This window comes from Carcharhinus amblyrhynchos, chromosome 8, assembly GCF_965287045.1.
Source record: "Carcharhinus amblyrhynchos chromosome 8, sCarAmb.v2.hapA, whole genome shotgun sequence".
NCBI classification, from domain to species: Eukaryota; Metazoa; Chordata; class Chondrichthyes; order Carcharhiniformes; family Carcharhinidae; genus Carcharhinus; species Carcharhinus amblyrhynchos.
In genome coordinates this window covers 72,738,342-73,026,699 of record NC_137331.1, presented here as the reverse complement: position 1 = coordinate 73,026,699, position 288,358 = coordinate 72,738,342, and the positions used below count along the sequence as shown (strand labels likewise).

General features: G+C 41.6%; 2 protein-coding genes and 1 long non-coding RNA gene across 6 annotated transcripts in view; 1 reads left to right on the top strand and 2 right to left on the bottom strand.

Annotated features, from left to right (window-relative positions):
• The window catches only part of ccdc178 (coiled-coil domain containing 178), a 298,679-nt gene extending 230,585 nt beyond the window's left edge, over positions 1-68,094 (bottom strand). For 3 of the 4 annotated variants that reach the window (XM_080194266.1, XM_080194267.1, XM_080194269.1), the window contains exons 1-9: positions 67,975-68,094; positions 66,134-66,211; positions 50,890-51,029; positions 49,381-49,448; positions 46,450-46,547; positions 42,237-42,440; positions 38,617-38,837; positions 13,665-13,807; positions 7,813-7,966 (exon numbers count right to left, since the gene is read on the bottom strand). In XM_080194266.1, the coding sequence (XP_080050392.1) occupies positions 7,813-7,966; positions 13,665-13,807; positions 38,617-38,837; positions 42,237-42,440; positions 46,450-46,547; positions 49,381-49,448; positions 50,890-51,029; positions 66,134-66,191 (1,086 nt within the window). In that variant the 5' untranslated portion in view covers positions 66,192-66,211; positions 67,975-68,094. Of the gene's footprint in view, positions 1-7,812; positions 7,967-13,664; positions 13,808-38,616; positions 38,838-42,236; positions 42,441-46,449; positions 46,548-49,380; positions 49,449-50,889; positions 51,030-66,133; positions 66,212-67,974 lie in introns of those variants that run through there. The other variant, XM_080194268.1, reaches the window with a different exon arrangement.
• A 36,478-nt stretch (positions 68,095-104,572) lies between these two features.
• LOC145347040 (putative Polycomb group protein ASXL3) lies at positions 104,573-286,254 on the top strand. The gene is made up of 11 exons (XM_080194944.1): positions 104,573-104,646; positions 131,021-131,129; positions 132,828-132,939; positions 145,274-145,401; positions 185,077-185,194; positions 207,957-208,085; positions 242,144-242,307; positions 257,083-257,179; positions 271,789-271,894; positions 272,461-273,559; positions 282,553-286,254. The coding sequence occupies exons 1-11, from the start codon at positions 104,591-104,593 to the stop codon at positions 286,252-286,254; spliced, it is 5,820 nt and encodes a 1,939-aa protein (XP_080051070.1). The 5' UTR covers positions 104,573-104,590.
• LOC145347041 (uncharacterized) lies at positions 138,291-219,644 on the bottom strand. The gene is made up of 4 exons (XR_013887757.1): positions 219,553-219,644; positions 146,775-146,870; positions 141,534-141,655; positions 138,291-138,854 (listed from the first exon to the last, which is right to left on the bottom strand). It is a non-coding gene; the product is annotated as an uncharacterized LOC145347041 (long non-coding RNA).
• Positions 286,255-288,358: the final 2,104 nt, after the last annotated feature.

Below are 288,358 nucleotides of genomic sequence, written 5' to 3'. Positions count from 1 at the left end.
TCTGCTTCTATCTCCTGATTAGTCATTGCATTCCAAATTAAAATAAATTGCTGCACATATTTTTATTTCCTCGTATTTGCGTAACTTTTTCAGTCCTGCCCAACACGACGAGTCATCATGGACAGGTGGAAAATTTGTTGGAATGTAAATTCATTGACCCCAGACAGGAATTTCTAGTCTTGGGACAGGTGAGGCCTGAAAATCCTTCCTCGTTGTCTCTGGTTCTTTTGCTCATTATCTTCAGAATACAGGATCATAATAATAGAAATGGGCCATTTAGCCTCTCAGGCTGTTCCATGATTCAATGGGATCATAGCTGATCTGTGATCTAACTCCATTTAGGTGCCCCATACCCATCAATACTTCAGGTTAACAAAAATCTATCAATCTCAGGTGTAAAACATTTGATCTAGCATGAATTGTTATTTGTGCAAGAAAATTCCAAAATGTTACCATCCTTTTATAAGTACGAATAACACTTCTAAAAGATCTGGCTCTATATTTTAAATTTGCTCTGTAATCAAGAATCTCCAAATAGTCATACCTGTTCCCTTAATATCTTGAACAACATTGATCAAATTAACCTTTAAACTTCTAAATTCTGGGGCATGCAACCCAAATTTGTGTAATTATCCCTCAAGAATCCAGGTATCATTTTGGTAAATCAACACTGCAGTTCCTCCAATTCCAATATATCTTTCCTAAGGCTTGACACCTAGAATTGCTCATGGCACACTATGCATAACTCAGCCAGGGCTTTGTATGGCTGAAATATAACTTCTACAACTAGTATTCTAGTTCTCTGCTTATAAAGATCTGCATTCCATTTGCCCATCTGATTAATTTTTGTACTTGCTCATGACATTTTAATGATCCGTGTAGCCTCTTTCAGCCACCATGCTATTCAGCTTGCCAGCATTTTGAAAGCGCCCTGTTCTCTCCTTTCATTAGGTCCAAAGTGGATGACCTCACATTTGCTTATAACAAAATCCATTTGCCACAGTTTTGCCCTGTTACTTCATCAATCAATACCTCTTTGTAATTTTATGCTTCTATCAACACTGTTAACAATTCTGCCAACTTTATATTTGCAGAATTCCATTCCATCATCTAGGTCAGTGGTGAGCGACCTGTGGTCAGGGGGCTCCATGTCGCCCATCAGAGTTCTGAGTATGGCCCACAAGACATTTTGTTGACCATTGCAGGATTGCAACATTCTGCTGGTTTCTATCTGCATAGCTTTTATCCTACCAGTATTACAGAAGTGATACATACGTAAAGCGAGGGCACATGATTTGAGGTGTGTGCTGATTGCGCATAACACTTAGTATATGAGTCTTGCACTTTCTTTATATCTAATCTACCGTAAACATTTCTTCTGTTTAAGCTTTAAGGTATTGACGGATAAAGATAAATGTCGCCCTCAAGTTAAGGTACCAAATTGGGGGAAGGCTATTTACAACAATATGAGGCAGGAACTGAAGAATATGGATCGGGAGCAGATGTTTGAGGGCAACTCAACATCTGGCATGTGGGAGGCTTTCAACTGTAAGTTGATAGGGATTCAGGACCAGCACATTCCTGTAAGGATGAAGGACAATAAGGCAAGTTTTGGGAACCTTGGAAACGAGAGATATTGTGAGCCTAGTCAAAGAGAAAAAGGAAGCATTTGTCAAAACGAGGAGGCTCGGAACACACGAAGCAAGTGTGGAATACAAGGAAAATAGAAAGAAAGCAAAAAGAGGTCATGAAAAAGCATTGGTCAGCAGGATTTAAGGAAAATCCCAAGGCTTTTTATACATACATAAAAAGCAAGACGGTAGCCAGGGAGAGGGTTGGCCCACTCCAGGACAAGGAGGCAATCTATGCGTGGAACCAGAGGAAATGGACGAGGTACTAAATGTGTCAGTATTCACCAAAGAGAAGGACTTGGTGGATGATGAGTCTGGGAAAGGATGCGTGGATAGTTTGAGTCATGTTGAGAACAAAAAGGAGGAGATATTGGAGTTCTTGAGAAACATTAAGGTAGACAAGTCCCCAGGGCCTCATGGGATATATCCCAGAACATTGAGAGAGGCAAGGGAGGAAATTACTGGGGCTTTGACAGAAATCTTTATATCTTCACTGGCTACAGGGGAGGTCACAGTAAAAAGTCTGACAACACCAGATTTTAGTCCAACCGATTTATTTGATAGTAAACGCACAAGCTTTCGGGTTAGTCCCTTCGTCAGGTGAATGGAGAGTTCTGGCCTCAGACAGAGCATATAAAGCACAGACAGTTTACAGATTACTGATTAGAATGCGAATCTTTACACCTAGCCTGCTGTTCAAGTCTTGAAGTGGCCGACAATGTGAGTGGAAGGAGCACTGATCACAGGTTAAAGAGACGTGTATTGTCTCCAGACAGTACAGTGAGTGAGGTTTTGCAAACTCAGGCAAGTGTTGGGGGTTACAGATAGTGCGACATGAACCCAAGATCCTTGTTGAGACCGTCCTCATGTGTGTGGAACTTGACTATCAGTCTCTGCTCAGCGACTCTGCGCTGTCATGTGTCGTGAAGGCCACCTTGGAGAATGCTTACCCGAAGGTCAGAGCCTGAATGCCCGTGACCACTGAAGTGTTCGCCAACAGGAAGGGAACAGTCTCGCCTGGTGATTGTCGAGCGATGTTCATTCATCCGTTGTCGTAGCGTCTGCATGGTCTCCCCAATGTACCACGCTTCGGGCCAGTCTTCAGGAGAACAGTGACCACAACACCACACAACCTTGCACAGCAACCTCTGCAAGACATGCCAGATCATCGACACGGATACCATCATCACACGTGAGAATACCATCCACCAGGTACACGGTAAATACTCTTGCAACTCGGCCAACATTGTCTACCTGATACGTTGCAAGAAAGGATGTCCCGAAGCATGGTACATTGGGGAGACCATGCAGACGCTACGACAACGGATGAATGAACATCGCTCGACAATCACCAGGCAAGACTGTTCCCTTCCTGTTGGCGAACACTTCAGTGGTCACGGGCATTCAGCCTCTGACCTTCGGGTAAGCATTTTCCAAGGTGGCCTTCACGACACACGACAGCGCAGAGTCACTGAGCAGAGACTGATAGCCAAGTTCCACACACATGAGGACGGTCTCAACAAGGATCTTGGGTTCATGTCGCACTATCTGTAACCCCCGTGACTTGCCTGGGTTTGCAAAACCTCACTTACTGTACTGTCTGGAGACAATACACATCTCTTTAACCTGTGATCAGTGCTCCTTCCACTCACATTGTCGGCCACTTCAAGACTTGAACAGCAGGTTAGGTGTAAAGATTCGCATTCTAATCAGTAATCTGTAAACTGTCTGTGCTTTATATGCTCTGTCTGAGGCCAGAACTCTCCATTCACCTGACGAAGTGACTAACCCGAAAGCTTGTGCGTTTACTATCAAATAAATCGGTTGGACTAAAACCTGGTGTTGTCAGACTTTTTACTGTGTTTACCCCAGTCCAACGCCGGCACATCCACATCATGACTACTATCGACACCGCAAACTGCCGGATCCAAGTAGAGAGGATCTCCAAGAAGATTGCGCATATCAACACAGACATCAAGCTTTTACAGAGATGCAAGAAAGCAGACAAGATACCAAAAGGACTACAGATCACGAACCCACTCAGGTCAACCTATAACACAGACTACGCTGAGAGACTTTGCCGTCGCACCTCTCTCACACTCCTCAACCACGTCATACACCAGCTTTACAGCAAACGCCACACCCTGGAAACTAAAATGGAATACATATTCTCAACTTGCGCTCAGGATGCAGACCAACTGCGAAACTCTGCCAAGCAGATGAGACAAAGAAACTACACCACCTACATGCACACCAAGAACAGGAAACTTGAGAAACTCGGCATCACCGCCAGCAACAACCAAGCCTCCCCCGGCACCACAGTAGAAAACAGCACTACCGCAGGGAGGTCTACTGTCAACTTGTCGGACTACACACTTCAACCAGATGAAATCGAAGTTCTCAGCCGAGGGCTCAATTTCTGCCCCACCACCAAAATGGACCCCATCAGTCTCGCAGCGGACACAGAGGAATTCATCAGGCGAATGAGGCTGCGGGAGGTCTTCCACAAACCCCAAGAAGCCAGCAGCGAACACAATGAGACAGCCGATGAACCAGAACAGCCGCCAGAGAGATCTGCAGTGCAACAACCTAAGAGGAAGGAATCCAATTGGACTCCTCCGGAAGGCCGCTGCCCTCGACTGGACTTGTATGCCCAAACCATCAGGAGGTGCGTTAACACCAGATTCATCAGCCGCACTCACAAGACAGCCCCGAACATCACCCGAGCACAACGCAACACCATCCACGCTCTCAAGACCAACCGCAACATTGTCATCAAACCAGCAAAGGAGGGGCCATCGTCATACTGAACAGAACAGATTACTGAAAAGTGTACTGACAACTAAACAATGAGGAACACCACAGACAGTTACCCACAGATCCAACCAAAGAACACACTCGTCAACTCAACAATCTGATCAAGACCTTTGATCCGGACCTTCAGAGCACCCTCTGTGCTCTCATTCCACGTACTCCCCGCATTGGAGATCTCTGCTGCCTCCCAAAGATACACAAGGCAAACACACCTGGCCGTCCCATCGTATCGGGCAATGGGACTCTGTGTGAGAACCTCTCTGGCTACGTCGAGGGCATCCTGAAACCCATTGTACAAAGAACCCCCAGCTTTTGTCGCGACACTACGGACTTCCTACAGAAACTCAGCACACATGGAGCAGTTGAACCAGGGACACTCCTCGTCACAATGGATGTCTCGGCGCTCTACACCAACATCCCCCACAATGATGGCATTGCTGCGACTGCCTCAGTACTCAATGCTGACAATTGCCAGTTTCCAGATGCAATTTTACAACTCATCCGCTTTATCCTGGACCACAATGTCTTCACCTTCAACAACCAGTTTTTCATCCAGACACACGGAACAGCCATGGGGACCAAATTTGCACCTCAATATGCCAACATCTTCATGCACAGGTTCGAACAAGACTTCTTCACTGCACAGAATCTTCAACCGATGCTGTACACTAGATACATCGATGACATTTTCTTCCTTTGGCCTCATGGTGAACAATCACTGAAACAACTATATGATGATATCAACAAATTCCACCCCACCATCAGACTCACCATGGACTATTCCCCAGAATCAGCTGCATTCTTGGGCACATGCATCTCCATCAAGGACGGTCACCTCAGCACCTCACTGTACCGCAAGCCCACAGACAATCTCACAATGCTCCACTTCTCCAGCTTCCACCCTAAACGTGTTAAAGAAGCCATCCCCTATGGACAAGCCCTCCGTATACACAGGATTTGCTCAGATGAGGAGGATCGTGACAGACACCTCCAGACGCTGAAAGATGCCCTCTTAAGAACAGGATATGGCGCTCGACCCATAATTCGACAGTTCCGATGTGCCACAGCGAAAAACCGCACCGATCTCCTCAGAAGACAAACACGGGACACAGTGGACAGAGTACCCTTCGTCGTCCAGTACTTCCCTGGAGCGGAGAAGCTACAACATCTTCTCCGGAGTCTTCAACATATCATTGATGAAGACGAACATCTCGCCAGGGCCATCCCCACACCCCCACTTCTTGCCTTCAGACAACCACACAACCTCAAACAGACCATTGTTTGCAGCAAACTACCCAGTCTTCAGGAGAACAGTGACCACAACACCACACAACCTTGCCACAGCAACCTCTGCAAGACATGCCGGATCATCGACACGGATACCATCATCACACGTGAGAATACCATCCACCAGGTACACGGTAAATACTCTTGCAACTCGGCCAACATTGTCTACCTGATATGTTGCAAGAAAGGATGTCCCGAAGCATGGTACATTGGGGAGACCATGCAGACGCTACGACAACGGATGAATGAACATCGCTCGACAATCACCAGGCAAGACTGTTCCCTTCCTGTTGGCGAACACTTCAGTGGTCACGGGCATTCAGCCTCTGACCTTTGGGTAAGCATTCTCCAAGGTGGCCTTCACGACACACGACAGTGCAGAGTCGCTGAGCAGACGTGAAGGCTTTGGAAAGGGTGCAGAAAAGATTTACCAGAATGTTGCCTGGTATGGAGGGCATTAGCTATGAAGAGAGGTTGGAGAAACTTGGTTTGTTTTCACTGGAGTGAAGGAGGTTGAGGGGAGACCTGGTAGAAGTCTACAAGATTATGAGAGGCATGGACAGAGTGGAGGCACCATGGCTAGCCCAGCTGCTCGGGGGAGGTGGGGTGGGGGTGGGTGCGTACAAAGCGTAGCAAAGCAATAGTGGTAGGCGATTCAATAGTCAGGGGCACAGATAGGCACTTCTGTGGCTGTGAAAGGGGCTTCAGGATGGTAGTTTGCCTCCCTAGTGCCATGGCCCTGGTTCTCCGAGCGGATACAAAGCATCCTAAAATGCAAGGAAAATCAAACAGATGTCGTCTTCCACATTGGTACAAATGACTTGGGTGGAAAGAGTAGAGAGGTCCTCAATGGTAATTTAGGGAATTAGATAGAGGATTCAAAAGCAGCACCTCTACAGTAGTAATCTCAGGATTACTCCCCATGCCACATGCTAGTGAGGCTAGGTACAGGGACACAGTGTAGCTGAACACATGGCTAATGAACTGATGTCGGAGGGGGAGTTTCAGATTTGTGGACTCTTGAGATATCTTCCAAGGAAAAGGGCCCTGTGCAAGAGGATGGGTTACACCTGAACTGGAGGGGCATTGGGAGATTTGCTAATATGGTTCAGGTGGGTTTAAACTAATGTGGCAGGAGGGTGGGAATCAGAAGAGTAGGTCAGCAAGTGTAGAGACTGGGGATGAGCATGGGATCAAGCACAGGCTACCTAAGAGGAAGAGCAGGCTAGGGAAGGTCAAACTCAGTGGGCGTGGAGATCTGGAGTGCATGTGCTTCAGTGCAAGGAGTATAACAGGTAAGAGAGATGAACTTAGAGCCTTGATTCATGCGTGGAATTTGGATACAATTGTGGTACTGGAGACTTGATTAAAAGAGGGACAGGACTAGCAGTTAAGTATTCGAGAATATAAATGTTTTAGGCGAGACAGAGGGGAAGGTAAAAAAGATGGAAGTGTTGCAATACTGGTTAGGGAATATATTGCAGCTGTACAGAAGGAGGGCACCTTGGAACAATCATGTAATCTGACACTGTGGGTAGAGCTCAGAAACAGGAAGGGGACAGTCACTGTGACTGTATTACAGGCCTCCCAACAGCCAACGGAAAGTTGAAGAATGGATATGTAAGCAGATTCTGAACAGATGGAGAAATAATAGAGTTGTTATAGTGAGGACTTTAATTTTCCTCATATCGACTGGAAATCCTTTTAGACTAGGGGTCCGGATAGTGAGAAATCAAACCTGGGTCCCTGGTGCTGTGAGGCAGCAGTGCTAACCACTATGCCACTGTTGATCTAATATCCAAAATTTTGCATTCTTGTTGAATCTTCTGCTGCACGTCTGATGAAATACTAAATTTGAGCAGGAGCAGCTCCAAGGGAATTTCCAGCAAATTTTTCACTCAAGGTGCTTCAGCAGGCGTTTTGCATTGCAAAGTCCAGTGGCTTTGGAGTTGACCTATTAGATCTGATTTTATGAAATGATGTTCCAGACATAGTTGTACAGTTGCTGGGATGTGTATCAATGCTATCCTATGCATTGGAAGCACACATTCAGAAAGTCAGAGCAGGTAAAAAAACTTACATTGTCTTTCCTGATATTTTTCTGTTCTGTCAAATCAACACTGTCATTAATAAGTTGATCGTGTAGTCTTTCTGCTTTTGCAAGTCGATCCTGAAGTTCCTTTTCCTGAGTAACATAAGCATCAAAGAGGTCCTGGACATTGATCATATCTTTGCTGTCAAACAGAAAGATTGTGTTAAAAAAGCAGTTTTGAAGTTTGTATAAATCTTTTTATCTCTTTCTTCAGAAGAGTTTTGACCATAAAAGATACATAAGATTCAGTGCAACAACTAAGATATAAATAACCTAGCAAAATAAACAATTAATTGCTCAAATACAGATTAGTTTAATAGCAAACAGTACTCCTCAATGAAGTAACCAAGGCTATGCAAAAAAAGTATATAACTAGTTATGTATCATTATACATTGACTTTAACAATATTCTTAAATATGTTAACCCTTGAATATCATTTTTAATATAGACTGCTCTGATTGGCCCTTCTTCATTTAACCAATAGTTAGATTAGCCATTGCAAGTCTCACACCCATATCTCATGAAAAACATATTAAGCAGAATGTATTGGGGCAGAAGGTGACACAGTGCACTGCTGCGTCACAGGATCAAGGACCTGGGTTCAATTCTGACCTCGGGACTGTGCGGAGTCTATATATTCTCCTTAGGATGGTGTGGGTTTCCTCCAGGTGCTCCAGTTTCCCCCCACAATCCAAAGACGTGCAGGTTAGGTTGAATTGCCCCTTAATGTCAGGGGGATTTGCAGAGCAAATGCCTGGGTGGGATTGCTGTCGGTGTATGCTCATGGGATTCTATGTTTCTAAGTGAACAATTCTTTATTTGTTTGATACACAAAAGGTCATATTAAACCATCAGTTCATCAGTTAATGCTATAACAACAACTGTCCCTACTTATGTGGTCTCTTCTGTCCCAAATTAAAGCTGATGAGTTGTGGGATGGGTTGAAATTACCGAACTCATTTTCAATTAATTACACTCAGCCCTTGGAATTAGATACAAATTAAATACTAACAGTAGAATACCATAATCTTAGTAATGTATCCATAATAATTCTCCCTGTGTGAAGAATAAAAAGCGTTATTACAAGTGTTAACTGTGTTATAAAGGAATTCCCATAAATTCAAAAATTAGTGTAGCATTCTAAGAAAATATAATGTTCCAGCTGAAACGCAAAATATTATCACAATCCTAAAAATCATTTTGAAATTGATTTTTGTCACAATAGCTGTTGTGATACAATAATAGTTAATTACAATCACTCGTTCATGAGTTACAATGAAATTTTAATGGGAGAACATAAGAACATAAGAAATAGGAGCAGGAGTAGGCCATCTAGCCCTTCGAGCCTGCCCCGCCATTCAATAAGATCATGGCTCATCTGTCGTGGCTCAGTTCCACTTTCCCGCCCTCTCCCCATAACCCTTAATCCCTTCTCTTATCAAAAACCCATCAACCCGCTTCTTAAAAATATTTAGCGAGGCAGCCTCCACCACTTCAACGGGCAGAGAATTCCAGAGATTCACCACCCTTTGAGTGAAGAAGTTCCTCCTCAACTCCGTTCTAAACCGCCTCCCCTTTATCTTGAGGCTGTGCCCCCTAGTCCTACTGTCTTTTTTGAGCGGGAAGAGTCTCTCCACCTCTATCCTATCCATCCCATTCATCATCTTATACGTCTCAATGAGATCTCCCCTCATTCTTCTAAACTCTAACGAGTACAAGCCTAGTTTATTCAGCCTCTCCTCATAGCTCAATCCCCTCAACTCCGGTATCAGCCTAGTAAACCTCCTCTGCACTCCCTCCAGGGCCAAAATATCCTTGCGCAGGTGCGGCGCCCAAAACTGCACACAATACTCCAGCTGCGGCCTCACCAATGCCCTATACAGCTGCAGCAAGACCTCCCTACTTTTATATTCAATCCCCCTCGCTATGAAGGCCAGCATCCCATTCGCCTTCCTGACCACCTGCTGCACCTGCAAGCTGGGTTTTTGCGACTCATGCACAAGGACCCCGAGGTCCCTCTGCACCGTCGCCTGCTGCAGTTTTTCGCCACGTAAGTAAGGCTTATATTATTTTCATTTACAGAATGTGGGCATCGCTGGCTGGGCCATCATTTTTTAAAGTTAAAATAAAGTTTATTTCTCACAAGTAAGGCTTACATTAACACTGTAATGAAGCTACTGTGAAATCCCCCTGGTCGCCACACTCCGGTGCCTGTTCAGGTCAATGCCAACATGTCTTTTAGAATGTGGGAGGAAACCAGAGCGCCTGGAGGAAACCCACACAAACACAGGGAGAACATGTAAACTCTACAGACAGTGACCCAAACTGGGAATCAAACCCAGGTCCCTGGTGCTGTGAAGCAGCAGTGCTAACCACCGTGCCGCTCCATTATTTACTGCATATCCCTAACTGCACCCCCCCCACCCCTTTTGAGGGAATATGAGAGTCAACCACATTGCTGTGGATCTGTAGTCACAAGTAGGCCAAACCAAGTAACAATGGCAGATTTCCTTCCCAATAGTACATTAATCAGTGAACCAGATCTGCTTTTAGAACAATCAACAATGGTTTCATGGTCATCCTTACTTTTATAATTCCAGATTACTTTTTTAAAATTCAAATTTCACTATCTGCCACATTGGATCTGAACCCAGGTCCCCACATCCGGATTAATAGCCCAGTGACAACATCGCTACATCACCACCTACCCCAAATTTACTCCCAAATTATTCATGAACAGAAATTTAGAACTATAGAATCCCTACAGTGCAGAAGGAGGCCATTTAGCCCATTAAAGCTGCACCAAGTCTCTAAATATGCACCTTTTCCAGGGCCTCCTCTTTGCCCTATTCCTGTGACTCAGCAAATCCACCTGATCCTCTTCCCAGGTTGTCTGATTTTTGGTACTGCTTTAAAGTATGCTGGCTGGTTCCTGTCAAAAGTCTGCATGTGGCACGTCCGACCTGGCCATCTCCATTGTGGAGACAGGTATATCTTAGTCCTCTGCAATGTTCATTGGGTAATGCCAGCTTTTCCAAAAGTTGTGGTTCATAGCCCCTCAAAGAAGCAGTGAACCCCAAATGGCCTCCTTCTGCACTGTAGGGATTCTATAGTTCTAAATTTCTGTTCATGAATAATTTGGGAGTAAATTTGAGGGTGGTGGTGATGTAGCGATGTTGTCACTGGGCTATTAATCCGGATGTGGGGACCTGGGTTCAGATCCAATGTGGCAGGTAGTGAAATTTGAATTTTAAAAAAGTGATCTGGAATTATAAAAGTAAGGATGACCATGAAACCATTGTTGATTGTTCTAAAAGCAGATCTGGTTCACTGATTAATGTACTATTGGGAAGGAAATCTGCCATTGTTACTTGGTTTGGCCTACTTGTGACTACAGGTCGACAGCAATGTGGTTGACTCTCTTATGCCCTCAAAAGTGGGGTTAGTTAGGGATATGCAATAAATAATGGGGCGGCACAGTGGTTAACACTGCTGCTCCACAGCTCCAGGGACCTAGGTTTGATTCCCAGTTTGGGTCACTGCCTGTGTGGAGTTTACATGTTCTCCCTGTGTTTGTGTGGGTTTTCTCCAGGTGCTCTGGTTTCCTCCCACATTCTGAAAGACGTGTTGGCATTGACCTGAACAGGCACCAGAGTGTGGCGACTAGGGGAATTTCAAAGTAACTTCATTACAGTGTTAATGTAAGCCCTACTTGTGAGAAATAAACTTTATTTTAACTTTAAAAAATGATGGCCCAGCCAGCGATGCCCACATCCTGTAAATGAAAAAAAAATGCCTCCCATTAAAATTTTTTTGTAACTCATGAACGAGTGATAGTAATTAACTATTATTGTATCACGACAGCTATTGTGACAAAAATCAATTTCAAAATGATTTTTAGGATTGTGATAAAAACAAGTGATAGGAATTAACTATTATTGTAATGGTGTGTTGGATGAGGGCTAGAGGGCTTAATGTTTGAGAAAACAATGGTTACAAAGTCCAAGAGAACTGAGAGAGACCCTTTAACCAACCTGCTTTGCAGTCATCCTCCCCTAGCCACATCCTATTTCCATCAGGGTGTGTGACCCCATACCCACCTCCTCCCTGACCCCAGATCAAAGATCCCACCATTCAGGATACTTCTTCCTGAGGCATGTGATTTGATTTGATTTAATTTGATCTGATTTATTATTGTCACATGTATTAGTATACTGTTTCTTGCACGCTATACAGACAAAGCATACCAAAAATAGGTAAGAAAAGCAGAGAGTGCAGAATGTAGTGTTACAGCATAGCTAGGGTGTGGTGAAAGATCAACTTAATATGAGGTAGTCCATTCAAAAGTCTGATGGTAGGAGGGAGGAAGCTGTTCTTGAGCCGGTTGGAATGTGATCTCAGACTTTTGTATCTTCTTCCCGATGGAAGAAGGTGGAAAAAGGTTCACTAGGCTGATACCGCAGATGATGGGGTTGGACTATGAAGAGAGACTGAATAGACTAGGTCTGTACTCGTTGGAGTTTAGAAGGATGAGGGGGGATCTTATAGAGACGTACAAGATAATGAAGGGGATGGATAGGGTAGAAGTAGAGAGATTCTTCTCGCTTAGAAAGGATAGCAGGACTAGAGGGCACAGCCTCAAGATAAGGGGGGGGTTGCTGTTTAGATCAGAGTTGAGGAGGAACTTCTTCACTCAAAGGGTGGTGAACCTCTGGAATTCTCTGCCCGTTGAAGTGGTGGAGGCTACCTCGCTAAATATATTTAAGTCACGGGTAGATAGGTTTTTGACAGACAGGGGAATTAAGGGTTATGTGGAGAAAGCGGGAAAGTGGAACTGATCCACTTCAGATCAGCCATGATCTTATTGAATGACGGGGCAGGCTCAAAGGGCTAGATGGCCTACTCCTGCTCCTATTTCTTATGTTCTTACATTAAGAATGTCCCGGGTGCATGAAGTCCTTGATTTTGCTGGCTGTTTTTCCGAGGCAGCAGGAAGCGTAGGCAGAGTCAATGGATAGAAGACTGGTTTGAGTGATGGACTATGCTTGGTTCACGACCCTTTGTAGCATCTTGCGTCTTGGACAGAGCAGAAGCCATACCAAGCTGTGGTAAAACCAGGAAGAATGTTTTCTATGGTGCATCTGTAAAAGTAGGTCAGAGTCATAGTGGAGATGCCAAATTTCCTTTGCCTCCTGAGGAAGTAGAGGCATTGGTGGGCTTTCTTAACTATAGCGTCAATGTGGAGGGACCAGGACAGGTTGTTGGTGACCTGGATGCCAAGAAAGAGCCAGTAAATTTTCCAATTCCCACTACTCGATTTAGGAACTAAACTCCAGACCAAAGTACACTTCAGAACCTCCAAAAAATTCCATGAACCACCAAAAATCACTGATTCTTCATACCTGTGCAATCAGCAACTAATCTGAAAGTATGTAATGATCCTGTAAAATAGTGCTTTTGGGGAAACAGTGCAGAGGGACATCCTTTCTGCTGCTGAGTACATATTAAGCTATGTGAGGGTAAGGGAAAGAATTGGCTAGTAATTAAAAATGGCAGCGCCAGAATTAAATCAGCACCATTATTTTCCTTCTTTGCATACAAGTCTTTCTTTTCCAGCAAATACTCCCCAAATAGGCATGCCAGCACTCTGCACATGCTAATTATGTACTAATTTAGTAAGGCAATTGTTAACTGAAGGATAAAGAGTTTTCTTTTTTTAAAAAAGTGGATTCCTTAGAACTTAAAACAAAAATTCTACTTTTTGAGAACTGAATAAAAAGTGAACATCAAGGTAAATATTATTATGCTGTTTAGTTAAAGATCATCAAAATATTCTCACTGGAGGTCCGATGTTTTTCCTCTTAATGTGGTAAGTTCCTCATGCATCTCTTTTTGTTGCAACTCTGCTTCAGCACGTTTATCTGCAAGTTCCTGCATTATTTTTTTCAGCTCCGAATCAGCCTTTTTAAAGATTTCAGTCACCTAAAAATCAGAGAAAAATAGTTTCTGTACAATAAAATTTACATTATCTACAACAAAATAAACTTCTTACATTTTGCAGAAAGTCAAATAACAAAACATTGATTCCTTTGGGGATCTAAATAAGTGCGGCTCCAACAACACTCAAGAAGTTCAGAACCAGTTAGGACAAAGCAATCTGATTGATTGGCACCCCATGTAGCACCAGTGTCATCAGTGGGCATCATCTATAAGATGCACTGCAGTAACTCACTGACCATCCTGGATAGTAGCTTCCAAGCCTATGACCTCTATCACCTATAAGGACAAAGGCAGCAGAGCACATGGGGACATAAACAGTTGCTGGTTCCCCACCACTCACTTCTTCACACACTCTTGTCATTCTCTCACACATTCTCTCTCTTTCGTACAGTTGCTCATTCCCTCATTCACACTTAGTGAAAAAGCTCAAACTTCTCAAGTTTAGTAAGTATTAAGTCTGCCTCCTTGTCCTTTTTAATATCCTGGTGAACCAACATGCCTCTTTTTTATTACTTTGATATTATTTCTATTTGAGATGTTCACCCCCTCCCTTCTCTCTCACTCTCTTACTCACTCAAACACTCCCACTTTCTTCTGCTTTCATTGGCTCATTTCCTTGCAGCCCATTCTCCTACTAGACAAGCTAACTGCTCACATCAGGGCCTGTGGCTTCTTTTTTCTGTCTGTCGAAAGATCCACGTTATTTTCTGCTTTGGTGGGTAGCAGTGACTCGGAGCTGAGGGCCTAACATTCCCAACTCTCCCAAAATGACCCAGAGTTTCTGCAATCAGGAGGCTCCTTCCCATGCTTTCTGTCCAAAAGCCCAGAGGATTAACAATTTTTGCTCAATTACATCAACAGCTCTACCCACTATCCAATGACAACACCTGATTGTTGCCACAAAAGAGTTGTAGAGTGCAGTCAGAAGAGCTGGCGAACCAGGAATTGGACGCAAAGCTTGGGAGAAGGTTATGCACCTTTCAAGTGGGCACAGCCCCCGATTAGGACATCATGCCCTGGAGCTCTGTCAGAGAGCATTGGCCAGGTTTCAGAATTGTATGTGGAGATGGCTGCCTGCTACCTGTGCAGCACTGCCAGTGCAGTGAAAGCTGCGATTTAAGTCCAGTGTCACAAACCCCTGAGGAGGCAGGCAGATCTCATTTTAGTGTTTCATCCAAAAAATACCATTTCATTACTCAATAATGCAGTGGAATGTTAGACGCGATTTTTGTGCTCAAGTCCTGGAGTGATACGCAAACCCACAACCATTGGACTCAGAAGGAGGATTATGGCTAACTGAGCCATGGATGATGCTCCTTTATACCAAAGTGTCTGCCCTCGGGCTATTGAAAGAGTCAATAGTAGTCCTTTCTCAGGATGAGAAAATTCAGAGCTGGAAGGGCTAATGCGTCGAGCAGGAGAAAACTCATGATTTAAACTGAGTAATTAGGGTAGTCTGTAAATAGTTGATTTTATACAATAAACAGTTATTGTGCAAACATTTCCATGTCACTGCAACCATTCCTCAGTCAATCACAATCAACATACAATATAGTTGCAGCAGTTTGCAAGTCAGACTTGAAAAAAAGGCATCAAAAGGCAGTTGAAAATCTCCAAAATAGTTCCAATGAAGGCATGAGGCCTGAGAAGCAGAGAAAACTCGACTGGTCAGCTTACTTAGGGCTATAACATAGCACATGATGGTCCTTGAAAAGTTCCAATCCAGCAGCAGAGTTAAAGATCAGAATTTTACTGGCTCGCAGAATGGCATTCAGGCAGGATTTTACGAGCCTCAGGTAGGTGAGATGTGAAGATATCTGCAAGGTGGTAAAATTCCAGCAATGGAATTTAGACACTTAGTCAAGGAAAGATGAACAAACCTTGAAAAAGTTCAAAAATGTCAAATTAATAGTGCAGTAAACATGAGGCACTCGGCAAATTTCAGTTTTAGCGATTCTGACTTTTGATATTCCCCACTGCCCAGGTCTGCATGGCAGAAATTTAAAATGAAAAAAACTGCCTGCAGACATCTTTACATCTGCTTTGACCACAGGCAAGGTTCCAGAGGACTGGAAAATAGTCAATGTTGTTCCTTGTTTAAGAAAGGAGGCAGGGATAACCCAGAAAATTATAGGCCCGTGAACCTTACATAAGTGGTGGGAAAGCTTTCGGAGAAGACACTGAGGAACAGGATATATGCACACTTGGAAGAAAATGGACTGGTTAGTGACAGGTAGCATGGTTTTATATGGGGAAGGTCATGACTCACCAACTTGATTGAGATTTTTGAAGCGGTGACAAAAATAATTGATGAGTGAAAGGCAGTGGATGTACTATATGGACTTTAGTAAGACATTTGACAAGGACCCACATGGTAGACTAGTACAAAAATTAAAATCACAATTCGGGTTGGGCTGGCTAGATGGATACAGAACTGACTTGATTATAGAAGTCATGATGTGGGTATGCCGGCGTTGGACTGGCGTAAATACAGTAAAAAGTCTGACTAAAACCTGGTGTTGTCAGACTTTTTACTTTGATTATAGAAGACAGAGAGTAGCAGTGAAAGGGTGTTGAGGAGGAACTTCTTCACTCAAAGGGTGGTGAATCTCTGGAATTCTCTGCCCGTTGAAGTGGTGGAGGCTGCGTCGCTAAATATTTTTAAGACGCGGGTTGATGGGTTTTTGATGAGAGAGGGGATTAAGGGTTATGGGGAGAGGGCGGGAATGTGGAACTGAGCCACGACAGATCAGCCATGATCTTATTGAATGGCGGGGCAGGCTCGAAGGGCTAGTTGGCCTACTCCTGCTCCTATTTCTTATGTTCTTATGTTCTTATGTGTTTTTCAGAATGGTGATCTGTAGCTAGTGGTGTTGTGCAGGGATCAGTGCTGGGACCTCTGTCGTTTGTAGTATATATAAATTATGTGGAGGGAAATGTGAGTGGCCTGATTAGTAAGCGTGCAGACATCCCAAAGATTTGTGGAGTCGCTGATAGTGATAGGGATTGTCAGAGGATACAACAGGATATAGCCGGATTGGAGACTTGGCCACAGAAATGGCAGATGGAGTTTAAGCCAGACAAGTGCAAGGTGATTCATTTTGAGGATCAAATTTAGGTGTGAAATATACTGTAAATGGCAGAACCCTTAGGAACATTAACTATCTAATGACATCAGCTGATTGTTGCCACAGATGGATCCGGGTGTGCAGGTCCACACTTCCCTAAATATAGCAATAAAATTGGCTAAGGTGATTAAGAAAGCATATGGCATGCTTGACTTCATCAGTTGGGGTATTGAGTACAAGAGTTGGGAAATCATGTTGCTGCTACATATATGTGTATATATTGGTTTGGTGGCATTTGGAGTATTGCATGCCGTTCTGGTCACCATACTACCACTCCAACTCAATTTTCAAGTTTGCTGATGATACCACCATTGTGGGTCGGATCTCAAACAATGACGAAACAGAGTACAGGAATGAGATAGAGAATCTGGTGAACTGGTGCGATGACAATAATCTGTTCCTCAATGTCAAACAAAATGAAGGCATTGTCATCAACTTCAAGAAACATAGTGGAGAACATGAACCTGTCTACATCAAGTACATGAAGTAGAAATGGTCAAAAGCTTCAAGTTTTTAGGTGTCGAGATTACCAACAGTCTGTCCTGATCCTCCTATGCACGCACTATAATTAAGAAAGCTCACTGACATCTCTATTTTTTCAGAAGACTAAGGAAATTTGGCATGTCAGCTACGACTCTCACTAACTTTTACAGATGCACCAGAGAAAGCATTCTTTCTGGTTGTATCACAGCTTGGTATGGCTCCTGCTCTGCCCAAGACCGCAAGAAACTACAAAAGGTCGTGAATGTAGCCCAATCCATCACACAAATCAGCATCCCATCCATTCTTTCTGTCTATACTTCCCACTGCTTTGGCAAAGCAGCAAGCATAGTTAAGGACCCCACATACCCTGGACATACTTTCTTCTGTTGGTAAAAAGATACAAAAGTCTAAGGTCATGTACTAACTGACTCAAGAACAGCTTCTTCCCCGCTGCCATTAGACATTTGAATGGACCTATCTCACACTAAGTTGATCTTTCTCTACACCCTAGCTATGACTGTAACACTACATTCTGCATTTTCTTGTTTCCTTCTCTCTGAATGGTATGCTTTGTCTGTATAGCACGCAAGAAACAATACTTTTCACTGTATACTGATACACGTGACAATAATAAATCAAATCAAAGGCGGCCATGGAAGATTTAGAGAGAGTGCAAAGAAGGTTCACCAGGATGCTGCCTGGTCTTGAGGGTCTTTGCCAAGAAGAGGGGTTGAATAAAGTAGGATTGCTTTCACTGGAAAGATGGCAGCTGAGGAGAAACCTGATAGAGGTTTACAAAATAACGAGTAGCATAAACAGGGTGGATAGTAAGAGACTGTTTCCAAGGGTGGAAGTGTCAATTACAAGAGGGCACAGATTTAAAGTGAGAGGGGGATGTACAGGGGAAATTTTTGTCACAGAGAGTTGTCAGTGCCCGGAATGCACTACCAGAGGACGTGGTGCAAGCAGGCACATTAGCAACATTTAATAGGCATCTGGATGAGTACATGAATAGGAGGGAATAGGAGGATATGGGCCAAGTAAGAGTAGAAGGTTTTTTTCAGTTTAGTCAGGGCATCATGATCGGCACAGGCTTGGAGGGCCAAAGCGCCTGTTCCTGTGCTGTACTTTTCTTTGTTCTTTATACAATTCCCCAATGGGAAGACAGCAATGAATGGCGCTTAATGGTAACTTCCAGCGATTAGTTTCAAAATTCTGCTAAGTTTAGGAACAATTACCAAAAAGACTCAGTCACTGCAACAAGTATCAGGGAAACGCTGATTTGCACAGGTAAACTTAATAATGCAATGATGTTTTATAAAATTAAGGCAAATCCCCCCAAGAGCTCAAAATGGCTCTCAATACTGAATTCATTTTGCCAGATTGATTTGGGCATATAGAAGGGCCAAATCAAATCCAGAATTATGCACTACAGAGATTCTTAAGATTCAGAATAGCATCTGGATTGAAAAATACGTCAGAAGCTGAACAAGTCAACCGATTATTGTACTCCATTGGAGAAATAGCAAAACAAGGCATAATGGAACATCAGGCAAATTTGAAGAAGTCATTAAAGCCTTTGATAAATATTTTAATTTACAGAGTAATAAGATATTGGAAAGAACCGTGTTTAACAAAAGGGACCAGAACCTTGGTGAACCAGTCGCTTTCTTTATCAATTACCCATATTGACTTGCCGAAGGCTGTAAGTATGGAGACCTTAAAACTGAACTGATATGAGAATGCATCATAGTCGGGGTTACTGAAAGACGACCTATCTGACAAACTACAATCCAAAGAAAGTTTAACTTTGGGGAAGACTATACAGCTAGTCAGACAATCAGAGGTCTGTCAACAAAATGGAGCCAAATCAAGAGGGGAAGACAAACCATGGTTCAGAAAACCTATAATGACAGTACAACTTATTAAACATAAGAATGTCAAAGACACCAGGAAAAAGACCCTGTATAGAACAAGAGCTCAAGATACCATTAAACTATGCCAGCGCTGTTGTGCCAAAAAAATCCCACGGGTATGAACACAGCCCTACAAGCTAGACAAAAAACTTGCATTGCAAAAGTTTTGGACACTTTGGAAAGATGTGCAGAACTAAAACCTCTAGGCACATAGAGATCATGAGAGAGTGTTTGCACACAAGGCCTCTTACAGTAGCACTAAGGTCAGTGTCTTCCAATGTAGTCATTGTCTAGTTTGGTACTGACTCTAGTTCTGGATAAAATTGAGGCATCTCAACAAAAGGAGGAACAACAATGTTTCATAGATGCAATGAAATTTCCATGATATATATTCTGGATGCAGACATTTGTCAATGCGCACACCGCTAGTTTAAATTGGATATAGGAGCAAGTGTAACAATAGTCTTAGCTGACAAAAAAAAACCATGGCTAACAAAACAATAGCTAAGAATAGCTAAATTCTGGTTGTATGATCCAAAGGGATCAAACTACAAATCAGAAGCATGTTGCAGTAACACCCCCAGACAAAAACAGGTATTTAAAAGATTATTCGCAATCCTCTGCCTCCTCTGAGACAAAATGCCTGTGTCATTCCCAACCTCACCAAGGAGTGAAGGACATCAATGGACAGACAGTTATTAATTAAGCAAATCAGAGCCCCTCAAACCATCCACATGCACTGATGGTTTGGATTGGGACATCATTGCTGATTTTATAACACTCTTCGTAGAGGCCAACAATCCAGCCCTTTTCCAAGAAAGTGGAAAGGAGAACAAAAGATAAACTTGCTCCTACTTTGCAAAAAACATCAACAAATTGTGCCAATGTTTATTTGAATGCAACTCTGATCCTTCATCACTCTGAGTCTGTTGAGCAAGTGGAAGGTGAAACTCAAGCATTCGGATACACTGGCGTAATACTACATTCATCAAACAGTGGAGAGCCCCTTCTAAGTGCACCCACTCCTAACCCTCCACCAAAAGTAGTAGTCCAGAATGCAAGCAATCAAACAAGTCCAGAACTAGACCCAGAACCAAACAAGGCAACGTCCACCACTTCCACTTTAGACGACAATGGCTTCACTGCTACGCCATGATTACTGGAGTTTGTGGAAAAGCAAGATGTTAATCAACTGTGGTCCTCACACCCTCTGTCCGCTTGACGTAACTGCTTCCAGAAACAGCAGTTCAGGATAACCCATGAACAAGAGACTCCAATGAGTTTTCATTCCTGAACAAAAGGAAAGTGGACAAAACAGTCAAAAGGAACCAGGATGAGCCCAGCAAACAAAGATAGGGAACATATCAAATGCAAGGAGAGGAATAAAGCCACAAGCATCGATCATGACAGGAAAACATTGGAAAAAGAGAGGTATAATGGCAAGAAGAGGAAGCAGAAGATCAAGATTAGATAAAACTGACAATAACATCATGTACTGCAATGCTAACTGAAGTCCAACCAAGTCAAAGCAAAGAAATCCATAGGGAGACTATTGAACTTCTAAGTCTGACAAAAATATTATCATGGGGAGTTGTGACACCTCCAATTCAATTAAACCTATGAAGTTAGAGACTCGAGAGATAAGAGATAGTATGTAAATATAATACAAAATACAAAATACATTTTGTCAAGGACTTACAGAAAGATGTAACTCTGGGACAATGAATACTATTTTATGTCATTTAAAATACTCAGTAGACAATTAAAAAATTATTTGGCTTATCTCACATTAAAATCAATGCTGATAAGAAGGACTTCAGGGAAACTTGGTGTGATTCTGCTACAGATCAAAAGTGATGAAAGCAAATGCAAACATCAATAGTGTCTGCTGCTTTCTGTCCAAGGTCCATGAACTGAGTGAGTGAGTACACAAAATAATACATTTTACAAAATATTTTAGAAAAGTGTATTTTCATAACTATCTGATGTTGATCTATAATACACAAATTTTAATAATTATACATAGAATAATGCTGCCATTATTAATAGGCAATGCTGCCTTCTTGTTGGTTTGTTTTTGTTGGTGTCTGGAGTCACATTAATTTTCAATTGTTAGAATGAAGTGTCATCAGAAAACAATTTGGAAAATGCCGGTGTATCAGCTATACAGCAATTAATAAGAGAGCAAAAAGATATATTTGAGGAGGAGGTTACAAAGATAGGGAGAAAAGAAGTCCTGCAAAGATTCGAAAATAAGGATGAGAATGGTAGAATCAAAGCATTGTTTAACTGCATGGGAACCAACATAGGTGGACGAACATATGGGATGGGTAAATGGGAATGTCACTAGTGTTGATGTTTGGTTGGAAGCTCACAATAGGGTCAAATATAATGAAAAGGCTGCAAAAAGTTTCACTTCAGACAGTTAACAGGAAAAGGGATGGAAATAGTAGCTAGGGAATGGAGTGTGGGGCGGTAATCAAACAAAATAGTTTTGGTCTTTCTAATGTTGAATTGGAGAAATTTTCTGCTCATCTACTGCAGGTATCAGAAAAGTAGTCTGACGATTTAGCTACAGTGAAGCATTCAAGAGGGGTGCAGGGACGGTAAAGCACGTTATAATCAACATACGTGTGAAAACTAATACTGCGTTTTCAGACAATGTCACCAAGGAGCAGCAAGAAGATGAGAAATAGGATAAGGTCAGGAATAGATCCTTGTGAGGCATGAGAAGCAGGAGCAGGAAAATGATGTTCTGGCCACAATTAAATGGATAAGAATGGAAGGCGATTTGTACAACTCTCTAAGCTTGGTAACAGTCAAAAGGATAATGGTGTGGTCAACCTTGCCAAAGGCTGCAAACAAATTGAGAAGGTTGAGGAGGTATTCTTTATCTCATTCACAACCACAAAGGATTTTGTGGCTTAAAATCAGTACTGTGACATCACTTGTGCTCCAGGACTTGCCAAACAGTTCCAGTATAACCACAATGCTGGCATCTATCTGGTAAAGAGAAAAGATGCCCAGGATGTAACCTGACCATACCTGCCCTATCATTCTGCTCTTAGTTATATAGGGTCTGAATACATATAAATTAGGGCACAAAAAAACCTGATAGTAGACAAGAAATGGAAATACACATAAGATAATAAGGAGCCCAGAATTAAAGTTAGAAGTTACACTGTGTGATAACAGGAACATATGCAGGCTTGTGTCAACATGAAACATCAGCAAATTGTTGTCCAAGCTCAGAGACAGATGCAGTGAGCAATGTGCAGAAGCTACATGAGGGTAAGTGAGGAGATTCAGTGATGGAGAAGCTAGGCACCAAATTAAGAAGCAGAACATCAAAAGTAATAATTTCTGGATTATTACCTGAGCCATGCGCAAATTAGATAAGGACAAATAAGACTGGAGAAGTGAATATGGGACATAAAAGCTAGTATTGGAGAAATGGGTTCTGGTTCATGGGGCACTGGTATCAGTACTCTGGAAAATGGGATCAATACTGTTGGGACAGTCTAAACCAAACTGGGGCTGATATTCCAGTGAGTCACATAACTAGAGAAGCAGGGAGAGTTTTGAACAGAATAGTGGGGGCAAGGGATTAAACTTAGAAAGATGCAGTATGCTAAAGAGTAGAGACAAGACAAGAGAGGAAAGTACAAAATTAAGAAATGATAAATAGACTGTGGGAGAAAGGGACAGAGAGTATAAATTTAAGAGGAAATCAGCAGCTAAGGCAAGGTGCAATAAAAATAATAAAAGGACAAAACTAAACGCTCTGTATCTAAATGCATGTAGTATTCAAAACAAAACAGATGAACTGAGAATGGAAATAGAAATTAAGTGCAGTCTGATAGCCTTACAGAGACATGACTACAGGATGACAGATTGGGACTTGAACATTGAAGACTATGGGCCCGATTTTACTAAAAATTTGCACCTGTAAATTCAGGCATCGGGCCTTTAACGCGATCTGCACCTGAATCCGAGCAGATCGCGGCTTTACCAACACCCAATTTGGGCACAGATCCGGTCCGTGCCCGTAATGAGTGGCCCAACGATTTCGACTTAATGAACCGTGCCCCCAACTCTACCGCCAAATCCCACTTTACCGTCTTCTGGTCAGTTCCGGATCCACGCTGTAAGCAACCTGCAAAATAAAAATCTGAAGCCGATTCCTACTCCAATGGGATGAAGGAGTACAATATCAAGCAGTGTACAGGAGCAGAAGGACCTTGGGGTCCGGGTGCATAGGACTCTTAAATCGGCTTCGCAGGTGGAGGATGTGGTCAAGAAGGCATATGGTGCGCTAGCCTTCATTAATCAAGGGATTGAGTTTAGGAGTTGGGAGATAATGCTGCAATTTTGTGAGACCCCACATGGAGTACCTTGCGCAGTTCTGGTCGCCTCGCTACAACAAGGATGTGGAAGCTATTGAAAGGGTACAGAGAAGATTTACAAGGATGTTGCCTGGATTGGGAGGCATGCCTTATGAGGACAGGTTGAGGGAGCTAGGTCTTTTCTCCCTGGAGAGACGAAGGTTGAGAGGCGACCTGGTAGAGGTTTATAAGATGTCGTACCAGCAGGCAAGGCTTTCCAAGTCAAGATGGTGAGTGAATTGAAGCAGAACCTCTAGGTGTTGGTGTTCCCAGATATCTGCTGCTCTTGTCCTTCTAGATGATAATGGTCATGGGTTTGGAAGGTGCTGTCTAAGGAATCTTGATGAGCTCCTGTAGTGCAGCTTGTAGATGGTGGAGGGATTTAATGTTTGTGGAAGGGGTAGCAATCTAGCGAGCTGCTTTGTCCTGGATGGTGTTGAGCTTCTCCAATGCTGTTGGAGCTGCACTCATTCAGGCAACTGGAGATTAACCCATTACAGTCCTGACTTGTCAATAGTGAACAAGCTTTGGGGAGGGTCAGGAGACGAGTTACCCTCTAGTCTTTGACCTGCTCTGGTAGCCATAGTATTTATATGGTTGGTCCAGATGAGTTTCTAGTCAATGGTAACCAGCAGGATTTTGATAGTGAAGGATTCAGAAATGGTAATGCCATTGAATGTCAAAGCATAACGAATAGATCGTCTTGTTTAAGATGGTAATTACCTGGAATGACAGCCCAAGCCTGGATATTGTCCAGGTCTTGTTGCAATTGAACAAGGACTGATTCAGTATCCAAGGAGTCACGAACGTTACTGAACATTATGCATTCACCAGCAAACATCCCATCTTCTGACTTTATGATGGAAGAAAGGTAATTGATGAAGCGGCTGAAGTTAGTTAACCATTTTCCTTTGTTAACCATGAATAATGAGTCCTCCCCATATAATGTTTCTTCCTTGTAAAACTGTTCCTGGGCCTGGCCAGACTCACTATGTACAGGTCCAGGCAGCAAGCAACTGAGGGGGTCATCCAATCATCTGCCCCTCAACCGTGGCTACCTTCATGGCCGGTTGTCCCTGGAGAGGAAGCGTGCTGAGTCCACGGGCAACATCGAGGCCTTGCATGTTTGTTGGGCCCCACAAGGGCTGGGCTATATTACTGACCTTCTTAATCACATTTTGATTTAATATTTCAAGTTTCCTTTACACATTGAGTTTTTATTTCCTTCAGGCAGTTCCTCTCTCTCCCCTTCCCCAACAATTTTAAGGGGCTTTCCCTTTTACTTTATCCCTCAGTTCATTTAATTTAGTTTATTTGGTTTGCTACAAAGATGCCTTATTGTGTTTCTTTGTAGTAGGAATATACTTATTGTTAGCATTCTGAAATATCCTTCATACATCTGCCACTGCTTATCTACTGATCCATCCTCTAGCCTAGTATCCAAATTCTCTCCAAATGGTTCAGCTTTTCTGGCAATATAGTTCCCTTATTTAAGTTTAAAATATTTGATTTAGATCCACTCTTTTGGCTTTCAAATTGGATGTAAATATTGTGGTCACTGCTATCCAGGGGTGCCTTTACACTGAGGTAATTTATTCATCCTGTCACATTACACAATATTAAGTTTGACATAATCTGCTCTCTGATTGGTTTCAGAGTATGCTGTTCTAAGAAATGGCCTCAAAAGTATTCTATGGACTCTTCATCCAGGCTAATATTGCCAATCTGATTTTTCCAGTTTATAAGTAGATTAAAATCACCCATGATTATTGCTGTTACAAGCAATTATCACATGTACCCAATATTTCTTCTTGTATACTTTCTCCTCCAGATGTGATCTACAAAGGTCCATCAAAGATGCCAAAAGATAATACCGGACCAAGTTAGAGTCCCAGGCTAGCCACATGGCTATGGAAAGATCTGCAAGACATAACAGGCTACAAGATAAAGAGATGTAAAATCACCAGCATCAGTGTGCTTCTCCATGATGAGCACAACATATTCTATGCCCGCTTTGAGCAAGAGGTCAGTGAAAGTGCACCCTCCATCCCGGAAACCTTGGACAAATCTGTATCTAAGGTCACCATTGCCGATGTTAGAGCAACACTCTCAAAAGTCAACCCACGAAAAGCAACTGGCCCAGATCGGGTACCAGAACGAGCACTGAGATCCTGAATGGACCATCCAGCGGGAATATTCACAGATATCTTCAACCTCTCTTTAAACCAATCTGAGGTCCCTATCTGCTTCAAGAAGGCAATCTTGATGACTATCATCCAGTGGCTCTGACATCCATCTTCATGAAGTGCTTTGAAAAGTAAGTCATGGCACGAATCAATTCTGGCCTCCCAGACTGCCTGGATCCATTACAGATCACCTATTGCCACAACGGGTCCACAGCAGGCACCATATCCCTGGCCCTACATTCAACCTTGGAACACCTAGATAACAAAGACACCTATGTCAGACTTCTATTTATTGACAACAGCTCAGTGCTCAACATCATTATTCCTACAAAATTCATCTCTAAATACCTGGCCTGGGGCTTGGCTCCTCCCTCTGCGACTGGATTCTAGACTTTCTAACCCACAGACCTCAATCAGTAAGGATAGGCAATAACGCCTCCTCCACAATCATCCTCAACACCAGTGCCCCACAACACCGTGTCCTCAGCCCTTTACTATACTTCTTATACACCTATGACTGTGTGACCAAATTCCCCTCCAATTTGATTTTTAGTTTGCTGATGACAGCACCGTAGTGGGTCGGATCTCAAACACTGATGAGATACAATACAAGAAAGAGATAGAGAATCTGGTGAACTGGTGCGATAATAATAATCTCTCTCTCTATGTCAACAAAATGAAGGAGATAGTCATCAACTTCTGGAAGCATAGTGGAGGACAGGCCCCTGTCTACATCAATGGGAACGAAGTGGAAATGATCAACAGCTTCAAATTTCTGGTCCCTCCATGTCGATGCTATAGTTAAGAAAGCCCTCCAACATCTCTACTTTCACAGGAGGCTAAGAAAATTTGGCAATGCCGCTACGACTCTCACCAACTTTTACAGATGCACCATGGAAAGCACTTTTCTGGTTGTATCACAGCTTGGTATGGCTCCTGCTCTGACCAAGACCACAAAAAACTACAAAGGATTGTGAATGCAGCCTAGTCCATCACTCAAACCAGTCTTCATTCATTGAGAGTGTCTACACTTCCCACTGCCTTGGAAAAGCAGCCAGCATAATCAAGGACCCCATAACTCCAGACATATCCTCTTCCACCTTCTTCCATTGGGAAAAAGATGCATAAGTCTGAGAGCACATTGCAACCGAATCAAGAACAGCTTCTTCCCGGCTGCCATTAGACTTTTGAATAGGCCTACCTCATATTAAGTTGATCTTTCTCTATACCCTAGCTATGACTGTAACACTACATTCTGCACTCTCTCCTTTCCTTCTCTTTGTAAAGTATGCTTTGTCTGTACAGCATACAAGAAACAATGCTTTTCATTGTATACTAATACATGTGACAATAATAAATCAAATCAAAAATCCTACATTATGATTACTGTTAAGGAGCCTGTAGACTACTCCCACTTGTGACTTTTTTTCCCTATTATTCCTCGTCTCCACCCAAACCAATTTTACATGCTAATATTCAGAACCAAGGTCATCTCGAACTACTATACCAATGCCATCCTCTGGTACTAGCGACCCCTTACTTGGGCCAAGGAGTCTATGACTGCAGCCCTCCATAGTGCAGGCAGACCAGCTCCATGCAAGCTGGAGGTTTTCCCTTGTGGAGTGGTCTGCCTCAACGCTGGAAATGGCTTGGGAAAATTGTCAGGGGTTGTGTCTTTAATTATTCAGATTGATTGCTCAAATTGTTCACTGGACAGCTGCAGTTGATCCTGCCGTTGGGAAATTTCTGACCCTGTTCCCCACTATCTACCTTCCCGCTCTACCTTCCAACCAGTTACCCATACATTGGTAAAATTCCACCTATGATCCTGAGGGCCAAGAAATCAAAGCCACTGACTTTTCCATGCTGTCTATCATCTATTTAGACTATTAGAAATGTCGACAAGTTTGTTCTGGATTAAAATATGTCCCAACATTGACATCAGACAGACTAGCTTGTCACATTTATTCTGCTGCCCTTTTTAAACAGGGGTGTGATGTCAGCAATCCTTCAATGCTCTGGAATTACTCAGAAGCTTCTAGCTGGAGTTTCCTCAGTTTCCAGCTTTATTTCCTCCAGTGACCGATGACATACAATCTGGACTGGGTGTTGTTTCTAATTTGGGGACTACTTTCTTTTAAGTAACTCCTCTTTTCCTATTTTTAACCCAATAAATACCATTGCTGCCTCCTCCATTATTGCAACATTGGCAGCATCCACTTCACTTGTAAAGACAGATGCAAAGTACTCTTTTAGTACCTCGACCATGCACTCTGTCTCCATAAAAAGTGTCCTTTCTTGTCCCCTCCTCTGACTACCTTTCTATGATTTGTATGTTTAGAAAGGCCATTTGGATTCCCTTTCCTGTTGGCCATTAATCTATTATCATAGTCTCTCTACCTGCCCCACACATTCCCTTTTTAAGATCTCTTGTGTACTTCCGATATTCAGCTTAGTTCTCAACTGTATTGTGAGCTTCATATTTTTCGTAAGCCTCCTTTTCCCATCACATTGTAAATTTTATTTTCTCTTCCAGAGGGGTCTTACTTTGGATGGTCTTCCTTTCCCTCCTTGTGGGAACGTATTTTTCTGTATCTAAAGCATCTCTTCTTTGAAGGCCTCAAATTATTCAATCACTGTTGGTCTACCAATTTTTCCTCTCAATTTTCCTGGGTCAGATCTGTTTTCAACTTATTGAAATTGCCCCTCCACCGCCCCATCCCGAAAATTTTCATATTTGATTTTCCTTATTCCTTGTCCATAACTATTCTAAATCCGATGATATTGTGATCACTGTTTTCTAAATGCACTCCAACTGAAACTCTGCTTACCCCAGAATTAGATTCAGCACTGCTTGCTTCCTTGTCAAACCCGAAACATAAAGAAAGTTCATGCAGGGACTGGATGATATGTTTTGAATGATATTGTTAAAAGGCAGAGTGTAGTTGAGAAATAGAAGAGAATCAAGGAAAGATCCTTGGAAAATTCTAAAGGTAATGTAATGGAAGCAGGAAAAAAAATTAGTGTAGGTGATTCTCTGGTTGCACGTGGATGGAGTGCGATGGAGCTAGTGTCTCACTGCTCGACAATTCAGAACAGAAGTTGGGGAAGCTGGTATGGTCAACCATGTCAAAAAGACTGCAAACAGGTCAAGAAGGACATAAGGGGATAGTTTGCCATGGTCACAGTTACATGGAATGCCATGTGTGACTTTGAAGGCAATTTTAGTACTGTAATAGGGACAGGAACTCAATTGGTTGGATTCAAATTCAGAACTCTGGGAAAGATCAGGACTAATTGACCACTCTCGTGAGGACTGTTGCTGAAATTTCCTCCGAGTAAAAGTCAGTCTGATGGTCTCTTCTGTATACCTCTGTCTATGAAGCAGCTAGGGAGTCTTCACCATCAAATCTAGGTCTTTTTTCTATGAAAAATGTTTGGCAGTGCAACTATAGATGGCACATGAGCGTAGAGCAGTTACTCCTGACTGGTTTAGGCAGGAAAACATCTGTTAAGATGTCATCTTGTGGATGTATGTCACTCATTGTAGCACTTCTATGCCGTTGTTTGAATCACTCAGTGGGACCAGTCTTCATGACAGCGGTTTGGCAGATAGACTTTGTCACCGACAATCCATCCCTTGACAAGGATTTCAATCCCTGAAAGCATCAGGAAAGGCTTAGCTTCAAGGGTTGGCTATCTCTTGACATCTATCAACGTGCTACACTCCAGGCAACACCACCCATCACAGTCTCTGTCAATACCTTCCCTTGCCTCTGTCTTGTTTCACAGCAAGAAGTCTCACAACACCAGGTAAAAGTCCAACCAGTTTATTTGGTAGCAAACCCACAAGCTTTCGGGGTTTGCCCCTTCGTGAGGTGACTGGAAAGTTTTGGTCTCAAACAGAGCATATAACAGCACACACAGTTTACAGAATACTGATTAGAATGCAAGTCTTTACAACTAACCTGCTATTTAAGTCTTAAAGATGCACACAATGTGAGTGGAGATAGCATTAGGCATGGGTTAAAGAGATGTATCCTCCAGCTTCCACCCTAAACACATTAAAGAAGCTATCCCCTACGGACAAGCTCTCCGTATACATAGGATCTGCTCAGATGAGGAGGATCGTGACAGACACCTCCAGACACTGAAAGATGCCTTCATAAGAAAAGGATATGGCACTCGACTCATCGATCGACAGTTCCGACGCACCACAGCGAAAAACCACACCGACCTCCTCAGAAGACAAACATGGGACACGGTGGACAGAGTACCCTATATCATCCAGTACTTCCCCAGAGTGGAGGAGCTACAACATCTTCTCCGGAGTCTTCAACATATCATTGATGAAGACGAACATCTCACCAGGGCCATCCCCACACCCTCACTTCTTGTCTTCAAACAACCGCACAACCTCAAACAGACCATTGTTCACAGCAAACTACCTAGCCTTCAGGAGAACAGTGACCACAACACCACACAACACCACACTGCACAGCAACCTCTGTAAGGCAAGCTTGATCTTTGACATGGATGACATCATCTCATGTGAGACCACCACCCACCAGGTACATAGCACATACTCTTGCAACTCGGCCAACATTATCTACCTAATATGCTGCAGGGAAGGATGTCCCGAAGCATGGTACATTGGGGAGACCATGCAGACGCTATGACAATGGATGAATGAACATCGCTCATGTTCCCTCCCTGTTGGCGAACACTTCAGCGGTCACGGGCATTTGGCCTCTGATCTTCGGGTAAGCATTCTCCAAGGTGGCCTTCACGACACACGACAGCGCAGATTCGCTGAGCAGAGACTGACAGCCAAGTTCTGCACACATGAGGACGGCCTCAGTCGGGATCTTGGGTTCATGCCGCACTGACTTGCCTGGGTTTGCAAAACCTCACTTACTGTACTGTCTGGAGACAATACACATCTCTTTAACCTATACCTAATGCTCTTTGCACTCACATTGTCTGCATCTTTAAGACTTAAATAGCAGGTTAGCTGTAAAGACTCGCATTCTAATCAGTATTCTGTATACTGTGTGTGCTGTTACATGCTCTGTTTGAGACCAGAACTCGCCACTCACCTGACAAAGGGGCAAACCCCAAAAGCTTGTAGGTTTACGATCAAATAAACTGATTGGACTTTAACCTGGTGTTGTGAGACTTCTTACTGTGTTTACCCCAGTCCAACGCCAGCATCTCCACATCTGTCTTGTTTCACCAGTACTACCTTCCTCCCCAATTCCCCCCAGAGCTAACCCCCAAACACGTTTGTGTCCTTTAAAACCCCCTTCCCTTGCCTGCCCGCTGATCTTGCCTGATCAACCTTGGTATGGAGTTAAAGCAGTCACGAAAGTAGCAGTCATGAGTGAAGTGCAGTTCACCAGGTGCACATATTATTTCTGGTCGTGATTTACGATGGTCTAATTAGCTGCCAGCATAGTAATTTCTTTTGGAGTAGGGATGTGATTCCAGCAAGCTTGGCTTTTAATCAACATTCAGGAGATGCAAAGGCATACAAATATGATTCGTAACTTGGTGGGGCAGAAATCCCAAACCACCACAAAACCCAGGAGTAGATAATTGGAAACGATTTTCTCACCAGTTAAAAACTGACTTTTGGCCACACTCTGAATTTTCCTGCAGCTGCCAAGATCAGAAAATCCTGCCTGTGAACTCTGTCATAACTCCACATGACTTAGTGCTTTCAGCATTTTCTGTTATTTCACATTTATAGTATTTTGCTCTTGTGCAGAATCATTGTTATTTAAGGAAGAACTAAAAAATACAAAAAAGCCTATTTCAAGAGATTGATTGTAATGCCACTTTTACTCTTGTAGTAGCACTGTTAATCTGACTTCTTATATCAATTGCAAGCTGATTTAACATGGAGAATTTCTGAGGACTTGCATCCACACAGAGGTGAAAGAGTAGAATAGATTCCAAAGGGTATGGCAGGTCACTAAAAAGGGGGCATTGTTTTACTTCTAAAAGATAATACAATTTGCAACAGGGTTGGGGAATACCAGTCAGAAAAACCATTATTTTGTAAATTGAGTTTGTGTCTTTATATGCCCTTTTGTGAACAGAACTCCCACTTACCTGATGAAGGAGCAGCACTCCGAAAGCTAGTCACTTTTGCTACCAAATAAACCTGTTGGACTTTAACCTGGCGTTGTGAGATTTCTTACTGTGTTTACCACAGTCCAGTGCTGGCATCTCCACATCTTTAACATCACTGACAGTGTGCTGGAAATGCGTCCTCTGCAGTTGTGGCATAACCAAACTCAGTAAAGACATAAACAGAGTGGCTCAATTAAATAGCACTCCTCCCTTTAAGTCATAGATTCAAATTCCATTCCAGCTCTTAAGAGCATATTCAAAATATTGAGGAAATTATGTATTGTTAGCAGGCATATCCTTCAGACAATAACAGATTGAGGTCTCCTTTGTATAATTTATTTGTAATTGCACGTGCAGTGCATGCCAGCATCAGTATGTGCAGGAGCTCGAAAGCCAAACCAGTAACCTTCATAGGAATCACCGGAAGTTATCACTTACCTTATTGTGGATCTGGGACTCTCTGCTGGCTACACTAATGCCCCTTCACCCAGCTTGGGTCACTGTCTGGGGCAGGACATGCAGACTCCACACAGACAATGACCCAAGCTGGGAACTGAATCCAGGTCACGGCGCTGTGAGGCGGCAGTGCTAATCACTGTGTCACTATGCTGCCATGGATTATTGTTTGGTGAGGGAATCAAAGGCTATCGGGGGCAGACGGGAATGTGGAATTCAAAACACAACAACTCATCCATAACCTTATTGAATGGTGGAGCAGGCTCAAGGGGCTGAATGGCCTCCCTTTGTGTGAGTTTCTTCCGAGTGCCTCCCACAGTCCAAAAGACATGCTGGTTAGGTGCACTGGCCATGCTAAATTCTCCCTCCGTGTACCTGAACAGCGCTGGAGTGTGACGACGAGGGGATTTTCACAGTAACTTCATCACACTGTTAATGTAAGCTATTGTGACGCTAATAAAAATAAACTTTAAATAAACCACCTTGAGGCAGAAAATTCTAAATTCACACAGCCCAGAGAGAAATAAGTTTCCTCATCTCTATTACATAAGGGAGACTCATAATTTTAAAAGTGTCCCTAGCCCTGGACTCTCTCACAAGAGGAAACGTCCTTTCCACATTCACCTTGTCAATACTGCTCTGGGTTTTCTATACTTCAATCAAGTCACCTCTGACTCTTCTAAACTCCAGTGGAAACAAGCCCAGTTTGCCCAATCTTTCTTCATAAGAAAACCCACTCAGATATCAATTTAGTGAATGTCCTCTGAACTGCTTCCAATACACTTACATTCTTCCTTAAATAAGGAGACCAAAACTGCACACAGTATTCATGATGTCCTTTCCCCCATGCCCTGCATTAAAGAAGCATATCATCCTTACTTTTATGTTTGATTCCTCTCCTAATAAAGGACAGTATACATTAGCCTTCTTGATATTGGTTGTTGTACTTGCATACTAATCTTTTATTACTCATGCACTAGAACACCTAGATCCCTCTGCACCACGGAATTCTTCAGCTATTCTCTGTTTAAGTTAGATTCTGCCTTTTTGTTATTCCTGCCCAAGTGAACAACTTTACATCTTTATATCTATGTGCAACCTCCTTACATCTTCTTAACAACATTTTCCAACCTACTGTTGTGCCACCTGCAAGTTTTATTTCCTTCATCTAAAGGCAGGATTTCCCAGCTTCAATTCTAGCCTTGGGTAACTGCCTTGTGGAGTTTGCACACTCTCCTTGAATCGGTGTGGATTTCCTCCAGGTGCTCCAGTTTCCTTCCACAGTCCAAAGATGTGCAGGTTAGATGGATTGGTCATGGTAAATTGCCCCTTAGTGTCCCAAGATGTGTAGGTTTGATAGACTGGCCATGGCAAATATGTGAGGTTACAGGTGTAGGGTGGGGACTGTGCCTGGATGCAGACTTGATGACCTGAATGGCCTCTACTGCACTACAGAGATTCTATGAAAAAGCGAGGATTCAGAGGAACTGAGCAGGTCCATTACTATTGCACTGTTTTGTGGGTTCACAGCTGTATTCGGAAACAAAAACTGAAATGCTACATGATAGGAAAAGTCACAAGTTGATAGAGTATTTTTGCTTTGGAACCGGCTAAATAACTGGCAGATTTAATTCTGTAAGAAATATTAAGCATTAAGTGAATAGCTTGCGAGTTATGCTTTTATTTTAAAGTAAGGTTTATTACTCCTGGTGTTATGTATTAGTAGAAGTTATCTGCATTAGTAATATGTATTAATAGTTGTAAGGTTTATTCGCAGTAGCAAGGTTAAGTAATAAATAGAGAACTGCCGGGCTGCTCTGATCTCTAGAATGCACACCCTGAGCTATGTAGAAACTCCAAGATGTTTTCCAGGTCATGGATAATGCAGGAACTGCCATCAGTCGCAGCACCTTGAGTTCTGGGGTTTGGAACTTGAGCAGCAGTTGATATCACTGTAGTACATCTGAGAGGCTGAGAGCTTTTAGAGATGTGGTCACCCTTCAGCTTAAAATGATGCAAGGAAAGAAGGAATGGGGGTAAACATCAGACAGTCAAAAAGGGTCAGACAGGTCGTGTATCCCACTCTCCAACAAATATTGTTCTGAATACTGATGAGAGTGATGGTTCATCTAAGGCATATACCCAGAACCAGGTCCAAGTTACCACAGGTTGCTCAGCTATACAGAGGGGTATAAAAAAGGTTGGAAGAGCAATAGTGATGGGGGATTTGATAGCTAAAGTAGTAATTTCCAGGTTATTCTTGACAGCACACACAGGTGAGTTTTGAAATAGGAGGACAAATAGTTGAATACACAGCTGGAAAGATGGCACAGGAGGGAGGGCTTAAGATTCTTGGGACCTTAGAATAAGAAGGACTAAATTAATAAGCTGGATCAGAGTAAGGGTGAAAGTAACAAAATCTAAATCAGGGTTACTGTGCTTTTAAGTGAATATGCGGAGCATATTAAGTAAGATTGGGGAGTTACAGGTGCAGATTGCCATATGAAAATACAATGCTGTGGCCATAATAGAACATAGAACATAGAACATAGAACATTACAGCGCGGAACAGGCCCTTCGGCCCACAATGTTGCGCCGACCAGTCTTATTTTTAAAAAAAACATTGACCCACTAATCCAAACCAATCCCTTTTCGTCCATAAACCTATCCACCAATCTCTTAAACGCCCCCAAACTAGGCGCATTTACAACTGCAGCAGGCAGGGCATTCCAGTCCCTCACCACCCTCTGGGTAAAGAACCTGCCCCTGACATCCGTCCTATAACTACCCCCCCTTAATTTAAAGCCATGCCCCCTCGTGCTAGCTTTCTCCATCCGAGGAAACAGGCTATCACCATCCACCCTATCTAAACCTCTAATCATCTTATATGTTTCTATAAGATCCCCTCTTAGCCGCCTTCTTTCCAGTGAAAACAACCCCAAATCCCTCAGTCTCTCCTCATAGGACCTCCCCTGCATACCAGGCAACATCCTGGTAAACCTCCTCTGCACCCTCTCCAAAGCCTCCACATCCTTCCTGTAATGTGGGGACCAGAACTGCACACAGTACTCCAAGTGCGGCCGCACCAGAGTTGTGTACAGTTGCAACATGACGCTGCGACTCCTAAATTCAATCCCCCTACCAATAAACGCCAAGACACCGTACGCCTTCTTAACAACCTTATCTACTTGATTCCCAATAATAGAGACCTGGTTCAAAGGGCAAGACTTGTTCTTAAGTATTTCTGGATATAAGGTGTTCAGCAAAAATAAAAACGGTAAACTCTTCCAAGAGAGAAAAATAGATCAAACAAATCCAGGGTCCCCTGCATGACAAAACAGTAGAAATTAAGATAAAAGAAGGCAAAGTGTTCTTAAATTTCAGGTAGAAAATAAAATTGTGAACCAGGCTAAATATCAAAGATTCAGAAGGGAAGTGGAAACAAACAAATAAAAGACACAAATATGAAAACAGACTTGCAGCTAATATGATAGGGCATCCCAAGTCTAAATAGCAGAAGGAGGTGTAGGGCTCTCTAGGGACCAAAAAAGAATTTATGCTGGTGGCAGAGACATTAGTTGAAGTATTAAATGTATATTTTGCATCTGTCTTTACCAAGGAAGAAGAAAGAAGATGGTACTCAGGCCATGGTGAAAGAGGAGGTAATATGGACAATAGAAGGATTTAAAATTGATAAAGGTGGCTTTGCATAGGCTATCTTTGATTAGGCACCAGCTCTGTATGAGATGCACAGAATCACAGAAATGTCACAGCATAGGAAGTGGACATTTCACCTATCGTGTCTGTACCGACTTTCCAAACAAGCATCATGATTTAGTGCCATTCCCCTGCCTTTTCTCTGTACATTCTATTCAAATAATCATCAAATGCCCTTCTGAATGCCTTGATTGAACTGTCTCCATCACACTTCCAGAGAACGCATTTCAGACTTGAACCACTCAATGCATCACATTTTCTTCTTTTGCAAATCACTTTAAACCTGTGTTCTGCTCCTTTTACAAGTGGGAACAGTTTCTCCATATTTACTCTGTCCACACCCCTCATGACTTTGAACACTTATATCAAATCTCTTCTTAGCTTTCTTTTCTCCAAGGAGAACAGTCCCAACTTCTCCAATCAATCCTTATAAGTGAAATTTCTCAACCACTGACCCATTCTTGTAAAGCTCTTCTGCACTCCATCCAATGCATCCTTCTTACTTTCTGGTGCCCAGAAATGACACAAATAATCCAGCTGGGGTTCAGCATAATCTCCTTGCTCTTGTACCCTATGCATCTATTAATAAATTCAGGATACTATGTGCTTTATTAACTGCTCTCCCCACCTGTTCAGTCACCTTCAATGATTTATGCACATACACACCCAGGTTAAGAATTTTCCCCATCTTTTCTACTGTCTCTCAATATTCTGCCTACCAAAATGCATCATCTCAAACTACTCTGCATTGAATTTCACCATTGAACTTTCTGAAGAGGTGTCAAAGAGGGTTAATGAGAGTAATGTTGTTGATGTGGTGTATGTGAACTTCCAAAAGCATTTAATACGGTGCCACATAGCAGGCTTGAGGTAAAGGAAATAGACGGTAAACGTTAAAGGATGCTTTCCAGCTTGAGCAAGATTTTTAGGAGTTTCCCAAAAGTCACTGATGAGGCTCTGCTTTTCTTGATAATTACGAACCACCTAGATCTTGGTGTACAATGCACAATTAAAACTTGCAGATGATATATGAGGCATAATTTCAGAACTTGTAGGTGATACAAAAAACTTGAAGTTGCTGAACTTCAAAAGGACAAAGGCAAGTTGGTGGAATAGGCGGAAGGTGGAAGATTAAGTTCAATATGGAGAAATGTGAAGTGATTAGTTTGTTAGGAAGAACAATATAAAATAAAGGGTACAACTTTAAAGGGGGTGCAAAGGGACATATGTGTATATGTGCACAATTCATCACAAATCATTGAGGTTGGCAGAACAGATTGAGAGAGTGGTAAATAAAACATTTATTTTTGGCTTTACTATTAGGGGCATAGATAAAAGAGCAAGAAGGTTATGTTGAACTTACATGAGATGTCAGTTCAGCGTCACGTTCAGTATCAGTTGGAGTATTCTGTCCAGTTCTGGGTGCCACACTTTAGGAAAGATTTGAAGGCTTTAGAGAGAGAGTGCAGAAAAAGATTCACGTGAATAGTTGCAAGGATGAGGAACTTCAGTTATGAAAAAAGACCAGAGAAGCTAGAACTGTTTCCTTTGAAGAGAAGACTGAGAAGAAATTTGGTAGAGGTATTCAAAATCATGTGAGGTCTGGACAGCCTAGGCAGACAGAAACTATTCCCATCAGTGGGAGGAGGATCAAGAACAAAAGGATACAAATTTAAAGTAATTGACAAAAGAAACAGGTTATTAAGATCATAGAGTGTGTTGGAGGGAGGTTCAATTGAAGTATTCAAAACGGAATTGGATTGTTATCTGAAACACGTGCAGGGTTACGGGAAAAAGTAGAGAGATTGGCACTATATCAATAGCTCATTTGCAGGGCTGCTGACACAATGGGCTGAATGCCTCCTTCTGTGCTGCAGAGTTTTCTGATTCTGCGGTGATGAGGATTGATGACCAGAAGACTTGGGGTGGTAAGCAACAAGAGGGAGGGAGCTGCGAGTCAATGTGTAGGACAGCCAGGAGGGAAGTGGCAAACAGGGGAAGGTCAGGGAAGGAGGCAGCAAGCAGGAGATACAAGGAGTAGAGAGTGGGAGAAATGTTGAAAGAGTTTAGTAAGAGTAAGTTATTCAGAGTTAAGAGGGCTTTTTTGACCAGGTTGGATCAAGGCAGCAAATAAGTTATTCACGTAAATGTTACAGGTCAGGTCATCATCCATTCTTCTTACAGGGATGTGATGATAAACAGAAAATGGTGGAAAATCTCAGCAGGTCTGACAACATCTGTGGAGAGAGACTTATTGTTTCAGATTCCAGCATCCAGAGTAATTTGCTTTTATATTAAACAGGAGATTGTTGTTTTGCATCCAATGGATTGAACAGTATTAGACTCATTTCATTACATCCAAGATAGTTTTCTGATAAATACCTTTTCTTGATGTAGTACGATATCACTAATTATGGTCCGTTCCAAACTCAACTTTTCATCCAGTTGACCTTCAAGTTTTTCCATTAAGTTTATTTCTTCCCATAGTTTCCGGTTCAATTCTTTTGCATCAGCAACTTGATTTTGTAGATTCTTTAAGTGTTGTGCTTTGACTTCAATATGCCATTGCAATTCATATATATCCTGGGAGCATACCTCGTACTCTGCATAAGGAAAGGATATACAATTTCAATTTTTTAAAAAAAACAGAAAATGTTAATAAAATGTATTCATTTCTGAAATTAGGACATTCATGTGTAATCTTTATTCATAACCAACATATTCAGATGGAATAGCCCATTCTATTGCAGTGACAAGGATAAATCAGAACACGTTCAAGTGAAGAAAGGTAAATGGAGGACTTGTAACAGTCAAAGATTAAATTCACTTAACTACTTTCCACAAAAAGCTACCAGTGCTACCAGAAGTTCAAATTGCTCTTGGATAACGCCCTGCAATCAGAACCATATGAAAGTGTGCAGTTTTGGTCACCGCATTTGCATAAGGGCCTTGGAGGGAGTACAGAGAAGGTTTACTCGGCTGATACCGGAGATGAGGGGGTTAGCTGATGAAGAGGGATTGAATAGACAGGGTCTGTACTCGTTAGAGTTTAGAAGGCTGAAGGGGGATCTTATAGAGACATATAAGATAATGAAGGGGCTAGATAGGGTAGAGGTAAAGAGATTCTTCCCGCTTAGAAAGGATAGCAGAATTAGAGGGCACAGCCTCAAAATAAGCTGGGGGGGGGGGAGCAGAGTAGATCACAGTTGAGGAGGAACTTCTTCACTCAAAGAGTGATGAGTCTCTGGAATTCTCTGCCCATTGAAGTGGTGGAGGCTACCCCGCTAAATATATTTAAGTCACGGGTAGATAGGTTTCTGATGGACAAGGGAGTTAAGGGTTATGGGGAGAAAGCGGGAAAGTGGAACTGATCCACTTCAGATCAGCCATGATCTTGTTGAATGGCGGGGCAGGCTCGAAGGGCTAGATGGCCTACTCCTGCTCCTATTTCTTATGTTCTTAAGTGTGATTTAAATCACAAACCTCAAACGGTTCTGACAGCCTTATCAGGAACATTACCGAGGAAAGTTTGGTAACTTCAGCACCACCTCTCCCTCTGAATCTCCACAGGACTCCTCTTACACTTGTGACTCCCCGAATCCTCAAACTCCCATCCCTCAACACTGACCGTTACTCCACAGACCACCCAGACCCCATTCCCAAATGACCATCTAACCCCCACCCCTGAATGACCACACTATAGAAAGCATTCTTTCTGGTTGTATCACAGCTTGGTATAACTCCCAAGACTGCAAAAAAACTACAAAAGATCATGCATGTAGTCCGATTCATCACACAAACAAGCCTCCCATCCATTGACTCTCTCTACACTTCTCGCTGCCTCAAAAAACCAGCCAGCATAATTAAGGACCCCACAAATCCCATTCGTTCTCTCTTCCACCTTCTTCCTTCAGAAAAAAGATACAAAAGTCTGAGGTCACTATCAGCCGACTCAACAGCTTCTTCCCTGTTACCATCAGATATTTGAGTGAACCTACTTCGCATTAAGTTGATCTTCCTCTTCACCCTAGCTATGTAACACTACATTCTTCACTCTCTCGTTTCCTTTTCTATGAGTGGTATGCTTTGCATAGCACGCAAGAAACAATATTCTGGCCAGAACTCTCCATTCACCTGAAGAAGAGGGAATCCCCTTGAAAGCTAGTGAGTTTACTATCAAATAAATCGGTTGGACTAAAACCTGGTGTTGTCAGACTTTTCACTGAGAGGCAACAGCAAGAGTATAGTTGGAAAAGTTGCAGAGGTAGAAGGACGAATGCAGTCTTCTAGAGAAAGGGCAGCAGGTTTATGCTCCATGGGCCCACTACCACTTCCCCCCCCTCCCCCCAGGAAGGGCCTGCTGGAAGACATTCACAAACAGCCATGACTGCAGCAGAATGAACTTGCATGGCAGTAAATTGACCTTGTATGCAAGACGTTTGAGGTTCGCGACAAAACTCTCAGGTCTAATCAAAGCTGCTTGTACTACAATGAAAGCTGAGCCATTTCATGGTTAGATCCATAAGTATGCTGATGGAGTTTGCCAGCATTAACATGTATAAGTTCTGTGCAAAACCTTGTTCCAAGGTGGTACCAGATTCCTCTATGCTTGATAGTACTGCAACCTTTCTGGTAGGTTTTAAGATTTATTTTTATTGTTCTTACCCATCTATTGAATGCTGACTCAATGAAGTGCTGATCAGAGTCCCCTGCAGCAAAACTCACATGATCCTGCCTTTTAGCCAACTGGGTACCTGTACTCTGCGCCTCTGCCCTGGCTGTAGGTCAGTCATGCCCTACATATCAGCATATAGATCCCACTTTTACATTATCGTCTAAATTATGTGCAATGTCCGTATCTGACCTAATGGCTGCAAATATGATTGGCACAAACTGCTGACTAACAAAATTTCTTTCATTGGCCCCAGCTCAGTTTATATTGTTAATGGTTCCCTCTCCTTGGGTAATCACCCTTTCCCTTAACCAATCAGGTTTTGTGAATCTCCTCCAGTCTGAGAATTGATCCCTGCCCTTCAATTCTGGTACTGTGAAACCTCTACTGATGGCAAAACCTTCATTTGCTCGTCAAATTTCTTCTTCTTTCAAAAACTTATTTAAAGCTTATCACTTGAACAAAGCTTTTGTTCATTTTATCAAATAACCCATCCTTGATCCCTTTTCCTTGCAAGCTCCCACCCATCTTCAGGTCCCTTTTTGAAGTCATTGAATGTGTTGTCATTCCATAAATCAAAACCAAACTTTCCCAGAACTTCCTGTTTGAACCCCCCCGAATTAGGGCCACTGCCCCTTCTCATTCTTTTCAACTTTTGACATAGTTCACTACGGCATCCTCCTCCAATGACTCTTCTCTGTTGTCCAGTTTTAGGCAGGGAATCACGTGCAATGGTTTTTCTTTAAGCTCCTGCACCATTATCTGTAGAGCTGCCCAAGAATCTCCCATTTCTCACTGATATGCTATATCTGGGTGGCATCATCCAAAATCAGAATGCAAGTTTCATCTGCTGACAATAACTAGCTTCCCATTCCCCAAAGTCTTGGTTAATATTCATCGATCAATCAAAAGTAAGTTAGCTAGCCATTGTTGCTGTCTGCAAATTAGCTGTCCTGTGTGCATTCACACCAACTGTGAGTACAGTTCATTAGTTGCAAAGTACTTTGGGATGTCCTGAGGACAGGAAAAGTTCTACAGATGTACAAGTTACTTTCCTTTACTTGTATAGGACATCCTGATAACGAGATGGGATTCTGGATAAATGCAAATTTTCTACTTAAATGGATGCAATTCCTTCAACTTATACTTTGAAGCCTAATTTATTTTAAATCAAATATTGACAACTAATTTATAATAACCATATATTGAAATGTTTTCAGCTTCCAAGCAAATTTAGTGATTTTTAATTCGATAAACAAGTACATTGAAAAGAGCTGGGATTTTTTTCTACAAGAAAACAAAAATATTATTAATCTAATTATTCTAATACCTTTTTGTACAGCTTCAGGAAGTGCCTGCAGCCACCAGAGTGACAGTTGATCAATTTTGTTTCCAAGTGTGGCCACACGCTCTATTTCTGCTTTTAAAGACTCATTTGTGTTTTGGCATTCAGCTTTTAGTTGTTCCGTCAAGCTGATGATCTCTGAGAGGACCTGCCTTGCCTCTTCTTGCAAAATTGTTGTTTGTCCATGTTCTACACAAGAAGCAGACAGTAGTAATTGCAAAGGCAATCAGTTTTGCCATGGTCAATGACCAAAGTGACAAAATAGAATAAAGACTTTAAGCACACAAACATACTTCAACTGAAATTGGGCTTTGCAATTTAGATTTCCGTCCTGCAAATACTAACCACTACATTTCATAGTCTCCACAACTCAAAGTAAGGTGACAAAATAACTTGAATAGTTGCCCATTCTGCAGCGTTCTTGTCTCGGGTGTCAGTTTGGTAACACTGATTCATATTCCAACTTGACATCACTTCTAATCATGAAAATTGTGTCCTGGATGCCAGTCAAGGTTTTGATATTAGCAAAACTTTAAGCGGAATTTGTAAGTGATCCAGTAAGCAGGTCTTTCCAACAGTTCACTATATATTGGTTATATTTACAGTGTGGAAATTTCCTCACTTCCCAGTTCAAGTCTTGCTCACATTGTGCTCCAACATCACTAATTTAGCCTGGCTCCTCAACTCGCTGACTTTTAAGTTCTTCAGCACATTTTCAAATCCCTCAATTGCCTTAACCAATCAGGTTTTGTGAATCTCCTCCAGTCTGAGAATCCATCCCTGTCCTTCAATTCCAATACTGTGAAACCTCTATTGATGGCAAAACCTTAATTTTCTCATTAAAATTCTTCTCCTTTTAAAAAATGATTTAAAGCTTATCACTTGAACTAAGCTTTTGATCATCTCCCCTAACTCTTCAACCAATCCACTCTTTTTATTTATTTTCTTTTCTATACAATTCCAAGAAAGTACATCAGAAATGCAATATCAAGGTATATTGTTGTTAATCTTGTTGATTGAGCAAAGATGTTTCCTACATTACAACAGGGACTACACTATGAAAATGCTTCATAGCTATAAAATGGTTTGAGGTGGTTGCGTAAAGCATTATATAAATGAAGTTTTCTGTTACTAGTGAGCAGTTATAGGAATGGATGATATTCTTAGGCTCAAATGACTTGCTTTCTTGTATCTACCCAAACTGATTCTATGGTCAGCAACGCACGCGCACGCACACGTTTTGCAGTGGCAGGATCTTCTGATGTCAACAGAGTTTCCCATTGTTTGCACCCTCTACTGCCAGGGAACCCACAGTGGGCATGCATTGTTGGTGGGACAGTATGATCTCACCGGCAGGAACAACTGGAAAATTCCACCCTATATTTTAATCAATCAGACCAACATCATTTTGCACCATTGTATTGCTCTCATCATCCAATAAATGAGCCACCCAATTCCTTTCCCTTTCCTCCTCTCCTTCTAAAATGTCAAGTATCCTTGAATATTCAGGTCCCAACCTTGGTCACCTTGCAGCCACATCACTGTAATGATTATCATACCAAACTGATTTATTTCTATTTCTGCAATCAATTTATCCATCTTGCTGCACGCAGATAAGGGCAGCAGTTTCCAACTGCGCTCACCCCAAGGCTAAAAATTTTTGCCGAGGTCAACGAACCTTTGCATGGTCCACCCCCACTTGCTACAATTCCCATGATGAGCAGGAAGGGGAAATTCCACCCCAAGTCTCTAATTCTGTCTTTTCATTTTTTTTTTGACAGAACACACTTACGTTTGTAGATTCTGTCCCTTCCTGTCAAGCTTTGGTTATCATAACCTGCATCATGATCCTGCAATATTACTTTGTTCTTTCTATTTAACTTTCCAAATCTCCCCTCATGTGAACCCAACCCCCATTATTTGGTTCAATGCCCAATGTACAGCCTTTGTTATACAATTTGCTGGTACTCCAGACTCAGGGCAATTCAACTGAAAGCCAACCCAACAGTATAGCTCCTTCTGTCCCAGTACTCACACCAATGCCCCATTAATTGAAAACTATTTTTTCCACACTGATCTTTAAGTCACATAATCAACTCACTAATCTTATTTATCCTTGCCAATTCATTCATGGCTCAAGTAAAAATCCAGAGATAATTATCTTTATGATTCTGCCTTTTAATTTTATCCCTAACTGCTCGTACTCCTTTAGCAGAACCTCTTTCTAATCCTATCTAGGTCACTGGTACTCATGACAACTGGATCCTTCCTCTCCCATCCAAGTCCCTCTCCAGCCCTAGTGAGATGACCTTAACCCTGAATGCTTGTTCAGCTGTGTGCCTTTCATAATATAACCAGGCAGGCAACACATGACTTGCTCTCGGTTGAGCGCTCTAACTAACCTGTTTCCTACTACAATTGCATTCCTTTTAACTAAACTCCCCTGCCCCTGAATGGCCTCCTGCATCATAGTGTCATGAGTTTGTTCATCATTCTGGCAGTTTCTGCTCTCATCCACACAAGATGCAAATCTTATGGACACCTGCAAGAGCTGAGGTTCCCCCTGTGCTACCTTCTGGATCCACATAACTAACTCACTCACAGTCACAGCCCCCTGTCCATGACCATGGGCCAAATTCAATCTCCCTGGCTTACAATGCGTGACCGTCTCCTGGAATACAATGTCCACCGAATTTTCCTCTTGCCTCCCTCCTCAGTACCTGTTTTGTTTACCAAATTAGTTTTAGAAATATCCCTCAGCAATTATCTGTAGTTATATCAAGCGATTTAACTAATTAAGCCATAATTTAATACAATACTTACGTCTAACTCCCCAGCACTAGTTTAAACTACTACTCTGATTTAGAGAGAGGAAAAAAAATTAAACTCACCAACCATTTAGCTACCTAATCACCTTATTAATATTTACAGGCTTCAGCTTTTGCATCCTTCTGTTGGTCTCCAGCTCCTTCGCTCAGAGCACAAAGGAAATATCCCTTGAAGATCTTGAGCGGATAAGGCCATTCTCCCCCCTTCCTCCTTCTGTGAACAGTTTATCCTCTTTTGTACTGCCTCTCTTCAATCATCCTCTCATGCTGCACAGCAAAGATTACAATTACTACAGGACCCTAGACTGAGAATAACTAGCCTGACTGAAGCAGCATGGTGGCACAGTGGTTAGCACTGCTGCCTTTCAGCACCAGGGACCCAGATTCAATCCTGGTGTTACGTGGAGTTTGCAATTTCACCCCATGTCTGCGTGGGTTTCTTCCGATGTGGATATGCCGGCGTTGGACTGGGATAAACACCTGATGAAGAGCTTAACCTCAAAAGCTTGTGAGTTTGCTGTCAAATAAATCGGTTGGACTTAAACCTGGTGTTGTCAGACTTTTTACTGGGTTTCTTCACACAGTCCAAAGTCCAGTGCAGGTTAGGTTGGCCAAGCTAAATTATCCTTTGGGCAGGTTGTGGGGACTGGCTGGGTATGTGGGGTTGCAGGGACAGGGGAGTGGTAGGATGTTCTGTTCAGTGCAGACTTGATGGGCCGAATGGCCTCCTTCTACAATCTTGGGATTATATTCTATAAGACTAGATCCTTCATGTCAGAACCAAGGCCTTTATCGTGTGCAGTGCCATTCTCTGTCAACTTCATCAACTTTACAAAGCAGCAGAAAACTCAGCATAATTCTACAAACTCCAGATAGAGCCTGTAGAAATCAATCAGCAACTAACTTGAAAGTTGTTGATGATTTATTCAAATAGTATTGGCAAAGGGTCCTTATTTTTGCTGAATGCTTGTTCAGCTGTACGCATGTCATAGGTAGCATTAGTTGGAGTGCTAGGGTCAAAATGGTTGCATTGGTATCAAATTAGCATTATACCCGATTATTATTACAGACTTCATATTCTTGTTAAAGCCAACACTAAAATGGCGTCTGTCACAGGTGGAGTTGCATTGTCTGCATGCAGCATGGATATCACTTTGATGTCAAACAGCACCTACAGTGCCAAAACAAATGTTGTAGCCCCTAATTTTACTGAGTATCCAATATTATCTCCTAATGTTTCTCACCATTAATATAATTGTTGCTCAAAAGATATATGGTTACATCTAATGTATAAAATACCTCATTATGTTTTACTTTTGAATTTAATAAGTATTTCATGCATATTGTTTAACTTTTTATATTAGTCATACCTGTTCCCACAAATCCGGCACCTTCAACACAAAGCCTAGGGGAAGATGAGCTGCTGGAAGGTGTTTGATTCAGTTTATTTTTAGCTGGCATTATATATCTACAGAAGATAGAATTGAAGCAAAATTTGTGTTACAAACAATGTAGCCCAATGCTTAATAATATTATCATAACCAAACATGAACTGTAATTTTATATAACTTTGTAAAATGTGAGCTTCAAAAAGGGAAATAATTTACACTTTGGACAATGTTTGTCAGATAATTATATTAGTTTGTTAACAATTATATTTTTATATTTTCAAGCTTTTTGATTATTTGTTATATGTACTTTTGCATAAAACCGTAACTGAAATGAAGAATCTCTGCAAATATATATTTTTTTCTCCAGTCCATTCGTGCATGGTTCCACAGCACTTGTATACCAGCATGTTACCAAGTGGCTATTCATGTTTGAGAATAGTTAAAAAGCAAACACACCTATAAACACAAAGAAATCTATGATCACCTGTCATTCACACAAACACATTAAAGGCTCACGGCTAGCCATCAGGAGAGGAACTGGATGGTTTTACCCTCAGCTTAGGGGAACAGAAATCAATTCTATTCTGACTGCCAATGCTGTGCTCTGTAAATTCAGCACAGGCCAGGAATCGAAAATCAATTTCTATACGGTAATCAGCCTTGCGCTTTTTCCCTACATAACTCCCTCCCACTGACATTTCCTGGCCCACTATTCAAGCAGTGCAGCAGGTTGGGAAAATCATACCCATGGGCTCGATTCTCCCATCGCGAGCGCTAACTTTTTTTGGCGCATCAAGTTGGGAAATGCGTGTGTTGGGCCATTTTGTGGGATTCACACATGCATTCCCGTCGCATGCGCATCTCCCACCGCCAGAGAGCAAGCACAGTCGAGACCATGCTAGAAACATGCAGGAAGACTACACAAGTCATTTTATCTATTTTTAACGTAATTTATATGTGATTATCGGGCCTGGATCTGAATTCTCCAGGCTCAATAGCATTTCCCAACTGCCAGAAGTACTTAATTCCGGTGGAGTTTAGAGTAGCTGCCCACTGCCGCCCACTTTCAGGGAACTAGTGAGAGATGCTGCTGGAGTGAGGGGGTTGGAGGGGGGCAACTGGAACCCCCCCAGGGGTCAGTGGCAGGGGGATTGGTGCCCCCTGCGCATGGGCACCTTAGCAGTGCCCAAGGACCAAAGTGCCCAGGTCCAGGGAGCACCTTGGCATTGCCCACCAGGCATCAGACAGTGCTAAAGGACAGGGTCTATTGTGGGTGGGGCTTAGAGATGATTGGTGGAGATGGGGGTCCCACTGCCAGTCTGCATGGGGATTGATCAGGGTTGGAGGGAGGCCAGCCAAGAGGGTGGGCTGGTGCGTAGGTGTTGCCCCCCATGGGGAGGGGGGCCTTTCTCCCATGTGGGGGGGGTCTGCATCCTGTGGGAGGGACCGTCATTGCTGGGGAGAGGTGCTGAAGAGTGGGGTGCTCTAGGATGGGATGGGGGGTTGGGGGTGACCAGGGAACGCTAGTGGAGACATGATCAGGCCATGGAGGGCTGTCAAGAGAGGCAGCACTGCGGGGTCCTGGGCTGGTCAGCGAACAGGAGTCTGACAGTGTTGGTCCACTTTGCATGCACAGAGGTCTGGAACTGTCAGACTCTGGAGTGAATAGGCCGTGCCCCTGAGCTTTTAATGATATTTATGATTGTGACCTCTGCAGTGCACATAGTGTGGGAGATTCGGGTCTGAACTCCGACTTAAAAAACAATTGTGAATTACTGTATTTTTCTTGACAATTCAGCACTTTGAATTTCTTTGGGAGAATCACACCCCCCTCCATGTCTTTAACACCTGATTTGAATGTGAAACTGAATGCAAGTGTATTTTAAGGGATTCCAATTTCTCACCTACCTACTGTCCCTTGGTAATATCATCCAAAAACATAACATCACTTTCTACATGTACATTGAGGACATCCAGTTTTGTTTAACCATCACCTCCCTCCATATCTCTACTGTCTCAAAATTGGTACACGGCTTGTCCAACAAGCAGAAATTCTGTCCACCCAAAAATTGGGAAGATAGAAGCTATTGTCTTTGGTCCCCATTACAAACTCCGTTCCTTGGTCACCAACTCCATCCAGCTCCTTGGCATCAGGCTGAGGCTGAACGTTACTTTGGTATCACAATTGTTCCTGAATTGAGTTTTTAAACTCATATTCATGTCATACCATCACTAAAATTTCCAACTCTGTAGCATCATGTAACTCCACACAGCCTGAGCCCACCAACTGCTGAAACCCCCATGCTTTTGTTATCTCTAGACTGGAACAGCCCAGTGCACTCCTGGACAGCTTCTCAACTTCTACCCTCCATAAAACAGATGTCATCCAAAACTCTGCTGCCTTTGTCAGCCAAGTCCCATTCATTCATCAACCCCTGTGCTCGTTGACCTACTATTGGGTCCTGGTGCAGCAACAACATGAATTTTCTGCCTTTTTTCCCTATCTCTGTAACAATCCGACTCCAAGACACTTTTACATCCACAATTCTAGCCACTTGAGCAGCCCTGATTTTAACTGTTCCACCATTGGCAATTGTGCCTTCAGGTGTCAGGATCCCAAGTTCTCGAACTGACTTCCTAATAATTCTCTACTTTTTTATCTCTCATCATTTAAGGCATTGCTTAAAACCTAACTCCTGGAACAAACTTTTGAGAATCTATCTGAATAGCTACTTATGTGGCTTGTATATTTAGAGTATTAGAAGTGTATATGAATGCAAGAGTAATGGGAAGTTTTATGGTTGAGAAACTTCTGCTTGCGATTGGAGAAAAATATTTCTTCATGAGGTATTTCAAGGAATGCACCTTACATCTAAAACTGTAAAATTTTCACTTGTCTAACATTCTCACCTCTCCAAATTTCCATTCCTATTTTCTGAATATTGATTTTCAGTTTCCGACTCTTCAACCTCTGTAAACTATCAGAAAATGTTTAATCAAAATCATGCTTCAGACAAAAACAGTCAATACTGAGACCAAAGATGTGCAGGCTTAGGCATTGGTCGTGGTAAATGCTGGAGATTATGGTGATAGGGAGAGGATAGGCCTGGGTAAGATGCTCTTTTGGAAAGTTTGTGAAGACTCGACGAGCTGAATGGCCTTCTTTCAGAGAATAGTTGTGGCTTTTCAAACAATTGGCTATTACCATAGCCAAGCCAATTAGAAATTCTAATCTTCAGCTGACTGTAGTCTGACTAGTTTTGCAGAAATTCTGAGTTTCTATTAGATCTGACTGATTATAGTAGGGGATATCCACAATAACTTAATTGCAGTGTTAATGTAAGCCCACTAGTGACACTAATTTTAAAAAAAACTGCCACAAACTTAAGAAAAGTCCCAAATTTAGTTTCCAGCTTCTGTTAAACTAAGAGATCTTATCTGAAATGTTTTTAAGAGAAATTGCTGGAATAAATTTCTCCTGGTTGCCCCAGTTAGGACACTGAAATTGGTTCTACACTGCAATCTTTGAGATAAAGGTTATGCCATCAAGAACCAAAATGACTTTTCACAATAAGTGCATAGAGATACAGGTTGTAATCCAATTGAAATATGGTTTCACCAAAATATTATAGCCACAATTTTTTTAGTGCCCAACGTTTTTTTGGGCAAGCACAGTTAAATGAAATTACGGCACTCTGCAACACAGAAGCCGTCAAGTGATTCATGCCAGTGCGGGCAGGGCTAGGCGTAATTCCACTTGAGAGACTGACATTAGACTGCTGTAGTGGGCTCTGTGCATGTGCCGATTTCCCCGTATACTGTAAGATCAGTTGATATACCGGCCCCAGCCTCCAATTGCTGGCTCCCACAAGCCCCCATCCTCCCATTCAAAACATCCCCCCTTTCTCACCTTCTCTGCCCCTTTGACAGTGTCCATTGCCTGGTGGGCACTGCCAATGTGGTAGTCTGGCACTGCCATGGTGCTAAGCTTGCAGTGCCAAGCTGGCACAGCCCCCCAACCTCCCAAAACGCCCCAATTGCCTCTGGTCCCCACTAACGAAGGCATCATGCCTAGTCCCTGCTGCTGAGGACCATACGTGATCCCTGCTGGTGTGGACCTTCACTGGCAGTGCTGGAAACATTGGTGCATCCATACAATGCCGTCCTGGGCTCGGTAAATTGATTTAGATGAGGCAATGAATATTGTAATCAGTCTCGCGCCATTCCCTGGCATGAGGCTGAATATGTCAGACAAAAATGGCCTGGGATGATTGCAACCAGCCCAAAGCTGGTCGCAATTCCCATTTTTGGTCTCCCTCTGAATTTCCCACCATGCTGCGCTGCTTGAGCAGCGTGGCAGGGCAAAAAGGGTGGGAAAATTGCACCCTACATGTTTGTCTTCGTTTCTCCAAATCATACCTGTCTGAACCATAATTCAGTTTTTGCTTCCAGTTCACGGACATGACGAATCACTTTGCAGACATACGGTAATGCAATCTTCATCCAATCACTTTTCTGGCATGCAGAGGAACCAACAGGGCATAAAGCTTTCTTCTTCCCTTGATGGGTAGAAAAACAAAATAAATGAACAATGAAATCTAACCTATGCTATCCCCCAAAATAATTTTGTGCTAGGAGAGTCTGCACTTTGACCCAGAGTTTCACATGGACCTGGAGACTCCACAGTGCATCCAAGTGGATCTGGAGCCCTCCTCCATTTCAGACAGATGCTATTTTTGCTGGTTAGGGAACAGGGGCTGGATGTGACTCACACATAAGGGAAACCTGAATTCAACTGGGGCGTTTGAAGTGACTTTATTTTCACTGGAGCAAGGATCTTAGCCCACAGCGTGAGTTACAATATTTTAAAGATGTAAAGATGTAAAGTCTTTATAAGACCCTTGTCAGACCCCACTTGGAGTACTGTACGCAGTTCTGGTCGCCTCACTACAGGAAGGATGTGGAAGCTATTGAGAGGGTGCAGGGGAGATCCAGGATGTTGCCTGGATTGGGAGGCATGCCTTATGAAGATAGGTTGAGGGAGCTAGGTCTCTTCTCCCTGGAGAGACGAAGGTTGAGAGGCAACCTGATAGAGGTTTATAAAATGTTGAGAGGAATAGATAGGGTGGATTCTCAGAGGCTATTTTCCAGGGCTGAAATGGTCGCTACGAGAGGACACAGGTTTAAGGTGCTGGGAAGCAAGTACGGAGGAGATGTTAGGGGAAAGTTCTTCATTCAGAGGGTGGTGAGTGAGTGTAATCAGCTGCCGTCAGTGGTGGTAGAGGCGAACTCGCTGGGGTCTTTTAAAAGACTTCTGGATGAGTATATGGGATCTAATGGCATTGGGAGTTGCAGATAGTTCTATAGCTTGGTAGGTATAGATGTGATCGGCGCAACTTGTGGGCCGAAGGGCCTGTTTGTGCTGTAGTGTTCTATGTTCTATAAGGAGTGTGATTTTCCCAAAAAAAAACTAAGTGCCTAACAGGTGGTTATCCCCGCCTGTTTTTTGGGTGAGCTCAGTTGTATGGACTTCCGACATTCTGTGCATCACAGAGGCCACCAGGGGAATTTCGCTGGTAGGAGGCCACAGAGCCTAATCCCACCAACAGGCCAGCATCAGCATGATGAGGGAGCCAGTGTGCCTATGGCGATCCCCAATATACCGGACGATATGTTGACAAGCCCCTCTTTCCCTCTCCCCGATTGCCGTCTTCCTGATTACCATCCCCACCCACCCCACCAAAGGTTGGCCTTGTGATGGCCAAACCCCACCTTTGATCCCCAGCCCCACCACCAGCTCCCACTCCGTCATGCAGAGCTCTCTCCTTCATTCCCTCCCTTTTCTCCCCCCAACCCTGGTATGGCTCTGTCCCATCTGGCCCTGCCCCCTTGGCACTGCCCTGTGCACACTGGGAACTGCCAGGGTACTAGGCTGGCACTGCCCAAGGTGCTCTTTCTCCCACCCCGACCACCAGGGGGCCTCAATGGCCTCTGGTCCCACCAGTGAGGTCATCACGTCTGGTCCTTGTTGCTGGGAACCATACATGATCCCCGCTGGTGTAGGTCCCTGTTAGCACAGTCAGAAACTAGTGAGCCGGAATAACGTTCCAGGCTCACTAAATAGATGGACATGCTAATTTCTATATTGTAATTAGCCTCATGCTATTCTCTGGCATAAGGCCAATTACGCCAAAAAAAAAGGACCAGGAAGATCATGACCGGCCAGAGGCCGATCGTGAATCCCGGTTTTGGCCTTCTGCTGACTTTCCCGGCCTGCTACACTGCTCGAACAGCCTAACAGGGTGGGAAAAAGATCCGTGGAACTGTTAAGCTGGCAAGTTAGTTGAATAACAGCTTCAGATTGTGAACTTAATACCTCGATCTTGACCCCGTTTTTGTTTTCTTTTTGGTTTCCTTGGTTTGCTCCAATGCAAAAACCCCCTTCTCCATAGGGTCCTTTGTTTTTCAGTTTTGATCCCACTGAACGCAGTTCTCCTATTAATATATTCTGCTATCTGACCTTTATGCCATTATTAGCATTTCTTTAGTCCTTAATGCCCCCATTAATACATCCTTTGTCTTATGTCCTTAACATTTATCATCACACTGTTTCCTGTCACTCATCCAATTTCTTATCCAAGTGCCTACTTTCCCTTTTATTCCTTGAGGTATAATTGTGTGGCATTGTATCAAGTACCTTTTGAAAACCAAATATACACCTCATTAACTGCATTGCCCTTATCAACCTTCGCTGTTTGCTCCTCAAAAACCGCCAACACGTCTCTCGTTTCCACCAGATGCCCAAACATCCTAGACCACTGCTATACAAATATCAAACATGCCTACTGTGCCTACTGCTCTATCACCAACACCACCGCCCGCCCCCCCTCCCCACACCCGTCCCACACACACTTTGGCAAATCAGATCACAAGGCTGTGCTCCTGTTCCCGGCTTACAAGCAAAAACTGAAGCAGGAGAATCCATCAAAGAAAGTTGTGCAGTGTTGGTCTGACGAATTGGATGATTTCCTACAGGATTGGTTAGAGTCAGTGGACTGGTCAGTATTTAAAAATTCTGTGACTAGCCTGAACGAGCATGCCACTACAATAACTGACTTCATTAGTAAGTGTTTAAAAGACTGGGTGCCAAAGAACCAAGTCCGCCGTTTCCCAACCAGAAACCATGGATGGATGAACAGGGACATCCACTGCTTGCTGAAGTCCAGGTCTAAGGCATTCAAGTCAGGCAACCCTGACCTACGCAAGAAAGCCAGATACAATCTAAGAAGATCCATCAAAAATGCCAAAAGACAATACTGGACCAAGCTAGAGTCCCAGGCCAGCCACACGAACTCTGCTGACTTTGGCAAGACCTGCAAGACACAACAGGCTACAAGATGAGGCATGTAAAATCACTGGCTCCAATGCACCCCCTGCCCTGATGAGCTCAATGTATCCTACGCCCGTTTTGAGCATAAGGTCAGTGAGACCATACACTCCAAGCTGGAAGCCTTGAATTAACCTGTATCTGGGGTCAGCATTGCAAATGTCAGAACAGCTTTTTTGAAGGTCAACCCACAGAAAGTGACTGGCCTTAATGGGGTACCAGGGCAAGCACTCAGATCCTGCATGGGTCAGTTAGGTGGGTATTTGCAGACATCTTCAACTTCTTTTTATAGCAATCTGCAGTCCCCATCTGCTTCAAGAAGACGGCCATCATCCCAGTACCAAAGAAAAGCCAAGCAGCGTGCCTTAATAACTACTGTCCGGTGGATCAGACATCCATCATCACGAAGTGCTTCAAAAAGCTAATCACGGCTTGAATCAACTGCAGCCTCCCGGACTGCCTGGATCCACTACAGTTTGCCAACTGCCACAACAGTCCACAGCAGATGCCATCTCCCTGGCCCGGCACTCAAACCTGGAACGCCTAGATAACAAAGACACCTATGTCAGACTCCTATTTATTGGCTACAGTTCAGCCTTCAACACTATTATTCCTACGAAACTCATCTCCAACCTCCATGACCTGGGCCTCGGCTCCTCTCTCTGCAAATGGATCCGGAACTTCCTAACCCACAATCAGTAAAGACTGGCAATAAAGACTGTGTTCTCAGCCCCCTACTATACTCCTTATACACCTCTGACTGTGTGGCCAAATTCCCCTCCAACTTGATTTTCAAATTTGCAGACAACACCACCATAATGGGTCAGATCTCAAACAATGAAGAGTACAGGAATGAGATAGAGAATCTGATGAACTGATGTGATGACAATAATCTTCCCCTCAATGTCAACAAAACAAAGGAGATTGTCATCGACTTCAGGAAGTGTAAAGGAGAACATGCCCCTGTCTACACCAATGGGGATGAACTAGAAATTGTCAAAAGCTTCAAGTTTTTAGGTATCCAGATCACCAACAACCTGTCCTGGTCCCCCAATGCCAACACGATAGTTAAGAAAGCCCACCAATGCCTCTACTTTCTCAGAAGACCAAGGAAATTTGGCATGTCAGCTATGACTCTCACTAACTTTTACAGATACACCATCACAAGCATTCTTTCTGGTTCTTTCACAGCTTGGTATAGCTCCTGCTCCGCCCAAGACTGCAAAAACTACAACAAGTTGTGAATGTAGCACAATCAATTACGCAAATAAACTTCCCATCCATTGACTCTGTCTACACTTCCCGCTGCCTCAGCAAAGCAGTCAGCATAAGTAAGCACCCCATGCACCCTGAATATTCTCTCTTCCACCTTCTTCCACTGGGAAAAAGACACAAAAGTCTGAGGTTACAGACCAACTGACTCAAGAATAGCTTCTTCCCTGCTGTCATCAGACTTTTGAATGCACCTACTTTGCATTAAGTTGATGTTTCTCTACATCCTAGCTATGGCTGTAACACTACATTCTGCATTCTCTTGTTTCCTTCTCTATGAATGGTATGCCTTGTCTGTATAGCATTCAAGGAACAATACTTTTCACTGTATACTAATACAGATGACAATAAAAATCAAATCATATCAAATTCCTCAGTATTCTTGGATGCATCTCATCTGCTTTTATTGCCTTGTCAATATTAAGTGAAGATAGCCTTTCTAGAACCTCCTCCTTTCAATTCCTTGAGTGTACTAGTTACCTCCTCTCTCACCTCACCTGGGTAGCATCCTCTTCCTTTGTGAAGACAGGTGCAAGTATTTGTTTAATATTTTCACTACTTCTCCTGCTTCCACATGCAAGTCTCATTTTTATCCCCAATCAGCCCTACTCTTTCATTATTTAAACTTGTAGAAGACCTTGAGATTTTCTTTTATGTTAGTTACTAACATCATTTCGTGATCACTCCTTGTTTTTCTGATTATTTTTGACCATATATCCTCCTTCAGCATCTGTCCACTGTCATCCAGCTGAGTAGAACTGCAGTTATCTGGTACCTTTCTAATCTATCTATTGGAACCAGACTTCTCTTCTGCTTCCTGCAGTACTACTTCTGCTATGTCCCATGGGTCTATCCCTTCCTCCTTCTCATCCAAAATGCTGCCCCTTGTCAACATTATCTGAAAACAGTGTTAGTTTTTACATGTATGTTGTCAATATCCAGTTCTACTGTACCACCACCTCTTTTAACAATTCCACTGATGGTACATTGGCAGACTGTTTATTCAACATCCGGATGAGTGGAAATTTGCTCCAATTTGATTTTAAAAAAGACCAAAACCATTGACTTTGGTCCTCACTGCAGCCTCTGGTCCTACGATTGTATTGTGCCTTTAAGAAATGTATTTTTAATTATGATCTCTGCAGTTATCAGCAGACACTGGGCTGTCTGCCTAGATCTGCTTTATAAGAACATAAGAACATAAGAAATAGGAGCAGGAGTAGGCCAACTAGCCCTTCGAGCCTGCCCCGCCATTCAATAAGATCATGGCTCATCTGTCGTGGCTCAGTTCCACATTCCCGCCCTCTCCCCATAACCCTTAATCCCCTCGCTTATCAAAAACCCATCAACCCGCGTCTTAAGAATATTTAGCGAGGTAGCCTCCACCACTTCAACGGGCAGAGAATTCCAGAGATTCACCACCCTTTGAGTGAAGAAGTTCCTCCTCAACTCTGTTCTAAACCGCCCCCCCTTTATCTTGAGGCTGTGCCCCCTAGTCCTAATATCCTTTCTGAGCGGGAAGAGTCTCTCCACCTCTATCCTATCCATCCCATTCATCATCTTATACGTCTCAATGAGATCTCCCCTCATTCTTCTAAACTCTAACGAGTACAAGCCTAATTTATTCAGCCTCTCCTCATAGCTCAACCCCCTCAACTCCGGCATCAGCCTAGTAAACCTCCTCTGCACTCCCTCCAAGGCCAAAATATCCTTGCATAAGTACGGCGCCCAAAACTGCACACAGTACTCCAGCTGCGGCCTTACCAATGCCCTATACAGCCGCAGCAAGACCTCCCTACTTTTATATTCAATCCCCCTCACGATGAAGGCCAGCATCCCATTCGCCTTCCTGACCACCTGCTGCACCTGCAAGCTGGGTTTTTGCGACTCATGCACAAGGACCCCGAGGTCCCTCTGCACCGTCGCCTGCTGCAGTTTTTCTCCACGTAAGTAATAATCCTTCCTACCATTATTCCTACCAAAGTGGACCACCTCGCACTTGCCAACATTAAATTCCATTTGCCATTTCCTGGCCCATTCGCCCAGCCTATCTAGATCCTTCTGTAGACTCTCACCACCCTCCGCACAATTTGCCTTTCCACCAATTTTGCTGATAAATGGTTCAAATGGGATTTTGTTTATTTTTTAATCTGGGCCCAATGCACTCTTCTAGAAGTTAATGATCTTTTGATTGATATTCAGGTCAGGTGGGACTTTCTTTAAAGTTTACTTTCAGTTTTTGGTTCAGTTTCAGAGGCTGTATTGGCTTTCAAGCTTCAAGCAGGTTTTGTCTTTCTCTCACTCTCCCTGTTGCTTTGAGAAACTGTTGGACTCCAGAATGAAAAGCAGTATTTCTGTGCTTCTTTCCCTGGTATTGGGGATTCTGCTGATTGCTTTTTCGTTAGAAAGTGTTTGGACATCAGACCGAAAAGCAGTGTGTTTTGGGAAGCTGTTCTGAATTCAAGCTTGTGTGTGTGTGTGTGTGTGTGAAGAAAGCTGTAGAATCAGCAAAACATGAGCATAAGAGCCTTCTGTGCTAATCCCAAAAAGGGTGTTGGTTTCTAGGATTTGTTTGGTTGGAACAATGTGCTTAGTTGTTAAAGTTTATACAATATCTTGACTATTTTTCCCGGTTTGTAATTGGTAAAAGCTGTTGCTAATTTTCTTTGTGTTAACTGTATTCTTAATTAAACTTTATTGGATAAAAGCTTCCAAGCGGGTAATTTTAATCATACCTGAAGTGAAACATTTCATGTTAACTCTAGCCAAATTCAAATTGCAAAACTTATGATCCAGACGGACTTCATAAAATACTTTTGAGCTGCTGATCTGGATTATAACAGTTCCTTAACTATTGACTCCTTTCCTCTCCTTTGAAACTGTTTAGGCTAAACAGTGGATGATGCCGGCATTGGACTGGGATGAGCACAGTAAGAAGTCTCACGACACCAGATTAAAGTCCAACAGGTTTATTTGGCAGCACAAACTTTCGGAGTCTCAGGCTCCTTCTTCAGATGAGTGAGGAGTTGTGTTCACAAACAGGGCATATACAAACACAATTTACAAGCTAATGGTAGGAATGCAAGTCTTTACAGGTAAACAAGTCTTAAAAGGTTCAGACAATGTGAGTGGAGAGAGAGCCAAACACAGATTAATGAGGTATGTATTGTCTCCAGCCAGGACAATTAGTGAGATTTTGCAATCTGTCCTGGCTGGAGACAATACACACCTCTTTAACCTGTGCTTGGCCCTCTCTCCACTCACATTCTCTGTACCTTTAAGACATGATTACCTGTAAAGGCTCGCATTCCTACCATTACCTTGTAAATTGAGTTTATGCCTTTATATGCCCTGTTTGTGAACACAACTCCTCACTCACCTGAAGAAGGAGCCTGAGACTCCAAAAGCTTGTGCTGCCAAATAAACTTGTTGGTCTTTAACCTGGTGTTGTGAGACTTCTTACCAGGCTAAACCAGACATAGAGTTCCAGGAAAAATGGGAACAGATCTGGGAAGTAACAACACAATTCAGGTCTTTGCAGAAGAAAGGGAATTTGGAGATGGACTGAAGTCTGTCAGGACAATGGGGACATGGTTTTTTTTGAGGACAGTGGTAATGATGTCAAATTTAAAGGAAGGACAACAACTGAACATAGAGAACGATTTACAATGTTGACCAACATGGGTATCAGAGGAATTTGGATGATTAGCAGTTTACTGGGATTAAGATCAAGGGTATACAAGGTGGTTCTCATGTAGAAATTGAGCTCAAAAGAGTATGAGAGAAACTAGAGAAAGATGAGGGGGAGCATTTAAAGAGCTTTTGGCTACGTGAACCAATGAAAAAGAGGGGGCTCATACAGGTAGCTGATTCAATTATCTCACAAGAAAGACTATGAACACTGTGATGTTATTGTACCTTTAAGGAAGTTTTTTTTAAAAAAAATCATGATCTCTGGAGCTCTCACAACTTCAGTATTTCTCATTGCTGCCGAGCTGTCTACAGGGATCATTTTATTGTTCCTTAAATGGCTTAGATGGGGGCCTCAGGTACTTTCTGGGATTAGTTTTATGACCCTGCTTTGTTAGGAGGAAAACTTGTTTGCAGGTCAGATGACAGGAGATCTTTCATTTTCAGTTCTGAGGTGTAGGTTAGTTTTAGACAGAACAGCAAGCTGAAAGTAAGTGTTTCTCTCTTCCTGTTTTGTTTGGAAATTCTGCTAGTTATCTGAAAGCAAGGTCTTGCCTTTCTGAAGGGGAGAATTTGCTATTGCTGGTTTGCCTAGAGATTCCCTAGTGTTCTGGGAAGCTGTTCTGACTTGAAACTATTCTGAATCTGAGTCTGAGTCTATCAAGAGAATTGCAGAATTCATCCAAATTCCTGTATCATGTCAGCATTAGTCTTTGCTGTGCCAAACCTGTTTAAAGGATTGGTTATAGGGTTGGTTTTGATTGAAACATAGAGTCATAGAGGTTTATAGCATGGAAACAGGCCCTTCAGCCCAACTTGTCCATGCCACCCTTTTTTTTTAAACCCCTAAGCTAATCCCAATTGCCCGCATTTGACCCATATCCCTCTATACTCATCTTATCCATGTAACTATCTACATGCTTTTTAAAAGACAACATTGTACCCATCTATACTACTACCTCTGGTAGCTTGTTCCAGACACTCACCACCCTCTATGTGAAAAAATTACCCCTCTGGACATTATGTATCTCTCCCCTCTCACCTTATACTCATGCCCCCTAGTTTTAGACTCCCCTTTTGGGAAAATATATTGACTAGCTGATCTGTGCCCCTCATTATTTTATAGACCTCTTTAAGAGCACCCCTCAGCCTCCTACACTCCAGAGAAAAAGGTCCCAATCTATCCAGTCTCTTCTTATAACTCAATCCAACAAGTCCCGGTAGCATCCTAGTAAATCTTTTCGGTACTCTTTCTAGTTTAATAATATCCTTTCTATAATAGGGTGATCAGAACTGCACACAGTATCCCAAGTGTGGCCTTACCAATGTCTTGTACAACTTCAATAAGACTTCCCAATTCCTGTATTCAATGTTCTGACCAATGAACCAACCATGCTGAATGCCTTCTTCACCACTCTGTCCACCTGTGACTCCACTTTCAAGGAGCTATAAACATGTACCCCTAGATCTCTTGGTTCTGTAACTCTCCCCAACGCCCTACTATTTATTAATTGAGTAAGTCCTGCCCTGGTTCAATCTACCAAAACGTATCACCTCACATTTGTCTAAATTAAACTCCATCTGCCATTCATCAGCCCACTGGCCCAACTGATCAAGATCCCGTTGCAATTGGAAATAACTTTCTTCACTGGCCACAATGTCACCAATCTTGGTGTCATTTGCAAACTTACTAACCATGCCTCCTATATTCTCATCCAAATCATTAATATAAATGACAAATAACAGTGGACCCAGCACTGATCCCTGAGGCAATGTAGTTGATGTGACCACATGTCACAGGCCTCTAGTTTGAAAAACAACTCATTACAGCCACTCGCTGGCTTCTGTTAAGAAGCCAATTTTGTATCCATTTAGATACCTCACCTTGAATCCCGTGAGATTTATATTATGCAACAACCTACCATGCGGTACCTTGTTAAAGGCTTTGCTAAAGTTCATGTAGACAACATCAACTACATTGCCCTCACCTACCTTCTTGGTTACTTCTTCAGAAAACTCAATCAAATTTGTGAGACATGATTCTCCACCGAAAGTCATGCTGACTGTCCCTAATCAGTCCTTGCATCTCTAAATGCCTGTAGAACCTGTCTCTCAAAATACATTCCAACAACTTACCTACCACAGATGTGAGGCTCACTGGCCTGTAGTTCCCAGGCTTTTCCCTGCAGTTTAAACGAAGACACAATATTTGCCACTCTCCAATCTTCAGGCAGCTCACCTGTGACAATCGATGATTCAAATATCTCAGCTAGGGGACCCACAATTTCCTCCTTAACCTCCCACAATGTCCTGGGATACACTTAATCAGGTCCCGGGGATTTATCTATCTTGATGCGCTTTAAGACTTCCAGCATCTCCTTCTCTGTAATATGTACACTCCTCAAGACATCACTATCTATTTCCCCAAGTTCCCTAACATCCATGCTTTTCTCAATAGTAAATACTGATGAGAAATATTCATTTAGGATCTCATCCATCTCCTGTGGATCTGCACATAGATGACCTTGTTGATCCTTAAGAGACCCTACTCTCTCCCTTGTTACTCTTCTGTCCTTTATGTATTTGTAGAAGCTCATTGAATTCTTCTTTGCCTTTTCTGCCAAAACAATCTTGTGTCCCCTTTGCCCTCCTGGTTTCTCTCTTAACTCTAGTCCTACACCCTCTATACTCTTCAACGGATTCACTTGATCCCAGCTACCTATGCATGCCATGTGTCTTTTTCTTCTTCTCGACCAGGGTCTCAATATCCTCATCCAGGGCCTCATCCAGGATTCCCTACTTCTGCCAGCCTTGCCCTTCACTCTAAGAAGAATGTGTTTACCCTGAACCCTGGTTAACACACTTTTGAAAGCCTGTCACTTACCAGACGTCCCTTTGTCTTCCTATAGACTCCCCCAATTAACTTTTGAAAGTCCCTACCTGATACCATCAAAATTGGCCTTGCCCCAATTTACAATTTTAACTTTTGGGCCAGACTTATTATTCTTCATAGCTTTCTTAAAATTAATAGAATTATGGTCACTGATCCCAAAGTGATCCCCCACCAACACTTCTGTCACATGCCCTTTCTTACTTCCTAAGGGAAGGTCAAGTTTTGTCCCCTCTCCAGTTGGGCCATCTACATACTGAATGAGAAATTCCTCCTGAATACACTCAACAAATTGCTCTCCATCCAACCGTCTAATAATATGGCTGTCCCGGTCAATATTGGGAAAGTTAAAATCTCCAACTATTACCACCCTTTTTTTGGTGCTTTCTGTAATCTCTTACATACTTGCTTTCCAATTTCATCTTAGATATATATTTATTGAGGCTTATACATTATTGTGGCTGTTTTGGTTTTGTTTGTAATTGATAAAAGTTCTTGCTAATTTTCTTACTATACATGTAACTATATTCTTAATTAAACTTTGTTTGGTAAAAGCTCTCGAGTGGTCATTTGAATCATACCTGAAGTGAAACATATCATGCTCATCCTAGTAAAATTCAAGGTGCACAACTAATGATTCAGGCAGGCCCCATTAAAGTTTCTGACTTGAACCATAATGATGCTTTGCATTTATTGTTGGAGGTGAGAATTGCAGGAACAGGGGTTTAAGATAGTTTGCAGTGGGGAGTAGAAGCCAGAGGTTACCTTGCATTCCAGGAATATGTAATTATGATTTTACTTTTCTTAAAGACAACTGTTTTCAAAGGTACATTTATTTCTTTTTTCAATCCTTGAAATTGAGTTATAAAGCCTTTAGGACATATGCAAAGACAACCTGACATCTTTCTGCATTTATTCAAAGCTTGTCAGACTTGCATCTCTAGAGCTGGCTACAAAGTCACTAAAATTCATAGGCATCTCCAGGGGATAGCTACAAAGAGTCACTAAAATTCAAAGGCATCTCCTGGGATAGCCTTTGGATCTTTGAAAAGGTTTTTAAAAAACCTTTGGCTTCTAAGTGGACAGGAAACAAGATAGAACATCAAAGGAGTTCAATAAAATTAATTTCCTTGCGTATTTAAAATAATGACTTACTGAAAATTAACATGGCAACTATCTTTGTTTTTTTTAAACTGTCTAAAAGAGGCTGTAAGAAGCCATTTTGAAGGCAGTATGTGGAGAATCCACAAATCCTCAAGAGTCAATTCCAGCCCATCGCTAAACTAATCTAAGTATGTGAAAGCTGTTTCCCTCTGATACAGGAGTCACAGAGTATAGACTCTGGAATAGTTAATGAAGATTCGAAGGTAGCAAATGCAACCCCATCATTTAAAAGGGAGGGAGAGAAAATGAAGAATTGCAACCTATTTGCTTTTCTTTGGTGTAAGGAAAATGATAAAATCTATTATAAAGGATGTGATAAATGTGATTATAATGACCTGATTGGGCACAGTCAACATGGATTCATGTCTGACAAACCTGTTGGAGTTTTCTAAGGCTGTCACTAACAGAATTGCTAAAGGAAAGTTGGTGGATGTAATATACTTGGATCATCAGAAGGCTTTTGATAAAATTCCACCAAAGGAGGTTGATTAGCAAAATTAAAACGTGGGTTTGGAGATAATATGCAAAGAGAAAACAGTCTTCCCTGCTGCTGTCAGACTTTTGAATGGACCTACCTTGCATTTAGTTGATCTTTCTCTACACCCTAGCTATGACAGTAACACTACATTCTGCACTCTCTTGTTCTGTTCTCTATGAATGATATGCTTTGTATAGCGCGCAAGAAACAATACTTTTCACAGTACAATGCATCTAACAATAATAAATCAAATCAAATGGATCATTCTCACTGGCAGGCTTTGATTAATGGGGTACCACAGGGATCAGTACATAGATCCTGGTTGTTCACAATATATATCAGTGATTTGGACGTGGGGTCAAATGTAATATTTCCACATTCACAGATGACACAAGCTAGGTGGGAATGTGTGTTGCAAGGAGGATGCAAACAGCTTCAAGAGGATTTGGCAAGACTTAGAGAATGGGCAAGAACATGATAGACGGAATACAATGTGGGAAAATGTGAGGTTATCAACTTTGGTAGGAGGAACAGATGTACAGAGTATTTCTTAAATGGTGAGAGATTAAAATGTGTAGATGAACAAAGGGACCGGAGTGTTTTTGTCAATAAGTCACTGAAACCTAACATGTAGGTGCAATTCAGAAGGTTAATGGTATGTTAGCCTTTATCACAAGAAGATATAAGTATAGGAGTAGCAAAATCTTGCTTCAATTGTATCCAACTTTGGTTAGGCCTCATCTGGAGTACTGTGTGCAGTTTTTGGGTCCCTTACCTTAGGAAGGATATTATTGCCATCGAGGGAGTGCAACAAAGGTTCAGCAAACTCATTTCTGGGATGTTGGGGCTGTTTATGAAGAGAAGTTGGGCAACCAGATCTGTATGCTAGAGTTTTGAAGCATGAGGTGATTTCATTGAAATCTACAAAATACTTAAAGGACTAGACAGGGTAGGTGAAGATAAATTGTTTCCCCTTGTTGGGGAGTCTAGACAGCAAGAAGTCTCACAACATCGGATTAAAGTGCAACAGGTAGCAAAAGCCACTAGCTTTTGGAGTGCTTGCTGCCCTTTTGTCAGGTGAGTGGGAGTGCTATTCACAAACAGGGCATATAAAGACACAAACTCAATTTACAAAATAATGATTGGAATACAAGTCTTAACAGGTAATCAAGTCTTAAAGGTACAAACAATGTGAGTGGAGAGAGCGTTAAGCACAGGTTAAAAAGATGTGTACTGTCTCCAGACAGGTCAGTTACTGAGGTTTTGCAAGTCCAGGTAAGTTGTGGGGGTTACAGATTGTGTAACATGAACCCAAGATGCCGGGTGAGGCCATCCTCATGTGCGCAGAACCTGGCTATCAGATTCTGCTCAGCAACTCTGCTCTGTCATGTGTCATGAAGGTAGCCTTGGAGAACACTTTCATAATGAACAATCACTGAAACAACTATATGGCAACTATTAAAATCAGTCTCCAAGTATTTTTTCTCCTTTATTTGCATTTTAATCCTTGTATCGACATTTTAGTTAACTTTATCACTTTTCTTAAATAATTTTCAGTAATTTTGTAATAAACTATTCTTTATCTTGTTTAAGGTTAAAACTTGACAGTTGGGTTATATTTAAATTGAATCACTTGCAAATTAAAAGGGGGCTACATATAAAGAGACAAACGTTCTCAACTCACAGACCACTTTGAGGAAACACCTTTTACTTGGTCATGGCAGCAAGGGTGAGAGAGAGAGTAATGGGTTGATTGGTCACTAGGACATCAAAGGTGGAGACAAGGATGAGTTGAGTAAATCAACAGAAGTATGCAGAAATGTTGTTAAGAAAGCTATATTTTTTATATTGCTTTCTTCACAGGCTCAATCTTAACCTGTGTTTCTCTTGTATTTGAAATTTGCTGTCCCTTTATTTTTAGCCAATTAACACAAAATGAAATGTGACTGTTACATGGAAGAAACTGCAAGCAGGCAAACTTTTTAATATAAATGTGTTCCTTTTTCAACTCTATATACAGATATAAGAAATAATTATGATGACATAGAAACAGTCCTAACAATTTCCCCTTCTCTGGCAGGTGTCTGGTGCTGAACCATTCACAACCTTGGTGTTATTATTGAGGTCAAAAATTAGCTTTCTCATATCTGCTTTGTCACCAAAGTCTGTTTTCACTTCCATTATACTGCTCAACTCCACACCCTATCCCAGCACACCTGTCACTGAAATCCTCATCCAGGCCTTTGCCACCTCTTGTCTCATCTATTTCAATACCCTCCTGGACAATTTCCATTGTTTCCTTGATAAATGTCAACACACCCAAAACTCCGCCGCTTCGATCTCACACTAAATTTGTTCACCTCTAGTGGATGTATTTCCAATTTGACAATTTCTATAAAAATTTTCATCCTTGGTTTCAGATTCCTCCACAGCCTCTCTGTAGTCCCGGTCAACTGTACAACTCCTTGAGATCACTGTTGATCAAATTCTGACCTCTTGAGTGAACCTCATTTTAATCGCTCTATTGTGGGCAGCCATTCCTTCAGCTACCAAAGCCCTAAGATCAGGAACTCCTCTTTAGGCTTCTTTGCCTTTCCACCTCTCTCTCTTCATTTAATAAGCTCCTTCAAACCTAACCCTTTGACCAAACTTTTGGCCATTTGTCCTAATGGATCAGTGTCAAATTTAAGTGGATAATTGCCATGTGAAGAGGCATAGGATGCTTTACTCCTTTAAAGGCAGGATACAGATGCAAGTTATTATTGATAATAAGGTAACCTACCTTGCAGGTGAGCAGAAATTCCATTATTATGCTGACTTAATAGTTGCACCTTGGCCATTATGCTTCTGGTTGTGGTTCCTATATAAAAATACAATAATGTTTCCTTTTAAAAAATCACTTGAAGAACATGCGTCTGGGACTGGTAGATACATTTTGGGGGTGGAAGGTAGGGGCTGGGGAGGGGCGGGGGGGGGGAAGAGATAGTAAATATTCCACGGAGTGATAGATGGGTTGGATGGAGTCTGATAAATGGCTGGGGAGGGTGGTAGATGGGTCAGTGGCAGGGGCTGGTTGTGGTGTTCACTTCAGTTACACTAGCTCATCAGTGAGTTAGACTAGGTATTAACCAACATAATGTGCATGATTTTCCTGGCACACTGTGCTGCTCAAATAGAAATACACAATTGTAAATTGAATACAATATTCAAAACCTAATTTGAATCTCATTAGTGAGCATGGGACGGTATCATCCAGGCTCATTGATGTTTCCGAGCCCCCGAGGGGAGGTTCCCACCAGCATGAATTGAAGCTAGTCCCCAGCAATGGGGACTAGGCATGATGGCCTCGCTGGTTAGGGCAGGGGCCATTAAGGCCCCCCTGGGAGATCAGGGATAGGGAGTGCCCTGGGACAGGAAGTACCCATTGGGCAGTGCCAAGGGGATGGGGCCTGCAAGACAGGGCCTTCTAGGGAGCTGCTGCAGTCTGGGGCAGGCCAATCAGTAGAGATGGGGGGGACCACTGTGCACTGTGATCGGTGACACAGGAAGTAGGGAGGGTGCAGTCTGGGCTGACCATGGCAGGGAGGGGGGTGGTGATGTGGCGATTCGAGGGGAGAGGGGGCAGTGATCAGGTGGGGAAGCCAACGGGAGGTCAGCAATGTGGGGCCAGTGCATAGTGGTGGCCTCTCAGTCGGAATTAGACCTCAGCCCCCAACTGCTGGTGTAAATCCCCCAGCAGACTCTGAAGCACAAGAGTGCCGTAAATTCAACTAACTAAGTTCACTCAAAAAACAGACAGCAAAATCTCCCGTTTTCCCACCCATTGGGCACTCTTTTTGGAGGAAGGATCAGTTGCATGAAGATCAGTTGTTTAAATTTCACAGGCAATTACAGCACACTGCTAGGGCTTTTGCAGTTCCTGACATGCTTGAGTCCAGTTTCTGTCATCCTGGACACCAGTGGATTCAGGTCTATATGTTTACCTCTCTCCCTAAACAAAACAACAATTTCATCATGAAAACATTATGGCAGGAACATGTTTTCCCTCCAAATATTTATCCAATTCTCCTTGAATGATACCACTGAATCTACATCCAACACCTTTTTCAAACAATACACCCCAAATCACAACAGCTTGCTGTCTTTAAAAAAAGTTTCTTCATGCTGCCTCTGGTTCGTTTGTCAATTACCTTAAATCAATGCCCTTTGGTAATTGACACTCTCCAATAAGAAATTCTGAAGAAACTTATTTACACAAAGAGTGCTAAGAGCATGGGGGAATAATACCCCAGCTAGAAGTAGTTGAGGGATAGCTGCACTCCTGGGAAAGTGTTGAAATAGAGGGAGTGTTGATGGGGTTAGGTGAAGCCGGCTGGGAGGGAGGCTCAGAAACACCAGCATGGACCCAAAGATGTGTCCCTGGGCCGTGCACTCGAGGTGCCGATCACTGTACTGCCAAAGGCACAAATCCCGAAAAACTGTCCACCCTGGAGAAGACCATTATTAATTCAAGCGATGGTAAAGGGAAAAGTATGGGAAATAAATCAATTAATTAAAGAATTAACTCAAATGATGAATTATTGTTATAACTAAGCTGATTGTTGCTATGCTACCGATACTCACAGCACCCATCCCTGGCCCTATCTGTCAGCGGTCAAACGGCGCTGTCACTCCGGCTGCTGAAACCTTCCAATGTTTTGGGTTGGGAGCGGACACTTGCCTGGGTAACCAGGCAGCGACGGTTACCCGGGCGACGGCGGTCACCAGGACAACAGCGGTAACCAGGGCAGCGCCGGTAACCAGGCGACGGCGGTCACCAGGCAACGTCCGTCACGCCAGGCAGCGGCCATGAGTAGGCTTCAGGGTGCCCGCCTCCCAGTCGACTGGGCGATCTTCCCCAGCCGAGCGAGCGCCAGCAAATGGCACCAGAGGGATTCTGCGGACATGGACCCCGCGTCCTCTTGTCTTCAACTCCTCCCAGTGATAATAAAAACAAACAGCGACTCATCGGAGGAGAGAAAGACTCGCGAGAGGCGATGCGAGTGGGGGAGAGGTGGCGGCGTGCGTGACCTTTGAGTGGGCCGGCGCCGGGCAGGCTGGGTATTGTATTGTTTGGGGAGGGGGGAAGCTGTCAGCTGGAGGGTGCAGGCTGCAGGAGGGAGGGGGGGGGGGGGAGTCTGTGTACTACTGTATCTGCTAGTGGGATTGTTGTCTTCCAGTGTGTAGTCCTTTACTGTTTGAGTTCCCCCCCACCACCACCGCCCATACCCCCCCCCCCTTTCTAAAAATAAACAATTATATGTTCTGAGTGAAAAAGGAAAAAAAAGAATGAAAGACAAAAGGAAAAAGAAGGACCGCACTTGGGCTGAGGCGGCCCGTTTGGTATGCCTTTTTTTTCTTCTTTTTGTTTTTTTAAATCAAATCCAGGTCAGGTCAGAGCCAAGCGGATGCAGCAACTGCTGTTGTCTGCCTTAGGGCTTTGTTTACTGAGGGGTGCATCTATACAAAATTGGGCTCTTGTTTTGTAAAGTTTTTTTGGGGGGTCATTTTGCAAAGGATCTGATGGGAATAATTTTAAGACAAACTAATCTCAGTGGTGTGTTAGTAGGTTCCAGTTATAGATGTCTTTTATAAAAGAATGTAAACAATAAATTGTTGGTAATCTCAAAACCTCGTCTACAGTGTGTACACTTGATTACAATTTTAGTTTATTGAACTGTATGATTAAATAGCAAAACATCAATTTTAAGTCGTAAGAACAGCTCTTTTTTGCACAATATTTGCTTTACCAATACTACAGTTGTTTCTGGGAGGAAATATCCTGCTAGCGCATTGCCACTGAAAAACTTCTCATGTCACTTAACGCTGCCTTGCTACCATGTTTACATCACACTAACATAGAACACAGCAGTTGCAATAAAGTTTTAAACCCAAACATTCAAGGATAGGAACAAATATAAAGTATCTTGAGCATTATTTAAAAATTTCTCTAATTTGATACAGCCATAAATTAAATGTAATTTGGGTTTGGTACAATTCTTGGTAGCTACAGCCTTCCTACACAAAAGAGGATCGTGATGTGGCATTAAATGGCAATTTTACTTAAACATAACTCGAATGGAAAAAAATAAAATTGCAGAAACCCAGAGGTTAGGAGGGAAGCATACTGTTGAATTGAGTAGAGGGAGCTTGTACCTCCATATCTTTTTTTACATCTGACCTGATGGCACCAGGTACCCTAAATTAAACAATTGTCTATTAACCAGCCCCATCACCATTTGCCTTTATAAACACAAAAATTAACAGACAAAAAATAATTGTCTTAAATTTTAGCTGTATATAAATTCCCCTTCAATTATTGTTGTATATAGATATTGGATTGTAAAATTGCATGTAAGATTTGTGAAGGAAACTCAAGAAAAAGTAACATTGGATTTCATATTCTGCAGGACTGATTTTTTTAAGCTTTGCACTTTAAATATATATCACATTTCATTTTAAGATTAAAATTTGAAAATAAAAAATGACATTTACAAAGCAATGGTGAAGTTTGGAATGGTTTCAGACTTATTTAGAATGATGTGGACTCTTATCTTTCATTTAAATTGTATTGCTCAGATCATGTTGTATAAAGCTCCGAGAACTGATCCAGATGAAATGGAAAGAGATTAAGTTGAAATACAGTATTAGAGGAGTTGCCAGATTGGAAGCTGAAGCTTGCTTGGTATGAGTTTACTTGATATTCTTCAATTGAGATTTAAAGAATGCCATGAAGTTGACGAAGAAATATTGAGACAGGGAGGAGAGAATGTGAGGCCATAGTGAGTGATAGATGAGCAAGCACGATAGTTATACTGATGACAAAGGGAGAGTCTTCTCAGGAAAAGGACAATGGAGGAAAGAGGTCAAGGTTTTTACTCTTTATATTTTAAATTCAATGGCTTTAACGTTATTAGGGTGTGGTTTTTTTTAATTTTAGATGTGAAATGGCTGCAGCGTTAAATGACTTCTCTGTGCATTCTTGAATCTCTCCACCCCCATATGCGAATATATTACAGTCGGGAAACAATTGTGGGCCTGATTTGGACTTGATCGAACACAAGTGTTCCAAAGATGTATGCACAAAAAAAAGCATCTTTTCTTAGATCCACTTTTAAGGTTCCAATACAGTTTTGGTGTGCAGATGACTTCATAAATTGCTTGAGCGGCACTGTGATCTTTATAAACTGTTACAGCCTCAGAGGCTGGGAAAATTTATTTGTGGTGTTTAGAAATTGGCATGTGGACTATCTGAGTATATTGTTCATTGTCTACATTGTTGTAGGTGATGGTAGCCATTATTGAAATTAAAAATACAGTATATTAAGTCTGACTTTTATCCCTCTATTTAAACACTTCCTGATTACAGTTATTTCTTTTAGATTTTGTAAAGTATGTAGATGAAGTTTGTAAGTTACTAAATCAGCAAGGAAGCTCACTAATTGCCATTTTCTACTCTGACTACTTTGATACCATACCTGCTTCAGAGTGGTGCTAGTTAATGCTAGTGAGTTAAAATACCAGGTTAGCAGTGCTGTGATGCAGAAAAGTAGAATTTGAGGCTTTGCCATTTAATCAGAGATGTAAAACTCTGCTTGAAGTCCGAGTGATGTTTATGAAGCTAATGAAGAGTCAATTCCTTGTTAGCTTATTATTAAAAACAAATAGATTGCCATTATGAGAGGCATGGACAGAGCGGATAGTCAGAAGCTTTTTCCCAGGGTGAAAGAGGGGACACAGGTACTAGGGGGCACAGGTTTAAGGTGTGAGGGGCAAAGTTTAAAGGAGATGTACAAGGCAGATTTTTTACACAGAGGGTGGTGGGTGCCTGGAACACGTTGCCGGGGGAGATAGTGGAAGCAGATATGATAGTGACTTTTAAGGGGCATCTTGACAAAAAAAATGAATAGGATGGGAATGGAGGGATATGATCTCCGGAAGGGTAAGGGGTTTTAGTTAAGTTGGGTAGCATAGTCGGTGCAGGCTTGGAGGGCCAAAGGGCCTGTTCACGTGCTGTAATTTTCTTTGTTCTTTGTTCTAATGTTTTTAATTTTTGAATATAAAGCTATTAGCAGGTCAGAAGACGTAGAAATTTATTGCCACATTCAATAAACTCCAAACCAAATTGCTACCACACAGGTAGCATTTTAGTTGACATGATCTAAGACTGCGTGCACTCTTCTCTTTTTGGATACAGTTCTTTTGCCAAAATTCAGATAAAGAAGGTATACATTGACAGAACTGGATGTACACCATTGTATTGTTGGAGTTTAACCAGCAAAACATGCTTAACCATCAGCATACAGCACTCTAAATGACCATTTGTAAAAACTATTTAGTTTCATTAATACAAATTTGAAATTCCCAGCCCAGGTTCAAAATGTGAAGGGACATTGCTTTAATTCAAGACTGTACATTTGTGTATGGACCATGATTTTCAGCAACTTTATCAGCTGCTTACTCTGTTGGTCACTTGTCTTGAAACCATGAAGGCAACACACTATTTAGACTCCTGCTACAGCTATATGTCTGTCCTACAATTACAGATTTCCCCACTTCTAATATGCACTTCTTCCAATATGAAGAGCGAAGCCAACTGGTCCTTGAATTTCACATTCTCGGTGATGCAAATGATACAACAAAACATTTGTATGATGCCGTTAATATAATATGGCCACTCAAAGTGCTGCATATGATCATTATAAAACTGAGTATGACACTAAGTCACGTAAGAAGATATTATGTCAGATAACCAAGAGCTTGGGCAAAGAGGTTTTTTGAAGTGTCTTAACGGAGACAAAGAAGACCAAGGTGTAGGGAGAGTATTCCAGAGCTTAGGGTATAGGCAACTGAAGACTTGGAGAAGCAATTAAAATTGAGGTTGCAGTGTGGAGCAACTAAACTTGGGGTACACAAGAGGCCTGAATCAGAACTAGATACCTCATAAAGTTGTGGGCTTGGAGGAGGTTACAGAGATAGGAGAGGACCAGGCCGTGGAAAGTATTTAAAGAACAGGATGAGAATTTTTAAATTGACGTTGTTGCACTGGATACCATTGTCGGTCAACAAAACAAGATTGAATGGCATTTGGTGCGAATTAGGACATGAATAGTAGAGTTTGGTAACAAGTGCATTCGATTAGTCAAACTTGGAAGTAACAAAGACATAGACGGGGGTTTCAATAGCAGAAGAGCTGAGGCAGGGGCAGAGTTTGGTGATGTTACAGAGGTGAAAATAGACAGTCTTGGTGATATTGCGATTGAAAGCTCACTTCAGGAATAAATGTCACACCAAGATTGTGAACAGTTTAGTTCAGCCCTTAGGCACTTCCCAGAGAGAGGAATGGAATCAGTGATGAGGGAGGATCCGTGAGCAATGACTTCAGTCTTCCCAGTACTTGATTGGAGGAGATTTCTGCCCATTCAGTACTGGATGTGGAATAAACCGTCTGACAATTTAGAGATAGTGGAAGGCTCAAAGAGGTGATGGTGAGGTAGAGCTGGTTATCATCAATGTATGTTTAAGTTTATTTATGCATCATAGGTCGGCTTACATTAACACTGCAATAATGTTACTGTGAAAATCCTCTAGTCGCCACACTGTGGCACCTGTTCGAGTACACTGAGGGAGAGTTTAACATGGCCAGTGCAACTAACCAGCACATCTTTTGGACTGTGGGAAGAAACTGAAACACCTGGAGCAAACCAACGCAGACACTGGGAGAACATGCAGACACTGCACAGACAGTAACTGAATCAAACCCAAGTCCCTGTTGCTGTGAGGTAGCAGTGTTAACCACTATGCCACCGTGCCATCCTACGTGTGGAAACAGACATGTTTGGCTGATGTTGCGAAGGGCAGCGTGCAGATGTGAAATAGCAGGAGATCAAGGACAGTTCTTTAGCAGGTTACTAGAGGTAACTGGGAATGGGAAGAAACGCCTTTGATTTTGATTCTCGAGCCACTGTAAGGAAGATAGGAATGGAAGTAGGTGAATGTGTGTTCGCAAAGGCCGCAGGCAAGTCAAGGAGCGGAAGTTACCTTTTGGCACAGTCATATGGAATGTCATTTGTGACTTTGATAAGAACTGTTTCAGTATTATGCCGGGGCAGAAACCTGATTGGTCGTATTCAAGCACAGAGTTCCAGGAAAATATGGGCACCAGTTTGGGAGGTGACAACGCATGCAAGGACATGTTGAAGGATAGGATGTGAATGGGTCATGTTTCCTTATCCATTGTTTGTTAACAGATGGTTAAAGAAACTGAAACCCCTCTCCAAGCTGTTCCCCAGTTCCAACCAGTGCTCACAGTTAAAACAAAATAAAAGGCAGCAATGAAAATGATGGAATCCATTGTAATTCTGAATCTCTTTCACTAAATGATTTCTAAATTTCCCCAGCGGTAATTTCTATTTTTATAGGTTTCAATTCGGTGACATTTTGTTTCTTTCTGCCCACCTTATCTACATTAAAATCTTTTACAACATTACCTCCCAAAAGGAAATGTGTCTTTGACAGTTTACATCACTGAGTTGTATTTTCTCTCGTACAGATGATCACCTTTATTACTGCACATAGGAAGTTAATATCATGTATCTGGACGTTCGGTTGGATCAATTTCTACCCTGTGTCTTTGACTAATGCCATGGGAAATCTGCTAGAATACACATTATATTTATTTGATACTGTATTCTAACTAATTTTATAAGGAAGTCAAATAGTTGACTTGAATTTCATGTTCTAAAACTGAGCATTACTTACTTGTGTTTTATATCCCCTTCCTTATTGTTTGCAGAAGTTCGCTGGCCTCTCTCTTTTTCAGAGATTCTGGGTCAGATGACCACTTTATCAGTTCTAGGTCAAATGTATTGATTGATAAAGAACTGCTTCCCATGCCAGGTCACTCCACTCACACACCCAAAACAATAACCAGGGCTATGTAGTTACTTAAATAATTGTTCATTTCAGAAAACTGCACATCATATCCAAACAAATTACACAACATATTAATTTTGGTTTGCTTTTTAACCCCTGATCTAAGATGGCAAAATCAATGTCACTAACATTAAGCTAAAACTTAAGCTTAAAACATTAAGTAAAATACTGCAGATGCTAGGAATTGTAAAGAAAAACACAATGGACAAAATCTTACCAAAATATGGCAGTGTGTTTTTTCTGGCGAGAAAACCATTGTGTTTCTCCCCAAAGAAGTTGGTTTTCTCTCCAGATTCTACCACACTGTGCCAAAACATAAATAAAGGGAATGTGATTCATGCTGTCATAGGGATTCACACCAGCAAAACCTGGCTGCTCAGAGATAAGGGCACTCCAGTCAGAACTCCAATAAACCTCTCCCCACACAACTACTGTGGCCTCAGGGGCTCCCCCGTCCCCCCATCTCGCAAGCATTCATTCCAAAACAGCTCCCTCAATCATCGTCCCTTCTTTCTTCCCCCTGCCCCCCACACACATACACACACACACGCACACACACACAGTTAAAGCCATCAACCTCACAATGCTAACTTGTGCCAAGAGCTGTGCCGAAGGGACAATATCAGGCCTTTGCCTGCTCATGTCCCTTGCTCCTGGAGGTCATACTTCTCTTTGGGCTCCCTGGTGAGACCCCCAAGACAGCTTCACATCTGTGTGTACCTGTTAATGGTGTCAATATATGGCGGGGGTCAAGATGTGACAGGAAAGTGGCAGGTTAATAATATTGAAATCCGTGCTAATGCATGCAAAGCAGGATCATGTGCCTCACTGATAAGGAGAGGGGAAGATCCAAAATTGTGTTCTCGCCACCGAGAACTGCAAATTCTGGCTCTTGAGCCCCCGCTGGCAACCTCACAGATGGCGAATGTGGGTTCAAGATTTCGCACGATGTGCTGGAAAAGCTCAACAGCCCAGGCAGCACTTGTAGAGAAAGAAAAACAGAGTTAATACTTCAGTATTAAGGAAGTGGTGTCCTGCTGAAGGTGCTATCTTTTGGCTGAGACATTAAAAATGTGTCTATTCGACTGCATGTAAAAGATTCTCTGGCACTATTCAAAGGACAGGAGAGTTATCCTCATTGTCCTGGCCAATAGTTAACCCTCAATCAACATCACAAAAAAGCAGATTGTCATTTGGGTGGAGGTGAGTGTGAGTCTGCCATACACCTGCTCTGTATTCTTCCTTGCTGTCATCACCACACACCAACACATACATGCACCCACACATTCCACCCACTGGAGGTGGGCGGAGGTAATGTTTTCACTTCAGTTAATCTGCAAGCTACATACCTCAAGATTTCAGCAAAACTTGGTATTCAGAGTACAACCCAAGGAAGAAATTTTGCGTGACGATCTAGATCCAGATCCTGCAATTTCATAAAGGATCTGTTAACACTGGGCAATAGGGAGCATTGACTTTGTTATGATGATGTTGGTTGTTTTATTTAGAACACGTATGACCTGCTGACCGGATGTGGCCTCAAAGCACTTCTATGTGGCCCCCCCGAGGCAGTTTCAAAATTCCTGTTGGGAATCCAGTTGGGTCTCCCAGTTGGGTTTGAAACCAAGATTCTCCTCCAGAGGTAATTTCTCCTCAGTGTTTGCTGCTGAAAAGCTGACTAGTGAGTGTATCAGCAGCAAATAAGGAGCAAAACATTGGTGGTGTAGTCAACAGTGTGCTAAATGCTGTTGTGAGAGACAAGTAAAGGTATGTCGGGGCTGGAGTCCAGGACCCCAAACTGGCAAGGCTGGAACTTGGGATGACAAATTGTGGCAGGGCTGGAGCCGTGGGAGCCAAACTGGCAGGGTTGGAACCCAGAAACCCAAACTGCGGAAAGGCTGGACCACAGGAGGGCCAACTAAGTTTAAACTTATCTATTAGTGTCACAAGTAGGCTTACATTAACACTGCAATGAAGTTGCTGTGAAATCTCCTAGTCGCCACACTTGGGTGCTTGTTTGGACACACTGAGGGAGAATTTAGCATGACTGGTGTACCTATCCGGCATTGCTTCTGGATTGTGGAAGGAAGCTGGAGCACATAGAGACAAGGAGAATGTGCAGACTCCACCCAGACAGTGACCCAAACCAGGAATGGAACCCGGGTCTCTGGTGCTTTCTATAATGTTTGAAATGATACTTGAAACTTGTACATCCGATGTGCTACGTGTAATTTTACAAGATGTAAATTTTTAACTGTGCCACCGTGCTGCAGTTGGGCTGGAGCCCAGGGAGCCAAACTATGGCGGGGCTGGAGCCCAGGGTTGGGGGAGAGCTGGGGGAAAGCAATCTGTGATGGTGATAGAGCCTGGGGTTCAAGCACAGCAGGACCAGGGCGGGCAAGGTCTTGGTGGGCCAGGAAGGGCAAAGTCTAATCCAGCTAAAAGAAGTTTAAATGTTGTCATTTTGGTAGGATTGAGGAGGAGATGGTGACTGAGTGTGTGTGTGTGTGTGTGTGTGTGACAGCGTATTTGTGTGTAAGAGTGAGTGACTTGCATATGTGTGTGCACGTGGGAGTGATGTGGGGAAGTCTGTTGCTCGATAGGTGTGTGTGTGGGAGTGAGTGAGTCACTGAGATTGATGACTGTGAGGGTTTGTGCATGGGTGTGAATAATTGAGTGGTGGGGTGAGTGAGTGGAGATGAGTGTGAGTCTGACTTATGCCTAGTCTGTATTCTCCCTTGCCCTCACCACCACACACCAACACATACATGCACCTACACAATCCCAGTCACATATACTGACATTCCAACACTCTAGTTGTTTTTATTGCTTTCTCTTTTTTAATTCATTGCTATGTTCATTGCTAAAATATTGCTTTACACTTGATCAGCAATTTTTTTTTCCTTAACACTTCAATCTTTTTCAAAACTATGTTTATTGTTGTGCCAAACCAGGGGTGCAATTCTCCCAAAAATGTTCTAAGTACTGGATTCAGGAAAAATGGTGTAATTCACAATTGTTTCTTAAGTGGGAGTTCAGGCTCGAATCTCCCCACTCTGTGCAATGCAGAGGTCACAATCATGAATATCATTAGAAGATCGGGGAGTGGGGCCTATTCACACTGGAGCCTGACAGTTCCGGAACTCTGCACATGCGGAACTCTGACCCGATCTGTCAGCCTCCTGTTTGCTAGCCAACTCGATTGCTGGCCAGTGTGGGACTCCCGCAGTGCTGCCCCCTCCGCCCCATCCCCATAGCCCAACCATGGCCTCCATGACCATTCCTGAGCCAGCACCGCGCCCCCCCCCTCCCCCACTCCCCCCCCTCCCCCGCAGCCTACCCCAATCATTGTCCTCCCTGCAGCCTCAAATGATTCCAGTGCAGAGTGGTAGCGGGGCCCCACTCCTTGGTACTGCCTCTAAGCCCAACCCCTTTGGCACTGCCCAATGCCTGGTGGGCAATGCCAAGGTGCCCCCTGGGCATGGGCACTCTGCCCTTTGGATAGTGCTAGGGATTACAAGCTGGCACTGCCAGGATGCCCATGTCTGGGGGCAACAACTCCTGCTGCCTGACCCCCCCAGGGGCCCCAAATGCCCCCCTTCACTCCAGCGGGATCTCCTGCTGGTTATCCGAAAGTGGGGAGCTACTCTAAACCCCGCCGGAAGGAAATTGCACTTCTGGGGTGGAAGATGCTATTGGGCCTGGAGAATTCAGTCCCAGACCCAATAATCATATTTAAAATAGATTCAAATAAGATCAGAATCATGTACCTGTGTTCCCTCTGGTTTTCAGCGTCGTCCCAACCGCGCCAGATATCCATCACTGGGAGATGCACGTGCATTGGGAACGTATGCACAAATCCCATGAATGGGCACACATGCGAATCTCCTGGCCTGACCTGCCAAAAAAATTAGCAGATTGGCAAGGGAGAACCTATCTCCCCACCTCCTCTCCCCTGCCCCCAACATATTTCTGAAGTTTGCTCATCGGCCACTTCTGTGAGAAAAATATGCAGCCCCTACCTGAGTGAAAATGTCTGGAATTTTAGCGTCCCACCCACCACAGGAATTGGAGCAGGCAAGGGACGGAGCATGGACAGATTCATTGACGTTGGGTGGGATTTTGCAGTTTCGAGACAAGCAAGGCCGTAAAACCCCATCCAAGATTGGATAAGCCTAATTTGGATGTTGTTGACTGTTTTAGAATATTCTGGATGTCTCCACTGCTGTGGTGAAATTTGTAACCAGATTTTTCAGAACAGGTTGTTGGAAGTGGATTGGCCTGAGGCTTCCTCAGTGAGATCAAAGCTCCTAAGAAAAGGTATTTATTTTTTCAGTGTTGCAATTAGAGCATCAACTAGGCAGGGGAAAGACTCAGGAAAGAGCTGTGTAACTGTAATAATGTTGAGTTAACACAGCATAGCAGAGGTATGTGTTCTACTGAGTGGCCTCTTCTCTTGTTATTACTGTTTTATTGTTTGTTGCTGTTTGTACACAAATTGGCTGCCACATTTCCAACATTACAGCACTTCAAAAGTACATAATTGGCTGTAAAGTGCTTTGGAATGTATATTATTTATGAAAACACTATATAAACACAAATCTTTATTTTCTCTCTCCAAAGACACTACCATACCTGCTGGGTACTTAGAGTATGTTCTGTTTTGATTTGATGTTAAACTAAATAATAGTTTAAGATGTCTGACTTTCATCACACACTTGTTTATTGTGACATTCTAAGTTCTGAACTACAAATTTGAAATCTGCGGAAGGGATAAAAGTTGCAACATAATTTGAACACAATTCCTCTGCATAAAATTCCTTAGGGAAAGTATATTTGGCCTAACTCTCTCTCATCAGATATGAATATTAACAAATATTCCATTGTTAATGGTGTCACACTTTCAGCTATAAATGAGTAAAATCAAAAGTCGAAACTACATGCTGAAAATCTGAAATGCAAAGCAGATCAGGCAGCATATGTAAAGGTTAGAAGAATGTAAAGTTAAAAGACAGGATTTATGACATTACAGTTGTACACCCCCTTTATTAGAACTGAAGGGTACACACTCAACATAATGACCTATCTTTTTTTACAAATGTTTAATGATTTGTTTTATATTTTCTTTTTTGTTACAAACATTTAATTCATTGACTTGGTAGTTTTAACTCTTCTATTTTAGGGCAACAGAATGGAAAAGATGGAATCAAAGTCAGCAGCTTTAAATTTGTGGAAAGAATATATCCACTTAGTGACAAATCCTGCTATAAATATTCCATTTGCTTCTGCACTAGTACAGCCCAGAAGAATAGATCTAATGATGATGGGCTAGTCTGTGTCCAAACCCAAGCTCTACAAAGAAATGTGGCTAGAACGTCACTTCCATGTAAGTTCTTTGGTAACAGATGTGAAGAGCCACTGCAGAAATACAAGAGCTGTTACAAATGTCATAGTCATAGAAGTTTACAGCACAAAAACAGGCCCTTTGGCTCAACTTGTCCACGACACCCTTATTTTCTTAAAATCCCTAAGCTAATCCCAATTGCCCACGTGGCCCATATCCCTCTATACCCATCATACGCATGTAACTATCTAAATGCTTTTTAAAAAATAAAATTGTACTTGCCTCTACTATTATCTCTGGCAGCTTGTTCCAGGCACTCACTACCCTCAGTGTGGAAAAATTGCACCTCTGGACACTTTTGTATCTCTCCCCTCTCACCTTAAACCTGTGCCATCTAGTTTTGGACTCCTCCACCTTTGGGAAAAGATATTGACTATCTACCTTGGCTATGCCCATCATTATTTTATAGACTTCGAGAAGGTCACCCCTCAGCCTCCTATGCTCCAGAGAAAAAAGTCCCAGTCTATTCAACCTCTCCTTATAACTCAATCCATGAAGTCCCAGTAACATCCCAGTATATCTTTTCTGCACTCTTTCTAGTTTAATAATATCCTTTCTATAATAGAGTGACCAGAATTGCACACAGTATTCCAAGTGTGGTCTTACCAATGTCTTATGCAACTTCAACAAGACGTCCCAACTCCTGTATTCAGTGTTCTGACCGATGAAACCAAGCATGCCGAATGCTTTCATCACTCTGTCCACCTGTAACTCCACTTTCAGGGAGCTATGAACATGTACCCTTAGATCTCTTTGTTCTGAAACTCTCCCCAGTTGCCTACCATTAACTGAGTAAGTCCTGCCCTAGTTCAATCTACCAAAATTTATTACCTTGCATTTGTCTAAATTAAACTCCATCTGCCATTTGTCAGCCCACTGGCCCAGTTGATCAAGATCCAGCTATAATTGGAGATAACCTTCCTCACTGTCCACCATGCCACCAATCTTAGTGGCAACTGCAAACTTACTAACCATGCCCCCTATATTCTCGTCCAAATCATTAATGTAAATGACAAATAACAGTGGGCCCAGCACTGATCCCTGAGGCACACTGCTGGTCACAGGCCTCCAGTTTGAAAAACAACTCTCTACAATCACCCCCTGGCTTGTCAAAAACAGTAAGAAGTCTCACAACACCAGGTTAAAGTCCAAAAAGTTTATTTGGTAGTAAACACCACTAGCTTTCGGAACGCTGTTCCTTTGTCAGGTGAGTGGAAAGTTCTGATCCCAAACTCTCCACTCACCTGACAAAGGAACAGCATTCCAAAAGCTAGTGGTGTTTACTACCAAATAAACCTGTTAGACTTTAACCAGGTGTTGTGAGACTTCTTACTGTGTTTACCCCAGTCCAATGCCGGCATCTCCACATTCTGTCAAAAAGCCAATTTTGTATCCATTTAGATACCTCACCTGGATCCTGTGAGATCTAATTTTATGCAACAAAGTTTATGTCCCACAACTTTTTTTCAGTTAATTGTTGTATAATTTTGTAGATATTTATCCTGCCTGTTCAATTCACATAAAATGTTATTCCTTGGGACATCCTTGTGCATCAGGTTTAGTCTCACTGGCTCACAGTTGCTGCACTCGATTTTCCCAAATCTTTTGGTGTTCTCAACTACCATCAGGGACAAGTTCTATGATTTATCTCCTTTTATTCCACATTTCCTGCATCTATAGTATTTTGCTTCAATATCTGTTGTTTATCTACTTTGAAAAGGTTGATACCATTTTACATCCAATCCTTTTGTCACTGATCCTTTTATGTTAGTTCAACTTGACATTAAATTGATAACCAGAACATTTATAAAATGGCTTATGTGTGAAATAGACATATAGCACTGCCCTGGTTGTGTTAGTGGACAAAGCTGAAGCATTGCAAAGAACTTTCCTGCATTTAACCCATTAAGAAATTGCATAATTTCAAAAACAGCAACATAATAGTCATTTAATTTCTTTGTCAGAAATAATATTCCTTTATCTAACCCATTAATACTGAGGACCCATTAAAAATCCCTGGAGGACGCTATTCTTCACGCCTCCTAAATCAGAGTACAATAACTTTATCAATACCCTCTGTCCCATATCTGTGAACTAATTGCTGACCTTCTGTAACAAGATTACCTCCAATTGTTTGTGCACTGATTTTTGTGAATAATACCATGTGTGGAATATTATCATGTGCCTTCTAAAAGTCGTCTGGAATGCTAATCCATCCATCATGTTAGTAACCTTATGAAAAATTCAGCTAGATTTTCAGATAATATACCTATCACAAATCCACGTTTCTCTGTTAACTGATTTTTGTCCAAGGGTCTCACACCTTGTGGTGACACATTCTAACACGTCTATTGTTGGTGTTAAACTGACAAGGTTGAAAATTACCCAATTTATCTCCCCCATTTTAAACACTGGGGTGACTGACGTTGGAATTTTCCAATCCAGTGGCATAATCCCTAAGTCATAGAATCCCTACAGTATAGAAGGAGACCATTTGGCTCATCAAATGTAGAGATCTTAGGAAAATTACGACTGTTGTATCTGTAATCCGTGGTGTTGTTCACAATTAATCTGTGACTTGGAGTATGGTATCTAATGTTCATTGTTTGCCCTTTATTTTATTACAATACATTTATTAAAGCAATAAAAAAAGACTGAATCAAGTTAAAGTGGTAGATATTTTAGCATTTTTTGGAAAAAAACAGTCACGTAGATATATTTGTTACACTTTTTTTTCTTTCTGAAACATCGTATTCTCAATTATTAACGTGATTAACCTCCCACACAAGTTAGCGACAAGTTAATACACCTGGAATTCTACTACTAGTTTCCAATAATGAGCATTTTGAACAGATGGACATTCATCATGATCCCGGGCCTGGTTGACTGACTTTAGCTTCAATGTCCAAGTTCAGCATCTAAATGCCATGTAATCATCCCCATCTGTCTCTGCTGCAAATATTAGTGTCCCCCCCCACCAACCAAAAATACAAAATAAAATCCAAACAACAGCTATTATTTGGGAATTTTTATTTAAGAGCTTAAGTTTCATAAAGTGATGGGTTTTGTTTTGTTACTCACGCCTCTGATTTTTGTAAATACTTTGCATGGCTTTCATGTGACACTGCTTGAAACAGTATACTTTGGATATTGTATTTCCGTGGGAGGAGATTGAAAACACAACTTCAAGATACAGCCTTTTTATACATAAAATTTGGCCACAGCATCTGAAAATCCCAACACTCAAGGCTGTAATGAAATCTCCAGCTCACACCCAGTGCCCGAGAAAGAATACTGTGTGAGTGTATCAGACTTGCATTAAACAACCAACATGATGGGTGATTTTAATGACCACCCGCACCGCCCAAGAGTGTTAATTTGTTGTGTGCTTTATGTCATAAATGAAAGCATTCCAAAGAATGTTTTTAATTGGATCATTTTGCAATCATCATTGGTTCCAGGTTGCTGATCTGGAAAAAGAAAGAGCAATTGTTTGGCTAGTTGTTCTGCGCTTCTGGAAGCTTTTTTTAATCTGCCCAGCCAATGCACTTGGTTATTGTAGGAGCATAGGATATCTATTCATTTATCAAATGCTTTGATTTAGTGAATAGAAGATATGTGTTAATCAGTATGGTTAATTTAGCATAGTAGCTATCTGGACCAACCTTAGGCCGGAAACTTCCAACCTCATCCGCGGCTGGGATTCTCCGGTGCCACTGAAATGAATGGAGTTTTGGCTGAATGCCAAATTCTCCATTTTCACTGACAGCAGTGGCAAGGCAAATGAGATTGGAGACTTCTGCCCTTATTGTTTGGATGTACAGATTTATAATATCTTTGAGGTACAATGCTGTGATTGCATACTAAAAACAAAAGTTGCAGTTAAAGAAATAAATCAAAGGAACAGCTAGTTTGTGAGACAAAATTTGAACATCTGTTGGGTGGATAGTATTTTCTTAAACTTTTGAAGGTAGTTAACAATCCTGATTTACTTATTAACAAAAGTGTGATACATGACTGTGTTGAAGCTAGCACCTGTCAATTGTCCAATGAACAATTGGCAATCTTCCTAGAGGAAGGTAATTGGTAAGTCTTTGGGGTTAAGGTGATTCCAAGAAAAAAAGACTTGATGTATGAAGATTCAAACATACTCCACTCACCACTGATGTGGAGATGCTGGCATCTAGCATTTAGTCTAAACTAAAGTCCAACAGACTCATCTGATAAAGGAGCAGTGCTCCAAAAGCATGCAATTCCAAATAAACCTCTTGGACTTTAACCTGGTGTTGTGAGACTTCTTACTCTACTCACCACTGGCAAGTTTGATAGATTTAATATCCAAGCCGGACATATCTACAATGTTCCAAAGCATTGCTAATAATTAATCTGCCATCCAGCCTGTCTCAGCAGCAAGAGTCTGGAGTGATAGGCCTATTACTCAGAACTGAAGATTTTCCTAATTGTTTCCAGATAATCCTTATCTCATTGAGACGTATAAGATGATGAATGGGACGGATAGGATAGAGGTGGAGAGACTCTTCCCACTCAAAAAAGACAGTAGGACTAGGGGGCACAGCCTCAAGATAAAAGGGGGGCGGTTTAGAACGGAGTTGAGGAGGAACTTCTTCACTCAAAGGGTGGTGAATCTCTGGAATTCTCTGCCTGTTGAAGTGGTGGAGGCTGCCTTGCTAAATATTTTTAAGACACGGGTTGATGGGTTTTTGATAAGAGAGGGGATTAAGGGTTATGGGGAGAGGGCGGGAAAGTGGAACTGAGCAGCGACAGATCAGCCATGATCTTATTGAATGGCGGGGCAGGCTCGAAGGGCTGGATGGCCTACTCCTGCTCCTATTTCTTATGTTCTTATGTTCTTATGTTTCTAATTGGAAAGAAACAATGAGAGTCTTAGAGCATTCTGTTCTGGTAAATTGTTCAGTGTTGTTTGGGTAAACACTTGGAATCCCTAAAACTTGCTTGATCTTTATTTGCTTCCAAGTTCTCTGGAGCAAAGTGAAGAATTCTGGCTATCTAAAACTATTTACAAGGGGAGAATTACATTCCATCATGGACAAAGAGAAACTCTATGGGTGAATTTTTCTGTTCTGCCCGGCATGGACATCGTAGCAGGTGAGGGGCGGACCATGGAAAGATTCATTGACCTCAGGCGGGATTTTACAGTTTTAGGGCCAGCCCGGCTGGAAAATCGCACCTAAATGTGTATATTCTGAGTGGCATGATTTAAGATGACTTAAGTAGTAAAGATTATGGATATGAGTTTTGATGCATGATGGGCAACCAGTTGCCGAAAAAGATAACATCTTTTCAAAGAGGAACAAGTGAATTACAAGTATATGAGTGGTAAAACAAATTGTAGTCTGAGAATCATTCAATTTGAACTTTGTACTTCAGGCAGATGACCTGATCTTTTCATACAATTTTGCATATGATAGTCATCTTATAAATAAAAGATCAAAAAAAGTTATAGGTGCAAATTAAAAGCAACCAGTTAATATCATCTTGGGTATTCTGAGTTGATTGGAAAAATTGGTCGTCTAAGGATACTCTAGCTGGAAGCAAATCTTATTGCAAAAATCTACTGCTAGCTATAAAAGGCAGTATACAGCAGCCAAGGTAAATTACTAGAAAATCCACTTTCCCAGTAAATTTTCAGGTCACTTAAGTTGCTGATTTAAAAAAATATTGGTTTAAAATTAAATGATTGAATTCTGATGGCAATATTTGACAAACAGGCACAAAAACAGAATCATCTGCAGGTGGTGGACAGAAACCTTAATGGAAATGATAATTCAGAAGTAATTGTTAGCCCAGAATTTCCTCTGAACAGCTTTTGCACCAGTGTCATATCAATGAAAGTGCAGCAGAAATCCCAAAAGATGAAGTTATGGTGGCAGAACAGTAGTGGTTACAATAACATTTTTTCCCCATTATCTGAGTACAATGAACGTATTTTGTGTGACTGTTGGTAATATATGCTGTTTACAAAACCTTTACAGAAGTTTCAGCCACTGTTGCTGGGAAGGGCTATTATATGAGTCAGTTATTCTGAGGGATAAACATAGCTCATGGAATGCTGACCACATAGCATCCAAGCCCTTTTTTAAAATTTGTTTTTCGGATGTGAGTGTTGCTGGTAAGGCCCATCCCTGATTGCTCTTGAACTGAGTGGCTTGCTAGACAATTTAAAGTTTATTTATTAATCACAAGTCGGCTTATGTTATCACAGCAATGAACTTACTAAGAAATTCCCCTAGTCGCCACATTCTGGCACCAGTTCAGGTCAATGCACCTAACCAGCACATCTTTCAGACTGTGGGAGGAAACCGGTGCATCCAGAGAAAATCTGCACAGATATGGGGAGAACATGCAAACTCCACACAGATAGTGATCCAAACCAGGAACTGAACCCAGGTCCCTAATGTTGTGAGGCAGCAGTACTAACCACTGTGCCTCCATGTCACCTTAGTGTCATAAGTAGGCTTACAATAACATTGCGATGAAGCTGCAGTGAAAATCTCCTAGTAGCCACTCTCTGGTGCCTGTTCGTGTACACTGAGAGAGAATTTAGCATAGCCAGTGCACCTAACCAACACATCTTTCAGATTGTGGGAAGAAACCGGAGCACCCAGAGGAAACCCACACAGACACAGGGAGAATTGTCAGATTCCGCACAGGCAGTGTCCTAAGCCAAGGATCAAATCTGGGTCCCTACCGCTGTGGGGCAGAAGTGCTTGCCACTGTGTCGTGTTAAGAGTGAACCATGTTGTTATGTGTCCAGTGTGACATGCAGGCCAGACTGGGTAAGGGAGGCAGATTTCTGGCCCTGAAGGACATTAGTGAAGCAGATGAGTTTTTAATGACAATCCAGGAGTTTCATGGTTACTCATGACACTAGTATTTAATCTTGATGTATTAATTAATTTAATTTTACTTACCCCAGCTGCTATGATGGCATATGAACTCCTGTTTCTGATGCGTTAATCCAGACTCTTGTTATTAGTCCAGTAAAACTCCCATGTTCCCCTTACAATATTGTTTAAGCGATCATAAAACAGTAAAGGGAAGATAGTAATCAGTACGTAGAATTTAATAATTTCAGATAGATTTTTACACATTTAGCAACAACTTGCAATTTTATTGTGCACTTAACATAGTAAAGTATTACAAGGCAAGTCACAGAAATGTTACCAAACATATTTTGACAATGAACCACATACGGGATAGGTGACCAAATTTTGGCCAATAGGTAGATATCAAGAAGTGTCTTAAAGGAGAAGAGAAAGCTAGAGAGACATTTGGGGAGAGAATTCAAGAGTTTAGGGCCTGGGCTGCTGAAGGAATGGTGGAGCGATTAAGATTGGAGGCGCACAAGCAGCCAGAATTGGAGGACAAGAAAGTTCTCAGAGGTAGACATAGAAAAAGTTGCAGAGCTAGGAAGGGCACGGAGGGATTTGAAAATGAGGATGAGAACTTTAAAATTAATATGCTGCTGGACCAGAAGTTTATTGAGCATAAGTGTGGTGTATAAATAGGAATGTGCAAGTTAGGATACAGGCAGCAGAGATTTAGGTGGGCTCAAGTTAATAGAGGATGCATTGGAACAACAGAGAAAAACTACCAGAGGGGTCTCAAGGTATTGGTCATCAGTAATAAACACAATGTTTGGTTCACATGCTATGACGGTTATCAATTTATGAATAAAATTAATATGTTTCAAGGACACCAGAATTTATTTATGTCAATATCAAAACCAATTCAGGCTCGGGTTTCAGAACCAGAAGAGAATTTATGTTGTTATATTAACATCTTATGGAAGTATTCTGTATACTTTAAATTTCTCATGTTTAACCTAGCTAACATTTCATGAGAAAATATACAAAAAAATGTCATTTAAACCTGATGCAGAATGTAATGGATGTCCATCAGGAAGGAGAATATTCTATTAAATAACCCGTATGATAAAACTACTGTTAGAACTAGTGTCGTTCACTTTCTTGACCAATCCAGTATTCCAGTTTGATGCTGCATTCTACAAGTATTCTAATATTTGATATAAAGCAGAATATGGTAGGTGCTGTAAATCATAAATGAAATGGAAACTGCTGGAAATATTCAGCTGGTACCGCAGCATTTATTAAGAGGGAAATAGAGTTATTGAGCTGGATTTTCGCAGAGTCATGGTGACACTAGTAGACTTTAGAAAATGGCAGAGAAGAACCAGGTCCAGAATCCCACCCCCATTTCAAACAGAACTCATTTTCACCCCTAAGGCTTGACTCATATATGGGAAATTCTCTCTCCCTCACTCTCTCTCTCTCTCACTCTCTCTTTATCTTTCTCACGCTCTTTCTCTATCTCTTTCTCTCTCTCTCTCTCTCTCTGTGCAAGGAGAAATAGCTCTCTCTGTCTCTCCAGAGGTGCTCTGGAGGCTCAAGGGCTGGCAGCCCAAGGATAAGTGTGTTGCTTACTGATTTTTGAAGAGGAATTTAAGTCCATAAGAGGAATTCTGCTTGAATTGAAACTAATATGTTAGCAAATAAGAATTGTATCTCATCATGTTTAAGTATTTCAATTGGTAAAAGTTAAGTTAATTAATTCATTATAGTTGAACTGTATTGTTAAATAAAGTTTGTTTTGACAAAAGCTTCCTAGTGTGTTAATAGAATCACCCTATCTTCATACTAATGCCAAAATAGAAAAACTTGTTGAGATCTAGTTGGGCTTCTTAACATTCTTTGGGGTTTCTGATCTGTACCTTTAAAAGGGGCCATTGAGTGGGGACATGAGTTAGTATGATGAGCATGAGGGGACCAAAGAGTGTAGGTGGGAGTCATGAGGTAGCATGGATGGGGAATGGGTGGGAGGGTATGGAGTGTAAGGGGTAAGGTTTAGAAGAGCTAATATTTAGCAAACAACTTGGATAAAATCCCACAGAACTGGGGTGGGCTTTCAACCAGCCCTTTTGGCACTTGGCAGCCCCTACAGCTGCCTCTAATCTGCATTTACATAAGAACATAAGAAATAGGAGCAGGAGTAGGCCATCTAGCCCTTCGAGCCTGCCCCGCCATTCAATAAGATCATGGCTGATCTGTTGTGGCTCAGTTCCACTTTCCCGCCCTCTCCCCATAACCCTTAATCCCCTCTCTTATCAAGAACCCATCAACCCGCTTCTTAAAAATATTTAGCGAGGCAGCCTCCACCACTTCAACGGGCAGAGAATTCCAGAGATTCACCACCCTTTGAGTGAAGAAGTTCCTCCTCAACTCCGTTCTAAACCGCCTCCCCTTTATCTTGAGGCTGTGCCCCCTAGTCCTACTGTCTTTTTTGAGCAGGAAGAGTCTCTCCACCTCTATCCTATCCATCCCATTCATCATCTTATACGTCTCAATGAGATCTCCCCTCATTCTTCTAAACTCTAACGAGTACAAGCCTAGTTTATTCAGCCTCTCCTCATAGCTCAATCCCCTCAACTCCGGTATCAGCCTAGTAAACCTCCTCTGCACTCCCTCCAGGGCCAAAATATCCTTGCGCAGGTGCGGCGCCCAAAACTGCACACAGTACTCCAGCTGCGGCCTCACCAATGCCCTATACAGCTGCAGCAAGACCTCCCTACTTTTATATTCAATCCCCCTCGCTATGAAGGCCAGCATCCCATTCGCCTTCCTGACCACCTGCTGCACCTGCAAGCTGGGTTTTTGCGACTCATGCACAAGGACCCCGAGGTCCCTCTGCACCGTCGCCTGCTGCAGTTTTTCGCCACGTAAGTAATAGTCCTTCCTACCATTCTTCCTACCAAAGTGGACCACCTCACACTTGCCAACATTAAATTCCATTTGCCATTTCCTGGCCCATTCGCCCAGCCTATCTAGAGGTGGTGAGCCCAACTCTACTCACACCCATCACAATAACCATGCCATCCAAGGCACTTTTTTCTGAGGTAGATTCGCTGAGCCAAGGAATTTCCCAAGTCAAGCTATCTGCTGAAGGAGCAAAAATCTTAACCAAAATTTCAGGACGATGATCCTTCCATCAGAAGATTTCATCGACCTGAAACATTAACCGTTTTCTTTCTGCACAGATGCTGCCAGACCTGCTGAGTTTTTACTACTCCAGCAACTGAATTTCAAAAGCACTTTTTATAGTTGTGAAACCCTGAGATTGTTAAAGATATTTAAAATTCATTTACAGATGTGGGCTTCTCTGGCTCGACCAGCATTCAATGCCCATCCAGAAATGCCCTTGAGAAGATGGTGATGAGTTATTTTCTTGAACTGCTGCAGTCCATGTGGTGTAGGTACAACTAAAGTGCTATTAGGAAGGGAGTTCCAGGAACTTGACCCAGCAACAGTGATTTCCAAATCAGGATGGTGAGTGGTTGGCGGAAAACCTCCTGGTGGTAGCCTTCCCATGTGTCTGCTACCCTTGTAATAGATAATAACGGTTGTGGGTTGGAAAGCGTTGTCTAAGGAATCTCGGTGAGCTCCTGCAGTGCATCTTGTAGGTGGTACACACTACTGCTCCTGCTTGTCAATGGTGGAGGTTGTAAATATTTGTGGAAGAAGTGCCAATCACGTGGGCTGCTTTGTCCAGGATGGTGTTAAGTTTCTTGAGTGTTGTTGAAGCTATATTCATCCAGGCAAGTGAAGTTTATTCCGTCACACTCCTGACTTATGCCTTATAGATGGTGGACAGGCTTTGGGGAGTCAGAAGATCAGCTATTGCCGGGTTCCTAGCCTCTGACTTGCTCTTATAGACATGGTATTTATATGGCTAGCCCAGTTCAGTTTCTGATCAGTGCTAACCCCTGGGATTCAGCAATGATAATGCTACTGAACGTCAAGGGACGATGACTAGATTGTCTCTTGTTGGAGACGATTGTTGACTGGCACTTGTGTGCTTGAATATTACTTGCCATTTGTCAGTCCAAGACGCAAAGTATGACAAATCACATTTCTTTATTTTTATATTAGATCGACAACATGTGGTGCAATGGTTAGCGTTGCTGCCTCACAGTGCCAGTGAGATTGGATGACTGTGTGGAGTTAGCACATTCTCCCTGTAATGTGTGGGTTTCCTCCCAGTGCTTCAGTTTCCTCCTACAGTCCAAAGATGTGCAGATTAAGTGGATTAGCCATGCTAAGTTGTCTCTTAGTGCCCCAACTTGTGTAGGTTATGGGGGATTAGCTGGATAAATGCGTGGGGGTTACGCTCTTTCGGAGAGTCAATGCAGACCCAATGGGCTCCTTCTCCACTGTACCAATTCTATAAGTCTATGTTATTGAGCATATTCATGATTGAGAACAGTACATTTATGGACAGAAAATGAATCAAAAAATAAGGTGAGAAAAAGATAGAAGATCAGCTATGATCTTAATGATGGCATACGCTCAAGGGACTGTGCAACTCACTTTGACTCCTATTTCTTATTGTCTGAATGAAAAGATTATTTAATACCGTATGAAACATGATGCTCAAAATGCACACTATCCGAGGTTCTGTCAGAATAGCAGTTCTTGTCATTTATGTAAATTAAGAACTCAGTTTCAGTTGTCATTGTGCCAGTCTTAGAAGATACTAGAAATTATAACATGTTTTCTGGTGACTTTCTATATATCCATATCATCTTATCATGCATGTTGCTGGTGTAAATTGTCACTGGACATAGCAGTTTGCATTGCAAAATAACTCTGCCCATCAGTCAGATTATTAAACTCATAAGAAAAAGGAGCAGCATTTGGCCATTCGATCTCTCAATCCTGCTCTGCTATTCAATAAGATGATGACTGATCTCGCTATGGATTCAGCTCCACTTTCCTGATTTCCCTCCTCATAATCCCTGATTCTTTATTGATCAAAAAATCTGTCAACCTTGAATATATTCAGTGACCCAGTTGCCACTGTTTCCTGAAGAAGAGTTCCAAAGACAATTGTCGTTATTCCGCAGTGCTTGATATGAATGCAAATTTTCCCTGAACAAAAGCAGATTTAAATGCTTAACAGTTCATTGGGTATGATTTTGGCCCTAGTGGTGCTTCTGTTTATTATTATTTATTCAAAATGTAGAACTATATTTTCAAATATTGTCAGAAATTTCTAGTTGGTTTTGTTGGAAGTATCAGTCAGATTTCACCTATAGGGTTGGCATAAACAGCAAGCTGATTGATTGGCAATTCAAATATGGATATAAAGGCCCAGATATTTGCACCCAGGTGAGGTGAGCAGACACAGGAGAATTCTTGACTCTCTGAACCTGACTTTTAAAAATGGCCACACAGTACAGATTTTTGATCCGGGAAGGGAGATGGACTAGATTGGAAGTGGCGTGCCGCATCCGGAATGAGTGCAGATACTATCAATTGCGGAGGCAAACTGGTGGAAGGCATGTCTTTGGGCTCCAGCACTGTTGAATAAATTTTACAAAAGGATAAAATGGAAAACAGCCCTTCATCCCTTACCCTCCAACACATGCAATGCCCATCTTATGCCAACCCATGCCCCTCTACTCAACCCTATGGGCCCTCATATCGTCAATACCAACCCTTGCCCCTCTACCCACATTCGATGGACCCTGTGTTCCTGTGCGCCGCACCCATCATACCTTACCTTTATCCCCTCCATACCAATTCGTCTAGTATCCTTTGACAGTTCATTGACAATTTTGACAATTTCTTAACAGATTTGACAGTTCCTTGATAGTGGACTGTTGCCTTGCAATTGACAACAGAACAGTCCTTAGACAGGTGGACAATTTTTTGCCAATTCTTTGAGAGCTTGATGGTTCCAAGGAGATTGTGCATATAAAGTGCATAATCATATTAACTTTTAATAATCTCTTAATAATCTATATTATTCAGAAGGATGCCCTTGCAATTTAAATGTATCCACTTATTTCAGACCTTCTCTTACCTGCTCGAATCTACATGCTCCTGGTCTACCAAAATCCCACTTTAGTGAAGGCAGCTGGTAACCAACTGCCTCTGCAAATCACACATGCACAAACCCCTGTCCCGCCCTGTGAAGCTGGGAAATGGCAGGTAAAATTGTTGGTCATTTCCCGGATTCCATAAAGGAGAACCTTTCTGTCATAATGAAAATCTAGGCCAAGGTCATTTTATGCTGCTGATGCACACTTCAAAAAAGTTCATATTTGCACAGATTAGAAAAATACGTAAGCATTGGAAACTTAAGAAAACATGCATCTTTTCAATAGTTCTAGTGAGTCACTTAAAAAAAATACTGCAACTACATTGGCCCAGATTTTGGAGTCAGGGGCAAATGACTGACACTAATCTTTCATTACAGTTACACTTTCTCTCTGACTTTCTACGATTCTTTCCTCTAGAACTTTCTGTGATCAAGAATTCATTTTGGTGAGCAAAATGGCATTTTGGCTCTATTGGAGATTTAGGAGCATTGTGCATAGACTCAGCAACAGTATGTCTCCTTAACCAATCAGATTAAAAAATCATTAGTGATATGCAGGGCTGAATTGCAACTCACAAAAAACATGTGAGCTGCTAAACGCCCATCCCTCTTCAGATAACTGTGCTGGAATGGAGATGGGTCAACATGTCTGCTCACAGCAGGTAGATTTGTCACCTAAATATTATAATGAGGCCACCCTGTGCTATCACTTAAATGGACATTCACTTTTTAGTTCATTGGCTGAATTTCCCATAGCTCAGGAAATCTGATGATTAAAATGAGGCGCATTGGACTAACTCCATGAGTTAAGTGTCTGCAGCATGGCTTGTTGGTCAGGAGGAACAAAAGTGTTTCTTCCATACCCAAACAGTTACCATCTCCGTTCAAGAATTTGTTGGTTTCTCCCAACGCAACCGTCCTCCTGTTGCTGGATTTTCCACCTGATAGACTGTAACCTGTCAATCAAGCTGGTTGTGGGTGGAACAGACAGAGAAAAATAAATTTCAAGTTTCCCAACCTAAAACAAGATAGAATATCTAAACCAGAAAGTGCAAGTTAAAATAGTTCATTTTCTGTCAAATCGTGTACAGAAAGCAAAATAAAGAGAGGATAAGTTAGGATTAAGTGAAACGAAGAGTTAAAAGCAATGGAAGGAAAACACTTGTTAAAAAAATCAACAATTAAAATCTGAAGGAAAAATTATATACTGGCAAAAGTTAATTTTCAGTGTTTGTGTTGTTGTTTGACAATGACTGAGACTCACCAAGCTTTTAAAATGTTCCTACAATGAAATGGACAAGCCCTAACTTTTTCTGTCATGTTCAGTTGTTATCTACAATAAAAGTATTTGAATCCTTCCAATCAGATTTATATCGCTGTCACAGTACAGAAAAAGCTCTATCAAAATCACAAATGATATCCAGTGTGACAGTGACAAAGGCAAACTTTCTTTCCTTGTCTTTGTCATCCTGTTTGCAGCTTTTGACACAGTTGATTATACCATATCATCCAATGCTTCTGCTTTGTCTTCAGCCAAACTTTTGTCTATTAATTTACAGGATGTGGGCATTATAGCTGATTAAAAAAAATCTTCAACTTACATTGATATCGAGTTGTAGAAGCTGAAACCAGGAAAGATGGTCAAAAGCTTGATCAAAGAGGTTAGGTTTATAGGAGCTTCTTTAAAAAAAGATAGAGAGGCAAAGTGGTTTGGAGAAAGAATTTCAGAGCTTCGGGGCCAGACAGCTGAAGGCCAAGGGATAGCATGTAGAAGAGAAGCAGAAGGGAGCCAAGAATAGATCCTTGGGGAACTCCAGAGCTAATAAAGGGAGAGTGAGATTAAGTAGTTGAAAGTTATTGTCTAGCTATAATTAGAAAAAGAGGGATGGAATCAAGTTTGGGTGTTTCCATAAACCTGGATAACAAAGGAGAGGCATTGTAGCAAGATGGTATGGTTAACTGTATTGAAAGCTACAAACAGGTCAAAAGAGATGAGAAGGGATAGCTTGTCACAGTCACAAAGGATGTCATGTTTAAGTTTATTTATCAGTGTCATAAGCAGGCTTACGTTAACACTGCAATTAAGTTACTATGAAAATCCCCTAGTCACCGACACCTTTCGGGTGCACTGAGGGCGAATTTAGCATAGCCATGCACCTAACCAGCATGTCTATGAGGCAGCAGTGCCAACTATAGTGGACTTTAACGAGTGCAATTTCAATATTGTGGCCAGGTAGGAGCCTGGCTATAAGGACTCAAGCATGCAATTTTGAGAAAGAGGGGCATGGATTTGGCAAATAACAGCAAGTTCAAGGATTTGAGAGAATAGGAAGGTTGGAAATAGGAGAGTAGGTGCAGATGCAGAGATCAAGAGAGGGAGGGATGATGCCAGCAGACTTGAAGAAAGGGGATCAGTAGCTGAGACAAGCGAATGGTTAACAATATCAATTAACATGGGAGTTAGTAAGAGATGCTGAATGAACTGCAGTTTGGTTGGAATGGGGTAGCAGTACTTCTTCACAAGATAAGGTAAGATAGAGCATGGGAGGAGGTGGAATGGAATATAGAAAAATACATGCGAACAGGATAGTGGACAAATAATTTTGGAAAGTTTTAGGGAAGAAAGGGGAACAACAGAGGTGGCGACACAGATGGTCATTTTCTTTGTGACAATATAGTCCAGATGGTCCTTATACTTATTGTTGGAGTTGAAGATGGAGGAGGCAGGGGAGGATAGTTCATAGTACAAAGATGACGTTAGAATGGACAAAGACCAGAGCCACTCTTTGCATCCATAGCTGATGACCCAGTTAGAAGCACCTCCACCATGGCAAAATACATATTCAGTAAGAGCCATGCCATCATACATTTTGGGGGCAATTTTGAGCCTGCGTTCTCCGTCTGTGAGAAAGATCTGGTGAAACTTAGAAATCACAAATCTTGCCGGCGAGATCGTGACTTCCAATTTTCGTCACGTCTCGGCGGTGATGTAATCATGAGCATGAACCTGATTTTAATAATCTTAAAATGAAAGACCATCCCATCATATATTGACCCCTCACTGTATTTTCAAGCCTTCCTGACATGACATCACTTCGGTGAGGTTTACAACAGGTTCACACAGACCTGGCATGGGGATCCCTGGTGGGGGGGTGGAGGTAATGACCAAGCAGTGCCCTGGCACTTCCCCAGCACAGGTTGGCACTTCCAGGTTGGCACCTTGCTAATCTGACAGTCCAACCTGTGCCAGGAAATAGTGCCATGGACAGACCCAACTGGGAGCCTCATGGGTCGGGGGGTCTCATTTATTTGTGGTGGTGGGGGAAATGACCGTTGGAACAGTGGGGAAGGCAGCGATGGCTGTTTGAGGGGAAGGGTCAGAGGGGGTGCCAGCATTTACTGTTCGGGGTGGGGCTTGGGGGAGAGATGCCAGCTCTGACTGGGGGGAGGGAAGAAATACAAACTTTGATCACAAGGAAGGGGGAACCACTGAAACCTATTTGGTGGGATGGAAGGAGGGGTTTGTTTTGCTTTGAGAGGGCCCTCACCTCTTCAGTAGTGCAGCTGGATTTCCTGGAATGTTTCTGTCCCTCCCCTGAACGTGCCCTACCAGCTGAAGGATCTGGAGGGAAAATCGACCTGTTCCTCTAGAGAGAAACACATTCGTTTTTAGTCAGACCCTAACACTTTGCCATTTTTTCATAAGTTTCTTCTCTTTAAGTCCACAAGATACAGGAGCAGAAATAGGTCACTCAGCCCATTGAGTCTGCTCTGCCACTCAGTCATGATATTTTTCTCATCCCCATTCTTTAACTTTAAACCTATTCTTTTGCATTTCTGTCAAGTGTCTTAATCTGTTTTGCTATGTTAAATAGATAATTTAACAGAATGGTGAAGGAAAGAGGGATTAATTTTTATAAGAAACTCACACTAGTTTCTGGTACAGGAAAGAGCTGTATGTTGGATGGGCATCACCTGAACTGAGATGGGACCCAGGTCTTATTAGAAAAGGTAAGGGAGGTAACACAGACTTTAAATTAGTAAGGGTGGGAAAAGGGAGCTGGAGGGAATTATGCATTGAGAGGAACCATGAAGCATAAACATTATTGAGAAATGGCTACAAACAAATCAGGATTGAGAATTAAACATTGCAGGGTCTAATACATTTAGAAAAGGAAAACAGGGAGGTACTTATTTGGCATGACGAATGTCAATTTGAAAAAAAGGGATGCAGCTATCAGCAAGACAAAAATAGAGTGTTAATAGAGAAAGATAAAAGATAATGAAGGATCCATAACAGTAATCGGTGAAGTCTACATAGCAACTAACACTGGAGGGGAGGTGAAGGAAGAAACATGCCGACAAATTAGGGAATTAAGTGCAAAAGCTTTGAATAATAATCAAGAAGGATGTCAACTACCTTGATATTAATTGGACAAAAGATGGAATAAAGGGGATAGGATGGATATAAACACAGGGAAGGTTAGGAAAGAGGCGTACATTAGTTATATCGACAGCAGAGGAGGACTTGATAATAGAGAATACAAAAAGATTAGGAGAGAAATCAAAACACAATTCAGCAGGTAAAGAGGAACCATGAAATTAAATTGTTAAGGAACACAAACAAAATGGTAAAATATTTTACAGGCACATCAATTAAAGAATGGGATAGACAGGATAAATGTTATTAATTATTGACTATTATTTTTGGCTATCCCTCGCTAGCAAGGATGAATGTCTTCCATGAGTCAAAGGAAGATGGGCGATGAGGCCAATGCAAGATCTGCAGAGGTTATGGCACCAAGGGCCATTTATTGTCATGTGTGATGTCTGCTTGTGAATTATTAGTTTGGGTCATGGTATGTTCTTTTCATTGCATTTGCTTCTCCTCTTTAGCTTGCCATCATTGGACTTCATAATGCTGGGATCCTTCCATAGTTCAAGGTGTTAGTCTCGCAGCAGTTAGTGAAATTATTATATTTCTTCATGTTGATTTTCAACAAATGACTCATCATGAATCCTTATCAATGGGCCCAGAATATGTGCATTTGGAGTTTGCTGTTGAAGAACTTCTGAATGCTTAGTATAATTCCCATCTCTTTTACCTCAGTAAATGCTTCAGTAATTCTCTACCACAGATTACGATAGAGATGGCAGAAGCATTAAATAATTATTTTGCTTTGCCAATACAAGTAAGATAGAATGGGTACACATGAACTTCTTTGACATTTATTTAACAGTGCATAAGCTCAACAAGCTTCAATGATCTCATCTGCTGTCTTCATCCATTCAATTAGCTCCGTCTTTTAATATTTTTGATACATTTTCAAATTAGAGTTTTCTCAAAAATAAAATATCCGTGCCAGTTTTGACCACTACTCCTGACAAGAGTTTTATTGTTGCAATAGCTGATCAGCCTATTTTTCTGTTATATTGTTGTTTTATTTATTAATTTTCAAGCCAAACACTTTTATTACTTTTCTCTCCCTTTCCTATCAGTTAGATTCAAGGAGCATGCATGGCCAAGAGGCAAATGGAAGATAAACTAAATTCCCATGTCTTTTAACAAGATTGAGTGAAATCTTACCAAAAAATGGTAGTATGTTGGTTCCAGTGTGAAAAACAGTGTTTTCTGCTTTTGGCACCAGCGTGTTTTCGGGCCAAATCTTATGCCTCATTAGCAATAATTTTTATTCCCAAAATTTTTACTCTGTGCCACTCCAGTGGTATGTTCCCTCTGATTCACCTGCCTTGCAATGACATAAATGGCTCCCCGGCACTTATTGCACGATTGTGGGAGATGGCAGGTAAGAAGGCTTCATCGTGCTTTTCAGAGGGGGTCCTCACAAGAATGTGGATAGAGTGCAGCAGAGGCAGGACACACACTGCCCCCTGCGCCAGGAGATGGCCCTCCAGCAGGGTCACCACACCTGTCTAGGATACAGAGGCAGCCTTAGCCAATGCAAGTGCACTCCAGAGGAGGATGGGGCAGCAGTATCTGAAAAATCTTTTTCACTCATCCAGGGTAAGTGAACCATCTTGGTTTCCCACTGGATCCCCTCAAATATCCCTTGCACCTCCAACTCATTCTCTCACTCAGCCACCTTGGCCATTGCCAATACCAAGTTTTCCCCCCTCCCTCCCACAATCACCCAGTTCCCCAGTAGCTGCTATACTTGTCACACTGCAGCTCTGACCAAAGCCCCACGCTTGCCACACCTCAAAATGATCTTAAATGTCAATACTGCCACCTACACTCTTCCCTTCTGTGTGATTTGATTATAGGACAGAGGGGAAGAATGTAGGTGGGAGTGTTGACATTTAAGATCATGTTGCGGTGTGGCAAGCGTGGGGCTTGGGTCAGAGCTGGAGTCATGCCCAAGCTGAGAACCTTCACATGTTTTGAGGAGTGTGCCCTTGACCTGACTGGGAGGAGGAACAGCATACCTATGCTGCTGGTGAAATGGGGACAGCAGAGAAACCACTGAGTTAACCCAGCACCTCATCTCAGTGGAGTATGAGAATGGCAATGCTATGTTCCTCCAGTCCTCTTGTTAGCCCCACTATGGCAGGACACTTCTTCAGCTGCAAAATGGACAGGTATCCAGGAAAGGGTCACAGGAAGCACTCCCTGCGTACCAGCTTTCACAACCCCTTTAGAGCAAGAGGCATCCCGATATGAAGGGAAGATAGGCCTGTGAGTGATCACTCCCAAGTGACCACTCTTCCCAATATAGCAATTCTGGGGGCCCCATCCCCAGCCTGAGGTTGAACTTATCTGTGACCCCCGAGTATTCTCCAGTGTGCCTTAGTAGTGCACATCATGGAGGGTGCTGGTTGCCTGAGCATTCGTCTCCAAAACGTCCCTTATTCACACTTGTATAGGCCTGTTCGAAATGGCATTTCCATGACATCACGCTGGTGTCTGTTGAATATCCGGTGAGGGGGCAAGTCTTGGAAAAAGTGCTTGCTAATGACAAGCTAATGTATTGAAATAAGCTCCCCATATCCCTTACTTCACGCCGCTCCACCAGTGAGGGGCTAGAAAGATCGGAACTTGGAAACTCGCTGACGTGAATCACGCTCTCTGGATTTTGAACATGTGCTGCCATTCCCACAGATAGAGAATGCAGTCTCTTGGCCAGCTTAAAGTGATTCACACTCCCCTCTCTGAGTGTGCCCCTGGCCTCTTGATGCTGGCATGGCTTGGATTAGCATTTGATTATTCAGGAGTTGTATCACTTTTTAAATGGGATTATTCTGCTACATCAGCCATATGCAATGAAGCATGAAGGCTCCTTGCTGGTGTACAAATTGTATTCTTGAATGAGTTTGCTTAAGTCTAGTTGCACCTGTAGCAGTAAGAATTCTATCTGTGACTGGCAAAATTGCTTTTGTTTATGCAAGAAAATGTAAATAGCCAATGTATACTGAAACACATGACCACGTATTTCATTAACGGCTGGAATACTTAAACTTCGAGCAACAGAAGCATTACAGTATTCAAATACAATATTTTATATTTTAACATAGCTTTTTATAATCCCTCAGTGCTCAAACTACTGATTTTTCCTTTCTGATTTTAAATCTTTTCTATCTAAATTTCCAACATGCTGACTAGTTGGCAGTGCTGCCATAGGCACATTAAAATCAATGGGGAATGATAATACCTGCTGCTCTTATTTACCCCAGAGGTGGTGCTATGATTTTTTAACCTGTGAGAAGAAACTGAGAGGGAAGGCATAATACCTTGAAAATTCCTGAATATGGTGGGGAGCACTAGTGAAATTTTTCAACAGACACAGTTTGGTCTCCTTCTTGGCCACTTTTTAAACTTGAGTTCATTCTGGAATGGGAGACTTCCTCCTCTAGCCTGAGGTTCTAGTCATCCTATAATTAATCCATGATTAGGGTATGAAGCAGATGCATCTAAATTACATCTATGGTGGTTGTGGACCCAACATTGGTTTATCAGCACAATCAATCACCAGGAAGCTGGCAAGCAACATGAATTCATTTTTATAAACTCTGAAACATCCTGAAAGAATGGCACAATGCCATCCAGATATTCTCACAGGGAAGATATCTGGGGCTATTGCAGAGGACAAACAGAACAAAATTTCACAAAAGCGCCAAAAATAACAGTGAAGAATTTTAAAATTATACCAGGGTAAAAGAATTCTTCTGAGCAAGTTAGGAGGTTCAAAGCTGATGGGGATGATAAAATAGCAGAAGAATTTAATAAATAATTCACATTGGTCTTCACTAAGGAAAAATATAATCAAAATGGAGGTGAAACTTGATATTCACAAATTCCTGAAATTGAGAGTGACACAGGTGATATTATGTTGGCTAAAAGGAAAATTTGAGATAAGTTAACTTAAAGTAAGACAAAGCAGTTGTGTCCACCAGTATACATCAAAAGAAAGGAGGATGGAAATTGCAGGGCCCCAGAAATTCTACTTCAGGGTGTGTGTGTGAATATTGATCAAAATATTGAACAGTGATTAATGCAGTGTCCAATGTTAAAACAGTGCTAATTTGGACAATTATAGACATTTATAATGGGGAAAAGTTTGGTGTGATAAAATTACTTTGTTTTCAAAATAGACAAAATAGATTTCAAATGAAAGATTTTACTTGACCAACCTATTTAATTCTTTGAGGAGATAAGTGACACTGTAGATGGGGGATTCAGCAGTTGCAAATGAAATTGGCCTGCTTTAACCAGGAAACACATGGGTGAATATTACAAAAGGTTACAGCAGATAGAAGTAAAGGATAGAAAAGTAGATTAAAATCAGAGGAGAGAAAACAGCGAACGAATTAAAGACAGTTTTTCGGAATGGATTGAAGTGAATGGAAGTGTTACTTTGCTGTAACAAGTCACTTGATGACTGTTAAAAGGGGAGGCGATGGCCTAGTGGGATTATCGCTAGACTATTAATCCAGAAACTCGGCTCATGTTCTAGGGACCCGGATTTGAATCTCACCATGGCAGATGGTGGTATTTGATTTCAATAAAAAAAATCTGGAATTAAGAATTTACAGATGATCATGAAACCATTGTCGATTGTTGGAAAAACCATCTGGTTCACTAAAGTCCTTTCTGCCATTCTTACCGGGTGTGGGCTACATATGACTCCAGAGCCACAGCAGTGTGGTTAACTTTCAACTGCCCTCCAAGGACAACTAGGGGTGGGCAATAAATGCTGGTCAGTCAACAACACCCATGTCCCACAAATGAATATATAAAAAAGAAGCTATGTCATGTGGCTTTATAAGAGGACCAGAGTAAAGAAATTCTGATATAGCTCTTTATTCTTTCACAAACTGTTTTTCTTAAATTAGCTTACACTTTGCAGCAATGAAAGATAAAGTTGCAATCCATCTGGTGTAAGCACATCAGCAGTGCTGTTAGGGCGGAAGTTCCAGGATATAACCCAGTGACATTGAAGAAACAGGGATATAGTTGCAAGTCACAATGATGTGTAACTTGGAGGAGAAGTTGCAGATGGTGGTACATATACATGCATATCCAGCCCATGTCCTAGGTGGTAGAAGTCATGGGTTTAGAAGCTGCTGTGACAGATGCCTTGGTGAATTGCTCAAACGTCTATTGTAAATGATGTACACAAATGTCCATTGCTAATGGAGGGAGTGAATGTTCATGTTATTGGATGGGATGTCAATCAAGTGGGCTGCTTTGTCCTGAATAGTATTGAACTTCTTGAGTGTTGTTGGAACTACACTCATCCAGGCAAGTGGAGAGCATTCTATCATATCCTGATTTTGCCTTGTAGATTGTGAAAAGACTTTGGGGAGTCAGGAGGTAAGTTGCTCTCCAGACAGTTTCCAACTTCTGACCTGGTCTTGTGGCCACAATATATATATTATGTATGTACATGTAAAACATTCGTTTGGTTTGTCCAGTTAAGCTTCTGGTCAATAGTAGCCCCTAGATGTTGATACTGGGAGATTTGGTGATGGTAATGCCATTGAATGTCAAGGGGAAATGGTTAGATTCTCTCTCCTTGGAGGCCAAGCCTGATTGTTGTCCAGATCTTGTTGCATTTGTTTTGAAGGAATTGTGAATGGTACTCTGCACTGTGAAATCATCAGCAAGAATCCCACTTTTGACCTTCTGATGGAGGGAAAACGAAGCAGCTGAAGATGTTTGGGCCTCGGACGTTACCCTGAGGAACTCCTGCAGCAGTGCCATGGGACTGAGACGATTGGCCTCCAGCAACCACAATCATCATCTTTTAAGCTATATGTGATTCCAACCAGTCAAGGGTTTTCTCATGATTGATTCAGTTTGCTAGGGTTCCTTGTTGCAACACTCTGTCAAATTATCACTTAATGTCAAGGACAGACACTCTCACGTCACCACTTGAGTTCAGCTCTTTTGTCCATGTTTGGACCAAGGCTGCAAAGAGGTCAGGAGTTGAATAACCCTGAAGGTACCCAAACAGTGGGCAGAACCTGACTAAAAAATGGCAGTGTCAGGACATGAGTAAAAACCAGTGTGTTTCTCTCCAGAGAAACCGGTTTTCTCTCCAGATCTTATGGCACAAAAGAAAACAGGGGGGATAAGTTGAGGGGCCGGACCAAAACATATCAGTAAAGCAGGCTGCACTGAGATTGGGGCGCCATTTTTAAATCAGAGGAAAAAATAACCCCCTCCCCAAACCAGCATGAAAATCTCAGAGGTTCCCCCTCCTTGTGATCAAAGCCAGTTTCTCTCTCTTTCCCCCCTCCCATCATCCTGCAATCAAAGCTAGCATCTTTGATTCCCCCCCATCCCCAAAAGTCAATATCAGCATTGGACCCCACGCCAACTGGTCAATATCAGCATTAGATTTGGCATTCGTTCTGCTTTCTCATTGAGCCAAATGGCCTATTTCTGCACTGTAGGATTCTACAATTCTATGATTCTATCAATAGGGCATAACTGGGCTTTTTCACCATATTGTCTGGTAGATGCCAGAGTTCAGTCTGCACCCAAATGGCTTGGCTAGGGGTGCAACTAGTTCTGGAGCACCACTCCTCAGTTTTACAGTTGATGTCATCAGGACTCGTTGCCTTTGATGTACAAATGCTTTCATCTGTTTCTTTATATTGTGTGGAATGGTTTGAATTGGCTAAGAATTAGCATCTGTGATGGTGGGGAATCCAGGAAATGGTTGTAAATATGTGAAGGAGAGGACAGCAAAATGCAGTTTGCCTACTTTTTGATCATAATAGTTTGAAGTGCTACAATGTTCTTGCATTGGGAACTCTGACATTTCTCATGCAATGAGACAGGCGTTATATTGACTGAGAATTGCAAGGTAATATAGTATTTCAATATACTATACAGGACATCAAATTTACCCTATCTTCACAAGCTAGTACCTTATTTGGGATACAACTGTTTATGATAGAATGTGGGTGTTGCTGGCTAGAGCAGTATTTATTGCCTGTCCCTCGAGAAGGGGGTGATGAGCTGCCTTCTTGAACCTCTGCAGTCCATGTGGTGTAAGTACACTCACAGTGCTATTAGGAAAGGGGTTCCAGGATCTTGACCCGGAAGCAGTGAAGGGATGACAATATATTTCCAAGTCAGGGTGGAGACTGACTTGGAGGAGAACTTCCAGGTGGTGATGTTCCCATGTGCCTGCTGTCCTTAACCTTCTAAATGTTGGAGGTTATGGGTTTGGAAAGTGCTGTCTAAGGAGCCTTGGTGAATTCCTGTTCTCAATAGGATGTTCCTTTCCTGTCTGTTTTAAAATAAATTAATATTCCTTCACAGTTGTGAGAATTGAGTGTTTTTTCATCAATGTATATTTACGTAATTTGATTTGCTTTCCTTGCTCTCATATTGTGTGTGTGCCTATTCATTTCTTCCAGGTCTTGGAAAAACATCCTAATACACCAATGACACCAAAGCAGATATTACAAGTCATTCAAAAAGAAGGTTTGAAAGAAATGAGGTCAGTAGACCGCCATTTGTGACACTTGTTAACTTATGAACATGGATTTTTTTGCTCAAGTTTATTGCAACTTTGTAGGGATTTCCAGTCCAGATTTCTAAATCGCTTTTCCTGTGAATCTGCTTTTGTATATTAGTTCACACTGCAAATTCAGAACAATTTCTTGAGTTCCTGAATGCCATACATATATTAACACCTTCCTTCTGCAGATAATTTCAGTTTTGTATTTGTTCCACCAGATTATAATCAGCGATCATAGATCTGTTAGAACATTTTTTGCAAAGGTGGTTACATTGTCTTTTAGAAACAAAGTTAATCAAAAATTGCAAAGTGAAAAGACCGACCTATACCTTCAGTCAGACATCCTATCAATCATCCACTTATGTACAATAAATATATGTTTTGTCATTGAAACAGAAAAAACTAGAAAAAACTCAGCAAGTCTGGTAACATCTATGGAGAAAGAAATAGAACTAATGGACTGGGTTTACACCTTAGAGGCAGTTAGCTTCAGTTGGGAAATTTGAAAGGCATGATTTTCATTTCAGGTTGGAGGCGGGAGGGAAGCATTGGGATGGGTGCATACTGGGGTCTGGCCTGTTGTGCCCAGATGTGGATCAGAGACAACCGTAGAGGCCGTTGAGTGCTGGTTAAAAGGCTTACCTCAGTTCTCTGGATCTTTGTTCCAGTTGTTTTGTGAAATATTAGGCCTTATAGCCCTCATGTCTGACACCCCATCATATCTTTACTCACTCCCAGTGCCCCATTCACGCCAACCCTAATGGATCCTCATACCCTCCATCCCAAACCTTGTTTCCCCATCCACTGCTGATGCTCATACCTATCATGCCAACCCATTCCCCCATCTAGCCCTGATGGCCTTTCATATCTTTCATGTCAACTCATTGTTCTTCCATGCCCATTTACATAGTATACACTCTGTACGGAACCAATAAAAGCTATAGTAACACTGTCACATGTAAAACAACTTTAAGAACAGCCTTTCATAAATTTCTGTTTTTATAAATGCTGCTACTACAACACTATAAATATGTCAATCAGCCATTCCTTTAAAGAATCAATAGCAGAAACTATAAGTTCTTGACAACTCTTATATAAATAAAAACTGAGCCATTGACAAAATAAATCCAAGAACACAAAAATTTTAGCTGTCTATCAGCAATGTTTTCCCTTTCTTACACCTGTTCAAACAAATTAATGGAAGTCTAGGCTCCCAGCCAAGCATAGATAATGAGGATTGGATGTTATTGAGATTTGGAACAGGATATATTAGAGGAACAGTCCCTCTGGAATGGTGAAAGGGGAAAGGATAAGTAGATAGGGCTTTAAACTAAATAGTTGGGGGGGGGGGGGGCGGCGGGGGGAGAGGGTTCAGTTGTATGGAGAATTAGAAAATCAAAGTGAAAAGAAAGGATAGAAGGGCAGGTTAATGATAAGGATTTTCAACTAGTTAAAGGAGCCAAGGACTCAGGAGAGGACACGCAGATGGGCAAAGGGGATAAGGTTGCATTGTTAGTAAGGAATGAAGTTAAATCGATAGCAAGAAGTGATATAGGATCAGAAAGCATAGAATCTCTGTGGGTAGAGTTGAGGAATCACAGAGGTACAAAGACCCTGTTGAAAGCCCCCTAACAGTAATCAGGATGTGGGGCAGAAAATGAATCAGGAGATAGAAAAGGCATATAAAAAAGGCAATATTACAATAATTGTGGTGGACTTCAATATGCACGTGGACTGGGAAAAACAGGTAGGTAGTGGGTCCCAAGAAAAGGAATTTGTGGAATGTTTAAGAGATGGTTTTTTTGGAGCAGCTTGTGACAGAGCCTACTGGGGAACAGGCAATTCTGGATTTGGTGATGTGTAATGAGGCTTGACTAAGGAACTTAAGGTGAAGGAACCCTTAGGAAGCAATGACCGCAATATGATAGAATTTACTCTGCAGTTTGAGAGGGAGAAGCTGAAATCAGATGTAACAGTATTATAATTAAATAAAGGTAACTATAAAGACATGAGGGAGGAGCTGGTCAGAGGTGATTGGAAAGGGAGCCGAGCAGAAAAGACAACGGAACAGCAATGGCAAGCGTTTTTGGGAGTTATTTGGGAGGCACAACAGAAATTCATCCCAAGGAGGAGGAAACATGTTAAGGGGAGGACAAAGCATACATGGCTGATGAGGGAAGTCAAAGATAGCACAAAAGCAAAAGAAAAAGCACACAAAGTGGTGAGGATTAATGGGAAGCCAGAGGATTGGGAAGCCTTTACAAGCTGGCAGAGGACAAGCAATAAGAGGGGAGAAGATGAAATATGAGTGTAAGCTAACTAGAAATATAAAAGAAAATGGGAAGAGTATTTTTCAATATATAAGTGGTAAGAGAGAGGCAAAAATAGACAATTGGACCACTGGAAAATGAGGCTGAAGAAGTAATAATAGGAAACAAAAAAATGGCAGAAAAACTGAATAGTTTTCATGGTGGACAACACCAGTGAGATTCCAGAGCTCCAGGAGAATCAGGGTGAGTGTAGTAGCCATCGCTAAGGGGAAGGTTCTGGGAAAACGGAAAGGTCTGAAGGTGGAGAAGTCACTTAGACCGGATGGAATATACCCAGGGTTCTAAAAGAGATAGCTGAGGAAATTGTGGAGGCATTGGTAGTGATCTTTCAACAATCACTGGAGGCAGGGAGGGTCCCAGAGGAGTGAAAAGTAGCTATTGTGATATTGTTGTTTAAGAAGGGAGGGAGGCAACAGACAGGAAATTATAGGCCGGTTAGCCTGACTTCAATCATTGGCAAGATTTTAGAGTCCACTATTAAAGGTAAGATTGCTCAATACTTGGAAGTGTATGATAAAATAGGACTGAGTCAACATGGCTTCATCAAGAGAAGGTCATGTTTGACAAACCTGTTAGAGATTTTGAGGCGGTAACAAGAAAGTTAGATAAAGGAAAACCAGTGGACGTGATTTATTTAGATTTCCAAAAGGCCTTTAACAAGGTGCTGCATAAGACCCTGTTAAATAAGAGCCCATGGTGTTAAGGGTAAGATCCTGGCATGGATAGAGGATTGGCTGACTGGCAGAAGGCAGAGAGTTGGGATAAAGGGGTCTTTTTCAGGATGGCACCAGTGACTATTAGTGTGCTTCAGCCATTGATGCGATTTGGAAGAAGGAACTGAAGGCCCTATAGTTAAGTTTGCAGATGATAAAGATATATAGAGGGATAGGTATTGAAGAAGTAGGGACGCTGCAGAAGGAGTTGGACAGGTAAGGAGAGTGAGCAAAGAAGTGGCAGATGGAAGATGATGTGGAAAGTGTGAGATTATGCACTTGGGAAGGAGAAATGGTGAAATGCTTAGGAAATCAGAAACACAAGGGGCTTGGGAATCCTTGTTCAAGTTTCTTTTAAGGTTATCATGCAGGTTCAGTCAGCAATTAGGAAGGCAAATGCAGTGTTAGCGTTCATGTTGAGAGGGCTAGAATACAAGAGCAGGAATGTACTTCTGCGGTTGTAGAAGGCCCTGGTCAGATCCCATTTGGAGTATTGTGACCAGTTTTGGGCCCCTTATCTGAGGAAGGATTTACTGGCCTTGGAAAGGGTCCAGAGAAGGTTCACAAGAATGATTCCTGAAATGAAGAGCCTGTCATATGAGGAAAGATTGAGGATTCTGGGTGTGTACTCATTGGAGATTAGAAGGATGAAGGTGGATCTTATTGAAACTTATAGGATAATGTGAGGCCTGGATAGAGTGGACATGGAGGGGATGCTCCCACTAGTAGGAAAAACTAGAACAACAGGGCACAACCTCAGGCTGAAGGGGTGATCCTTTAAAACAGAGATGAGGAAGAATTTCTTCAGCCAGATGGTGATGAATTTGTGGAGCTCTTTGCCACAGAAGGCTGTGGAGGCCAGGTCTTTGAGTGTCTTTCAGACAGGTGGATAGGTTCTTGATTGATAAGGGGATCAGGGGTTATGGGGAAAAGTCAGGAGAATGGGGATGAGAAAAATATCCTATATAATTGAATGGCAGAACAGACTCGATGCGCTGAGTGACCTAATTCTGCTTCTGTGTCTTATGGTCTTAAGTAGTTGGTGGTGGCTACACTCTGGATGTAACAGAAATAAAGATGCATGATCTGTTTAATGTGGAAAATGTCGGATTAGAAGGGGAGGACAAGGTGATACTTGATTCTGGAAGATGGGAATCATATGAGTTCAAATGTAACCAAGGCCCAGTGAACCATGTTAGTGGAGAATAATAGTTTAATATGTTTTCCTATGCTTAGACATTAACATATTAATGTACTATCCTATCAGTTTGATGTAAAGTTTTAATCTGTTTTAACAGTAAACCATAGTAAACTATCCTCCAGCGAGTTGCTTAATTATCCACCATCATTCACAATTGAACGTGGCAGAACTGTAGACCTCAGATCTGATCTGTCGGTTGTGGGATCACTCTGTCGTGTGCTGCTTCCTTTGATTGACATACAAGTAGTCCTGTGTTGTCGTATCTATGTTTTGGTTGCGTATTCACTTTGTTTTTTACATCATTAAAGATGTTTAGCATTAATGCAATTATATCTGTTTTTTTTTGTATGCATAGTCCGATATTACTATTTTCTTTTTCTTTCTACTTTAAAACATGGATTTTGTTCAACATCTGGTGACATATTTTAGAAGGTAAGCTTTATTGATATAGTTTGTTTGCCTGAAATCTAATGTAATTTGTTGTAATTGAACTGTTATGATTCATTTTCATTTTATTGAAAGAAAGATTTTTATTCATAATCTCCCCCATCCTTTTTTATATTACATGACTAAGCTGGGCCACTAGCATGCATGATGTTTCTTTCAGTGTTGTTCTTGTGTTAGCTTGTAAAGAAGTACGTAAAAATGACATCCCACAAGATAGTGCCCATTTCCCACTTCTCTGAATGAGATCATTGTTACTTGAGAGACAGTGCTCGACAGACTAGAGGGACTGATGGTGGACAAGTCCCCAGGACCGGATGGAACACATCCAAGGGTTCTGAAGGAAATGACGGAGGTGATAGTGGATGCCTTGGTGGTTATTTTCCAAACCTCGCTGGATTCCTTCTTAACAACCTTTTGTGCGGCACCTTATCAAACGCCTTCTGAAAATTGAGAAACACCACATCCACCGGTCCCCCTCTATCTACCACACTAGACACATCCTCATAGAATTCCAATAAATTCGTCAGACACAACTTCCCCTTAACAAAACCGTGCTGCGTCTGCTCTATCAAACAATTCTTCTCAAGATGCCTCGCTATTTTCTCCTTGATTACGGATTCAAGCATTTTTCCTACAACAGACGTTAAACTAACCGGCCTATAAGAAGATTGGAAGATTGGAAAACAGCTAATGTTACGCCGCTGTTTAAAAACGGTAGCAGGCAAAAGGCAGGGAATTATAGGCCGGTTTGTTTAACGTCTGGCGTAGGAAAAATGCTTGAATCCGTAATCAAGGAGAAAATAGCGAGACATCTTGAGAAGAATTGTTTGATAGAGCAGACGCAGCACGGTTTCGTTAAGGGGAAGTCGTGTCTGACAAATTTATTGGAATTCTATGAGGATGTGTCTAGTGCGGTAGATAGAGGGGAACCGGTGGATGTGGTGTTTCTTAATTTTCAGAAGGCGTTTGATAAGGTGCCGCACAAAAGGTTGTTACAGAAGGTTAGGGGGCATGGAGTTGGGGGTAAGGTGTTAGCGTGGATAGGGGATTGGCCCTCAAATAGGAGGCAGAGAGTGGGTGTCAATGGGTGCTATTCGGATTGGCGGTTGGTGACTAGTGGAGTGCCCCAGGGATCGGTGCTGGGGCCTCAGCTATTTACCGTTTATATAGATGATCTGGAGGAGGGAACCGAGTGTAAGGTGTCGAAATTTGCTGATGGCACAAAGATAAGTGGAACGGCAAATTGTGCAGAGGGTGTAGAAAGTCTGCAGAGGGATCTAGTTAGGCTGAGCGAGTGGGCGAGGACCTGGCAGATGGAATACAATGTTGGCAAGTGTGAGGTTATCCACTTTGGTAGGAATAATAGTAGGAAGGACTAGTACTTACAGGGCGAAAAGCTGCAGCATGCTACGGTGCAGAGGGACCTGGGGGTCCTTGTGCATGAGTCGCAAAAACCCAGCCTACAGGTGCAGCAGGTGGTCAGGAAGGCAAATGGAATGCTGGCCTTCATAGCGAGGGGGATTGAATATAAAAGCAGGGAGGTCTTGCTGCAGCTGTATAGGGCACTGGTGAGGCCGCAGCTGGAGTACTGTGTGCAGTTTTGGGCGCCGCACTTGCACAAGGATATTTTGGCCTTGGAGGGAGTGCAGAGGAGGTTCACTAGGCTGATACCGGAGTTGAGGGGGTTGAGCTATGAGGAGAGGCTGAATAGACTGGGCTTGTACTCGTTAGAGTTTAGAAGGATGAGGGGAGATCTCATTGAGACGTATAAGATGATGAAAGAGATAGATAGGGTAGAGGTGGAGAGGTTCTTCCTGCTCAGAAAGGACAGCAGGACTAGAGGGCACAGCCTCAAGATAAAGGGGGGGGCGGTTTAGAACGGAGTTGAGGAGGATCTTCGCTCAAAGGGTGGTGAATCTCTGGAATTCTCTGCCTGTTGAAGTGGTTGAGGCTACCTCGCTAAATATGTTTAAGACGCGGATAGATAGGTTTTTGGTAGGCAAAACGATTAAGGGTAATGGGGAGAAAGTGGGAAAGTGGAACTGAGCCACCTCAGATCAGCCATGATCTTGTTGAATGGCAGGGCAGGCTCGAAGGGCTAGATGGCCTACTCCTGCTCCTATTTCTTATGTTCTTATGTTCTCTACCAGATTTTTCCTCCTCCCACCTCAAAAGCCTGACTAAGATTGGTAACTAATTGAGTAGAGAGGCACAGTGGTTAGCACTGCTGCCTCACAACGTCAGGGACCTGGGTTCAATTCCTGTTTTGAGTCACTGTCTGTGCAGAGTTTGCACATTCTCCCCGTGTCTGTGTGGGTTTCCTCCGGGTACTCTGGTTTCCTCCCACAGTCTAAAAGACATGCTGGTTAGGTGCATTGACCCAAACAGGTGCCGGAGTGAGGCGACTAGGGGAATTTCACAGTAACTTCATTGCAATGTTAATGTAAGCCTTACTTGTGACTAACAAATAAACTTCAACAGGGACTTGTCATCATACAGTGCCAGTCTGTGACATAATTCTAGTCTTTCAATGTCTGGTACTATCTTGTTGGCGTTAGTTGCGATCATCTTGGTAAATAATTCTGCCTCAATAGTAAGGGATCTGTTTTTAAAATTAAATATTCACGGAAATTATCTGCAGTTAACTGCAATCTAAATTTTCTTCTAACTCAACTCAGTACCTTTATTTTGAAATTCTTGCACCAAACATTTCTTACCAATTGCCCCTTTCCCTTAAGAAAATGGTGATGAGCTGTTTTCTTGACAACTGAATGGTTTGATCGGCCATTTCAGAGGGGAGTTAAGAATCCTCTATACTGTTGTGGGTTGGAGTCACATATAGGCCTGAGTAAGGGCAGCAGTTTTCCTCCCCTGATGGACATTAGTGAACCAGATAGGTTTTTAGAATAATCCAGTAATTTCATGGACACACTTATTGATATTTGTTTTTAATTCCAATTTTATTAATCTAACTGAATTCAAATTCCCAATAGATGGTGTGGTAGGAATTGAACTCATGTCTTTGACTTATTAGTTGAGGCATGTACATTATTAGATTACCAATCGTGTAACCTGGCCATTATGATACTATAGCTGAATATCTGGTCTGATTTTCACAAATGTGATAAATGTCTTTCTGATATAATACAAGCAGAACTATGGCTTTATAAGACAAAAGTTGTAACTATACATTATAGAGTTATGCTTTTTTTTCCTTTAACTGCATTTTAATTGCACTGATAACTCCCAAGATAGCTAATTTTAAAAATAGGTCCCTTACTATTGAGAAAGAAAGGTATACTTTCTAATCATTTCTCAGGTTTACAAAAGTTAGCAAAAACAATAATTGCCAGTTGCACATCCACCAACACACCCGCCAACATTTGTGAATTTTAAAATCAAATATCTGAATTATAGTGAGAGTTTTAAGAATACGTAACTGTAAAAATTTCATTCATCTTTGGTTCAGAGTTCAATTTTCATGATCTGCTTCATTGCCAACTTTAGTTACTCTTTATTGACCTAATGCCATAATCATGAAAGTTCAGAAGCTCCTGTATTTTTCTAATCATAACTGAGTCTCTTATCCCTGGTATCATTCTGGAAAATTTATTTTGTACCACAACCTTTACATCCTTTCTAAAGTAGAGCAGTCAAACTATTCCAAATTTGGGCTCACTCTTGATTCATACAGAGTTAGAGTAGCCTCTTTGTGCTTTTTATTTTGTGTCCCATTTATAAAACCAAGGGTCCCATGTATTTTCTTTAAAAAACAGCTTATTAATGTACTTCACCTTGAAAGATTCCTGTATCTGAACTCCTAAGCCTCTCAATTCCTATCTTTCTAAAGCAACCAGTAAATTATGCAAGGTCAATCCTGAGGTGGTTATGAATGGGATGATCGGTGGATGCCTGCCTTTTGGGTAGGATGAGGTCCCTCCCCCCACTTTTCAGTCAAACACACTCTGTATTACACAGATTGAGATTCATTCAGGTAAGTACACCCAAAAAATAGGCAAGAATTTCTCCCGTTTTCCTGCCCATTGGGCACTTAGTTTTGTTTCAGAGAATCCTGGACATGGTTTGCCGGGACTACAAAGAACAAAGAACAACCCAGCACAGGAAACAGGCCCTTCGGCCCAACGAGCCCATGCCACCGCATCTTCCTACACCTACCCTGCCCTGTATGTATGTGAGTGGAACCCCTAATGTAGCCAGATTCAGGGGAGAATAGTGTCAATTTGGTACACCAATCAGCCTAAGAGCACATCTTTGGGGTGTGGGAGGAAACCGGAGCGCCTGGAGGAAACCCACGCAACCACAGGGAGAATGCGCAAGCTCCCACAGACACAGGCCCAAATCCATGTATCTGCACAGCTAGCAGTGCTAGTCACTGAGCTGTTGCGGCGCCCGTCTACCGGTCCAGGATCAAGCACACACACCGACACGAAGTACTAGGCCACTCCCGGAACCTCCATGAGCAGCCCACGCACGACCCATGTGCATGCCCCTCGTTTGACAACAAGGTGGACCGACACCTGTGGAATAAAAAGACAAAACGTTAACATGTAATACTACATTTCCGGTGTCGTCTCGAGGCTCTGTCCCTATTTAATACCCTCTACTATAACCCTCCATCCTTGTTTCGCTCATGTGTCTATCTAAGTAAACCTTAAACAAGTCCAACATGTCTGCCTCCACCACCCTACTCGGGAGCGCATTCCATACCCGCACGATCCTCTGCGTGAAAAACCTTCCTCTCATATCCAAATTATACTTCTCCCCCCTCACCCTTAGATGGTGACCTCTCGTAATTGTCCCCAATCTAGGGAAAAGCCTACCACTGTTGACTCTATCTATTCCCTTCAGTATTTTATATACCTCTATCGTATCCCCCCTTAATCTCCGTCTTTCTAAGGAGAAGAGCCCCAGTTTCTCCAACCTTTCCTCGTAACTCAGTCCTTCCATGCCAGGTAACATCCTGGTAAACCTCCTCTGCACCCTCTCCAGGGTCTCCGCGTCCTTCCGGTAGTAAGGTGACCAGAACTGGACGCAGTACTCCAAATGCAGTCTAACCAACGTTCTGTACAACTGAAGCATTAGACGGCAGCTCTTATACTCTATACCCCTTCCTATAAAGGCTAGCATTCCATAAGCTTTCTTTACAACCTTCTCTACTTGTGTCGACACCTTCAGAGACTTGTGCACCTGCACTCCCAGGTCCCTCTGTATCTCTATACTCTTAATCGGTCTACCTTTTATCACGTAACTCCTCTCTGCATTATTTCTTCCAAAATGCATCACCTCACATTTGTCAGGATTAAATTCCATCTGCCATCTATCTGCCCAATATACCAACCTATCTATATCCTGCTGTGTCACCTGACAGTCCTCCTCGGTATCTGCCAATCCTGCCATCTTGGTGTCATCCGCAAACTTGCTGATCACACCATGTACGCCCTCTTCCAAGTTGTTTATATATACTACAAAGAGGAGAGGTCCCAGTACTGAGCCCTGCGGCACACCACTGGTGACTGGCCTCCAGCCAGAAAAGGTCCCCTCAACAACTACTCTCTGCCTCCTATTGCCCAGCCAGTTTTCGATCCACCTAGCTACCTGTCCTTGTATCCCATGTGCCTTAAGCAGCCTACCATGAGGGACTTTGTCAAATGCCTTACTGAAATCCATATAGATGACATCAACGGCTTGCCCATCATCAACCGTTTTTGTCACCTCCTCGAAGAATTCCACCAGATTCGTAAGGCAAGACCTCCCCTGAACAAAGCCATGTTGCGTATCCCTAATCAGATTGCAACGCTCCAAATGCTCATACATCCTACCCCTAAGAATTTTTTCCAATAATTTTCCTACCACCGATGTCAAACTCACTGGTCTATAATTACCAGGGTTATCCCTACTACCCTTGTTGTTAGTTTGTAGATTCAAGCTAACTGCAACTGACTTATTAAAAGAGCTGATGCCTCTACAGAGTACAAAATGAAAGTAAACAGGAGCCTATGACATATCCCAATGACATCACCATGAAATCTTGTGACTGGCTCTTAAAGCAATCATACAACCACTTAAATACATAACATCCCTCCACCCTTTTACTTCTGTGAATTTGGCAACAAATTACTACAATGTTACACATTGGATCAATAACACTCTCGACACAGTACTATGCATCATTAATCATTATACATAGTCAATAAGAAAGTTGATCAGGAGGAAGTTGATTCTTCTTTAGCTGTTTACATCTTTCTGGAATTTAGCTGCCCTTGACACTGGAAGTATGATTTGAACCTTCAGTAGATATTTCTTCTCTTGGAACTAATTCTGCATTACTTGTATGTGTTATAGTATCATAGACACAATCATCAAACAACACAGATTCAACTGAGAACATATGACCAGGAGTAGGCCATTTAGCCCATTGAGCCTCTTCTGCCATTTAAGAGGTCATGGCTATTCTGTGACCTAACTCCATATACCTGCCTTTGTCCCATATCCCTGAATACCTTTGATGAACAAAAATGTGTTTATCCCAGATTTAAAGATAGCGACTGATCTCGCATCAACTGCCATTTGTGAAAGAGAGTTCCAAACCTCTACCACCCTCTGTGTGTAGAAGTTTTTCCCAACATCTCTCCAGAACAGTCTGGCCCTAATTTTTAAACTATGCCCTTGATTCTAGAATCTCCAACTAATGGAAATAGTTTATCTTTATTTACCCTGTCTTTTCCTGTTACTACCTTAAAGACTTCAATCAGGTCATCCCTTAACCTTCTAAATTCTCGGGAAAATAGGCCTAATTTGTGTAATCTCTCTTCATAATTAAGCCTCTAAAGTCCAGGTATCATTCTTGTAAACTCACACTGCACACCCTCCAAGGCCAATATATCCCTCCTAAGGTGTAATGCCCAGATCTGCTCACAGTACTCCAAGTGGGATCGAATCTGGGATTTGTACAGCTGCGCCATAAGTTCTGTGTCCTTCTACTCCAGTCCTCTGTATAAAAGCAAGCATTCCATTAGCCGCCTTGATTGTTTTCTGTACCTGTTCGTGGAATTTTAAATATCTAGGCACCTGAACGCCCCAAGTCTGTTTGGACTTCTACTGCATTTAACTTCATACCATCTAGAAAGTAACCTGTCCTATCTCTTTTCGCTCCAAAATGAATACCCTCACATTTGCTTAAATCCATATCCATCTGTCACAGTTTTGCCCTTTCACCTAGTCTATCTATTCTACTATCTCTTTGTAATTGTACGCTATTATTTACACTGTCTTCAATGCCACCTAACTTTGTGTCATCTGCAAATTTATTTATATGACTTTCTATGCCACTATCTAAGTCATTAATGAATAATGTGAACAACTGAGGCCCTAACACAGATCCTTGTGTCACATCTAGTCATATCCTACCAATTTCACCTATCCATTATCCCTACCTTCTGTCACCTGCCACTCAACCAATTTCCCAGCCATGTTAGTAAATTGCGTTCAATTCCATGGACTTCTACCTTAGTTAACAGTCTTTTATGTGGGACTTAATTAAATGCCTTCTGGAAGTCCATATAAACAACATCCATTAACATTCCCTTGTCCACCAACTTAGTCACCTTTTCAAAATATTCCGTGAGGTTGTCAGGTATGTCTTACCTGTCATAAATTCATGCTGGCTCTTGCTGACTAACTGAAAATTTTCAAGGTGTTCCGTTTATCCTTAATTATAGACTCCAATGATTTCTCCACCACAGATGTCAGGCTAACTGTAGTTCCCTGGGTATCCTCTTTCACCCTTGTTATAAAGCAGAGTGACATGAGTAATTTTCCAAACTGAGGAGATGACACCTAAATCTAGGGGACTCAGAAAGATTATAGTTAGGACATATGCAATGTGCTCCCCTCCTACCTTTAGCACACTCGGATGAAAACTGTTACATCTCAGAGATTTGTCACTCTGTAATTCCATTAATTTCCTCATCAATATTTTATTTACTTGAATTGTATTTAATCCCTGTCACTGATCCACTATTAATTTCCTTGGGACTTCCAGCAAAGTATCCCCTTTCCTGCTGTAAATATTGAGGTAAAGTAATTATTTGAAATATGCGCCATTTCCCCATAGTCATTAACAAAATCCCTAATTTCAGTCTGTAGTGGGCCAGCATTGCTCCCGACCACCCTCTTTCCCCTTGTGTAATTATAACATTGTAAAACAAAGTCTTCCTTAGTAGTCCTCACAACACTAGGGATTAATGAAGTGGGTACTTCTAGAGATGATTCTGAAAAATAATTTTGAAATGACAACATTTGGTTTAAACCATGTAAGAAATTGAACTTGTTTTTAGCTAAAACTGTGACTGGTATCCATTTCTCACTCATGGCATAATTATGCACTAGCACTCAACTTCCTTGTTGAAATGAGTGTTGTTTTGCCCTCACTTCCCGTCTAGCAACTTGAGACTGTCTTTGACATTCTACTATCACTGAAATTTCTTGAGATAATAAATCACATGTAGTCCTCAACTTTGTCTTTAATGGTGGTAATGCAGTTGAACTTAGAGTAGTTGCATGAATAATGTTTCTACGAGATGTCAAAAGGCTGTTCACATGATATGATTTCGGGCCTTGCTCTTTTGAAGCTTTTAAAAAATGTTTGATTAAATTTATTACTGATACATGTATTAGTGTGCAACGAAAAGTATTGTTTTTTGTGTGCTGTATAGACAAAGCATACCATTCATAGAGAAGGAAAGGAGAGGGTAAAGAATGTAGTGTTAGTCATTTCTAGGGTGCAGAGAAAGACCATCTTGATATGAAATAAGTCTGTTCAAAAGTTTGATGGCAGCAGGGAAGAAATTGTTCTTGAGTCGATTGGTATGTGACCTCAGACTTTTGTACCTTTCTCCTGACAAAAGGAGGTGGGAAAGAGTATGGCTGGGGTGCTTACGGTCCTTGATTATGCTGGCTGTTTTTCTGAAGCAATGGGAAGTGTAGACAGAGTCAATGGATGGGGGGCTGGTTTGCGTGATGGACTGGCCTTCGTTCACAACCCTTTGTAGTTTCTTGCAGTCTCGGACAGAGCAGGAGCCATACCAAGCTATGGTCTAACTAGAAAGAATGCTTTCTATGGTGCATCTGTAAAGGTTGGTGAGAATCATAGCAGACAGGCTGTATTTTCTTTGCCTCTTGAGAAAGTAGAGGCATTCATGGGCTTTCTTAACTATAGCTTTGGTATGGGGGGACCAGGACAGGTTGTTGGTGATCTGGACACCTTGAAACTTGAAGCTCTCAACTATTTTCACTTCCGCCCCATTGATGTAGACAGGGGCATGTCCTCCACTACACTTCCTGAAGTCGATGACTATCGCCTTCATTTTACTGACCTTGAGACAGAGATTATTGTCTTTGCACCAAATCACTAGATTCTCTATCTCTTTCCTGTACTCCACACAGCCATAGCTGTTAAAGGGTATAGTAAGGGGCTGAGGACACAGCCTTGGGGCACCAGTGTTGAGGATAATTGTGGAAGAGATGTTGTTGCCTATGCTACTGATTGCGGTCTGTAGGTGAAGAAGTCTAGGATCCAGTCACGAAGGGAGGAGCTGAGTCCTGGGTCATGGAGTTTGGAGATGAGTTTTGTTGGAATAATGGTATTGAAGGCTGAACTGTAGACAATAAATAGGAGTCTGACATAGGTGTCTTTATTATCCAGGTGTTCCAGGGTTGAGTGTAGGGTCAGGGAGATGGGGTTTGTTTTGAATGAGTTGCAAGTAATAGGCAAACTGTATTGGATCCAGGCAATCTGGGAGGCCAGAATTGATCTGTGCCATAGCTAACCTTTCAAAGCACTTCATAATGATGGATGTTAGAGGGACCAGTTGATAGTCTTTAAGGTATGCTGCCTTATTTTGCTTTGGTACAAGGATAATGGTTGTCTTCTTGAAGCAGGTAGGGACCTCAGATCAGTGTAAGGAGAGGTTAAAGATGTCTGCGAATACATCCACCAGCTGGTCTGCGCAAGATTTGAATGCATGTCCTGGTACCCCATCCGGACTAGTCACTTTCTGTGGGTTGACTTTCAAGAAGACTGATCTGATGTCTGCAATGATGACCTCAGATATCAGTTTGGGCAAGGCTTCCGAAATAGAAGGTGTGGTCTCGTTGACCTCTTGTTCAAAACTGGCATAGAATGCGTTGAGCTCATGGGGAGGGGGTACATTGATTTGATTTATTATTGTCACATGTACTAGTATACAGTGAAAAGTATTTTTTTCTTGTGCTCTTGGTGCTGGCGATTCTACATGCATTCATCTTGTAGCCTCTTGCATCTTGAGGACCTTGCCATAATCGGTGGAAGTCCATGTGACTAGTCTGGGATGCTAGCTTGGTCTTGTACTGCCTCTTGGTATTTTTGATGGTTCTCCGTAGATCGTATCTGGAATTCATGTATAGGTTAATGTTGCCTGACTTGAATGCCTCAGACCTGGACTTCGGCAAGCTGTGGATATTTGTGTTCATCCATGATTTCTGGTTGGGAATGACATGGATTAGCTTCTTTGGCTCACTATATTCTACAGAAAGAAGTCTCACAACACCAGCTTCAAGTCCAACAGATTTATTTGTAGCAAACGCCACAAGGAAAGGAACAGGACTTCTTCCTGTTTTTACCCCTGTCCAATGCCGGCATCTCCACATCATCACAATATTCTACACAGTCTTCTATGTTTCAAGGATTATGTGAATCTTTCACCTAATCTATTAGTTCCTGAATGACAAGGTGTGGATTTTATATGCTGAATGTCATTTACTTTGAGATAATCCTCAAACTCTTATGAAGTAAACAACAAACCATTGTCACTAACAATCTGCCCCGGCTTACCAAATTTTGTTTTTCAGTGATTTGTTCAGTTGTCATAGATCTCATGATAACAACTTCTGGCCACTTTCAGTGTTCATCAGTAATGATTAACAACATGTAACCCTCAAAAAGACCAGCAAAATGGCATTTTAGGCCATTTCCAAGGGTTCAAAGAAGACAACAGTGGTTTATTTCTTATTCGTGAACAGGATTGACGCTGTTTCACTTTTTCTTCAATCTGAGCATCCAGACCCAGCCACCAAAAATAACTACATGCTCATTCCTTCATCCAAGCTATACCAGGATGTCCTTCATAATAATTTACTAATTCTAGAAATAACCTCAATCACATCACATTCATCGTTGTGGTGCTTGTAAAATAGGTCCATCTTTTTAGGTGCTTTATGTCGATCTTTACTATCAATAACATGACCCAAATGCTGAATTGAAGTCTGGAAAAAGTCACACTTTTTTTTCTGGATATCCAGACCATGTGCTTGAAGGCATTCCCATGTTGCTTCTAAATTATTTAAGTTCTCCTGTTCACTGGACAATGTAGTTAGAATATCATTCAGGTAACATTGTACACCAGGGAAACCACTTAAAGTCTGAACCATCGATCTTTGGAATATGGCTGATGCAGATGTTATTTCAAAAGGCAATCTTATATAACAAAAAATACTTTTGTGAGTAGCAATGGTAAGCAATGATTTTGATTCAGCAGCTATATTCATCTGTAAATATGCTTGTGAAAGATCAATCTTGCTGAATCTCTGCCCACTTGATAACCCAGCAAATAAACATTAAAGAAAGTGAATACTGATCAGCAGATATCACTGGATTTATGGTGGTTTTGAAATTACCACAAATACCAACTGTATCATCTAGTTTCACAACAGGCACGATGGGGGTGCCCAGTGACTAATTGTAACTGGCTCTACCACACCAGTCAAATTAATTCTTCGTTCACCTTGGGATGAATTGCATATGATACTGCCCTTGCTTTGGAACTTTTTGGTTGACTGTTACTTTTTATCTTGAGTTTCACTTAAACTTCCTTCATTGAGCCAAATGTCTCTTTGTATACATTCTCATGTTTATCCAAGGGTTCCAATGTTGAGCTTGTCCATGATGTTGTCATGGAAAAAGGAGATTACATTGAGCAACTTTGATGGGCAGCTAATCTTCTCCAGCAGGTTAAACAGACTGCCTCACATAGTCGAATGCCTTTTGTGAAACTGAAGAATGCAATGTATGGTGGCCTGCTTTGTGCACAGCATTTGTCTTGCAGCTGTAAGACTGAAAAGATCATGTTGATCATACATCTTCTAGTTCTGGGATAGATACGTTTAGCCAAGATTTTCAGTTTGACAAGGGGAACATGGGAGAGTACCTTTCCCTTAACGCTCAGCAGGAAGAAGCTTTGATAACTGTTGCAATCAAGTTGGTCACTGTTGTTCTTGTACATGGTCACAATCCAGCATCACATAATCCTGGGGCACAGTCCCCTCGCTCCAGCAGAGACAGAGAGGTTCATGCAGATGCTGTAAGAGTGCCAACTTCATGTGCTTGATAATTTCAGACAGAATAGCAGCAGCATCTGGAGCAATGCCCATGGCAAGTGAGCAAGTAACATTGCCAAGCTCCTCCACAAAAGGTTAATATCCAACTCTGCCATGTTAGGCAGACTTTCTGTTTTGTGCTTCCTTTGTTTTCCAGAGAGTTCAACTCAAAATAGAGTTCCACCCATCTCTCCAACTGTTTATTGCAGTCAGTTATGATCACCCTGCCTCTATTTTCAGTGGAGCCATTTTCTTTGCTGATGGACTGTTGCCTTTTTGGTCCCTTCATACACTATATTGAAGGACATCCAGATATCCTGGCAAAGTTGTAACCAGTAGTCACTGATGTTAGAACTGCAACCCAAAGCAGTCTTCTACAGAGATCTGAAAAAGAGTTATACAGAAATGTTAACATCTCTCTTCAGATGCTGCCAGATCTGTTGAATCTTACCAGCATTTTCTGTTTTTATTTCATATTTCCAGTATCCGCGATATTTTCCTTTTATTCTCTAGCAGTTGGTTGGACTTTGTTTTGAGGAGCTCTTCATGTATTCAGAGTCTTCTCACTCAGAACTCTTTTGCAATTAATGAGAGCGGACTATTTGGCATCAATCCTGCATTCCATCACAGTGATGCTTGCCTCAAACCAGTCAGCATTTTTCAGCTCTTGCTTCTAATAAGATGAGAGCGTAGTTTTGTAGATTGTGTCTGGAAGTATGTTTCATTTCACCTCTGCACTCTGTGTGGAATGCTGGAGAGTGCCTGTTTAGTTTACCCAAGGAGCTGTTTATTTTTAGCTGGTAAACAGTATGGCTGATGTTGATACTTTCTGTTTTGAAAAAGAACATTTCAAGGGTTGCATCCTAGTCTGGGAGCACACCAGGGAGTGATCTGTTTCACAGTCAGCACTGTGGTATCTGTATGTATTGAGAGTATTCACAGAGTCACCTCTGGTGATATCAGATTTATCTCATGGCAGGAGCAAAGCTCAAGCAATCTCTCTCCATTCACATTTATTTATCCAAGGCCATAATGCCTGAGGCAGACGGGCCATGTCTTATGATCTGTGCCCATTCTTGCATTATAATCCCCCAGTAGGTAAAAGATACTCTGACTTAGGGAATCTATTGGTAACAACGTCAAGCTCCTCAAAGAACTAATCTGTTGCCTCTGTATTGGAGCACGGCACTGGTAACCTGGCTCTGTTTGCGTTGAGAGGCAGATAAATAGAATATGTTCTAAAGCATTTTGTGGGTGGGTCCTATCATTGACAGCAGCAAGATCTTTTTACTTGCTCACACATTTCCACTGAATTATTCCCCTGCCAGATGAATGTGAAATGTTTTTCTTTCAATAATTCACTCTCTTGCAAGTTACATCAGGCTATCAAATTCCAAGTCAATCACTACTGCCGTGCATACGTTACTGACAAGCAGCAAGTTTCTGTCAGTCCTATGTGCATGGTCCTGATATTCCAGCTTACCAATTAAAGAGTTGGCATCTTCTTTCTTTTTGTCTATTACATTTGTTTGCCTGGTGCAATTCATTCTGTTCATTTGTTGAATAGAGACTCTAAGCTCCAAGCACCCATTAAAGTAGATAGAGTATGATGGATTAGCACCTTGCTAGTTGAAAGGTGCTTTACTTCAGGTGTCGGTAACTGACAAGTGCGACACAATCACCCCTCTCTGTGCTGGAGACAGCCTGTAACATCTGTGTCAATTGAATTCACTCCTAAATGCTCTCTCCAGTGTTGTATTTACATTCCACAGTGAGGCTAAGGCATCCTCTCCAGTGCACAAAACTGGGCAAAATTTATGGGGACTGTGGGCTGCCTAAATATCTGGGCTGCCTCTCGATCTTGAGTCCAAAGGAACACAAAGCACTACGCTCAGCACTGGCTTGGTTACAGGAGTTGTTGGAAAGATGAGAGGCAGGATTTTACTGCCTTACTTGTCCCCGAAACTGTAAAATCTTACCCAAGGTCAATGGACCTTTTTACGGTCCCTGCTCACTCGCTTGCTCCAATTCCTATAACAGGCTGGGTGGTAAAATCCTGGCCAACCTGTTCAGACATTCAGTCTGTCTCTAAGCTCCAGTCCAGGTTTTTTGTTAGGGTTTAGTCTCTTAATTTTTCACACATCCATTATATCCACAAGGAGTGGAGTTATTCACCAATAATCAAATGATTGTTTCATGAACACATCCATATGCTGGTGGGCCTGCATATTTTTTGTCTGGGGACCACACATCCTCTGAGTTTCTCTGAAACTTCAGCCTTGGTCCAAAAAGGACCCAGTTTCCATCTATCACCACGAGGAGGTACAGCTGAGGACTTGCCAATGGAGAGGCTATGTACTGATGGGGAGAGACTTAACACCTTTGTCTCTTTTCTGAATTCCTGCTAGCTCGTGGTAAAAACTGAAAATGAGAAAAAAAGTGGAAAATATTCCAACTCTAACCTAATTATAAGTGTGAGGGAAGTTTTTTTTTTATATATTTTTACTTTTCTGCTGGTAATTGATTCAGGGATGGCAGTTCAGGCTGTAAGCTGCATCTCCTGTGGGATGTATGTAGTGAGGGACTCCCACAGTGTTTCAGGTGATTTTACTTGTGGGAAGTGTGTTAGATTGCAGTTTCTGGAGGAGCGTGTAAAGGAGCTGGAAGGGGAATTAGAGGAGCTCCGTATAATTCGGGAAGTGGAGCAGGACATAGAAAGGAGTTATAAGGAGATAGTCACTCCTAGGAATAAGTCTTGGGTCACTGCCAGGAAGAGGGGCAAAAAGCAGTTGGGGGGACAATCCCCTGGGGCTGTTCCCCTCCAAAATAGGTTCTCGGTCCTGGAGGCTACAGTTGAGGAGAAATCAACTGGGGATAGCCAAAGGGAGCAGGTCTCTGGGGGTGAGCCTATTGGCAAGCCTCAGGTGGTTAGGGGTAAGAGATTGGGCCTCGTGATTGGGGACTCCACAGTTATGGGGACGGATAGGAGAGTTGGAGGTAAGGGTAGGGACTCTGGGCTGGTGTGTTGCCTACCAGGGGCTGGGGTCCAGGATGTATCGGACAGAGTATTCAGGACTCTTAGGGGAGAGGGAGATCAACCCCAAGTTATAGTTCATGTGGGGACACATGACATAGGGAGATTAAGGGAAGGGGATATTAAGCAAAGATTTATGGAGTTGGGGTGGAAACTCAAGGCGAAGTCAGAAAGAGTAGTTATATCTGGACTCTTGCCTGTGCCACGGGATAGATTAGAGAGGAATAGGGAGAGGGAAAGTTTGAACTCGTGGCTGAGGGGATGGTGCAGGAGGGAGGGGTTCAGGTACTTGAGCAATTGGGGCTCATTCTGGGGAAGGTGGGACCTCTATAAGAGGGATGGTCTACACCTGAACCAGAGGGGAATCAATATCCTGGGGGGTAAATTTGCAAAAGCGATGCAGGAAGGTTTAAACTGATTCGGAGGGGGGGAGGGATAGTGAGGAAAGGGGGTGAAAGTGAGGGGGGCATAGTTGGGGAATGCAAGGCACGGCATAGTGGGGGTGGGGCGGAGCAGGGTTTGAAATGCGTGTACTTTAATGCGAGGAGTATTCGCAATAAAGTGGATGAACTTGCAGCGTGGATCAGTACCTGGGACTTTGATGTTGTGGCCATTTCTGAGACATGGATAGAGCAGGGTCAGGAATGGATGTTGCAGGTTCCGGGGTACAAATGCTTTAGTCGGAGTAGAGAAGAAGGTAGAAGGGGGGGTGGGGTAGCATTGCTAGTCAAGGACTGTATCACAGTGTCGGAGAGAAAGTTTGATGAGGACTTGTCAGTTGAGGTAGTATGGGCGGAGATTAGAAATAGGAGAGGAGAGGTCACCCTGTTGGGAGTCTTTTATAGACCTCCTAAAAGTTCTAGAGAGGTTGAGGAAAGGATTGCGGAGACAATCCTGGTTAGGAGTGAAAGTAATAGGGTAATTGTTATGGGGGACTTTAACTTTACGAATATTGATTGGAGTTGCTATAGTTCTAGCTCGCTAGAGGGGTCAGTGTTTGTACAAAGCGTGCAGGAAGGTTTTTTGTCTCAGTATGTAGACAGGCCAACTAGAGGTGAGGCTATATTGGATTTGGTGCTGGGAAATGAGCCAGACCAGGTGCTAGACTTGGAAGTTGGTGTGCATTTTGGTGATAGTGACCACAATTCGGTTACGTTCACCTTAGTGATGGGAAGAGATAGGCATGAACCTCGGGTCAGCAATTTTAGCTGGGGTAAGGGCGATTATGAGGCTATCAGGAGTGAATTAGGAAGCATGGATTGGATTAGGGGATTACAGGGACTGGGAACGTCCGAAATGTGGAGTTTTTTCAAGGAGCAGCTACTGCGAGTCCTTGATAGGTATGTCCCTGTCAGGCATGGTGGATTTGGTAGATCTAGGGAACCGTGGTGCACTAAAAGAGTTGAGTCGATGGTTAAAAAGAAAAAGGAGGCTTATGTTAGGATGAGATTGGAGGGCTCAGATAGTGCACTAGAAAGCTTTAGATTGGCTAGGAGGGAGTTGAAGAGTGAGTTGAGAAGGGCTAAAAGAGGACATGAGAAGACTTTGGCTGATAGGATTAAGGAGAATCCTAAGGCGTTCTATAGGTATGTCAAGAACAGAAGGTTGGTCAGGGCAAGATTAGGGCCAGTTACAGACAGCAGGGGGAAGTTGTGTGTGGAACCGGAGGAGATTGGAGAAGTATTGAACCAATATTTCTCTTCGGTGTTCACGCAGGGGGACATGAATATAGCTGAGGAGGACATTGGGTTGCAGGGGTGTAAAATAGACAGTATTACGGTTGATAAAGAGGATGTGCTGGAAATTCTTGAGGGGCTGAAAATAGATAAGTCCCCTGGTCCGGATGGGATCTACCCTAGGATTCTCTGGGAGGCTAGAGAGGTGATTGCAGAGCCTCTGGCTCAGATCTTCAGGTCGTCATTGGTCTCTGGTGTAGTCCCGGAGGATTGGAGGATAGCGAATGTTGTCCCATTGTTTAAGAAGGGGAACAGAGACTTTGCCGGGAATTATAGACCGGTGAGTCTTACTTCTGTTGTGGGCAAGGTTTTAGAAAAAATTATTAGGGATAGGATTTATAGTTATTTGGAGTGTAATGAATTGATTAGAAATAGTCAACATGGTTTTGTAGCGGGTAGGTCGTGCCTTACTAACCTTATTGAGTTTTTTGAGAAGGTGACCAAAGAGGTGGATGGGGGTAAGGCAGTTGACGTGGTATACATGGATTTTAGTAAGGCGTTCGATTAGGTTCACCATGGTAGGCTTCTGCAGAAAATGCAGATGTATGGGATTGTGGGTAATCTAGGAAGTTGGATCAGGAATTGGCTATCAGATAGGAGACAGAGGGTGGTGGTGGATGGTAAATATTCATCATGGAGTACAGTTACGAGTGGTGTGCCTCAGGGATCTGTTTTGGGGCCACTGTTGTTTGTAATTTTTATTAATGATCTGGATGAGGGTATAGTTGGGTGGATTAGTAAATTTGCTGATGACACCAAAATTGGAGGTGTGGTAGATTGTGAGGAAGGGTGTCATAGTCTGCAGGGAGACTTAGATAGGTTGCAGAGCTGGGCCGAGAGGTGGCGGATGGAATTTAATGCGGAGAAGTGTGAGGTAATTCACTTTGGTAGGAGCAACAGATGTGTCGAGTATAGGGCTAACGGGAGGACTTTGAATAGTGTGGATGAACAGAGGGATCTAGGTGTGTGTGTACATAGATCCCTGAAAGTTGGGAATCAAGTAGATAAGGTTGTTAAGAAGGCGTACGGTGTCTTGGCGTTTATTGGTAGGGGGATTGAATTTAGGAGTCGCAGTGTAATGTTGCAACTGTACACTACTCTAGTGCGGCCGCACTTGGAGTACTGTGTGCAGTTCTGGTCCCCGCATTACAAGAAGGATGTGGAGGCGTTGGAGAGGGTGCAGAGGAGGTTTACTAGGATGGTGCCTGGTATGGTGGGGAGGTCCTATGAGGAGAGACTGAGGGATTTAGGGTTGTTTTCGTTGGAAAGAAGGCGGCTAAGAGGGGATCTTATTGAAACATATAAGATGATTAGAGGTTTAGATAGGGTGGATAGTGATAGCCTTTTTCCTCGGATGGAGAAAGCTAGCACGAGGGGGCATGGCTTTAAATTAAGGGGGGGTAGCTACAGGACGGATGTCAGGGGTAGGTTCTTTACCCAGCGGGTGGTGAAGGATTGGAATGCCCTGCCTGCTGCAGTTGTAAATGCGTCTAGTTTGGGGGCGTTTAAGAGATCTCTGGATAGGTTTATGGACGAAAAGGGATTGGTATAGGCTAGTGGGTCATTGTTTTTGTAACTGGTCGGCGCAACATCGTGGGCCGAAGGGCCTGTTCTGCGCTGTAATGTTCTATGTTCTATGTTCTATGTTCTAACTCTCTTCAACAACAAACTAGATGCATCACGTCAATCTGTTGGACACATGGTGCTGAGGGAGAGGCCAAAATGAGAAGCATATATCTACCAAATTCCTAGTCCTGTTATCAACAGTTACACTTACCAAATTTGTTAAATTCTCTTTCTTCCCATGATCTCCACATTTTTGTTTTTGAATTTGTATCCAATAATTATTAATACTTAAAACTTGATGTTAGATTAATTCACTTTGAACAGTATGTAATGGAACCTATGAGGAAGCAAGCTATCTTAGATCTAGCCATGTGTAATAAGACAGGAACAATCAATGATCTCATGGTTAGGGATCCTCTCGGCAGGAGCGATCACAGTATGGTTGAAATTAAAATACAGATGGAGGGTGAGAAGGTAAAATATATTACCAGTGTCTTGTGCTTAAACAAAGGAGACTACAATGGGATGAGGGATGAGTTGGTTAAGGTAGGCTGGGAGCAAAGATTTTTATGACCGAAACCTTTAAGACCTATAAACAATCATTATCACTAAAGAGATGGAATTGGGGAACCTAATGGGGCTAAAGGTAAACAAGTCTCCTGGCCCTGATGGAGGGGGAAATAATGGATATACTCACTGGACTCTGGGGCGATTCCAGCAGATTGAAAACCAGCAAATGTGATGCTACTGTTTAAAAAAGGAGATAGATGAAAGGCAGGTAACTATAGGCTGGTTAGCTTAACTTCTGTAGTGGGGAAAATGCTTGAATCTATCATCAAGAAAGAAATAGCAAGTCATCTGGATATAACTTGTCCCATAGGGCAGACGGAGCATGGGTTAATGGAAGGCAGGTCATGTTTAGCTAATTTACTGGAATTCTTTGAGGACATTATGAACATGGTGGACAATAGGAAACTGGTAGATGTAGCATATCTGGATTCTGGGAAGGCATTTGACAAGGTGCCGTGCAAAAGGCTGCTGCATAAGAGAAAGGTGCATGGCATTATGGGTGAAGTATTAACATGGATAGAGGATTGATTAACTAGCAGAAAACAAAGAGTAGGGGTAAATGGGTGTTCTTCTGGTTGGTGATCAATGATTAGTGGTGTGCCTCAGGAATCAGTGCTGGAACCGCAATTGTTTACAATTTACACAGATGATTTGGTGTTGAGGATCAAGTGTAGTTTGTCAAAGTTCGCAGATGATACTACGCTGAGTGGTAGAACAAAGTATTCAGAGGACACAAAGTCCACAGAGGTATAAAGATAGTTTAAGTGAGTGGGCATGGGTCTGGCAGATAGAGTACAATGTTCGTAAATGTGACGTCATCCATTTTGGTTGGAATAACAGCAAAATGGACTACTATTTAAATGGTAAAAAATTGCAGCATGCTGCTGTGCAGAGGGACCTGGGTGCCCTTGTGCATGAATCACAAAAAGTTGGTTTGCAGGTGCAGCAGGTAATTAAGAAGACAGGGGTGGAATTTTGTCCTTCATTGCTAGAGGGATGGAGTTTAAAAACAGGAAGGTTATATTGCAGCTGTATGAGGTGCTGGAGAGGCTAAACTTAGAGTACTATTACTGTTTTGGTTTCCTTACTTGAGAAAGGATACACTGGCACTGGAGGGGTTCAGTGGAGATTCACTAAGTGATTCCAGAGTTGAGAGGGTTGGCTTATGAAGAGAAACTGAGTAGACTGGGGCTATATTCATTGGAATTTAGGAGAATGAGGGGGGAATCATATAGAAACATATAAAATTATGAAGGGAATAGATAAGGTAGAAGCAGAGAAGTTGTTTCCACTGGCAGGTGAAACTAGAACTGGGGGCATAGCTTCAAAATAAGGGGAAGCAGATTTAGGTCTGAGTTAAGGAGAAACTTCTTCACACAAACGGTTATAGATCTGTGGAATTCCCTGCCCATAAAGCAGTTGAGGCTACCTCATTCAATGTTTTTAAGGCAAAGATAGATAAGTTTTTGTTCAGTAAAGGAATTAAGGGTTATGGTGAGCAGATGGGTAAGTGGAGCTGAGTCCATGATTTTATTGAATGGCGGAGCAGGCTCGAGGGCTAAATGGCCTGCTGCAGCTCCTAGTTCTAATGTTCTTATTTGGCGTAACCCAGGAGAATAGCAAAAGGTCACATTTTCTCTACTTCAGCTTTTTTTCCTGAGTTTAACAAAACTATATTTTCCCATAATTTTCAATTCCTAGTTAAACTGAAACAATAATGTGTGGGAACTTTGTGATTTTGTAATTTAAATAGCAGCTGTGCATTGAATGAAATATGCTGTACTCATATCAAAGTGGAATGAATGCAAAACCAAAAAGTTTACGCGTTATGTAAATGAGTTCTGTAGGCAGCATCAGACTGTGCTACTTCTAAGAGGAAAAGAGAAAGCGAAGAATGTGTGTTTGCAGTGTCTCCCAACCCCCCACTTCCAGGTCATTCTAATGCATTTTCCTTTATTTCATTGAATACGATACTCTTGAACTTTCCCCTTCTTTGATCATTCTGGCATTTTTGAACACAAGGGTCGTTTCTTGGATTTCTGCTGAATTTGTTAACTTGTAAATTTTGATTTGTCTTCAGTCTTCAATGACTGAATGTATTTTAGATTGACAACTTGGATTGTGATTTTATTTGGATTTTATTTTCCTTTGGTGACTGATGGCTGATTTTACAAATGGTCAAGATTAAAATTTGCTCTTCAAGTCTGCTATTGTCATGTTAATGCTGGTCAAGGTTGGAGGCATTTGCACAAAGTCCAAGTGGAAAGTGAATATTGTGTGAGAAGCACTCCCACATTTATTTATGCATCTGTCTCTCAAATCAGTGGAACCTCTCCTCTGGCTTGCCTTAATGCCATGCTACATACCAATGCTCGTGTGGAAGATGGAGTTTTCTGTCGAATTCCAGGAAAGATGGGTCTTTATGCTCTTAAAGTAAGTGCAACACTTGTTACATTTCTAACGTTTTACTATACTAGGAATTCAGCTTGTATGTTTCCCTATAAAAAAAGGTAAAAACAAGATTTAAACATGTTTCATTGTGGAGGAAAAAAACATATTGATTTTCATTTTGATACCAGTAAGGAGAATAAGTAAGCTCTATAACATCACATGGTGATGGAGACTCTATTCCTTCCAATCTGAAGTAATTTTTAAAGCCATATGTATCCATCATGTTATCCATTTGTCTTCAATATCAACTATAAAACCTGATTGCTAAATGTTTTTGGTTGACGATTAATTAGTCTTATATTTTTTCATTATATTTGAAGATACAACATTATGATTTTTTTCAGCCTTATATATTCAATCTTGAGGTCAGGCCTGATTGAGGATGTTCTCACTATAACGAGCAATTGTATATCAGTTAATCAATCACACTGGTTTGACAGCAGAAATAGCGAACTTTCAAGCCCAGTCAGTCATTTTTAAAAGAAAGACTTAGACTTACTTAATGTATATCACTTCTGTCAGACACAAAGCAAAATGCTTTAAATACTGTATGTTTCCTTGAAGTGCAGTGACTTATTATAAAGGCAAACACAATCGCCATATTCTGCACGACATTGAGAGTAATGAGCAGTTAATCTGTTCCTAGTGATTGGCCAGTGCATCAGGAGCAGTCTCTGCTCTTTTAGATATATAATGTTCAGTTGAACGGACAGAGTTCAGGATTGCAACTGAAGTACAGTGAGTAGGATTTTCCAGCCACGCGTGCCCCAAGACCGGAAATTCCTGCCAGAGGTCAATGGACCTTAAACTGGTCTGCCGAATTTCTGGCGGCGGTCTCTAATATTGCAGCACTTGGGGGCAACAACTTGTGCAGCCTTTTTAACATAGCAAATGTCCCAAGGCATGCCACTTAGAAAAGAAGTACTAAACCAGAGTGTCAACATAATTTATATGTTCAGGTCCTAGCTTGCGGCTTGAACCGTATTGATTCAGGGGCAAGAGTGCTACCAATTGAAGCAAACCGGAATTGTATTGCAATTGGCTAGAAATGCAAGATAAAGGCTTAAACAATAAATAAGCCAAATACTGATTCCCCTGTGTGTCTGAAACAGAGAATGTTGGCCAAAATAGCAGCAATCTCTCTGTGCCCATTTAAATTCCCCAGTTATTATGATGCAGGCCATAATTATTACTCTAAAAAATAATATAGATGCTAAAGATCTTTCACAGTTGGAAATGAATTTTTGGATTTAAATTATTTATTGTCAAACTTTTATCTAAAACATAGAATGGATTGTTTTATATATATAAACATTTAAACTGTTCATGTTCAGGAAATATGCAGCCTCATTAATATTGAGAGCTTTATATTTCACCTCTGCTATCTTGTTATTGATGTCACTGGCTGGAATTAAAGTTAAAAGTTATAGTTGTGAGCTGATACTAGTAAACTTGTAGGATCACAGTTCAGTGTATTCATCAATGTACAAGGGATATATATCAAAAATAACCCACATGTTTTGTATGCAGAGCAAGCCTCAACAAGATGTACATCAAGGTTTAAGGCTGACAAGCTGCCTAACGTTCAAATGGAACATGAATGTTGCACTATTTTACATTAAAAATGTTTTTGTAGAAAAGATATGTAACCACTAACTTAACTGCTTTTGTTATCCACAGAAAGATGAATTGGTAATGTCGGCAGAGGGGGTCATTGATTTGGAGGGCGAATCAGATTTAGACAGTTGTGAAATGGCTGAGACAAACAACAGTAATGGAGAGGAAAATGGAGGTATGTGGAGTTTTCGGGAATTTTCAATATGATGCTGTGGTAGTTTGTAAATTGAGAAGGTAGGCATTTGACATTTGTTAGGTTCAGTTTCGAAACAATGAATAACTCACAGTAGCTTTATGTAGTGTCTGCACCATGCTGTTAAATAGTCTTGTGGACTGCACCTAGCAACATGCTCTGTGAATGAACAGTAAATGTGTTTTGTGCCATTTAGTAGGTTTGCCATTGCAGGCAGAACTCTGTTCCATGGATTTCAGAATTATAAAGTGAATGTTTTGTTTGGATTGTTCCTTTACTAATCTGAATTTTGCAGTATGGTTTTTACATAATTTATATAATAGTGCCATTTTATAATGTTTTCACGTTTGCAGTGGGTGTGGGGAGTTTTATTATAATAGTCTGAAGCTATTTTTCAATGTTTGGCTGCGTTTACAGAACTAATAAAGAAAGCTCTGGGGTTTATTGATTGATTGATTGAACTATAAGAGCTGTGATAGTTTTTCTTTCAATAACAACTTTCATTTACAGTATACAGCAATTTTAATCTTAAAAAATATCCCAAGGCACTTCACAAATGGATGTAAAGAAAACAGATGCCAGATTGAAGAGACGGATGAGGAGGAGTGATTGAAAGCTTGGTCAAAGAGAAGGATATTAAAAGTGGAACACAAGAACGTAGGACTTCGGAACAGGAAAAGGCTATTCAGTCTTTTGAACCCACTCTACCATTCAATAGGATTATGGCTGATTTGGTAGTGGTCTCAACTACACTTTCCTGTCTGCAATCCATAACCCTTGACTCCGCTGTCTGTCACACAAGATCCGTCTAACTCTGCCTTGACCTCCACATACAAATGACTCTCTGAGAAAAAAATCCTCATCTCTGTCTTGAAATGGAGATCTTTTGTCCTTAAACTGTGTCCCCTAGTTCTAGACACCCCACAAATGGGGGTCTATTACATTCCTTCAGGATTGTATATGTTTCAATAAAATCTCCTCTCATTCTTCTAAACTCCAATAGGTATAGGTCCAACATGTTCAACATTTTCTTTAAGAAAGACATTCATCCCAGGAATGGATCAAATTAACCTTCTTTGAACTGCTTCTAATGCAATCCTATCTTTTTACTGGGTTTCCTCTGGGTGGTCCGGTTTCCTCCCACAGTCCAAAGATGTGTGGGTTAGGTGGATTGGTTATGATATTTTGCCTCTTAATATCAGGGGCACTAGCCAGGGTGGATGCATGGGAATGGGGCCTGTATGGTATTGTGTCAGTGCAGACTCAATGGGCCAAATGGCCTCCTTCTGCACTGTCAGGTTCTATGTTTCTATGACTCTAATAAGGAGACCAAAACTCTACACAATATTTTGGATGTGGTCTCACCAAGGGTCCGTTCAGATGCACTAAAACATTTCTACTCTTATATTCCATTCCCCTTGCAATAAAAAGCAACATTCCATTTGCCGTCCAAATTTGTACCTACATTGTGATTCATGGACAAGAAACCCAGATCCCTCCATGCCACCAAATCATAGAATCCTTACAATGCAGAAGGAGGCATTTGGCCCACTGAGCCTGCACCGGCAACAATCCTACCCAGGCCCTATCCCTATAATCTCACGTATTTACCCTGTTAATCCCCTGAAACTAAGGGGCAATTTAACATGGTCAATCAACCTAACCTGTGCATCTTTAGTCTGTGGAAGGAAACCAGAGCACCCAGAGGAAAACTTACGCAGACATGAGGAGAATGTGTAAACTCCACACAGATAGTCACCCAAGGCCAGAATTGAACCCGTGTCTCTGGCACTGTGAGGCAGCAATGCTTGCTACCATGCCACCAAGTTTTGCAATCTCTCTTTAAAAATTCTTCCTGCTGAGGTATTGAAAAGTAGTATACTGTGGAGACTGTATGTAATGCATACTCCCAGTATGCTATGTGGAGATTGAGGTGGACAAGCAAAGTATCAAAAAATAAAAATCCAACTTCAATCCACCATCAGGCTGCCACTTCTGATTTAATGGAGGTAAGTCAGACAAACAACCAATCTAACCTTAGGTGGTGGGTGAGTCAGTAACATATTTTAAAGAAGATGCAGTTTTTCATTTTAACCAAAGCTTTATTTTTAACTTCTGCAATCCAGCTTTCCCAGGAATTGAGAAACCTGGCAGATAAAGGAAGCAAAAACGGCAATATCCATGAGGGAAATGCTTCCTCTGTCAGCCCAGCAAACTTACCTTTTAAAAACCCTGCAATGTTTAATTCCCAGACCCTCCCATCTCCCCAGGCCTGCTTTCACCCTCATCTCCTGACCCCAACTGATGATGGATGGCTTGTCCTCAGCCCCCACAATGCCCAATTGGCCAATCCCAATTGGTCTCCGCCTTAATGTCAGACAAACTTGCCATCCACTTGGGTGTTCTTGAGTCTTACAAAGAACTGACAACCTGTCATTCTTTCGAAATAATTGAGAACCAGCCCTGGCTTTAAATTCAGCAGAACCTGTGGGAAACCCTTACTTCCAGTTTCCCATCTACAAATCCTCCCCTTATCTCTTCCTATCTCTATGTCATTATCAGCTTCTGTTTGCTTTTACTAAGAGAAAGCATCAGGGATGATCATGCTCTTACTCAGCTCAGGAAACTGCTGATCCAGTAGTCTCAACCTCATTCCATATAAAAGATTTGTTAATCAGGAGTAAACTAAGTATTAGTTTAATAATAGCCTAGTAAACAATATCCAACATGGGTTCATAAATAGAAGATCATGCTTTGTAAAACTTTTCAGCTTCTTTGAGGAAATAACGTCTAGGGTGGCACATTGGTTAGCACTGCTGCCTCAGAGCACCAGGGGCCCAGATTCAATGCCGGTCTCGGGTGACTGTGTGGAGTTTGCATGTTCTGCCTTTGTCTGCATGGGTTTACTCCGGGTACTCCAGTTTCCTCCCACAATCCAAAGGTATGCAGATTAGGTTGATTGACCATGCTAAACAGCCTCTTAGTGTCAGGTGGACTAGCAAGGTAAATACGAGTGGTTACGAGGATAGGGCGTGGGTGGGATTGTGGTTGGTGCAGACTCGATGGGCCAAATGGTCTCGCTCTGTACTATAGGGATTTTATGGTCTCATGTAGATGCTGGGAAGCTTTATGACATAATGTAAAAGTTTTTTGATAAAATCCATTCTGAAAATCTATGTTTACCTGAGCAGAGCTTGAATAATTCTACACCCTTCAATAGATAATTTCCACTGTTTGTTCCTGTCTAAATCCCTACATCATGAAAGTGTAGTAGTTAGACTCGATGCTGTGGGGAATTAGACTGAACATTGAAAATGGACAAGGAAGTGAGAAAAGGGTGGATAACATTAAATGTTAGAGGAGTTCTGTCACTATGGTAAAATATTGGCTGCAATCTTCTCTGCTTAGTCCACGTCAAAATGGTGGGATCGTTTTCGGGTTGGGAACCTGATTAACAGGTTTGCGTGCCTTGTGCCTGCTCTTTCCCACAGTAATGCAATGTTCATCCCGCTTCCAGGTTCCCCACTCAATTAAGGAGTGTGGCTGGGCTTTCCTGCCTAACCTCACAATGAAGAATTTCTATTTTAAGGGACCCTGGCAAGATTCACAAAGGCAGCAATGCGAGAAAAGGTATCCACTGTGAGGGAGGAAATAATTGCAGCAGGAATGGGATATGTGAAAAGACTGCTCCCCTATCCCTCCCGGTTCACAGACTAGTCCCGGGAAGTGAAGACTGATACACTAAGAGAACATGGTGTGCAGTTCTCTTTCCTAAGGACAGCAGAAGGAGATCAGCCAGCCTCACCAAGCAAGCAGGGCTTCAATTTGCTGAGGGTGTCAGTAGCTGGTGTGGGGCCAAGACCTGGATCCAGGGCCAAAAAGGTTTAATGTTCTCATGATGTCCAGCGAGGTACACCTCTCAGCGGGCAGCCATCACTCCCTCACTTCCCCAACATTCTCCTGCACAGCACTCTGACTGCCACACCTTGCTCTCACACACATTCCATTCACTCCAGATGCCTCCTCAAATCTCCATCTCAGCAGACAACACTCACACTCACTATCAACCTTGTACCATCTCGTTCCCATCCCTCACAGTCATCCTCCTCGAATGCTCACATTCATCGACTAGTTAACTCTTCACACTTTTTGCCTTTTCTCAGTGCAGACAAAGAGATGCCATAACTCCAGGGAGAAACAAAACTTGGGGTGGATCTGCAGTCATAGCCACCCTGATCTCAGTGGAGGAGAAAACTCTGGAGATTGACAGCATGGCAGCAGCAAAGGCCATTACTGACGGAGAGATGGGATTTCCCAATGATCTAGTGACAGCATTAGATATCAAACTGCTACTTGGCAGTTAACTATCCCTCAGCTTGAATCAATGTCACAAATACATTAAATATCATGAATACCTGCACTGTACCAACTTGGAATCCTATTTCATTTCCATTCATGTCAATCATCTCCCACAGGAGCATTGACAATGTTTTCAGAGGAGATGAGAAGAAGCCCCAGGATTCCTCAGAGGAGAATCAGCGGTCTCAGATTGCACCATCATGCCACTGCTGTGCAATCTCCATTAGCACAGATACCCACACCTCAGTTGGGTTCAGCTTCGTGGATAGATGGGGTGGTTCATGGGGACATGCACATCATTTGTGAGCAAGATCAGGTCATGGAGACAAGAGTGGAGAGTCTCCATTGGAGCATGCAAACCAGTTCAAACTCTGCTAGCTGGGTGCAGATTTTGGGGTGGGGTATCATTCACTAAACAGGAAATATGTGTGCATCTGTCAGAATCTCCAGAGGCAGTGAACTCTCTTACATGGAGAAAAGAGGAATCCATTAGTACCATGATGTCTCAGGCATTTGTGCTGATGATCAACTCCATTGAAAGATTAGACAACCTCAGGAAGACTTGGGTGTGACAGACCACCGAGCAATGCTGGCCCACACCAATAGCCTGCACACTCTGACTTGTCAGTGTGCACAACATCAATTAAAGCTGAAAGCTACCCTTACATGCAGTCAAGCCCGCTCCCACTCATGGTTAGAGATATGAAGATAATGTGCGAAGGTAAATTTGAGGTAGAAAATTAGACATGATTTTATTGAATGGTGGAGCGTGTTCAAAGGGCCAAAAGGTCTACACCTATGTCTTGTATTCTTAATGTTTTGTCTGTCTTTGTGCGCTTGGTAATTAAGTACAAAGTAGCATTGGAAGGAGATTGTCTTTATGCTCTTTCAGATTGAGATCCATTCTTGGGTAAGTCAAAAAAGACAGAGGAGATATTTATATTATATAATTTATTTAAGACAGTCTTTAAAGAAGTGCTGACACTGCTGGAGTCATAATTCCTCTGCAATGGTTGTACAATGTTTAAAAATCTTTATATCTGTTGCTTTAATTATAGATAGTTCATTCAGTATAGACATTGGTAAAGGTTTCATGAAGCAGATATTTTGAATGATTCTGTCAACGTTGCTAACTGTACTGCAGCACATTATGATATTGCTATGCTAACTGAATAATTCAAAAAAGTTCATGCTGTTTTCAGAATCTTTTTATTCTGTGATGTATCACCCCTTTATATCTCTAAATGTCTAAATTATTCAAAAAATGTATCCTGTATTTTTTTCTTTGGGTAGATTTCTAATCTGCTCTGACTAGCCCTTTCACAGTTACTTAATATTAATCACTGACTGCATAATCACTACTACTCATTAGCCTCACCAGATATATCCTGACTCTAAAGCAGACTCTAAAGGGGATTTCCCCTTCCCTCTCCTTCCATTTTTGGCAGGCAGGATGGCAGCGGGGACAGAAAATCGAAGGAGAGTCCCATAACGGTTTCCACGTTGGTTGGATTTCCCTGCACGATTGTCCATGCCCCCTGCAAATGAAATAATGATGTTCCAATGAGAACATTATGATACATTATGATACATTAACATATACTTAGCAGGCTTCTCTGATGCATCATCCCCTCAAATAGAGATTCTCTCCTCCCACCTCTGCATCATGTTGGTAGGCTTTACAACAGATTTTGTAACACGGGAACCTGGCGAACAGCCCCTGTTGGAGCCATGCTGTTAAACACAGCCCCCAAGGTGGAGATGGTCCTACTTGGGATAGTTCCAGGTGGCAGTACTAAATGCCTGTCCTGGATATGCATCCACTGAACAGGTCCATGGAGAGGGGGTGGGGGGGTGGGTGATGCTCCCTGTTTCCATGGTGGAGGGATTTCTTTTGTGTGCATGCGATGTGGGAGGCCCAGCGTGTCCATCAGGGGCGATGGCAATTCCCTGGGGAAAAGGCTTCAAGTGTCCCTGGGAGGAATTTCCAAGGAGGGTTTCCTGTGTCCTTGGAGTCTGTGGGATTTGGGTGGGGCAGGTGTTGATGGGCAGTGGCATGTGCATAGTGGGTTGTCTGTAGTAGAACCTCTTACTTCTATTATGCTTAGATCAGTGCACCCTTTAAAAAGGTGCCCCAATCCCCTGAAGGCTGACATTGCTGGCAGAGCAGATTCACTTTTGACCAAGTGTCAAAAAGTGTGTTGGACAAAGCTGGCAGTGGAGTCAGCAGGCTGCACACTGCTTTCCCCACCTGAAACAGAAAATTCTGCCCAGAAAGTATTGATGGAAGTTTCCATACTTTTGTCAGTTAGCGAGCATCATCAAGATTTACCTGCTTGGAGTAAACGTTCCATTAGATATTGTGCTTAAGCTGCCAAAATGGCTGTATTGCAGACTAATATTTGTTGCCAAACACTGTTTACTTTGTTTGCTATGCTGTGATATGTATCTTAGTGGTGGTGCACTGCGTGTATGGGATGCAAAAAGATAAAGCTCAATCATTAGTTTTGTTCAACTTTACTGGATAACCATATCCCAGGCAGTTTAATGTGTTCTTCCAAGTGGAAATTGGCAATGGTGAGCTTGCACCAAGTAATGTCTTAGAAAAGTCATCCAAGATGTACCTTTGGTTTATAATCTGAGTACACATTTATGTGCATGGTTGCTATCTTAGAAGTTCAGTCAGCAATAAGATAGCAATTTTATTCTTCGTAAAGCATTAAAATTATTTCATTCCAAGAGAGATTTTCTACCCCACAAAATGACAGAGATATTTATGTGCTGTTGCATGTAGCAATTTTTTCATTGATTTGAATAACTTTGACGCAAGTTATTAAATGAGCACCGACTGTAACTTTTGTAAAGCCATTGGGGGGGAGGTGATTCTCCCAAAAACATTTTAAGTGTCGCATTTGCGTAAAAACTGGAATCATGTTGTTTCATTGGGAGTTTCAAAATGAATCTCCCACACTCTGTGCACTGCAGAGTGCACTAGAGTGAATCATGTTGAAAATCAGTGGATGGGGCCGGCAGCATAGTGCTGAGTGGGTCACTGCACATGCACTGATCTGTCAATGTTGAGATTGGTGCATGCACAGTGTCCTGCACTGCCAACCTCCCGATCGCTGGCCAGCCCTGTGACCCCCACATCGCTGGCCGTGCGACCATCCCCCTCCCCACCCCCAACCCCTGATTGCTGGCTTCTCAAACATGCCCACGGCCTCAGCAGGCTGACCCCCCCCCCACCCTTCCCCACCCCAATGGCTAGCCCTGTTCACTGGCCTCGCTCCCTTTGTCATTCAGCCCAAATGCAGAGTGGCAGCGGGACTGCCCACATCCACAGCCCCACTCCCTGGTGGACAGGGGATCCAGTCTGGCACTCCCAAGGGGGCACCCTGAAGCATCACCCACCTCCCAACATGCACAGCAGCACACTTCCAAGTGCAAAGAAGCCACTAAAAAGTCATGGCTGCCAAAAGCAGGAGATATTCAGCACCCTAATTTACAAATATTTTCCTCGAGAACATGCTGGGTACAGTAGAGGCTCACTGCCCACAGTCTGGGTGAAGCCTGAAACTAAACTCACCAGTTCAGCATGGGAGGCAGTGGCAGCAGTGGTCAATGTCAATGTCCAGCAGAAGAGAACAGCCATTCAATGTCATAAGAGGATAAATGATCTCCGTTCTTTTAGACTTGGTCAGTTTTCTTGCAGATGAGTTGAATATTGTCAGTTGAAGCCCGTATGGTTCACTTGACTCCTCGATGCCACAGAGCTCTGAGTGCCATGTGAATACAGTTGATGGCACCCAGCACCTGTAGAAAACCAGAAATCTCTCCAAATCCCATTGCTCACTGCCTGACTTGCCTCATCCTACTCAAAAAGGACAAGGTTATGTGCCCTCACAAAGATTCCATCCATGGCCTCTTAAATGCAGTTATTGGCGGAGGATTCCAAAGCCCCAGAGAGTTCCGTCATGGAACCCTAGAATGAGCCACTGGCATATAAATTGAACATCACAGTCACTTATAACAACACTAACAATGAATGCCCTCCAAGTCCATGTGGCACCAAATCCTGTAGCAGATGGTAAATGTGATCAATCAGTTCCCTGGACATGTGCAACCTTTGGCAATACTGGTTCTCAGATATCCACTGGTTCTCAGATATCTACAGGTGTGTCAAATGCCACCTATAGACCGTAGATCTAGTGATGTACCTGCAAGCAACAGCTATTTGGACTTCATCCTCTGCATGTAGATCAGGCCCAGCCACACCTTCCTCTTGGCAGTTTTGCCTTTGTTGAACAAAGCATCACATTGACATCCTCTTCTTTCCTCCCTGCGAGCAAGAAAAATTGCCATATCAAAGGGAAAGACTTGATGGTTATTATTTGTCTGTTACGGTCTTTGTCCAGTCATTGTTTGCAGCTACCTCTCAAAGCCTCATGTCCTGGCCACAGCATCGAAGCCCAGTCTTTAGTTTGCATGTTGGTTGGGCAGGATCCTACACCACCCTGCCCTATACCACATGACCAATTGGCAACATTTTTGGCCACTCTACTGTATCCTAAGCGCTCATCTTGGGCACAGGCATTTTCTTAACCTTTAGTCCAAACTCTTGTGCTCAGCTTGGCCCTTTGAGATCACTTGTGAATAAGTGCTCCAGCACAGTACAAAGGATTATTCGGGCAATTTTTCATGGCCAGTTTTCAAAGTAAAGATAGTTGTTTGCGAGTTGGGAAGTGGTACACCATGAAAGGCATTGAATTTGGACACCCATGTGCCAAGGACTAAATGTAGAGCAGCAATCATTGGGACTCTTTGGCAAAATGCTGCGAGTGGGCACAATTGCAAGACCAGTTTGATTTCAAGCAAGTCAATTGAGCTCAAGCTGAAAGATTTCAACTTCAATTCATTGACATATTTTTATATTGGCCTTGCCTTTGTCTGCATCTTGCCTCCATACACTCCTCTCCTCTCATGATTGTGAGAAACCTTCAGTCTGTGCTCTACCATACTGAAGCTCAATCTTCCCTTCAAAGAACCCTATGACCCTGCACCTGAACATAAGAACATAAGAAATAGGAGCAGGAGTAGGCAGCCATGAATACGCTGAAGGCAGCCATGAATACGCTGCTAGTCAAACTCCTCTGTGATCATCCTGCCCCCTCTCAACCTCACACCCCCAGTCACCCTCCATCCCCCACCCACTCACACGCTGAACATGAAGGACCTTTGCAAGCACTGTGCCAGTTTTGAGTGCCCAAACCTCCAAGCTCCCATTGGAGTTCTGCTGTCAATGTGCATGCCTTTTGAAGCTAGTCATACATTGCATTGATGTGGAGCTGCTGACGTTGGACTGGGGTGGGCACAGTAAGTAGTCTCACAACATCAGGTTAAAGTCCATCAGGGTTTATTTGGTAGCATGAACTTTCAGAGTGCTGCTCCTTCATCAGATGAGTGGAGAGTTGGGTTCACAAACAGGGCATATATAGACACAGACTCAATTACAAGATAATGGTTGGAATGCAAGTCTTAACAGGTAATCAAGTCTTGGCAAATGCAGACAATGTGAATGGAGAGAGGGTTAAGCACAGGATAAAGAGGTGTGAATTGTCTCAAGTCAGGACAGTTGGTAAGATTTTGCAAACCCAGGCAAGTCATGGGCATTAAAGATAGTGTGACATGATCCCAAGATCCTGGTTAAGGTTGTCCTCAAGTGTGCAGAACTTGACTATCAGTCTCTGCTCAGCAATTCTCCATTGTCATGTGTCTTGAAGGCTGCCTTGGAGAATGATTACCCGAAGATTGTAGGCTGAATGCCCTTAACTGGTCAAGTGTTCCCCGACAGGAAGGCCCAGTTCCTGTCACACGTGAGGATGGCCTCAACCAGGATCTTGGGTTCATGTTACACTATCTGAAACCCCCACAACTTGTCTGGGCTTGCAAAATCTTAATAACTGTTCTGGCTGGAGACAATTCACATCTCTTTATCCTGTTTTTAACCCTTTCTCCACTCGCATTGGCTGCACCTGTAAGACTTGATTAGCTGTTAAGTCTCGTGTTCCAATCATTATCTTGTAATGAGTTTGTGTCTATATATGCCCTATTTGTGAAGCTAACCCTCCACTCACCTGATGGAAGATCAACACTCCAAAAGCTCGTACTACTAGATAAACCTATTGGACTTTAACCTGGTGTTGTGAGACTTCTTTCTTTACATTGCATTGTTCTGACATCACACCACTGTGGATGTTTTATTTGATGCAGGGGTATAATTCTAGCATATGGGCCTATGGGCCTGATAATGATATGTTAATCTGTTATAATGAAGTTCCTGACATTGGACGGCAGGAGAACCAGCCTGCCACTGATGGGGGGAGGAGACGATCGTATCCTGTACTTGTGTTGTTGGGAAACATACCTAACACCTACTTATGATATTTTCCACTTGCTCTGCTGAACCCACTCAACTCAAATGGGAGTATAAAATCCTGGCCATAACACCTGTACTAAAGCTCAGTTCTGATTTAACACTAAAGGATGCTAATCGTGAATTTGATCTGAAGATGCTGGCATGGGACTGGGTGGGCACAGTAAGAAGTCTCACAGGAGCAGTGCTCCAAAAACTTGTGATTCCAAATAAACCTGTTGGACTTCAACCTGGTGTTACGAGATTTCTTATTGAATCATGACTTTCATTAACTAGGATAACCACATTGCACTCCCATGAGTAAAAGACAGACTGGATGTATTCAAGCAGCAAATTCCTGGAGAGATGAGCACAGAGCTGCAGAAAATGGCAAACTCTGGAACTTTAAAACTGAGAAAAAGGTTGGCGATGATAATGGTGAGACAGGACTGATTCATTGATGGTCATAGAGGAGTTGATGATCTCATTACTGAAGTGAGTGGGGTGGTACCTGATTAACATTGTCAGCTAACATGGGGACTATGCAGTAGCATGTGTCATCAAGAAGTGAATCAGCAGGAAATTTGATAGGCAGGAGGTGGGTCACATGCAAGAGGTGAAAATATTGCTACTGCTCCATGCTTGGGAGGCTGGATATGGGGTAGACTCTGGGGAAAAAGGATGAGACTAAAGGTTATATATTCTTCCATGGGATGTTGGCATCACTGGCAAGGCCAGCATTTGTTGCCAATCCCTAATTGCCTTTGCATTCAGTGGCTTTCTGGGCCATTCGGAAGGTAATTAACTACATTGCTGTGGATCTGATGTCACATGTGGGCTAGATCAGCTAAGGACAGAGGATATCGTTTTCGAAGTTCTTTATGATACCCAGTAGGTTTTTATAACAATCAGTGATAGTTCACAGTCACAATTGCTGAGATTATCTTCTACTTCCTGATTTTTCCTTTGTGCTAATTGAATTTAAATACCATAAGCTGCAATGGAGGGAACTAAAACCAGTCCCAAATGAGCCTGAGTCTCCAGATTACTAATCCAGTAGCATTACCACTTTCCCACTATTTCTTCTATATAGGAACAGTGGAGATAACCATAAGGATAATCTCAAGCTTCAAAGCAAAAAGTGATGGCGTATGTCCACCCTTGTGAAAATAGAGCTAATTTCAATTCTCTCTTTATAAAAGAAAGCCATTGTCCTTGGAATATTCAAGCAACCTATGTAGGCTTTTAAAGTCTTCCTCTAATAGAATGCCCAAAATAGTGCATTTTGGTTCAGTTGTAACCTAAATTAGGTATTCCACATATTTTAAATTACAGCCATTCCGTAATCCATGCCTCCAGAAACATGGCCTTATGTGCGTGCACAGACCTTATTAATAACCTTTATGTCTGAACATCTTATAATTGTTCACGCCTGTGTTGTAAATATATGTTTTTTATTTAAAAAGATAGAATGAGTTCCTTAATACAATGAGGAAGACCCATAGTGTAGTCAGTGATCTTACAATTTCTAATTTCCATTTCCAGTTTGTCCAGATGCAAAACCTGTGCCTGATGAGAGTTCTTCTCCAACTAGTACCAGTTCTTCAACCACAGTTTCACAAAACAAAGTGTTGTCTTCTACTCAACAACATACCAAAAAAGCACTAAAACAGGTAAAGTTAATGTAACGTCTCTCTTCATTCCTTGTATACTGTTGTAGGCATTTTCTTTTACTTAGTTTAATTACTTCTCATTTTTGGCCATGTAAAACCTTTTTAGACTCTGGACTGTTTGGGATGATGTTCCTCCTCTGAGACCAAAGTTGATTTCTCCTTTGTGTTTTATGTTCTTCCAGCATTTCAGCAAACTTCAAATTTTTTGTTTTAGATCTACTGTTTATGATTTTCCCCTTCCAAAATATATGATCCCAAATATCATTAAAGCACCAAATAAAAATGTGAGAAATTATGTTGAATAGTTCTGATTAAATAATTTGTTGTAATTCAGACTTTACCAATTAAATTTAATCTTTGGAAAGATATACCTAACCATAGATTGATTCAAAATTTCTCAGTAACACTACAGGAAAAAAAATAATTAATTTTCAAGTTTCATCACTTTAGTATTTCGGCAATATTGTTCAATCTTTGAAGCGTTCCCAATGATACTGTATGAGTTGTGGAGCCAAATGATCTAAACTATCTACATAAGATTGTAATAATAGTAATTTTTATAGTACCCCATCAAGTTAAAGCAGGAATTATTTTTGAAGCACAGCAACTGTTAAGTTGGCAAAAGTTATAACATAGAATCTCTATGGTGCAGGAGGAGGCCATTCAGCCCATTGAATCCACACCAACAACAATCCTACCTAGGCCTTATCCCCATGTTTATCCCACTAATCCCTCTAACCTATGCACCCCAGAGCACTAAGGGGTAATTTAGTATGGCCAATGCACCTAACCCCCTGTGGGAGGAAACTGGAGCACCCGGAGGAAACCTATGCAGACTCCACACAGACAGTAAGTCAAGCCAAGAAGCAAAACCAGGTCCCTGGAGCTGTGAGGCAGCAGTGCTAACCATTGTGCCACCATGTTGCACTGACAATGTTCCACTAGTCAACATTGCAAAGAATATATATTAATCAACTTTTTGATATTAATACTTGGTAGGGGCAATCTGAGAATGCTCTGCTCTCCCACAAGTACTGCCATGGGATCTTTAAAATCATCCCTCAAAATGAAATCTTGGCTTATGCCACAAGAGTGGACATACTCCATCACTTTTAGTTTTGAATCTTGAGATTATCCTTATGGTAATCTCTATTGTTCCTATATAGGAGAAATCTTTTCTGGAAATCTATTCTGAAATGCAGTACTACCTGAACTGGATGGGATTTTATGGCCCCACTCGAGCGAGACCAGAAAATCCTGCCTGAGGACAATGGACATTTCCATTGTCTGTCCCTCGCCTGCTCTGATTCTGTGGCAGGCAGAACGGTAGAATTCCACATATATGAGTCTCAGAGTAGATATTGAATTCAAACCTTCAGTATGCAGCTGTAGATCTGTGACCACAGGAGATGTGCCCTCTATTAATAAAAACAGGAAATGCTGGATAAGCTCAGCAGGTCTGGCAACATCTGTGAAGAAAGAAACAAAGTTAATGTTGCAATTTTATAGCGCTGATAAGATGTAGAAATGTGTTGATATATATATGGGGAGGGATTGCAGCAGAATAGAAAGTCAGTGATAGGTTGGAGTTAAGGAGAGATTGACAAAGATGTCATGGACATGAGACAAAGAGGTTGTTAATGATATAATTAAGGGCTGAGGAGTGGCTTCTTACCCACAGAGAACCCTGAAAGGAAGCCAATAGAAAGCTACCTGAGGAGGTGGGACATCTGGATGCCTGGCCAGATGCCTAACACCCCTCTTGCACATCCAGTCTGTATATAAACCAAGGGCAGAGTAATGGCACGCAGGTCAAGTGAATATCCAGCAACTGCTGAATGGTTGGCCTAACCTGGCTTTCCTATTTATTTTAATCTTCCACAGGATGTGGGCATTGCTGGCTGGACCAGCATTTGCTGCTCATCCTTACTTACCCTTGAGAAGGTGCTGGTGAGCAGCCATTTTGAACCGCTGAAGACTATGTTGTGTAGGTACACCCACAGTGCTGTTAGGAAGAGAGTTCCTCCAGTGACCATGAATGAATAGCAATACAATTCCAAATCAGATTGGTGAGTGGCTTGGAGGGGAACTTTCAGGTGATGATCCAGGAATTCTGTGTTACAGAGGAATGCTGACTCAGGAGACCCTGGGGATAAAGCTGGGATTCTGTGTTAGAGAGGAGAGAGGAAATCATGCTGAATGAATCTATTGGAATTCTTTGAGGATTAACTAGTAAAGTTGACCAAGGACACCAGTGGCCGTGGTCTGTTTAGACTTTCAGAAGGCTTTCAACAGGGTCTCACATAGCACAGTACTATGTAAAGTTAAAGCACATGGAATTGCAGGTAATTTCTTGAGATGGATAGAAAACTAGTTAGTAGACAGGAAGCAGAAAGTTTAAAGTTTTTTAGAGTGGAATTTTACTACCTCATTGCACTCATTTTTGTGGTGAGAGAATGATGTAAAATTGGGCATGATGCGATTAGTGGGAATGGCACCATTTACGCGCCCATTTCCATTTTACCGAGGGGAAAAAAAATCGACACAATTGTGACCCCACCCAAAACAAACAAAATGTTCATTTGCATTATTTTGCATTCATCACAATGTAATTAGTGAGTTTCATTCCCAATCATCCCAGCTCATGTGCCTTAACCTCCTCATTTACTGCAGCCAGATCGGTCAGGAAAACAGCTCATGCATAACAGTTGCATTCAGACGCTTGAGCACTGAGGGTGAGTGAGGAGGTAAGTCACTGCTTTCAAACTGCTCCTTGCTGCTCAGAGGTGGTTGTTTCATGGCAGTCATGTTGCATTTCAGGGGTGGGGGGGATGCTGTTGCTGCTCGTGGGGTCCAACCACAGACTCTCAGCACGCTCCCAGGTCTGAGTGCTGACCTCTGGTCTTAGCCCTCACTCTGGCTCCTAGTGTAGGTGGCAGCAACACTGTTGCAGGTGATGGATGGACTGGAAGCTCCCTGATGTGGTGGTGCTGCAGTCTCAGGACTTATCGAGCAGCAGTGGGGACTGCGATGCCAGATGGCCTAGGTGCATCGGGGTCCCTTCTTACAACACAGGAATCAAGATTAAGTGCAAGGGAGGGAGAGGAATCTGGGCGATATGCAGCTTGAGATTTCTCCAACAAGCACAGGATTCGCAGGTGCTCACTTCTATGCTCCAGCCCAACCACGCTGTCGCTGATGGTCTGCATCCCCTCCTCTCCCACAAGCTCCAGTGCCCACTCCTCAAAGGGAATGAGGACCAGGACCTAAGGCACACCACCCCCTGACTTCACCCTCTCCGTGCAATTAGGGGTTTTCTTCTCCTATGGGGACAGAACGATGTGGAGATGCTGATGTTGGACTGTGGTAAGCATAGTAAGAAGTCTCTCAATGCCAAGTTAAAGTCAAACAGGTTTATTTGGTAGCATAAGCAACAAGCTTTCAGAGCATTGCCCCTTCATCAGGTGAGTGGGAGTTCTGTTACAAACAGGGCATATATAGATACAAACTCAATTTACAAGATAATGGTCGGAATGTGAGTCTTTACAGCTAATCAAGTCTTAAAGGTGCAGACAATGTGAGTGGAGAGAGGGTTAAAGCACAAGTTAATGAGATGTGTATTGTCTCCAGCCAGGGCAGTTAGTGAGATTTTGCAAGCCCAGGCAAGTCATGGAGGTTACAGATAGTGTGACATGAACCCAAGATCCCTTTTGAGGCCATCCTCATGTGTGCAGAATTTGGCTATCAATTGACTATCAATAGTCAAGTACTGCTCACATGAGGACGGCCTCAATCGGGATTTTGGGTTCATGTCAACTATCTGTAACCCCCCACAACTTGCCTGGGCTTGCAAAATCTCACTAATTTTCCTGGTTGGAGACAATACACACCTCTTTAACCTGTGCTTAACGTTCTCCCATTCACATTGTCCATATCTTTAAGATTTAATTAGCTGTAAAGACTCACATTCCAACCATTATCCTGTAAACTGAGTTTGTATCTGTCTCTGCCCTGTTTGTAACAGAACTCCCACTCACCTGATGAAGGGGCAATGCTCTAAAAACTTGTGGCTTGTGCTACCAAATAAACTTGTTGGATTTTAACCTGGTATTGTGAGACTTCTTACAGGACAGAAGGAGCCATGTAAAATCAGATGACACGAGTCCTGCAGGGTTTCAGGGGATGGCCCTCGGAGGGCAAGTGTTGTGACATTCCTGGATGGGAGAAGGGAGGTGCTTTGAGGCCAGGGGCTGGAAGCATGCAGGGTGCTGAGGGTGAGGGGATCTGGAGTCATTTAGGGGGAAAGTGCAAGATGAGGTAAAACCCTCACCCTTGCTGCCAGGATGCTGTTACCATTGCTAAATTCGCTATCCCTTACTGACACAATCTGCTTGATTTTACCCAAGAGGCTATATTGCTGTGCAAACATTTCTACTCCTTCCTTAACAAGTGGTTTACTACAAAATACCGTTCTGCCATTGCATACTCTCTGTCTCAGTGGGATGGCAACTTCCTGAAAGCCTTGCTGTAGGAACATCCCCCTTTCTGTCTGTGTCAGATTGTATTCAACTCCAGGTTTTCTTGGTCTCCTGATGCTGTCAGTGAAGAAGGGCAGCTCCTGGAGTAGAATCTGAACTTGGGAGTCATACTTTGACTGAGCCATGTGCCACCTGAGTCTGAGATTTTGTGCTCCAGTTATTTCACTTAGAAATAGTTTTTCAAATGCGTTTCCCAAGTTGACGTCTTCAGTTCGTAGATTCCACATTTTTTAGGGACTCTCAACCTATTCCTCTGGTATCATTCTTGATATAGATAGTCGGTTTTAAACCTAATATATTTAATAATTTAAAATTACTTAATTATTTCAAAAATTACTTAATTATTTCAATTAACCTGCTCTGTTGCCCTTTATGCCTGTACTCCCACCTTCTGATGTAGCAAAATTACTGTTTCACAATGTATTTTGCTCTGTTCCTACATCTCTCACTAGAGTACTCACACTCTCATGTTTTGTTTATTCATTCATGGGACATGGGCACTGCTGGCTGGCCGGCATTTATTGCCCATCCCTAGTTGCCCTTGGAAAGGTGCTGGTGAGCTGCCTTCTTGAACTTTTGCAGTCCATGTGCTGTGGGTTGACTTACAATACCAATAGGGAGGGAATTCCAGGATTTTGACCAAGCAACTGTGAAGGAAGAGCGATATATTTCCAGGTCAGGATGGTGAGTGGCTTGGAGGGGAACATGCATGTGTTGGTGTTCCCATGTATCTACTGCCCTTGTCCTTCTAGATGGAAGCGGTCATGGGTTTGGAAGGTGCTGCCTAAGAATCTTTGGTGAATTGCTGCAGTGCATCTTTTAGATAGTACTCACTGCTGCTTCTGAGCGTCAGTGGTGGAGGGATTAGATGTTCGTAGATTTGGTGCCAATCAAGCAGGCTGCTTTGTCCTGGATGGTATCAAGCTGCTTGAGTGTTGTTGAAGCTGCACCAATCCAGGCAATTGGGAAGTATTCCATCACACTCCTGACTTGTGCCTTACAGATGATGGATAGGGTTTGGGGAGTCAAGAGGTGAGTTATTCACCATATTATTCCTAGCATCTGACCTGCTCTTGTAGCCATTGTGATTATGTGGTGAATCCAGTTGAATTTCTGGTCAATGGTAACCCCAAGGATGTTGACAGTGGGGTATTCAGTGATGGTCACACCATTAAGTGTCAAGGTGTGGTGGTTAGACTGTCTCTTATTGGTGATGGTCATTGCCTGGCATTTGTGTGGCGTGAATGTTACTTGCATGCTTTACTGTGACATCCTTGATTCAGCTGTAGGACTCACTTCTGAGTCAGGAGAACAATGGTTTCAAGTCCCACTCCAGAACACAAGTGCTGCTGACATTTCAGTGCAGTAGTTAATGCTGCACTGCCTTTTCAAACCTGATTTCTTGGATTTATCTCAAATATACTGTGCCACCATTCAAAGAAGAGATCTCCTTTTATCCTCATCCATATTTGTCCCAAAATCACTAAAAATACAAGTTACTTCTTATTTATCTCATTGCTATTCATGAGATCTTGCATTAATCCATCCTTTCTCTTTACAGAGGCTGAAAGATGATTATGTATTGATAGCATTTTTATTCCTAGGAATGCGTATCTTTTGAAATATATTTTCTTTCTAATCCATTTCACTTTTTTTTTCTATTATAATCCTCACTCATTTTGGGTAGGGTACATTTCTAAGCAAATATAATATTGTTGTTGAATCTGTTTCCTTCTGATGGATAACATGTATCATATCCAATAGTTCTCCAGCAATTGACTCTAGATTTTATGGACAAAACACTATACTGTACCATCAATTTTTGACATTTCTTTCAGAAACCTGCTATCAATCAAGTTAACAACAAGCAGGTTAAATAAGAAGGCCAAATTTTCAATGTACATTGTACAGCTTATTATTGTTTGATAGATCGATACCATTTACTTGTGTATTTTATCAGAAAGATAAAATCAGTAATTTACAGGGCGCATATCTGCCCAAGTTTATGCTATTTATTATTTCTTCTTGTAAAGGAAAAAGCAAATAAAAACTAAATTAGGGTTTTTGAAAAAAAATAATATTTTGTCCAAGTTTAGTTATTACTTAAAAGAACAATTCCTACTAATTTAGTTTAATATCTCAGTAAATTAATTGTCTCTCTGAGTGAACTTTGAAAAATCAAAGTTAACGTGGGGAAAATAGAACACAATATTTCTTTGCAGTTTCTTTTGAACTTTTTGACCAGGTCATTTGATTTTAGTGATATTGACTGAGGGAAAGTATGGTCAGAACACCGAGATAACGCTCCTCTTTTTTTGAAATAGTGCCATGGGATCTTTTGTACCTACCTGAGAGGGTAAATAGAGCCTCAGTTTAAAATTGCACACAAAATGCAGCATCTCTGAGAAGTAAGCATTCACTCATTGCTGCCCCAGAATGTCAAGCTCGTCCTCTTATTTAATGAGTTCACTTAAACCCACAGCCTTTAGATTCAAAGTATCACCAACTGAGTCATGTGTCATTTCTGGAAATTACAGTAGAATAAGCTGGTGGTAATCTATTAAACCTTAGCTATATGTTTAAAGAATACCTTGGCCTATTCTACCAAAAGGTTTCATCAAAAATCCCAGTTTGCTTTTTTTTCTGTAAATTCATAGAACTGATCTGCACAATTGCAGCACTTGCTGTTTTTATACCTAGACAATTGTTTATACAAATTCTGTACAGAACAACTTACTACAGATCTGTTATTTTGTTTAGGCTTTTGGTTCCTGCCAAACTACTTCATGTTGGTTTTCCTAACTGAAATAGATACAACATGTATGTCATAAACCCCATCAGATGTTCACTGATGACTGCACAGTGTAAAGTTGCATTCATAACTCCTCAGATAATGGACCAACCCATGCCAATATGCAGACTAGGTCCTAGTCACAATTCAGGCATGTAAATGGCAAGCAACCTTCATGGCAAACAAGTGCCAGGCAATGACAAACAGTGACAAAATCCTACAACTGAATTCAGTTCAGGAGCTACACCTAGGATATATTGACCTTGGGAAGTGGAACTCTTGAATCCTGTCCCCCAAAATACTGATGACACTAGGGTCAATGGACAGTTTAAAAGCTGAGATTGATGGTGAACAGTACTAAGGGGAATAGAATCAAAATGGGTATATTGAGTTAAGATACAGATCAGATATGATCTTTATGAATAGTTGGACAGGCTTCAGGGCTTGAAAAGGGAGACAGTGGCATAGCATTAATGTCACTGGTAGCCCAGTGATCTTGGCTTATATTCTGGTGGCATGGGTTCAAATCCCACCTTGCCAGCTGGTGGAATTTGAGTTCAATAAAACCTGCATTTGAATGCTAGTCTCAGTAATAGCTGAACTGCTATTGAAGAGTTATAAATAGCTATGAATCTGTCATTGATTGTATGGAAAAATCAATCTGGTTTACCATTGTCCTTGAGGGATAAAAATCTGTCATTCTTACCCGTTCTGGCCTACACGTGTCTCTAGAAGTATTGTCATAAGATTGGCTCTTAGCTGCCTTCTGGATTGGCCCCAGCAAGCCACTCATTTCAAGGGCAATTGTGGGTGGGCAATAATTACTGACCTTGCCAATGATGCCCACATCCCAAGAAAGAATAAATAATAAATATGCCCATTCTTTTGGAATTAGCCTCCAAATTTATCATCTATAATTTGCTCCTTTGTTAAAGATTTTTGATGAAAATCTATGTTTTATGTGTTAGTTTCTCGTTCATTTCCCATTTTTATAAGTTCATAAGATATAGGAGCAGAACTAGGCCACTCGGCCCATCAAAACTGCTCCACCATTCAATCATGGTTGATATGCCCCTCATCTCCATTTTCCTGCCTTCTCCCCATAACCCTTCAACCCTCTACCAATTAAAAATCTTTCTATCACCTTCTTAAATTTACTCACTGTCCCAGCATCCATCGCACTTTGGGGAAGCGGATTCCACAGATTCACAACCCTTCAGGAGAAGTAGTTTCTTCTCAACTCTGTTTTAAATTTGCTACCCTTTATCCTAAAACTATGACCTCTCATCCTCGAATGGGATCTGCCCCACCTCTACTCTATTGATACCTTTCATGATCTTGCATATTTCAATGTGATCTCCCCTCATTCTTCTAAATTCCACTGAGTATGGGCCTAAATTATTCAATCTCTCTTCATGCGACAAACCCTTCATCTTTGGAATCAATCCAGTGAACATCCTGTGAACTGCCTCCAATGTGACTAGTGATCCTTGTTTCCAACTTAATCAAAGATTGAGCTTCCACAGCTTTCTAAGGTAGTAACTTGCAAATATTCACCATCCTCTGAGTGAAAAAATATTCCTCATTTCAGTCCCAATGGCTAGCCCATAATTCTGACACTGTGTCCCCTGGTTCTTGAACGCATTCTCCTCCTCCCCGCACCAAACCCCCGCCCCGCACCCCACCCCCCCGTCCTAATATTGAAAGCATCCTTCATGCATTTATCCTGTTAAGCTCTGTAAGAATTTTGTATATTCCGATGAAGTTATCTTTCATTCTTCTGAACTCTAGAGAACATAGATGCAGTTTCCTCGTAAGACAATACTGCCATCCCAGGAATCAGTCCAGTGAACCTTTGTTGCAAGTACATCCTTTCATAGAGTCCAAAACTGTACACAATAGTCCAAGTGCAGTTTCACTAAGGCTCAATACAATTGCAGTGAGACATCTTTAGCCCTATACTCAAACCCCCTTGTGATGCAGACCAACATATCATTTGCTTTCTTAATTGCTTGCTTGCTGGATTGATAGATTTTTGGACTCTGAGGGATATGGGGTTTGGATGGGAAAATGAGGTTGAGGTACAGGATTAGTCATGAGTTTATTGAATAGCTCAAAGGGCTGCATGAATTACTACTGCTCCTATATGTTCTTATAATGTTTTATTACCAGTTTAATTTCTGTTTATTTCATTTCACTTTATCTGTTTTATCCTTTTCTTGTCTATTTCTGCTTATTTCTGTCATTTATCTTTGTTTCCTCTTCTTATTCCCAAACTCTGTTTTGTTTTCTAGTGTTGTAAGTTATTTTATTAAAATGTTTTTCTCTTTTATATCAAGTTTCAGTTCTGTGGATATATATTGGAGTACAGGGTTAACACTCTCGGGAAGCTATCTGAACGGATTCTAATGGAGTGCTTATTGACTAGAGGGCAAAAGAATAAAGGAAAATGACAGTAAAAAACTGATAACACATCACAGCAGGGAGTTACCTCCACAGCAACAGAACGATGTTTAGTGAGTAATTAGGATCCAGAATGTTATATGCAAACAACAATATTTGTACTGGATTGTATAATTGCATTCACAATAGTTCTGCAGAACTAGACAACAGGGTAAAACAAATCGAGAAGGAGATGAGTTCCATGGTAAATTTGTGCTTCAATATATACTATGACTTGGTAATTACGTTGCTTTCTCATGCTCCTGCCATGTCCCTTACTCATACTTTCATATGAAGGCAGGATGTGGTTTCTGTTGTTTGATGTCTTGTTTTTATCTGCTGGGGTATTCCTACATGCGTATGTAGGTAGTAATTCAGTTTACTGTTTTCACTTTTGTACATTCCTAAAAATTAATTCTGAAATGATATTGCCATCCTGCCCTTAATTACATATGGTATTTTAACCTCCCTTGAGTTATCTAGTTCTTTGTAGTTTAATTTTCTATCTTGTTGGTGTCAACATCTTTCTGTGTTGCCATAGTGATAGTGATGTAGATGTGTGCTTTGTGGTTCATTTCTGTTCGGCTTCATTGTAGCTTTTATAATTTTCCTGTCAATTCTACCCACCAGTTGCGGGTGAGGAGATCCTACATTGAAGAGAAATCTCTATGCACACATTTCATTCTTTTCCAGCTTTGTCCACAGCATAGAGAGAGTTTCCTAACATGCCCTCTGTCTCAGGCCTCATACTGATCTGTTTTTGTTCTCCTGCTGGCACAAGTGGAACCTCCTACAGATGACCTCTTACTAAAACAACCTTGCTAACTGGAGAACAATAAGAAAAAAGAGGAATGATACTGATTCCTGACGCTAACAACAAACAGAGGCACTCTGCTGAGAGGCAACGTGAAAAGGAAAGCAGCAGAAGAGGCAGAAAAACCGAAAAATGCTACTAATGCTTTCACATTATGATATTAAAGTTATTATGAAACATCCTAAAAAGGCATTGAACAAAATATGGCTTTGTGATCCACAAAACCTGTGCCTTTTATGAGCTATATGATTTACTCAATTATGAATGACACCCATTTATTTAATATCCTGAAAAATAGTTATGCAAGGTTTCTTTACATTCTCAAAGATAAATCAAGCAAAACTTTAGAACATAAATCTAACACCCTGAATTGCATCTTTGACATTTGTACTATTGTCTCAAAGGGAGAAACAACAAATATTATACTCTGACAAAAAGCAAATTATTGCAGATGCTGGAATCTAAACTAAAAGCAGAAAATTCTGGAAAATCTCAGCAGGTCTGACAGTACCTTTGATGAGAGAACAGAGTTACTGCCTTGAGTCTGGACGATCCTTCATCAGAGCTCTATTCTGCTGTCATATTATACTGATGTCCCTTGCTGCCATCTTGCTGTTTCTTCCTTATTTTGTATCATATGACACTTCCTATGACAAGACTAAAAGTTGCTATCCCCAGGGCTCTGGCTTAGCTGTTCATTCTGTAGCCAACCATGAGGAAGGGCACATAAGTGGTCGAAGATGATTGGACTGACTCCTTTCATTATTTCTTTATGGATAAACCTGGCTTTCACTTGACAGTTTCTGCAACAGTACAACTGAGGTTAACGCAATGTGAGGACATTATGGGAGCAGAGCTGTGTCTCCCTATTGGTGCAATATGTTAAGTTTTCAATAAATGCACGCTGTTTTTATCTCAATGTATTTTAATGCTTTATATCAATCTTCTAACAGTATAAATTTGTCAGTTTATAAGGTTAAACTCAGAAGGACATAGTTCCAGAACAGTTGTGACACTGGGAAACTCATCTCCATACATTTCAATCCATTTTATTATGGTTAGTGTCGTATCGTCCCCCACCTTTGAAATTCACCTCATGCTGAGGTTTACAGCTGCTTTCCACAAAGGTGAGGCAGTTGAGGTATAAAAATAGCCCCATGAGGGTAGAGGTACATGCCTTGACAGTCCCCTGGCACTCTGGCACTGTCAGATTGGTAATGCTGGGACAGCGCCACGGTGCCGGGGCAGTGCCAGGGTCAGGCCTTCTGGTTAGGGAGAATTTCCTTTTTTCTCATATCGGAGATCAGAGGGAACCCCAGTCTCAGGATTCCCAGCTGCTTGCTTTTTCTGGCCCCACCCTGCATTGTTAAGGCATGAACCACGCCTCCAGCATATTTTTTTCCCCAAAGTGTTGAAAAATATAGTGGGAAAAGCAACTGCAGCCAGCGAGCTACACATTGCTTTTCTTGCCTGAGGCAACACTTTGGAAAAAGTATGGAAAATACCACCCCCGGTCTCCTGATGCTCAGCTGTGGGAGTTTACAATAGTCAAAAGGAAGTGCTTAGGCCTGGTACATGTGTGGCGTGACTGTCAATTGCTACTTTTCTGCCCACACCCTTATTGAGGTCTTGCTGCGATTTGGCCGGCCTCATTTTCGGAAGAATTGTAGGTGAAAGTGAGCATGCAACTCATCAGCAAACATCTGCACTTGTGACATTATGGAAGAAAAATCATTGGTGAAGCAGCTGAAGATAGTGGGACACTCTGAGGAACTTCTCCAGCAATGTTTTGCAGTTGGAAAAGATATGGAATAATTTCTTTTCTATTGATTAAGCCAGGGTAAAGTAGAACCGAGATAATTGCTAAATTTGGGGTATAGTTAAAAGATCACCAGCAAAATATCTGTCGGTTTGTGTCTTTTGAGAGCACATTTGGAAAACAGCCATTTTATTATTTCACATGGACTCAAGCAAGTTCTTCCAGTGAAGGCAGAAATGCAACATTGCCATCCATGGATAAAGTGTGGAATGCAAGTTTAACCATATTGAATGGCAAGAGCACAGGAGGAGGCTATTCCACCTGTTGAATCATGCTTATTCTATGCAAAAGCAATTTAGCTAATCCTCCCATTCTTCTCCTGTAGCCCTGCAATTATTTCTCTTCAAGTGTTTATCCAATTCCCTTTTGAAAACCATGATTAAATCTGCTTCCATTACACTCAAGCTGTACATTCTAGATCCTAACCACTCACTGCACAAAACATGTTCCTCATGTCACCTTCGATTCTTTCACTTTGTGTCCTCGGATTCTCAATCCTTCTGTAAATGGAATCAGTTTCTCTCAATCTACTCCATCTAGACCCCTCCTGATTTTGAACAATTCTTTCAAATCCTCTCTCTTTTATGAGGAGAACAACACCAGCTTCTCCAATCTTTCCTCACAACTGAAGGTTCTCATCTCCTAGAACCAATTGCTTCACATCCTTTTTAAAGTGCATGCCCAGCACTGGACACAGTATACCAGTTGGGGCTGAAGCAGTGTTTTAAAGAAGTTCACCATTTTGAACTCAATGCCTCGATTTCTAAGCTTAGGATCCTGTACGCTACTTTAACCACTTTCTCAATCCGTCCGGTCACCATCATCAATTTATGCACAAATACCCCAAGGTTTCTCTGTTCCTGCACCCCTTTAGAATTTATCTTTCAATTTAAAGTAAAGTTTATTTATTCGTCACAGGTAGGCTTACATTAACACAGCAATAAAGTTAGTGTTAAAATCCTCTAGTCGCCACACTCCGGTGTCTGTTTGGGTACACCGAGGGAGAATTTAGCATGAACAATGCACCTAACCAGCACACCTTTCGGACTGCGGGAGGAAATCTGAGCATGCAGAGGAGACCCACGCAGCCAAGGGGAGAACGTGCAGACAGACAGTGACCTGAGCTGGGAATTGAACTCGGATCCCTGGCATTGTGAGACAGCAGTGCCACCGTGCCATCTCTCCTGTTCTTCCTATTAATGTATATCACTTCACTCTTCTCTGTATTAAATTTTATCTCCCATTTGTCCACCCATTTCACAAGTCTATCAATGTCCTGTTCCTTCTCACAGTTCACAACACTTCCAAAGTGTGGGTTATCCATAAATTTTAAAATTGTACCTTGCACACTAAAACATAAATCATCTATGTATATTAAAAAAAGATGTGGTCTAGCACTGATCCCCTGGGTAACCCCATTATATACCTTCCTCCAGTTTGAAAATCAACCATTCATTACCAACATTTCTTTGGAGTGTGCAGGTGATTTATTTAAGTATGCAGCCCCTTCAACTTATTTTGCACAACTGCACTCAGGTGGCAAATTAAGTTGTCAAATTGTGCACCCCTGTTCCGGAAGTTTTAAGTTGCTGCATAGAAACACACCCACGCAGCTTCCAGGAGAAAAGATTATTCATCACTTCGCTTTGTTTCAACTTTGTATCCATGCTCCTTCTGTCCTTTCTATTCCACAAATGTCAAATTTGCTTGCAAAACTATTGAGCACCCTGTCAAATGTCTTTTGAAGTTCACATATATCAACTACATTACCCTCATCAACAATCTCTGTTACCTCAAAAAAAATGAAGTCAAGTTAGGTACAGAAATTTGCTTGTAACAAGTCCAAGCTAACTTTCTTTAATTAACCACAATTATCCAAGTGACTGTCACTTTGGCTCAGATCATCATTTCTAAAATCTTTTCCACCACCAAGGTTAAAGTGACTGGCCTGGAGCTGTTCAGTTTATCTTTAAACCCTTTTCAAACAGGCATATAACATTTGCAATTCTCTCAGCTATTGGTAAAATTCTTGCATCTAAGGAGGGTTGAAAGATCATGAAAAGTTATTGCGCAGTTTCTACCCTTATTTCTCTTAGCATCTTTAAATGCAATCCATCTGGTCCTAGTAACTTTAACTTTAAGTACAGCTACTATTTCTATTACCCCATCTTTATTAATGTGCAGCCTATCCAACATCTCTACTCTTTCACTATGACTTTGGCAACATCTCCTTCAGTTGTAAAGACAGGTGCAAAATGTCAATTAGCCATGTCTTCTGCCTTCATGTGTAGATCCCATTTTTGTCCTGAAACAGCCCCATTCCTCTTCATAGTCCCATTTTACTGTTTATATGCCTGTAGGAAACTTTTGAACTGTTTTTTATTTTAATTTCCAGTTTTTTCACATACTTTCTTTTTATCTCTCATAGTCTCTTATTCATTTCTCCTCCCATTTTTTAATATTGGGTCTGATTGTTATTTGCACTGGTGTATGTTATATGCCTCTTTTTATGCCCCATCATAATCACTATCCCTTTTGTCATCCAGGGAATTTAGCTTTGGTTGTCTTGTCTTTCTCTTCATGAGAATGTACCTTAGCTGTATATGAACCATCTCCTCTTTAAAGGCAGCCCAATGTTGCATTACAATTTTATCTGCCAACCTTTCATTCCAATTTACCCACTTCTCAACCCACTGGAATAGGCCCTCCTTCAAATATTTGTATTTACTCTAGATTACTCCTTGTCCTCTTCCATAGCTAATCTAAATCTTATGAAGTTATGATCACTGTTCCCTAAATGTTCCCCACTGACGTTTAATATACTTGATCCACTTCATTCTCCAGAATCAGATACAGCAATGCCTCCTTCCTTATTGGGCTAGAAATGTACTGTTCAGGAAAATTCTCCTGAATACACCTCAGAGCCTCTTCTTTTTCGATGCCCTTTACACTTCATATCCCAGTCTGTATTGGAAGAATTAAAGTCCATCTTTATCACTACTCTAAGTTTTTGGATCTGTAATTTTCCTGTAAACTTGTTCCTCTAAATCTTTCCCCTCCATTGGTCCCTTACTTTTATAAATGACCTAGATGAGGGTGTAGAAGGATGGATTCGTAAATTTGCTGACGACACCAAAGTTGGAGGAGTTGTAGACAGTGAGGATGGATGTTACAGTTTGCAGAGGGACATAGATAAGCTGCAGAGCTGGGCTGAGAGGTGGCAGGAAAAAAAAAGGCATACAAGATGATCAAAGGATTGGATAGGGTGTTCAGTGAGAGCCTTTTACCTCAGATGGTGATGGCTAACACAAGGGGACATAGCTTTAAATTAAGGGGTGGTAATTATAGGACGGATGTCAGAGGTAGGTTCTTTACTCAGAGGGTAGTAAGGGCGTGAAATGCCCTGCCTGCAGCAGTTGTGGACTCGCCAACTTTAAGGGCGTTCAAATGGTCAGTGGATAGGCATATGGATAATATTGGAATAGTTTAGGTTAGAGGGTCATTAGATTGGTTCCACTGGTTGGCGCAACATCGAGGGCCAAAGGGCCTGTACTGCGCTGTAATGTTCTATGTTCTTATGATCTACAGTATTGTTGGTTTCTTATGTCTAAGCAAATGACTTCTGTCTTTGACTCCTCAAAGACATGCTCTCTCTTCAGGGGGTCAGTTTTCTCCATAACCAATTCTCCTCTTCCTCTTTTTTTCTTTCCTGTCCTATTTTTCCTGAGCACCTTGCATCAGGAATATTGTAATATGCAGAATGACTCTTTTTTGAACCACATCTTTAATTACACTGTGAAATCATATTCTCTCAAGACTGAGAGTTGTGATATTCCACAAACTGACTCATCTGGGTACAGTACAAATGTTTAGTGGCTGCAGCCTATAAACCTACTTTGGGAAAAAATTCAAATTTGCTTTATGTTGAAACATGTGACAGGGTGTTATGAACAACAACATATACAGGTGCTTTTAAGCAATAGTTCTGCCCACACCTATCTTACACACGCGAGACCGGTGTATTAGTGTCATACCAAGAGATGAGCCACTTTCATCTGAGCTGCCTCAAAAAATCAGAGGGAAGGCCAAAATACCAGACACTGAGGGGCTCATTCCAGATGAAATGCCAAACAACCCCATCATATTGAGACAGTCAGAACTGAGTTAGGTTGCTCACATGGCCAGAATGGCTGACACTTGCTTACCAAAGCGAATCTTCCATAGAAAGCTTGAATCTGAGGTGTGTTGTCATGGTGGTCAAAGGAGACACTGTAAGAACACTTTGAAAGTTTTGTATTGGAGTCTTGGGTATCAAAACCAAGTCTTGGAAGAAGCTTACCCAGGTTCACTGTAACTGGTGCAACCAAGTGAAAAAACAGTATGGCCTTCTTCAAAAACAAGTGTATATCTGAAGCAGGAGAGGAAACCCCGAACCAGCAGCTCATACAAAACTGAAACATGCTTGGTACCATGTCCTATTTGCCACAGAACCTTCCTGGTGAAGATTAACTTTACCAATCACCTACCTACCCGCCAGAACTCCAGATGATGGACATGGCCATCTTTGCCTCAAATGGCAAAAATGTGTACGAGTTACTTCTTATAAATGGGTGGCAATACTATTTATTTATTCACTTATTTTTGCCCACAATGTCAGTAGTAAAAAGCATATTTTTACCGGTTGTTAGAATAACGTGGGCGAAAAACAATATGGGTGAATATGAATTATAGATCAGGGCGAGCAGCCTGCAATTGTAATGGCAGCTAGTTATTTATTCATTTTTAGTTTGACAGCAGAGAAAATACCTATTCTAAGAGGTTGGTGTTTATTTTTGGTTTACTGGCAGAAGTGAGCATATGTGAATTACATATTTTGAAAAGCTGGTATGTATAGCTAGATTCCCGATGCAGGTGAAATAAATACCTAGAATGGCTGGTATTCACATCCTTTATTTCTGGCGTTTCTTCATTTGAATGATTAGAAGTAAAGAAGAAATAAATTGAGGGGGACAATATTGATTTTTAAAGGTCAGTACATATTTTTGTGTATAGGTTGGCAGCAGGGGGATGTCAACATTTTGAATGTCTTGTCAATGTAAAAAATGAAATCAGGAAGAAAATCTTTATTTTGGAAGTCTGGTGGTATAAAGCTTAGTGAGTATAAATCTTGGTGAGCAGAATTATGAAGGCAATGAGAAATTGGGATGAGCAGCCAGCAGCTGCAGTCAGTCAAATCACACCTATTTGTTTATTTATTTATTTGAGTTTTTGGCAGTGAGGGAGATGCTGTTTTTGAAAGGGTTGTAATACAAAAGCAGAAATCAAGGTGTAAAAGATGACAATGTAAATTGGAACTCAAAGCAATTATGAGGAAGAATTATAAATTGGATCAGGCAGCAATGGCAGCACTATTATTCATAGATCAACGGAAATGTGAAAAATGTTCAGATTTGGAAGAGGAGTAGAAGAGGCCATAGAAAATATTAAACAATCCTATCAGTTATAGCAAGAAAGTATAAGTAAATCCTTCCATGGGAAAATTATAATTGTAGGGATATTCAAGGGGTGAGAATCCTGAATAATGTACAATACAGTGTTTATCATTAAAAATATCAGAGGCGGGTGTTATTATTTACACTACAGGTGTTAATTACAGGAGTTAACTAATGCTATAAAAGCAATACTAAATTATATCGTTGGAATTGGATTCAGTGGGCTGAATTTTACCAGCTGTTTGGGAACAATCTGGGATTCAGGACTGCTGGCAAAATGGTGTGGGAAGACAGTGAATGGTGCCCCCCACATTTTCCCACTTCTATGCCATATTACCACTGGGAAAGGTGACAGACAAGCTGCCTGCCTGGGGCTCAGTTGAGGCATTTAGGTGGCCAATAAAGAGCCTGTTGTTTCTCCGTGCCCATTTGGCTAGCAGCTTGACTGCCATGTGGCATCCACCCATCAGGCTTTGGTGGATGGCCCTACTTTTTAGACACCCTTTGGTCCATGGAGAAGGACCCTGGTGTTACTTGTCCAATGGTCACTGGAGTGTGTCTGTCTTGCTTTTCTTCTTTCACATGGCTAGGTATATAACAACAACCATAATTTTACATCAATGTAGTCAAACCAGGCATTACTTCTGGTGTGTATCACTACCTCCTTTCTATTTCAGAGAATCATAGAATCTCTACAGTGTAGAAGGCGGCTATTCGGCTCATCGCATCTGCGCCAACTCTCCAACACAGCACATTACCCCAGTCATATCTCCATAACCCCACATATTTACCTCATTAACCCCCTTAACCAACATCATTTCAGGACATTAAGTGGCAATTTAGCATGGCTAATCCACCTAATCTGCACATTTTGCATTGTGCCAAAAGACCGGAGAGCAGCAAATGTTGTTCCTCTCTTCAAGAAAGGAAATGGGAATGACCCTGGTAATTATAGGCAGTTAGTCTTACTTCGGTGGTTGGTAAGTTAATGAGAAAGGTCCTGAGGGATATGATTTATGACCATTTGGAAAGATGCAGCTTAATCTGGGATAGCCAGCATGGTTTCATGAGGGGTAAGTCTTGCCTCACAAATTTGATTGAATTCTTTGAGGAGGTAACTAAGTGTGTAGACAAAGGTAGAGTGGTTGATGTTGTATACATGGATTTTAGTAAGGCGTTTGAGAAGGTTTCCCATGGTAAGCTCATGAAGAAAGTAAGGAGGTGTGAGATAGAAGGAAATTTGGCCGATTGGATAAGTAACTGGCTGTCTCATAGAAGACAGAGGGTGGTGGTGGAGGGAAAATTTTCAGACTAGAGGCCAGTTACCAGTGGTGTACCACAGGGATCGGTGCTTGGTCTTCTGCTATTTGTGATTTTTATCAGTGACTTGGAAGAAGGGGTTGAAGGGTGGGTTAGTAAACTTGCTGATGACACCAAGGTTGGTGGAGTAGTGGATGAGGTGGAGGGCTCTTGCAGGCTGCAAAGAAACATTGATAGGATGCAGAGCTGGGCAGAAAAGTGGCAGATGGAGTTTAACCCTGATAAGTGCGAGGTGATTCATTTTGGAAGGATAAACTGGAATGTGGATTACAGAGTCAACAGCAGGGTTCTGAGGAATGTGGAGGAACAGAGAGATTTTGGGGTTCATTTCCACGAACCTCTGAAGGTTGCCACTCAAGTGGACAGAGCCGTGAAGAAGGCTTATAGTGCGTTAGCGTTAATTAACAGGGGATTTGAGTATAAGAGCCGTGGGGTTTTGCTGTAACTATACAGGACCTTGGTGAGACCACATTTGGAATATTCTGTGCAGTTCTGGTCACCTCACTATAAGAAGGATATGGAAGCTTTAGAAAGAGTGCAGAGGAAATTTACCAGGTATGAAGGGTAGATCTTATGAGGAAAGATCGAGGGAGCTGGGCGTTTCTCTTTGGAGTGGAGGAGGATGAGAGGCGACTTAATAGAAGTTTATAAGATGATGAGGGGGATAGATAGAGTGGACATTCAGAGACTATTTCTTCGGGTGGATGTAGCTGTTGCTAGGGGGCATAACTATAAGGTTCATGGTAGGAGATGTAGGAGGGATGTCCAAGGTAGATTCTTTACTCAGAGAGTGGTTGGAGTGTGGAATGCACTGCCTGCTGTGATAAAGTATCTGACTCCACTAAGAACTTTCAAGCAGTTATTGGATAGATACATGGAGCACACCAGAATGCTAGGGAGTGGGATAGCTTGATCTTGGGTTTGGACATAGCTCAGCACAACATCGAGGGCCGAAAGACCTGTACTGTGCTCTACTGTTCTATGTTCTATGTTCTATCTTTGGACTGAGAGAGGAAACTGGAGCACCCAGGGGAAACCCATGCAGATGCAGGGAGAACATGCAAACTCCACAATAACAGTCATCTAAGGCTGGAATTGAATTTGGGTCCCTGGTGTTGTGAGGCTGCAATATTAGCCAATGTGCCACTGTGCTGAACCCATTGAGTCATTGTGCGTCATGGGTCTGTGCTGGGTGACTACAGCAGAATTTTAAATTTTTCATTTGTATATCAGGTATCTGCATCTGCCAGGGTTTGCCTGGATGCAGTTTGTTGATGCCCATAAGCTTTGTGCGAGGTTGAAATCAGGAATCTTCTGCACTGGGTTTGTTCATGACTACTTGTGAGAATCATTCACTTTTCCAAGCTTTTTTGAGGGTTGAAATTACATTGCCGGAGGTTGTGTGTGTGGATCCTGAAGGTTGCTGAACTGCCGAGAGCTCTTTCATAGGCCACCATCTTTAATAGAATGAATATCCTGACAGTAGCCTTTTAATTGGCTGTCTCTGGTAAATGTAGCCCCAAGTCTGCCAATGGTTAAAGAAGTGTTGCTCCTCATGCTTTTTACCCGAGTTACATAAAATTCAGCACTGCTGCCTCACAGAGCCAGGGACCAGGTTTGATTCCCAGCTTGACTCACTGTCTGTGTTGAATTTCCACTTTCTCCCCGTGTCTGCATGGATTTCCTCTGGGTACTCTGTCCAAAGGAGTGTGGGTTAGGGGGATTTGCAATGCTAAATTGCCCCTTAGTTTCAGGGGGAATAGCTAGGGTAAATCCATGTGGTTATGGGGATAGGGCCTGGGTGGGGTTGTGGTCGGTGCAGACTCGATAGACCGAATGGGCTTCTATGATCTATGTGTGTCAGTCTCCCACTGGCAGGCAAACCTCCCCTAATTAAATTGGAGGGTAGAAATGACTGTTGCAGGATTCCCAGTTGCCAGTGGCTTATTAACGAGGCAATTGACCCATAATTACTCAACCCACAGCCCATGGAAGCCTGCCCTGCAAAACCGATTAGATTTGCCAGCGGCCTCCTGAAGAAAGAGAGGGGGGCAGTCCCCCTTTATCAGGCACTCTGTGCCTAACTGAGGGAGCTGGCATTGGGCAGGGAGTGACAGCTGAAAGCCACTCCACTTTCCTTGCCTCCTATCCCCTGCAGTTCCCCTCCCACAACTCCTATCTTCTGATCCCCTTCCCACTTTGACTTACCTGTGGTCAGGGGTCCCTCCCTGATCGTGAGCCTGAGGTGGGCACTTGATCATGCTGGCGCGGGTAGCAGTGATGAGCTTTCAGCCTCTGATTGGCCGGCAGCCCTCACTGGGGAGCTCAGTTGCAGGGAAGGTCTGACAGCAGGCGCAAGCCACTTGATTCTATCAGGCAACCCTGTATGTGGAAATAACTGGGGTTCCCCACCAGTTCCCTGGCCAGGTGGATGAGAATACTATCAGTGCTACAAAATCCCAGCTAGAATTAATGATTCACATCAATGACCTTCGATCAGAACAAAGAAATAATAGCAGAAATGATGCTGCTTGATCTACTGAGTATTTGCAGCATTTTCTGTTTTTATCTTTAATTGGAGGAGTTAGTTTGCTGCCAGGACATAGTATCTCTGATCAACCTCAGGATTATGGTGGCATGAAACTTCCATGAATGTGGGTTCATTGGGGTCAGACACACCTGGGTGTTTTCTACCACTTTTATATGTGTTCGGGCATTTTATGGCTGGGATATGAATCAAATCCAGCTACCTAATCTTAAACCATTACATATTGCACATCACCACATCAATGTATTCAGTAATCTGTTTTGAGAGTGAAACATTTGACATTATAAGCTTTTTGAATTTCTGACTCAAAGTTGGTTGTGAATACATCATTTAGAGTTTAAACAGCAATGTGCTGATTACTTGCATCACTGAGATCTCCACTGCACATGTACCAGCATTTTCATAAACTCCACAGCACACTGCAATACAGCCATTTATCAATAACTGCACAAATATGTTTTGTGGAATTATTCAATTTCTCTTGTGAGTTTTTCATTTCTGCGGAAAGCAGCTTAATTTATATAGCGCCTTTAATGTCCTTATTCCAAAGAACCCCACGGCCAATTAATATCTTTTGAAATGCATTAACTGTTTGCATGTAGCTGAATGTGACACATAGGCTGGAATTCTCTGACCGTTCATGCCTCAGCGCTCAGCCAAATCTCTATTCACTGCAGCAGGACCAGCTACAGGAATCCCAGCTGTGGGAGAGGTCGGAGAATCCAGCCCAAGCTTCCCAGCTGGGAGTTAAAATGACTAAATAGTTGCATTTTGGTATTGGTTGAGGGCTAACTGTTGACCCACACATTGAGAGAACTCTGCTATTCTATGATGAATGTCGGAGAATGTTTTACATTAACCTGAACAAATAGACTGAGCCTCAGTTTATTGTTTCATGAAATGTGGCATACTCAATGATAATGGACTGCATTGAAATGACAGCAGAGATTATGCCCTCAGCCCTGTTTGAACTCACAAGATTGCCACTAATTGTGCCCCAGATTCTATGGGCAGAGTTTTACACTCCCCTGGTTCAGAGGCAGGTTCAAAGGTGGTGGAGTGTAAAATTGAATGGACAGAATTCCCCTGGGAACCCAGACCCAAACCCAGATCCAATTTCATGCTTGGGAAGACAGGCCTCAGGCACGAAACCCACTCTTTCACCTATTAAGTCCTTGCCCAGGCCCAATTTTTATAACTGGTAGTAGGTGTAAGTAGGGTGGGAAACAGAGAAAAAAAACTTTTCTCCATCTTGGAATGGATAATGGGGAATGCCTCAAACTGAAGATCCCTTCATGACCTTGGAGCTGTGGCCCTCCTTCCCACTCCCCTCCAGCCGACTCCCCAGTGCCGCGATTGTTTCCACCCGACCCTGCTCCAAACCATGTCCAGGGTGGCTCCTACCCTCCTGTCCCTAACTCCAGGACTTAGTTCCAGGCACAGTGCTGCAGTACTGCTTCTGGCCACTGCAGCACTGTGTCTGGCCGAAGGTTCTGACAAAGGGTCACCCTGACTCAAAACGTTGGCCCTGTTCTCTCTCCACAGTTGCTGGGTTTCTCCAGCATTTTCGGTTTTTGTTTGTGTAGGTTGGAGAGCTGTTGGCCAATCTCTCACGGGCAGAACTTCTTCCAAGTGTGCCGTTTATCAATAAGCTCTCAAGTGAGCATGAAATGACAATGGGTGTCTGAGAATCAGCAGTAGTGAATTACACGCCGACTCTCAGGATAGTGAGCACCAATCGCTCGCCATCCTTAAAATTCAACTCTGTCAGACTGTATCATCACTATCATTGCATAGTTTTCTCTATCTTTTTGCATGAATAAACATGTCCATACATGATTCTTATTAGGAAAATGTTACATGTTATGACCATTATGGTGCTTGTCATGACCTCAGGGAAAGCTACTGGTTTCACAATTACTTGTTCCTTCTACAATTTCCAGCATTGTTTCCTTGGATCAGATGAAAGAGTCTGCAATCCCTTGCTGCAGTACTAGTGCAGGCTGTTCATGCCAGTTGAAGGTCTGCTTGTCCTTGTGGGTAGGAGCACAGTATTGATCCTGTGAACAGATATAGAGCACTGATACTGGCAAAGAGCAGTAGTTTGTGAGACAACTGGATTTTGTAAGTGAATTGGCACCATCCTGCTGGGTCTCCTTTCAAGCATTTACAGTCTTAATAGGTTTTCTGGAATTCTTGCTGTGCACAGAGGTTTAAAAGAGATCAACAAAGTAGCCTAATAATTTACTTCAAAATTGTGTATTTTCTGTACCAAGCTGTGCTCTCTGTTCCCCTGATCCTGTCTTCCACTTTCTTGCTTGTTTGATTAAATCTGCAATTGTCTTCTTGTGAAATGGGCCTCCATTCTGATTGCTTAGTAAGCAGGCAAATGAGGATGTCTTAATCACTTTAAACAGCTATTGGGTGTGAGTTTCTTGCTAGCATTTCATTTGCATCTGTAATATGCAGACATTACACAACATGTATTCTCTCACAAAACTGGGTCCGCAATACAGCCTATAACACCAAAACATCACCTTGATTATAGCAATATTTATGATCTCTGAGCTGATACCGAAGTGCCTGTTTCTTAAAAAAGATGTTCTCTCCTTGACAGCCAAAACTTTTATTGCTAGCTGTAGTTAGGGCATTTTATTTTCATGCTATAGACATAAATACAGTAGTTACTGGTAGGTAGAGTCCTTTTTCTATTAATGCCCCATATAGGACTAAACTTGATTTTTTATAGCTGGCAGCTACCATGTGCGTTGAAATTCCCACTAGACTCAAGACCAAAACCCATTATCTGAGGAGATAGCTGTGGAAAGCTTAATGCAGTAACCTGTAGGTTCCTTTATTGCACACTGTTATAAAGTACAGCACATTATGGAAATATTCAGAAGCTGCAGTTAGTCAAAGCTCCGCAACGAACTTGTATTGATTTTACAATCCACTTGTAAATTGTGCTTTTAAACTAAATAGAATATCTAATCAAACACTGTAAAATTGTTAGAAGTATTCATAGTAATTTGGAACTACTGATGCTTTTTCAGCCAAAGCTGGGCACAGGAGGCAGGCAATGGCTGGAGAGCATGGATAGTGGGATGGAGTGAAAGCTGGACAGGAGCAAGCTTATTGGGGAAGAGTGGGAAGAGTGTCCAAGAAAGAGGCGCTGGGGGGGTGGTGTCTAGGAAAGGTTGGAGGGAGTGTCTCCTGGGAACATAATAAATAAAAGCAGGAAAAGGCCACTGAGCCCTTCAAGCCCATTCCACCATTCAGTGAGATCATGGCTGAACTTCTACTGTGGTCCATTTTCCAGCACTATCACTGCATCCCTTGATCTTTTTAATATGTAGAAATCTATTGATCTCACTCTTGAACACACAAGGTGAGGGGGGTATCCAGTGAAAGTTGGAGACGGTGGTGAGTGTCTAGGAAAGAATGGCAGGGTAGAGGGTCCAGGGTAAAGAGGGAGGTCAAGAGTGACAGAGGAATGGTGATACTGGGGGCTGGGTCCAGGTTGATAAAAGGAAGGGCAGGAGGAAGTTAGAAGGTGGTAGAGTGAGTTTGAAAGATGATGTGCACCATTTTTAAAAATCCGACTTTTAGTCTAGTTAGTTAGTGAGATCCCTCAAAGTGGGAGGAGGATCTTTTTGAGTGGGTCGAACTCAAGGTCAGGACAAGTGGCCAACTAAAGGGACATACTAATAACTGTGAGGCAACTGGATGTCAGCCCCATACTTGGTTGTGTTCCCTCTATGCTGAAGACCACATTGCAGTAGGTTTGTTCCTGACTCATGGGTCTCATAACAGAGATCCCAGCAAGGTGTGGAGCTATTGTTCATTCAGTGCCCTTTGCCATTGGCTGGACCCAGAGGCGGGGATGAAAGGAGTGAGGGAAGGAGGAAGGTAGATGTCTGTACAGGCCATAGCATGTGCAGGGAACCAATTTGCGATTCGAAACCTCCATCCTCCTGGCTGCATGGTCATAGCTGACAAGAATTCGTCATTTCCTCTTCATATGTGCTAGGAAATGGTTTCTTGATAGAGTTTTGAGGATAGTAGAGACAAGTGTAATATGTCAGAGGGAGGCTTCGTGCACATGGCTCTCAACACACTGATCATAGAGCAATGTTTCCATATGCAAACATGATTGAACAGGAGGAACAACAATCTCTGGTCCTCCATGATATCCTTTACTTTGAAGGAGGGAATTGGGAATGCCATGTCTATACAGAAGGGCTTAGCACTGTCCCATTGGCTTTGAGATGGAGGGACTAAGGCATTAAATGTATCACTTCAATTGGCTCACACATCCACTGAGGCATTGATGATGCAGGCTGCATGTAGCTCTTCCTTGGTAATGGCTCTCATCCTGATGAGGAGAAGGACGGCCCCTCACAGACTGGCAGAGGGCCAGGAGGAACAAGGCTCTAAGCAAGAAGAGGCAGCAGGGTTACAAACAGTCAAGATACTGGTGCACTGCAATGGCGAGCATGTGCCCGTTGCAGGCAATGCTCTTATCCAGAGATGAGTGAAAAGCAATGCCGGAGACATCCTCGTATTCCAGGATGTGGTTGTTCACATCTGCCAGCTTTTCCAGTTTGAGCTATGGCCTCGAGGATTCCAGAGGAGTAATGCAGAGCTCTTAGCCCGCTAGCAGTGATTATCTATCCAGGTGCCCTTTGCATTTGGCACCAGGATCTTCACCCCATGAGATAATAGCAATACGGGTAACTTCATGCCCACCCGCTGCCATGAGATTCATCGAGCTCCTCACTGATTAATTAGCCAGAATGTAGATGATCGTGCATATTCATCCGCCCTGTCACCCAGCGGGAATCACGTCAACCTTCACAGCCACCCGCCAATGGACTTGTCTCCAGGATAGAATATTCTGCCATCTGGTTCCATGAAAGGACAACCCTTTTTATACAAACTCATTTTTTTCCCATTTCAGACAAATTGTAAGATGATTGCCAATTTGCTATTGCCCATTTTGCAATACTTCCCTAGGTGAATTCCAGCCCTGATCTGTCTTGGTCTTGTTTGCTTATTCTCAATTGAATGTCTGTGTTTGGTATTCCCAGTGAGCAAGTGCTTTCCTGCATCTATCTTTTAATGTTTGCCGGATGCAAAATCAAAGGATTAGTTTCTCAACCACTGAAGTGTAAATGAATTTAATGAATCTAATTTAAATGCCACCCTTGTAGCCTATTTATAAGAAATATGATGTTATTTAAATTATAAGGTGTATATGTTAGGATGCCGACTATTAAAGCACATTCCAGGATTATAAATGATAAAATTCAATGTTTTGTAGTGTGCTATTTTGTTGTTAATTTAGTGTTTTGCAATTTTAGATCTACCATATTCTTTTTATTTGCCCCTTTCTGTGCTTTCCCAACATCATGCTGTCCACTTTTTTAATTTATTCCCTCATTGTATGTCGACACTGCCACCCAGACCAGCATTTATCGGCCATCTCTAATTGCCCATGAGCGGTAAGCCATCTTCTCAAACCATGTGTTGTAGGTACACCAATAGTGGCATTAGGAAGGGGCTTCCAAGATTTTGACCCAATGACTGTGAAGGAATGGTGAAATAGTCACAATGGTGTGTGATTTGGAGCAGAATTTGCAGGTGGTGGTTCTCATGTATCTGCTCCCTTAGTCCTTCTAAGTGGTAGAGGTCACAAGTTTAGAAGATGCTGTCGAAGATACAGTTGACCACACCATCCTCCATGAATGCCTACTTTTGCATACAGCTCTAACAACATTCAAGAAACTGGACACCATCAAGGACAATATAACCCGCTTGATTGGCAACTCATCCACCACCATAGAAACCATAGGAATAATACAGCATAGAAGGAGGTCTTCAGTCATCTTGTCCATGCCGACTCAAAGAGACCCAGGTGCCCTTTCTAATACCATCTTCCCGCAACTTACAGCACTTAAGATGCAGATCCAGATACTTTTTCAAATAAGTTTGGGGTCTCTGCCTCCACCACAAAACCATGCAGTGAATTCTAGGCACCCACTACCATCTGCATACAAAGTTTTTCTAATCCTTCTGTCACTTAGCTTGAATCTATGACTTTGAGTTGTTAAATTCTCTGCCAATGAAAACAGGCTCCTCTGTCTACTCTCTCCCTACCTTTCACAATTTTGTATGCCTCAATCATGTCACCGCTCAGTCTTCCTTGTTCCATGGAAAGCAACCCCAAACTCTCCAATCTCTCTTCATAGCCACAATTCTCCAGCCTTTAAACATTCATTTCTTCCACCATCAGTACATAGTGGCAACAATGTGTACAGCCTGCAGTGAACCAATTCACTGAGGCACCTTCGCAACAAACCTTACTGTTTTTGTTAGGATACTGATCAGAAACCCCAAGGTATATTAGGAAGCGAGGCTAGTTCCCAACTATTTACTATTTTTATATTAACATGACGATTGTTTCACCCTAGATGTAATTCTATTGACACACTAGGGGCTTTTATCTAACAAACTTTTCTAAACAATACAGTTTAACTATAACAAATAAATCAGTTTAACATTTAACATTTGAATAATACTTAAAGATGAAAGGATCCAATTCTTAACTGCTAACCTATCTCTATTACTTCCAATTCAAGCAATATTCTGCTTACGACTTAAAACCTCTCTTAAAAATCAGTTAGCAAACAACACATACTCATGTTCTTGTACTTGTTAACAGCTCTGGAGCTTTTTGAATACCTGTGGAGAGAGGGAAACAGAGACACTGTATCTTCTTATAGCACCAAACAGCAGCCTCCAGAGAGAGAAAGACACCCTTGCTTCTTTAAGAACCAGGCAGAAACTGTTTTAAAAAGAAGAAACTTTGTATCTTTCCTGTAAGCTTAGCTCCTCCCATTAGCACATGACTCTGAATCTGCCAATCAACCTAATCAAAATTCTACTCTGACCCCAAGGGAAACCTGGCTAAACAAAAATGCATTAACTCTGTTTTGATAAACACACCATTAGCTAAAATCTTATCCTGTATTCCCAACATTTGACCTGCCTCTGCCCTGGCAAATTATCAAATCGTAGATCCTATCAGTACAGAAGGAGGCCATTTGGCCGATCAAATCTGTTCTGACCACAATCTCAGCCAGGCCCTCTTCCTGTAACCCCACACATTTACCCTGCTAATCCCCTTGACGCTAGAGTCCATTTAGCATGGCCAACCAACCTAACCTGTACATCTTTACATACAATCAGCACCATGTAAAACAGAGTTGACAATGAAACATATCTCTTTCAAGAAACATGATAAAACTGCATTTCTCAAGGCACAGTATCATCACAGTTATATAGACCTTTAATTTTAAGTGGTATGTTTCCCAAGAAGGTAATGCGCAAGCTTCCTCAAGGTTAGGACTTGGTCGATTCAGGAAGTAAGTACCTAAGTGAGATGCCTCACTCAATCCACCAGTTTCCATCCTCCTTCCATCCACTTTCAATTGAACACCTCCAACTGAGTTCCCTACCCCTGTCAAAATGCCTGGCTTCACCTGATCAACCTTAGCCCCAGTACAGAGCTGTCCACAGCTATAGCTCTCTCTACCTGACTGAAGGCTCAGCTATCAATCTGGCTGGCTGGCCACAGTATGGGTTGTGGGCGAAAAATATTTATGACATCAGAGGCAATTTGTAGAATTAGAATCCTGTCAGTCAACTCAGTAAAACAAAAACTACCAAATCTTGATCAATTGGGCCAGTGGGCTGACAAATGACAGATGGAGTTTAATTTAGATAAATGCAAGGTGATGCATTTTGGTAGATTGAATCAGGGCAGGACTTACTCAGTTAATAGTAAGGCACTGGGGACTGTTACAGAACAAAGAGATCTAGGGTACATGTTCATAGCTTCTTAAAAGTAGAGTCACAGATTGGACAGAGTGGTGAAGCAGGCATTCAGTACGTTTGGTTTCATTGGTCAGAACACTGAATACAGGAGTTGAGATGTCTTATTGAAATTGTACAAGACGTTGGTAAAACCACATTTGCAATACTGTGTACAGTTCTGGTCACCCTATTATAGAAAGGATATTATTAAACTAGAAAGCGTGCAGAAAAGATTTACTAGGATGCTACCAGGACTTGATGGTTTGAATTAAAACGAGAGGCTGGATAGACTGGGACTTTTTTCTCTGGCATGTATAAGGCTGAGGGGTGATTGTACAGAAGTCTATAAAATAATGAGGGGCACAGATCAGCTAGATAGTCAATATCTTTCCCCAAAGATAGGGGAGTCTAAAACTAGAGAACATAGGTTTAAGGTGAGAGAGGAGAGAGGGAATTGTCCAGAGGGGCAATTTTTTCACACAGAGAGTGCTGCATGCTTGGAACAAGCTGCCAGAGGTAGTAGTAGTAGAGGCAGGTACAATTTTATCTTTTAAAAAGCATTTAGACAGTTACATGGGTAAGATGGGTATAGAGGGATATGGGCCAAATGTGGGCACTTGGGATTAGTTTAGGGGTTTAAAAAAAAGGAAGCATGGACACGTTGGGCTGAAGGGCCTGTTTCCATGCTGTAAACCTCTATGACTCTAATATCAAAAGGCAAAGGAGATTGTAATGGAATAAATAAAGGAATGAAAGATGGGTCTAGAGGAGGTGTAATAAGCAGAAACTCTCAATTTTTCATTAGTCCTGAGATTTTGATAAAATAGTGAGGTGGCATTGTCATTCCAGAGCCCACTCCAACACAACAAATTCTCAGGAAGGATTATGCAATGTAGACATGCATTCCCACTACAGACATCCCAACATCCCCCACCTCCCCATATTTCAGGTGATGTCTGGCATCCAAATAAGAATTTTAGGATTCATTTCAAGAAGTCTACTTTTCTTCAGTTTTTATCAGTTTCATTATTTTCTTCACCTAACTAATCCTTAAGGCTCCATTAATGTTTATGTGTCTAAATTAAACAAGTCATCCAATTAATTGTATTCATCCAATGAGAATTAAGAAATTTTCAACACTTTTGCAGAATAAAACTATCAAGCTCATTCTTCACTTGAGTCATTTTCTCCCCCATTAAGTATCTGATGCCACACACCATCCACAAGGAAGGGACATGATGGGTAGTCTGCTGCTTGACTTCTCTCCATACTGTTCTAGAATCAAATACCATCAGTTGTGCAAAGTCGAATAATTTATGCATTTTTCCTTTCCTCTATATGTGAAAGACTGCCCCTGCACAATGGTGCATAGTGTTCCAAAGAACTGCGCTACCACATTACCTGTATCAATTAATTTCCAACTGTGTTTAGAGGGTTGAAGATACATTCCCTTAGTCACAGTTGAATGTAATAAGTTTTATATCTGAATATGGTAGGGCTGGTTAGTTCAATTGGTTAGTACAATGCTTAATGGCATGGGTTTGATTCGCATACTAACTGAGGTAGTTTTTGGAGCCTTTCCAATCTACTTGCTCCATTGTTACATCTTGACATCACTGAGCTACGATTAGCAACCCTTAGATAATGAGAATGCTGCATAGAGAGAGGGGGGAGAGAGATCAAAATGTGCCATCGAGTATTGCTTTGTGATATTCACTTCCAGTTCTGTTATCTTTCCCTTGAACTGTAAAAGACATTATACACAATTAACAGGCACAGGCATTTCTTTCAAGTTTTACACAGTCTTTCTACACCAAGCAAACAGGTTACTGTGGTTTATAACGAGAAAATGCATTTACTGCATTGAGTATCAGATCCACAGTTCCATTTTCCAGTTTTAAATCTTAACTGGTCATCTGAAAATAAATCTATTACTTCACAGCTGACTTTTCGATTGAAAATGCTTATCCAGTACTTACTTACTGAAATATTAACTATATCCTTTGATGAGCAATTCAACAGATTTTCTTCCAGGAACTTGGAAGCATTCATTTCTTCTAAAATTGGAAGTAGAGTAACATTTTTCTTTATCTATTTTGAATGAAGTCTGAAATTTACTGCTTCAAGGTATAGCTATCAACCTCAGTCATGGAATAAATGTAATCATGAGCTACTGGAATTATGATGTTGATTAATCAATCAAATCTGTTATAAATCATTTAAGTAATAAAATGCAATGCTACATTTAAACTTTCAGTTGAACACTGGATCTTGTAGGAGAAGATTTTATTTGATCTTTACTGATTATGGTCATTAAACCCTCCTATGCCCCCCTTTAGCATTGCTGCGTCATAGCACCAGGGGCCCAGGCTCGATTCCCGGCTTGAGTCACTGTCTGTGTGGAGTTTGCACATTCTCCCCGTGTCTGCATGGGTTTCCCCTGGAAGCTCCAGTTTCCTCCCATAGTCTGAAAGACGTGATGGTTAGGTACATTAACCTGAACAGGCGGCGGAGTGTGGGAATTTCACAATAATTTTATTGCAGTGTTAATGTAAGCCCTGCTTGTGACTAATAAATAAACTTTAACTTTAGGGGCGGTGATGGTAGGGCAGACTTGTTGGTTAGATCACTGGGTGGGGCATTGCACGATTGCAAGAATGTCCCAAAATGGGTAGGGAAGGGAAAGACAAAAAAGATTAGAATAATTCCTCCTGCAAAAAAAACACTTATCTTGGGTGATGGTTGCAGTGGAGAAGGCTAAACTTTAAATTGTCTTCCAGCTACAAGACATACAGCCTGGTTGTGAGGAGAGAAGTTACAAACCTTTCTTCATTTGTCTAACTTTCCAGATGTAAATAGGATAGAGTCACATTCTGACAGGCAAAACATCTGAAGATGTGGACGTTTCATAAATCCGTTGTGATTGTGTCAAGTGGCTATCTTCCACTATGTTGCCTATAACTCCTCTTTCTAATGCACAGAATGAAACAATAGATTCCTCTGTTTACACGCCCATTAGAAAATGCTTACAATTACATTATCAATTATCTTGAGTTGTCTCCTTTTTGATTCCTTTTGGCATTTATGTCAGGTCTTCTCTTAAATGAGATTTGATCAGGAACAATTTCACAGAATTCTGCAATATCATTTTGAAAAAGTAGAAAGAAAAATAGGAATCTGCAGAAAAGGTAGAAGAGAAGTCTTACAAAATAGAAAATAGAAAAGGCTAGTAATCAAAGCCAACAAAGAGATGGTTGCTGACTCCTCTGTGAAACCCCATAACTTAGGCATGGGAGTGATGCAATGGCTGTAATATCAAAACAATGGTCACATTGAGCAGGCAGTCATCTTAATGATGTGGCACCCGTACATTGGTCAGTTGGGGGATAGTCTGCTTACCTTGTTCCATCCCTTCTAATATTGCCTGAGGCCCCACCAACAAGTTACATGCATCTGGACCAGTGGAGGTTGCTGCTTAACTCCTGTGACAGAGGATTTTCACAGTGCATAATTTTCTGAGTCACCACTGCCTCTACATTTAGCTGTTGATTATCCTCTAGCACTGGTCCTGTGTAAGACAGTTAGTCAACCGCCTCCACCTCAGCAGATACTTCATCAGAGCACATCTACTGAATCTGATTTCACAATGTCGGAGCTGCTCTAAGGTATGTTTATGGAGCTTTCATTAAATCACCCATTCTGTTGGACACCAATCCCACCATTGCCAACTGTCTGCTCTGTAGCAACATGCCTCCTTGCCTGTGGGCATCAATATTGCCAGGTCAGCCCTGCTACCCTTTGAATGGCAATTCTCATGGCCAGTGTGAGATCTTTGCTCCTAAAATACGAGGTTGAAGAGTTCAGCTTTAGTTAACCTTAGCACCTGACCATCAGATGTGAAGATCTTGGCATTGCATTCCTTCTAGGGTTACATGAGCATCTTCATAAGCCTGTCCTGCTTTGACCCTTTTCCTCGGGTGAGAATTGGCACTGGACACACATCTCATCAGTGTTCCCATACACTTCCTATCTTGTGGCCCTTCTGTTTAGAGCTATGCAGTCTTTTTACAAACCGTCCATTGCTCGGCACTTAGCTTTGTGTTACTCACCATGCCAATTAAGAGCTGTTTTAAACCTGGTGGTGGGTGATTACACAACTAACAAACCCAGGTGTGTTTGCTTGCAGGCTCCTGGGGGCTCATGGAGAGGGTGAGAGTGGGAGAGGGAGAGGTGCATCCCTTGTTCAAAGGCACTGAGTATCTGAGTGAGGGACCTGACATCAATGTTGCTGCTTGATCCTTTCAGATCCCAAACTAGACGACAATCCCTGAAGCCCCACATTCAAAACAATGTTCTTTATAAAAGTGCCTTGGGAAAATTTTGACATTCAGTACATATAAATGGCTATTGCTGTTGAAATGATATATTATAATCAATGTTGTAAAAGTTGATGGGCTGATTTTTGAATAGATTGTAGTCATCATTGTGAATTTCCGCAGCTAATTTTTTCTGCATCCTCAATGACTGTCACACTGAAATACTTAATTTGAGAGATCAGCTTTCCAGCACATTAAGAAACAAAGGGCAGTAACTAATGATTAGCAGGATTCTTGCATACAATTTGCAATAAGAGTTTCCATTTTTAACACTTAATCTGTGACAGTCAAAATATGAAAGTTTTTCATATTTTAGTAATTGCTAATTTTAGGGTCAAGATTTTTCAGCAGGTGGTAAGGAATTTTGTTATCAGTTTGAGTAGTAGATGTGTATTCTGTTGTGTTGCTATGACTACGATAATTATTTAATTATGTGTGTCAGGATTTAGGACTGATAAAAGCCGAAAATGTACAATCGTAAAATGTTACCTCCAAAATTCACCCTGAGAACAAAATATCAACAGGCCCTGCAGGAGTTACTGTTCCAAGGAATGTACTCATTGAAAAGAGGAAAATCATACAAATTCAGTATGGGAACCATATCCAGTACATTTATGATGCAGCAGCAGTAGATATGTCCCAAAGTTATCACCAAATCCAACTTGATGAGTCCATGAGCAGGTGAAGAATGGCTAATCTGTACTGGGGTTATCTTCTGCACTGAATAATTGGTAGCAAATGTCAAAATACAAACTAAATGCTGTTTCCCTCTCTTAGAATGTTACATTATACTTCATAACAGGCCTTCCAGTATCTGACCATAGAAAATAAGGGGTAAACTAAAGTTGTAATCTGGTTCTTATATACCCATGCTTCACCCGTGTAATTTTAGCCATCCTTCAAATCCTTTATTAGATTGCAGCCTTGTAACTCAGTCTCACTTAACACCATTAGCACAGTAAGATATTGTAATCTAGCTTCTTAGCTCTAAATGGGCTGATTGATTTCATAATAACAGCTAAATATCCAATAGATCTGCTCCCATTCTTTAGTTAGAAATTCTGCCATCTATTTTAGGAATTGGAATATTGGCCAAAGCTCTTTAGGGACAATATTCACCTTCACTACTTGATGTTAAATAAGTGCAGCAGTTAATTCACCTAATTGCACTCAACTGGATGTGCCCGATTTTTATTTTTGTTCAAACTTAATGGAATGAAAATCAGGTGTGCCATATAATGAACAAGTGATCAGCTTCATACTTTACCAACCAAGCAACAAAAGTGAAAACAATCCTTTTTAGACTTGGGGCAAACATTTGTTATCATAGCACACATTGAAAAATGTCATGTGGACCACCTAAGCTGTCCAGGTAATAAAAAGAGAAAATGCTATATAAGCTCGGCAGGTCTGGCATCTGTGGAGAGAGAAAGAGTTGATGTTTTGATTCCACATGATCCTTCTACAGTAAAATTCTATAAAAGGGTCATGCGGATTCAAAACCTTAACCCTGTTCCTCTCTGCACAAGTGCTGCCAAACCTGCTGAGTTTATATAACATTTTCTCTTTTTATTTCAAATTCCCAGCATCCCCAGTATTTTATTTTTATAAGCTGAATAGGTCATGGGTTACAGTGCTGTCTAACCCCAGGATATCATCAACAACAACAGACATTTATCGAACTCCTTTAATGTAATGTCCCACGGGCTTCACAGGAGCATTATAAAACAAAGTATGACACCGAGACTCAAAGAGATATTAGGTCAGGTGACCAAACAGGTAGGTTTTAATAAGTATCTTCAAGTTGGAAAGTGACAGAGAGAGGTGGAGAGGCACAGGGAGGAAATTCCAGAGCTTGAGGCCTGGGCAACTGAAGGCATGGCCAACCATGCTGCAGCAATTATGATTAGGAGGTAAATCAACGTCAGCACAGCTTTCATGAATGATTTCCTTCCCCTTAGGCTTGTTAACAGATTGCACAGTAAATCATTACAACATAAAAAGAAGATATACAAGAATTCTGACAGGGTTTTGTCTTGTATTAAATACTAAATAAAAGTAATTAGAGTTCAAACATATTATACATAGTATTGTTAAAGCGTGATCAGAACGTGCACCAGCTACCATTAACCTCATTGACTTCAACCAAATAATGGGAACAATATTAGCCAGCATTATGACCTGCTTAATAGTTTTGGAGAAAAGTTTCTATTGAATAATCTCATCTAGTTTAGTTTAAACCTTAGGTAATAATTATCAGACAGCGGCTTATTCCTTTAGTTACAGCACATAACATCCATCTAATTTTTAGATTTTTCTAATATACAGTACATCAATGTGATGCAGTCTATAAATATTTATTTTTTGAATTTAAAATTGAGTACACCTCAACAAATTATAAATCCAATCCAGTTATCTCTAATGTTAAGCCTGTCTGACATGACCATACAATACTGGGAATAATTTATTTTAATATTTGCATTTGAGTTAACATCACCTGCTTCAAGTATGATTTCTTGCTTCTTAAAATCTGGTAAGGCGGATGTTCTACTGAAGGACAAAGGATGGTAACAGTAAAATAATTATTTTTGATGCCTATCACAGAAATTCCAATTGATTCAGACTTACACATGCCACCTCATTATTTCCAGCCCTGTAGGTGAGTCACATCAAGCCCAAATAGCTCAGAACTGATCCTATAAATTGATTTTTATTTACTATATCAATAAATGTTATTTTGTGTGCTTCAGGTAAACAGGCTGATTCTGTATTGTGGCATTATTGTTGTATTAGTGTAAGAAAATACAAGCTTCTACCTTCTGTTAGTTTTGCTTTTGCACTCCCCTGTGGTCTAAACAAAGAAATTCAGAGAGCAGCTGAGCCATACAGACTTAAGTCTGCACTGAGATAGTTTATGTATGAGGTCATTATGAATTCGTCAGCTATATTCAGCACAATTAGGTTAGGTCAGGAAAAAAAATCAGCGAGGGTTACTGCTCCCATGTCGAACTTCTGCTGGAAACAAGTATTAGATAAAACATATAAGGAGAAAAGGCTATTCAAATCTTTACATTTGCTTTGCTATTCTATTAGATCAAGGTTGGTCTTTACTTCAACAATTCAATTCTACTTAGCTCATTTTTCTCCAGATTCTTCAATAAGTTAAGTCGCAAAAATCCTTGGATCTCAGTCTTGAAAAGTTCAGTTGAGCCAGCCTCTAGTTTTTGGGGGAAGAGCGCTTTGGATTTCCTGTACTTTAGTTCTAATTTTAAAATAATAGCCCCTTGTTCTGGATTCCCCACCAGAGGAATTATTATATCTGTATTTGCTGATTAAATCCTTCTTTCACTTTACGGATATCAATTAGATTACCTCTCAATTTTCAAACCAAGGAGTACCAACCAGGTTTTTGCAACCTTTTAAGTCCAGGTATTGTTCTACTAACTTTGCACTGTACCTCCTCTGCAACCGATGTATCTTTCTCAAGCTTCAGTACCTAAAACTGAATGATGTACTCCATATTGGGTATGACTAACTGAAGTATAATTCCTCAATGTTGTATTCCAGCCCCCTTGAGATGAAGACCAATAGTCCATTAATCTTTTATTATTTCTGTGGAGTTACATTGGATTTTACATGGTTGGTCATGTACACACCTGTGTTCATGGATAACCAACTCCCTTTGCTACTTATTTTAAATAACCTGATGGATTATTTTTAATGTAGTTTTTTTTAGATTCTTAATCCAGCACTAAATAATAGCACCTAGATTTGGTATGATTCCCAATAAAACAACTTTTGTTCAAAAAGGTCATCTTGTCATATCCCCAATTTGATGTCTTTAATGGAATTCAATATTATTGCTTCAATTGCAGATCGTTTGTGCAGATTGGAAATAAGTGTGGCCTCAACAAAACTTCTGTGAAATCTGACTTATCCGCCTGAAATCTTTGTCCTCCTTGGTGGGTGGGGTTCTCCAATGCTGCTGAAAATAGGTGGAGTTTTGGCCAGAACACCAAATCCTTTGTTGTCAATTGCAATGGAACTGCCGTGGATAAGATCAAAGAATCCCGCCTGTTATGTCTTTGGTTTATATGGCACCAAATAGCAATATAGAACTCATTGTAGCAAGACATGGAATAGAAAGAAGTCAGTCATATCGTTCTTTGGTTAGTAATGAAAACATCTGAAAGGCTGCTACGTCAGATGCTTTTATCTCAGATGAGAGAATCAATTATTGATAGAATTAGATAAGTGCAGGAATGCTCAGAACATTTAATCATTTTGGGACAGTCATTTCATTTGATGTAGAGTTCCATCACATTTTGTTAACTTTGTGGGAGAAAAATAGGTCTTTGCTTAACAAATAAAAATGCAACTTTAAATGAATCAATGTTACAGAATCAGATTTTCTCTTTATAACCACTGCCTCTGGACTCACTGCCTCTCTACCTGTCTCGCTCAATCACTCACCAGCTCGCCACCTTCCTCCTCCCAATCCTTAGTCACCATAGATTGTGTTTGCTGATTCTCCCTCCTGCTAATCTTCTCTCTCTCTTTGTCCCTTACTCTTGTTGACCCTCACTCTCACCAAATCTCCTTTTTGCTACCTCTGCCTGCTTGCCACTTCCCTATCTCAAACATTCACTTTGAGCAAGGGCTTACAAGGTAAATGGCGAGAGGCCCAAAGAATAGCTTTGAGTTGCGCAGCTGCAGACATAAGCCACAAGCCAGAGAGTCAGCAAGAGGGAGGATTGGCAGGGCAAATGGTCAGCAGTGACTGTGAGGGTGAGCAAGAGGGGAAGTCAGCAACAAATGGAAGTGTTGGCAATGTCTGGGAGGTTGAGTGAGAGGGGTGGTTGCCAGAAACTGAGAAGGTCGGCGGAAATAGGGTCTGTGGCAACTTGACAGGTGCGCGAGAGGGTTTGGCACAGAATGGGAAGTTGGCAGTGGGAAGATTAGGGAGCAAGAGAGGCGACTTCAAAATGGTGCCAATCAGTTCACATGACTCTTGAACCCAGTGAAACAACATTAGGACTAAACTCCTGATGCTAACTACAAATGCAGGCCCTATTAACTGGTGTTAAATTGGAAGACTTAAAACAGAGCAACTTAAAATGGGAACTTACTGTGTATCATAATGATTCTGGTTGTGTTCATATGCAAATATAAGTGTAGTTCTAATCGCAGTGCTAACCAGTATTAGAACTGTTATTTATATTTGGATACCAGAAGCAACATACAGAAGTGGCTCATTGCTCAGGTCTGTAGCAGTCAAATAAAAATGTAACCAGTAATTTCAAAACCCCTACATGGTGTTTCTTTGAGACTGAGCAGAACATACATGAGAGACATTTCCCTTAAGAGAAGGAAAGAAAACATTCTTTGGATTAAAAATGCTTCCACTTAATGACAATATTCTGCTTAAAGGATGGGCAGGCATTAGTGCAACAACCAGTATTGTAAAAAAAAACAAACAGAAAGGTCTGAATTAAGACAAAACTGATGAAAACCTAACAGATAAAGCAGAGTAAAACTGTTATAGTTAATCACAAAAACAGTAATCATGTTCTTGAGGAAAAATGTGATGTGATGAAGAAAAAGGACAGAGTTTTGTGGCTCAAAAGTTCTTCCTTTAATTTTTATGCAATGAGTAGGCACTGAAGCAGCAACAGAAGAGGAGGATTGGAGTTTCTATGATGATGAACAAGGCGATTCCTTGTGTCGTGCTGACACCGATAAAAGTATCAGAAGAGCACTCAGAGTCATTGGCTGGTAAGTAACAATTCTGAATAAATCTATTATCATACAATTGATTTTTCTATGGAAGAAGCTCATTGAATAGGGTTGAGTTGAGATGAAAACCTGGAAATATCCATCAACAATGGCATCCCAATCAAAATGCCAGCCATTTGAGCTTTCCTGATAGCTGTGTCACCAGAGGTACCATTAAGGTAGGAGCTGACTGCTCAGTCCATATTGGACAGAATGGTTTTCATGCCTTATGCAAAGTCTTGACAGAATTGGAACTGTAATCTTCTATGCTGTGACATTGCACACAAGATCACTGATGGACTATCCAATGGTATCAATTCCTAACACCTTGATAGGATGTGACTAGTCCATCAAGTGATATTCTCATCTTCAAATAAAGAACCCATAATATTGTATTACCAATCCTTGTTCCGTGATTGGAATGTTCATGTTGAAGATAATAATGTAACATGGTGGCAGCATGGTTTAGAAGATTTGACTGAGCAGAATATAAGCCTTAACACTTCTGCATCCAGCAGAAGAACAAGTTTGCTGGAAGTGAAACAACTGTAAAGAATTCACTCTGTAGAAGTGATTCTGCAGCTCTGTCGGAATCCAACATACCATACCTTTGTTCTGGGATCATGCCTCGCTCCAAGCAGCAGGCACCAGTCCCAGTAAGAATGATTGAATTTGGGAGAGCTTAGTTGGTATAACTCTACATGCTGTGTAATTTAAGCAGGAACAGAAATTAAGTAGCTGACACTGAAAAGTTTAACTTTAAGCTGAATTCACAGACCAGAGAGAGACTCCATTACTTATTGTCCATACAGGGGGTCTGTGGATGATCAAACACAAAAGGCTGGCTGGGAAGAAGAATCCATCCAGCAACAGCTCCAAGCAGCCAAAAGGAGCCTGTAGAAAAAACTTTTTTCACTGCTCAATTCTTCTTTTGAAGTCTGCAGTACAAATTAGCAACTAAATCACTGGGCAGTGCTTACTATTAGCCAGCGATAAATCAGAAAGTTCTCAATAGTGTCACTATTGCAGTCAAGCAGCTATGACCAGCTAACGTACTGCAACTTAGAACTAAATTAACTTTAGAAGAGCTGTCAGAACAGTCATCTACAGTTCCGGAAGTGTTAACAATCCGGCAAAAAGCTAAATGATGGCCATACCATTTCCAACATCAAATTGGAAGGCAGCAGACCTCCTGTCTGAGTTTACTTTGTTCCAACAATGTGTTAAACTGTATTTTCTGGATCTCGATACTTCAGCACCAAATAAACAAGCCATTACTATTATAAATCTCATGATGCGTACATGAGAGTGGGGCGGTGGGGGCATGCTGAAAGGAGATTGCATGGGAGGTTGGAGGGGAGAGTTGGTGAGGTTGGTGTGGGAATTGGAGGAATGGAAGGGCATTGGGGGTGGTTGGAGGAATTATAGAGGGAGGTTAGAGAGAGTTGGGGGAGAATTAGGTAAGGAGTCAAATTGCTTAGTGAATGTTGTGACTTGTTTGTGGCTACTTTCCTAAAATTACTTGATTGCTCTGTGATTAATTATCCTGTAAAAAGTCTGACAACACCAGGTTTTAGTCCAACCTATTTATTTGATAATATACTCGCAAGCTTTCGGGTTAGCCCCTTCGTCAGGTGAATGGAGAGTTCTGGCCTCAGACAGAGCATATAAAGCACAGACAGTTTAGAGATTACTGATTAGAATGTGAATCCTTACACCTAACCTGCTGTTCAAGGCCTGAAGTGGCTGATAATGTGAGTGGAAGGAGCACTGATCACAGTTTAAAGAGATGTGTATTGTCTCCAGACAGTACAGTAAGTGAGGTTTTGCAAACCCAGGCAAGTCACGGGGGTTACAGATAGTGCGACATGAACCCAAGATCCCTGTTGAGACTGTCCTCATGTGTGCGGAACTTGGCTATCAGTCTCTGTTCAGCGACTCTGCACTGTCGTGTGTCGTGAAGGCCGCCTTGGAGAATGCTTACCCGAAGGTCAGAGGCTGAATGCCCGTGACCACTGAAGTGTTCGCCAACAGGAAGGGAACAGTCTTGCCTGGTGATTGTCGAGCGATGTTCATTCATCCGTTGTCGTAGCGTCTGCATGGTCTCCCCAATGTACCATGCTTCGGGACATCCTTTCTTGCAACGTATCAGGTAGACAATGTTGGCCGAGTTGCAAGAGTATTTACCATGTACCTGGTGGACGGTATTCTCACGTGTGATGATGGTATCCATGTCGATGATCCGGCATGTCTTGCAGAGGTTGCTGTGGCAGGGTTGTGTGGTATTGTGGTCACTGTTCTCCTGAAGGCTGGGTAGTTTGCTGCGAACAATGGTCTGTTTGAGGTTGTGTGGTTGTCTGAAAGCAAGAAGTGGGGGTGTGGGGATAGCCCTGGCGAGATGTTCGTCTTCATCAATGATATGTTGAAGACTCCGGAGAAGATGTCGTAGCTTCTCCGCTCCGGGGAAGTACTGGACGACGAAGGGTACTCTGTCCACTGTGTCCTGTGTTTGCCTTCTGAGGAGATCGGTGCGGTTTTTCGCTGTGGCGCATCGGAACTGCCGATCTATGAGTCGAGCACCATATCCTGTTCTTATGAGGGCATCTTTCAGGGTCTGGAGGTGTCTGTCACGATCCTCCTCATCTGAGCAAATCCTGTGTATACGGAGGGCTTGTCCATAGGGAATGGCTTCTTTAACATGTTTAGGGTGGAAACTGGAGAAGTGGAGCATTGTGAGATTGTCTGTGGGCTTGCGGTACAGTGAGGTGCTGAGGTGACCGTCCTTAATGGAGATGCGTGTGTCCAAGAATGCAACTGATTCTGGGGAATAGTCCATGGTGAGTCTGATGGTGGGGTGGAATTTGTTGATATCATCATATAGTTGTTTCAGTGATTGTTCACCATGAGGCCAAAGGAAGAAAATGTCATCGATGTATCTAGTGTATAGCATCAGTTGAAGATTCTGTGCAGTGAAGAAGTCTTGTTCGAACCTGTGCATGAAGATGTTGGCATATTGAGGTGCAAATTTGGTCCCCATGGCTGTTCCATGTGTCTGGATGAAAAACTGGTTGTTGAAGGTGAAGACATTGTGGTCCAGGATAAAGCGGATGAGTTGTAAAATTGCATCTGGAAACTGGCAGTTGTCAGCATTGAGTACTGAGGCAGTCGCAGCAATGCCATCGTTGTGGGGGATGTTGGTGTAGAGCGCCGAGACATCCATTGTGACGAGGAGTGTCCCTGGTTCAACTGCTCCATGTGTGCTGAGTTTCTGTAGGAAGTCCGTAGTGTCGCGACAAAAGCTGGGGGTTCTTTGTACAATGGGTTTCAGGATGCCCTCGACGTAGCCGGAGAGGTTCTCACACAGAGTCCCATTGCCCGATACGATGGGACGGCCAGGTGTGTTTGCCTTGTGTATCTTTGGGAGGCAGCAGAGATCTCCAATGCGGGGAGTACGTGGAATGAGAGCACAGAGGGTGCTCTGAAGGTCCGGATCAAAGGTCTTGATCAGATCGTTGAGTTGACGAGTGTGTTCTTTGGTCGGATCTGTGGGTAATTGCTGCGACTGCCTCAGTACTCAATGCTGACAACTGCCAGTTTCCAGATGCAATTTTACAACTCATCCACTTTATCCTGGACCACAATGTCTTCACCTTCAACAACCAGTTTTTCATCCAGACACATGGAACAGCCATGGGGACCAAATTTGCACCTCAATATGCCAACATCTTCATGCACAGGTTCGAACAAGACTTCTTCACTGCACAGAATCTTCAACCGATGCTGTACACTAGATACATCGATGACATTTTCTTCCTTTGGCCTCATGGTGAACAATCACTGAAACAACTATATGATGATATCAACAAATTCCACCTCACCATCAGACTCACCATGGACTATTCCCCAGAATCAGTTGCATTCTTGGACACACGCATCTCCATTAAGGACGGTCACCTCAGCACCTCACTGTACCGCAAGCCCACAGACAATCTCACAATGCTCCACTTCTCCAGTTTCCACCCTAAACATGTTAAAGAAGCCATTCCCTATGGACAAGCCCTCCGTATACACAGGATTTGCTCAGATGAGGAGGATCGTGACAGACACCTCCAGACCCTGAAAGATGCCCTCATAAGAACAGGATATGGTGCTCGACTCATAGATCGGCAGTTCCGATGCGCCACAGCGAAAAACCGCACCGATCTCCTCAGAAGGCAAACACAGGACACAGTGGACAGAGTACCCTTCGTCGTCCAGTACTTCCCCGGAGCGGAGAAGCTACGACATCTTCTCCGGAGTCTTCAACATATCATTGATGAAGACGAACATCTCGCCAGGGCTATCCCCACACCCCCACTTCTTGCTTTCAGACAACCACACAACCTCAAACAGACCATTGTTCGCAGCAAACTACCCAGCCTTCAGGAGAACAGTGACCACAATACCACACAACCCTGCCACAGCAACCTCTGCAAGACATGCCGGATCATCGACATGGATACCATCATCACACGTGAGAATACCGTCCACCAGGTACATGGTAAATACTCTTGCAACTCGGCCAACATTGTCTACCTGATACGTTGCAAGAAAGGATGTCCCGAAGCATGGTACATTGGGGAGACCATGCAGACGCTACGACAACGGATGAATGAACATCGCTCGACAGTCACCAGGCAAGACTGTTCCCTTCCTGTTGGCGAACACTTCAGTGGTCACGGGCATTCAGCCTCTGACCTTCAGGTAAGCATTCTCCAAGGCGGCCTTCACGACACACGACAGCGCAGAGTCGCTGAACAGAGACTGATAGCCAAGTTCCGCACACATGAGGACAGTCTCAACAGGGATCTTGGGTTCATGTCGCACTATCTGTAACCCCCGTGACTTGCCTGGGTTTGCAAAACCTCACTTACTGTACTGTCTGGAGACAATACACATCTCTTTAAACTGTGATCAGTGCTCCTTCCACTCACATTATCAGCCACTTCAGGTCTTGAACAGCAGGTTAGGTGTAAGGATTCGCATTCTGATCAGTAATCTCTAAACTGTCTGTGCTTTATATGCTCTGTCTGAGGCCAGAACTCTCCATTCACCTGACGAAGGGGCTAACCCGAAAGCTTGCGATTATATTATCAAATAAATAGGTTGGACTAAAACCTGGTGTTGTCAGACTTTTTACTGTGTTTACGCCAGTCCAACGCCAGCATACCCACATCATGATTAATTATCCTGACAGAATTAGCATTGGTCCTTTAAATTTCATGATTGTTACTGTTACTCTGATCACCCCATGCAGGTGCCATGAAAAAAAGTCAAAACCGACATTTGTGCGGTCCCTTTCGCTGTGTCTTAAATCACTGTACAGCCAATTAAGTACTTTTGAGTTGTATTCACTGGTATAACAGGTCATGTTATCAAATGACAGAGCAGGCTCGAGGGGCTGAATGGCATTCTCCTGCTCCTAATGCATATGTTCATATGTTGTTCTTGGATGGATGAGATGAACTGGGCTTGGTGGCCTTTGTATCCATAATTATGTGAACAGTGGGTAGAATGATAACTCAAGTTTTGTTTATTTTGTTACTAATGAAAACGGGCTTTGGGAATGGGATTACCAGGGGAAGTGTACATTGGGCTCTCAGTGAATCAGTAATCTGCTTTACACTGCACATGATTCACAAGAGTCATTCCTGTTCACTTCATTCATGTACTTTTGTCAACTTACCTATTATCTCGCTCTATTTCAGTATGTTTGAGTTGTTTTGATCCTGGAAATATCATGTTGCTTAGTAGATATTGAAAATATATTGTAGTGAGAAGCAGCAATAAACGGAGTCCGTCAATGTACTGATCAAGAAAGCACAGTAACAATTGTGAATGATTCAATCTTTGCCCTCTGGCATCTTAAAAGTTGTGTTGCACAGAGATACCTGGGAGTGCCAATGCTTCTCACTGACAGTGGAGTTTTATGTTGTACAATCATTCCACTTTGTTGCTCAGGAATCATTTGATCTTCCTGCCCTGTGAGGTTACTGATCAGTAGAACTCAATTACATCCCTTATATGAAATAATTTTCCTGAATAATATCATGCATCCAAGAAGAAGAAACCCACCTTCTAGTTCTGCAGAATGGAAAAAATCTTGTACAGTTTATTTGGGTTCAATCTTTCTCCAAATATGAAATTACTGTCACCATGTCCATCTGATGCAATGTGCAGAACATTTAGTGTGGGTTGAGACAATTATGGGAATCAATCTTATTGCCTACAGAGTTATAAACAACTAATGTGATATTTTCCTGTCAAATTAACAGTTCTAAAATTTGTACTTTCTGGTTTGTTTAATAGTTGCAGTGGGATCACCTGTAGGGCACTCACAAACTAATACTGCATTAGATGGTTGCTACATTTAATATAATGCTGCGTATAAAATACATTGATATTTGCAACCCAATGCCAACAATGGGTGTCATCATTTTACTAGGATCTTTCTGTGATTGTTGAATCTTAAAAGGAGAAAGAATATCACGCATGATTGAAGTGAGACATATTAAATTGCTGGTAGAATGGGGGTGGGGGGGAATAAGGGACCTGGAAATATGAGAATTTTGGGGGCACATAATTTCTCTCCCCAGCCCTGCTGGAGTGCCTTGGCATGGTGAGGAGTTCCTGAATGGAATCTCTTTGACCTCAGCTCCAGGAGGCACTGTGGTCATTTGGCAGAGGGAGGAAAGTGTGGCTGCTCACCCTCTGAGCACCCTGAGATGAACCTCAACAAGATGCATCACTCCTCCTCCCTCTCAGAACACAATGGCACCTCCCTGACTACCTGAGGAGGAGGTGCAGCTGAAGGAAGATCCAGGCACCTTATAGCCCTCGTGTCTTACTAGAGCCCATGACCAGAGGGTGGGATACTAATCCAACTGCATATCAATAGCCACTGACTGCTCTGCTGACCCTGGCTCTCTATGACCACATCCAACGTGTATTCATTTCAACTATGAAGGAAATATAAGACTGTAAGCTTGGGCCTAGATCTGTGTAGGCCTCATGGTGTATCTGCTGCATGTTTCATTCTCCCACCTGCCAAACCTTCCCCTCAGTGAAGGCCTTTCCTTGTTGCTTTGTGAGATCCACATTGATCTAGCCCTACCATTAAACTTAATCTGGTGATGCAGAGTAAGTCATTGACCCTCTTCCTGTGTTGGACCCAGGTGGGCCTATGGATCCCACGGCTGCTAACCCCTCTGCAATTGCCATCCTGGCTTCTTGGAAAGGCAGGAGGATCTCCTGGAAGGAAAGAGCACCCCTTGTTCTTTCTGGGAATCTGGAGGGAGATATCACTGAACTATGAGGTTACTCGTTGTCTGAGCCAATGCTGACTGAGTCTGGAGTTAAAGATGGAGATCCTGGGGTTCTGTGTCAGAGATAAAATCTGGGTCTGGAGGCGATGGTGATTATTCTGTGACAGAGGGAGTCTGGTCTGTGATGATAGTCCTGGGGTTCTGTGACAAACTCTGCAAAGCCAATAGGTATAGGTATTGCTTAAACCTGGAGCTTGGACTTTCAACCCATCAGCTGATGGCAGATTCAACAACTTCCTGTCCACCCCATGTAATGTAACTTGCTGGGCCCCAGTCCTTCACCGTGTTTATTGGCCAGTTGTTGCATAATCACAGTCAGTCAGCATTTCCCACTGTTCCACCCACTTCTGAGTCTGCCATTCTGACCGACACAGGATGACTAAATTATGTTTGAGAGGGTACAAAGACAAGCAACAATAATTATTTATCTTGCTGCAATGTCGAACAATTTTGATTTACTGTCTTTGGAAAAGAGTTGTCAAAGTGTGCGAACTGATGTTTTCAGGGGAATTGTCTGGATTGATCCAGGTACGTTGCTGACCATGGTGATGGATTCGCCTATCAATGAATAGGAGTTAAATTCAGAAGTTAGGAGCAAGAAAAGTCAGGTGAAAACTTTTGATCTGAAAGGTAATAGAGTTGTGAAGAAGACTGTATACATGATTGAAGAGGCAATTAATTGCACCACTGGAGAGGGAAGTGATTGAGCCAGCGGTGAAAAAGCAGGTAGGGAAGCTGATGTATGAAAAAGATTGGGTTTGACAGCCGTTTGCCTTTCTACCATTCCTAAAAATTTTTTACATTTTTTAAATATATTTTGTATGATGCTTTTGATACCATACTAACAATGCAATGAACTTTGTGTTTTGGGATATTGTAAATTGATTTTGACTCTAACTGTCAAGTTTGATGAACAAATAAAGGATTATTAGTGTAACCTTTATTTATTTAAATTTATTCTGATTTTAATTACTGTCTCGATTTCTCTCAATTGAGAGTATTATTCCATTCATCCACAATGCCCTGCTTCCAGAATCTTCTCCACTGGCTGATGAAGCCATTGAGGAGTACAGTGAAAGTAGGAAGGAACTAAAATATGGAATTAGGAGGGCTAAAGAGGGCCATGAAATGTCTTTCGCCAATAGGATCAAGGAGAATCCCAAGGCTTTTTATGCATATATTAGGAGCAAGAGGGTAGCAAGAGAAAGAGTAGGTCCACTCAAGGACAATGGAGGGAAGTGATCTGTGGATCCGCAGGAAGTGAGTGAGATCCTTACTTTGTATCGGTATTCACTGGGGGAGGATATGACGGATGTTAAGGTCAGGGATAGCTGTGTGAACTCTCTGCAGAATGTCGATATATCGAAAGAGGAAGTGTTGCGTATCCTAAATTGCATTAAGTAGACACCTGGGGCCGGATGGGATCTATCCCAGGTTACTGTGGGAGACAAGGGGAGAAATAGCTGCGACCTTAACATGGATCTTCGCATCCTCTTTGACCACAGGCAAGGTTCCAGAAGACTAAAGAATAGCCAATGTTGTTCCCTTTTTTAAGAAGGGAAGCAGGAGTAATCCAGCAAATTATAGGCCAGTGAGCCTGACATCAGTGATGGGGAAGCTTTTGGAGAACATACTGAAGGAGAGGGTATATGTACACTTACAAGAAAATTGCTTAGTTAGTGACAGGCAGCATGGTTTTGTACGGGGAAGATCATATATCACCAACTTGACTAAGTTTTTTAAAGGGATGACAATGATAATTGATGAGCGAAGAGCTGTGGATGTAGTTTGTACGGATTTTAGTCAGGGGTTTGGCAAGGTTCCACTGTACAAAAGCTAAAATCACACGGGATTCGGGCTGGGCTGGTTAGATGGATACAGAATGGCTTCATTATGGAAGTCATGATGTCGCGATGCTGGCGTTGGACTGGGGTAAACACAGTAAGAAGTCTTACAACACCAGGTTAAAGTCCAACAGGCAAACACCACTAGCTTTCGGCTAGTGGTGCTTGCAACATCTCACTTACTGTCCTGCCTGAAAACAATACACAGCTCTTTAACCTATGCTTAATGTTATCTCCACTCACATTGTCTGCACCTTTAAGACTTGATTAGTTGTAAAGACTCGCATTCTAATCAGTATTCTATAAACTGTGTGTGCCTTCATATGCCCTGTTTGTGATCAGAACTCCCCACTCACCTGACGAAGGGGCAAAGCCCCAAAAGCTAGTGGTGTTTGCAACTAAATAAACCTGTTGGACTTTAATCTGGTGTTGTGAGACTTTTTATTTAGTTATGGAAGACAGAGAATAGCAGTGGAAGGGTGTTTTCAGAATGAAGGTCTATATCTAGGGGTGTTCTGCATGGATCAGTGCTGGGAATTCTATTGTTTGTAGTTTATATAAATAATTGGGAGAAAAATATGGATGGTCCGATTAGTAAGTTTGAGGATGACACAAAGATTGCTGGAGTTGCTGATACTGCTGGGGATTGTCAGAGGATATAACAGAATATAAACAGATTGGTGACTTGGGCACAAAAATGACCGATAGAGTTTAATCCAGACAAATGCAAAGTGATGCATTTTGGAGGATCAAATTTAGGTATGAACAATGCTGTAAATGACAGAACCCTTTGGAACATTAACATCCAGTTCCCTAAAAGTGGAAACATAGGTGGCCAAGGGAATTAAGAAGGCACATGGCATGCTTGCCTTCATTAGCCGGGGCATTGAGTACAGGAGTTGGCAGCTATATGAAAGCTTGGTTAGACCACATTTGGCATATTGCAGCAGTTCTGGTCATCACACTACCAGAAGGACATGGACGATTTGAAGAGAGCAAAGAAGATTCACTAGGATGTTGCCTGGTCTTGAGGCTGTTGGCTGTGAGGAGAGGTTGAAAAACTCAGATTGTTTTCACTGAAAAGACGGAGGCTGAGGGGAGAGCTAATTGAGGTCTACAAAATAATGAGAGGCATGGACGGTGGATAGTCAAAGGCTTCTTGACCAAGGGTGGAAGTGTCAGTTACAAGGGGGCGCAGGTTCAAGGTGAGAGGGGGAAAAAGGGAGATGTGCGGGGGAAGTTTTTCTCGCAGAGACTGGTGGGTGGCTGGAACTTGCTGCCAGAGGATGTGGTGGAAGCAGCAAATTAGCAACATTTAAGAGGCATCTGGAAGGGTACATGAATAGGGAGGGAATAGAGGGATTAGGACTGAGTAAAAGCAGAAGACATTTTTTGAAGTTTAGCTAGGGTATCATGACCAGCACAGGTGTGGAGCAACTGTACATACATTTTATTTGTTTATTGTTCTTTGTTCATTGCCACTTCCAACGTTACTACCCTTCTTATTATAAAAAGGCTCCTTAAGACCCTGCTTTATGATCAAACCTTTACAATCCTTCAACCCTCATTTCTCATTCCAAGGATGTCTACTCTTTGTCCACTGTGCTGTAAAGCATTTAGAGATTGCTATGCATACGAGGAACATTTCAAGTGTACAAATGATTATGCTGGATTCTTAATATGTACAGAAGGGAATGCAAGGTGACTTGCTTTATTGACAATGATTCATATTCGTGCTACACTTGTTCAACCTTGGTTCAATGATAGCCGTCCCACTCATGAGTCCACTGTCATCAAAATTATGCCTGGCCCACAAGTAACATGAAGAACAAACTTTATATTGATTTTGTGATGGTAATTTATTTACAAATTGAGAAAATGTTCCATGCACCCATTAGTATAGACAAAGGAAGCAGGTTTAATGAGTGGTAATCTTTAATGGAATGCAGTCAATTAAGGGTAAAGTCTGAATAATAGAGTGAGGTTTCTCAAACCTTTCGAGCCACTGAGTCCCGTTACTTCCCAAGTACATTGGGAAACCCCAAGCATTCCCATAACGTCAGTGTCCTTTTTTTGCCATAAAATAAGTGTGAACACTGAAATCAAATGTAAACAACTCTTTCCTAGCAATATCTATGTGTAAATTAGGAATTGGCACACAGTCACAAATATATTCACCAGCTACATGGCCCCCTCACATTAACCCCTACCCAAGCTCCTCTCCCATGCCCCTCAACATTAACCCCTGGAAGTAGTATCCACTTTGGGAGTAGGTAATCTGTTAATAATTTAAAAGTTTGCATATTAAAAAATACTTCATTCTTATCTTTAGACATTGTTAATGGGAGGAATGATGCTGGAAAGTGGATTGTCATATTGGACATATGCACCTCTTTCCCTCACACACAAACGTACGCACACACGTCACTTCCGCACACATTCACCTCATTCCCTCACATAAACACTCATGTCTTTCTCTCACGTTCACACATACACCTCTCACACACACTTACTTAACCCCTCTCTCTCACACACAACCTGAATGTTTCCAAGAAATTAACCTAGCTGCATGATGCATTCTCACTTGCTTACAACCAGGATGGTTCAATGGTTGGCCAATGGATGCTCCCGTACCATTAGCTCTCAGGTATTATTTGCTCCCATTTGTCCTTGTTCTACTTCAAGTGCTTCACTTCCAGTCTGCTTTCAAGTGACTTTGCAAGCAAAAGGATGTTTGAAAAATGCTTGCTGTAGGAGGTAAATAAAAATTGGTTTTCCCAAAAATTATTCCATATGTACATTATTGATAAAAATTTCAGGCATAGTACTTTAATCTAGAATGCACTGACTGAACGTGTGATGGAAGCAGATTCAATAGTAATTTTCAAAAGGGAGTAGGATAAACATTTGATAAGATAACATGCAGGCTGTGCCAAACAAGCTTGGCAGTGAGACTAATTGCATAGCTCTTTCAATAGTCTGCATTGTGCTGCATGATTCTATGAAACATTTTTGCAGGCCTTCCACACACCATACTACCTCCCTACATTACTTTCCTTCTTTAAAAGATCTTCTGAAAGCCTTGCTCTTTAAATAAATCTTTGGCCATCTGATCAATGACATTCTTCACTTTAAAATGTCATGTGCCATGCCTTGAGATGTCTCATTATGTTAAAGGCACTATGTAAGTTATTATGCAGCTGAACTATTAATGAAATTATTGCTGAAGCACTCTAGATTACAACATGCAGTTAATCAGAAAATTGCAGGCAGAAGGATTGTCTAATCTCCACAATGCCCACTGAAGGCACAAACCAGTCGGCCTTTTGGAATATTAATCAGATTTTGCTTTGTTAATCAATTGAATGATTCATTCACTTTTCTATGGCACCACAGCAAACACAATATTTTTATTTCAGTATTTGTCATGCTGATTTATCTTAAGGTTCTGAGCACAATTTATTCCACTTGCGTACTGGGTTAAATTGCTACAACAGGAAAAGATTTCATGCAATGATGTTCATACAATTTGTGATGGAATGAATATTGTATGTACAGTTGCTCCTTAGCCAGAGTCTTGTCATGACTGATTCATTTTATCATAATCATACAGAAGGTTTAAGATGGACCTAAAATCTTTGAGGATGGGTGATGGTGGTTATGGACTATAACCTTATATCCACAAATGCTTTCCGAAGCATGTCAGCCAGTAGCATAATAGCCGTCAGTGCACTGAAGATGTACTTCAGATGCCTGCATTGAACCACAAGAGCATTACTGTGCAATTCTCAAATGGTGTGGCAGATTTTTGTGACATCCTGTGCATTGCAAATGTTATTACTTACTGGATTGCAGTATGCTTTTTAAAAAGACAGTCCAAAATTTAGACACAAATGGCTTCAAAGTTTGATAGGTATGATATTATTCATTATCCCCTTGACAATAAAAAGGTCATTATTGTTGTTACATCTAGACATTCCACATAAATTTAGCATTAATGACCATTCTTTTATGAAGACCTCATTTTCTCAACAATGCAGAGCATGGGGTGAATTTCCTTGCCACTCTTGAGATAAACAGGGCAAGAACATTTTTGTGACAGCAAAGTCGAGCATGAGCTGTTTCTGCCTGTTGTCCACCATTAAATAGCTTCCCCCGAGATACCTTGTGCTTTTTAGCTCTATCTGCAATCTGAATGCCATTCCTTGGTCTCTAAATTCCAAGTGTCCATATGTTACTGAATGGCAATGAAGGGGAACAATGTTGCAGCTCCAAGTTTCCTGCTTTTACATTTGTAATGCACTTACTATAGCTTAGACTGAGTCTTAGGGCAGCACGGTGGCACAGTGGTTAGCACTGTTGTTTCATGGTGCCAGGGACCCGTATTCAATTCTGGCCTCGGGTCATTATCTGTTTGTACATTCTTCCCGTGTCTGCATGAGTTTACTCTGGGTGTTCAGTTTCCTCCCACAGCCCAAAAATGTGCAGGTTAGGTTGATTGGCCATGCTAAATTGCCCCTTAGTGTCAGAAGTATTAGGAGGGTAAATATGTGGGATTACAGGAATAGAACCTGGGTGGGATTGTTGTCGGTCAGGCTTGATGGGCCAAATGGCTTCCTTCTGCACTGTAGATTCTATGATACTACATGGTGCCACATTAGCTAAGACAGGCGAAATAAAGAGATTCTGGGCCTAAATAATCTTAAGGATTTGACTAGGGTTGCTGCAGCTTGGAAATATATATTCTGTTATTCCAACAAATGAAATCTGGACTTGCTGTGCAGTCCCTCTGTCAAGGTCAGATAACCAGTAGATTTTTTTGCCCATGCTCACCAATCAGCGCAAATAACTTCTAAGAATAGATATGTCTTTCGCTATGGGTACACCATTATCATGAACAGGAACAGTACAGAATTGAGAAATACTGTTATACAGTATTATTATAATATTCATATAAAGAAGTAGGAATTAATTTTTATGGGGATTTAGCTCCAGGCTGCCATATTTACTACTTCGCTACTGTCAAGTGCTGAGCAACAATGTATCAATCCATTAGCCATATGTAGAGCAGCAAGAAATATACTCCATGAAGCTCCAGCATTTTAAAATGTCATTACTTCTAACTTATGAAAACCGGAAGACGCAACATGGTGGCAGTAGTGATCTGTGAGCAAAGAAAGCACAAACATTTTAAACATATTTAATGCTGAAATAGATTGAAAAATCAACCCAATTAGTAGAGAGAGAGAAAAAAAACTGAGGGAACCATGCAAAAATGAAATGACCACCACAGCAATAAACAAACATAGATCCAGCCTATGGTGGATTGGAAAGCTGGTGATGTTGAAGAGATATTTGAGAAGTTTTAGCTAAAATGAGGACTCATATTCAGTAAATTTCTAAAAGACGCTAGTTAAGAGGAAAGGACAGTACCTTCAATTGTGAGGAGAAAAGGATTACATTTGTTTACTAGCTGGGAGCTGAGCGACGACAAGTGCAAAAACTCAGACAAAATTTTGAAAAGTTCAGCACACTTTCCCAGCCAAAGTCAGATCATCAGATCCACCAACTTCAAGGCCTGAGACAGGAATCAGGGAAGCCTGTTGGCAAGTTCATAATAAGCTTGAAAAATGCAATCAGAACATGTAAATTAGGGCTGTGAGATCAGCTCATTTGGGGCTTTGCACATCCTGAAGTATAAAGCAAATTGATCCAGTTTTAGTCTCGCTTTTGCTTTGAGCAGAGCACACACACACTGCTCTAATGTCTTCAAGTTTTATACTTATGTATAATGGTTCTCTTGTGCCTAGTCTTAATAAATTAACCCACGTCACGTTTACCAAAACCCTTGTGAGTGATTGGTGACTTGTGACTTGTAGAGTAAAATAAGTCCCAGGTATTGTATTAGAACACGATTTATTTGAGTTCACAGCCAGAAGGAAATGTCCCAAATTATTTTTCCCATGTGCATAAATATTTTGCTGTTGAATAAATTTCAAAAAAAGATGATGTCTGAAAACAGGAAAACCATTGAGACGTTTTATTTTTTAAAAATTACAGCTGTATGTGAGAAAGGACAGACTTCAATGGATGCAGCAAAATATAGTTATTGATGTGACATATCCCATCTACAAGGAGCTTTATTGACGGGATGGTAACAGATAGAGATAACCAGCGACTGCCCTATTAAGTTCCCACCTAAAAATAGCACGTTGATCTGGTGAGCTCCACATTTCAAAGGTGCATCTTGAACGAGAAGTCTGTCACAAATAAACAGCGGTCAATTTTCTGTGGATGGTCTCATGAACAATGAATGTATTTCCTGATTTTGGACATTTTATTTTGAATGAATATGTTGATGAGAGGATTTTTCAAAATACCAATGCCAATTTCCTTTGTGCTGGAATATGGCCCAAATAAGTTTGGAGAATTTATCTGAAATGGAACCCTTGAAGTTTAATTTATTGTATAATGTTAGTACAAAGTAGAAAGATCATATTTCAGCCTCAAGATAAAAGGGGGGCGGTTTAGAACGGAGTTGAGGAGGAACTTCTTCACTCAAAGGGTGATGAATCTCTGGAATTCTCTGCCCGTTGAAGTGGTGGAGGCTGCCTCGCTAAATATTTTTAAGACGCGGGTTGATGGGTTTTTGATAAGAGAGGGGATTAAGGGTTATGGGGAGAGGGCGGGAAAGTGGAACTGAGCAGCGACAGATCAGCCATGATCTTATTGAATGGCGGGGCAGGCTCGAAGGGCTGGATGGCCTACTCCTGCTCCTATTTCTTATGTTCTTATGTTCTTATGTTCATTACACACTCCATGTGGCACATGGATCACGAGGGACTGCCACTTGGTAAAAGTGGGTTGCCAGAAAAAAGGTTTGAAAGACACTACATTACTTTGAACCTAAAACACATATAACTTGTGCTGCCTGTAAGTTCTATGAGAACAAGTTGTATGTGTTGTGGTAACAAAGTAATATCTAACAGGCTGCCTGTCTGTTCTGTGAGGACATTATTGAGGATATATTAGTGGATGCAGTTCATTAAATAAATAATGCTCCATCACCTACTGCATAAGGACCTGTAGCTCCAATCATCTCCTTACACCGTTCTCTCAGTAGCTATGAAGATCACAGAAGGTGCATTCATAATGTGGCTGAACAATTAATTATCAACCTGTAAATACTCTCAATACGCCGAACAGTTTCCCAGTCAGCCAGAACCGTGCAGTAGCTGCAGCACCTTATTGAAATTTTAGTAACAACACTGAAAGCATTTGTTTTGTTTTTAGAAGCAAAAGTATAGAACCACATTTTGTTATGTTCTAACACATTGGCTAGAATATTATGGCCATTCATGCCGATGGGATTTTCCCATCCTGCTGCAGTGAATGGAGATTTGGCTGGATGCCAAATTCTCCGACTTCACCACAGCAGGAATATGGCACAAACAGCTGGAAGATTGCATCCACTTTCCTTACTATTCTGAAAAGATATTTAGAATCATAGAACCCTACAGTGCAGAAAGAGGCCCTTCGGCCCATCAAGTCTGCACTGAACACAATCTCACCCAGGCCCTACCCCCATATCCCTACATACTATACCCACTAATCCCTCTAACCTACACATCCCTGGACAATTTCTTAGCATGGCCAATCGACCTAACCTGCACATCTTTGGACAGTGGGAGGAAACCGGAGCACCCGGAGGAAACCCACACAGACACGAGGCGAATGCGCAAACTCCACACAGACAGTGACCCGAACCAGGAATCAAACCCAGGACCCTGGAGCTGTGAAGCAGCAGTGCTAACCACCGTGCTACCGTGCCGCCATTTGATTGTGATTACTTCACATATCACTTAACCATGTGTCGCTTTGGAGAAACAATGATGCAAGCACCAATTTATTGTAAATGTGACCCATTACTTGTTAATAGATGTGTTCGCGGACTACATGTTAAAGGTTTGGTGCACAAAAAGATGAACAATTTTACCAAGTATTGTACTCACAGCAGAATGAGTAATCTGAATTTACAGTCTGACAACTGTGACCAGCAAAGAAAATGTTTGGTATTACCCTGTGTATGCCACGTTATTGTAACAAAATCAAAGATACCTTTAGCGTATCTATCTAACATTTCCTGAACCCTATTTGTCCCTGCAGTATTGTTCTAGCAAAAACAAATTAATTAAGGTCACTGGAAAGACAAGGCAAAGCTTTGTTAGTAAGTACAATTTATTGCAACGCGGCACCCAATGATTTCTTATTTGTCAGATCTTAATTTTTCCGGAGAATTGGTGTGATATATTTGTCCCTTGTGGCTCACCATAGAGCCCTGCTGTAGTAATGTATGCAAAGAAATTATGCAATGTGATGTAGAAGCAGCAGGTATGACAGAGAACACACCACAATAAAGCTACGTTCATTTATTGAGTGTTCCTGAATGTCATTTTCCAAATACACAACAAATCTGGCGATAAGGATGAGACACAGTAAGAAGTCTGACAACACCAGGTTTTAGATGAGATAACAGAGGTGCACGTGCTAAACCACTCAGAAGAAGTAGTTTAAGCAAATAAAAGTCAGAGAAAAAGAAACTTTTCACAAGTGTGGCTAGTATGGGCATAAGTTAAAAAAAATCTGAAAACAGATTCTAGAGCTGGCTGTAGTAAATGACAGACTGAAGCTCAAATTAATGCCTTGTGTAAATAAGAAAACGAGGTAGCTACTGGAAGTTGGTTGCAAAATACGCATATGGGAAACCTGCATGAGTATAAATGGCAGGGGTTTACAGCATCATTGGAGCTTTGGATGAAATGTGAAGCGGCGGAGCTCTTATAGTGATCATTTTGATTATTCTGCACTGGTGAACAAAATAGATGACTTCCAGTTAGCTTGTGATGCATCTCTTGATGGTGTTCTCCCACATTATGCCAGCGAGTGGTGGTCTCCCATATCATGCCAGTGGATGAAGAAAGATCCATTGTTTTTGCTTCTCAAACCTTAAGCAATGCTGAAAGCAGTTATGCCCAGATTGAACAGAGAGAGAGCGCGCTGGGGATCATCTTTGGCATCAAGAAATTGCATCAGTTTATGCATATGAGAAAGTTTACATTACTGTTGGACCACTGCCCACTCACCATCATTTTTGGATCACACATGAGAATTCTGTCACTCATTGCAAAGATAGGCATTGTTCCTGTCTGCACATACTTACACGATTAAATACCACCATTCTAGTTTACATTATTATGCAGATGGATTATCAAGATCTCCACTACCTGTTGGTTCTACAGACTGCTCAAGGGGGAATATTTTCTACTTTAAGCTTGTATACAACTCACCAGTTACCTCCATGCAAGTGAGAAAATACACTCGGAATGACTCTGTGCTGTCAGAACTGATAAACACAGTTTTACAAGTAAAGACTTCAGGACTAATACCTAGCCTGAAATCCAACTACTCCAGCAGAAAGAAGCTGTCAGTTCAATCAGGGTATCTTTTATGGGCTCAGAGTGACTGTTCACCACCATTGGGAAAGTGAGTGTTAGAGAAGCTACACAAAGACCACTGTGAAGTTGTTCGCATGAAAGAATTAGAAGAAGTTATTTCCCCTGGCCTGGACTTAATGCTAAGATCAAAGAAAAAGCAAGAACATGTTCTTCCTGTGCAAAGGTAAGAAACCTGCCACCCTTGCAGCAGTGGGAATGACCTGAAGAGGCTTAGCAATGTGTGCATATGGATTTTTCAGGATTTTTCAAAGAACACATGTTTTTATTAACTGTTGATGCTTATACAAATGGCCAGAGGTTGCTGTAATAACATCTATCTTATCTGAGAAGTGTTTAGTAGTTTCAGATTTGCAAACTGGGAGAAGTGTTTAGTAGTTTTGGATTTGCAGAACAGCTGGTAAGTGACAATGGACCTCAATTTATCTTATAGGAATTTGAGAACTTCCTACAAGAAAACGGCATTCAACACATTACATCTGCTCCATATCACCCTGCCACTAATGGATTAACAGAACACTTTGCCCATGCTTTGAACACAACCGACAAACAAGGTTCATTTACCCAGTGCCTTAACAAATTTTTATCTAAAACCTCATAAAATCCAAGAAGATTGTGTGACAACAACAAGCATAAGTGGAATGGCATGAACATAGGGCAAAGCAGAGTTTTTCACCAGGAACAAGGAGTCTTAGCTTGAAATGTTGGTGTTGTTCCGTAACACAAACCAACCGTACAGCCAACTGAGCTAACCCCAAATTTATAGCAATAACTAGCCTATTGACTGTTGTTCATGTTGAACTTGTTTTGGGGATGTTCAAATTAAGTGGGGGAGGAAATGTTATCCATTTGTCCTATTTGGCTCACCATGGAGCCCTGTTTAATAACATATGGAAGGAAGTGATGTAATGCGATATAGAGCAGCAGGTATGAGAGAGACCGCATCACAACAAACTCACGTCCTTTTATCAAGTGTTCCTGAGTTCCTAAACTTTAAAACTGAGTGTCACTCTCCAAATAACAACAACTGGGGAATAAAATTAATTTACTGTTCTTTTAAATAAACACTCAAATTAGTGTGGTAATAACTATCTGCTTCTATTTCTCGACCTGCCACAATATTCCATCAAAGAAAGGCAAAGTAATGTGTGAAAAAGAACATACAATTGTAATTACTTACAATGGGCTTACTCCCAGCAAGAGGCCATCTAGTGTTTAGAAACAGTATGATCATATCATACATATTACTTACCATCAGATATTCTGTTATTAAGTTGATCCTTTTGTCAATGATTGTGTATGAGCTTAGCCCCAAATATCAGGTTTGTAAATTATGGATGGATTGATCTGTATAGCTCAATCATGTGTGGCTGCAAACCTTCAAATGATACTCAGGCAGACTCACAAACAGAAAGAAAAACTGTTTTGACAAAGAAAATGGAGACAAGTTATATGGATGGACAAAAGAGGCCACAAGATAGTGGACAGGCTGTGGGAAGTCAGAAGGTGAGTTATTCACCGCAGGAATCCTAGCCTCTAATAACGTGCTGGCAATAGGCAGTCACATCCTGATGAGTTTAATAGTTGTCTGTTGACTTAAACTAATCCAGCTTCATTTATTTCAATAAATTCCCAAACTATCTTTCAATTAACGAAGAGCAAGACCTGGGATGTTGAAGGCAGATGTGAAACATTGTTATTGTTGTGATGTATCAAGCAACACTCAACACGGAGATGTTAAAGTTTCAAACAAGACAAAGACTTTCGCTGGAATTCCACTGGCCCACCCGCCACAGAGTCAGAGCAAGCGAGGAGCAGACATTGGAAATGTCTGTTGACCTCGAGCAGGAATTTCCGGTCTTGCTCGAGTGAGGCCATAAAATTCCACCCTTTATTCCACTAGTATATATATGGGAATACAGCTTGAGAGAGACTGTTAATGAACAAAGTTTGCTGTGCATATTTATACACTTTACAATTGTTCTTGTTGCTCTGGTATCCAGTTGTCACATGACCACAAACAATACTAGAAAATTACAGAATCAACGTCTCATCAGAAGATTAGACCAGTCTCTGACTGAAATAAACACTTTCTTTGTAAAGCTAATCAAGCTCCTGTACTATAGTGATCCATTTCATATCAATGTAAACAGGTTCCCATTTGCAGCAGTTATCTCTCTGTTACTCTAAACGAGGTTGAAGTTTACCTATGTTATCATAATTCTGTAGCTAAACTACTCTCTGGGTCTTAGCAGAGTTTGGATTAATTTTTTTAAACTTCTGAAATCCTCAATCTTGTTTCAACCTTAGACTAAGCTCCAGCCTGCTATGCACCTGTATACCCTTCCATATATCTGCCTAATTGTCTAATTAACTTCTGTACTTATGTACTCCTACAATACATGTACTCCCAAGATGCCTGTGCTTTTTGCGGCCTTGTGAAATCCATCGACCGTGGATAAATAAATTGTTACAGACTGCACCCCCTGTATAGTTTCCTTAAAAGTCTGTTATTTCAATTTTGTTTGCACTTTAGTTCCATCCTCTTGATCCAAGGGCATCCAGTGCAAAGTTCCTTAAGTCTATTTATTAGTGTCACAAGTAGGCTTATGTTAACACTGCAATGAAGTTACTGCGAAGGGGGCAGGGAGGGAGTAGGACCTCCTCATGAACCTGCTCCTGGGCCTGGTCAAACTTGCCATAAACAAATACAGGAAGCTGGCAATTAAGGGGGCCATCTGGCCCTATTTGCTGCCTCACACTGCCAGGTACCTAGGTTCGATTCCAGGCTTGGGTCACTGTCTGTGCGAAGTTTGTATGTTCTTCCTGTGTGTGGATTTCCTCCCACACTGAAAGATGTCCTCATTAGGTGCATTGGCCATGCTAAATTCTTCCTCAGTGTACCCAAACATGCACTAGAGTGTGGCAACTTGGAGATTTCCATTGGTAATTTTATTACAATGTTAATGTAAGCCTACTTGTGAACTAATGAATAAAAAAATGTCAGCCCCTGATGTGACTATATTCGCAGCCAGGTGTCCCTGGAGTGAGAGATTACCCGCTGTTTGCCAGCACCAATGTCTAGTAGGCACCCATGGGGACTGGGTGTTTTATATATCCATGCATTTTGGTAGATTGAACCAGGACAGGACTTACTCAGTTAATGATAGGACGTTGGGGCGAGTTACAGAACAAAGAGATCTCGGGGTACATGTTCATATCTCCCTGGAAGTTGAGTCGTAGATGGACAGAGTGGTGAAGAAGGCATTTGGCATGCTTGGTTTCATCGGTTAGAACATTGAATACAGAAGTTGGAATGTCTGGTTGAAGTTGTACAAGACATCGGTAAGGCCACGCTTAGAATACTATGTGCAATTCTCATCGCCCTATTATAGAAAGGATATTATTAAACTAGAAAGAGTGCAGAAGAGATTTACTAGGATGCTACTGGGACTTGATGGACTGAGTTATAAAGGGAGGCTGGATTGACTGGGACTTTTTTCTCTGGAGCGTAGGAGGCTGAGGGGTGACCTTATAGAGGTCTAGACAAGGTAAATAGTCAATATCTTTTCCCAAAGGTAGGAGAGTCTAAAACTAGAGGCCACAGGTTTAAGGTGAGAGGGGAGAGATACAGAAGTGTCCAGAGGGGCAATTTTTTCACACAGAAGGTGATGAGTGTCTAGAACAAGCTGCCTGAGGTAGTAGTAGAGGCAGGTACAATTTTGTATTTAGGTAGTTACATGGCTTCAATGGGTATAGAGGGATATGGGCAGGCAATTGGGATTAGCTTTAGGTTTTTTTAAAAAAGGGCGGCATGGACAAGTTGGGCCGAAGGGTCTGTTTCCATGCTGTAAACATCTATGGCTCTATGACTCTAATCATATTTTGAGTTAATGTTTTAAATTTCCTTTGCCATTTGCTTATGTTTGATGTCACAACCCTTTAAGGGGCTGCCCCTTTAACTTGTCCTTCAGTTTGTTTAATTGATTAAACCCAAAATAGTACAATATATAACACAGAATCCATTCTGTATATTTTTCAGGACCTGAATCAAACAACATTGGTGAGTTGAATGGTTGTGATAAAGAATTAAGAGAAGGTGCAAGATCCTCACCAAGTCCCATTAAAGCACCAGATCAACATCTGAAAAGATTGAAAAGATCCAGCTCAGGTATACTTCACAGAGGTCTTCAGGTCACAGCAAGTTTATTAACTGTTGCTTTGACCTGTCAGTTACAAGACATAAAGTAAAAATTTAAACCATCCTTTTATTAAAAAGTATTGGGACAAATTTTGCCATAAGCAACACTCATTCATCTTACATTTGTCTATAGATTTTCTGAGGGCTGTTGCATGGCAATTTGTTGCAACCAAACAACTAAAGAATGCAACACCTTGACAGGAAAAATGGGATTTGTATCAACAGGGTAACTAACTTTTGTGATGATAGTAGTACAATTGATATATGTATGTATATATATAGAATATATATATATTTAATGTTTAAGGGGAATTTTTTTAAAAATCAGCTGTATTCTCCAGAACTAGGGGTCACAGTCTAAGGAAAAGTGATAAGTCATTCAGGACTGAGATGAGAGAAAACTTATTCACTCAGAGAATTGTGAAACTGTAGAATTCTCTACCACAGAAAGCTGTTGGGTCCAGTTCATTAGGTATGTTCAAGAGGAAGCTGGACATGGTCCTTGTGGCTAAAGAGGTCAGGGGGTATGGAGAGAAAGCAGGTGTGAGATACTGAAAGTACATGATCAGTCATGATCATATGGAATGGTGGTATAGGCTCAAAAGGCTGAATGGCCTACTCCTATTTTTACCTATTTTCTATGTTTCTATGTTTCTATGTTTTTCCATATTTCCTGGTAGTAATGCAATTCAGATTTTGAAACAGCAGGATAATTACTCATTTCAAGTGGTAAGTGGCTATGTTAAGTAGAGCTAATGGATTTTTATTTACTGAAGTTCCCTGGGATATCTGATTAGTGTGATTCAATCTGGAGAGAAATATCCTCTATTCACATTTATGCTGATTCACTTGTTAGAAGAATATTTAAACTGTGTTACTAAGTAAAGTTTGTTTCACTGGAAAAGATTCCTGTTTTATTAGTGGATTCAATCAGGAGAGAAATATCCTCTACTCACATTTATGCCAAAAAGAAATTGTTGAAATCTAGTCTGGCTTCCTAATGGAACTTGGGGTTCTGGTCTGGGACTCTAACATTGTGAGTCCCAGACCAGAACCTTGTGTAATTCTTTAACCAACCTAATTGAAAAACCGATAATGATCATGTGACGATGTGGTTATTATGCAGTCCTGCGTCTGTAGCAGAGAGGGAGAAAAAAAGCTTTTTCATAAAACAATCAGTTGCAGCTGATGTTAAAAAGATTTTTCAAGTTTCTGGACCTCTATTCTCTCTCTGAAAGCTCCAAGACTATAATCAAATGTTAATGCAAGTATGCCTGGATTTGCTAACTGTATTTATTTAAAAATAGGTTTGATCTATGCATGAATGTAGCTTATTTGAAACAGTCATAAAGAGGTAATGCATTTCTAGGAAGGCCTGAATGTCCTTGTTCATGTGTCATAAAAGATAGCATAGAGGTGCAGCAAGCAATTAGGAAGGCAAATGATATGTTGGTCTTCATCTCAAGAGGATGGATTTGATTTGATTTATTGTTGTCACATTTAGTAGTATATAGTGAAAAATATTACTTCTTGTGCACTAAACAGACAAAGCATACAATTCATAGCGTACGTAGGGGAGAAGAAAAGGACAGAGTGCAGAATATAGTGTTACAGTTATTGCTAGGGTGTGGAGAAAGATCAACTTGATGTGAGGTAGGTCCATTCGAAAGTCTGATAGCAGGGAAGAAGCTGTTCTGGAGTAGGTTGATAAGTGATTTCCGACTTTTGTATCTTTTTCCTGACAGAAAAAAATGGAAGAGAGTATGTCCTGGGTGGGTGGAGTCCTTAATTGTGCTGGCCGCGTTTCCGAGGCAACGGGAAGTGTAGACAGTGTCACTGGGTAGCAGGTTGGTTTGAGTGATGGGCTGAGCTTTATTTACAACCCTTTGTAGTTTCTTGTGGTCTTGGAGAGAGCAGAAGCCATATCAAGCTGTGATACAACCAGAAAGAATATTTTCTATGGTACATCTGTAAAGGTTGGTGAGAATGCCAAATTTCCTTATTCTTCTGAGAGAGTAGAAGTGTTGGTGGGCTTTCTTAGCAATAGCATCGGCATGGAGGAAGCAGGACAGGTAGTTAGTGATCAAATCAAACCAGGAATGATCAAACTGAATTGTTGGACTGAAAAGCCTACTCGTGTTCTTAAAGAGGATATTTGACCATTTTAGTCAAAGAATGCAACCAAAACACCTCTAAACTGCTGCCACCCAAATTCACCTCCCAGCCTCTGTGTTAGCTAATGTTGTTAATATTTCTGTCTTTTCAGGTATTGTCCCTCTCTTCTTTAAACTTGTCGTCTTTCCCCTCCCATCAAACAACACAATTCATTACCTCACCATCCCTTTCAACTTCAATCCCATCTCCCACCACCTTTTCCTCTCAAGTCCCGGGAGGTGCTGCTGCCCATCAAATCCATGCCCATCTTTTCTGGAGTTCCACACGTGAATACTTCAATTCGGTTTCCATCTTGATTGCAGTAACAAAATATCTATTCTCAAAGTAACAATGTCATCCTAAGTGACTACAACAAAGGTAAACTAACTTTCTTTATCATCTCAACCTGTTTCAAGCCTTTGACATGATTCATGACACCATTCTCCTTGAATGCCACTCCACTGTTGTCCTGCTGGGTAGGATTGCACTCATTTGAATTATTTCTTATATATCTAATCATAACCAGAGAATCATTTATAATAGGTTATGTTCCTGCCTCCTTTTGTACTGTAACTTTTTTATGATTTTATGGTTCTAATTCCAAAATATAATCTTGTGCACCTCATAATTGTAATAATGTGTGCTGGTAAACACAACTCGACCCCATCACCACCTTGCTCAACGATTCCACTGTCACTAAATTTTCAAAGTGTTTGACTGACATCTGGTACAGGTTGAACAGGAATTTCCTCCAATTAAATAATAGGAAGATAGAAGATACTTCCTTCGAGCCCCACCGGAACCTCCTTTCACTAGCCACTGACCCTAACTGTCTACCTTGCAATTGTCTGAGATGAAATTAGACTATTCAGAATCTTGGTGTCATTTTTAACCCCAAGATCAGCTGCCAACCACATATTTGCTCTATCACTACCACTGCCTACTTTCTCTCCGTAACAGTGCCTCACTTTGCCCCTCCCACAACTCATCTGCTAGTGAAATCCTCATCCACGCTTTCATTACTTTTAGGTTTAGCTATTCCAACTCACTTTTGACCGGCCTTTCACATCCTATTTTCCACATGCAGCACAGAAAAGGCCCTTCGGAACATTGTATATATGTTGATCAAAGACAAACCACCCATCTATCCTAATCCCATTTCCAGCACTTGGAATCGCAAGTGCACTGTTACGAAAGCCTTTGCCCCCACCACGCTTCCAGGCAGTGAATTCCGGACTCCCAACACCCCCTTAGTGAAAAAGTTTTTCCTCACATCCCCTCTAAACCTCCTGCTCCTTACCTTGAATCTATGCCCTCTGGTCATTGATCCTTCCACCAAGGGAAAAAGTTTCTTCCAGTTAGCTCTATCAATGCCCCTCATAGTTTTATACATTTCAATCATGTCCCTCCCAGTCTCTTAGAGTCATAGAGTCATAGAGGTTTACAGCATGGAAGCAGGCCCTTTGGCCCAACTTGTCCATGCCACCCTTTTTTTAAACCCCTAAGCTAATCCCAATGGCCCAGATCCCTCTATACCCATCTTATCCATGTAACAATCTAAATGCTTTTTGAAAGACAAAATTGTACCCACCTCCACTACTACCTCTGGCAGCTTGTTACAGATACTCACTACCCTCTGTGTGAAAAAAATTGTCCCTCTGGACACTTTTGCATCTCACACCTTAAACCTATGCCCTCTAGTTTTAGATTCCCCTACCTTTGGGAAAAGGTATTGACTATCTACCTTATCTATGCCCCTCATTATGTTATAGACCTCTATAAGGTCAACCCTCAGTCTCCTACACTTCAGAGAAAAAAGTCCCAGTCTATCCAGCCTCTCCTTCAAACCATCCTAATTCAAACCATCAATCCCAGTAGCATCCTAGTAAATCTTTTCTGCACTCTTTCTAGTTTAATAATATACCTTCTATAATAGGGTGACCAGAACTGCACACAGTATTCCAAGTGTGGTCTTACCAATGTCTTGTACAACTTCAACAAGATGTCCCAACTGCTATATTCAATGTTTTGACTGATGAAACCAAGTATGCCTATTGCCTTCTTCACCACTGTGTCTACCTGTGACTTCACTTTCAAGGAGTTATGAACATGTACTCCTAGATCGCTTTGTTCTGTAACTCTCCTCAACGCCCTACCATTAGCTGAGTAAGTCCTGCCCTGGTTTAATCTACCAAAATGCATCACCTCAAATTTATCAAAATTAAAATCCCACCTGCCATTTGTCAGCCCACTGGCCCAATTGATCAAAATCCCTTTGCAATTGGAGATAACTTTCTTCACTGTCCACTATGCCACCAATTGGTGTCATCTGCAAACTTACTAACCATGCCTCCGATATTCTCATCTAAATCATTAATATAAATGACCGTAGATAGTCAGTAGAGATGCAGTGGTGATACTTGAGGAGATATTTCATAGCACTAGTAAAAATAAAGTAAGAAAGACTAGCGAAAAGTTGTACCGTGATAGATAACAAAGGAAGGAAAAGATAGTATTAAATTGAAAGAGAAAACATCTAATTCTGCAAAGATTAGCAGAAAGAAGATTGGACAAAATATAAAGAGGAAAGAATGACTGAAAGACGAATAAGGAAAAATTAGAGTAATGATAGAAAGCTAGCTAGAAATTTAAAAACCAATAGTAAGAGTTTCTACAGAAAAATAGTAAGTACACTGAGCATTGGTTCTCTAGAGAGTGAGTCAGGGAATTAAGAATGGAAAATAAGGAAATGGTGGATAAAATTAATGGATATTTTGCATTTGCCTTCATAGCAAATACAACTAATATGTCAAAAATAATTGTGAATCAAGTGGTAGAAAGAATGGAGCAACTTAAAAATAATTATAATCACCAGAAAAAAGATACTGAGAAAACTATTAAACTAGAAGTTGACAAGACCTCAGATACTGATGGACTTTCATCTTTTGGTCTTAAAAGTGGCTGTTGAGATAGTGGATGTATTGGTTTTGATTTTCCAAATTCCCTCAATTCTGGAAAGGTCCCATCAGATCCCATTGGAAAATAACGAATGTAACTCCTCTTTTCAAGAATGGAGGGAGACAAAAAGCAGGAAACCGCAGACTATTTAGCCTAACATTTGTAATATGGAAATTGCTAGAATCCATTATTTTGAGGTTATAGCAGGCTACTTAGAAAATCATAATTTATTCAGGCACAGACAGCATAGTTTGTATTTAACTAATTAAAGGATTTGGAGAGCAAGCAAGTTGGATAAAGGGGACCCTGTAGATGTGGTGTACTTGAACATGCAGAAGGCATTTGACAGAGTGCAATATCAAAGATTACAACACAAGATTATATTGTATAAGGGGTAGTATAATATCATTGATTGGTTAGCTAACAGGAAGCAGAGAATAAAGATAAATGGGTCTTTTTCCAGTTGGCAACCTGTAACTAGTGGACTTGTTGGACTTTAACCTGATGTTGTGAGTCTTCTTACTTGTGGAGTACCACAGGCATTCGTGCTGGGGCTTAACTATTTACAATCAACATCAATGATTTGGATGAAGTGACAATGTGTGGAAGCTAAATTTGCCAATGACACCAAGATAGGTAAGCAATTAAGATGGAAAGAAGAGGTAGAGAGTCTGCAAGGAAATAGAGATAAGTTGTGAATGGACAAAAATTCAGCAGATGGAGTATGATGTGGTATAATGTAAACTTGTCCACTTTGACTGGAAAAATAGTATTCTATTTAACTAGGAGAGAGATTGAAGAACTCAGTGGTACAGAGGAATCTAGATATCCTGGTACATGAATCTCAAAACATTGGTCTTCAACTCCAAGCAAAACAACCCCTGTCTATCCAATCTCTTTTCATAACTAAAACTCTCCAGACTAGGCAACATTCTGATAAATCTCCTTTGCACTCTTTACAGTGCAATCACATCACTCCTACAATGTGGATTCCAGATCTGCATACAATGGTCTGGCTGTGGCCTAACCAGCTTTTAATATGATTCCAGCATAACCTCCCTCTTCTTAAACCCTGTGCCTCGGTTAATAAAGGCAAGTATACCATATGCCTTCTTAACCACTTTATCCACCTGTCCTACTATCTTAAAGGACCGGTGCATATGTACACCCAGGTCTCTTTGATTCTTGATGCTTCTCAGGTCCTGCCTTTCATTATATATTCCCTTGCCTTGTTTGTCCTGCCCATGTGCATCACCTCACACTTATCCAGATTGTATTCCATTTGCCACTGATCAGCCCATCTGATCAGCCCATCTATATCATCCTTGCTCTTTAAAACCCCACCAATTTTCATATCATCTACGAACTTACTGATCACCCCCTTGCATTCAGGTCTAACCAATTATATAAACCACAAACATCAACGGTCCAACACTGATCCCTATGGGACTCCACTGGACACAATCTTCCAGTCTGAAAATCACCCCGCGACCATCACCCTCTGCTTCTTGCCACAGCCAATTCTAGATCCAATTTGCCACATTTCCTTGGATCCCATGCCTCTTAACTTTGCTATCAGTCTCCCATGTGTAACCTTAGCAAAAGCCTCACTGAAACAGCGGCATGGTGACACAGTGGTTAGCGCTGCAGCCTCACAGCGCCAGGGACCCGGTTTGATTCCTGGCTTGAGTCACTGTCTGTGCAGAGTCTGCACATTCTCCCTGTGTCAGTGTTGATTTCCTCTTGGTGCTCCCGTTTTCCTCCCACAGGTGTGCTGGTTAGGTGCATTGGCCATGTTAAATTCTCCCTCAGTTTACCTGAACAGGTACACTGAGGAACATATGTTGAAATAAAAGATTTGAAAAATGTATGTTACGCAAATATTTAGGCAAGCAATGATCCAAATGAATGTGTCAACATACAGTATTTGTGAGCAGCATAGTTGGAAAAGTTACCATAGGACCAAACAATAGCCCAAGCACAAATTGCACTCAACATTGAGTTCATTGGGGTAAATTCTTTTCCACTTGGGGTGTGTTCTGTTCCATTAAAATATGTTCCTTGATATGTCTAAGCATACTAACTAGCTGCAGTTCGTTAATTCAGCTGAGAAATGTATTTTCATAAAAATATATTTTTAATTAGTGTCTTATTCCTTATTTAAGGAAGAATGTAAATACAGTTGAAGCAGTTCAGGGAAGGTTCACTTAATTAATATCGGGCATGGGCAGGTTATCTCATGAAAAAAGACTGGACAGGCTAGGCTTGTATTATTGGAGTTTGGAAGAGTAAGAGGCGTCTTGACTGGAACATATAAGATCCTGAGGCATCTTGACAGGGTGGATGTGCAGAAGATATTTCTCCTGTGGCGCATCTAGAACTAAGTCGCTGTTTAAAAAACAAGGGGCCACCCAATTAAGACAGAGATGAGAGAATTGTTTTTCTGTCAGGGTAATGAGTCCTTGTAACACCCTTGCTTGAAAAGCAGTGGAAGCAGGATCATTGAGTGTTTTCAAGGCAGAGGTAGATAGATTCTTTATAAACAACAGGGGGCTGAAAGGTTACTGGGGTAGATAGGTGGTTACAGCCAGATCAGTAGAGCAGGCTTAAAGGGCCAAGTGGCCCTTTTCACTTTTACTTTTAAAAACTATATACAACCATTCATTAGTTACAAAAACAGAAAATGCTGGAGGTCTGGCAGCATCTGTGGAGAGAACACAACACCGTCTGGATGACTCTTCATCAGAGCTGAAGACAGCAGAAAATTGGATAAGATTTATCCTGTTGTGGTGACAAGACTGTGGAGACTGGATAGATGGCCAGAAGCTGGTGGAGATGGGAGAGATTGACAAAAATGTCACAGACATAAAGACAAAGGGAAGGAAATGCTGGTGATCATGGCTAAGAAGTGTGCTGATAGTGGAACATTAAGAGATAGAATGTGTCAGTGGCGGAACAAAGATAAACAGTGTGACAAAAGACAACCTGAAACAGGTAACAGATGGTCCTCGTGGGGTGGGGGAGGGAAAACAGTGGTAAGGGAATAAAAATGGAAATCATTAAAAAATTGAAAAATAAAACACTGAGAGAAATGAAAATAAATTTATCAATTAAATAAATTGATGGAAGTGGGGCGAAGACAGGGGAGAGTTCATGGTCTAAAGTTGTTGGACTCATTGTTAAGTCCAGAAAGCTGTAAAGAGTCTAATTGGAAGGTCAGGTGCTGTTCCTCCAATTTGCATTTGGGTTCACTGGAGCACCAGTGAAGGACAGGCATGTGGACGTGAGAGCAGAATGTTGTGTTAGAATGGTAAGCGACAAGAAGGCCTGGGTCATGCCTGTGAATGGATCGAGGGTGTTCTGCAAATCAGTAACCCAGTTTGCATTTGGTCTCTCCAGTGTAGAGTAGACCACATTGGAAGCAGCAAATGCAATCGACCAAGTCATGGAGATGCAAGTGAAGCGCTGCTTCACCTCAATCAAGTGTTTAGGCCCTTGAATAGTGAGCAGGGAAAAGGGAAGATGCTGCATCTTCTGCGATTGCATGGGATGATTTCATGGGCAGGGGTGAGGTGTTGGGTTTGAAGGAGAGTGGACCAGGGTATCCCAGAGAGAACAGTCCCCGCAGGAAGCTGACAGGGGGAATGGCGGGAAGATGTGTTTTGTGGTGGCATCTTGCTGTCAGCCTAGTAAACCTCCTCTGCACTCCCTCCAAGGCCAAAATATCCTTGCGTAAGTGCGGCGACCAAAACTGCACACAGTACTCCAGCTGCAGCCTCACCAATGCCCTATACAGCCGCAGCAAGACCTCCCTACGTTTATATTCAATCCCCCTCGCTATGAAGGCCAGCATCCCATTTGCCTTCCTGACCACCTGCTGCACCTGCAGGCTGGGTTTTTGCGACTCATGCACAAGGACCCCGAGGTCCCTCTGCACCGTCGCCTGCTGCAGTTTTTCGCCACGTAAGTAATAGTCCTTCCTACCATTCTTCCTACCAAAGTGGACCACCTCGCACTTGCCAACATTAAATTCCATTTGCCATTTCCTGGCCCATTCGCCCAGCCTATCTAGATCCTTCTGCGGACTCTCCACACCCTCCGCACAATTTGTCGTTCCCCCAATCTTGGTGTCATCAGCAAATTTCGACACCATACACTCGGTTCCCTCCTCCAGATCATCTATATATATGGTAAATAGCTGAGGCCCCAGCACCGACCCCTGGGGCACTCCACTAGTCACCAACCGCCAATCCAAATAGCACCCATTAACCCCCACTCTCTGCCTCCTATTTGACAACCAATCCTCTATCCACGCTAACACCCTACCCCCAACTCCATGCCCCTTGACCTTCTGCAATAACCTCTTGTGAGGTACCTTGTCAAATGCCTTCTGAAGATCAAGAAAGACCACATCCACCGGCTCTCCTCTATCCACCGCCCTAGACACATCCTCATAGAACCCCAATAAATTTGTCAGACACGACTTCCCCTTAACGAAACCGTGCTGCGTCTGCTCTATCAAGCAATTCCCCTCAAGATGCCTCGCTATTTCCTCCTTGATGACGGATTCTAACATTTTACCTACAACAGACGTTAAACTAACCGGCCTATAATTCCCTGCCTTTTGCCTGGCACCCTTCTTAAACAACGGCGTAACATTAGCCGCTTTCCAATCTTCAGGGATGGATAGAATAGAGGTGGAGAGACTCTTCCCGCTCAGAAAGGACAGTAGGACTAGGGGGCACAGCCTCAAGATAAAGGGGGGACGGTTTAGAACGGAGTTGAGGAGGAACTTCTTCACTCAAAGGGTGGTGAATCTCTGGAATTCTCTGCCCGTTGAGGTGGTGGAGGCTGCCTCGCTAAATATTTTTAAGACGCGGGTTGATGGGTTTTTGATAAGCGAGGGGATTAAGGGTTATGGGGAGAGGGCGGGAATGTGGAACTGAGACACGACAGATCAGCCATGATCTTATTGAATGGCGGGGCAGGCTCAAAGGGCTAGACGGCCTACTCCTGCTCCTATTTCTTATGTTCTTATGTCAGTCCTGCTGAGATTTTGTAGCATTTTCTGTTTTTGTTTCATATTCCAGCATCTTCAGTATTTTGCTTTTACCTTAGTCATTAGTTGCATTGGTCTAAAGTAGTCAGTTCTTTAGTAAATAGAAAAAATACATGACAGTTTTTAATGCATGCCTATCAATACTCTTGTGTGTTTAAAGAAAAATTAATTTTAAGAACTCTTTGGTTGCAATAAGCAAAAACTTGCAATGGTGTTTAATTTGATATAGGAGTGTTTTCAGGGTGATGATTTTAAACTAACACAAAACACTGCAAAAATGTGTTTGTCCCAACTGTGATTTGCATTGAAAACTCTGCCTTCTTTTGCGTTGGTTAAACCAAATTGCACTGAAAAAAGCACAACCTAGTGGAAACTCCTGCCACATTTTATTGGTCAAACAAGGCCAATGATTGACATTAATGATGGATACATTAATGCATTTGTAAATTAGTCATGATGTGGGTATGCCGGCGTTGGACTGGCGTAAACACAGTAAAAAGTCTGACAACACCAGGTTTTAGTCCAACCTATTTATTTGATAATATACTCGCAAGCTTTCGAGGGGTTACCCTCTTCGTCAGGTGAATGGAGAGTTCTGGCCTCAGACAGAGCATATAAAGCACAGACAGTTTAGAGATTACTGATTAAAATGCGAATCCTTACACCTAACCTGCTGTTCAAGACCTGAAGTGGCTGATAATGTGAGTGGTAGGAGCACTGATCACAGTTTAAAGAGATGTGTATTGTCTCCAGACAGTACAGTAAGTGAGGTTTTGCAAACCCAGGCAAGTCACGGGGGTTACAGATAGTGCGACATGTCGCACTATCTGTAACCCCCGTGACTTGCCTGGGTTTGCAAAACCTCACTTACTGTACTGTCTGGAGACAATACACATCTCTTTAAACTGTGATCAGTGCTCCTACCACTCACATTATCAGCCACTTCAGGTCTTGAACAGCAGGTTAGGTGTAAGGATTCGCATTTTAATCAGTAATCTCTAAACTGTCTGTGCTTTATATGCTCTGTCTGAGGCCAGAACTCTCCATTCACCTGACGAAGAGGGTAACCCCTCGAAAGCTTGCGAGTATATTATCAAATAAATAGGTTGGACTAAAACCTGGTGTTGTCAGACTTTTTACTTTGTAAATTAGACCAGTTGGAGTGATGGGCATTCCCTCTCCCTGAAAAATACTGCAATTCTACCGTGCCATTAAATACCTTTTAAGGCAATATGGTTAAAATATGCAAAGAATGAACGTACTTACCTTGGAATTCTTGCACGGCCCAGCAATTTTCTTTTTCATCCAGGTTGCTGTGTCAGTACTCTTGACTGGAGAGTACCAATTGTTCTAATCACTCCTCGCAGTACGATCCCCTGCAATAACAGCTCAAAAGCATCATGCAGTTCTGCTTTTGTGCCTTGCTTTTGTCAATCTGTAACTTCAGAGACATTTCCCTGCTAAGCATGGCCTGGAGCATTTTAATAGCAATTAGCACTGGATAATGTGCCTCTGCATGCTCCCTGCATATCGATAGCACCATGTTTCTATAATAATACCCTGGCCTCACCTTCTTTTGTAAGGTCAGTTCATAAGCATGTACGATGCCTAAGGAGCAATACCACACTACATTGGAATCACATTTTCAGCCTCATCACACCATTTAATTTAAACAAATTTAAACAATATGGAAGTGAATTGATAAATGTGAAAGAAAGTGCTAACGGACTCAAAAATCCTCAAACCTAATGTGTCATCTTAAATGTTGCTGACCTCTACAACATTCCTGCTGGAGTATTTGGGATCCAGGTGGCGTCATAAGAACATAAGAAATAGGGCAGGAGTAGGCCATCTAGCCCTTCGAGCTTGCCCTGCCATTCAATAATATCATGGCTGATCTGAAGTGGCTCAGTTCCACATTCCCGCCTTCTCCCCATAACCCTTAATCCCCTTGCCTATCAAAAACCTATCTACCCGCGTCTTAAATATATTTAGTGAGGCAGCCTCCACCACCTCAACGGGCAGAGAATTCCAGAGATTCACTACCCTTTGAGTGAAGAAGTTCCTCCTCAACTCCGTTCTAAACTGTCCCCCCCCCTCTTATCTTGAGGCTGTGCCCTCTAGTCCTACTGTCCTTTCTGAGCTGGAAGAGCCTCTCCACCTCTATCCTATCCATCCCATTCACCATCTTGTACGTCTCAATGAGATCTCCCCTCATCCTTCTAAACTCTAACGAGTACAAGCCTAGTTTACTCAGCCTCTCCTCATAGCTCAACCCCCTCAACTCCGGTATCAGCCTAGTGAACCTCCTCTGCACTCCCTCCAAGGCCAAAATATCCTTGCGTAAGTGCGGCGACCAAAACTGCACACAGTACTCCAGCTGCAGCCTCACCAGTGCCCTGTACAGTTGCAGCATCTACTTTAAATATTTACAATAGGCACTCTTGTTATTGGTGGGCCTTAGGTACCCACCAAGGAAAATCAGGAATGTGGAAATATCTTCTCCAAAAGAAAGAGCAACAGTGCTGATTCGTTCCTTTTGTAAGGTATTAAATAATGGATATTAATTCCAGCATCTTCTAAGGCAATATACCCGATTCCCAGACTCGCAAAACTGGAGACCGTGATGGTTTTCAGTTCCATCCCTACACATGTTTTAATCCTAGTTTCTTTCTCACCTCCAGATCACTGCCTGAAAGGAAGGCAGAAGCTTGGAAAATCCAGTAGGGAAGTGCTTCTGTGCTCTCATGATCTTGTTGTTTCATAGCCTTTATCCAGAGAAGATGAGACATTTGCTATCTTTAGGACAAGCTCAGACTATTCATAGCTCCACTTCTATGTGGAGACTTGGCATTTTAATATCCCACCTGTATTTCCACACTATCAAGTATCTTGCATTTGCTTCCCTAATTCCACTGTTATACCTCAAGTACACAAGTATATTTGAGAAGATTTATTTTATATAATTTTAGCAAATGTTTAAATCACTGTTTTTAAGATTTAGAGTTTTATTATTTTTTCACTTTATTGAGTTTTTCCTATTAATTTTTTGGTTTTGAAACACTACAGTAGCACATGTCCTATCTGCCTCGCTATAGTTATGTCTCTGTCATGAGGCAATCTCTTTGTAGGCTGCCATTTTAGATCAATAAGCAAAGGCACTAAGCAGCACTGTTTTCTTTGAATTCAAAACGTGGAGTGGAATTAAGATTTTTAAATCCCAGAAAATGCTGCAGAGAAGCCACAGCTCAGAAAGGCACAAAGAAATGTTCAAATCTACCAAATTCTGGTGAAAAAAAACAAGAAAAAGTGAACGCAAACCAAAGGCTTCAAGTGAAATACTGGGTGAATTAACATCATTGTGAACCTTCCACCCCCGAAACCTGTTAAAATGAAAAGAGATGTGTGGCAGAACTGGCAGATTTTTCACTTGCAACAGCAAAGTTATGAGGTAGCATCACATTTAATTAACAAGCTAGAAGAGATACAAATAGCCACACTTCTAACACTGCTGGGAAGAGGACTCTACAAATTGTATTCCACCCTAAATCTATCGGACAACCAAAGGAAATGAACGACAGGGATGTTGAAAACCTTGCATGCATATTTTGAACCTCATGTTATTTATGAAAGATATGTATTCAACACTAGAGCTCCAGATGCAAACCAGCCCATCGAACAATATGTGAGTGCAGTAACACAGCTTGCAGAATCATGTGAATTCGGACAGCTGAACAATGACCTGACTAAAGATCCAATCTCCTTAAACCTACAAGACCTCAGGAAAGTAATAGACATGTTTCAAAATGCAGAGGTTGCAAATGTCAATTACAGCAGATGTATGGCGGAGCAAACCATTATACTGAGAAACATTGCAAGCTGTAAAAGCGCAGTTGTTGCAAACAAAGGGCAAGATGCAAGTACTGCAGAAGATATAATACAAAGGAAAAATGGAATTTCCCGTTGTGGAGAAAACAGTATTTTAATTACAAGAAGTCGAATCGTTTCATGTACAAGTGTTTGCTAGAAAAGTGCAAACAAACAATTACAGATGGCCACAAAAGAGTCTGATGAAGCACTAAGCATGATACAACAAGTTGGTTCAATCAAGTCTACAGATAATAAATGGTTTGGGAATGTTAAAATGATGAGCGCAGAGGGAGAGAATCATGTAAACAAGAAGTGTCAAATAGACATACGTATATCGTGCAACATAATAACAGATCTGTGCAAAGTGACTCAACATGGCAATCCAAAAATGAACCCCTCGAAAGTAAAGTTGAAGCTATATGATTCAATACAATTCAATACAATAATATATGACACAATACTCTAACCAAGAGTTCAAATTAGTCTGAGAGCCCAATGCAATGGCTAGAAGAGAGACCTAGAGTTCCAGATCATAGATGGGGTACAACAGCCACTTATCTCTGCTGAAGCAAGTCTAAAGCTTGAACTGGCAACCCTGAACATGCAAACGGCGATTCACAATGTGTCACAGCACACAAAACCATTGAGTGCCAAGATGTGTTGGGATGTCTACCAGGAGAATAGCATCTAGATGTAGATGAAAATGTAAGATCCATTCAGCATCTGTCGAGAAAAGTAACAGCTGCCGTCAAGTCAATCCCAAAGGATAAGAGAGAAGAGCTGGAAAAGAAGGGAGTAATCAAGGAAGTGACAACTGCTGCAGACTGGATTAGCGTCATGGTAGCAGTGAAACGACCTGGAAAACTGTGAGCATGCTTAGACCCAAAGAACCTAAACAAAACGCTGAAGAGATCTTATTACCCCATGCCAACCATTGATGGAATATTTGCAATGCTCACCAAGGCAAAGATCTTTACTATCCCAAATGCAAAGGATGGTAGCTGGCAAGTGAAGCTGGATGAAAGCAGCAGCGTTCTAACTACATTCTGGATACTGTTTGGGAGATATGTTGGTTGCACATGCCGTTTGGCATTTCCATGGCTCCAGAAGAATACCAAAGCGGACAGTATGAGATAGTTGGTGATCTCCCCAGAATGGAAGTCAGAGTGGATGATCTGCTTTTCTATGGATGTCGAGACACAATGCAACAAGTCATGGCTGACCATGATCAGAATTTAATATGGTTGGTAGCGAGACCTTACCAGATAAGCCTAAAGCTGAATAAGAAAAGATTGTAATTGAAAATGCCTGAAGTCAAGTACATAGGTCAGATCCTGACAAGGTGAAAGCTGTAACAGCAGACAACATATGCGAAAGCTGCACAATGATTTGTTGGATTTGTGAACTTTTTAGCAAAATATTTGCTCGATTTGTGTGAACTCTTAAACAGGCCCACTGCCAAAGAGGTGCAGTGGTACTGGGGCACAGAACAAGAAGCAGAATTCACGAAAATCAAACAACTAGTGATGGCAGCAATGATGACGCCACCTTGCAGTCTGACACCAGTGAGACGGATCTTGGAGCAACCCAGTTGCAGCAAGAACAACCAGTCACATTTACATCCAGGGCACTAACACAAACTGAATAGCACAATTGCTCAGATTGAGAAACAGTGCCTGGCTATTGTTTTTGCTTTTGAACATTTTCATCAGTACCTGCTTGGGGGAGACAAGGTAACAGTGGAATCCGATCACAAACCACTTCAAAGCATTTTTCTCAAACTGCTACTTTCTGCTCAAAACTGTCTGCAAAGAATATAATTTTGTTTACAGAATATCATCTGGATGTCACATACAAGCAGGGGTAAACAGATGCAGATTGCAGACATGCTGTCGAGAGCAATGCTCCCCCTGAGTACAGTTGCAGATGCTACAATCGAATGTGAAATCTTCCAGATTCATTGTGAAGCAGCAGCTCAATGTGATCTAGAAGTCATCAACCCAGCAAAGACATTGAATCTGATAGGAAGTGCATTGCTCAAATCCAACCAAATGCCCAACAAGATGCAACTCTCCAAGTGTGACAAGAAGTACTGATGAAAGGATGACCTGTGACCATCAGACACACATGTGGACACAACAGCATATTAGGTATACCAATATGAATTGACAGGCCAAGATTGCATCTTGTACAAAGCAAATAGAGTCATCATCCTGAAGGAGTTGAGAGGAGAAATGCTGAAGTGCATTCATGCAAATCTTTAAGAAATTGAATTGAGCAAAACATAAGCACATAGGCTAGTGCAATGTTTGTACTGAATACCAAACTAAACAAACTGGAGAACTTTTGATGACACACAAAATCCCAGACAGACCATGGATGAAGCTGGGAGTAGACCTTTTCACTCTCGCAGGAACTGTATCTGGTCACTGTAGATTACTATTCTGACAACTATGAGAATGACAACAGGAGAAATAGTAGAATGCCTATAAGCACACTTCAGTTGTTATGGCATTCCTGACATTGTCATGAGTGAGAATGGCTCTCAGTTCATGAGTGAAGAATTCAGCCATTTAACAAAGGATTGGGAAATTCAACGCTAAGCATCATTTCCACACTAATCCCAGTTGAATGGAAAGGCTGAAGCGGCAATAACAATTGCCGAAAGAATCTCAAAAAATTGAGCAAATCCAGCACAGACATGTGCAAGGCAACTCTCAAGTGGAGGGACAAGCTAATTGAAGGAATGGTAAGTGTTCCAATCCAAAGACGAATATCACACCGCATCTAAACTACTTTTCAATAGTAAAAAAGACACAGAAACCAGAAATCGTAACAGGCATGGGTGAAAAAAAGGTGAAAAGTCAGGAAGCCAGATTTCATTTTGACAAGACTGCCAAACCATTGCCAGAGCTGAGCATTGGAGAGCCAGTCAGAGTAAACTTGAAACAGTTCATACTGCTACAATTGCTGTGTAACTACTTCAACAAAAAGCACAAAGCCCCATTTGCAATTTCTCTACAATTCCTAATATTTTCCTCAGGACTGTAGAGAGAGCAAAGTTGAGAGGATTTTAGAAAGGAAATCCAGAATTAATGGCTTCCTGGATATTCTGCTAAAATAAAGAGGACATCTTTTATATTTTCTCAGTAAGTTTCCCTCACGACAGGCAACGTGATTGAAGGAGTGGCCAGCTGCCTATTGGCTCCAAAAGCCTGCGGCACAGGGCAGGATCTGGAATAGAGAGGAAGGAGGGAGTGATCAATGGGAAGGGGTTGCAAGAGCATGGAAATTACAGGAGAAGCAGAGACAGTGAAAGTCGAGGGGAGAAATTACAGGGGCAATGGATGTGGAGACTGAGGTCAGGTTTTGCAGACACAGGTTGAGGTACAATCATAGTCGATGGGAGATTGTGGAGGATGCCGAGACGGGGAGTAGGTGGGATTGGGGAGATTGACCCTATATGAGTTATTTAAACAAATTTGTTGATTAAGCCCAGAGGAAATATTCCTACTCCTTCTGACTCATGAGCAATGCTACAACTGTACTTACCTTGTGGTTCTGGCCCTTCTCAACTCCTTTTACCTGGCAGCTCTCCTGTGTCCCAGGAAAACCTGCTGACACCAGTTGAAAATCAAACTCATCGCGCAGCCACCTGAGAGCAAATTGATCGCTTGCTCTCTGCTGGCTGCCAAACTGTTTAAAAAAAAGAGAAAATGCTGGAAAATTTCAGCAGGTCTGGCAGCATCTATAAGGAGAGAAGGGAGCTGACGTTTCAAGTCTGGATAGCCCTTTATCAAAGCTTTGACAAAGTGCCATCTGGACTCGAAACATCAGCTCTTTTCTTTCCTTACAGATGCTGGCAGACCTGCTTAGATTTTCCAGCATTTTCTCTTTTGGGTTCAGCTTCCAGCATCCACAGCAATTTGCTTTTATCCAGTGTTTAAAAAAACAAAAGTGGCCAAGATGGGGTCGGGTTTCAAATTTGTAACATGTTTATTTCTAATTCTCATGAATTAAAATTATTCCCTGAATATCCCTGTTGTGAAACAAAAGCTATCGTGTCAGCACTTACAGTTTTATCACTGAAATTTTTTTATTATCCTTATTCTATATTGGCCTCCAGCCTCCCCCAACCAGTGAGTCTCTGAGATCCATTTCCACACAGTCCTCTAATTAACAGCCTGCTGGAGAGCCGTTGAAATTACCAAATTAGCTATGTTCAGCAATGCGTATTAAATTATACTTTTATGTGCTGCCAAGCAACATTTTAAGGCTCAGTAAGAAGCAGTGTTGTGTGCAGCACATGGCAAAATGCCAACCAGCATGTCCTTTTCATGCATTGACCATGATAGATAAAACTCTCCTGGAGATATTAGAAACACTGTATTTTATATATTGCAGCAGACGTTTTCAGACCTCTGGCCATTTGCTCAAATAGTCTTCTGATTAAAAATATAGTTCAGAGCTCTGTCCTTGATTACAATAGGAAACTAGCTCTTTTGTTCAGTAAGATGTACATCCATGACTTTGATTCAGTGATTCCATTACCAGATATACTTCCTGAATTGTAATTAGTTAAAAATGTAGAGCACTAATATCAAGCTATTCCATCATTTTGGAAACATTAAGAATGGTCTCAAACACAGCCAGAACATACATTGTCCTAGCCTTGAGTTAAAACTTTCTGGATCGTCTTGTGGGAACAGAGCCAGAAAAAATACCGAGGCTGAGAAATCACTCATGAAATGCTAGTTTGGCCATGTGCTGCTCTGCCTGTGTCCCTGTCCTGCCAGACACTTCCTGCATGGCTCCAGCAATGTTCCGCCAGGGTAAAGACCCACACTCTGCTTGCACTAGAAGGATGTGATACCAGGATGTCAGATGTGGTCAGTGAATATCCAGACAATGTCCGCACAACTAACTCGAAAAAAGAAGCACAGAGTTGCTAGATGGACCCTGCAGTGGTGTGATTTAAAAAGCTAAGCACTTTGATTGTAGGTTCACAGAATCACAGAATGCTATAGTGCAGGAGAGGTGCTTCAGCCCACTGAGTTTGCACCGACACTCACATCCGACAAATACATGTTTTGAAGTGTCAGATCAAATGACAGGACGTAAGAGCAGAAGACAATGAGACATAGGAGCAGAATTAGGCCACTTGGCCTACTGAGTCTGCTCCACTGTTCAATCATGGTTGATATCTTTCTCATTCCCATTCTCCTGCCTTTTCCCCATAATCCCTGATCCCCTTATTAATCAAGAACTTATCTACCTCTGTCTTAAAGACACTTAAAGACCTGGCCTCCAAGGCCTTCTTCTTCAGTGCTGTGTCACTGCTCTCTTTTCTCCTCCTATGACTCCTGAGGCTAAGCAGGTGAGATTTCTTAGGTGTCCAAAAGTAGAAACACAGAAAAGGAAGATTGGTGTGAGAGAGGCAGGGTGAGGTGGAGAAATCCATGCTCTCTCCATCTGCACCTTGGTCATTATACCAGACCTGAGGATAGGGATATTTTGGCAGTTGAGAAGGGGCTTAAGACAGGAACATAGCATCATCCTCAATGTTCTCAGTGACTTGGATTCTGCAGGCCCCAACCCACCTGGCAACATGAAACAGAGAAACATTTCTTCTGTAGAACTCAAGCAATGCAGGCATCCTTTTCAATGCCAGTTCTGCACCAGTCCAATCTATTCTTTGTCACGTTGTCCTGCAAGTGAGTGAGCAGAATGTCAATGTTTGAGTTGCAGTGAGATTGCATGATTTACCTGCCATAGCCGAATAGCTGGATATATTGAAGGTAGTGAGACATGAATGTGAGGTTGGCAGCATTGGTAGGTATATGAAGGTGAAGTTGAGTGTTTGGGTGCTACACAAGATTCCTAAATGTAAGGAACTGCTGCTCGCTGAATAGTGTGGTCCAACAGTGAGGGAGGTTGGTGTGTGATGAGTTGGCGATGTTCTGTGAAAATACAGGCATTGCAAACTCCGACCATTTGCGTGAAGTCATTAGACTGTGTATGACAATGCTGCCAGGCTCTGCAGCCTCTGGGGGTTAACTTTACTGGCCACACCCTACCATCCATTCCTGAAAGTGGGTGTTGAGGTTCTTGGTCCTCCATGGAACCATGGCATCTCTCTGCTCACCTGCACCTTTAATACATTCAGCATGCATCTGACATTGGCTCCCTCTGTTGTCCTAGTGTTCACTTTGTAATAATTTACATTGCAGCAATATTTTTTGCAGCTTAAGATGCAGCATACCATTATGAGGTGCCAGCTGTCTATATCACGTGGCCAACAAGCAATGATACTGGGCCGTCCTGCTGTATGCAGTGGCTGCAGGCAACCTTCAGGCATAAGTCACAGTGAGGGAGCTACTCAGAGCGACAGTAAAATCATTCAGCTGAAGTGGGTGAACAAAGTTTACATGTTGTTCACCTTGACCTGAACAGGTGAATATAAGTCGCAAATCATGAACATTGTGCCTAGTAATGGAGGTAATAAATTTTCAGTCTGTAGCCCCACCCTCAAGTGCAGAAGTGGGGTCCCCTGAGATTCCAGATGATAATTGAGGCCTAAGCCTCCAAAAATAAGCAGTAAAAATGTTTTTTTAAATTTGTGTGTAATTCTGACATGTGCCCTTATCTACAATGCCTCAACACTATCAAGGGCAGGAGTCTTAGTAGTGTTGAAGAGCAGAAGATCTTGGGGTCCGGGTCCACAGGACTCTTAGATCGGCCTCACAGGTGGAAGAGGTGGTCAAGAAGGCGTATGATGTACTGGCCTTCATTAATTGAGGGATTGAGTTTAGGAGTCGGGAGGTAATGCTGCAACTTTATAAGACCCCTGTCAGGCCTCATTTGGAGTACTGTGCGCAGTTCTGGTCGCCTCACTATAGGAAAGACGTAGAAGCTATTGAAAGGGTACAGAGGAGATTTACAAGGATGTTGCCTGGACTGGGAGGCATGCCTTATGAAGTTAGGTTGAGGGAGCTGGGTCTCTTTTCCCTGGAGAGACGAAGGTTGAGAGGCGACCTGATAGAGGTTTATAAAATGTTGAGAGGAATGGATAGGGTGGATTCTCAGAGGCTATTTCCCCGGGTTGAAATGGTCGCTACGAGAGGACACAGATTTAAGGTGCAGGGAGGAAAGTACAGAAGTGATGTTAGGGGTAAGTTTTTCACTCAGAGGGTGGTGAGTGAGTGGAATCGGCTGCCATCAGTGGTGGTGGAGGCGAACTCACTGGGGTCTTTTAAAAGACTTCTGGATGAGTATATGGGGTTTTATGGGATTGGGGGTTATAGATAGGTGTTGATGTGATCGGCTCAACTCGTGGGCCGAAGGGCCTGTTTGTGCTGTAGTGTTCTATGTTCTATGTTCTATGTTAACATTCCAGGCAGGAAAGTTTGTCCTTCTTTCAGAAGGCAAGCTGATACCATCTGGCTCCCTCTCACTTAGATTAACAAGTTTCTACTGACATAACTAATATCGTCAACAAGAAGATGGCACCGATGCACCCCAAGCCAGCTCTTTGAGGCTGTTTGCCCCGACCCCATGGACTTCAGCAGGACATAATTCATCAGTGGGTATAATGCTATAATAGGTGCTGGGATTATGCTTCAATGAGGGCCATATTCTTTGTAACTTTTTTATCAAATCAGTTATACCAGATTGTCAGGTGCAAAGTGGATATTATCCATTGGAAATCAAGGCACAGATTCATGATATTGGAATTTTCCCAGTTTTCACCCTGTTCAAATTAACCCCAGTGGCCCCAATTAAAATAGATGTTCAGGTTTAGTAAAATTGAGCGAGATCTGGAGTACTGTGTGCAGTTTTGGTCGCTGTACTTACGCAAGGATATTTTGGCCTTGGAGGGAGTGCAGAGGAGGTTTACTAGGCTGATACCGGAGTTGAGGGGGTTGAGCTATGAGGAGGGGCTGAATAAACTAGGCTTGTACTCGTTAGAGTTTAGAAGAATGAGGGGAGATCTCATTGAGACGTATAAGATGATGAATGGGATGGATAGGATAGAGGTGGAGAGACTCTTCCCGCTCAGAAAGGACAGTAGGACTAGGGGGCACAGCCTCAAGATAAAGGGGGGACAGTTTAGAATGGAGTTGAGGAGGAACTGCTTCACTCAAAGGGTGGTGAATCTCTGGAATTCTCTGCCCGTTGAAGTGGTGGAGGCTGCCTCGCTAAATATTTTTAAGACGCGGGTTGATGGGTTTTTGATAAGCGAGGGGATTAAGGGTTATGGGGAGAGGGCGGGAATGTGGAACTGAGACACGACAGATCAGCCATGATCTTATTGAATGGCGGGGCAGGCTCGAAGGGCTGGATGGCCTACTCCTGCTCCTATTTCTTATGTTCTTATCTGGGAGATTTGTTTATGGAGCCCAGAAAAAAGATTCATTCAATAATTATCAGCCTATGTCTTCACTGCTTTTGTGCTTTTTTATACTTATTGTCATTTAGATTTTCAGAAGCCTTCATTGTAATTCTATTGTGACTGACTTCTTTCCAGCTACTCCAATATCAGTAGATCAATACATCAGTAGATTTCCCCATGACCATTTCCCTTAGCTTTGTGCCTTATGAAAAAGGAAGAGAAGGACCAATGGGAGTGACCTTAGGCAGCTACAAAAGTAATTTTCCATTCTTCCTTTGAAATACAGCAAAGAAACAGGCTGTCCTACTTAAGTGTTATGTTCCATTTGAGCCTCTTTCCATTCTTTCTCATCTAACTTTGTCAGCAAAACACTTCCCTTCCACATGCTAATCTAACTTCCCCTTGAATACGTCTATATTACATGCCTGTGGTAGTGAGTTCCATATTCTCATTAATTTTTGTGTGAAAGAGGATTTTCTGCATTCTCTTTCTAATTTTTGGTGACAGTTTTAAATTGATGATCTCCAGCCTTGCTCTTCCCCACAAATGCAAACTCACTCCCTCTATATTCTGCAAAACCTATCATACCTTGAATGACTTCTACCAGGTCAGAGCAAAGAGACCCAGCCTGTTCATCCTTTTCTAATAGGTATAAATGCAAGCCTCTCTTTATATCCTCATATTTCCAGTATAATCCATAAATCATTTCTGCACTCTGCTAAGTGTCTCTATATTCATTTCATAATATGATGACCAGAACAGTACTGCACATGATACTCCAAATATGGTCTGACCAAGATTAGATACAAGTGCCTATCTGCTTTTCAATTCTATTCTTCTAGAAAGGACTATATTACTTTGTTTGCTTTTGACATGGCCCTCTTAACCTGCAGCCCAACTGTTAATGATTCATATTTATTTGTACTCCCAGATCCCTTTGTTTCTCTGTTCCATTTATATTCTGATCTTCCAAGTAATATGTGACCTTCTTACTTTTCTACCAAAATGTATTAACATTTATTTATTTACATTTCCTACCAAAATATAATCACATTTATCTGTGTTGAAATTAATCTGCCAATTATATCCACATTCTTCAAGTTTATTGATGTTTCCTTGTAACGTGTGCAGTCCTCCTCAGTGTTGCTTATCCTCCCAATTTGGCAATTTAGAAAGTGTCTTTGATGTCAAAATCACAATCGTTGATACATGTTGTTAACAATAGTGATACCAGCATGAGTCCTTGTGGAATTTGATTTTCTGCCTCCTACCACTCTGAATAGCTACATTTTGCTCTACTTTACTTCAGTCTTACAGCAAGAACTCTTGGTGGTATCCTCTACACCAGAATTTACAGTCAGGGCCATCCCTCTCTCAATGTCAGAGATGCAATGCCTGCAGAGGCTGCAATTTACAAAATCGTCTTGATAGTTGTGCTGCATACTCTAACCCAATCTGCAGGCAAGCTCTTCTGTCGGCACTGCACTTGTCAGTAGCTGTCAAGGTCATTATGCCTCTTAAGTTTTATGGTCTGGGATAATTTCAGGCCGTGTAAGCCAATCAACTGTCCGTAAACGTGTAAAAGGAATGACTAATGCTTTGTTTGCTAGAGCAAGAAATTTTATCTCTTTCCCCATGGACAACCTCCAGTAACTTGAGAGGACTGTGTAGTGTTATAGAGTACCTGGATTCCCAATGGTCCAGGGGATTGCAAAATGCATCAGTGACACTCTGTTTTGTGCTCCCCCACACAATGTCATGACCTATGTGAATTTCACTCATGTTCCACCTGATTATGCATGTCAATGCTGAGTTTCCAGACAGCAGTCAAATGCCTTCATTTTAAGATAGTCCAATGTACTTCCAACATTACACTGACAGACATGTATCTGGATCACCAAAACTATTAATTTGAATTCCCACTGCAAACTTTCTCCCTCAGTGTACCCAAACAGGAGCTGGAGTGTGGCAGCTAGAGGATTTTCACAGTAATTTCATTGCAGTGTTAATGTAGGCCTACTTGTGATTAGTAAAAATAAAAGTTTGCAACTTTAAAACTGTATGTAGCTGAATCAAATTATTCATGATTACAATGTCAAATTTGCTCCTGAGATGAGTTTCCTACCATATATCCGCACAATGGACCTCCCCTAACATTGCTTAATTCCACCCTTGAATCAGTTGATCCACTGCTGAAACCCTCTATCCCAACTCGCACTATACAGAAGCAAAATATTGCAAATACTGGAATTCTGAAATTAAAAAATAATATACCAAAAATACTCAGCATGTTCTGTGGGGACAAAAATAACATCAATGTTTCAAGACTGTGATCTTTCATCACTACTGATAAAGGTTAGAGATGTGGCAGGTTTTAAGCGTGAAGGGGGGAAGGGAAAGAAGGAGGACTGGAAAGAGTGAAAATGAAGGTATATGATAATACCTTGGAAAGTAGGAGAGATTAAAGGGACAAAAGGGATGATAGCGCAAAGCACCGCTATGAAAACTGGGAACAGTTTAAGTAGAAGAGGTCAACAGAAGATCTGAGGATGTAAGTGGGATGAGACTAGACAAAGGAAGGAAAAAAAGAGTCCAGATAGGTATAAATCAGGGCTGTGGAACAGGAGCAAGTTGAAACAATGGGTCAACCAAGTCTGTCCTCTTTCTGGATCTTTGGAAGGACAGGGAAATCAGCTCACAGAGTTGGGAGAACTTCCATGGCCCCAACATTCCTTCCAGATTAAATACTAACCTATTGCTACTTCCTTCCATTTGGTATCCTGTATTCTTTGCTGAAAATGCAGTCTCTTCTACATCACGGAGACCAATTGCAGATCGGGCGACTGTTCTGTGAAACACAAGAGTGGCTCTGAGCTTCCAGTCACAAGTCATTTTAGTTCTCTACCCACTCTCACTCCAACTTCTTTGTGTTCAGCCTCCTACATTGTTACAATGGAGCTCACGACAAGTTTGTGGAACAGTGCCTCATCTTGCAATTAGGCAATTAACATCCTTCCAGCCTTGACTTTGAGTTTAACAATTTCAGATCTTAACCACTGCTCCCATTTTTTAGACAGCAGCTATTGATTTTGCTACCACCAATTACATCTCCTCTTTTGTTTCCAAACATCATTAGAACTTTTGCCCAAACATTGGAGTTTAAACTTGCCTAAGTTTAAACTCCAGTGGCTGGAGTCACAAAGGAGGATGATTGTGGTTTTTTGAGGCAAGACATTTGGACCCTCAGGATATCAGTGCTAGAGTTCCTCAGAATAGTATAAAAAGCCCAACCACTTCCAGCTGCTTCACAATTCCACTGACTTTGACTGATAGCTGGCAAGACCTCCAACACCTAATAAGGAAAGAACACCAAGAACATGGGAACATCATCACCTCCAAATTACATGGCATCTTGACTTGGACATATATCACCATTCCTTCATTGTCTCTAGGTCAAAATGCTCTGTTCCCTATCTAATATCACAGTGGGCATACTTTCACCACATTGACTGCCGTGATTGAAGAAGATGGCTCATGATCAACTTTTCAATGGTGACAATGGATAATAATTGCTGTCCTTGCCAGCAATGCCCACATCCTGAGTATGAATAATAAGGAAAATCTACACTTGTAAGACTATCACACTTCAAAAGAAATCACCTTTTCATTTGAAACAATTAGGAAATGAATACTAAAGGGTTAATTGCACAGTGGGCCAGGAGCAAAGCTGCTGTCATGAGTTCATTGTGAAGCCTAAGCCATTTTAGCTCCTAAATCTTACTGGAATCCAGCAGAGGTGTGTCAAGGCCAGCGAACAGGATCATACGTAAGGTCAGGAACCTGAGGATGCTAGGACATAAGGGAATGTTATGAGCATGGAATTAGTGCCATGGACTGAGTTTGAATGAAGAATCTGAAGCTAGGAGGAATAAGGCTTGGGCTGGTGATGCCAAATAATCAACATGAGCATCATTCCTCCTGGATTACAGAATTTCACAGATAGTCGTTTAATTATTCATGTCGAACTCTTTTGGTCGTTGCACTAGCTCCTGCCAGTGATGTTGATTTTGGTGCTCTGCCAGCCTCCCAGTGTTTTAACTTAAAATGAGGTCGCAGTGCCAATAAGATGATTGGCCTACAATATTTGCACATGAGCCAAGCCACTGCCTGTCTGGAGTACAGAAATCTGACATGGTTTAAGATGTTGACAGTGACAATGTGTGGAGAACGTGGAGTGGATCCTGCACCTCCCCCTCCTCCCACACACCCATTCTTGATCTTCAACCATCCTGTTTCCACCAAGTAGGGTTAAAACTGATCTTTAAGACTTCTGGTTTGTACAATTCACATTCGGAGCTCAAACAATACTATCTATATAGCTCCTACCCAAAAGATTGCCTCTGCTTTGAACTGAAAATCAAATTGTTTTAGCAGCTAAATATGGATTCAAGTGTATATTCAAATAGGTTTGCAGCAGGCCTAAGATTAATTCAGTTGTGTCACTCATAACATGGTTACTGATTTGGTTGCTATGCAATTTTACAAAAATCACTGTGCTCTGCATCCTACAATGCCAGGGTTACTGTTGTGATGAAGCTCGCTTGAGGGCACGACAGCTTGGATGCAGTCTTCAAACTACTCTTTGTATCCTTAAGCCTGGCAGTAATGCACACTGATGTGAAATGGTGATTTGACAGAGCATGTGATATCAATGGTAATTTTTCATTCATTTCAAGTGTCAGCATTGTTGTGTTGAGTTACCACTAGTATTGAAACTGTTGACAAATCGGTATTTCCAGACTTGAAATAAAAATTCTACAATTATGATTTAACTACCCTGTCACTTTTGGCTTGCACTTGGATTAAACAGACATAAGTGGAAACACTGTGAATATCAAATGAAGTAAAAAGCAAAAAAAAACTAATGTTGGCGACCTGAAATATGAATTCAAACTGCTAAATCCACTTAGCAATTCAGAGAGCATATATAGATACTAAAGATGTGTTAGCATCTAAGGTGTAGAACATACACTTGACACGACAATTCCCCATCCAACTCCCACTCTGACCTCTGCCTTTTATTGCTGTTTTAGTGAAGCTGAAACAAGAGCCTCATGTCCTTCTATTAGACATTGTGTGGAGCTAATATTAACTCTAATAACTTCAGAAGTTAACTATATATTTAACTAGATCGGTCTCTTTGGTAGGAAATACTACTGATTTGAGATGTGTATGTTGCTGTTTGCAGGCTGAGTGAGTGGGGTAAGTATGTCTGAGGTGAGGTTCGCTCCATCGGAACTGCATGCTGTTGAAGCTTTGTATTGATCTGTGTGTTTATTCTCTTAGGTTCTTGGGTCAATGAGCGCAGTTCCACTTTTCTAATTTTCCATTTCTACCTGCCACATGCTCCACTGCCTCAGCTATTCACACGTTCTCTGTATTTCCAAATGTCTTTCATTTCTTCAGTTTCTCTTGGATTATATTATGTTATGATCACTTCTGACCTGGACTTGGGTGTGCAGACCCAATTTTAACATTTTCAGGTTGCATAAAGTGCTGTAAGCACAGAGGAAGATGATAACAGACTTCATAGAATCATAACACCCTACAGTATAGAAAAGGCCATCTGGCCCATCGACTCTGTACCAACTCTCTGACAGATTATATTACCCAGGTATTCTCCTCCGCTCCATCTCTGTCACCCCAAACATTCACCATGCTTAATCCATTTCACCAACACATCTTGAGACACTAAGAGGCAATTTAGCATGGCCAATCCACATAACCTGCTCAACATTGGATGTTGTGGCTGGTGGAATGAGCAAATACATAAGAACATAAGAATTAGGAGCAGGAGTAGGCTATCTGACCCCTCGAGCCTGCTCCACCATTCAATGAGTTCATGGCCAACCTTTTCGCTGCACTTACCCGCCCACTCACCATAACCCTTAATTCCATTACTGTTCAAAAATCTTTCTCTTAAAAACATTCAATGAGGTAGCCTCAACTGCTTCACTGAGCAAGGAATTTCATAGATTCACAACCCTTTGGGTGGAGAAGTTCCTGCTCAACTCAGTCCTAAATCTTCCCCTTATTTTGAGGCTGTGCCCCCTAGTTCTAATTTTACGTGCCATTGGAAACAATGTCCCTGCTGTTATCTTATCTATTCCCTTCATAATCTTATGTGTTTTTATAAGATCTCCCCTCATTCTTCTGAATTCCAATGAGTATAGTCCCAGTCTACTTAGTCTCTTCTCATGTCAACCCTCTCAACTCTGGAATCAACCTAGTGAATTTTTTCTGCACCCCCTCCAGTGTCAACACATCCTTTCTCAAGTAACGAGACCAAAATTATACTTAGTACTCCAGGTGTGGCCTCACCAGCACCTTCTGCAACAACATAACCTGTTTTAAATTCCATCCATCGAGCAAGAAAGGACAAAATTCCATTTGCCTTCCTAATTACCTGCTGCACCTGCAAACCAACTTTTTGTGATTCATGCACAAGGACAACAGGTCCATCTGCACAGCAGCATTCTTCATTTTTTTACCATTTAAATTGTAGTCTATTTTGCTGTTATTCCTACCAAAATGGATAACCTCACATTTACCAATGTTGTACTCTACCTGCTAGACCCTCTCCCACTCACTTAGGCTACCTATATCCCATTGCAGACTTTCAGTGTCCTCCGCACACTTTATTCTACCACTCATCTTAGTATCACCAGCGAATTTTGACACACTACACTTGGTCCCCAAATCCAAAGCATCTATGCAAATTGTAAACAATTGCAGTCCTAACATTGATCCCTGAGACACACCACTAGTCAATGATTGCCGACTAGAAAAACACCTATTTACCCCAACTCTTTGCTTTCTGTTGGTTAACCAATCCTCTATCCATGCTAATACATTGCTCGTAACACCGTACACCTTTATCTTATGCAGCAGTCTTTGGTGCGGCACCTTGTCAAATGCCTTCTGAAAATCTTCATCCATCTCTTTGTTCATTTTTAATTTCTGTTCATCTGTTACATTTCCCCCATTTGATGAAGATCTGCACCTGAAATATAATTTAACTGTTCTCTACACCTATGGTGACTGCTTGCTGAACGTTTCCAACATTATCTGTTATTGTTTCAAATTTTCAGCATTTATATTTTGTTTTTTTTGTTTCAACTGACAAGAACACACTTGCAGATATAGGCACATGCATGTATACACACAGGCATGAAAGGACAGATGAAAAGGTACCCATTGGCTGGGGTTTTACAGAACCTTAGGGTGAGGGCTGGGCGGTAGGTGTCCAAAACAACTCTGGTGGGTGAGAGGAGTTATCATTGCCATCAACTCTGGAGTTATCTTCTTGCCATCGCCAGCATTTCATTAGCAATGGGGAAGCCCTCACCACATGAGGAGAGATTGATCCATGTATAAAATAGCAGCCACCTTGCAGACTCAGGAGGGGGGACTGATCTAATTGGATGCCTTTGGCCCACAAAGGGTCCCCTCAGAGGGAAGGAATGCCCCCTGACAACCCCCTTTACACCCACCATCACCCTTACCTCCTCACAAGGATCTAGCTGAATGGCCTCTACAACTCCGGCCCCACTCACCAGGGTATGTGCCCAAGATGTCGTTCTGGGCCAGGTGGTCCCAGCAGTGATTCCTGATTCCAGCAGCTCTGCTGGAAGAGCTGCAGGCCCTCCAACTTCGGCAGCTCTTGTTTGATTTGATTTGATTTATTATTGTCACATGTATTAACATACAGTGAAAAGTATTGTCTCTTGCGTGCTATACAGACAAAAACATACCATTCATAGAGAAGAAAACAAGAGAGTGCAGAATGTAGTGTTACAGCCATAGCTAGGGTGTAGAGAAAGATCAATTTAATGCAAGATAGGTCCATTCAGAAGTCTGACAGCAGCAGGGAAGAAGCTGTTCTTGAGTCAGTTGATACTTGACCTCAGACTTTTGTATCTTTTTCCCGAAGCACGAAGGTGGAAGGGAGAATGGCTGGGGTGCATGGGGTCCTTAATTATGCTGGCTGCTTTGCCAAGGCAGCAGGAAGAGTCAACAGTCAATGGATGGGAGGCTGGTTTGTGTAATGGATTGGGCTACATTCATGATCTTTTGTAGGTCCTGTCTTCTAGACAGCATCTCATCCTTTCAAGGGACAGGAATCCCAAGGCCAGGCTGTTAATTGTCCGCTGCTTGTTAAATCCATCAGATTTCCAGAAACAGCTGAGATAGAGTCGCCCCAACCATCCAAACCAGGGACAGAGAAATTGCCTCCCCATAAAATCCCAGCCATGTACACAGAATAGTGCTGCTGCTGGTTAATTAATGTTTCTCAAATCAAGAGATTAATTAACTTCACAAAAAATTGCCCAAACAGGCTTTTCTGAATTGCGTACAGCACAGAAACAAATTTAATCAATTACAAATCCACTGTATTTAACTAATTGAAAGGAGCAAAATAATCTGAAAATGTTTTTATTAATTTGAAACACAGAGTGACTTGTTCATTTTTGAGTTATTTTTAAGTTTGAATATTACAACAGTGATCACCAGTTATGAAAGATTATTGGTGCAGATGCTGTATGAAAGACAATGGCTAAAACTCTCCCACTTCACCCTCCCTCCCAGAATCAGGGTGGGTAAGGTTCCCAGAGCAGAAATCTCCATTGGCTTCGGGCTGAATTTTACGATCTCGCCCAAGCAAGGCCATAAAATCCAGCCCATTGTGTACTCTCAAAACTAAAAAAGGCCACATCATTCCACAATTTTAAAAACATTGTTTTAAAAATTTGTGGTATTCTCTGCCTGCAGTGTGCTGATTGTGCTGCCATCTAACAGCTTATAATCTATTTGTAGTGCCTGCCATGCCTACCAATAACCCTGGAAATATTCATGACAGTCTTATTCTGTGTCAGTCTTCTGGGGTAAAGAATTACAAAGATTCACCATCTTCTGGATGAAGGAACTTCTCATCTGAATCTTTAATATCCTGCCCCTTATTTTGAAATAATGACCCTTGGTTCCAGACTCACCATAAGAACATAAGAAATAGGGCAGGAGTAGGCCATCTAGCCCCTCGAGCCTGCTCCACCATTCAATAAGATCATGGCTGATCTGAAGTGGATCAGTTCCACTTTCCCGCTTTCTCCCCATAACCCTTAATTTCCTTGTCTGTCAAAAACCTATCTACCCGTGTCTTAAATATATTTAGCGAGGTAGCCTCCACCACTTCAACAGGCAGAGAATTCCAGAAACTCACCACCCTTTGAGTGAAGAAGTTCCTTCTCAACTCCGATCTAAACTGCAACCCCCCCCCCCCCTTATCTTGAGGCTGTGCCCTCTAGTCCTGCTATTCTTTCTAAGCAGGAAGAATCTCTCTACCTCTACCCTATCCATCCCTTTCATTATCTTATTAGTCTCTATAAGATCCCCCCTCATCTTTCGAAACTCCAACGAGTACAGACCCAGTCTATTTAGTCTCTTTTCATAGTCCAACCCCCTCATCTCCAGTATCAGCCTAGTGAACCTCCTCTGCACTCCCTCCAAGGCCAAAATATCCTTGCGTAAGTGTGGCGACCAAAACTGCACACAGTACTCCAGCTGCGGCCTCACCAGTGCCCTGTACAGTTGCAGCAAGACCTCCCTACTTTTATATTCTTTCTCCCTTGCTATAAAGGCCAGCATTCCATTCGCCTTCTTGATCACCTGCTGTACCTGCAGACTGGGCTTTTGCACCTCATGCACAAGGACTCCCAGGTCCCTCTGCACCGTAGCATGCTGCAGCTTTTCACCCTTTAAATTGTAATCCCTCCTACTATTATTTCTGCCAAAGTGGATAACCTCACACTTGCTAACATTATACTCCATCTGCCAGGTCCTCGCCTACTCGCTTAGCCTATCCAGATCCCTCTGCAGACTTTCCACACCCTCCACGCAATTTGCTTTACCACTCATCTTCATGTCATCAGCGAATTTCGTCACCCTACACTCAGCCTCCTCCTCCAGATCATCTATATAAATGGTAAATGAGGCCCCAGCACCGATCCCTGCGGCACTCCACTAGTCACCAACCACCAATCAGAATAGCACCCATTGATACCAACTCTCTGTTTCCTATTAGACTCTATCCACGCTAACACCTTACCCCCAACTCCATGCACCCTAACCTTCTGTAGCAACCTTTTATTAGGCGCCTTATCAAACACCTTTTGAAAATCTAAAAACACCACATCCACTGGTTCCCCTCTGTCTACCGCACTAGTCACAGCCTCATAGAATTCCAATAAATTTGTCAAACACGACTTCCCCCTAACGAATCCATGCTGCGTCTGCTCTATCAAACCATTCTTTTCTAGGTGCCTCGCTATTTCTGATGCTAAACAGCCAGGTTAGCATCTGACCACATCTATTCTGTCAAGCCCTGGAAGAATTCTGTAAGTTTCAATGAGGTGGCCTCTGATTCTTTGGAATTTTAGAGAATACAGGCCCAGTTTCCTCAATCTCTCCTGTGGTAGGGAAGGCAATGTAAAATAATTGTCTGTAAGACAATTCTGTTATTCCAGAGATTAGTCTGTTGAACTTCTGTTGCTCTCCCTCCATGGCAAGTGTATTTTTCCTTAGATAAGGAGACCAAAACTATGTACAATACTCCAGCTGTGGTCTCACTAATGCTCTGTATGATTGGAGCAAGACATCTTTACCCCTGTACTCAAATCTCCTTGTGGAATCAGTTGCTTTTTGTCTCCTTCATTTAGGCCCCATTTCAATCCCATCATGGGACCAATACTGGAGACAGAATGTTTTCCACAAGCTTCAGAATCCCAACATCAGTGTCAAATGGGGTCAGAAGACTTCATTGCATGGGGAACAGTGATCCAGCTATGATTAATTCTTGAATTGGACTGTTAAGAACAGTGGGCAGACTCCGTAGAAGTAACTTGCCTTTTCAGGTAACCGTGAGAGAGGCTGCCCCAAAATGGACGTAACCTCAATCCAATTCTAGCATCTATCGATAATAATTCAATGAGCTGAAACAGAAATTTTGCAGCTGTCAGTACATCCTTCTTTGGGACAGCATTTGTTTGCCAGGCGATGCAAAGACCTCAGTTGTACCAGTAACAAAATTTCAGCCCCTTTAAAAGTCTTTCAAAAGTTACCACTTTCCAAATAATAAGCATTTGCACAACCATTCAATTACTGTCCAAAGCACCTTAAGAATCTTGAGTTAATTGTTTCAATGATTTGAACCAGTAGATTAAAACTTTTATACTGTGGCTATTTATTGATGCCCTCACTGCTGTTAGAATCATTGGCTGAAAAAGTAAATGAAACAAACAAACCTTTTAAACTAGTACTGCCGAGAGAGGGGGCACCTGTAACACTCAATAATGTAGCAGGTTTTTCTTGTTCTAAAAATATAAGTGTAACCAAGGCCACGGAGAATTTCATATGAGAAAAATATCAGCCACGATTAAATGGCAGAGCAGACTCGATGGACCGAGTGGCCTAATTCTGTTTCTAGGTCTTGTGTCTTATGGTCATATGGAATAACATTTCTCTTACCTTTTTAAACAGGACAACTAAAACGGACAAGAGGGGAGGATATTGATGTTGAAACCCCAGGATCTATCCTGGTGAACACTAACCTGCGAGCTTTAATAAACAAGCACACGTTTGCCACTCTGCCACATCATTTTCAACAACAGCTCCTGATTTTACTACCAGAAGTAGATAGGCAGGTGAGCAAAGTATAAATTACTTTATATGCTGCATTAGCGGCATAGATGTGGAACACGTTGCCTTATAGTGCATGGAAGCAAACCGTGGCTAATTTGTTTGCTAACCGATAGTGGGAAATCTAATGTGAAAAATTTGATGACAGTTACAGTGAAAGTAAATGGTCTTTCTCTTTCAGATGATGGTCAACCTGCTCTGTATTCACAACATTTTCTGTTTGTATTTTGAGTTCTCACTATGTAGAAACTTTTTTTAATCATAAGACAGTAATTATAAACAGATTGTAAATTGTTGTTTGGTAATTCAGAATTTGAGTATTGCTGAAAAAAGAGATGCTTTTTGTCCTGTGCACGTCAGGAAAATGTCTAGACCAATCAGACTCAATCTGCATGGTTTGAATTTAAACAAAGCTTGGCAATTAACTATCAGTCTTTGATTAACTAGTACACTCGTCTTGGCAATACCTCCACCAATCAGAGTCTACCTGCCAACCAATCAGAACTCACTTGTTTTGCCCTTATACATTGGTTTCCACATGCTATAAAAGTGCTATATTAGTAATTGTGTGTTTGCCAATTTGTTCTATATTTTGTATATCATTACTAATTTGTACAATCTTTTATATATCTGTTTATCTCAGAGCAATGTAGTGATGAAGCTAGCTCCAAGTCTATGAAAAATTTATCACAAGTGCCTTAAGCAACCATCAGATTTCTACACATATGTTCACAACTCAGCTTCTTAGGTCTTTTCTCTGTAAACTTCTATTTCCTTTCACTTGGAGGCTCAGCTAGGCTTAAGCAATCAAGTAAACAAAAATCTGTGACCAGACTAATATGATCAAACACAGATCAATTAAGCCTTTGACCATTAAATCTTTTCCCCATTTTAACTGATTTCAATCAAGTCATTGAGAGTTGAACTTTTCTGTTTTCTCCAAGTACAGAAATAATCTTTCAGATATAGAAGGTCTCTGATGTCTGTGTTGAGGTCTGTGCACTTGAAGTTGTGGTTCTGTGTGATTAGCTCTGTTGCACAAACCTGCAAGATACTCAATCTCAAAGTTATGCAGATGAAAACGACCTGCTCATCTTTCGATGCATTGAGGTCAATAACCTCATCCTGACATAGTCAATAATTTTGTCAGCACTTAGTAATCAGTGCAGAGAGTGAACTCTCTACCATAGTAATACAAGTTCCAATGTTCACATGCATAGATATAGGCTCATATTTCTCACTCTCAAGTAAAGTATTTATATTCAGTTTGTGACAGTGGACTTGATGCATAAGCAATTGGTCATATGCTTCTTTCAATGAACTGTGAGAATATAACTCCTGTTGCATTTCCTAACACATCTCTTGTGTTGTACATTTCCGCATGAGAGTTGGAGTGCACATGGACTGATAGAAGTGCTATCTTCGCTTTAAATTTTTCAAACATTGTTTGTTGTGTAATTGTCCATTTCTATTCTGCTCAATAATTTTTGAAGAGGCTCCATGATCTCTGTGTACTTTGAAACAAATTTGTGACAAAAGTTGTTCATACCAAGAGCAAGGGCAACTCTTTCACATTAGACTGGACCAGAAGTAGATGAATGGCTTTGGCATTGTTGTGTGTAGCCTTTATTCCAGCTGCTGTCATTTTGCATTCTAGGGAATCAATTTCAGGTGTTGCAAATGTGCATCTGTCCAAGATGAGCATCAACTATGTTTTGCAAGTTGAGTGAGCACTGTTAATAAACACTGAACATACTGTAGTTTGTCCTTTCTATGGAAAATGATATTATCAATTAGGTTAATTGTCCCATCAGCATCTAACAAAACTGAAGAAACTATCTTCTAAAATCCTCTAGGTGCTGAACTTAGTCCATTGGACATCCTTCGGTTCTGAAACACATTTCTTGAATAACAAAATAGTAAGGTTTTGGCTTTGCCCTGCTAAAGGCATCTGAAGATAGCTGTGATAAATATAAAGCATTGTGAAGACTGCAGAGTCATGAAATGGATTGTTGGAAGTGGATCTTTGTCTGAGAATGATGGCTTTGTTGACCACATTAAAATCAATGCGTAGTCTAAGCTCATCACTTGTAACAATGATATTGGATAATGAGTTGACTCACTCAGTGACACTATCTGCTTCGATTTGTTTCAGCTCTTGTGGCACTTCAGTATGAATTACAAACAGCAACTGTCTCAAATTTTGCAATCGCTTTGTTTTGAGGTGGATGTAGTGTGACTTGATGAGCATTTGCACCTTTTGAGACCAGGTTTTTAAAACCCATTGAAAGGATGTGGGTGTTGCAAGCAATGCCAGCATTTATTGCCCTCGAGGAGCTCTTTAGGAGCTACTTTTTGAATCATCAGACCATTAGACATAGGAGCGGAATTAGGCCACTCTGCCCATCGGGTCTGCTCCACCATTCAATCATGGCTGATACTTTTCTCATCCCCATTCTCCTGCCTTTTCCCCATACCCCTGATCCCCTTATTACTCAAGGACCTATCTATCTTTGTCTTAAAGACACTCAAAGACCTGGCCTCCAGAGCCTTCTGTGGCAAAGAGTTCCACAGATTCACCACTCTCTGGCTGAAGAAATTCCTCCTCATCTGTGTTTTAAAGGATCGTCTCTTTAACCTGAGGTTTGATCCCCTGGTTCTAGTTTTTCCTACTAGTGGAACCATCCTCTCCACATCCACCCTATCCAGGCCTCGCTGTATCCTGTAAATTTCAATAAGATCCCCCCTCGTCCTTCTAAGCTCCAATGACTACAGACCCAGAGTCCTCAACCGTTCCTCCTATGACAAGCTTTTTATTCAAAGGACCATTCTTGTGAACCTCCCCTGGATCCTTTCCAAGTCCAGGACATCCTTTCTTAAATATGGGGCCCAAAACTGCTCACAATACTCTAAATGAGATCTAACCAGAGCCTTATAAAGCCTCAGAAGTACATTCCTGCTCTTGTATTCTAGCCCTCTCAACATGAATGCTAACATTGCATTTGCCTTCCTAACTGCCGACTGAACCGGCACATTAATCTTAAGAGAATCTTGAACAATGACTCCCAAATCCCTTTGTGCTCTTGATTTCTTTAGCATTTCTCCATTTAGAAAATAATCTATGCTTCCATTCCTCCTTCCAAAGTGCATAACGTCACACTTTTCCACATTGTATTCTATCTGCCTCTTCTTTGCCCACTCTCCTAACCTGTTCAAGTCCTTTTGCAGCTCCCCTGCTCCCTCAATACTACCTGATCCTCTATATATCCTTGTATCACCTGCAAACTTAGCAACAGTGCCTCCAGTTCCTTCTTCCAAATTGTTAATGTGTATTGTGAAAGGTTTGGTCCCAGCACCAACCCCTGAGGCACACTGCTAGTCACCAGCTGGTATCCTGGAAAAAAACCATTTATCCCCACTCTCTGCCTTCTGTCAGTCAGCCAATCCTCTATCAATGTTAGGATCTTACCTTTAACACCATGGGGTCTTAACTTATTTAACAGTCTCCTGTGTGGTACCTTTCAAAGGCCTTTTGAAAATCTAAATAAATCACGTCCACTGGCTCTTTATCTAACTTCCTTCTTACCTCCTCAAACAATTCTAACAAATTTGTCAGACGTGACTTCCCCTTGGCGAACCACTGCAGTCCACGTAGTATAGCTACACCAACAATGCTGTTAGGGAGGAAATTCCAAGAATTTGATCCAGTGACTGTAAAAGAATAGTGATATATTTCCAAATCAGGATGCTGTATGGCTTGAAAGGGAACTTCCGGATGGTGGTGTCCTTGTCCTAGATGATAGTGATCGTGGGTTTGGGGTAAGTGATGCTTAAGGAACTTTGATGTGTTCCTGCAGTGCATCCTGTAGATGGTAAACACTGCAATCACTGTACATCAGTGGTGGAGGGAGTGAATATTTCTGGAAGGAGTGTCAATCAAGTGGGCTTCTTTGTCCTGGATGGTGTCAAGTTTCTTGAGTGTTGTTGGAGTTGCACTCGTCCAGGTGCATGAAGAGTATTCCATCATACTCCTGACTTGTGCCTGGTAGATGGTGTAGGTGGTGGACAGGCTCTGGGGAGTCAGGAGGTGAATTGCTTGCTGCGGACTTCCTACCCTCTGACCTTGTAACCACAGTATTTATATGGCTAGTCCAGTTCAATTTCTGGTCAATGGTAACTACCAGGATGTTGATAGTAAGTATTTGGTGATGATAATGCCAATGAATTCAAGGGGCAATAGTTAGATTCTCTCTTGTTAGAGATGGTCATTTACTGGAACTTGTGTGGTACAAATGTTACTTGCCACTTGTCAGTCCAAGTCTGGATATTGCATTTGGCCATGCACAGCATGGTATTTGACTGTGATTGGACGTATACTCTTTAACAATATAACTGGTTGGGCATTCCTGCATAAATTCTTTGAATCTAACATGGCAGATTTGATATGGATTGCCAAAGCTGTTTCTTTGCAAAATCAAATCATTCTCCTCCATGAGGACACGTTCCCTAATTTGTGGAATTGAAGTCTTTACAGTTAAGTGGTCACAAACTTGTTTGTTAATGTGCCAGATTCACATGTAGGAGCCATGTATTTTTTTGACTTGTTCATGGGATGTGGGCATCTCTGGTTGGGTCAGCATTTATTGCCCATCCCCAAGGGCATTTAAGAGTCAACCACATTGCTATGGGTCTGGTGTCACATGTAGGCCAGACTTGGTAAAGACAGCAGATTTCCTTCCCTAAAGGTCATTCATTAAGATTATGATTAGATTTTTAATTCCAGATTTTTATTGAATTCAAATTTCACCAACTGGTAGGATCCAAACTCAGTCCCCCAGATCATTATGCTGAGTCCCTGGATTACTTGTCCAGTGACAATACTACACCACCATCTTTAGGCTTTAACCCTAAACTTCATCAATACCTTGACATGAGATGATCCCTGGACAAGGAAATAAATGATTCCGAGCTTTAAAATTAACGTTTTCTCAACCGTCCTTGTTGCCAATATTTTTATGTATTCATTGCTTTGTTGTATATTTTATGTACCTGATTTACCTATAGCAATGCAGAGATGATACTTGTTCTAAATCAAAAACAGATTTACCTATAGTCCTTCGAAATACCTCAGGAATCACAGGATTTCTACACAACTGTTCACAGGTCAGGTCAGCTCTGCAGGTCTTTTCTCTAGAAGCTATTGGTTACTTTAGCTCAGAGGCTTCACCCAGGCTTAAGCAATCAAGTACAGTAAACATACATCTATGAATAAACTAACGTAGTGAAACACAGATCAATTAAACAGTTGAACACTACAGGAGTAATTTTACAATCCCTTAGTGACTATGGAGTATAGCACTCAAGAGATATGGGATATGGGATTGAGATAGACAGACAAGGAGATAGAGCTGCGACACTGCAGCCAGATGCCCTGAACTGTGATGCCATCAAAAAAGTTTCCTCCCTTGGACTCAAGAACACAGAATAATTCTTATTCTTTAAACATGGCATTTAAAGAAGGGTACAAGAATAACATAACCGTATTTGTTTGTGCTGTAGTTTACACCAACAGAACCATAACATGCTATTTTAGATGAGTCAGATTGGAAAATTCTCATGTCAAACAGAAATTACTTCAAGTTTATTTATTAATATCACAAGTAGGCTTACATTAACACTGCAATTAAGTTAGTGTAAAAATCCCCTAGTTGCCACACTCCAGTGCCTGTTCAGGTACACTGAGGGAGAATTTAGCATGGCCATTGCACCTAACCAGCACATCTTTCAGACTTTTTATGGTGTATACTTAGAATTGTAAGACGGTCATGTCTCAGTTCAATCCTGTTTTATTAAGAGGTTGCAAACATCTTCTGAAAGCGTTGCCAAAGTGTACATGACTTCAAACAGAAGATATTTCTCTTCAACTTTATATGGCGTTTCTTCTCAATTGTCATTTTTCCTTCTCCTTGGTGTTGTTTAGTCATGTTGGATTCTGAGAAATTACATCCATTTTACATTTTAACACTAAAGTTTTATTTTAACTGAAGATGGAGTGTAGTGTCCAGTCTTCTCTACTGCTCTCGCTATTGGAGATGTGTAAATAAAGTTAGTTCAATAACAGCTGTCTGCAATTGAATATGTGCCAGTCTTACTCAGTGCTGCACAGCATTTGGAGTATGAGTATTAAGATTCATTTTATTCCAATCATCCATCCCTGTTGCATAACATGTGATAAATGATAAATCAGCACCAATAACAAACTACATCTTTTAGCTCAGTTCAATTTTATAATAAAGAAGAAATCTAAACTCCAACTGCTTTTGGATTAGTGCAGCATAACGTTCTCTGCCCCATTAACCTGGGTTTCCTCACTTCCTCCACTCTTGGAGGATTTTAGGGAATTCTGGTGCTGAAAATTACAATTATACTGTGAGTCTAAATCATAAATCTTGCTGAAAACCCCCAGAATGCAAAAAGAAATAGAGTATCTGAAGGTCATTTTTCATATTTTATTAAATATAATTCCTAATTTTGCAACATTATGAGAAACATTTTTCTCATTTTTTGCAGATGTTGTTATTCCAATTTGCTTTACCCATAGCAGTTGTGATTAGTGTTTTTTGTAATTCTGCAATATTACAGGATCAAGAATCCAGAAAAAATGTATTATTGCATTCGGTCCTAAGCAAACCAGCTCAAAAACAAAGTAAGGCTTTTTAATCACTGTTTTTTAAATAAGTAAGAACCAATTTTATGGAAATAAACTTCAGGCATGGAGCCATAACTGCTCCAAAAGACTGTTTTTCTTTAACATTGTGTTATGGGATTTTCTCTGCTATTTTCTGGATTTAATTCCCTGATTTTGTCCATTTTTAAAATTTAAACTAAATCAGTGGTCTTGATTATTATTGTAGGTTCCTTTATAACCAGGGGCAGGGGGGAAGGAAGGAGGGGGCGATCACGGCATCAGAAGGTTGATGTAAATATATATTTGCAGATCTATTGATACATTTATCGCTTTCTCGCTTATAATTAGTAAACTTTCCTAAACTTCCATGAAAGGGGTGATTTATGTACCCTACATCAAACAATAAAATGTCACTATTGATAGATTTTAACAAATCTTGTTCAATTGTCAGACACTGGAATTGTTCATGTGTCAATGTAATTTATGTTAGACACTCCAATGGGTTTTTGGATGTGATGGTAATCGGAAGGTGAGAAAATGCTGTCTAGCTACAAACTGACATTCATAGGTGTCTTGAGCTAGTTACATTATCTTAGCTCCAGGCTCTAGATAATGTAATGATAGTGAAAAATATAAAGAGGTGGGGGGGGGTGGGGAGAGGTGGCAATTACCTTTCATACCGGATGGGATTTACCCTAGGATTCTCTGGGAGGCAAGGGAGGAGATTGCAGAGCCTCTGGCTCTGATCTTCAGGTCGTCGTTGGCCACCGGTATAGTGCCAGAAGATTGGAGGTTAGCGAATGTTGTCCCATTGTTTGAGAAGGGGAACAGAGACTTCCCCGGGAATTATAGACCGGTGAGTCTTCCTTCTGTTGTGGGCAAGGTTTTAGAAAAAATTATTAGGGATAGGATTTATAGTTATTTGGAGAGTAATGAAATGATTAGAGATAGTCAGCATGGTTTTGTGGCGGGTAGGTCGTGCCTTACTAACCTTATTGAGTTTTTTGAGAAAGTGACCAAAGAGGTGGATGGGGGTAAGGCAGTTGACGTGGTGTATATGGATTTTAGTAAGGCGTTTGATAAGGTTCACCATGGAAGCCTTCTGCAGAAATTGCAGATGTATGGGATTGAGGGTGATTTAGGAAATTGGATTAGGAATTGGCTGGCGGATAGGAGACAGAGGGTGGTGGTTGATGGTAAGTATTCGACATGGAGTTCAGTTACGAGTGGTGTGCCTTAAGGATCTGTTTTGGGGCCACTGCTGTTTGTATTTTTATAAATGATCTGGATGAGGGTATAGCTGGGTGGATTAGTAAATTTGCTGATGACACCAAAGTCGGAGGTGTGATTGATAGTGAGGAAGGGTGTCTTAGTCTACAGGGAGACTTGGACAAGTTGCAGAGCTGGGCCGAGAGGTGGAGGATGGAGTTTAATGCGGAAAAATGTGAGGTAATTCACTTTGGCAGGAATAATGGATGTGTAGAGTATAGGGCTAACGGTAGGACTCTGAATAGTGTGGATGAACAGAGGGATCTAGGTGTATGTGTACATAGATCCCTGAAAGTTGGGAATCAAGTAGATAGGGTTGTTAGGAAGGCATACGGTGTCTTGGCGTTTATTGGTAGGGGATTGAATTTAGGAGCCGCAGCGTCATGTTGCAACTGTACAAAACTCTGGTGCGGCCGCACTTGGAGTGTTGTGTGCAGTTCTGGTCCCCACATTATAGGAAGGATGTGGAGGCTTTGGAGAGGGTGCAGAGGAGGTTTACCAGGATGTTGCCTGGTATGGAGGGGAGGTCCTATGAGGAGAGACTGAGGGATTTGAGGTTGTTTTCATTAGAAAGAAGGCGGCTGCGAGGGGACCTTATTGAAACATATAAGATGATCAGAGGTTTGGATAGGGTGGACAGTGATAGCCTTTTTCCTCGGATGGAGAAAGCTAGCACGAGGGGGCATAGCTTTAAATTAAGGGGTGGTAGTTATAGGACGGATGTCAGGGGCAGGTTCTTTACCCAGAGGGTGGTGAGGGATTGGAATGCCCTGCCTGCTGCAGTTGTAAATGCACCTAGTTTGGGGGCGTTTAAGAGATCCGTGGATAGGTTTATGGATGGAAAGGGTTTGGTTTAGGTTAGAGGGTCATTGTTTTTTAACTGGTCGGCGCAACATCGTGGGCCGAAGGGCCTGTTCTGCGCTGTAATGTTCTATGTTCTATGTTCTATACTAAAACTGGACAACTACTTCAATACAAGATCACAATGAATCCTATTGCTCTGCAATTCAGCATACTTGCTATTTCCATGGCTTTTGCCAGAATCTTACTGTGTTCCTGCCACCAATGTAAAGTGAGCCCTCAGTGAAGGTTACTGTGTGCTGACTGAAGAAACATCAACATTTAAGGAGAAACTGATGATTTTGCTTGTAAATTGAATCAGCAACTTTTTATGTTTCTTGCCCAGCTATTTTGTTGGTTTGAGCCAAGAATTTTAGCTCGGGTATTTTTAATTGCAGCAATTATAATTTTAGCATTTTAATAGAACTCCCATTATTTCCATGTTATTTTGAGGAGAAAGAACATGAAATGGCTATTCCATTGACAAGAGGCTCCTACTGTGATGGACAATCCACAACTATTATCACCCACACAGCCACCAACATATCACATGTCTTGGCAAGTCTGAGGAAGACTGTCTTTGCAGCTTACGTTTCACAGGAACGACAATGACAGACTTATGCAGTCTACTCAAAACAATCTCCAACATGGGAATGGCAGTGCCAGTAACTAGTAAGTTCACCACACCCTGAACTTTTAGGCTGTGGCTCACGACAAACTGTAGTGAGCCACACCAGCAACATCGACTAGCCTGCAATTCGCAGATATATCTAAAAAGTGGCTAATGCACTGTTTGACAGGGCAGCATTTTCCCTGTAGACATAGAAGAACAGAATGAAAGGATACACACTTTTCAAATAGCAGGATTCTGCATAATACTGAAGGATCTGTTGATGGCCCAATGAGGTCCTGCACACAATTATTTTATCTCCATTTCCACAAATGTTTCTATCCCATCAGCGATTACTAATTTAATACGATGCAAGAGAGAGAGAGATGGAGAATATTTACTTCCCAGGCACAGCCTTGACATCATTTGTTTTGTACAATTAATGAAACATTTGCTATCTGATTCTCCACATTGTACCCTACCTGGTAACTCACTTGCTACAGGGGAGATTACACTTCTGGTAATACTTGGCCGAGGAAAAAGATTTGGCAGCATGGGGAGAAACACTCTCCCAGGCACCCTAGAGCTGGGTTTGATGGGTAGTGGTTTTCGGGGGGGGCGGGTGGCAAGCATTTGGCCAATTTACTGACATGTTCCCACCTTCAGTGTCTTTTCCCAGGAGTGGGATGGGCCTGATGTTGGCAACTTGTGCACCTGTGGAGGGAAGTACTTGTAGGTACTTGTGCAATTCTCTGCAATCTTCCTAATACAAGTCAATTTAGCCTGTGTCACAAAGGGTCTCATTGTGTCAACACACCGACAATCAGAGAAGGTGGCTGCAAAGTGGGAAGTCAGAGCTGAGTGCAACTTCAATGATTTTTAATGGTTATCAGCAAAAAATGGCAAGGCCAATATATTTCCAATTTCAGGCTTCCCATCACCTGCAGGCGTATCCCTCAAAAGTACTGTCACTGGTAAGGACTGCAGGCCATTGTGGCGATATATTGCACTGCATCCACTTCCTGCCTCCTGAACACCCTCTTCCCCCTGCTGCCCCTAATTGGACAGTGAAGACAGAGACAGCTTGCTAATTGGCCAGAGAACATACCATGGCAGCAAGTGGGGCCAGAACCTGCAAATGATTCCACCTCACAAAAATACTCAGAAGCCAGAAGATTCCTTGGAGTAGGGGGAATGAGTGAAGCACTGCTTCCTAGGACTGAACTCTACGAAGTGAAGATCATCATGTGTTAGTATGTAGCCGCATGAAATCTTTTCAAATGTCTATTTCATAAAAGCAGGCTGGGTCATATGGGATTGTGAGTCAGCAAGTTAGTGCATGAAAAGAAAGAACATCAGGAGAAGGTACCTGCCCAGACCGGAAGAGGCCTCCAACATCACTCTCCTCTGTTCTCGCTGTGCTGTCTAGCCTACTGATTATTAAAATAACATCTGCAGATGCATTCCAGGGATTACTGTTCTTTGACTCTTCTATTTATGATGCAAGCAGAGAATTTGAGTATCAACCAATGAAAATGTCAAGCAGGAAAAGACCAGGAAATTCATTTAGTTTGTCCTCCTCAGTTGCGATGTGTTTTACATCACCATTCAGATCCATTAGGAACCTTGTAATTTCCTCAGAGAATCGAGTGATATAAAGTATCATAAGCACACATGCTTCCAGTCACATAAAACTCTATCTCCATCCCTGCACTATTTGACTGTACCTCATCATCAATCATTCATTGGAGTTCTTTAAAATGCTCTCCAGTTGATTGTTCATTTAGGAACTATTTCTCCAGCTCCCTTTGCTGTGGATTTATCATAGATTTTGCTCAATTCTCTTTACAGGGCTGGAAGAATTGGAAGGTGAAGTTACAGAGGTTGTAGGGAAAATAGAGAGATCTGCACCTGTAACCTGCATGGCACGTCGATTTATTCAAAAAATATTGGAAAGCAGAAATTATATAGAAGATTATTATAAAACATGAAAGGACAAACAGATTTTTTTCCAAAAAAGGTTTTTAAAGGGATAAGTGTCTATTTAGATTTTTTTCCTGGATATACTACCCTGTCTGCAAACAGTACTCTTTAACAATGTTATGGTGAAAACCGCAAAGAAAAAGTTATATTCTTTATCAAATTGGAAACAAGACAAAGGCGCTGACACCTGTTAGTTTTTTTAAAATTTATTTATGGGACATGCGCATCACTGACTGGCCAGCATTTATTGCCCATTCCTAGTTGCTCTCGGAGAGTCAACCACATTGCTGTGGCTCTGTAGTCATATGTAGGTCAGAATGGGTAAGTGTTGCAGATTTCCTTCCCTAAAGGACATTAGTGAACCAGATGGGTTTTTCCAACGATTGTTTCATAGTCATCAGTAGATTCTTAATTTCAGATATCTTTTATTGAATTCAAATTCCACTGTCTACCGTGGCAGGATTTGAACCTGGGTCACCAGAACATTAGCTGAGTTTCTGGATTAATAGTCTAGAGATAATACCACTACGCCATTGCCTCCCCATTAATACCCACCAAGGAGGTACTTTGACGTTGCTAGAGAACAACTTTTTATTCATGGTTTCCATCATAACATTGCTAAAGAGTACTGGTTGCAGACAAGGCTGCTGGCAGGGTAGCATATCCAGAAAAGGAAATCCAAATAGGCATTTATTCCTCTACTTTAATTTTGCTGAAGCTCATTTGCTTCACAACTTTCTGAGAAAATAAAGGATGTACAGGTATCTGTAGAGTTGATCTGCAAAAGTGAATGCTCTAAAAATAAGGTACCACTATCTGGCCTACACCTGATGAAAAGTAGTTGTCTATCACTGTGCATTGTCCTCGAGTTACTTCCTCATTGTAACATAATGTTCTAATTAACCATGATTAAATTTTACAATTGGGTATTATCCAGTAAATTTCAAAAAACTAATTAAATAGGTTTTTAGACATATCAGGGTAGATTTTCAGATCAGTCAAGCATATTTTTGGATGTAAAGTAAGTTTAACCAATCAGAAAATTAGATCACTACCTATTAGACTGGTTCCTCATTCATTTTAACCTGATCCAATCTGGCATCATAAATTTTAATGTGTGCAAGAAACAGCCTTGAGTTTGTGGACGGATGCACATAAATGATGGCAGGTACTGTATAATGAATGGCCACAATTTTCAATAATATGAACACAAAATGCAAGATATACTCTGCAGTCGAACAACATCTGTGGAGAGAGAACCAAAGATAACACCAGTGATATTTCTTCAGAATTTTCCATAATTTTTGCTAATTTAATGCTGTTTTACCCAACCCAAATATAAACTGGATATCCAGGATTGCAGGTATTGAGCCGAGCCCTGTAACAAGAGTTCCAAATTATTAGGCAATCCTCAATTGTTTTATTTTACTACTTTTTCTGTTATTAGTTAGATTTTCAGAAGTCTTTGCAACAAATGCCATGGTGCATTTTTTTAACAGTGGCTGATATAGTGAAGTGGTGGGTTTTCCCTGTGGGAATCCATCCCCTCCCAGGATTGAGAGGAAGGAAGGATCAAGGAGGGATGTCAGATCATTCCAAGCTGTCCCCTAAAGAGTGTAATTTATATATCGAGATGTGCTCACCTTTTCTTATCATGAAAAGAAATATAATGCACCATTTTATCTACATCTTTTCTGTGCCTTCAACTAATATGCTATCACCTATGCTAAAGTACTTTCCCTTTTCAATATATTACAAAGCTTAAACTCTTGTTACCTGATGAAATAATTTCCCAAATCTTTGCAACAACATTCATGCAACAAAATGTTAATAATTGAAGCTATCTGATTCCAATGTTTTTGGTTATATATTCCCAGTAACAGTGCAAATGTAAATACTCTTAAAACCAGCACAGTCCTTCTTTTAGACTGTGTCCCAGTGGAAGAAATATTTGAGTTGATCAATTGCTGTATGTGAGTTGCAGTCTCAAGGGATTGAAGTGCCTCTTGCTTTCTGTCATTAGAGTTCTGAGGCAAAACTATTATCCACAAGAGCAATTCAGCCTGTCCTACACCCCTGCCCTTCCCAGATGGCCCTACATTTCTTTTGCTTTCAGATCCTTAGCCAGTCCATTTTGAAAGCCAAGATTGAACCTCCTCCAATCAGATCATCAGGTAGCAGATGTCAGATCCTAGCCACTCACTGTGCAAACTGTTCTTACTCATGTTGTTTTTGGTTCCTTTACCAATCATTAAGTCTGTGTCCCCTAGTGCCAGTGGGAATAGTTTCTCTCTCCTTAGGGCACCTCGTGATTTTCAGCACATCTATTAAATCACTCAACCTTTCTCTCGCTGCGTCAGCTTGTGTACAAAATCACTATGAATTCCACAAACTAATCGACCCCTGATTAGTTCATCAGTGAAAGTTCCAAACAGACATTTCTTTGCCAATATTTTCAGAGTGATCATGTAAGACTGTACTGATTCATCTGCTCTTTAGTTTGCTGAATTGACCACATGTCTTCCTTGGATTATTATCTTTTAAATCAGGAGACAGATATTTTCAAACTTTTTAAGATTATTTCAAGGTCCTTCTACCCAGTGATAGCTTCTTTGAGCTATCACTGGGTAGAGGAAATGCCAGTGGGCCCAAGCTCCCCAAATGAGGGCCTCAAGGACCCTGGGGCTGAAAACAGGCGCTACCTTCTTTTTGAGACTAATAGCCTTTTGCTTCAGTGTGCCTGACATGTTGGAGGATCTGGTGAAGGCAGGTGGCTGGAGATGAGTGTGTTTGACTCATACTTAAATTTAAAGTCAGGGCTTTCGAACCTGCCAGTTGACAGCAGGTGGACGAATCAACTGCTGGCCACCAAGTAGTTCTGGGGGAAACTTGTCTGTGTATAATTAATAAGTTTTCAATTGCAGAATCTGGTATGGGATCTCACCATTCTGGCCAGCAAAAAAGGCACCACCAGGGGGGCCCAACATCACACTTAACCTCAAAATGGGAGAATTCCCTCCAAGCATCAGTACACTGCAGGATATGTTGTGCAATTTATGCACAACATGTAGAAACATAGCCACTGACGTCAATTGCCACTGACATACAGAGCTAAATGGTTCCTCTATGCTATTGGGACAATTTCTGTATGCAAGCAAGTTTCATCAATTTTTTTGGGGAGAAGTTCAATATTGATTTGTACTTGAGGCAAATTCAGCGGCTACAATCTCAATGTATAACAGTTTAATCCAATCCTGACTGCTTGCTGCATATAATGCACAAACAGTTCCATAGAAAATTAAAAACCTTTGTTCCCAATTGGTAGAGTAACATTTCTAGAATGTAATGTTTATTTAATTCTATCTCATGCTGCGATTACCTTGTTTTTAGGTTGGGTGTGATGGTGTTTCTCGCCTCAGTGCTTCAGCCCTGAATAATGAATTCTTTGCTTATGCAGCACAAGGTTGGAAAGAGCGATTAGCAGAAGGTACAATTAATTCATCAATACATCTAATTCTGGGATATACAAACTGAAATTTAAATTTTATGCTTGTCTTAAAGTTGGAATCATTGCATATTGTGTACTCTGTATGCATATTTTTGTAATATTTCCCATTCTTTTCCCTTTTGAATAGTACAAAAAAAGACCCTTCACAGCATTTTTACTGTAGCTTTTGTTAGCCTCTGCTTAGCAGGCAAGCAGCCAGATAGCAGGGTGAGTGCAAGAGAGCTCCTACTTCCCGGTCTCACAAACAGAGCTCATCTTCACAGCACTTCCAAGTAATGTACACAGTATGCAATTGTCATTGAATTTCAGGCACCACTGTTCAGTAAAAGTTAATGTGAATATCTGTGTAAAATCTGCATTGTTGTCCACTGAGCAGTTTATTGGAGACTCTTCACAAATGCGTCACGCTGTCTTTTTGAGCATTAACTCAGTTAGATTCAAACCCATAATGATAGCAGTGTAGGGAACCTTTCCAACACAAATCACTACTTTCTTCTGGAATAAATATCAGTTGTAACTACAGACTGTGAAAATTTAAATCTCAAAGACATGGGCTTATTAAAACTTTAACTTCAGGTATATCCATAATTCATTCATTTTTGTAACAGGGAGAAGAAAACTAACAGACATTATTACAGATTTAGAGGTGAACCCAGGCAAATTCTGATTCTGGTATTTTATTTAGTGCATCGATATTTTAGAGTGTTTGTAATTCTGTATTATAAACCAAAAATAATTTCTCTTGAAAGGGTATAAATATGAAAATAGAATCTTACTTTTATACAGTTTGGCTCAGTCCAGTAAAAATGAATATAGATATATTATGGCTGGAATTTTCTGGTCCTTCCCGTCAGCAGGATCTTCTAGTCCTGTCGATGGCCCTCCTGCGGCATGTTCCCTGGTGGCAGGACATGCGGGGCACACAAAACCCTGTAGATATCAGCAGCCCTGAAGATCCCACAGCCATCCAATGGAAATCCTGTCCTTTGTTAATTTATAAATGGAAATATTTACAGCACACAGTTACAATGTTCATAAGCAGAAGAACATTTTGTGGATGCAAAACAAAACTGGCCTTTCTCACTGTGCCTGACCCTGCGGTAGCCCAGAGGCGAGCATAATTATTACATGAGTTGAAGGCTCATTGATGTAACTACTTTGAACCAACTATATATACATTTTAGTGACTTCAGAAGGAAAAGGAATGGGTTGATACTGAAAATCATAGAAATAAGGTCTGTAAAAGGGTCACACTCAAATGCCTTGAACACCTTGTTTGAATCCCTTCATTCCGGTTTCTGCCCTACAACAACACCAAAACTGCTCTAATCAAAGTTACAAATGGCATCTGAGTGACATGGTAAATTATCCCTCCTTATCCTTCTCAATTGTCTGAGGCCTTTGACAATTGTTCACCACATCATTCTTCCCCAACCTCAAACTGGATAGGATTACACTTACATAATTGCATTCTTATCCATCTAATCATATACAGACAGACTTCTCTTTCTGCTCCTGCACTGTTCCCACTGGTGTCTCCTAAGGAACTATCCTTGGCCTATTCTCATTTCTTACATGCCCTTTGGTGACATCAACTGAAAGCACAATGGCCAAAAAAACTTTTGGTTTCCGGAACATTGGAAATTGGACATAGCACTGAAAATGTATGTCAGGACCCTAAGTCCTGGTGTGAATTGGGAATTGCCTAGGTAGTTTCCATTTCTAATGGGTAATTCACCTGCTCCCCATGAAACTCTACAAGAGTTAGAGATTTGGGACGGTTCCATGGTATTACAGTTTAAAACCTAGTCTAACATCTGGATAACTACAAAACCACCCCTCCAATCATTCACCCTTACCGGTTCAAATCATGCCCTCATCACCAACTATTCTCTGACCACCTCCCTACTCGCAGAACCTGACCCGACTACGCCCTGACTACCCAAATGTGCCACCAACATGATCCTCGTCCTGATCTGGCCACCCCTCCCATTTAACAATGTCCCCCTCTACTTCCTGACTACCATCGCAACCTGATCTGACTACTAACATATGAAATGGGAGCAGAGGTAGTCCATTCTGTCCCTAGGGCTTGCTCCACCATTCAGTAAGATCATGGCTGATTTGTTTGTGTTTCGACATCCACTTTGCCGCCATCTGCTCCAATAATCTTTGATTCCCTTGCCTAAGAAGAATCTATCAACCTCTGCTTTAAAAATATTCAATGACCCTGCCTCCACTGCCTCCTAAGGCAGAGAGTTCCAAAGTCACGCAACTCTCTGAGATAAAAAAAATTCGAATCATCTCTGTCTAAAAGGGTGATCCCCAGTTTTAAAACAGTGTCCCCCCAGTTCATTCTTCCTGAAAAAAGGAGGCCAAAACTACACAAAGTTTTCAATATGTGGTCTCACATATTGTACTGTACAACAGAAGCATGACATCCCTACTTTTATGTTCAATCCCTCTCATACCTGCACACTCATTTTTAGTGACTTGTGCATAGAACACCTAAATCCCTCTACACCTTGGAATTCTGCAGCTGTTCTCTGTTTAAGTCATACTTGGCTTTTTAATTCTTCTTGCCTAAATAAACAACTTCACACTTTGACTCACTCAACCTATCTATGTCCATCTGCAAACTTCTTATGTCCCCTTCATAACATACTTTCCTCCCTGTCTTGTATCATCTGCAAATGTAGCTGGCATGCCTTTGTTCCCCTTATCTAAATACATTGTAAAAAGTTAAGATCCCAGCACCGGCTCCTGCACGATTGCATCCTGCCAAATCACAAAAAAGACCCATTTATGCATACTCTGTTTTCAGCCAGGCAATCTTCTATCCATGCTAATATGTGACCCATAATGGCTATCAAATCATATTTATTTATTTCAATGTGCACTATCAATTCATTTAAGTTATAAATGCTATGTACATTCAGATAGAGAGCCTTAAGTTTTGTCTTTATCTTTGAAACCTCTAGGGTAGAGTCTCCCATAAAAAATCTAAGTACCGAATTTGTGTGACAATGAGTGACTCTCGCCAATTTTTTTAATTGGGATTTTCAAAATGAATCTCCCACACTCTGAGCACTGCAGAGTGTGCTAGCAAGATTCAGATTGAAAAGCATGGGGTGGGGTCTATTCCCACTGGAGAGGCCAGCAGCATAGCATTGAACGGGCTACCATGCACGCACCAATCTGTCAGTGCCTAGATTGGCACAAGCAGTGGCCCCACACTGTTGGCCTTCTGATCACTGGTCATTTCAATCACTATCCAGCCCTGCGGCCCTGAATTGCTGCCCATTCGACCCCCCAACCCCTGATCGCTGGCCTCCTGGGTAAGCCCCGATGTCTCCCCACTCCCCACCCACTAGCTTCAATCTCCCTGACCCGGGGCCCACCCACGGCAGTTCCAAACCCTCCCCCACAGTCCTGATCTCTCTGACCCCTCACCCCCACCCCCAATCACCCCACTCCCAGCAAGTCGCCCCCACCCCACCCAGATGGCCAGCCCCGATCACCCCCTTCCCACCCTCTGCTGCGATCTCTATGCAGAATGGCTACAGGACCCCTCACTACCACCGATCGCCCCCCCACAGACCCCTCTCCCTAATAGGACCCTCTAGCGCCACCCCTTGTCACTATCCAATGCACGATGGACATTGCCAAGGTACCCCTTGGGCATTGCCAGTTTGCCCCTTAGGCAGTCAGGGGCCAAACTTGCACTGCCAGGCTGGCACTACCCAGGAGGAACCACCCTGGCCCCTAACCTGCTCCCTCCAGTAGGGTCAGCCACCTGTCCCCCATTAGCGGGGAGCAGGATTAATTCTGCTGGAGTGAACCAATTCCTGGTGTATGGGGGGGGTGGTGGGTAGACACTACCGGGCCTGGAAACTTCAGTCTCAAACATAGGGAAACGCAGATCTCCCTACCCGCAGCACAGTGGGCTGGGAGAAACGTCCCCCCCGCCACCTCCTCAGTCTTGAATATCAGTGTCATAGGGGCATACAGTGCAGACAAGGTCGTTTAGCCCATCGACCCTGTTACCAACAATAACTACCACTAAAGTTGCACTGATCCCATTTTCCAGCACATGTCCCATATCCTTGAATGTGATGGTTTCGAGCGCTCATCAAAATACTTAGGTTTTTCTTTTCTGTCCCGTCCTGCCATCCTCTGACCCTCATTTCCTATGTTACTAGTTTGCTTTCCTGTCTTGACTCTACCTCTTGATTTGCTACATCATGCCAAGCTTGATCACTCTCTGCCCCTGCCCTTGTTTAGTTCAAAGCCCTTCTTACTCCACTGATTATCTGGTTGCTGGAACACTGGTTCCAATACGATTCAGGTATACCGTTTCAATGGTACAGCCCCACTTTCTCCAATACTGATGTCAGTGACCCATGAACCAGAACCTACTTTTCCCACCAGTCTTTGAGCCATGCGTTCAGTTCCGTAATGTTATTTCTCCTATTCCAGTTTGCACGTGGCTCAGGTAACAATAGAGATTATTACCTTTGAGGCTCTGCTTCTTAATTTGGCGCCTAGCTCTTCATACTGAGTAGGCAGCATCTTTTTCCTTGTCACACAATCATAGAATCCCTACCGTGCAGAAGGAGGCCATTCTGCCCATCGAGTCTGCACCAACCACAATCCCATCCAGGCCCTATTCCTATAACCCCACACATTTATCCTCTAATTCCCCTGACACTCGAGTCAATTTAGCATGGCCAATCAACCTAATCCACACATCTTTGGACTATGGGAAGAAACTGGAGCACCAAGAAGAAACACATGCAGACATGGGGAGAATATGCAAACTCCACACAGACAGTGACCCGAGGCTGGAATTGAACCTGGGTCCCTGGCGCTGTGAGGCAGCAGTGCTAACCATTGTGCCACCATGCCACCCATATTATTCTGCCTATATTGTTGATATCTACATGTATTCTGACAGCTGGATTCTCCCTCCTTGCACTCTAAACTCCTCTCCAGCCCTGAGCAGATGTCTCGAACCCTGGAATCGGGCAGGCAATACAGCCTCCTGGACTCTTGCTATGTGTTACAGAGAACATTGCCAATCGCACTCACTATACTATTGCCTACTATCACTACGTTTGTTTTTGCTTCCCCTACTTGGACAACTTCTTGAATCATGGTGCCATGGTCAACCTGTTTATCCACCTTGCAGACCCCACTTTTGCCCACACAGATTGTGAGAACCTCAAATATGTTTGACAATTGCAAAGTCTGAGGCTCCATCTGCTCAGTCATATTTCACAATTAGAACATCCCAATCTAAACCACCCAGCCCCCAACCCAACCCAACTACCTTCCTGAACCAACTACCTTTCAAATGCATTATGAGATGTGGCTGATAATCTGTTGAAACAGCTGCATTTCAGGGAAAATGTTCCTGATTGACAGCTCTTGCTATCTAATCTGTTCTGTCAATTGCATGATATTTACTTAACAAGATAAAGACATTTCAAATGAATGCAGTTTCAGCTATTGATTCTTTGAAGTATCTGGCTGACTGACATTTTATAGGGCTGTAATGAAAGGAAATTGCATTCAAAAAGTGGAAAGTTATGGATGAATAACTACCTTTGAAACTTTTTCACACATACTATAATTACTGTAGGGTTTGTTGGTTTTGTTCAGACTGTACAGTGGGTGGAAGGGCATGGAGGTGCCATAGCTTGGCTTGGACCATGGGGTTGCGTAGAGGGGCATGGGTTGGCATCAATAATGTGAGGGGCTTTAGGGGATGGGTCGAGGGCAATAGCTTTGCAAGGAGGGTGTCGTGGGCGATAGGTATAGCTTGGCACCTCTGAAGTGCCGTGAACCATGAATCCTTTAAAAGCTGGCCCAACTCCAAGAATATTGTGGAGGATTAGGACATGCCTATGCACAATTGAGCTGACCAGGTCAGGAGTGCAGGGTGCAGATTCATGACTCGAACCGACCCACACCCTTAATCTGCACTGGTGAAAATTGGGGCACCAGCAATGGGGTCAGGAATCCCAGAATTAGGTGCCAACTACCATTTTTACACCTTCACAGAGACTCCCCAACTCTTTGAAAATCCAACCCTGTATAATTAGAAATTGTTGTTGTTGTAATTAGAAGCTGTTGAAATTTTCTAATGCATACAATTAAAAATTAGAATTGATGATAATTGCACATGAATGCTTAACATGCTTATATAACATTCCTCGTCCTTTATTTTACTAGAGATGTTTACCTATTTAAAATACATGATTAATGCCCTTCATTAAAACAGAGATGGAAAAATGTCATTCAAACATGCTAAGGTCCTCCAAAAAATGTTTATTTCTTGTACATTGTAATTGTTTTTTTTAAAGGACAAAAATGAACCAGAACATGGTTTGCAGGAAGGGGAATTGTGCTCTCTTGTGGACCTGACTGACAGACTGGAGTTCACAATCCATTATTCTCTTATTGATGATCAATATTGCTCTTTTCATTTCACCATGGATGTTGACTGCTCTAATAAGACTGGGCTCATTCTCAATTCATTTCACATGAGCAATGGGACCTAGTTCACTACTTCCAATGTTACAGAATATCACAATTCTGGCTTGGAAATATAACACTGTTTCTTCACTGTTGCTTGGTGAAAATAATGGAATGTCCTCTCTATCAGGACTGAGGGTATACCGACACCACAAGGTCTGTTGCAATTAGGGATGGGCAATAAATGCTGGGCTAGCTAGCAATGCCCACATTCCATGAATGAGTGAAAAGAAGATCCTAGCCAGGCATTGGAACTCAGCACAAACAGATAAATAACCTACATCATACATCATAACAGTGCACCGTGGTAAAATCCTAAATATAGGGATCTCAGCTTCATTCTTTAAATTAAGTAAAACTCATCACTGTTTCAACTCACTCACTATCTCTTTTTCACACCTGAGCAATCCAGCAACTGGTGTTACAGAAACGTTTGCATAAAGCCATTTAATGTATTTGCAGCAAAAACAGCTTCTCAATCTCAAAACAAATTTTGCAACTAATCATGAAGAAAATAATTCTTCATATAAGACAATTGTTGGGCATACACAAAAACTTCTTTGAGAAGTTTCTTAATGCTGAATTTAGGCAGTAGATTATAGTTCCTGAATGAGATCACCGTTTATTTACTGAGAACATATGTGTTTACTTAATATGTGGAATCTGAAAATCCAAGTATTTACTAAAAGAATGAGGTTACAATGTTTACTGTTTAAATCAAAAGAATTATTCATAACTTTGTTCTATCTTAAATGATCAGTTAAAGATATTCAAAATACAAATAACACAGTTACCTATTTTTTAAACCAAATTTTTACCACATCAATTTGACTGACCCCCAAATCTTATATCAGATACTAAGCAAAATTTGGAATTAACTACTTATCTAAGTACTGCTTTGAAGATTCATGTAAGGGCGAAGATCTCCTAGGCCTTTGTCTTACTTCCAGCGAGGTTTTCCCCCAACCATTTCACAGTTCAACATATAAGTAGCTAGCTTCTTAGGCATAGTCACCTCAGATCAGAACTCTCCTGGTTCTGATGTTCTTTGATGTTCTGGGATACTATATCTCTCTCTCTAACTATCTATATATTTCCTATTAATATCGCTGTCACTGTCTCTCACCTCTCTCACACAGCTTGGCTATCTCAGATACGATGTGGATATGCCGGCGTTGGACTGGGGTAAACACAGTAAAAAGTCTGACAACATCAGGTTTTAGTCCAACCGATTTATTTGATAGTAAACTCACTAGCTTTCAAGGGGATTCCCTCTTCTTCAGGTGAATGGAGAGTTCTGGCCTCAGACAGAGCATATGAAGCACAGACAGTTTAGAGATTACTGATTAGAATGCAAATCTTTACACCTAACCTGCTGTTCAAGTCCTAAAGTGGCCGACAATGTGTGTGGAAGGAGCACTGATCACAGGTTAAAGAGATGTGTATTGTCCCCAGACAGTACAGTAAGTGAGGTTTTGCAAACCCAGGCAAGTCACGGGGGTTACAGGTAGTGCGACATGAACCCAAGATCCCTGTTGAGACCGTCCTCATGTGTGTGGAGCTTGGCTATCAGTCTCTGCTCAGCGACTCTGCGCTGTCGTGTGTCGTGAAGGCCGCCTTGGAGAATGCTTACCCGCAGGTCTCCAAGGCAACCTTCAGGTAAGCATTCTCCAAGGCGGCCTTCACGACACACGACAGCACAGAGTCGCTGAGCAGAGACTGATAGCCAAGCTCCGCACACATGAGGACGGTCTCAACAGGGATCTTGGGTTCATGTCGCACTATCTGTAACCCCCGTGACTTGCCTGGGTTTGCAAAACCTCACTTACTGTACTGTCTGGGGACAATACACGTCTCTTTAACCTGTGATCAGTGCTCCTTCCACACACATTGTCGGCCACTTTAGGACTTGAACAGCAGGTTAGGTGTAAAGATTTGCATTCTAATCAGTAATCTCTAAACTGTCTGTGCTTCATATGCTCTGTCTGAGGCCAGAACTCTCCATTCACCTGAAGAAGAGGGAATCCCCTCGAAAGCTAGTGAGTTTACTGTCAAATAAATCGGTTGGACTAAAACCTGGTGTTGTTAGACTTTTTACTATCTCAGCTACCTCATTCACTTTTAAGAATTTTTTAGTTAATAAGAGGTTTAAAATCTTTCAGCCGACACAACACATTTCAAATGAACTCTACTGGAAAGAGATGTTCCTTGCTCTGTAGCTAAATTGTTCTCAAACTAAAAACTAAACCCCTGCTTGAGATCAGAGCCACATCCACAATCTGCTCATCCTGATAATTAACTTCCATTTGACCAATTGCTATTCCATTATTTATTTCCAAGGCAATTTGGTCACATGATTGTTGCCAGGCACTTTGCCAATTACTAGAGAAATCTAATTCTTAATGGGTCTAACAACCCAACATAGAATATCGATTTTCTCCCCCAAGACATACAAGCCATCACAATTATAATCTTCTTCAAAGACAGACAATGAACACACTCTGTAACTGCATTTCTCAGAAAACATCATTTCATTGGAAGCCAACTGTGCATCAAATTAATGCACATCTAATAATGGTAGACCGTAAAATCCAATCAGTAGCTTCTAACAACTTTCTTTCAGCACCACACCCACCTAAGCTGATTGGTTGATACTGTCAATTTTTAATGCCAGTTTTTTTGTAATTGTAAACTGAAAGGAAGGCAAAGAGGAAGTAAGAAGTTAAATGATCAACCATCTTAAAGGAAAATAGTAACATATTTTATAGGGATATCAATAAAAAAGGAAGGCCATCATTGGAATAGAACCATTAAGGGCTAAACACGTTTCTAGCATGGATAAGGATAAAGAAAAAGCAGAATTATTGAAGAATGATTTCACTTTGTTATTTACTAGGCAGACATGAAATTAATGGATGAGATGAGTAATGAGATATGTGCATTTAAAATTTAAACAAGGGGGTGTGTTGAGTGAACTAAACAAACCCAAAGAGGATAAAACCCTTAGTCCAGATGAATTATATTTGCGTATTTTAAAAGAATCTAGGGAAGAGATAGCAGAGGCATTCCTACTCACATTTAGGGAAGGCAATGGTATTATAATATTGTCACTGGACTAATAATCCAATGACACAGGAAATCCTCAGGGACCTGGGTTCAAATTCCATCACAACATAAAAGTCTGGAATTAAAAATCTAATGATGACCATGACTAATGTCAATTGTTATAAAAACCCAACTGGTTCACTAATATCATTTAGGGAAGGAAATCTGCTGCTCCTTACCTGGTCTGTTCTGCATGTAACTCCAGATCCACAGCAATGTGTTTGACACTTAACTATCCAAGTAAGCCAATCAGTTCAAGAGCAATTTGGGATGGGTAGTAAATGCTGGCCCAGCCAGCGATGCCCACATCCCATGAATGAATAAAGTAAATAAATAAATAGAAAAAGGTGTAATGCCAGAAGGCTGATGACTAGCTAATTTCATTCCTACATTTAAGAAGGGACAGAATATGTCCGTGGAATTATAGCCCAATCGTCTTAACATCAATAGTAGCAAAAAAAGGAATTTTTTTTAAAGTTGTGAATAGAAAATCATTTATGACTGAAAAATATAATGAACAGTCAGCATTGATTTCAAAAGAGAAAATCTTGCTTGACCAATCTTACTGTATTTTTGAGGAGGCAATGGAGGATGTAGATAATGGTAATTTAGTAGATGTAATTTCTTTGGATTTTTAAAAGGCCTTTAAAAATGTGTTCCATAACAACAAACAATGAATAAAAAAACATACAGAGTCATGGGACAAGTGGCAAAATAGATTACTATCTCATTCGAAGACACAAAGCAGAGAGTGGAGAAAAGGATAGTTATTCACAATGGCAGAAGGTAGAAAGCGATGTTACATAAGGATCAATGCTGAAACCACTGCTGTTCACAATTTACATAAATGATTTAGACTTGGAATCAGAAATTGGGGGATATAGTCAACATTGAGGAGGACTGCAACAAGTTATAGGAGGAAATTAATAAACTTGCAAAATTGGCAAATAATTGACAAACGAAGTTCAACACTGCTAATTGCGTAGTAGTATGTTTTGGTATCCCACCTAGACTTGCATCTTCCAAGAAGTCTCATTACTTGGAAGATGCAAATCTAGATAGGGTAGAAGAACAAAAAGATCACAAGTACACATACATCAATCATTAAAGGCTGTGTTGCAGATTAGCAATGACATCACAAAACAAAACCAAGCCCTAAATGGTGTTTTCAGAGGGATAGAAGTGAAAAGTAAAAAAAATTATTCAAAACCTATATCGAACATTGGTGAGACCACACTCAGAGTACAGCATGCAGTTCTGATTGTCATATTATGAAAAGAGTATAGAGACACTGGAGAGGGTTCTTTATATGAATGATACCAAAAATGTATGGAAATATCAGGAAAACATTCGCCTTTGAAAGAAGGAAGCTGAGGGGTGACCTAATAGAGACCTTTAAAACTTATGAATGGTTTTGATGGGATGAGTACAGAAATAATGGGCCAGAATCTCATTACTAAGGCAGGTAGCATGAGTTGGGATATCTCCTGAACTAGCTGGACTCACATTGGCAAATGGTACACCAAATTGCACGATTTTCGATCAGTGGGTGGGCAAGTGCCAGGGCGGGCTGGTTAAAAGACCCACATTGATTCTATGAAACTTCATCCCAGTTGTTTCAGAAACTATTGGGGCCCTCATAGCACACTCAACCTCGATTGCCCCTTACATCCTCCATGTCACTCAATGCTAACTCACATAGCCACCCACCCCTATGACCCCTCATATCCTCCTACAAATGCCATAGCCACTCACCCAATATCCACAATGGGTAGATCACAGGAGTTATGTAGGGATGGTAAAAAAGTCTGAAAATCTAATACAATTCTCGTCCCTACACATTGATGGTGAAAAGCATCCATTCTAGAAGCCCATTCAAACCTTTTAAAACTTCTGAAGTGTAAAATCTGTTAAATCCAACAGGCCTTTATTCAGATCCTACATCAAAGACAGCTAATCCTTCAATAACTTCTTTAAATTGTAAATCATACCATGAACTTAAAATACCCTGCTGAGATAACTGTAGCCTTTGAAGCACAATCACATTCACATAACATAATAACCCTTAAGGAAAGGTCAGCAAAGAACTCTGTTGAAGCTGCAGGACCATATACTACCATATTTATTCTAACTGCAGCAAAGGGATTCTTTAACTCTCAGTGAGAGCTGCAGGATTTTGTTTTTGAAGTTTAAGCGTAGGGTCATAGAATTCCTACAGTTCAGATGGAGGCCATTTGGCCCACCAGGCCTGCACCACTATCCCCATAACTCCACATATTTACTCTGCTAATCCCCCTGACACTAAGAGGCAATTTAGCATGGCCAATCAACTTAACCTGCATATCTGTGGATCGTGGGAGAAAACTGGAGCACCCAGAAGAAGCCCACACAGACATGGGGAGAATGTGCACAGAGACCAGAATCAAACCCAGGTCTCTGGCACTGTGAGGCAGCAGTGTTAACTATTGTGCCATCCTGCCACCCGGAAGTGCAGCAGATTTAAAAAAACGTTATATCCTGATCATTATCTGCACTTATCTGCACTTCAAGAGTGTCCACGTCTAATCCATCAATTCATGATTCCTATAGACCACTTTGGAGATTATCCACTTTATTCCCATTATCCACTTTGGCAGAAATAATAGTAGGAGGGATTACTATTTAAAGGGCGAAAAGCTTCAGCATGCTACGGTGCAGAGGGACCTGGGGGTCCTTGTGCATGAGTCGCAAAAACCCAGTCTGCAGGTGCAGCAGGTGATCAAGACAGCAAATGGAATGCTGGCCTTCATAGCGAGGGAGAGAGAATATAAAAGTAGGGAGGCCTTGCTGCAACTGTACACGGCACTGGTGAGACCGCAGCTGGAGTACTGTGTGTAGTTTTGGTCGCCGCACTTTCCCCAGGAAAAATTGGCCTTGGAGGGAGTGCAGAGGAGGTTCACTAGGCTGATGCCGGGGATGAAGGAGTTGGACTATGAAGAGAGACTAAATAGACTGGTTCTGTACTCGTTGGAGTTTAGAAGGATGAGGGGGGATCATATAGAGACGTATAAGATAATGAAAGGGATGGGTAGGGTAGAGGTAGAGAGATTCTTCCCACTTAGAAAGGATAGCAGGACTAGAAGACACAGTCTCAAGATAAGTGGGGGGGAGGGGATGCAGTTTAGATCAGAGTTGAGGAGGAACTTCTTCACTCAAAGGGTGGTGAATCTTTGGAATTCTCTGCCCGTTGAAGTGGTGGAGGCTACCTCGCTTAATATATTCAAGTCACGGGTAGATAGGTTTTTGATAGACAAGGGAATTAAGGGTTATGGGGAGAAAGCAGGAAAGTGGAACTGATCCACTTCAGATCAGCCATGATCTTATTGAATGGCGGGGCAGGCTCAAAGGGCTAGATGGCCTACTCCTGCTCCTATTTCTTATGTTCTTATAGTGTGCGTTAAGGCCCTTGCAACATCAAAAATTGAATCTATTTGAATGCAGCACTATGTTCAAATGGCCCTGCTGAGTTTGGGTTTCCTGCCTACATGAATCACATTCCATCCCCTATCTCCTGCCAGCAAAAATTAGATCTGTCGGAAATTAGGGTGTGACATCCACATCTGGCTCCTGTCAGTCATTTTTAAAAGACCTTAGAGTCTTCCCAATTCTGTGAAAATTCAACCTAATGTTTTTGTTGTGGGTAAGTGAGTGAATGAAAGGCCATTAATATAGGTTAGTCAACAAGAAATCCAATAGAGAATGCAGAAGAAAATTCTTCATTCGAAGAATGGTATGAACGTGGAACTCGCTACCACCGGGAGAGCTTAAAGCAAGGAAGATAGATGTTTCCAACAGTAGATTTAGTTGAGAAAAGATGGGAGGAGGCATGAGTGCAGCACAAACACCGGCAGAGCCTATGGAATGGTCTGTTTCTGTGCCGTATCGCCTTTGTAATCCTTTGATGACAAGCTGATATTTGGGTTAATATGCTATAGGCATGCACTGTATGTAAATGTAAAGAGGAATTCTACAATTTAATTCTGATACAGGCCAGAAGATTCTAATATATTTCTTCATATACTAATGCATTTGCGACTTAAAAATATACTTGACTAACTCCAAATAGTGATTAAAAAGGTTGTCCTCAATCTTCAAGTTCATATTTCTTATTAAACTTTTAAAGTAATATCAATGAAGTTTTAGGGTCTTGATTGGAATTGATAGAATGAATAGAGAAAAACTTATTTCACTGGTGTGCACATCTAAGACAAGAGACATAACCTTAAAATCAGATGCAGACAGTCAGGAGAAAAGAAACACTTACCTATTAAAGGGTCTTAGAAATGTAGAATGTTCCACCACAAATGAATAGGTATTGATTGAATTAATAATTTTAAACCTACAATTGATAAATTGTTGAAGATCAAGATACTATGGGATCTGGGGCCAAGTATGGGTTAAAAAGAGTTAGGATACATGATCTCACTGATTAGCAGGCCAGGTTCCAGGGGCTAATGGCCTTTCCCTATCCCTAAGGACATGTTGTAAATCTCTATACTCTATGAATCTAAGGACGGCATTTTCTGGCCCCACCTGCCACAGGAAGCAATTAAAGTTTATTTATTAGCATCACAAATAGGCTTACGTTAACACTGCAATGAAGTTACTGTGAAAATCCCCTAGTCACCACATTCTAGCACTTGTTCAGGTACACTGAGGGAGAATTTAGCAATACACCTAATCAGCTCGTCTTTTGAATGTGGCAAGCAGTTTGACAGGCTGGCAAAAGATCCATTTGACTTAGGACCTGGGAATTTCCACCAGACCAGAAAATCCTATCCTACATTCCGAATCAGATTTCCTAGGCCTGAGGGCACTGCAATGTTACAAAATACTTTTAATAAACATTAAAGATACATTCTAACAAAGATGATTCTCTTTTTATTTCACACACGTATGTGCAGGTGAATTTACTCCTGAAATGCAGTTGCGTATTCGACAAGAGATTGAAAAAGAGAAGAAGATAGAACAATGGAAAGAAAAATTTTTTGAACAATATTATGGACAAAAGTAAGCACAGTAGTGGTTTTTTGATATTGCAGCTGAACCTCTTTACAGTGTGAGTTGTGGTTTTATTTATTTGTGCTTGGAGGGTGCTACAACAAGCTTAGCACTTTGTGTCCTCTGTTTTATGGTTTTTAAATGTATTTATGTAACTTCTTCTCAGTTGTTCTCCTATTTTGTCCAATTGAGTAACTATTGTTGAAAGGGTGGACAATGTGCTTTCTGCTCCTGACCTATCTCTTTTCTGGTACTGTTTAGATAAGAAAACCTTAGTTAATTTTCATTGATGCTCACAGACAGAGGCTACAATATCCATTCAGTTTACTTCTGTCTATTTCAGATCACATCAAGGATTACCTTTCCTCACTCTGTGGAACTGTACATTAATGTTGCAGTACTCAGTGCCTCCTGACTACCCCCTATCCACTACATATTTTACTGAAGTGTCATGCTTGTTCACATTTTTTTAACCTTTGTCTGCAGATAATCTGCTTTTGTCTCAAGACACCAATAATAATTTGCCCCATTTTCTACGTCATAATTGTTACGTTCACTTTTTTTGTTGTGTTCAGGATGGGTGTAACACAAGAAGAAGCGATAAAGCTGGAATCAGTAAAAGAGTCTTTTGAAAATCAAGACAGATGCTTATTTTCAGCACCACACACTATATCAGGGGCCTGTGAGATCACATCTGGTATTCAGCATGTAAGCAAAGAAAATCCTGTGCCTTATACAGATTTAAAGCAAACACAATGCAACATACAGCAAAGCCCGGCCAAAGAACCATCCAAAACTGCTAAAGAGGACGATATACTAATATCCTTGTGCTCAGACATTACCTCAGATGAATCTGTTATTCAGGAAGAGATAGCAGAAGAAGTTGTACCGAATATTTGTGGAAACCTTGATGAAAACAAGCCTCCTGAGTCTAGTATCTCTGCCTTTGATCAGCCCTACCTGCATAGCCCTGAAAAGGCAGGACAAGAAATGCTGGCAGATGACTTAAAGCCTAATCTCATTACACAAAGTATCAAGGAGTTTGAGTATCAATCTGAGAATGCTGTAGATCCACAGATGCCTTCCCCAGGGATATCTTGCATGTCTTTCGAGCTGCTTCCTTCTACTTCTACTCCACCTCAACTTTCTGATTCCTTTAATGTATCTAACAGTGACATATGTGAACCAGCGCCTAACATGAGCAATGAGGAAAGTACCCTTGAACAATGTAGTGTTCCTATGTTCTCAGGATCTTCACCTTATTGCGAAGAGCTTGACAGTGTTACCAACAACCCCAATTCTCCACAGAAAAATGCACAATGCATATCCCAGCAACAACATACCTCTATATACTCTGAAAACTCCATATTGGATGAGCATTCTGAAAATGAGGATAGAAGTCAAGAAGACCAACTAAGGACATCGGAGTACATCCCTCAGTCACTATCACTAACATCCCCATCCTCAGACCTTTCTACATCACAGGGAGTTAGAAATGCTAACAAAGATCTTGAGCTACAAAAGAGAAAGCCACTGGAACAGCACAGCCTGGAGTACTATCAGGAGAAAAGACCTAGAATTGAAAATGACCAGTCCTTTCAGACTCTGCCCAGCAGGTTACAAGGTGAAAAAGAGATGCCTACAAAAGAAGAGCCAAAGGTCCCACCTATCAAGGTAATTACATAGAAAGAATTAGGACAAAGTTTAACCAATGTGCTTTCATATTTCTAGACATTTTTGTAATATTATAATAAGTGTAAATTGCATTAGTTTTCTTTCATACAACCTTGGATTTGTATCCTTTTTTTGCCTTGCTGCCCTATTTGAAATGTTTTTGTGAAAAAAATTATTACGAAGGTTTTTTTAACAAACACATGAAAAAGAAGCAGGGGTAGGCCATTCAGCCCCTCAAGCCTGTTCCACCATTTAATAAGATGAGTCTGATCTGATAGTAACCCCAAATCTGCCTGATCCCAAGTATGAAATCTTCAGTAACTAGCTAAAAATCCATAAAATTATCCAAGCAGTCTGCAGCATTTTATCTAGATCACACTATCAGATTTCAGTCATTCAAGATGGTATTTATATAACTTTTACTCAGAAAGAACCCTAAAAGGTAAATTTAGGCCTAGACACTAGAGGTTAAAGAATTGTGTGTTGCATCTGACTTTATTCAATAATGTAAATAAGCATATCATAAGTGAGAATTGACATCCGCAAAATATTGTCCCAATGTTTTAATTGCCCTATAATGAGCACGCCAATAAACTTCAATTTTAATTAATGTTTGGAAACTTCATTATCACTCAAACAATTGAGAAGTATTTAATGAGGCAATACTGGGCCAATACTAGACCGGACTAGGCAGCCTTAATAAGTACTACTATTGGGGAGGGGTGTTCTTCACACAGAGAGTGGTGGGAGTGTGGAATGAGCTGCCAGATGACGTGGTAAATGCGGACTCACTTTTAACATTTAAGAAAAACTTGGACAGGTGCATGGATGAGAGAGGTGTGGAGGGATATGGTCCAGGTGTAGGTCAGTGGGACTAAGCAGAAAAATGGTTCGGCACAGACAAGAAGGGCCAATAGGCCTGTTTCTGTTCTGTAGTGTTCTATGGTTCTATTTCCTTCCCTAAAGGACATTTGTGAACCAGATCGGTTTTTATGACTTTTAATTCCATTATATATTCTATAAAAGTGAATTTGTTGTCCAATATCAATTATCATTGCAATATGTGACAATATGGGGACAACTTTGGAAAAATGTGTAAATTAAAACATTAAACTGTAGTGGCCTTTAGACAGGAGCTGGATCAGGATTAACAGTGGAGGTGGTGACATAGTGGTATTGTCACTGGACCAGTAATCCATCAACCCAGGGTAATGCTCTCAGTCCTGGCTTCAAATCCCACCACAGCAGATGGTGAAATTTGAATTCACTGAAACATCTGGAATTAAAAGTCATAAAAACCAATCTGGTTCACAAATGTCCTTTAGGGAAGGAAATAGAACCATAGAACACCACAGCACAGAAACAGGCCTATTGGCCCTTCTTGGCCATTTGGCACATCCAGCCTGCACTGACAACAATCCCATTCAAGTCCTATTCCTGTAATTCTATGTATTTACCCTGCTAATCCACCTGACACTAAGGGTCAATTTAGCATGGCCAATCAACCTAACCTTCACATCTTTGGACTGTGGGAGGAAACCGGAGCACCTGGAGGAAACCAACACAGACACGAGGACAACATGCAAACTCCACACAGTCACCTGAGCCGGTATTGAACTCAGGTCCCTGGCACTGTGCCCTTATGCAAACATTATGGATATTCCCATAATGTGGATATTTCCATAATGTGGCTGGAGCACTCAAGAAGCACTTTACTCAGTCAAAAACCATCTGGAATGGGAACTTTAGGTGAGGTCTGTGTGGCCCTTTTCTTCCAATACTGCCACATTTGGTTTTCAGACCTTTCTTCCTCAACATTCAAAAGCTTTAGCGAAATACCAGTATAGACAGTTCAGACCAAATGGCTCCCTTCAGTGCTGTGAGTTTATATGATTTGAAGTTACCATTGTCTGCTGTGTATTCTTTTATCTAGAAACTAGAAAGAGGAGTGGGCCATTCGAGCCTGCTCCTCCATTCATTTTGATCGTGGCTGATCATTAAATTCAATATCCTAATCCCCCCTTCCTCCTATATCCCTTAATCCCTTTCGCCCCTAGAGCTCTTTCTAATTTCTTCTTGAAATCAGACATTGTGGCCTCAACGACATTCTATGGTAATGAACTTCACACATTCACCACCCTCTGGGTGAAGAAATTTCTTCTCACCTCAGTTCTAAAAGGTTTACCCCTTATCCTCAAACTATGACCTGTAGTTCTGGACCCCCTCACCATTGGGAACATCCTCTCTGAATCCAGCCTGTCTAACCTGTTAATTTTTTTAAAGTTTCTGTAAGATCCCCTTTCACTCTTCGAAACTTCAGTGAATATAATCCTAACTGACTTAGTCTCTGTTCATATGATAGATCTGCCATCCCAAGAATCAGCCTGGTAAATCTTAGTTGTACTCCCTCTATAGCAAGGAGATCCTGCCTCAGATAAGGACACCAAAACTGCATAATACTCCAGTTGTGGCCTACCAGCACCTTATACAACTGCAGCAAAATATCTCTATCCCTGTACTCAACTCCTCTCATTATGAAGGCCAGCATACCATTTGCCTTCTTTACTGTCTACTGTACTTGTGCGCTTACTTTCAGCAACTGATGCACAAGGACACCAAGGTCTTGCTGAATATCTGCCTCTCTCAATTTGCACCCATTCAAGTAATAATCTGTCTTCCTATTATTGCTACCAAAGTGAATAACCTCACATTTATCTATGTTAATCTGCATCTGCCATGTAGATGCCCACACACTCAGCCAGTCCAAATCATGCTGAAGCATCTCTACATCCTCCTCACAGCTCACCCTCCCACCCAACTTTCTTTAATCATCTACAAATTTGGATATAATGCATTCAGTTCACTCTTACAGATCATTAATATATAATGTGAACAGTTGGGATCCTAGCACGGATCCCTGCGGAACCCCACTAGTCACTGACTACCAATCAGAAAAAGACTCAAATCTTTGCTTCCTATCTGCTAACTAGCTTTCTATCCATCTTCAGACATTACCTGAAATCCCATGTGCATTAACTTTACATAGTATTATGTGAGATCTTGTCAAAAGCCTTCTGAAAGTCTAAATAAACCACATCCATTTGTTCTCCTCATTCAACTCTACTCATTACATCCCCAAAGAATTCCAATAGATTCGTCAAGCGTAATTTCTCTTTTGTATATCCATGCTGATTTTATCTGCTTATACCACTGCCTTCCAAATGCTGAATTATGAAATCCTTGATAATGGACTCTAGTAGATACCCCAGTACTGACATTAGGCTCAATAGTCTACGGGTCCCTATTTTCTTTCTACCTCCCTTTTTGATTAGTGGGCTTACATTAGCTGTCCTCCAAACTGTAGGAATCAGTCCAGAGTCTAAAGAATTTTGGAAAATAACCAATGGATCTACTATTTTCAGGGCCACTTCCTTAAGCACTCTGGGATGAAGATTACCAGGACCTGGAGATTTATCAATCTTCATCATTTACATTACAATCTATTTCTAGCTTTAGCACTTTATTATGTAAAAGAAAATAAAAACTGCACATTACCTTGGGAGTATCAATCATAACATTTGACAAAGAGCTTTGCAGGTACAAAATGAAATAAATAAATTATACTGTTTAGTGTGTTACTAATAATGGGGAAAGAAATCACAAATAATAATTAAATAAATATAAATCTATATTTATGCTCCACTTCCAGATTTGTAAAAGATAAATGCAGTTCAAATCTGGAAGGTATAGCATGGCAATACTAAATTACATCCAGGTCACGCTAAACCTGATACATTATGTCCCACACTTCAAGCCGGAATAATGTCATATCAAGGAGGAGGAGTTTGTGAATCAAGCTGACACCGGAATTATTAACTCCTCCCTGTCCACACAAGAATATTTACAAACGTAACTGAAGCTTTGGAGAAAAGGTAAATGGACAAAATAAATTTAAAAAAGAAACAAGAAGCAACATTGAGAACCAATCCTTGGGTGTGGCTCAAATACAGAAAATGCTGGAAAACCTCATCCCGACTCAAAACATTGGCTCTATTCTCTCTCCACAGATGCTGTTTCACCTGTTGAGATTTTCCAGCAATTCCTGTTTTTGTTGCAGATTCCAGCATCCACAATATTTTGCTTTTATCCTGTGTGTGGTTGATTGCTCACCCACATCCCCGCTCCAGTAAAACCACAAGTAGAAGGACGAGGGAGATGTTGAAGGTGGATGGATGATGGGTTTAAGGCGTTTTAAAATTTTAGCATCCCATCTAACCTCAAAACTCAACATTTTTGAGGGAAGTAAAATTACCCCATTGTGATTTTGTGCTCTGAAGCAGGAGTTTAGAAACTGAGCACAAGACATTACAAATTTATGTAATGGCCCAAATCTTCTGCAAAGCGACACTGACTGTTGGGTCTGCTGCTCTGCTCATACGTTTCTGCATCATGATGGAGCACTGTATATCCGGCTGGATCTTCCAATCCTGACTTCTTCAGAAATGCACAGCAATTTTTCATTGAACTGCTTCCTCACAATGTGGGATCATCAGGGTGGGGTGGGGAGAGACAAAGCCTTTTTACATAACTAGCTGCCATATTCTGATGTGTTCACTAACATTGAAAGGTTTTGGGATATTTAAACAGCTTTTTGGCGTGTAAGTGAATATACGAGTGAATGAATGATTGGATGAATGAATGGGCAAATGTGTGGGTATGTTAGGGGGTAGAGTGGGTGAGGTAAGTGAGTATATGGGTAGGGTGACAGCTGGGTAGGGTAGTAGATGAGCAGCTGGAAGTTGAAGAGGGTGAGTAGGATGGTTGGCTGAAAGCTGGGTGAAGTGGCAACTGGGTAGATTAGTAAGTGATTAGGATGAAAAAATCACAGATGGGTAGGGTGACAGGTGAAAGTGGTGGCTAGGTGGGCTGGGGGGTAGCTGGATTAGATAGAGAAGAAATGTCAGATTGGTGGTTGGTCAGGTTGTGTTGGAAGGTGAGTCAGGGAATCCAGCAGGAATTGTCAGAGGGGAAAGGGGTCAGATTTGATTTGATTTGATTTTGATTTGATTTGATATATTATTGTCACATGTATTAACATACAGTGAAAAGTATTGTTTCTTACGCGCTATACAGACAAAACATAACGTTCATAGAGAAGGAAACAAGAGAGAGAAGAATGTAGTGTTACAGTCATAGCTAGGATGTAGAGAAAGATCAACTTAATGCAAGGTAAGTCCATTCAAAAGTCTGACAGCAGCAGGGAAGAAGCTGTTCTTGAGTCAGTTGGTACGTGACCTAAAATTTTTGTAAATTTTTCCCGACAGAAGAAAGTGGAAGAGAGAATATCCGGGGTGCATGGTGTCCTTAATTATACTGCCTGCTTTGCTAAAGCAGCGGGAAATGTAGACAGAGTCAATGTATGGGAGGCTGATTGTGTGATGGATTGGGCTACATTCACGAAATTGTGTAGTTCCTTGTGGTCTAGGGCAGAGCAGGAGCCATACCAAGCTGTGATACAACCAGAAGGAATGCTTTCTATGGTGCATCTGTAAAAGTTGGTGAGAGTTGTAGCTGACATGCCAAATTTCCTTAGTCTTCTGAGAAGGTAGAGGCATTGGTGGACTTTCTTAACTGTAGTGTCGGCATGGGGGACCAGGACAGGTCTTGAAACTCTCAACCCTTTCTACTTCGTCCCTATTGATGTAGACAGGGGCATGTTCTCCTTTACGCTTCCTGAAGTTGATGACAATCTCCTTCATTTTGTTGAAATTAAGGGAGAGGTTATTGTTGCCGCACCAGTTCACCAGATTCTCCATCTCATTCCTGTACTCTGTCTCGTCATTGTTTGCGATCTGACCCACTACCGTGGTGTCATCAGCAAACTTGAAAATCAAATTGGAGAGGAATTTGGCCACACCATCATAGGTGTATAAAGAGTATAGAAGGGCCTGAGAACACAGCCTTGTCGGGCACCGGTGTTGAGGATGATCGTGGAGGAGGTATTGTTGCCTATACTTACTGATTATGGTCTGTGAGTTAGGAAATTCAGGATCCATCCACATAGGGATGTGCCAAGGCCTAGACCACGGTAGTTTGGAGATGAATTTTGTGGGAATAATAGGTGCCCCTGTTATCTAGGTGTTGCAGGGTTGAGTACAGGGCCAGGGAAGTGGCATCAGCTGTGGACCTATTGCAGCGGCAGGCAAACTGCAGTGGATCCAAGTAGTCCATGAGACTGGAATTGATTTGTGCCATCACTAACCTTTCAGACCACTTCATAGGGGTGTAATTGGGATGAGGCAGGGAGGGGTGGCGGTCAGGAGGGTTAGTTAGAGATTCAGTCAGGGAGTCAATAGGAGTAAACATTGTAATCCTATTACAGTGAAATGAATGTTCTAGTTATAAGTGAGAGTAGCTATTACTAATTGAGAAAGGTTACCGCATTATTTCTAATGTAGATTTCCAACCGGTTTCCAACTGTGGGAGAGGAGGTTTTGGAAGTCTATGCCTGTGTTCTCTGGACTTCGTGGATAAAACTGTTAAGGAAAGTCTGGCTGCAGATTCCTCCTTTACTCAGCGAATGAACAATGAGTATATCGGGGAGGATTTGGAATCAATTGTATAGATGCTTAGGCAGCACTTGGACTATAGTATTCAGTTCTGATTGCCACAATACCAGAAGGATGTGGAGGCTTTGGAGAGGGTACAGAAGAGATTTACCAGGATGTTGCCTGCTATGGAGAGCATTAGCTATGAGGAGAGGTTGAAGAAACTTAGTTTGTTCTCACTGGAATGACAGAGGTTGAGGGACGACCTGATAGAAGTCTACAAGATTATGAGGGGCATGGACAGAGTGGATAGTCAGAAGCTTTTTCCCAGAGTGGAAGAGTCAATTACTAGGGAGCATAAGTTTAAGCTGCAAGGGACAAAATTTAAAGGGGATGTATGAGGCAGTTCTTTTTTGCATAGAAGTGGTGGGTGCCTGAAACTCGCTGCCGGGATGAAGTAGTGGAAGCAGGTACTATAGTAACTTTTAAGGGGCGTCATGATAAGCACATGAATAAAATGGGAATAGAGGGATACAGTCCCCGGAAGGGTAAAGGGTTTTAATTCAGATGGGCAACATGGTCAGTGCAGTAGGTGAGGGGGTGGTCACCCAGTCTCTGACTCTCTGGAGTCTGGAAGATCCAGCCCATCAATACAAGGGCATCCAGCAATCTGTCAATAGATATATAATGCATCGTCAGGTAAAGAAAAATTTGCAAACTGGTCTGCTGGAAATCCCATCTAGACTGCACATGTAAGGGATTTACCCATACAATGGGGCTGCAGAATTCTCAGGAAAACAAAGTGGTTTTGTCTCTGGGAAGCATTCTACTAAGTTACCAAAAGGTAATATATTTTGAATAACTATTCTTGATTTATAGACTGTGGGGGCCTATTCCTTTTTTATCATCCCAGCTTGCCATTAAACATTAGCAGCTTTGCTCACAACCAATCACTTCTGGCAGGGGTGGGCATGTGTAATAGGTGGGGAGGGGAAGGGAGGGAAGAGAGGATTGTATACACCCACTGTTTGGAAATTTGTTTTTGGTTTATTTTGTGCACCTGGTTCATCTTACTGTGCAATTTGTTGTCTCCAGAGCCCCTATGCGGTTTGCAGATCATTCAGCGATAAACAACATCCAATTTCCTGTTTAGCTTGGCTTGGCTGTTTAAGCAGAGAAGCTCCAATAGTGCATGTCCCTGGGCTTTTCAAAGAGAAAGCAGATTTTAGTGCATAGTGCTTGGTAATACTTTACTGAAATCACATTTCACAATCTAAGTAGCTGAAATCTTGCTAATCTATCTTTCAATTGACTTATTCAAGAAACAGGTTGAGTCTCTCTTACTTAGCCTACATGTTTTCAGTAATTATTAAACATATCCCACGGATGCTTCCCATTAATTTCCCGAGGTTGGTTGGGCACAGTCTATACCTTGCCCATTGAAAACAGCGATGGGACATCCTATTTGGTACAATCAGCCAGTCCTTGGGATATATAGCCTACATGCATACCATCACACCAGCCCATATTTGCAAAATTCAGAACACAGTGTCCAATAATAGATGATCCCTCAATTGGGGTACATTTGCTAAATAATCCTCAGTGTGCTAAGAATTATGCTGACAGCCAGTTTAAAATTGTCAGTTGGGCTCATAAAGTGGTGTATTTGCGTGTACTGGAAGCTACATATATTAATACATAGGACCTTGTTCTTTGCAGATAGAAAGAACATGTACACACCTGTTTCAGTAAAACAAAATAAGTGACAGTCATTTGCTGACTCATTCATTCCACAGGGCAATGCTTTGACCAATCAGAGTTAAGTTGAATGGTTTAAATTTCAAACCGTGCTCAGCAATTATCTATCAATCACCATCTCCTGATGCATTCTCCACAGCAATACCTCTACCAATCACAGACCATGCAACAAATCAGCACTCTCTTCTCATACAACATAAGTTACTGTTTCCCCCTTATACTTGTATTCTTGTGAAGTGTCCTGATGAATACAAGGTGAAAAGCTTCAACATCTTCCTTTTTTCAGCGTAAAAAAAATTATATTACTATGACATGAGTTCAAATAAAACAACTGACTACTTTATGTCTGATTTCATGAACTCATCAAAATACTTACAATGAGAAACAAATATGATTAAAACATGAATGGCATCAAAGTGTTAACTGTAAAATTGATATTCCTCGAAATGACATTTGTTCCAGAATAGCCATAACAACTTCTCAAATAATGACTGAACCCAAGCTTCATTTTATTTTTGATCAAACAACATGAAAATCTGTTATTGCTGAAATTGCTTAAGAAATGTGAACAATTGTATTGTCGTGTTATTTAAATAAATAGTCTGATGCAAATAACAGTATGCTCAGATCCATCCTAATTTCTCAGTGTATTTGTGTGGATCTAATTATGGTGCTTTTCTTTGTCAGATTCACTTATCAAGAATCAAACTTCCGTTTGTCATCAGGAGTCATCCATCCTATCAGATCTGTCCAAAGGCATCCTCCAGTGCGGTGCCAAGTGGAGGAAGAAATACTGGTGCAAGGACCCTTGCAGATATCAAAGCCAGAGCACAGCAGGCTAGAGCTCAGAGGGAGGCAGCAGCAGCTGCAGCAGCTGGCACAGTGGGAGATGGAGGTATTGCTAATACAGGATCAAGTGGAGGGCAAACCAGAACACTGGCAGATATTAAAGCACAAACAAAGGCAAAGTTACTTGCAAAACATTTGGCAAGAACACAATTACTGCAATCAGATGAACAGCCCTCCTGTAAACAAGGCAGAACAGCAGTAGTGGATGTGCAGGACACGAGCGTTTCAAGGAGTGAAGAGGCTGCTAAAGCAGATCATATCCCATCCATAAATACCTTTATAACATGCTGTACTAAAAGCACTTCAGTTCTAAAAGTTGATATTGTCACCAATAGTGCTATGCCTTACTGTCTTGATAGTGCTACAGTGGATAACTCTGCTCAAAGCAGCATAGCATCCAGCTGTGTCAATAATGCTACAATTCTACACTGCACTGACAATATTGCAGTGCCAAGCACTGTTAGTTTTACTATGGCCACCTTTACTGACACTACCACTGTTCCCAGCACTAGTGTCAAGGAACAGCATCCTCACAGTATTATCAAACAGAAGTGTGTTAATGATACTACCATGCCAAGCTGTGCTGATAGTTGTATTATGCCAAGCTGTGTTGACAGGGATCCCACTCCAAGTAGTGTTGCCAATAACAGAATGCCAAGTTGCACTAATGAAATTATTGTCCCGAGTTCCAATGATTTTGGTAATACTACTGTCTCTCCGTGTTCTGTAGACATTGTTTCCAAAGCTTTCACAGCACAGAATGCATCCATGCAATGGTCACCTGAGGGTATTGTCCTGGCAGAGTATTGCACCCGAGCCATTTCTTCTGATCAAAGTTCAGCTCCAAACACTGGTGATGACATTACCATTCTCAACGATAATGAAAATGAAGTTACTACTTGTGATAATACCTTTGGGCATCACTCTGTTGATAACACTACAATACCCAACTGTGTTACCAGTACAGACAAATCAAATTTTGATAGTATTTTGAATTCTGTCAGTGATATCAGCATGCCATCCAACTTCAATGTTACAACTATCCCAAATTCTGAAGGCTCATTGCTAGATGTGTGCTCCACATCAGTAAATGAGAAAAAGATTACTATTGCAAGCTCTGAGCTTTTGAACTCTTCGAAACCTCTTATCGTTACAGAAGAAGCATCAAGTTCTGACATGAGTTACAGTGCAGCTAATTCACAAACCATGCTAGGAACTTTATTTTCAAATTTCAGAATGGACTCCCAGGCTGAAATGGTTAAAACAGAAATTGCCTTGAATGATAAAGTGCATTCTCAGGAATTTGTCAGTAATTGGTCTGAATCAGACAGTGATAATCAACTACAAAACAGTGATTCTAACATGCTAACAGGTCAAAAGAATGACAGTCAATCGCTACCATCAAAAGACTCAGAAGGAACTACACTCCAACATGAAACAGCAGGCACTACTGACCTACAGTTCAAACTTACTGATCCACAACATCAATGTTTTACAGTTAAAGACTCAACAGATTTAGAAAGAATAGTTATTAATAACCAGGACCAAAATGTCTCAAACCAAAGTAAATCAAGTTATCTTCTCAGTGAAGAAACACAAAGCATCAATAAACAAGTGAGCAACATTACCGAAAGCCACAACTTGAATCATGTGAAAGACTATGATGATGGTACAATGATGAGTGCCAAATTGGACACTTACACACACCCTGAAGAATCTGCAGTTACAAAAGGAAGAACATTGGAGTCTCTTAACATTTCTGTCAAGGCCAAAGCTAATCAACCCAGGCTAAAAGAAGAATATTTGTCCATTGCTCAGAGTTCTGAAATTAAACAGGGAAAGCATCTGGAAAAGTGTGACGCAACAGAAAATGTCCTTCTCCCCCGAATCAATCCGGATGTAGATAATTTGCAAAGAAAAGATTCCAAAACACCTATGGGCACAAGGCAGTCTCAGCCCTTCACATTAGCTGCTATGGAAAGTCAAGAAAGAAATTCTGCTCCTGGAAGCACTAATCGTCATCTTTCATCAGTTGAAGCCAATAACCCTCTTGTGACACAGTTGCTGCAAGGCAACTTGCCTTTGGAGAAAGTGTTGCCTCAGCTTCGATCAGGTGCCAGGCTTGAAATTAATAGGCTTCCGTTGCCCTCTCAAGGATCTGCTGAATCCAAAGTGACTACAAGTGATAGAAACGTCACCATTAACATTCCTCATTCTCTTTCCCAGGCCTCGAAGGGGCATACTTGGGGAACAGTATGGCAGATTCAATGCAAAACCCGTGAAATGCAAGTAAACAAGAGACAGGCTAAGTCAGTAGGAGAACACTCACAAAGTAGGTTTAATCAAGCAAAGCAGTTCACTGCGGTAGGAGTTAAAATGTGGGCACAAAGTCCACTCAGCATAGATCAGGATCAATCAGGGGAACAGCAGACATTATTTAAACAGGAATGGATTAACAAGGCTTTCATTCAGCGCAAAGTTGCTCAAAGCCCAGAGTTTAAAGAGCACAAGAGACCTTTGTCTTCATGTAGTTTGGAGCAGAGTTTGTTGACCAGTAATGATAACAGCAGTTTGACTATTGCAACCCCTATCTCGCAGAGTCAGCCCAACCCTCACCAAAATTCTGTTAATTTGAGGCAATTGACTGAAGCAGAAGCCTCACTTCAAGCTACCCTACCAACCACAGTGAGCTATGCCACTCCAAATGTATTCAAATTCAACCGACCTCTGGAGAAAACCAGCCCAGCATTTAACTTCACAACACAAGTCAACATATCTCCAGACACAGATCAGGAAAGCACAGATGCTGTTTTCTCCAACAGTCTTAAAATTAAGCAAACCGATAACAGCTGCAGAGCAACACAAAGTGTCCAGAATAAATCTGCAAAACATCTTACAACACTAAGTGAATGTGAAGTGCCACCTAATCAAAACCGAGGATCTGTTACTATGGAAACCAATAAAAGAATGAGTTTGCTTTCTATGGCTGATAGCTGTGGTGGTATTAAAATGGAGCAGTTTTCTGTTGAGGGCCTAAACAATGGCTGTGCAATGGATGTCAAAGATATTTCAAGGGACCGTTATGAAACAAAAGAACACGTAAAGGTTTTTGGACCAACAGTGGATGTATTTTTCGGTAAAATAGTAAATGAATCTGACTTTCCTTCCACTCTGGCCTCTGAGTCAAGTAAACCAGCCTCACAAGTTGCTGCTTCAAAATTTCTGCATCAGCAGCAACTCTATAGAAATTATTCCACATTGCATTTCAGTGGCACTAATTTGAAACAAGCTGCCTCTGTTATTGAGCAGTCCATTGGTAGTTTTTTGGGAAGTAGTGGAAACAATGCTATTACTTTGTCTAACCAGAACACCAGCATTCCAGCTCATAGATTTTCTGGTACGAGTGGTGGTGAAGAATTGGAGCTGAAGTGCTCTTGCAGGCTTAAAGCCATGATTATGTGTAAAGGATGTGGGGCCTTTTGTCATGATGACTGCATAGGGCCTTCAAAATTGTGTGTAGCCTGCTTAGTAGTACGGTAGAGGATGCGTTACCAAAAGGACAGTTTCCACGTGATGCAGAGTACAGGAATAGGAATATTTTATCAGTACTTTATCATGCTGAAGAATCTTAAAAGGTGACTTGATATAACCCTTTGAGGATTCCCCCATATTACACCAAATTCCAAGACTGCAATATTTATTCCAATTATGTTTGGATTAATAAATATAACACAGTCCCCTACATTTACCAAATTCCATTTTTAGAACAGTTCCCATGAGATGCTTAGATGAATAATTGTTGTACCTTGCTACTTCACTGCAGCATCTTGGTGAACTGGTAGGAGAATAGGGTTGTGCTAGCAATCCCACACAGAATGCTCCCAAGAAAAAGAGCAGGGCAACATTCCTCACTTCCTAGCAACAGGAATAGCAATAGAGTTACTGGTAGCGTCATGAGAACAAGTCAGCTGTCTGTTTTCTCAGTCAGATGGCAATTGAATAATTTAGAGAAGGCGACACAAAAACAAGGAAAATTGGATTGCAAAAGAATTATAGGAAGCCTTCTAAATATGATACAATATGGAATGCTTTACTTGGCAAGGGTATTCTGTTTTCAAAGGGTTTAAAATCATTTTGGTTTCTTGGATGCTTTGCAAACAGTTTCATAATATCAATTTTAATCATTCACGGATAGTTTTTTTACTTTTTTGTAGGTATGGAAAGAACCCTATAAGAGAAGTTCAAATACGATGGAGTTTGTTTTTGTAAAAGTCTATTCTTATTTTTGTTGTGCAGAAGCAGACTAATCAGCAATTAAGTTAATTATGTGACATAATACTTGAATGCATTATCTTTGCATACTCAATGCGCTAAAACACTAAAGCCAGCTGTGTTTATAAAATAAACTATATAAGCTATATAAAAGTTATATCTTTTAGGTTAAATCTTAGCACTATTTTTTAAGTTTTATAACACTAGGATTTGTAGTCTTGAAATGAATTCTGCAACAGGATCTTGAAACTTAGCACATATCTGAGACTAAAATACAACGTGAATTTGTTTAGATGTTTTTTTTGTGTAGTTTTGTCACTAGAATTGATGTACTTCTCTCTCTGAGTCTTCACCAGTATAGGGAATTTTTAACCTTTTAAAGCACTGATATTTTACACAAGCTGCTTCTGGGGCTAGTTTAGCCCCAATATACAGTTTATCTCTATACTGTAATTATTCTGGCAATGTTAGATAAAACAGGGAATGGTACTGTTGCAGTGCATGAATGTTACAACCAAATGAGTGTAAATCTGGTATAAATCTTGTTTGATTAGGCACAACATTCAAGAATTACACATACATATTGAGTTTATTAATTGTAGAAATAGATTTTTAAAAATAGCATCTACTCTATTTTTCAGAGAAATAGGGTGGGCTGCATTTATTTAAGATATTGTATCTATTAATTGTGCCCAGCCATTTTTTTTTACCTTTTCAATTCACTTTCAGCATGTTCAGCACTTTGTACGAGTATGCAGTAAACACAACAAATGTAGAATTAATTGAATGTGGCTGTTTGCGATATATCTGTTTATTAATGCAATACGGTCAGATTTTGCAAATATTTTACTCTTGTTTAAACACATCTAGGTGTTGCACAGAAACATAGGAAATCGGTGCTGCTAACCTGGTTTACTCGTATTTGTACAAACACTGGAGGTTTGGGACTAAGTAGATTACCAGTGGAGAACATTACGTATAATTTCTAGGATCTTTATAGTCTATACCAGGTCACTTTTCATCCTGTATGATGGCACCTTACTTGTTACCATCATAAACCATTTTTTAAATGAATTGTTAGTAATTTGCAAAGGCTATTGAGAATTTGTAGAAAGAGCAGTGCTATATCATGAACATAGGGTTTGTACTTTTTTGTCCCCTCCTCCTTAGCTACTCATAACACTATTGGTCTTCAGTTGCTCAGTTGTAGTGGATCAACATGGACAGTGAATTCCATCATGAAATGTGAAGAATGCACTGATCTCATCCACTAATCCACATGTGGAGGACTGGATTTAATGGCTACAGCAGTGGGCCTATTCACCAGCAATGGCGACCTCACAACGTTGCTGTAGCCATTTTCAGCAGCACC

Excerpts from the sequence above, each read along its gene's own strand:
- LOC145347040 (XM_080194944.1), top strand. The coding sequence starts at position 104,591 with ATGACACCAAAGCAGATATTACAAGTCATTCAAAAAGAAGGTTTGAAA. Across the intron at positions 145,402-185,076 it reads CCAAAAAAGCACTAAAACAG|GCACTGAAGCAGCAACAGAA; the intron begins GTAAAGTTAATG and ends TGCAATGAGTAG. Across the intron at positions 185,195-207,956 it reads GCACTCAGAGTCATTGGCTG|GACCTGAATCAAACAACATT; the intron begins GTAAGTAACAAT and ends TATATTTTTCAG.